This window comes from Salvelinus namaycush, chromosome 4 (assembly GCF_016432855.1).
Source record: "Salvelinus namaycush isolate Seneca chromosome 4, SaNama_1.0, whole genome shotgun sequence".
Classification (NCBI taxonomy): Eukaryota; Metazoa; Chordata; class Actinopteri; order Salmoniformes; family Salmonidae; genus Salvelinus; species Salvelinus namaycush.
The window spans coordinates 34,765,885-35,054,242 of NC_052310.1; the positions used below are offsets into that span (position 1 = coordinate 34,765,885).

Below are 288,358 nucleotides of genomic sequence, written 5' to 3' on the forward strand. Positions count from 1 at the left end.
ATGTCCATTACAATATTAGCACGTAACGTTGTTTGTGGCTGGTCAATATTGTTTAATGGCCATCTGCTTGGAGTCTGCTCCAAATTCATGCTTTGTATAGGCCTATTTGGCACTTCCAAATGTGCAAAGAAATACGTTGCATTACAGAATAGGCCTATCAAAATCACTTGTGATATATGAAGTGCAATTATGCGCTACATTTCAGGACAGATTGTGTAGTATCCTGCTTTTGATCCAAATGAAACTATTAAAATGACAGCTTAGCTTACCGTCATCACTTCTGAAACACAAAAGCAAGTGAAGCCAGAGAAAACACAAAAGGAAGATGAAACAAATAAAGACTTCCAAAACAACACTCAAACTCATCAGATATCAAATTCCCTCCACTGTATTTGTCAAAACACCTTTATGGAGGTCTTTAAAATGCAGCATTCCCATTAACAGCTCAAGCATATAATCACATCTACGTAATGAGGTATTAATTAAGCAAAGGGCATCTATTGCCCTCACTAACAGCCTCATAAACAACTGACAGGAGATGTATGATTTTTGACTCCCTGACACCATTAAACAAATCAATATTGGGTTGTGCAGCCGTGTACTTTGGCTGGCTCTTCCTAGTCTTAGCCAATCAGCCGTGCTGAATACTAATGAGGGAATTAACTGCCTCATATTCGGCATGTGTCTCATCAAACAGATCCTTATCATGGGGGAGATGAACGTCTCATTTGCATGGAAAAAGACTGCTTTTGTAGGTAAAGATTTCACAATATGTCACTCATTATGTACCCCACGCACCTCCTTTCTCTCCTTTCTCCCTTGTTTCCCCTCTCACACACGCATGCACAAACACACACACACAAACACACAGCCACCACCGCACTACAATATATAGTTGTCTGACATTCAGCATCCACTACAGTGGCTTACATGTGCAGTGGGGGGGGGGGGGGGGGGGGGGCTTGAAGATGCATCTTACAATAATGTATTACCATTCATGCCAGCACTGTGTTGAACATTTTTTCATTTATTTTTCCAGACACATTATTTTTCTAATCACGTCTATGATTTATTTGAAATATTTCTGTCTGTGTGTTGAGACAGACAACCTCACTTGGCATTCTGGTCCTTTTGATTGTTGCAGTAATCTTATTTGATAAATATTGCTCTTAGCGGACTTAATGAGGTTTGCTGTTCAAATCACAATGGTGAGCCTTCCAAGCCTGTCAGGTATAATACCATTTAAAAGAGTGTCAGATAAAATGGAGACTGCCGTGTTGTATTGGGTAACAAGCATACTATGTGTAAAATACAGGCACTAGCTTAGAGCTATACAGTAGGTGCCATTCCTTCCTATAATGCATGGTCCGTCGAGCCAGATTCGAACCGATGGCTATCAGAAACACAGGTTATACCAGCCACAGATCCAATACAAGTTTGTAGTTGCCGGTTTATTTTCATTGTTGATCAATTTATCAATGTCATAAACAGTAATATCCCAAATAAGAAATAGTAGTTTATATAATCATATATAAACATTTTCTCTCCAGATCATAAAAACATATATTTTCTCTAGGCTTAAGTTTGACGAAGAGAAGCCCAGAATGCCAGAGCATCGTTTAATTTAGTCCCCTCTCACTGATCAGCCCAGTGAAATGAATGACAGGGGGGACGGCCTGTTGTCTTTGTTCCGTGTGTGTGGCCGCGGGGCGGCGAGTTAATGCAGGAGATTGACTCTTAATTGCACTGGGGGAACGAACGCTCATCTTTTCTCATTAATGAGACGCAGCGAGAGCCCGGAGATTTTCTCATCACACAAATACGTCTCCTCCATCTGTCAGGTTAAGTGCAGTTTAGATTATTGCCTTGAACTTCCAGAACATATAATTTCTCTGTGCACTGTGTCTTCAATTGTTGAACTTTGGGAGAGAAGGCGGGGCCTAGAGAGTCAGGTCGGGGTTAAGGGGTGGACCTCTGAAGTGAGGCAGTCACATATGTGATAGGAGGCCAGAAGGGGCAGAGCTCAACCTACAGTCCATAGTGAAACCTCTTCATAGAGCCTAACGAGGCAGATGAGAAGGCCATTTATAATATCAGGTTTCAATTGCGTTTTGTCCATTCTCCAGATCAAAAGACAATCTTAATTTGAGTGCTGTTCCAAAAGAAAAGTTGTCCTATCGTAATACAGATGATGAGGGTGAAATGGATAGAGAGAGAAGGAGAGGGGATGAGAATGGAGTAATGTCGGGCTTTCTGGAGGTGTGAGTTGACCTCTGTCTGAGGAAATGACCATTGCCTCCTCATGAGAACAAAGCAGCAGACTTTTTTGGTGTAGCACTAAAATGTGCTCCTCTGGGGCTCATTGAAAAATGATAGCCGAATAAGTGTTTGAAGTCTGCCAAAGACGATTCTAGTGGGATGATGATGAAACTCTTAAGCAGGCAATTTTCCCTCTCTTTTTTCCCCACTAACTGTACCATGATGCGTGTTCTCTTGTCACGCCTGGAGTGGAGGTTGCCAAACTCATTTCACCTCTTGGACCTCAGCTTGACTCGAAGCCAGACAACCAAAAGTGATAAGGCTGAATTAAGCTGCTACTCTCCTGTGGGAATGTTATTATACCGCCAGAAAGAGGCATTGATTTCCCTATTAGAACAACAGGTAATGTTGTGTAAAATAACTCTGAGCCCTCTTAAATGGCAGGTAATACTGAGTCAATAAAGATACAATTATGTTTATGGATTATACCATACCCTCCAAGGTCCATTTAAATATGAAAAAATCACACATCACAATGTTTTGAGAACCATAATCATCATCCTGTCTACTATATTCCACTATGGAACCACTATGTAAATGCTGCTGAAATAAGTCTATTTTTGTCATTTATTTAGCTTTTTTGAATTTTTGGGGGTACTGTAAAAAAAAAAAAAAAATTGGGGGCTGGAGACTATGTGTAGACAGTGATGACAAGCCTAGCTTAGTGTTTCCATGGTTGCACTTCAATTCCCTCGAAACTGCAGCCCTCCCCGATATAAGATCGTGTTACACTCATTTGTTTTCATTATTGCATCAAAGACGAACTGGTCGTGAAGCGGCCATTTGCCTCTGCACCACAGCGCATGCAGGCCCGAAGAACAAATGTGATTCTGAAGTCACTTCGGGGTTACGTAAGCAATAAGGAATCTGTACTTTAATAAAAGGTTAGAATCACATTCTTATGTTACGACCTAAAGAGAGAAACAGCCACTGAACTTTTAGGAAATAAATCCTGTATTACCCCTTATTAAAGCTGTTTGATTTTAAAATCCTGATCTGGAGTTAAAGTTAATCCGTGCCACACTGTATAACTTTCATAAAATTAAAGACAAACCTCTTCTGTAAAAAAGTCAAATTCAACAAAAATGGAGCTTACCCACTCAAAAAATATATAATTCTCCTCAGAATGACAACAAGTGTTGGTAAACGACGTTGATATTTTGTTTAAGGAGCTCAGCAGGGTATGTTAAGTAGTCTGTGCCGTGAATCACAGAAGAGCTGGAGGGTAAGGGGTGAAGGGAAATTCTGACCCCAGTGGACAGGTGGAGGTAAACTGAGACCCGTACCACCCGAGGGGAGGATGAACTTAAGACGTGTCCCTCACCGTCTTTTCGAGGTGGAGGTCAGCATATTTCCTTCGCTAATCTTCCAAACTGCCCTAATCAGAGGCCAAGACCACCCTTTTTTCTCCAGATGAAATAGAACCAACCACGAGGGCAGGGCAGTCACAATTAGGAGTCATAAAATATAATAAAAACCTCAAAAACCGAGCTGCAGTAACTGGGGGAGTCAGAGGAAGAACAGAGAAGATCTTTGTACAGGGAAAAATATGAATCATGAATTAAACAGACACACCTTGTTCAAATGACTAAGATGTGTCTTAGTCACTCTCTCCAGCACAAGGGAACTCACCATCTTCGCCAGATGGAATAATGGATAAGATGGATAATAATAAAAAAGATCAATTTATATCATAAGTGAAAGGGACACAATGCATGCACTTTGGGACTTTGAGCCTTCAATTCTTCAAAGTTATGATTGCATGAAGCTACATTCACAAAGACGTAAGGATGTAAAGATAACTGTCTGAAATCACACAGGTTGTTTGTTTTTCCACGAGCATCTCTAAGACAGTGTTATTGTTTGTTTTTCGAAATCCTGTAATTAAGACAGCCGCAAATTTGTATTTCTGTTGTCTGAGGCCTTAGGCCAGGCTTAACAGTATTTAGCATTGTAGAGTGTACCCCCCATCCAACAGGATAGATCAAAAACAGGGTAAAAAGGAGAAAAATAGCATGTGGTCTCATAATCCACACAGTGAAATTGCAGACATTTTGTAAGCATGTATTATATACAGTAGGTCAAAAGTATTGATGTCATACAAACTTAAGGGGCACGGCAATAAACTTTTGCTCTATTAATGTGAATTCACTACTCATTTATAGAAGAAAGTCAACATTAGTATCACACTAGTCATTTGCTGGCACATTTTTACCAAGAAACCAAGGTATGGGTATAGATATTGGGCATTTCAACTGTGTAGCGTACCTAGAGTGAGTCTGCCTCTCCCTTCAACCTTTACAACAGAAATATTTACTGATTGAAGCCAAAGGGAATTACAATGTCTTATTTCATACAATCAAAGCCAACTCACAGACAACTCTAACACACAACCTTTACCCAACGTAACAATTTTCCTCTTACATCTGGTTGGGTTGTCAGCTTGACACAAAAAGTGATAGATGATGCCAAAGGGTATTTGGAAACGCCTTGAGTTTTTGACACTCATTACGTTGGGATTACAAGATGTCAAGCTTGAACATATTTCTCATTTCTAAAGTATACCTCGAACAAAGAGTTACATTACAGGCCAAGAATCCTCAGGGACCCACCAGGTTGTGTTTGCGCAGGGCACTGCTCATGGGTGATATCTCAACTCCCAACGTTACTGAACCTGGCCATCACCCGTCAGGTCCCAATCACGACAAACAAACCATTAGCTGTCAAAGTGTGACCCGCCTGCAATATCGACCGCTCATAAGCTTACACACAATACACTAACATACACTTCAGAGGAAGTTTTCTGTGTACATAGACAAATACTTTGAGTGCTGATCAAGGGTTACTTTTTCATTGAGCTGGTAATGAATTTGATTAGCTTTGTATCAGAGATATTCTTGTATATTGATTTATTTTCTACTTTCATGTAGTGGGTTCCACAAATTAAACTCCTAAGATACAGATAGCAGATATAGAGAATAGCAATGTATCCAGCTTGGTTCAGGTGGATATCAGTGCACTTTAAAAGTGCCTTGCGTCCTCTGAGTCTCAATCATCACTCAATCCACACCTAATGTTTCTTGCTTGTGCAGTCAAACATTTAACTATGTTACAGTGCATTGCTGTGACTTCATCATTTCAAAACTTCACTGCATGTCAGAACAGGGCTGCTAAGGGTCTGTCTGTGGTAGTGTTGTGAGATATCTGTGACATCGCTAAGGGAAAGGCCTGGCCACACCCCCCTGTGTTTGTGTCTTCGAGGCTGCTGCTTCCTTCCTCCTTCAGAAGGATATTGGTGAGGATTTGTTACATTCCTCCTCCACGCTGCTTGCATCCAATCAGCACATTTTATTCTCTTGTTTTTCGCAGTCCCCGCCCTTTTGAACTCAGGAAATGCCGCAAAGAGCAGGAATAGCTGCCCAGGGGTCAGTGGTTGGATGACGGGGGAGGGAGGGGGGGTCTTGCTCGGCGGGAGGTGGGGCACTCAATCCCTGATTGCCTGTAGTACTGAGATGGATGGGAGATGGAGGGATGTGGAGTGTGGGAGTTTAGCTAGAGCTAGACCTTTGGTATGCCCTGATGGTCCCGTAAAATCACAGGGGAACCATGTGTTAGCTGCAAGAAAATGTCAGATGTGACCAGGAATGAATGGGAATTAACTATCTTAAGGAACAAGGGAGAGCACTGACTGAGATCAGGTCTAACGCAGCACATACAGTGTCTTCTGAAAGTATTCAGACCTCTTTACTTTTTCCACATTTTGTTACGTTACAGCTTTCTTCTAAAATTGATTGAATTGTTTTTTCCCCTCATCAATCTACACACAATACCCCATAAAGACAAAGCAAAAACAGGTCACATTTTATTTGTTGCTAATTTATAAAAAATAAAAAACTGAAATATTACATTTACGTAAGTATTCAGACACTTTACTCAGTACTTGGTTGAAGCACCTTTGGCGGCGATTACAGTTCAAGACTTCTTGGGTATGACGCTACAAGCTTGGCACACCTGTATTTGGGGAGTTCCTCCCATTCTTCTCTGCATATCCTCTCAAGCTCTGTCAGGTTGGATGGGGAGTGTTGCTGCAAAGCTATTTGCAGGTCTCTCCAGAGATGTTCAATCGGGTTCAAGTCCGGGCTCTGGTTGTGCCACTCAAGGACATTCAGAGACTTTTCCCAAAGCCACTCCTGCGTTGTCTTGGGTGTGTGCTTAGGGTCCTTGTCCTGTTGGAAGGTGAACCTTCGCCCCAGTCTGAGGTCCTGAGTGCTCTGGAGCAGGTTTTTATCAAGAATCTCTCTGTACTTTGCTTCATTCATCTTTGCCTCGATCCTGACTTGTCTCACAGTCCCTACTGCTGAAAAACTCCCCACAACATTATGCTGCCACCACCATGCTTCACCGTAGGGGTGGTGCCAGGTTTCTTCCAGACATGACGCTTGGCATTCAGGCCAAAGAGTTCAATCTTGGGTTCATCAGACCAGAGAATCTTGTTTCTCATGGTCTTAGAGTCTTTAGGTGCCTTTTGGCAAACTCCAAGAGGGCTGTCATGTGCCTTTTACTGAGGAGTGGCTTCTGTCTAGCCACACTACCATAAAGGCATGATTGGTGGAGTGCTGCAGAGATGGAAGGCTATCCTATCTCCACAGACGAACTCCAAAGCTCTGTCAGAGTGACAATCGGGTTATTGGTCACCTCCCTGACCAAGGCCCTTCTACCTGACTGCTCAGTTTGGCCGGGCAGCCAGCTCTAGGAAGAGTCTTGGTGGTTCCAAAGTTCTTTCATTTAAGAATGATCGAGGCCACTGTGTTGTTGGGGATCTTCAATGCTGTAGACATATTTTGGTACCCTTCCCCAGATTTGTGCCTCGACACTATCCTGTCTCGGAGCTCTACGGACAATTCCTTCTACCTCATGGCTTGGTTTTTGCTCTGACATGCACTCTCAACTGTGGGACCTTATTGCTTCTTTAATCAGAAAAATAGTTTTCAGCTGTGCTAACATAATTGCAAAAGGGTTTTCTAATGATCAATTAGCCTTTAAAAATTATTAACTTGGATTAGCTAACACAACTTGCCATTGGAACACTGGAGTGATGGTTGCTGATAATGGACCTCTGTACGCCTAAGTAGATAATCCATGAAAAATCTGCCGTTTCCAGCTACAATAGTAATTTATAACATTAACAATGTCTACACTGTATTTCTGATCAATGTGATGTTATTTTAATGGCCAAAAATTGCTTTTCTTTCAAAACAAGGACATTTCTAAGTGACCCCAAACTTTTGAACAGTAATGTATGTGTGAAATAATGAAATGGAAGATTGTGCCATTTAAGTCCGCCTGATGGATTAGGCACCATGGCATTAAAAAGGGTTATACTGTGGTCTCATTGCATTTATTACCCTTCAATGTATGATACACTGTATCATCTCAGCCCATCTTTTCTGATAGTCTAGTACATTGCCTTGCAAAAGTATTCATCCCCCTTGGCGCTTTTCCTATTTTGTTGCATTACAACCTGTAATGTAAATAGATTTTTTATTTGGATTTCATGTAATGGACATACACAAAATAGCCCAAAAATAACTTGTTTAAAAAAAATAATAATAATTTAAAAACGGAAAAGTGGTTGCGTGTATACAGTTTACGTCGGAAGTTTACATACACCTTAGCCAAATACATTTAAACACAGTATTTCACAATTCCTGACTTTTAATCACAGTAAAAATTCCATGTATTAGGTCAGTTAGGATCACCACTTTATTTTAAGAATGTGAAATGTCAGAATAATAGTAGAGAGAATGATTTATTTCAGCTTTCATGTCTTTCATCACATTCCCAGTGGGTCAGAAGTTCACATACAATCAATTACTATTTGGTAGCATTGCATTAAATTGTTTCACTTGGGTCAAACGTTTCGGGTAGCCTTCCACAAGCTTCCCACAATAAGATGGGTGAATTTTGGCCCATTCTTCCTGACAGAGCTGGTGTAACTGAGTCAGGTTTGTAGGCCTCCTTGTACGCACACACTTTTTCAATTCTGCCCACACATTTTCAATAGGATTGAGGTCAGGGCTTTGTGATGGCCACTCCAATACCTGGACTTTGTTGTCTTCAAGCCATTTTGCCACAACTTTGGAAGTTTGCTTGGGGTCATTGTCCATTTGGAAGATCCATTTGCGACCAAGCTTTAACTTCCTGACTGATGTCTTGAGCTGTTGCTTCAATATATCCACATAATTTTCCATCCTCATGATGCCATCTATTTTGTGAAGTGCACCAGTCCCTCCTGCAGCAAACACCCCCACAACATGATGCTGCCACCCCCGTGCTTCACGGTTGGGATGGTGTTCTTCGGCTTGCAAGCCTCCCCCTTTTTCCTCCAAACTTAACGTTGGTCATTATGGCCAAACAGTTTTAGTTTTATTTCATCAGACCAGAGGACATTTCTCCAAAAAGTACGATCTTTGTCCCCATGTGCAGTTGCAAACCGTAGTCTGGCATTTTTATGCCGATTTTGGAGCAGTGGCTTCTTCCTTGCTGAGCGGTTATGTCGATATAGGACTCGTTTTACTGTGGATATAGATACTTTTGTGTCTGTTTTCTCCAGCATCTTCACAAGGTCCTTTGCTGTTGTTCTGGGATATATTTGCACTTTTCGCACCAAAGTACGTTCATCTCTAGGAGACAGAACGCATCTCCTTCCTGAGCGGTATGACGGCTGCGTGGTCCCATGGTGTTTATACTTGCGTACTATTGTTTGTACAGATGAACATGGTACCTTCAGGCATTTGGAAATTGCTCCCAATGATGAACCAGACTTGTGGAGGTCTACAATTTATTTTCTGAGCTCTTGGCTGATTTCTTTTGATTTTCCCATGCTGTCAAGCAAAAAGGCACTGAGTTTGAAGGTCGGCCTTGAAACTTTTAACATCCCACGGAGCAACATTAAATGCATTATTTAAAAATGGGAAGAATATGGCACCACAACAAACCTGCCAAGAGAGTACCGCCCACCAAAACTCACAGACCAGGCAAGGAGGGCATTAATCAGAGAGGCAACAAAGAGACCAAAGATAACCCTGAAGGAACTGCAAAGCTCCACAGCAGAGATTGGAGTACCTGTCCATAGGACCACTTTAAGCCGTACACTCCACAGAGCTGGGCTTCACAGAAGAGTGGCCAGAAATAAAACATTGCTTGAAGAAAAAAATAAGCAAACACGTTTGATGTGCGAGACTCCCTAAACATATGTAAAAAGGTACTCTGGTCAGATGAGACTAAAATTGAGCTTTTTGGACATCTAGGAAAACGCTATGTCTGGCGCAAACCCAACACCTCTCATCACCCTGAGAACACCATCCCCACAGTGAAATTATGGTGGTGACAGCATCATGTTGTGGGGATGTTTTTCATCGGCAGGGACTGAGAAACTGGTCAGAATTGAAGGAATGATGGATGGTGCTAAATACAGGGAAATTCTTGAGGGAGACCTGTTTCAGTCTTCCACAGATTTGAAACTTCCAGCAGGACAATGACCCTAAGCATACTGCTAAAGCAACACTCAAGTGGTTTAAGGGGAAACATTTAAATGTCTTGGAATGGCCTAGTCAAAGCCCAGACCTGAATCCAATTGAGAATCTGTGGTATGACTTAAAGATTGCTGTACACCAGCGGAACCCATCCAACTTGAAGGAGCTGGAGCAGTTTTGCCTGGAAGAATGGGCAATAATCCCAGTGGCTAGATGTGCCAACCTTATAGAGACATACCCCAAGTGACTTGCAGCTGTAATTGCTGCAAAAGGTGGCTCTACAAAGTTTTGACTTTAGGGGGGGGTGAGTTGATATGCACGCTCAAGTGTTCTGTTTTTTTGTCTTATTTCTTGTTTGTTTCACAATAAAAAATATTTAGCACCTTCAAAATGGTAGACGTGTTGTGTAAATCAAGTGATATACAAACCCCCAAAACATACATTTTAATTCCAGGTTGTAAGGCAACAAAATAGGAAAAATGCCAAGGGGGTGGATACTTTCACAAGCCACTGTAGGTGTCACTTTTTATGGGTGGATATGTTTCGTAGACAAGTTACACATTTGGATCATAACCAATGCATTGAGATTACAATTGGACTTGCATACCATACTTTCAGAAATCGGGACAATCACATTTGTTGTATTCTAAATAGTTTTACTTAGAGAAATGCATGAAACCTGGCCATATCGTGAACCTGCTAAGGTATGAGAGAAAATTAGTTTTCCCTCATATATCCCTCCACCTTAGCACTGTCATAAGCTGTTTTCTGCTCTACTGCAAATCCTAATTGATCGCTCTCAATCTTAGCTTTACATTACATGGGGAGATGACATCATTTGATACCAATATTCCGTGCCGCTCTTGCAGCCTAATGTTGTTTTGCCAGCTTTACCGCAAAGCACTGTCTAGACAAAAGCATATGTACACAGAAACACAGAGTGGATAAATGTTTACAGTCATTATTTTTATTTTTTTAAATGGACTGACTTACCTCTAGGAGAGAGTGCCAGTCATTGTTGAATTGCGGCTTGGCAAGTGTTCTGCAAAGGCCTCTTGCGCCTTGCTCTCTATCAAGCGTAATGCTCACGTGCTTCAGGGGAGTAGGTCAACTATGAAGAGACAATAGTGTAATTGATGAAAGAAGTAGAGATGAGGTCTTGCTGTCAATCCATTTCCACCCAGGACTGTAGCAGTGGATATGTATCCTACCCGTTGACTGTTGCGCTTTTGAAGCTCAATGTGCACCTTTTGCCTCAATGATGATCAATCCTGTTGGTTCATATTCACCTGTCAATCTAAAAAATATTAGCAGTCATTTGAATGAAAGGGATAGATCCTTTCAAAACGAAGAGTGTGGTGTGTTGTGAAGAAAGGAACGGTGTAATGCAGACATACACATAACAGCCAGGTAGAATTTGTATTGATTTATACTCATCATGGCAAGCACTCTTTTATCAGAACAATCACGACACCCACATTGTAAGGGTCCTGTGTGTAGCTGGTGTAGAGAGTCAGGCGCAGGACAGCAAATATGAGTAATCAACGTACTTTTACTCAAAACGACAAATGTACAAAGTGACATCACGAGCACACAAATGACGGACCGAAAATAGAATAAACAATCACTCGCAAAAAAAACATGGGCAACAGAGGATTAAATAATAAACAGGTAATTAATAATAAACAGGTAATTGAGTGAAACCAGGTGTGTAAGACTAAGACAAAACAAAGGGGAAATGAAAAGTGGATCGGCGGTGGCTAGAAGGCCGGTGACCGCCGAACGCCGCCCGAACAAGTAGAGGGACCGACTTCGGCGGAAGTCGTGACACACATACATCAGTCACGATCATGTTTAATTGCTGCTCATTTCTTCAGGGTACAACAGCAGCATCCCAGTAGGCCCAGGCCCAGGCCCCGTCCCTAACCCCTACTCCTTTCCTGCCTCCTCCTTCTCCTCTCACAGGTTGTCCTCACTCATGCGCTTACTAAAAAACAACAGATCAGCACCTGTGATGGCAGGTGATTTATTTGACACTAAACCGCCATGAAGAGAGCGCTGTAGAGAGGGAGGGACAGAGAGCCAGCAGACACACTAGCTAGCTGCAGCCCTGGAGGCCTGGAAGTCAACGCCCCCACTGTAAACCACTTACCGCTTGCTTCGTTCTGCTTCTCATGTGACTGTTTTCTTTATTTCCTCAGCTAAAAGACGGCTGAATCATTGCCATTCATCACCATGAGGTCATAAAAAGCCCGGAGGATGATATAATCATGTCTATTGAGGGGGTGTGGTTGGCTGATGTCCCCAGTGTGTGACATCACTGAACCTGGGTCCGGCCCCCAAGACCACAGGCTTTGGCCCCCTCACAGTCAGGACATATTGGGCCACCATGCCGCGGACCAATGGCTGAGGATTAAAGCATGTTTCCCCTGCGTCTGTCCATTTGATTGAGCTGATCAGACAACGCACAGTGCAGGATGTTGTCCAAGGACCTAACGAGAGTAGAATTATTGAGTAACAGGAAATGAAAAAATTCCTGCAATGCCGATCCACCACTCAAAGCAATTCTATCGCAATCTGGCCTGCCCCCTCTCTGAACTCCAGCCATGGAGGTTTCTTTCTTTCTTTCTTTTTTCATCCTTTAATACGGAGACTATTATGGGCTCAGAAACTACAGTACATGCTTGATGCTCTCTCACTGGTTTCCAGTCAACAAATAGCTTTTGATGTTAGATATGTTGTTAATAAAGCTGTATTCTTTACCTTTATAAGGATGTATGTAATACTGTGTGGCCCTGGATAAATCAAGCATCCAGGCCTCATGTTACTGTTACTCATGTTACTGAAGCCTTTGTAGTTAATAAAGCTGTATTCTTTACCTTTATAAGGATGTATGTAATACTATGTGGCCCTGGATAAATCAAACATCCAGGCCTCATGTTACTGTTACTCATGTTACTGAAGCCTTATAATCACAATACCTACAAGTTACCCTGTAACAGTCTTGAGTCGAGTAAGTTACAAAGGACACATAACCATCAGGGGGGGCCCAGTATTCAAACCCACTGTCTGTCCCAAATCAGCTTAGCATTAAATGTGTACGTGGCACTGGGTTTGGCTGTGTTAGCGGCCTAATATGTTGTAACACTTGGAACATTTGGAAATCAGCTAGTGCAATGAGAGGAACAGCTAGATGACCTAAAAGCCTGGCCTAATGGTCCTGTTTAGGTCATTGTAAGGGCCATGGCATTGTAAGTACCTTGTGTAACAGGACCTTTCCTACAGCAACATATTAATACCTGTGAAGTCAAGCAGAACTATTACCTTGGTGTTGGGATGTCAACCAACATCACAGGAACAGCCTTACCAGTCCAGAGTTCAAAACATGAATAGTAACGCATTTATACAGTTGATTACCAACCAATTTGATTTAAAAGTGAAAATAACACAACCCAAAGAGAGGAAGGCACAGTGTCTGTAAAATCTGTGGTGATTATCGTAGATAACTTACCTGAATAAGTAAGTTAAGCAAACATCGATATGTAAAAGAAAGTCTGCCTCTGTAAAACTGTAACCACGTGTAGATGAAAAGTGAAGAGAGGTATCAAACTGTGACCACACAGCCGCCAACCCACCAGAACCTTTATGACTCAGTAACACAGACTCAACACTCGTGCTAAACGAGCGTGTCAAATATTAGCGAATAGAGGAAAAATGACAGGTGCATTACTTTAATATTTCAACCGCATGTGGGAATGTTTAACATGGCACCGCTAATGTGGCCCCACATGGCTGTTCTCGTTAACAGGACGGCTGGAGCAGGAGCTAGAGGTCACTGGGAGGCTGAGAACATTTATGCCCATTAGTCAAATACCATTTTTGGGTTTGTTAAAACTTCAACACGGCTTAGAGCCATGTTTTGTGGTTTGTGAAACACTTCCTGTTCTATATGAGCTTCATTGCGTCACGGCTCTAGGGGCTGCACAGGTAATGATGCAGGACTTGACAACACATCTAGTCATGAATACTATTGCACTGTATCAGACGTACTAAATACTAACTGAACACCAGTTCTGTTACTGGGGTCCATTCACTTATACTGTACGGTTATGAATCAACCAAACATGACAATTTCTGCATACTCAAATATACCCAAATCTGTCTCTCAGACAGAGAAAATGTGACCAGGTGGTTCTTTCAATGATTCCCGACTCATTACATTCCTCAAATACTTCAATTTGATCAAAAATAACAACCATTATCCCCTGCGCTCACACATCAAACCTGGGTAGACAGAACACTTAGATAGTGTCCAAAGAAGTGATTTTTGATACCACTGATGAGCTGCCCTTCACCTGCTGTGATGGACCCGAAATATGTATCTAATCAAATCAAATCAAATGTCATTTGTCACATGCACCAAATACAACAGGTGTAGTAGACCTCACGGTGAAATGCTTACTTACAAGCCCTTAACCAGCAATGTAGTTTTAAGACAAATAAGTGTTAAGTAAAAAATTGCTAAGTAAAACATTTCAATTAAAATAACAAATAGTTGAAGAGCAGCAGTAAAAGAACGGTAGCGAGGCTATATGCAGGAGTACCGGTACAGAGTCAATGTGTGGGGGTACAGGTTAGTCGAGGTAATTAAGGTAATATGTACATGTAGGTAGAGTTCATGTGACTATGCATAGATAATAACCAGAGAGTAAAAGCAGCGTAAAAGAGGGGGACGACGATGACGACGATGCAAACAGTCTGGATAGCCATTTGATTAGCTGTTCAGGAGTATTATGGCTTGACAGGTGTTAGGGTCCAGCCACCCTAGCCACCCTGGTCTGTTCTCTCTGCTACCGCACAGCAAGCTGTTAAGAAGCCTTTTGGACATAGACTTGGCGCTCCAGTACTGCTTGCCGTGCGGTGGCAGAGAGAACAGTCTATGACTTGGGTGGCTGGAGTCTTTGACAATTTTTAGGGCCTTCCTCTGACACCGCCTGGTACAGAGGTCTTGGATGGCAGGAAGCTTGGCCCCAGTGATGTACTGGGCTGTACACACTACCCTTTGTAGTGCCTTGTGGTCGGAGGCCGAGCAGTTTCCATACCAAGCAGTGATGCAACCAGTCAGGAGGCTCTCGATGGTGCAGCTGTATAACTTTTTGAGGATCTGAGGACCCATGCCAAATCTTTTCAGTCTCCTGAGGGGGAATAGGCTTTGTTGTTCCCTCTTCACGACTGTCTTGTTGTATTTAGACCACGTTAGTTTGTTGGTGATGTGGACACCAAGGAACTTGGAGCTCTCAACCTGCTGCACTACAACCCCGTCGATGAGAATGGGGGCGTGCTCGGTCCTCCTTTTCCTGTAATCCACAATCTCCTTTGTCTTGATCACGTTGAGGGAGAGGTTGTTATCCTGGCACCACACGGCCAGGTCTCTGACCTACTCCCTATAGGCTGTCTTATTGTTGTCGGTGATCAGGCCTACCACTGTTGTGTTGTCGGCAAACTTAATGATGGTGTTGGAGTCGTAGCCTGGCCGTGCAGTCATGAGTGAACAGGGAGTATAGGAGGGGAATGAGCACGCACCCCTGAGGGACCCCCGTGTTGAGGATCAGCGTGGCGGATGTGTTGTTGCCTACCCTTACCACCTGGGGGGCGGCCCGTCAGGAAGTCTAGGATCCAGTTGTAGAGGGAGGTGTTTCGTCCCAGGGTCCTTAGCTTGGTGATGAGCTTTGAGAGCAATATGGTGTTGAACGCTGACCTGTAGTCAATGAATAGCAAAAAAGTGATCTGGTCACATCCATATGGACCATCGAAAAAAGTTATCTGCTCGTCCAAAGATGTGATATGGGACGCCCCTGTGGATTGTCCAAGAAAATTATCTGATCATCAACAACAATAAAAAGATAATGGCCAGCCCTATGAATCTTCCAAAAAATTTGGTCTGGGACACAAACCCTGATGGTCCAAAAACTTAAACAGGAAGACCAATAAAGTTATCTGGAAGAGAGTCACCTGTGGTTCAAGTAAGTTAACCTGTGGTTGGAGGAAGTGATCCGGGGTACTCCACCACTCCAACTAGTGATGCAATGCTATGCTTGAAGGGGATCATCCATGGGTTTGTAACTTTATCTAGAGCCTTGGACATTTGCTCCGGATAAATAACTACATTATCTCCCCCATTTAAAACATCCCCAAAAAATGCTAAATGCTAACCATTTTGGGGTTCTTACCGAAACTAAACCCAAAAGCTAATGTTATCATTTTGACAAGCCAAGTGAGTGAAAAAAAGTTATAATTTAATGATTCTGACAGTGTTCATATCAGTCGTCTGAGATAAGCAGAAAAGCCATCACATATTATACAGTATACTCACACAGAAAGAACTCCTGTAGTCACTTTCTTCTCAAATATAACACAGAGGTAACCAATGTACAATCATTTGTCTCTGTCACGAACGTAGGGAGCTGAGTGGAATGTGTTTTTTCTTTTGTGTGTAAACCTGCCAATTCCGAGGCTCTTTCATTCCCCCTCTTCATGCACATGAGGTACGGTTCAAAGGGTGACTCTCTGACATGATCACTCCTCCGTCCTTTATCTGCCTCCCCACATTAGCACGTAAATGAGGCTGCACTTGGAGTTTCTACGAGCTGCGGCGCGCTCAGTGTGAACAGGAGTTGCGCCGTTATCATTATTGGACAGATTTCTGACATTCTTACACTTCAGTTTCATTAACATTCAAAATGGCTGTGTATTTGACACTGTTTATGTTCAGAGGATTTTTGAATGCTTTCAGGGCTTTTCATCTACAAAACCAACCTGAGTATCCAAAGTTATGCGCCTCACTTTATAGTATTATAATGAGTTTTCATCAGTGTGCTGCTCTCTGTAAGAGTATCATCACTGCAATCATTTACCAATAATACTCAGCAAAAAAATAAGTCAGTGTTCTTTGCAGAACTCCTGAGATTCTGACATGAATTAGCATTTTAGGCTGTAATATAGCTAATGAACGGCATTGTGATATTTCTAATGGGTCTGGATATCCGTGTTGACATGTCTGCTGCAGTAGTGTGTGTACCTAGGCCTGCGGTGGGGCGACTGTGAGGTCCTGAAACGCCATTGTGATTCAAGCAGAGCTTATCACATGGGATAGAACTGGCAGCCTCTTAAAAGGTATTATATGTACTCTCCTTCCTTCTTTCTGACAGGAGTCCTTGGGATGAAAGTGGAAAGCACTGGGAAAAGAGACACTGTTTCCATGGAGAAGTCTTTGTTTCTATTCTCTCCATCCCAAGTCTCTCCAGGAATCCTCATTTCCACCATTCACCCACCCATCCTCAGATAAAAGATGGCTGAAGGCGGGTATTTTCTCAATGTGGACAGCTTGTAACCAGTCTGCAGAAGGGAAGTGGCACAAAGCTCAAGACTGAGAGGTTGGAACACAGCTTTCAGACCTCTTTGAATTCGCTCGCACTGTGTAGGGATGCTGGCTATAGAAGAATTTTCAAGGGGTCTAATCAGACAGCGAGCTGCAGACAGGTGCCTTGGCTGAGGCCTGATAAAGGCACAAAATACCATCTAAATTGTTGCATTCATATGAAAACTGATCGTGGAAGGGGATAATGATACCACAATGTTTATGAGTCCATTTCAATCCAGGACCCCCTTTTTATCCCTGCGTTGGTTTGTTCAGGGCTCTAATAATTAAGCCTGTGTTCTTTTGGGGGGTGGCGCTTGGTGATGTCCAGGTTTAGAGAATGCCAGATTTGGCAGCTGGCGTTCCTAAAGCGGGTGCTTGGCATTAAGACGAGGGAGGGGAGAGTTCATGCCAGTCCCTGGGGAGTGGGAGGTGTTAACTTCTAATGGCTTTCTCCACCACAGCCCTGACATCTGCAGGACTACCAGAAAAGAGAGCGAGACGTTTTTTGAAAAATGAATGGAGCTGAATGCATCTCACAGTGAGGAGAGGGCTGGATTAATCAGCACATTAAGGGCTAGCTCCGGATTGGAAATAATTATGGGAGCTGACAAGGTGCTGAGGTGCCAGAGCGAGCTCCTTTCAGGAATGCATTTTAAAAAGCAGTTTAAAAAGCCTTCAGATGTTGGCATTATCTTGCGTGACCAAATTAGGGGCAAATGAGAAAAGTTTATCTGGCATTTTGGAGTATTGAAAGAGCTTAGGCTTTATAAATTATACAGTGTGTGTGTGTGTGTGTGTGTGTGTGTGTGTGTGTGTGTGTGTGTGTGTGTGTGTGTGTGTGTGTGTGTGTGTGTGTGTGTGTGTGTGTGTGTGTGTGTGTGTGTGTGTGTGTGTGTGTGTGCAAAGTGGGGGAGGGGATGTCAGCAAAGAGAATTGTGGGTAAATCCTATTTTTCAGAAGAAGAAAAAACAGCTTTCGGTAGATTAAAAGTGGGTGGTTTGTTTTTCTCTGAGGGACGGAATAAAACTTAAAAGAGAATTAATTCAAACGGGTGCTTGAAACTATCATACTATTTGTGCAAATGAAAAGTGGATGTCTTAACACCCAGGAAGAGCCAGACGGTAAACTGATTATAGTTGACCACCCATGAAAAGCATGAAGAGGGGGAAAAAATAAATGATTTAATAAGCAGCATGTTTTTCTCCCTTTCAGGATTAATCTCCTATAATTTTTCCAGGGAAAGTGATTGGTCATGCGTTCTGCTTATCACTGATATTCCTTCACATTTGAAACATCATTTGTGTGATGATAGCCGTTTCCATCAGAACAGAATCAAGGTGATGTGCACCATGTCACTGATAAGACCTAGAGTTCTGTCAAACTGCGAGGTATTGGAAATATTCATATAATATTGAAACACATCGCTTAGATTCATTTCTTTGTCACGGTGGTGAGCATTAGTTGAGAAACAGAGCTGTAACAATATATCTTAGTCCTCCTGGTTCCCTCTATCATCAGAGACATGTGATACTGAGGCCCTCTATGTATTTGCAAAATAAAACAAATTGTATATCCACATTGTACTAACACTCAGTGTTTCTCAGTGTTGTGGTGTGCATTAATCAGAATATCAGTAAATTATGATATCATTTTAATTGTATGAGACCTAAACAGACATAAATGGTGCACAAACAACATAGAACAGCAGATTCTTGCTGGATTATGATATGACATGTATTGTTTGTTATAAATCAGTTTCTCTCAAACTACTATGAGACAATGTATTTCTATTACTCATAGAGAGATGTAAACACTTTTTATCAACAAAGCTATGAGCGGTCAATGATCTAACGCTCACTAAGTTTGGTCCATTTTGAATGAACTGAAGAAATACAGCATGCCCTGCATGCAATCAGAATATGCCTATATTGATTACAGGTCATAATGTTTACGTATTTATGGCAATGTGAAAACAATAGCTTCGAAGAGGTCCAGTGAAGGACATCAAAAGAGAAATGCTTGTGTGAAATGCCAAACGTTTGGCTGGACATTTGATCTTTAAAGGCCCTGATCAGATATGTAACCTTGGATAGAGATCTCCATTATGGCTATTGTTCTCTTTTAACACAACTGCTCGCCGGGTAATGTCAACATGCCCAATGACCAATTGGAGAAGTTCAAAAACAAACAGCAAACTGCTTTAGCCTACAGTCTAATCTACCCAGCAACTGTGTAATAGTACAAGAGTCATGATTCAATATTGGTAAGACAACTTTGTCATGAATAATTGCAGAAAGGGTTTGGACTATCCTCTAAAACTGCACGTTGTTGTTCAAAGTGTAATTCTTGTTTCTCTTACCATTGCCAAGGTAATAATTTACAATAGCTTGATTTACCGATCTAATCACATTTCTGAAATACCCAATCTGAGGGATACAAATTTGATTTAACTACTTCTACTGTTGTTGTATTAGAAAAGGTAATACTGAAAAGGTTCCTCAATTGAAAAAAATAAATGGGTATGAAATTAACTTAATTGCCTTGAAATGAGACTCATATTATATGGTTTGGATTCTAGAAACGGACAATAAGTTATAGGCTACTGCTCGCAAAGATGTTGAACAATTCAACATTGGAAAATATAATTGATTTAGTGACATAGATTGTAGATAAGAATGAGTTCATAGGAGTGAAATTATATTCCTCCATTCAAAATGTATAACAAGACAGAATAGAGCTGAACGAATAATAGCCTACTCTGTCGAATGGAAGTACGTTAGGCCTACTCGTGTGTGAGGGAGAGAGTGTCTGCATGTATATCTTTCCCCGCTCATAGCCTGTAGGTGTAATACTTAAGCTTTCACATTTGCAAAATCCGACAGGATATTTACCACATGTAAATGCTTACATTTACTTGGAATTCTAATTTCCCCTAATCTATGTGTGCATAATTGTATTTCTCAGACCTCACCTTAGCCACGCTGCTCGAGGGTCTTGGCTGGATCAGCGCCATTACAGACACTAAACTGGACTGATTCGGATTATTTTGTTGCAGTACAGTACTCATGATCGAGTAGCGGTTACAAATAAATCAAACAGGTAAAGTGTTGTGAAGAAAAGTGTTGCGAAACGTTGTTGACTTAAATGACGCTTAATCATTTATCCAACTTTTTCCTTCGTCAAACAACACCGTTTGTCTTGGAACCAACTTCACAAAGGGGGAGTTACAAAAGACATCCACGGCTGCTCGTTAAGGCCTGCCCTACCTACTATTTTGGACTCAGCTCTCTAGGCCTGGGGGACACTGAGTCAGGGTTTGGTGTTTGAACACACCTCTACCTCCTCTGTAAAGATGGCTGATCAGATGAGAGGAAACAAAGGTCGTTATTTATAGACCCCTTTAGATATGCTTTTACTACCAACCACCTCCACCTCCAAACACGCACATGCGTGTGTACACACACACACACAGTCAGTCACACACACGCGCACGCGCGCACACACACACACACACACACACACACACACACACACACACACACACACACACACACACACACACACACACACACACACACACACACACACACACACACACACACACACACACACACACACACACACACAGCAGTCAGTAGGTTGGTTACTATTCCTGTGTAACTAGTTTAACAAAGAAGAGAGCACGCGGAGAGCGGTTCTACTGCACCCTGGGTCATAATCATTGCGATGACAACATCCGAACAGAAGAGAACAAATGGATCCAATTTACTATACTCAACACCTGGTGTGTTAGTCGCTAGGCTTTTAATGAACTCTAAAGCTATAGCAGTCATCCCTATTATCTGGTGATTTCTCACGAGAAATTACCATTCGTCCCCTTATTACACATACTTACTCATTAGGTGATGGTAGCAAGGGGAGTATTAAGCAGGGAAGAAAGAGCAATCTCTTTCTGGATTCATTTTCTTTGCAAACCCACACAAATTATGCTTTTTAATAGAGTCGACAAGCACTGAATGAACACTCAGTATAACTGATGCTGTGCAGTAGGCTAAAGAGCAGTGATTGGTAGTATATTACAACCTCACCATCCGATGGAGTGCCATGTAACAGGTCTAACTGTTCACTCACGTAGTGAGTCTTGTAACGATGCCTTTAATTTTGTGTTTGACATGAAACAGATTGTTTCGAAAGTAGCTTGGTTCCCAAAAAGGCAACAAAAAATTGTTTCTCAGAATTGATTGGGCAATCAGTGTAGGCTACTCCAAATTATTGCAAGATAATTACTAACTAAAGGGTATTTTTAGCACTGAGGTCAGAGGCCACAGACTGGCACCTCTCTGCTGGCCTCCGTCGTGCAGCACAGTAGCTGGCATGGGCGGTTAGGGGTGTGGATGATAGGAGGGTGGTGAGGCCATTAACCAATCACAGTCTAATGAGGGGGAGCTGAGATAAAGGCCAGCTCCTGGTCTTTTTAATGAGGTAACTGAGGTAACCGGAGGCTCAGTGACACAGGCCGCGATGGCGACTCACAGCCTCTTAATGACACCCCTAATCCCTGCAGAGACGGCGCCACACACAATTGGCTTCCCCTCCATGTGGCGAAATATCCCAGCAACACCTTCTTGATCGCACCCTGTGACGCCAGTTAGCAGTCCGATGGCATTGGAAAATAGGACCTAATACACTTTTGAAAATTACATGTGTGGATCAAGTAACAACAGAGATCTCTGAAGTCTGAGGAGTGTTCTTGGGGTAGTAGTGCAGTCAGTTTAAAGAGCTGACCACAATGAGACACTTCCAGATCATTCTTGTTACCGTTATCCTTCTTCACAACGTTTAGAGCTGAGAACTGACTTGTTGTGACAGGAAGTGTAAAGACGTCTCGCCATCACCTACAGCCACCTAGTCTGGTGAAGCCCTGTGTCATTAGTGCTTCACATGATTACTGAATTTTCTGAACATAGATGATGTTACGGCAATGATCACAAAAGGAAGGACAAGCCATGGCAGTCAATATTATGTTTGAGAGTAAGGTTTCAGTGCATGTGGGTCCACAGAACTCCAGGTGATGAAGATGCTGAGCTTTCGTGGTAGTAATGCATTTATATATTCATCCAAAAGAAAGTATTTAGTCTTATTCAAAATAGAACTATCCTTTATTCATTTTAATATACAAGCTTAATTAGCTTCAACCCAATGCTAAGCTGGTCTGTATAACGAGTAGCTTGAAATAGGCTAGCTACTTGCAAACATTGTTCAATTTCACATTTTATTCAAAGCTAATGCTTTACAAAACAGATGACTGATTTTTTTTGCATATTCATGAGTGCCTTGCAAAAGTATTCATCCCCCTTGGCATTGTTCCTATTACAACCTGTAATTTAAATAGATTTTTATTTAGATTTCATGTAATGGAAATTTATGTTTTAAAGGACAAGTGGTGCGTGCATATGTATTCATCCACTTTGCCATGAAACCCCTAAATAAGATCTGGTGCAACCAATTACCTTCAGAAGTCACATAATTAGTTAAATAAAGTCTACCTGTGTGCAATCTAAATGTCACATGATCTCAGTATATAGACACCTGTTCTGAAAGGCCCCAGAGTCTGCAATACCACTAAGCAAGGGTCACCACCAAGCAAGCGGAACCATGAAGACCAAGGAGAAGTACAGATCAGGGTTGGGTTATAAAAAAGATCAGAAACTTTGAACATCCCAAGGAGCACCACTAAATCCATTATTAAAAAATGTTAAAGAATATAGCACTACAACAAACCTGCCAAGAGAGGACCGCTCACCAAAACTCACAGACCTGGCAAAGAGGGAATTAATCAGAGAAGCAACAAAGAGACCAAAGATAACCCTGAAGGAGCTGCAAAACTCCACAGTGGAGATTGAAGTATCTGTCCTTAGGACCACTTTAAGCCATACACTCCACAGAGCTGGGCTTTACGGAAGAGTGGCCAGAAAAAAGCCATTGCTTGAAGAAAAAATTAAGCAAACACATTTGGTGTTTGTGGGAGACTCCCCAAACATATGGAAGGAGGTACTCTGGTCAGATGAGACTAAAATTGAGTTTTTTGGCCATCAAGGAAAACGCTATGTCTGGTGCAAACCCAACACCTCTCATCATCCCGAGAACACCATCCCCACAGTGAAGCACGGTGGTGGCAGCATCATGCTGTGGGGGTGTTTTTCATTGGTAGGAACTCGGAAACTGGTCAGAATTGAAGGAATGATGGATGGCACTAAATAGAGGGAAATTCTTGAGGGAGACCTGTTTCAGTCTTCCAGAGATTTGAAACTGGGATGGAGGTTCACCTTCCAGCAGGACAATGACCCTAAGCATACTGCTAAAGCAACACTCGAGTGGTTTAAGGGGAAACATTTAAATGTCTTGGAATGGCCTAGTCAAAGCCCAGACCTCAATCCAATTGAGAATCTGTGGTATGACTTAAAGATTGGTGTATACCAGCAGAACCCATCCAACTTGAAGGAGCGGGAGCAGTTTGCCTTGAAGAATGGGGAAAAAATCCCAGTGGCCAGATGTGCCAAGCTTAAAGAGACATACCCCAAGAGACGTGTAGCTGTAATTGCTGCAAAAGGTGGCTGTACAAAGTTTTACTTTGTGGGGTGAATAGTCATGCACGCTCAAGTTTTATTTCTTGTTTGTTTCACAATAAAAAATATTTTGCATCTTCAAAGTGGTAGGCATGTTGTGTAAATCAAATGATACAAACCCCCAAAAAATCTATTTTAATTCCAGGTTGTAAGGCAACAAAATAGTAAAAATGCCAAGGGGGTGAATACTTTCGCAAGCCACTGTATATGACATGACAGTTTTTGCCAAGTGAATTCTGTCTTGTATTCCTTTTCACATATATCCTACAATTGCCTCAAATCCCATCTAACAATGCCAACATACATGTGTTTTAGTGCAATCATCAAAGACAATGATTCCCAAACTCCTTTTTTGTTTAAATATGGTGAATGCAATTCTCTTGTTTATATTTAAACAGTCCCTTATTAGATCGAGTGGGAGAACTTGGATGGCTTGAATTCTTGATCCTCTCCCCAGACTCAAACTCAATGGACTTGCTGTGCAGGAGAACAGCAGAACATATGGAAAAGGATTTGCAAGTATAAATTCAAAAGCATGAGACTCAAAAACCGCACTCCACAAAAACATTCCATTCTTGAGATTGGTGGTTTGAAGAAGAGAGTACTTGCCGCATCCCATTCAGCAACGACAGATTCTGAGAAGTTATTAATTTAGCAGGGAATCTCAAAACAAATACATTGCCTTATAGTGAGACACCTCAATATGCTGTGTTGAAATTAACATAGTTCAGCTGAGATCTATAGACCTACACAAGGAGGACTACAGTCAGCTTGCCTGTTGTCTGGAAAATATACATATTTTCCTTGTCTGGATAATAATGTATAGATTTATTCTCTCACAGAACATTTTCATACTTAGTTAAGTAACTACTTTAGTTTCAGCAAGACATCAGGGCTATGTTCCTGTGTAACAGTATAACTTTAAACCGTCCCCTCGCCCCGACCCGGGCGCGAACCAGGGACCCTCTGCACACATCAACAACAGTCACCCACGAAGCGTCGTTACCCATCGCTCCACAAAAGCCACGGCCCTTGCAGAGCAAGGTGCAACCCTACTTCTAGGTTTCCGAGCAAGTGACGTAACTGATTGAAATGCTACTAGCGCGTACCCGCTAACTAGCTAGCCATTTCACATTCGTTACACTCACCCCCCTTTCAACCTCCTCCTTTTCCGCAGCAACCAGTGATCCGGGTCACGGCACCAATGTAACAGTATAACTTTAAACCGTCCCCTCGCCCCGACCCGGGCGCGAACCAGGGACCCTCTGCACACATCAACAACAGTCACCCACGAAGCGTCGTTACCCATCGCTCCACAAAAGCCACGGCCCTTGCAGAGCAAGGTGCAACCCTACTTCTAGGTTTCCGAGCAAGTGACGTAACTGATTGAAATGCTACTAGCGCGTACCCGCTAACTAGCTAGCCATTTCACATCCGTTACACCTGCATATGCTCTTGTTTAGAAGTAGCTTCCTATACCTGGCTCCCGAGTGGCGCAGAGGTCTAAGGCACTGCATCTCAGTGCAAGAGGCATCACTACAGTCCCTGGTTTGAATCCAGGCTGTATCACATCCGTGATTGGGAGTCCCGTAGGGCGGCGCACAATCGGCCCTGTATCGTCCGGGTTTGACCTATGGGTAGGCCGTCATTCTAAATAAGAATTTGTTCTTAACTGACTTGCCTAGTTAAATATAAAATATTTGAGGTTCTACAGGAAGTCTGTTTTCTATTTGTGGTCAAGACTGATTCCAAAGATAGCACATGATTGAGAACAGACATACAGTATAATAATAATACAAATGTATTCAACTTTTATAGTGCTATTCATTGCATAAAGAATCTCAAAGCAATTTAAAGCAAAACAAAAAAGACAAGCAACTTAGAAAACAACAACTACATCATTCATGAGATGGAAGGTCATGTGGAAGGCTGGGAAAGTGCATGGCTTGAGAGGTCAACGGAGGGACGTGGTCAAATGGGGAGAGCAAGCAAAGATGGTCTCTGGAGCAAGTCCGGGGGCAGGCAGGCAGCAACCTCAATCTATATGCAGTAACACATGTAGTGTTACCACGTATGTCCATATTATGTGATTTCTTTTGTTTTTGTGTACTCGTACAAGTGTTATCTTCAAGGTTCCAAGACATCAACAAACTGCTTCCACACTATACAGACAAATGCCTCTTTATCTCTCCCATCTCTCCCATCTCTCTCTCACACTTTTCGCTCTCTCTCTCTCTCTCTCTCACACATACACACACATTTCTTCTTTCTCACCATCCCTCACTCCGAGCCCCTGATCCAGATGTGCTGTGCTCCCGGCGAAGTCGGAGGTGCCAGCTGAGGCGAGAGCGTTACCCTGGCGAGGAGAGACAAGGCGAGATGAAAGAGACAGAGGGAGACAGTGGACAGATCCTTTTCTCCCTAACGTCTTTATTGGGAACCCACACTAGGAGCTCATCATGACACTAGGAGCTCCAGCCCATTGAGGCAGTCGCTCCAGAAAGCTGACCCCAAAATGCCTCATTACCCTGTTAAATATCAGCGATTGCTCACTTGCAGTTTCGTTACTGACATATGCCACATGTTCGTCCCTCTATTAAAAGTTTGTGGAAACCACAGTGAAAATACCTCTAAGCTCATACAGTTTATTCATGTAAATTACTCTTTATGATATCAGTAGTAAAGTGAGATGGAGTTGTGTGTATTCATTGCAGGGAAACATGTACAGTGCATTTGGAAAGTATTCAGACCTCTTGACTTTTTCCACATTTTGTTACGCTACAGACTTACTCTAAAATTGAATACATTGTTCCCCCCCCACCCCTATCAATCTTTTCATCATAGGTACACTTCAACTATGACAGACAAAATGAGAAGAAAAAAAATCCAGAAAATCACATTGTAGGATTTTTAATGAATTTATTTGCAAATTATGGTGGAAAATAAGTATTTGGTCACCTACAAACAAGCAAGATTTCTGTCTCTCACAGACCTGTAACTTCTTCTTTAAGAGGCTCCTCTGTCCTCCACTCGTTACCTGTATTAATGGCACCTGTTTGAACTTGTTATCAGTATAAAAGACACCTGTCCACAACCTCAAACAGTCACACTCCAAACTCCACTATGGCCAAGACCAAAGAGCTGTCAAAGGACACCAGAACTTGCACAATTGGTGGCTGACTAAATACTTTTTTGCCCCACTCTAAGTATAGTGTTGAAGCACCTTTGGCGGCGATTACAGCCTCGAGTCTCCTTGGGTATGACTCTACAAGCTTGGCACACCTGTATTTGCGGAGTTTCTCTATTTCTTCCCTGCAGATCCTCTCAAGCTCTGTCAGGTTGGATGGGGAGCGTCACTGCACAGCTGTTAGCAGGTCTCTCCAGAGATGTTCGATTGGGTTCAAGTCCGGGCTCTGGCTGGGCCACTCAAGGATATTCAGAGACTTCTCCCGAAGCCACTCCTGCGTTGTCTTGGCTGTGTGCTTAGGGTCCTTGTCCCGTTGGAAGGTGAACTTTCGCCCCAGTCTGAGATCCTGAGTGCTCTGGAGCTGGATTTCATCAAGGATCTCTCTGTACTTTGCTTCATTAATCTTTCCCTTGATCCTGACTAGTCTCCCAGTCCCTGCCGCTGAAAAACATCCCTACAGCACAATGCTGCCACCACCATGCTTCACCGTATGGATGGTGCCAGGTTTCCTCCAGACGTGACGCTTGGCATTGAGGCCATTCTTGGTTTCATAGTCTGAGGCCAATCTGGTTTCATCAGACCAGACCAGAGAATCTTGTTTCTCATGGTCTGAGAGTCCTTTAGATGCCTTTTGGCAAACTACAAGCGGGCTGTCATGTGCCTTTTACTGGGTAATGGCTTCTGTCTGGCCACTCTACCATAAAGGCCTGATTGTGCTGCAGAAATGGTTGTACTTCTAGAAGGTTCTCCCATCTCCACAGAGGAACTCTGGAGCTCTGACCGATTGACCATCGGGTTCTTGGTCACCTCCCTGACCAAAGCCCTTCTCTTCCCCAAATGCTCAGTTTGGCCAGGCGGCCAGCTCTAGGAAAAGTCTTGGTGGTTCTAAACTTCTTTTTAAGAATGATGGAGGCCACTGTGTTCTTGGGGACCTTCAATGCTCAGAAATGTTTTGGTACCCTTCCTCAGATCTGTGGCTCGACACAATCCTGTCTCGGAGGTCTACGGACAATTAATTTGACCTCATGGCTTGGTTTTTGCTCTGACATGCACTTGTTTTTGCTCTGACATGCACTTTCTTATATAGACAGGTGTGTGTCTTTCCAAATCATGTCCAATCAATTTAATTTACCACACGTGGACTCCAATCAAGTTGTAAATCAATGAAAACAGGATGCACCTGAGCTCAATTTCAAGTCTTATAGCAAAGGGTCTGAATACTTATGTAAATTATTTTTTTATTTTTTTATACATTTGTAAAAATTCTAAAAACCTGTTTTTGCTTTCTCAATATGGGGGTATAGTGTGTAGATTGATGAGGGAAACATTTTAATTTAATCAATTTTAGAACAAGGCTGTAACGTAACAAAATGTGGAAAAGGGGAAGTGGTCTGAAAACTTTCGGAATGCACTGTATGTAGGAGTGTTTTGTGATTCCAGGTACAAGGGGTTTTATCATTCTTGCGTTATCAGCCCACTGTAAGCCCATGATGATGGCACGGAGGAGGTTTTAGTGCAAGGAGTGAAGAAGCAGACCAGGGAGGTTAAACCTCTAAGGGCGGTTCCTCATATGTCATCCAAGAGGATTATGGGGATTTTATGTATAGTCACCAATCCGAACCAAATAGAGGTCACAGTGAATCAAATATTAAAATATTTAGATTTATGTCAATGAGAGAGAAATATGCTTTTCATTAGTTTTTGTTTAATTTTGTATGCTTTTAAGAATGTTGTTTTATAAAATGAATACAGCTTTCAGAATTTAATTGTTTATTCAGTCTCGTTTTCAAATAGTCAACATTGAAACTTGTTTTAAATGCGTGTTACAATTTGTTAAAATAGACAACCTAAAGACTAACAAGAGCGCTAGTCCAGTGTCACTTTGATTATTCCTGCACATCGTAGTTCACGAGCAGTCCCAAACCTCTAAAGAATAAGCTATAGACTAGGGTTGAATATTTTCCTGGTATTTCACAGATGTTCGATCCCGAGAATAACCCGCTATTGTTCCAGGCAACCCGCTATTACCCGCCCAAACTGGAAAGGTCAGTCTAAAGCATATAAAGCATGTTAATATGTCTGGATTAGAGCTTTGATCGGCATGAAAAGTCAAGTCTGATGCTACCTGAGCCTGATGAGCCATACATTAAATATAATTTATTAGCCCCAACAAAGAAAAAGCCCAAATGATTGTGCAGTTATACAATAAATAGCCAATGATATACAGTATTCAGACCCCTTGACTTTTCCCACATTTTGTCACGCTTCAGCCTTATTCAAAAATTGTTTAAATTTAAAAAAGTCCTCAGCAATCAACACACAATACCCCATAATGACAAAGCGAAAACAGGTTTTTAGACATTTTAGCAAATGTATTAAAAAAAATGAAATAACTTATTTACATAAGCATTCAGACCCTTTGCTATGAAACTCAAAATTGAGCTCAGGTGCATCCTGTTTCCATTGATCATCCTTGAGATGTTTCTACAACTTGGTTGTTGTCCACCTGTGATAAATTCAATTCATTGGACATGATTTGGAAAGGCACACACCTGTCTATATAAGGTCCCACAGTTGATAGCACATGTCAGAGCAAAAAACAAGCCCTGAGGTTGAAGAAAATGTCCTTAAAGCTTCGAGACAGGATTGTGTCATGGCACAGATCTGCGGAAGGGTACCAAAAAATGTCTGAGCAAACGGGGGAGAAAGGCCTAGGTCAGGGAGGTGGCCAAGAACCTGATGGTCACTCTGACATAGCTCTAGAGTTCATCTGTGGAGATGGGAGAACCTTCCAGAAGGAAGGACAACCAACTATGCAGCACTCCACCAATCAGGCCTTTATGGTAGAGTGGCCAGACAGAAGCCACTCCTCAGTAAAAGGCACATTACAGCCCGCTTTGAGTTTGCCAAAAGGCACCTAAAGGACTCTCAGACCATGAGAAACAAGATTCTCTGGTCTGATGAAACCAAGATTGAAGTCTTTGGCCTGAATGCCAAGCGTCATGTCTGGAGGAAACCTGGCACCATCCCTACGGGGAAGCATGGTGGTGGCATCTTCATGCTGTGGGGATATTTTCAATAGCAGGGACTGGGAGACTAGTCAGGATCGAGGCAAAAATTAACAGAGCAAAGTACAGAGAGAACCAGAGATCCTGCTCCAGAGCGCTCAGGAGCTCAGACTGGGGTGAAGGTTCACCTTCCAACAGGAGAAGGACCCTAATCACACAGCCAAGTCAACGCAGGAGAGATTTCGGGACAAATGTCTGAATGTCCTTGAGTGGCCCAGCCAGAACCCGGACTTGAACCCGATCGAACATCTCTGGAAAGACCTGAAAATAGCTGTTTAGCAACGCTCCCCATCCAACCTGACAGAGCTTGAGAGGATCTGCAGAGAAGAATGGGAGAAACTCCCCAAATACAGGTGTGCCAAGCTTGTAGCCTCATACCCAAGAAGACTTGACGCTGTAATCGCCGCCAAAGGTGCTTCAACAAAGTACTGAGTAAAACGTCTGAATACTTATGTAAATGTGATATTTAAAAATATATATTTTAATAAATAAGCAAACATTTCTAAAAACCTATTTTTTCTTTGTCATTATGGGGTATTGTGTGTAGATTGGTGAGTAAAAATATAAATGTAATACATTTTAGAATAAGACTGTAACGTAACAAAATGTGGAAAAAGTCAAGGGGTTCGAATACTTTCCGAAGGCACTGTACGCTACTGCACATTACACACGACAGAAAAACCTAAAAGTCCATAGAAGGAGCTATGTTCAAAAATAAGGTGACCCCCGAAAGCAAGACGGAGATGTGTAAATTAGACGTGCATTCAGTCCTAATATTATGGTTGCATATGCTGCAGCAAATGTAGGGACCACAATGGAAATAAGTCCCCGCCTTTATTGTGCAATCCCGGTCACTTTTTTAATTATTTGTGTATGTACTGACAAATAAAATCAATCCAAACTGTGCAGAGGCAATCTGATGAATGGAAAGAGACATCTGTTCAAAAACACCAAAAAGTTAATGACGTTCAGAGATTGTCAAACCAAGCCTTCGATACTGGGTAACCCTACAAGTTTGGGAGGTAGGGATGTGTTTTCTGTTTGTCGAGATTGACATAGTCTATTTATTGTGGTGTTGAAAACGCAAACCATGTCGGTATGTTTTGTTTATTGGTTGTGTGGTGCATTGGCACAGAAACCTGTCGGTGGAAAATTAATTGCACATATTTTATATAATTATAAATATGGCATCAAAATGTTGAAAATCTGATTTCAACATTTGAAACAGGCAGGTAGAGTGAGCTCCTCTGTGGTGGTCGTCTAACTCTCAACCTTCTGGCCCGTAGCCCTGCGTGGCATCGACTGTGCCACAAAGGCAAAATAGATATCCCTGTTTATTAACACAGGGTGGCTACAGTTATTGTCATTTGTGATTGTGAATATTATTTTGAGTTCATTATATGAGGGGGGAGGGTGTTGCATTTATTTGACAGTACAAGGGGGGGGTTCGTGAGAAGAAAAAAAATACGTTGGGGAAGGGAGGGGGGGTGTATTTCGATCTGCCCCTTAGTACCCTCCCCTTTATGTACCTTCTGTTCACAGAAGGCCACCATCTCATTTGTAATGTGGAATTGTCCTTAGGTTTATTGCTTTTGGAAAAAATATCACTATATCCCTATCTAAAATACTTGGAGTTAATGTACCTTGCTCTCTTGTTGTGTTGCTGTTGAATTACAGCGTGTCAGTATCGATGTCATTAGATCACAAAATGTTGTGGCTAGCAGACCTAACCACTGCAAAAAAATTGTGCTTGCCTTAAGAAGGAAGCCCCTACACGCTGGCAAGGCTGCATTGGGTCTTCTCATTTTTATATATTGTTATTCTGGAATTGTCCACTGCTTGTTCTCATGGTGCCAATGAAAGAACCTTATTAATGTGGTCAAATGCAGCTGAAAGTGTAAGATTTCTTGAACCTTATTAATGTGGTCAAATGCAGCTGGAAGTGTTTGATCTCTTGAACCTTATTAATGTGGTCAAATGCAGCTGGAAGTGTTTGATCTCTTGAACCTTATTAATGTGGTCAAATGCAGCTGGAAGTGTTTGATCTCTTGAACCTTATTAATGTGGTCAAATGCAGCTGGAAGTGTTTGATCTCTTGAACCTTATTAATGTGGTCAAATGCAGCTGAAAGTGTAAGATCTCTTGAACCTTATTAATGTGGTCAAATGCAGCTGAAAGTGTAAGATCTCTTGAACCTTATTAATGTGGTCAAATGCAGCTGAAAGTGTAAGATCTCTTGAACCTTATTAATGTGGTCAAATGCAGCTGGAAGTATAAGATCTCTTGAACCTTATTAATGTGGTCAAATGCAGCTGAAAGTGTAAGATCTCTTGAACCTTATTAATGTGGTCAAATGCAGCTGAAAGTGTAAGATCTCTTGAACCTTATTAATGTGGTCAAATGCAGCTGAAAGTGTAAGATCTCTTGAACCTTATTAATGTGGTCAAATGCAGCTGAAAGTGTAAGATCTCTTGCAGTGAGGAGTTAAGTCAAAAGGTTCACTCGGGTGGGAAGGGTGGGTTTTATTTAGGGTTTATATAATGAATCTTGTTTTATGTTTTACTTGTAATGGTGGAATCAGTTAGCGTATTATTGCTTGGTAGGTGCATGTACTATAAATGTAGCTTATGTTATTGATAAGCATGTAATGATTATCATGTGTTATACAAGTGGTGGGTCTAATCCTGAATGCTGATTGGTTTAAACCACATTCCACAAGTTACCACCGGCTTAAGCTATGACGTTAAAATGCCTATTTACTCTGTTCCATCTGACTGCGCAATCCACTGTCTCATCAGACCAGCCAGGCAATTTATTAACTTGATCTCCATTAAATAAAGCATCTAGACATTGTCTCACATTTCTTTTAGACTACCATTTAGTTTTCAACAGGGGAGATTTGTATAAACTTTGATGTCTGTCTCTCTGACATTTGCAACATTGTTTCAATATTCAAATTCGATCTCCAGCTGTCCCATAGTAATGAACGTGTCGGGGTCGGGAATCGGGACGAGACAGACAAGCAGGCGGCGTTTCTCAACCAGTCAAAATCCTGAATCAGCTGGCATCATTTTTATGGACATATACAAAGAAATGTCAATTGAAAAAAGGTAAAGCAAAACGAAGCGCTGCTAGTTTGCAGTCTTTCCAGCTTCAGTTTGAAGTGATTGTTTTAGCTGTGTTGTTGGCTGGCGCCTCTGACGAGTGAGCACATTTTCTATGCCAGGCAAAATTGCGCCTCATGAACTCATTGTTATTGATGTATCCAAATAAATGTCAGCTTAAACAAATGCAAATGCAACTACTTTGCTGTTATTCTGGCTGCCCTTTTTGATGTGACTGTAAGTTAGCCGTAGTTGGCTAGCTAGCAAGCAAAGGATAAGAATGTTGCCAGCCAGTATGGAAATGGAACATTTAGAACAAACGACTGGGTCGTGTCCATAGATACAGAACAAAAAGACTGAACAACTGGGTCACGTCTCGCAACCAAACCGATAGAACGAGCAACCAGCCGGCTTGGGTAGCAACCCTAGATTTGTGTCGGAACTATATCTTGTGGAAGGATGAAATAGTATGAATAAATTTATCAAAATAACGTTTTTTATTAAAACATGTCAATCATTATTTGAAAATGTTGATAACCCGTTGTATAAAAGTGATAATGCCCTCGAGGCCGGTGTTTGGAGGATATGTTGCCGGCCATCAAATTCGTCTCGGGCCTAACAACACATTGCCAATATATCCTCCAAACACCGGCTTCTCGTGCATTATCACTTAAATATGGCCGTGTGCTGACAAGGTATTTGTCATTTGTCCAATGCTGTTTATTCTGCCGATTGATTGAATACAGTCCGGTGGGTGCCATTATTTTCATTTTGAGCACCTGCCCCCTGAAAGGTCTGTGCATGGCACTACATATGATGAACCACAAGTTCAAACAGAAATAGGTTGAAGCTCTTGCTCTCTATTGCACCCATCACTCTTGACAAATGGACCACTCATAGAGAGCCCTCTTTGAGTGAGTTGTAACTTTAAGCGGCCCATCGCAGGTGAAGGTGATTTTTCTCTCCCTGCTCCACCTCAGCCTCCGATCTCTGGCCTCCATCAAAGGTGAAAGCGCCGCCCCAGGTTCAGATTAACTCCACTGACAGACCAAAGGCCTCCCTTCCTGCCCCTTTCCACCTCAACTCACACATCTCCTACAACAGGGGAAATTAAGGCTAGTTTAGCAGATCTTACAGCACGACTAAACACCGCCCCAGATCGCTGACAGATTGACTGGCTGGCTCAATCCATTGTCACACTACTTGACTTATCTTTGCCTCTGGCCAAAAGCAGCTTCTCCAGGCCCACTCCAAATACTCTCTTTCTCTCTCTCGCTCTCCTTCTTTCTGTCTGTCTGTCTGTCTGTCTATCTCTCTCACTCATACCAGGGGTGAAAGTAAACCAGTAAGTTCCAGTACGGCGTCCTGGCAAAATAAACGGTAGGGGTACACCGTACCGGTAAAATGTGAGCCTATCACAATCACCCAATGTCATTACACTTTCAGTTTTTTTTTTGTAACAGATGTGTCTTTCTACCTTGAAAGTAGGATAAAACGTAAATACATTGACTTAACCTGACTAACGGGTTGTTATATCAATCTAATTCCAACCTAATCATCAGAACTATGTACATGTTGAAAATGCGTTGAAAACTCCAAGTAAAATGTTACAAATCTTTTTAATCATATATTCAATAAGGGGGTTGAAATGATGTTGAATTTCGTATTTGATTAGACATATGTTATTTGACCTTGTTTCAATATTGATATGAAAATGGTATGTTTGAATCAACGTCATTGTTTAAAAGTCATGCCATTAACCTAAATAAAGAGGTATATTGCAATAAAAAGGTGAAGCCACAGTCTAACGATTCCTGCATGAGCAGTGGCTCCTACTGGTATATGAGGGGTAATGCACTTCAGTGAGAACAAGTCTACCATCCAGAGCCTCGTTTCCCAGAGCCTTTTGTAGTCTTAAGGTCATCGTTTGAACCATCTTATGATATACACTACATGACCAAATGTATGTGGACACCTGTTCGTAAAACATCTCATTCCAAAATCCTGGGCATTAATATGGAGTTGGTCCACCGTTTGCTGCTATAACAGCCTCCACTATTCTGGAAAGGCTTTCCACTAGATGTTGGAACATTGCTGCAGGGACTTGCTTCCATTCAGCCACAAGAGCATTAGTGAGGTCGGGCGATTAGGAGTTGTAGCTATGAGACAAGATAGTAACTACTAACAAGTGGATACCATGAAATTGGGGAGAAAAATGGGGTAAAATTTAGATATAAAAAAGAGAATTGACGGTGGTAAGGGTAGGTAACAACACATCCGCTACGCTGATCCTCAACATGAGGCCCCCTCAAGGGTGCGTGCTCAGTCCCCTCCTGTACACCCTGTTCACGCATGACTGCACGGCCAGGCCACGACTCCAACACCATCATTAAGTTTGCCGATGACACAACAGTGATAGGCCTGATCACATACAACAATGAGACAGCCTATAGGGAAGAGGTCAGAGACCTGACCGTGTGGTACAAGGACAACAACCTCTCCCTCAATGTGATCAAGACAAAGAAGAAGATTGTGGACTACAGGAAAAGGAGGAGCGAGCACACCCCCATTCTCATCGATGGGGCTGTAGTGGAGCAGGTTGAGAGCTTCAACTTCCTTGGCGTCCACATCACCAACAAACTAAGGGGTCAAGGGGTCTAAATACTTTCCGAATGCACTGTAAAACTAGGCTACACTGCATTACACACTGTGATGGGTAGAATATCCCAATCATGAGCCCTGGCCAAAAAGGTCTATATCTGGGCACGCGGACTAGGCCTACTGATGTTCGGTTCAGTTTGAGAAGGAGAGCGTGAAGATGAGGAGAAGCGGTGGTAATCTTGCTACTACTATAATTGATTTGAATAAAAACAATTTGTTTTTTTGACCTCACAGTAAACCATATTCAAGTGATTTAAAGTATTTACATTACTATCAAGAGGCAGCCGCGGAGATGGACAGTGCATGAGCGCTGAAATTAGGCTAATTCGAGAAGGCCTAAAACAGTCTTCATTTAAACAGTCTTCATAGTATAGGAAAAAGTAACAAAAAGTATACACTCACTACTGTATGTCGCTCTGGATAAGAGTTTCTGCTAAATGACTAAAATGTAAAAAAATATATATTATAACAATAACTTGACTTTAGGTTACCAACAACAAAAGGGCTTTGTGTTGGAGCCTATTTCTTCCTTTTCAATAAATAAAAGGTAGGCCTAACGGTTTCACAGACAAAATTGTAGCCTACTATCTAAAGATTTTGTCAGCCAATTCCTTCAGTCACCATGCACTCCTTAAATAGCTCAGTGTCAATGAAGGGCTTGGTGTGTTAAGTTAAAACCAGGACTCAAATTAAGGAGGTAAAAGCATAGGTCTACTACCCCTTTGTTAGCTTAAGATTTAAAAAGTGATTTAACGGACCTGATTACATAAAGCGATTTATAACGACACTTTAGTCCGCGATGCTAGAAACAAGCTGTAAAATGCCGGAGAAAGACGTGACTCCGATGCGTATGGAATATACTTTGCTTGTCTCTATGACATTCAGAATGCGCTACAAACTTCTATAGCCGAGGAGACAAAAATGTGACTTTGCTTGGGAAGTAATGTGTGATTCTGTCACTATGAATTGATGTTAAACATTTCAACACGCTATTAAACAACATACAAGAGCAAGACAGGTAGCCTAAGAAGGAATGAAAATGAATTTTTTGGGCCATAATATTATTATTATTTCAAGCCTGCCATTTAAGAAATAAATTGTGAAGCATTTGTAACACGTTACAGGCTGGCAGGAGTGCTCAGCATTTCAACAACAGCACTTCAACAACATGCCTATACATTTTGCATTTAGGCTGTATTAAAATGAAATGTAAAAATCAAACATGTTTTCCATGTGGTTGATAGCATTCCATTACTCCATTCTAGCCATTATTATGAGCTGACCTCCCCTTAGCAGCCTCCTGTAGCCCATGGAGATCATACAAAATGAATAGGGATTCTATATGTAATTCTATGATTAGACCCATAAAAAAAATTAACACATAGTAAGTCCCGTACTGGTAAGAAATGTAATCTACTTTCACCCCTGACACACACACACACACACACATTTCCCATCTTTCTCCGCCCTATCTTTCCAGCTTGTCCAGAGAAAATATATAACACAGGTTATTGTTGAGTTAACAGGTTCTAAAGGGCAAATAGATAGCATCAGCTCAGAGACTTGCCATGTCACAATGTTGCTTTGTGGTTTTCAAGAGAAACACAGTGTCAGTTAATGTTTCTTTGAAATGAATAGAGACCTGTTTATGAGAAACGCTTAGCTCCTGGAACCCTCCTTCATACGCTAGGTTATTATACAGACTTACATTTTCAGCTGTAACAAATTTACCAGGGATGTTTTTTCTCTGTATCCCCAAGTAGGCCTGATGCCCCATCATTTCAATATGTCTTCATGGAGATCACTGGAAAATGTGTTACTCTCAGTTACTATAGTAAAGCTCATGAATGTTTAGTGTTGAGAGTCCCATTTTAGAATTAAAGCTAACCTCTTAAAGGTCCAATGCAGCTGTTTTTATCTCAATATCAAATCATTTCTGGGTAACAATTAAGTACCTTATTGTAATTATTTAAAATTTCAATTGTAGAAAATTAACAAAAATAGCTTATTTTGCTAGGATTGTCTGGGATTGGTCTGAGTGGGGAGGGGGAAACTGAAAACAAACTGTTATTGGCAGAGTGGTTTGGAGCTATCTTTCTATTGGTCTATTAACTAATTTACCACCTTGTTATGTCAGCAGGCAGGCCAAAACTCCATCCCACCAAAAACAGCTCTTACACTAAAAGGGCATTATCATAATTTTCACAGTATTATTGTCACGATTGTCGTCTGGAGAAGGAGAGGACCAAAACGCAGCGTGGTAAGTGTTCGTCATATTTAATAGAAACTGAACACTACACAAAACAACAATGAGGGAAAAAAACGAAACTGAAACAGTTCTGCCAGGTGAACATACACTAAACAGAAAACAATCACCCACAACACACAATGGAAAACAGGCTACCTAAATATGGCTCCCAATCAGAGACAACGATAGACAGCTGCCTCTGATTGGGAACCACACCAGGCCAAACACACAGAAAACCAACAACATAGAAAAATAATATGGACTGCCCACCCTAGTGGGCAGCCTTGTTCTAAAATTGATTCAATAGTTTTTTCAATCTACACACAATACCCCATAATGACAAAGTGAAAACAGATTTTTAGAAATGTTTGCAAATTTAGAAAAACAAAAATACCTTATTTACAAAAGTATTCAAACCCTTTGCTATGAGACTCGAAATTGAGCCTTTTCCATTGATCATCCTTGGAAAGATCTTTCTACAACTTGATTGGAATCCACATGTGGTAAATTAAATTGATTGGACATGGTTTGTAAAGGCACACACCTGTCTATATAAGGTCCCACAGTTGACAGTGCATGTCAGAGCAAAAACCAAGCCATGAGGTCAAAGGAATTGTCCGCAGAGCTCTCAAGAGAGGATTGTGTCGAGGTACAGATCTGGGGAAGGGTACCAAAAAACATCTGCAGCATTGAAGGTCCCTAAGAACACAGTGGCCTCCATCATTCTTAAATGACAAAAGTTTGGAACCACCAAGACTCTCCCTAGAGCTGGCCGCCCAGCCAAATTGAGCAATCAGGGGAGAAGGGCCTTGGTCAGGGAGGTGACCAGCATCAGGTCTGGAAGAAACCTGGCACCATCCCTTCTGTGAAGCATGGTGGTGGCAGCACCATGCTGTAGGGATGTTTTTCAGTGGCAGGTACAGAGAGATCCTTGACGAAAACCTGTTCCAGAGCGCTCAGGACCTCAGACTGGGGTGAAGCACACAGCCAAGAAAACGCAGGAGTGGCTTTGGGACAAGTCTCTGAATGTCCTTGAGTGGCCCAGCCAGAGGCCGGACTTGAACCCGATCGAACATCTCTGGAGAGACCTGAAAATAGCTGTGCACCAACCTGACAGAGCTTGAGATGATCTGCAGAGAAGAATGGGAGAAACTCCCCAAATATAGATGTGCCAAGCTTGTAGAGTCATACCCAAGAAAACTTGAGGCTGTAATCGCTGCCAACGGTGCTTCAACAAAGTACTGATTAAAGGATCTAAATACTTATGTAAATGTAATATTTCAGTTTTTTTTTTTTTTTAAACAGTTTTTGCTTTGTCATTACGGCGTATTGTGTGTATTGATGAGGTAAAAATGTATGAGGGGAAAAAACTATTTAATCAATTTTAGAATAAGGCTGTAACGTAACTAAATGTCGAAAAAGTCAAGTGGTCTGAATACTTTCCAAATGCAGTGTATAAAACACAGGAAATCACATTTTTGACTGCACTGGGCCTTTAAGACATCTATTAAATGTAACAATGTTTATAATTAGTACTCTCGGGCAATGATAGATGATAAACCTTTACCAAAAGTTTGAAACCCCTTTGCTTGGGTGAGAGCTGTCATTTGTGTCTCTTGTCAGCGTCATGTTTTCCTGAACAACTCCCCTGACCTGGCAAGCCTCCTGCCCCCAAAAGCACTATCCCTTTCCCTATTCCCCTATTCTGTGTAAGGATGGGAAGGGGGGGGGCATTGCTCCAATCAGTGAGCTGCTCACTGGGCCTATCCAAACACAGGGGTTTGTTTTGCTAAAGCTGTGGGGAGAAGAAGTACCCTCTTAATAAATCAATGCTTTATTTACTGCACTCGCACATGCAAGGTTGTTATGCGTGAAACCATGGGAGGCAGAGGCTGGCACACCCCCAGCCAACTCCTGCAAGCATACCTCTCACTATGGAGGGAAAAAGTAGGCTACAAGGGAAAAATGTATTTAGCATGGGTATATATGGTGTATTAATGTATATCAATTTCTATCCAATTGTTTTTATGTATACCTAAATATGACGTTGTTTATATGATATTATAAGTATACAACTATGTGCCTCACTACTTACAGTACATGAAAAATAATTGAATGGTACTGTACAGGTTCATTTCTGCATCTGTGCATATTTATCCAAATCCCTAACCATTTTCATAGCTATAGTGGTAGGAGATTAGGGCCTAGATTCAATCTGCAGCACTATAGCGTGATTGTGATTGAAATTTAAAGGCAATGTTCCTACGTTCACGGAGACAGCATTTACGGTAAACTACTGCATATATCGGCTCAATCGGAAATGACCTTTACATTTCAATTGCGCTATAACGCAGATCTTCCGCGCCACGCATTGAACCTAGCCCTAGGTCATCAAACTGCAATGGGTTGAGTCCATTGTTGACAGATTTTGAGTTGTTTCAGGATTGACATGGGAGAGTGTGCCTGCTGTCCAGGTGTCATTCGATCTGAAGAGGAACGTAGAAATAACACAGATGTATTGTTCCTTTTTGAGTGAGTGTTTGTAATGGCAAGAAGAGAAATGATTTCCTTACCTGGAGGAGGCATTTAAACCGTTTTGAAGTAGTCGTGAGGCTTTCAGCGCACTCCATTGCCTTGATACGTGAAGGCCACATGCATTTCAGATTGCAAAGGTGAATTGTCATTTTGATTGAATTTTTATTGCCGGCCGATGGCACTTCTCTGACATGAACAAAGTCTGGAGGTACTTTCCATCCACTAAGACAGTGTCATGTAGTGTTCTTTTATGAGACATTGGAAAGGAATTCAAAATGACTGTTTTGTCTTGTATCTCAGACACCTGTTTGGGTACTTCAGCATCCGACCTGCATAAATGACCTAGATTAAATGTTAACCTAAATAGTGATATTAAAGGAGCTACATTGTATGTTGTAATTGTAATTTCAATAAATGTCCTTAATATATCTACAGTAATAGTGGAATGCAGTGGAGTGCTGCTGAGGGGAGAACGGCTCGTACTAATGGCTGGAACGGAGCAAATGGAATGGCATCAAACACATGTATTTGATACCATTCCACTAATTCTACTCCAGCCATTAACACAAGCCCACCCTCCTCAAATAAGGTACCACGAACCTCCTGTGGTGGAATGATGTGTTTCACAATATTTTTTCACCCCAAAATGTAATGGGCCCACAATAATGGTGCAGCCTTCTTATTGGTCAACAAAAGACAGGCTGTCTCTTGTTGTCAAATCGACTGGGTTTGAGCGATATCTACATGTTTGACGCTTGTCCTTTGCTGGCCCCACTCAATTTGACAACAAGAGATCGTCTGTCTTTTGTTGACCAATAAGAAGGCTGCACCATTAGAATACAATTTTGTGCGGGCCCAATATACATTTTTTGGGAGGTAAAATATTGTGAAACACCATCATTCCACTATTACTGTGGCTACATTGAGAACATTTTCAGAAATTACAATGCAAAAATAATACATATAGCTCCTTTAAGAGTCATATGAGGCATAAACAACTGGTCACTGGTTAAAAGGCCCTTGTTGTGACTGTAAACAAAGGCTCTAACTCTAGATAATGGTTCACTCTGTCCCTTGCTCAGGGAGATGCAACGGCCAGTCTCAGTTGCTTAATTATTGTCCTAATTTGTATTAGTGCTAGCTATCCTCTCAGGGATAATTATGTATCTAGTGTGTGGGAGCGCTTAATGAGGTTCAACTTAAGTCTTTACATGGAATAAAGGTTCAGCAGCCTCACTATGGGAAACAAACAGTGCAAAGCTTCCACTGCAGTTTTTTACTTATTTTTTTGTCTTATATTGTAGATGTTTATGGTGCTCCTTAAGTGGCGCGAGGCTTCTCCACAAGTCCCTTTTGAACATGGCACACAGGAGCACTATCTATCTGAAGGCCACACGTTAAGGGCTGACGGCTACAGGGCTGTGCTGAGCCTCTTAAACATGACACTTCTCTAGCTAGTGGCATTTCAGTGCTGTCAGGGCTCGCTCTCTATTGCATCTCCACCTCTCTGGGTGCACTGACCCTATACGTGATAAAAATCAAAGAATGCTCTTATCAGATCCATGTCGTCCACCATTTTTCACTGTGTTATTGCTCCCCCTCCTCCAGTGACATTTCCAAGGAACACCGACTACTAATGTGCAACAAAATTCCAAGTGCACTGAAACTAATCCTGTTTGGTAGGTGTTGATCGCACTGTTAAGAGCTCTTCCCTGGGTCTTGATATCAACTGGATTTTCCATGCCTTATCATAAAAAAGGCAATCGCTCTCTCTCTCTCTTTCTTTCTCTATCCTCGTGTTTGTAAATGATACCAAACCTGTAACATGCTACTCATTCATTTTCCCTTGTGATTGAACATAGGAGGCTACATGGCTAACAATCGTTAATTTACAAACTAAACCCCAACCACCTGGGTGCTTGGTTTCTCGGCACCTAGGTTGTTTTTACTGAGGGTTAGGAAGGGAAACCATCTCATCTGTGACTTGGGGGATTTATTAGTGAGAAAAAGATAATTGCTACCCATAGGCCACTGAGGGCTGATTTACAACTGCTAATACTTGGGGTTCCTTGAGCCATTCTTCAGCGTACTTATCTCCAACCATGCCTGCGGCGCTGAGGAGAGAGGGGTCACGGTGAACGATGAGGGATGGGCTCGGCAAACCCTCCACTCAAAGCAATTTGGCTGAGACTAATGTGTGAGGAAGCAGCTAGCCTCCACACATCAACAGTGTAGGTCAGCTTGGAGCTGACAGGCATCTGTTGTTCTAAGCCAGCCCTGCACACAACCTGTCTAGATCTATGCCTTTCTGTTTCGGAAGGAGAAACTCCATCTTCTCCACATCAGTTTCCCTTACAGAGGAGAACTCTTCTAGAATAGGCTGAGACCAAGGTTATAATGTTCTCAACAGGATATGATTTCTTGAATAAACGTGTGGTCATATGTACAATGCAGCGGAGGCTGCTGATGGGTGGATGACTCATTATAAAGGCTGGAATGAGTCAATGGAATGGTATCAAACATGTTGTTTCCGTGTGGTTGATACCATTCCATTGACTCCATTCCAGCCATTACTAATAGCCGTCCTCCCCTCACCAGCCTCCACTGGTACAATGAACTTGGCCTGCTTCTTGACCTGCAAAACTGTCTTGAAAGTTTTCAGTGAAAACATTACATTTTCTTAGTCACAGACTAAAGCCCCGCTTATACCTGCTTCTAACATGCATCCTTTTTCATGATCTTGTCCACATTCTAATTGTGCCCACGTTTTTAAACAGGTGTAGATTACTAAAATACACATTGTGATCTGATTGTTATCAGACAGGCATTGTGTCTGAATATCTTACAAGTGTAGGTGGATTTAGACAGTGAAACCATTTAAATCCTCATAATCCCGCCCTCTAAAATCCTTGACAGGTGATGTCATCGATTTATATCATCAATATGTCTCTTACATATTATTGTTAAAGAATATCTGTCAAGTAATTTGCATACAGGTAGGGACCAGGATATCTGGTCACAATGCAGACACAGTGGATGGATAATTGACACGTTTTAATACCATGGTAGATGCAACAGCTACAATGTGGGCACAGTCAAAATGTGGGGATCAGGACAAAGAATGCATGTTAGCCCCAGGTATAAACACGGCTTAAGAGTAGATCATAAAAGTAGAGACAGCAGGTGTGAATGTGTGCAAATGTGCTTGTGAGTGCCTGTGTTTGTGTAAATGTTGGGTTTTGTCCTCATCCAGGTCAGGACCATGTTGGTAATGTTGATTATAGTACCTCCACACAGGTACGTAAAAATGTTTTAGAGGGGAGCATGGTTGGAGGCGAAACAGGAAATGAAGAGTCTTGGGCCTGTCTGTCCACGATGATCCTCTAGCTGACCGGGAGGCAGGAGGGCTTCAGTGATCGCACTCAGCTGTGAGGTCACGGGTTCAAAACCCAGGTGTTGTGCCTTGCAGCAGGCCACTTCCAGTCTAAACAGTGTAAATTATTTTGTGGAATGCGAACGCTAACCCGGGATCAAAGAGGCCTGGCCTAATAAGAGGTCGTTTCTTCTACTGTATCTGTGAGCAGGGGCGTTTTGCAAACATTATTTTAGAGGAGGCACGAAGTATGTGAGCATGGAGGGGGGAGAATTTAGCATTTTAAATTTTTCAAACACCAAAAGCAGCTTTTTCATGCAATCTAGAGCCATTATCATTATGCCTAATTTTATGTAAATATAAAGATGTATATTTTGCTGCATAGGTTATCTAAGCAAACAGATGTCGGATCTTCCTTTCTTAAATGCCTCGTGATTTAGATATACGTTCCCAAAAAAATATATATATACGTGCATATAAACATACAGTTCTATTTCTCTCCATGCGGGGGCAGTCGAGTCATTCGGACTCCTGCCAGCTATCAAAATCACCCTCCCTCTTTTGCTCGCTCAAAGTCTTAAGCCAGACAGAATATTAATACATGTCCTACTGCTACTATAGGCCTATAGGTCCTATTACTGCAACATTCAAATGAACAAAAAGTTATCTGAAATGCATCCACACACATCAACAACCGGCGTGTCATATAGCTTGATAACACAAGATAGATTTTGGTCTCTACTACGATATATAAGTGTCAAGTGTTTTCAAAATGCAGCCGTACAGTAGGCTAAAACCGTACAGCCTACTGTAGCCTATCAAAACTAGTTGCACACATAGGCCTATAATATCAGAAGTAAAGTGAAGATGAAAGTGAGAATAGTAAGGTAGAAACCCACTCAAAAACACAGCCCATGATTTTTTTGATCTACAGTATATATTATCGAAAAAGAGGACATCGGAAGGTTTCTAGCGAATCAACTGTCAAAATTGAGTTCAATTGTGTTCTAGCAGTTAGGCCCCCTGCATATAGGCCTACTCTGTTTGATTCTGGCCCATGCCCTTATGGCCAAGATAACTTGATTTAGTTACACATTTCAAATATGGACAGTCCAGGGATATTTTTACCCCCGATCTTGATAACAAATGACCATACCAGACACTTTTATTTTAAAGACAGTTGTATTTAAAGTGGAACTGACAGTGTTTGAACTACTTTGCAGATATGAAACAAACAGATCAATCATAATACGAGTGGAGAAAAAAATCCCAGTTTATGCTACAAAACCAACTCAAAATTTCATGAAGTACAGTGGCTTGCAAAGATATTCACCCTCATTGCCATTTTTCCTATTTTGTTGCTTTAAAACCTGGAAATAAAATAGATTTTGGGGGGGTTTGTATCATTTGATTTACACAACATGCCTACCACTTTGAAGATGCAAAATATTTTTTATTGTGAAACAAACAAGAAATAAGACAAAAAAACAGAAAACTTGAGAGTGCATGACTATTCACCCCCCCACACACACACTTTGTAGAGCCACCTTTGGCAGCAATTACAGCTGCAAGTCTCTTGGGGTATGTCTCTATAAGCTTGGCACATCTAGCCACTGGGATTTTTGCCCATTCTTCAAGGCAAAACTGCTTCAGCTCCTTCAAGTTGGATGGGTTCCGCTTATGTACAATTGGATTGAGGTCTGGGCTTTGACTAGGCCATTCCAAGACATTTAAATGTTTCCCCTTAAACCACTCGAGTGTTGCTTTAGCAGTATGCTCAGGGTCATTGTCCTGCTGGAAGGGGAACCTCCGTCCCAGTCTCAAATCTCTGGAAGACTGAAACAGATCTCCCTCAAGAATGTCGCTCTATTTAGCGCCATCCATCATTCCTTCAATTCTGACCAGTTTCCCAGTCCCTACCAATGAAAACATCCCCACAGCATGATGCTGCCACCACCGTGCTTCACTGTGGGGATGGTGTTCTCAGGGTGATGAGAGGTGTTGGGTTTACGCCAGACATAGCATTTTCCTTGATGGCCAAAAAGCTCAATTTTAGTCTCACCTGACCAGAGCACCTTCTTCCATATGTTTGGGGAGTCTCCCACATGCCTTTTGGCAAACACCAAACATGTTTGCTTATTTTTTTCTTTAATCAATGGCTTTTTTCTGGCCACTCTTCCTTAAATCCCAGCTCTGTGGAGAGTACGGCTTAAAGTGGCCCTATGGACAGATACTCCAATCCCCGCTGTGGAGCTTCGCAGCTCCTTCAGGGTTATCTTTGGTCTCTTTGTTGCCTCTCTGATTAATGCCCTCCTTGCCTGGTCCGTGAGTTTTGATGGGCAGCCCTCTCTTGGCAGGTTTGTTCTGGTGCCATATTCTTTCAATTTTTTAATAATGGATTTAGTGGCGCTCTGTGGGATGTTCAAAGTTTCTGATATTTTTTTGTAACCCAACCCTGATCTGTACTTCTCCACAACTTTGTCCCTGGCCTGTTTGAAGAGCTCCTTGGTCTTCATGATGCCGCTTGCTTGGTTGTGCCCCTTGCTTAGTGGTGTTACTCTGGGGCCTTTCAGAACAGGTGCATAAATACTGAGATCATGTGACAGATCATGTGACACTTAGATTGCACATAGGTGGACTTGATTTAACTAATTATGTGACTTGTGAAGGTACTTGGTTGCACCAGATCTTATTTAGTGGCTTCATAGCAAAGTGGGTAAAAACATATGCACGCACCACTTTTCCGTTAAATTATTTTTTTAAACAAGTTATTTTTTTATTTTCACTTCACCAATTTGAACAATTTTGTGTATGTCCATTACATGAAATCCAAATAAAAATATATTTTAATTACAGGTTGTAATGCAACAAAATAGGAAAAACGCCAAGGGGGATGAATACTTTTGCAAGGCACTGTAGTGGCATTGTTGACATTCTATGACCAAATCTATGTCCTCGCTTGTCAGGAAAAAGTAAAACAATAATAAAAAAATGTTTAATTAAAGGAGTCATATTCTTCATGGCGGTGTACAGTTGAAGTTGGAAGTTTACATACACTTGGAGTCATAAAAACTTGTTTTTCAATCACTCCACAAATTTCTTGTTCACAAACTATAGTTTTGGCAAGTCGTTTATGACATCTACTTTGTGCATGACACAAGTAATTTTTCCAACAATTGTTTACAGACAGATTATTTCATTTATAATTCACTGTATCACAGTTCCAGTGGGTCTGAAGTTTACATACACTTTAAACATCTTGGAAAATTCCAGAAAAGATTTTGAATTTGAAGCTTCTGAAGCTTCTGATAGTCTAATTGACATCATTTGAGTCAATTGGAGGTGTACCTCTGGATGTATTTCAAGGCCTACCTTCAAACTCAGTGCCTATTTGCTTGACATCATGGGAAAATCAAAAGAAATCAGCCAAGACCTCAGAACAAAAAATTGTAGACCTCCACAAGTCTGGTTCATCCTTGGGAGCATTTCCAAATGCCTGAAGGTACCACGTTCATCTGTACAAACAGTACAAACACCATGGGACCACGCAGCCGTCATACCGCTCAGGAAGGAGATGTGTTCTGTCTCCTAGAGATGAACGTACCATGGTGCGAAAAGTGCAAATCAATCCCAGAACAACAGCAAAGGAACTTGTGAAGCTGCTGGAGGAAACAGGTACACAAGTATTTATATCCACAGTAAAACGAGTCCTATATCGAAATAACCTGAAAGGCCGCTCAGCAAGGAAGAAGCCACTGCTCCAAAACCGCCATAAAAAAGCCAGACTATGGTTTGCAACTGCACATGGGGACAAAGATCGTACTTTTTGGAGAAATGTCCTCTGGTCTGATGAAACAAAAATAGAACTGTTTGGCCGTAATGACCATCGTTATGTTTGGAGGAAAAAGGGGGACGCTTGCAAGCCGAAGAACACCATCCCAAACATGAGGCACGAGCTTGGCAGCATCATGTTGTGGGGGTGCTTTGCTGCAGGAGGGACTGGTGCACTTCACAAAATAGATGGCATCATAAGGTAGGAAAATTATGTGGATATGTTGAAGCAACAGCTCAAGACATCAGTCAGGAAGTTAAAGCTTGGTCACAAATGGGTCTTCCAAATGGACAATGACCCAAGCATATTTCCAAAGTTGTGGCAAAATGGCTTAAGGACAACAAAGTCAAGATATTGGAGTGGCCATCACAAAGCTCAATCCCATAGAAAACTTGTGGGCAGAACTGAAAAAGTGTGTGTGAGCAAGGAGGCCTACAAACCTGACTCAGTTACACCAGCTCTGTCAGGAGGAATGGGCCAAAATTCACCCAACTTATTTTGGGAAGCTTGTGGAAGGCTACCCAAAACGTTTGACCCAAGTTAAACAATTTAAAGGCAATGCTACCAAATAATAATTGAGTGTATGTAAACTTCTGACCCACTGAGAATGTGATGAAGCTGAAATAAATCATTCTCTCTACTATTATTCACATGCTCAAAATAAAGTGGTAATCCTAACTGACCTTAAACAGGGAATTTTTACTTGGATTAAATGTCAGGAATTGTGAAATACTGAGTTCAAACGTAATTGGCTAAGGTGTATGTAAACTTCCGACTTCAACTGTATATGACCAGATTTTAATCAAATGTAATGTTGCTAAATCACTGTCAGTTCCACTTGAATGGATAACATAAATAGGAAATAAATCAAATAATAACAGTAGGCTACACCAACATTAGTTTCCATTCATACAAAGTGTCGGGTAAACTGCCACAGTAGATTTGCCTTGATAATCAAGGAAATACTTTATTTCTATTGTACAGAATTGTTGTCAAATAGATAAATGGCCCTTAGTCTGTTCAAGAAGGACTGTTCCGTGATAATAACAAGCAGAGGGTGAACATATCTTGAAAGACTTTGGTTGCAAGCAGGACTAAGGTAACACCGACATCATATTTTAGGGAGCAGTAATGAGGTGACCAATAATGATTGCAATTGAAATCAGCTGTGCAGGTGAATTTAGTACATATTGATTTTTATTTTTTATTTTTTTATTTAACCTTTATTTAACTAGGCAAGTCAGTTAAGAACAAATTCCTATTAACAATATTGATGGTTTAACAAAGACATCAGCCGGTGTCACGCCCTGACCATAGAGAGATTTTATTCTTTATGTTAGTTAGGTCGGGGTGTGATTTAAGGGTGGGTTATCTAGGTGAATTATATTTCTATGTTGGCCTTCTATGGTTCCCAATCAGAGGCAGCTGTTTATCGTTGCCTCTGATTGGGGATCATATTTAGGTAGCCATTTTCCCTTTGTGCTTTGTGGGATCTTGTCTATGTTTAGTTGCCTGTGAGCATTATTTATAGTGTTTCGTTTGTTTGTATTGTTCTTTTGTTCTTTGATGTTTTCTATTCCATAATAAAGGATGGAAACATACCACGCTGCATCTTGGTCTACTCCTTATGACGAACGTGACAGCGGTGATAATCTAGTGCCATTGATGTTTGCAATAGGCCCATTGTTATTTGATTATATTCCAATACATTCTGTAGGCTACCCATTGGCCTATCTATTGTCACATAATGAAAGGTGTGAAAACTGCTAATAGGCTACTGTTTGTGTATCCCTGGCTGAGTTGATGAGCTGATTTTAGCCATCAGTTGATTGACAGATGTAGGCCTACTGTAGAACAATAAACTCTCCTCCAGTGTGGATGCTCTTCCACCACAGGAGGTTGGTGGCACCTTAATTGGGGAGGACGGGCTCGTGGTAATGGCTGGAGCGGTATTGGTGGAATATCATTAAATACATCAAACACATGGTTTTATGCCATTCCATTTGCTCCATTCCAGCCAATAGTATGAGCCGTCCTCCACTCAGCAGTCTCCACTGTCGCCCACGTTTTATAGATAGGCTATGTATAATTTGTCAATGTAGTTAGTCTTTGGTGTGGATGGCCTTTACATTAGGTGAAATTTCCATTGCTAAGCTGTTATTCGCCGACTACAGTACCATAGGCCTACAGTACTTTCAGTTTGATCTTTGTTGTGGATTGAAAGCCTGTATTGTCTGGGTTTAATATTTTATTTAGTAAAGCTGTCAAGATGTTTATGCATAGGGCCTTCCGTGTGGTGCAGTGGTCTAAGGCACTGCATCGCAGTGCTAGAGGTGTCACTACAGATCCGGGTTCGATCCTAAACTGTGTCGCAGCCGGCCGTGACCGGGAGACCCATGAGGTGGCCCAGCATCGTCCGGGTTAGGGAAGGTTTTGGCCGGCTGGGATGTCATTGTCCATCGTGCTCTAGCGACTCCTTGTGGCGGCCGGGCGCATGCACACTGACTTCGGTTGCCAGCTGTATGGTGTTTCCTCCGACAGATTGGTGCGGCTGGCTTCCGTGTTAAATGAGCAGTGTGTCAAGAAGCAGTGCGGCTTGGCGGGGTTGTGTTTCAGAGGATGCATTGGGACAAGACTGTAACTACAAATTGGATATCATGAAAAAGGGGCAAAAAAAGTACAAAAATAATAATAAAAAAATAAGATGTTTATCAAATAAAATAAAATGTATTTATATAGCCCTTCTTACATCAGCTGATATCTCAAAGTGCTGTACAGAAACCCAGCCTAAAACCCCAAACAGCAAGCAATGCAGGTGTAGAAGCACGGTGGCTAGGAAAAACTCCCTATAAAGGCCAAAACCTAGGAAGAAACCTAGAGAGGAACCAGGCTATGAGGGGTGGCCAGTCCTCTTCTGGCTGTGCCGGGTGGAGATTATAACAGAACATGGCCAAGATGTTCAAATGTTCATAAATGACCAGCATGGTCAAATAATAACAATCACAGTAGTTGTCGAGGGTGCAGTAATTCAGCACCTCAGGAGTAAATGTCAGTTGGCTTTTCATAGCCGATCATTAAGAGTATCTCTACCGCTCCTGCGGTCTCTAGAGAGTTGAAAACAGCAGGTCTGGGACAGGTAGCACGCCCGGTGAACAGGTCAGGGTTCCATAGCCGCAGGCAGAACAGTTTAAACTGGAGCAGCAGCACAGCCAGGTGGACTGGGGACAGCAAGGAGTCATCATGCCAGGTAGTCCTGAGGCATGGTCCTAGGGCTCAGGTCCTCCGAGAGAGAGAAAGAAAGAGAGAATTAGAGAGAGCATACTTAAATTCACACAGGACACCGGATAAGACAGGAGAAGTACTCCAGATATAACAAACTGACCCTAGCCCCCCGACACATAAACTACTGCAGCATAAATACTGGAGGCTGAGACAGGAGGGGTCAGGAGACACTGTGGCCCCATCCGATGATACCCCCGGACAAGGCCAAACAGGAAGGATATAACCCCACCCACTTTGCCAAAGCACAGCCCCCACACCACTAGAGGGATATCTTCAACCACCAACTTACCATCCTGAGACAAGGCCGAGTATAGCCCACAAAGATCTCCGCCACGGCACAACCCAAGGGGGTTGTGCATTTGAACCTATCTAAAGAAGATTTTGTTGAGTTGAGACATTTTTCTTTGATGTGTAAATTATCAGATGATTCATTTTACTTCTTGAAAACATTGAAATAAATGTAATTAACAATTGGGCCTATTTAAATTAATTGAAGTAATTGTTTTGCTTTTATTGAAGACAGAACAGTGTTGGAAAGACAGGGGGAGGGTGACTCAAAGGACAGTGGGCCGTATTCAAACCCATGCCGACTCTGTTACATATATGCCGAGGTAAGCGGCTGTAACCGCTGGACCACACAGGAACTGAAGCCACCTAAGAATTCACACGAGATGTGCTGTAGCCTGTACATAGCCTACAAACACCGCCCCCTGGCAGCGATTCAAAATATTTCTTCAGATATTCAAATCCTACTGCTACAGGATTATTTTCCTCTTGCGATGAATGGGTCAAATAAATCCGACATCTGTACCTGTTTAATTGTCATTTTAATTAATGATGCACATTGATTCTTTAAGAACTTTTATCCCTTAGGAGTCTGCCACACTGGTATATAGTATCATAACCCAAGAATTAAAGCAATTTTTGTATTTTCTAAAGTCTAGCAACCTAGCCAGCAGGCATGCCAGCCAAGACAGTTAGACAAGCTACTTTAACTTAATTGATAGCCTGAAATGGCTTGGTAGCTAATATGAGGTTGGAATATTGGGAACCTATCTAGCTGGCTAGCTAAAGCTAACTTAATAAAAATTGCTAGGTGTCTAGTATTACAGAGAAACAACAAAACATTTGGGTATTATTTATCATTATTTATGCGAGTCCTGCCCATCACGGGCAGCTTAAATCAAATCACACGCTGTGTGTGTCACTCAAAACTCTCTCTTCTCCTCTACTGACAATACTCTCTGCACACGCTAGAGTATCTAGCATACTCCCTAGCATATCTTTGCTCCTTGATACACCTTAGAATGAACCATTTAATAGGGAGAATAGTGGGGGTGGGATATTCTTTGCCTGGTCTAGTCAGTGTGGCCCCTCTACAAAATACCACTGACAAATCTTTTTATAAAAAATTATGATAAAACCTCTGTCTGTGAGAGATCATGTGAGAGACCATGTGAGAGACCATGCCACCCATGTACAGTGGGGATCATAAATATTCACCCCCTTGGATTTCATCAGATTTTTTTGTGTTACAACGTGGGATTTAATTATCTTTGTTTTGTCAATGATCTACACAAAATACTATGTAATTTCAAAGTGGGAAAAAATTATAAAATTTCTTTAAAATAATGAAAAATTAAACATTTGATTAGATAACTGTTCACCCCCCTGAGTCAATACATGTTAGAAACCACTTTGGCAGCGATTTCAGCTGTGACGCTTCTTGGAACAAAAATATAAACTCAACATGTTGGTCCCATGTTTCATGAGCTGAAATTAAAGATCCCAGAAAATGTCAATACGCACAAAAAGCAGATTTCTCTCAGGTTTCGTCCCCAAATGTGTTTACATCCTTGTTAGTGAGCATTTCTCCTTTGCCAAGATAACCATCCACCTGACAGGTGTGGGATATCAAGAAGCTGATTAAACAGCATGATCATTACACAGATGCACCTTGTGCTGGGGACAACAACACAATGCCACAGATGTCTCAAGTTGAGGGAACGTGGAACTGGCATGTTGACTGCAGGAATGTCCACCAAAGCTGTTGCCAGAGAATGTAATGTTTATTTATTTACCATAAGCCGCCTCCAATGTAATTTTAGAGAATTTCGCAGTACGTCCAACTGGCCTCACAACCACAGACTATGTGTAATCACGCCAACCCAGGACCTTCACATCCGGCTTCTTCACCTGCAGGATCATCTGAGACCAGCTGTGGGTTTGCAAAACTGAACAATTTCTGCACAAACTGTCAGAAACCATCTCAGGGAAGCTCATCTACACCCTTGTCATCCCCTCCATGGTCTTGACCTGACTGAAGTTCGGGCGTCGTAACTGACTTCAGTGGGCAAGTACTCACCTTTGATGGCCATGGATGAATCCCAGTTTCAACTGTACCAGGCAGGTGGCAGATGTGTGGCGTCGTGTGGGTGAGCAGTTCGCTGATCTCAACATTGTGAACAAATCAAATCAAATCAAATGTATTTATATAGCCCTTCGTACATCAGCTGATATCTCAAAGTGCTGTACAGAAACCCAGCCTAAAACCCCAAACAGCAAGCAATGCAGGTGTAGAAGCACGGTGGCTAGGAAAAACTCCCTAGAAAGACCAAAACCTAGGAAGAAACCTAGAGAGGAACCAGGCTATGAGGGGTGGTCAGTCCTCTTCTGGCTGTGCCGGGTGGAGATTATAACAGAACATGGCCAAGATGTTCAAATGTTCATAAATGACCAGCATGGTCAAATAATAATAATCACAGTAGTTATCGAGGGTGCAGCAAGTCAGCACCTCAGGGGTAAATGTCAGTTGGCTTTTTTAGCACATCCGGTGAACAGGTCAGGGTCCCATAGCCGCAGGCAGAACAGTTGAAACTGGAGCAGCAGCAAGGCCAGGTGGACTGGGGACAGCAAGGAGTCATCATGCCAGAGTGCCCCATGATGGCGCTCGGGTTATGGTATGGGCAGTCATAAGCTATGGACAACAAACACAATTGCATTTTATCAATGGCAATTTGAATGCACAGAGATACCGTGACGAGATTCAGCATGATATTGCACTGTCCTATGTCGCAAGGATTTGTATACAATTCCTGGAAGCTGAACATTTCCCAGTTCTTCCGTGGCCTGGAAACTCACCGGACATGTCAACCATTGAGCATGTTTGGGATGCTCTGGATCGACGTGTACGACAGCGTGTTGCAGTTCCCGCCAATATCCAGCAACTTCGCACAGCCATTGAAGAGGAGTGGGACAACATTCCACAGGCCACAATCAACAGCCTGATCAACTCTATGCGTAGGAGATGTGTCTCGCTGCATGAGGCAAATGGTGGTCACACCAGATACTGACTGGTTTTCTGATCCACGCCTGTCTTTTTTTAAAAGGTATCTGTGACCAACAGATGTACTGTACAGGATATTTGTATTCCCAGTCATGTGAAATCCATAGATTAGGGCCTAATGAATTTATTTCAATTGACTGATTTCCTTATACGAACTGTAACTGAGTAAAATCTTTGAAATTGTTGCATGTTGCGTTTATATTTCTGTTCAGTGTAATTTAGGCTTGCCTAAACGAAGTGGGTGAATACTTATGCAACAACTATATTTTAGTTATTTCATTTGCATTCATTTGTAAATGTTTGTAGAATTTTAAATTTTTTCATTGACATTATTTTGTGTAGATTTGTCACACAAAAAAAATCACAATTAAACCCATTTCAATCCCACTTTGTAACACAACGAAGTGTGACCAAATCCAAGGAGGGTAAAACCCATTGTAAATAGTGGTAATCTGTCCCCATTTATCTCCTGTGTGGTCATTTAGGCTGTTGAATTGGAGTTGGATAATACAACTGGCCAGAGATTTCCTGTAGAATTGTATAGGGCAGTCAGTTGCCCCTATTACAGTTAATCCATACAAGTATTTAGTCATTTGTCCTGGTTTGAAATATACAAACAGAATCAAGGTTGACATAACATGCATAACTAGACATATAACATATTGTCACGGATTCCCCCGGTACTGCTGCTCATTCCGTTCACCAGCTTGAGTTCTATGTCACCGGCCTTCTAGGCGTCACTGAACTGAATCGTTACCACCAACCCCGGACTGTCTTGTCTCATTGCGCACACCTGGTTCCCATTCCCCCTGATTAGTATTTGTATATATGTGCCCTCTGTTCCCCATTGTCCTGGTTGATTATTGTTCCATGTCCTTTGGTCTTGTGAGTACCTGTGCTCTGTTGTTCTCGGCTTGCATGTTACTGTGTTAGTGTGCACTTGTTATTACGGGTCTCGTCCCGTGTATTGTTATTACGGGTCTCGTCGCCTGTATTAACTAGAGGTTTACACCTCACTCTTTGTTTGGGTTACAGCCCAGTGTTATATATATATATACACGTGTTTGTTTTGGGCTTCGTCCCCGTCATGTTCATCACGTACGCTATTTTGGGTAGAGAAATAAAAAATACAAAAATGTGTATTCCTGCGCCTGTCTCCTGTCATTATACAACGTGACACATATGTATAACATACAGTATAAAGTACTATAAATAAGTTGAAGATGATACTTTGAACCATGTCTGCAAATCAAATGCTGTAAAAATGTTAATAACGATCAATGTAGGTCTTATAAGAAATTTGATTTCCAAAGTGGAATAAATGTGGGAAATAAAATACTGATAGTTCAATTAATGTGTTCCCTAGAACTCACCAGCTTACTTTTTGATGACATTTCCATTTATTTCATGTATTTCTCTCTGAGATGTCACTGTCAGAAAAGGTATTCCTCCTGCATATCTCGGCTTTTAATAATAATACTCTTTTTACCTGGGCAGAAATCTTATGGAGGGAGAATTTGAGATAAATGTGGTTAATTGAGGCCAGGTGTATTTTCTTTATCAGCACCCAAGTCAACAAATCTGAAGTAAACATGATAATTAGAATAGAGCTGTCTTACATGTAAGAGCACTGAGTTGGCCTGTCTTTCTGTTCCCAGGTTTCCACTCGTAGTCTGTCTAACAATCGTATATGTATGAAACACCTTTTACACCATTCTATAGGATGAGTTTACATACAGTGGTTATCTCTGTAAACATTTTTATATTAATTCTGCACACACAGAAGGCAACATTTCGGGGGAACTCTGGATGATAAATGCAGTTGCAGATACCCAGGATTCAGTTGTTACACAATAGTGATATATGAAGATACAAATATTCCATTACTATGGAAAACTATCTGGAAAAAGTAAATCCCTCCTTTCTATCATATATATATCTGGTTTTCAAGCTACATGATATTGTACATCTGACTCAAACCAAACATACTTAATCATGAACATTTTTAAGGGGCCTTTTTGGTGACATTTACAAGTGTACATTCTACTGTACACCCTAAACAAGCAGCCTTTTCCCAGAATGAACCGCCTAGAGCTCCTGTCACTGCAGGTGAAAATGAACCCTCCTTTTCCGGGCCCCATGGAGAGGTCTGAAAGGGTCTTGGACCGCTAACACCTCCAAGGAACCATGTTCTAATTACCCAGTCAGCCTGACAGAATCTCCTTAATTACAAACTTCATTAGCTTACTGGACTTTGTTTTTCTCCACAAAAGGGGATGGGCTGAGTGGGTTGAGCTGAGGTGCAATGGAGGGGAATTAAAGGGTTGGTGTTTTAGCACCTTTTCCCCCCTCTGTGCAGTTCTTTTTTTTGAAGGAAATGTTAAGACCTCAGTCAGAGATCTAATTAGATTCATGGTGAGAATCAAACACCTTTTAACTAGCTTCTGGAGTCCCCTAAAAGGACAGCAAGAGCCAGGGTAAGAGTGCAGAAAATCAAACATAGCCACTGCCTTTCATGTGTGAAGTGGTCGGATTTGCTCTCTCCTCACCTTAAAATATAAAATAATCTCAAGCACATAGACCCTATAGCCTTTATATACCACTTCTATAAACTCATAGACCAATAGGGAGGCCTGTCAGAAACACTAAGAGCATTGCGTACTCCATAAAATCAAGTAATCTCACGTAGAAAGATATTTTCTAACCCCTGAATTCTATTTTAAAACAAATCAATCAAGTGTTCATATTGTACCTGTTTCTCGGTTAACTGTTTTTAAAAACGACCCATTTGACTAATGCATGCAGAGGTCAGATATACATTGCTGCTCGTCATTTTCAATAAGATTCCCATTCAATTATTTGAGGATATCAGCTTTTAAGGCCTATAATTTGGGATAACGATCAGATGACAGACACAGATATAACCTGTTAAAGTAGAATTACTTTCCACTTGTTGCTGTGAAAAGTACCTTTTTACAACCTTTCAAGACAACTGCAACAGCACTTTGGCCCAGATGGCAATGAAGAGAGCCTCTACACCAATGCCAGCTAAGCTTCAAAGTCATTGCTCTCAGACATTGTAAGAATAGTGCAGGCAACAGAGTAATAATTGTACCTAAACCTTCAAAATTAGTTATGTTTGTGAGTAATTAGAGGCTCCTCTCGGAAACGCCACTTGAGATCATGTACCCTCAATGGCTAAGCCACACAATGCAGAATGGTGTCATTGTAACTGTTACAGTATATTACATAATAAAAGTGGATTATGCTTCGCCAGAATAATGTCTATAATGTATTAGATTATTGGCAGATATGCGAGATATCTACGAGGCATTTTACTTTCATGTCACATAATCTGACATATTGGTCTCGAGTTACATTCACATTTGGGTTTTGCGTTATATGTCACATTAGCGGATACATAGTTACTGTATATCAAAAAGCCTAATTTTTAAACACATCAGGTCTAGGCCTATTAGCTCCTACCGTCAACTATTGCTGCATCCTCAGCTTTACCCCATATACACACAGACTAGAGGCCCCCTTCTGTATCCTTGACAAGCTACTGAGAGTCAGATATTGATCCTAGCTGTGTTAGGGGCTGTGTTCTTCTCACAGTCATCTATATTGGGAAGGGAGTGGTTTTCTGTGGCTGTATACAGTTACAAACTTAAGGTCGCGTTAAAACGTCAGGGCATGCTAAATCCTGGATTTTGGTGGAGCGATCCTTTGGATATATACTACTTCCGGGTTATATTTTATAGAACACTTGTCCCATATATTTTGGATAGTCTACATGTAATTCCTAATCACACAGGGGTTAGCTACAATCAGACAATTTTGGGGGGTTCTTGTATTGGAATTATATCGAATTCTGCTTATACTATACCACAATAAACATCAAGTTCAAATGCCGAGACTCCAAGACAGTGACAGGTTGGCACGAAATCTGTAGCCTTTCTCAGCTGCGCTGTATAAGCACAATGGACAGCGCCCTACACACACACAAAAGCAAGCATGTTTTGGTAATGAATATAGGCTACAGGATAGATTGAGTAATTCACCATTTACAAACAGCCTATGTGAATGCAGCCATACACACAGCTGTCTTACCAATATAATGCAAACTAAATGCTGAAAGTAGTAGCCTAGTTATTCATGCATGCAAACAAAAATACTGAATAGCAGTTTGGCTTAGAATACTGACACAACTGCAAATGCAAACAGAACAAAACAGCGGTACCAAGTAGGCCTAGTAAACAAAATATCAGATCGAAAAAGGCATGACACAATCAGTTACATTAACAGTAAACAAACACAGTAAAAAAAAAAAAGGCGAATGAAGATCCAAATAACCAAAACATGGCCTACAGCCTACTACAATGAGATACAAACAAATAGACCAATAGGCCCACTTCAAACATGAAAAACCATGCCCCTAATGAGTACAGCAACACGTTGTCATATGGCACAATACACTTCTGTGGATCAAATTCGACCCACGTAATCAATTAAGCAATGCCAGCCTACCATAAACACGTTTCCAATATGTACAGTTCCATTTACAACCACGAAAACCAATAGGCTGCCAAGAAAACCATAACCGAATCTATTTATATGATCAAACATACCGATATGTAACTATACCCAGGGGTGTCATTTGGATTCTTGCATTGGAATTATATTGAACTCTGCAGTAAACGAGTATTCCAGCCACTCTCTTCCTATGAACCAGTTGCTATTAAAATGAACATTTTTCGACAGAAAACCTGTGGCTAGGGTAGGATTCTAGACTAACCTGGGCCGGCTCATCTGTTCCAAGATCGTCAGGAACAGTCAGAGGTGGAAGCAGGCTGTGGAGCTATTATCCTGGCGGCGCTTGTGGAAGGGTGGTTAGGCTCTGCACGCGGAGCTAGCTGGAGATCGGCAGGATCATCGCTGCTGGCCTTGGCGGTGGCATCGGTGGTTTGATGCTGCTGCTCATCGCTCTCCTTCTCCTTTTGGCTTTGTTTGGGTACTTTGGCAAAGCCAATTTATGATAGTCAGTGTGGCAGTGGCAGACTAGCTGGTTCGAGCTAGCTAAAAAGGCTAAGGCTAATAACGCCAGTGCTTTTTACAGCTATCTAAGAAGATCACTAAACTCTGTAGTGGTGGAGCGTGAGGCAGAGTTGAGTGAAGCAGCTTCAACTGTAAACTTGACCCCGCCCTTAGAAATCAAAATCACATATTATAGGCGGAGGCATATTACATTATTCACTTAGACTACCACAGAGAAGAAGTGTTTTTTGATGCTTTTTATGGAAACACAAAGGAGTCATACTGTATCTAACCACCCCAGTGGCTTTCGATAGCCTCCCCCTACACACACCGCGTTGTGCTCTGTCCATTGTGCTGACACAGCGCAGCAGACATACAGATTCAATCATTTGAACTTTTTTGCTATTTTTATATAGGAACATAAAACTAAACCTGAGAGGGTACAAGTTTCAACTGAGAGGGCTAAACCCCCTTTTGCCACCTTGTGGACCTGGGCCCGGCTGCAGTGCAGCGATTAACTTGATGCAAATCACAGATAACATGTTACCGTAACTGTAGTAAAGATATTATCAATCATTTTGCATTCATTTGCCACAGACATGGGATCTTACATTTGCAAACAAATTCCAAATGATCTCTCAGGGTACAAATATGATTTCCATTCACTTCCAAACTGGTTTGATTGAGAAGGCCAGAGATAGTGTTGGTGCTGTTTGCTGGTGACAGAAATGATTACAGTTTCCACCAACCAATCGCTCAATAAAACCTTCCCGCCACTGGAACTACAGTACATGGAGAAATTAGAATCAGAATAATCAACAATCTTCTAGTCTTGATTTCAAGGAATATTTTCCACATGAGATGTGTTGCGTAATAGGAAGAAAACATATTGAATTTACTGTAGAGATTTAGTTTTATGAATACTCTCTAATGGATTCATAAAGCATCTCAGAGTAGGAGTCCTGATCTAGGATCCAGTCCCCCCTCTCCATGTTGTAATCTTATTCATTATAATCTAAACGGCAATCCTAGATCAGCACTTCTGCTTTGAGACACTTGGAGAATATGGGCCCTGACCTTGCGTTGACTTGCTGCACCTTGCAGGAGACACTCATCTGAAAGGATTCTGTCATTATAGCTGCTTCAATGCATCTGTCAACTGTCAAGATGTCTCGCTTATAAACACATATTAGTTTAACAGACAGATCACAGTCTGTTCTTATCAGTCACTAAACGAAACCTTCAGGAGAGTGATGACATAACATTTCCATTGGTGACAATGACTGAGTTTCAACTATAGTGATGCATAGAATCTACAACACCTTACCAATATTTGAAACTGAAGCATGCACAGTAGAGCAGTAGACTACACCTAAAATATTGTATGTATACAATCATTAACATACCTCTTAATAATGAACACTAACTTCTGAAATGACTTTCCTTGGCAGCTGAAAAGAAACAAGTGGTTTGTACTCATTGGATCATTGAATTAATCAATTATTCAACTAATAAACAAATTAACTAATTAGCATACACAAAGCTTGATTATGAAAGGAAAGTAAACAAAATATTTGCATTCAGAAAGCCAAAATATTACACAAGTGGTAAAATGTGGTAGGTTCCCATCAAATAAGTCATACTTGAAATAACAGCACATATTGAATCTTACTGAGGGGACACATCACCCTGTAACCATTGGCAACCAGCACCCCATACAGCATCCCAGGGCAGCCAAGCCATTCAGTTCAACACCAAGATTCTGCTTGTTTCCACCTCGACACTGGGACAAGTCTCTCATGCTGCAGGGAATTGTGGTGTATCCTCCAGCCAAAACCACGCACTCACTTGAATAGACCACTCTATCCAGATTTCCAACAGCCCACATCGGCAATAGTGTGATGATCCCAACCATAGCCAGCCAACACATCCAGCTTCACCAGACATTGCCAACGCCTATCCAGCCATACTTAGTTGGTGGGGGTTTCTTTCAGGAACCTAACTGCCCAACTGAAACATTTGGAGAGCAGGTGCAGGCACTTCACTGAAAAATGTAAAGATCTCAATTTAAGGTAAGGTTTGTCCCTTGTTGTCACGAACGTCGTAATCCTCCTCGTCTGAGGAGGAGTAAGGATCGGACCAAAACGCAGCGTGGTTTGAATACATACTTAATTTAATAAACGAAGAACACTAGACAAACTATACAAAAACAAACGAACGTGAAGCTATAAACAGTGCAGACATAGGCACCTGACATAGACATAGACAATAACCCACAACCCACAATACAAAACAGGCTACCTAAATATGGTTCCCAATCAGAGACAACGCAAAACACCTGTCTCTGATTGAGAACCATATCAGGCCAAACACAGAAATAGACAAACCAGACAAACAACATAGAATGCCCACACAGATCACACCCTGACCAACCAAAACATAAAACATACAAAGCAAACTATGGTCAGGGTGTGACACTTGTATGATATACATTTCTATTGTTTTATGATGACACTATCTTTTCATATTTGTGCAAATCTTTCTAAAACAGAAAATGGACACAATTCAATGGATATCAATCAACAAAGAGGTAAGAATATGTATACTTTAAGAATATGTTGAAGGATAGCTGTATTGGGTGCAGATGACTGAGCTGCTCACTTTTGTGTCCGTGTCTGCAGGTATACAGACAAGGAGGCATACAATGGTATGTCAATTGGTATTGGTATGTTATTTTGCAGATCACATTTACCATCCTCCTCCCTTACCTCTTCAATGAATATCCCATAGGACTCTTCATTATGGACAAGGTATGCGAATGAAAACCATTATAAAAACAGTTTTTTTAATTCACATTTACCACAAAACCAAGGTATGAATGCAGTTGTGTGCATGTTTTGTTAAACATCTGTATAACTACTATGTTTTGGATTCACAGACTTCACCCTCCCTACACCTCTTCAATCACCATGCACTGCACATTCATTCTGGCTATGGACACAGAGAACATCAACACATCAACATCAACAGGCCAGAGGATATACCCATTGGGCTTGGGTCTCTGCTGGGAGTTTACCTCATATTTAGATTTTCTTTATTTTACTTTGACACTAAAATCATAATAAACACTGACAACTAAAATATTGTGTTATCGTTGTTATTGTTATGCATATTATTATTAACAATTATAATAGGGGAGGGGGGGTAGTTAAAGAATGTACCCCAAAAGGTTCTTCGAGGATCCTTTTAAAGGGTTCTTCAAAGAACTTGTAGAGGTTCCCCAACAGTTTCAATTTGAAGAACCCCTAAAAGATACTTCAGGAACCTTTTCTGTTTAGAGTGTATTGTTAGAAACGCACATTCATTTGTGCAGAGGAGGTGAGCTAATATCATGGGTTTTCTTGACCACGCCCCATTGAGTCCAGGCATCTAAAAGCAATGATATAGAGCTGGAAAAATGATCATTTTTCTATTACCTGTCTGTTATTGGAGTATCCACCTGATCATGTGGTGTCTTGACCCAAAATTGACACGGTAAGTGACCAAGCCATTCAGCTTTCACAGAGGACCATTTGGTGGCTTATTGTAAACACACTGACATTATATCACTTTATAGTAGTCTTTTCTACAATGAGTACATATTATCTACTAATTTCATATTAAATGTAAAATACATTTTTAAAGCAATAAAAATGGCATTTACGCTATCAGACCTCTACCCGAATATAACAGTAAGGGAAAAAAGTATAATATTTCCAGAAGGAGGAGTGTAGGTAGCAACCTTGCTATTGGTAAGAGTAGACCTACAGCCTCTGTGAGTTAAACTTATTGCTTTAGTGGTACATGTTGATGTTACAGAGTATCTCTTCCCTCCCTCTGTCCACCCCAAAATATCGCTAGAATTGGCCTACCCTGTGGGTCCTGATTCAACAACAAGCATTTGTTCAAATTTTTTATTGCATGGCATGATGTCATAATGTGCCATGTAAAACCGACCCAAAACATCTAAAGGACAGTTCATTGTCAGCAAACAGAAACACACTGAGTCCTGACGTGGAAGGAGTAAACTCTAGGTCAAGAGACATTAAATAGTTTGGCTGCACATGTGATATATTTAGTGAAGCCATTGTTTGTTTTATTTAGGGAACGAATTGAGGATTTTCCAAACTGCAAGGCCCCTAAAGTATTTTATCAGGTGTACAGTCCAGCCATATGTTACACATTAGTGCTCTGAAGGGAATGTTGATTGCTGATATATGCAGCCTGGTCTCAGAGCAAAACTTATTATATTTTACTCAAATCTGTGCCACTCCATTTAGTATGATATGCTACTAGACGTTAGGTTACATTACATTGGCCTACGTAAATCCAGGACACTCAAATTAGTATGATATGTTACATTTGGTAAACACTACATGACCAAAAGTATGTGGACACCTGCTCGTCGAACATTTAATTCCAAAACCATGGGCATTAATATGGAATTGGTCCCCCCTTTGCTGCTATAACAGCCTCCACTCTTCTGGGAAGGCTTTCCACTAGATGTTGGAACATTGCTCCAGGGACTTGCTTCCATTCAGCCACATGAGCATTAGTGAGGTCGGGCACTGATGTTGGGCAATTAGGCCTGGCTCGCAGCCGTCGTTCCAATTCATCCCATAGATGTTTAATGGGGTTGAGGTCAGGGCTCTGTGCAGGCCGGTCAAGCTCTTCCACACCGATCTTGACAAACCATTTCCGTATGGTGCATTATCATGCTAAAACAGTTGCCACAAAGTTGGAAGCACAAAATCGTCTAGAATGTCATTGTATGCTGTAGCGTTAAGATTTCCCTTCACTGGAACTAAGGAGCCTGAACCATGAAAAACAGCCCGAGACCATTTTTCCTCCTCCACCAAACTTTAGAGTTGGCACTCTGCATTGGGGAAGGTAGCGTTCTCCTGGCATCTGCCAAACCCAGATTCATCCGTCGGACTACCTGATGGGGAAGCGTGATTCATCACTCCAATGGCGGCGAGCTTTACAACACTCCAGTCGATGCTTGGCATTGCACAAGGTGATCTTAGAATTGTGTGCGGCTGCTCTGCCATGGAAATCCATTTCATGAAGCTCCCGTCGAAACAGTTATTGTGCTGACGTTGCTTCCGGAGGCAGTTTGGAACTCGGTAGTGAGTGTTGCAACTGATGACAGACGATTTTTACACGCTTCGTACTTCAGCACTTGCTGGTCCCGTTCTGTGAGCTTGTGTTGCCTACCACTTTGTGACTGAGCCGTTGTTGCTCCTAGACTTTCCACTTCACAATAACAGCACTTACAGTTGACCGGGGCAGCTCTAGCAGGGCAGAAATTTGACTAACTGACTTGTTGGAAGTCGCTGAGCTCTTCAATAAGGCCATTCTACTGCCAATGTTTGTCTTTTGAGATTGCATGGCTGTGTGTTCGATTTTAAACACCTGTCAGTAACAGGTGTGGCTAAAATAGCAGAATCTACTAATTTGAAGGGGTGCCCACATACTTTTGGTGATCTAGTGTGTTATAGTAGGTTACTTAAGGCAGAAACAAAAGTAGTGGGGTGGGTGGGTGCATACTGTGAACATACCGCAACCTAGCAAGCCAAAGGTTGCGTGTTCGATACTCATCACAGACAACTTCAGCATTTTAGTTAATTGTCAACTTTGCAACTACTTACTACTTTTTAGGTACTTTGCAACTACTTAGACTGTTAGCTAACCCTTCCCCTAACCCTAAACGTAACCCTTTAACCTAACTTTTAACCCTAACCTTAACTCCTAACCTAATGTAGCATATCATACTAAAGCAGTCAAACATAATATATCATGCTAAACTATCAAGACGTAGGATACTATATGTCCTACAATTCATATTATATTGTACGACCACTATTACATTGGTAGGCCAATGTAATATAACTTAGCGTAAAGTAACATTTCATACTAAATGAGTGGCACGGATTGTAGTAAAATATCATACGTTTTGCTCTGAGACCAGATTGCAGTACGCTGTATAATGTTTTTGAATGCAGTACTTCAGAAGATAGGGATATTATTTGTTTTCTGACTAAAGGGTTTGTGGACATGTGAGAACATATGATTAGGCCAAGATGACATAAAAGGGGGCAAGGTAGGCTAATGGGACTCTGTTTAGTGAAACCTTACAACTTCATAAACCTCAGTAAACAAAGGTTTAGTTTTGAGGTCTCTAGGCCTAACACAGAAGTTTAAATAAGTCAAAATGGTCGTTTTATCACTAAGCCATTACAAACATGACTTGGCTATATTTATACAAACACACTCATTGCAAACGAGTTCTATATTGACCAACAAACCACATAAAATAATACATGAAAACCTACTTACCTGTAACATTGTGTGTGCGACTGGAGGTTGTGTTAAAAGCAGTGGAGGCTGCTGAGGGGAAGACGACTCGTAATAATGGCCTGGAATGGAGCGAATGGAATGGCATCAAACACATGGAAACCATGTGTTTGATGTATTTGATACCATTACACTTATTCTGCACCAGCCATTTTCCACGAGCCCGTTCTCCCCAATTAAGGTGCCACCAACCTCCTGTGGTTAAAAGCCTTTAAAACACTGTCCGCTGGAGACTAATCCTGGTCAGCAAGGTGATTGCACTCTGCTGGTCAATGTTCAAGCAGATGCTGAAATTGTCCGCACGAAGTTTGTCACCGTTCTCTAGCCAAGAAGCCCTGTAGCCTAGGAGCCTGACAGACGGCGAAAGACACGTCTACAGGTGTTTCCCAGTACCATCTTGCCCGAAACACGATATAAATGTTTAATTATGAAGCGGGCCATTTGTCACTGCTGCGCTCGAGACGTCTCTTGACCAAATTAGGAACCCGGTTTGACCTTGTGGTTGGCTAAATATTAATGACACAGCATTTGCTGTCATTATTATTTAGGCCTACGGAGAATATATAATTATACACCACTGACGTAGAGAAATGTAGTTGACGAGTTACGTGTTCCTATTGTCAAACATGGCTTATTTGCAATGTTGCATAGAATAATATTAAGATGTTTGCTAATTAGAGTTAGAGAATAGAACATTTTATGTTGAAAAAGCTCCCATCATTTCTCTCTCTCGCTCTCGCTCTCTCGCTCTCGCTCTCGCTCTCGCTCTCTCTCTCTCTCTCTCTCTCTGCTATAGATAACATCAAGGGGACAGGGGATTCCTGAATACCCGAATTTTCCATGATTTAAAGAAATAATATTCCAACAACAGTAACAGTCAGGAACCCTACATTACATCATGATGCATGTATTTGGCAACACTCGCAAACAACTAATGGTGCGAACACAAGGAGCAGAACACAAGTCTAGACCTATTCTGTAATAAAGGAATTTCTCAAAAATATGGTACTACTTAATAGCTTGCGATATATAATCTTAATAAATAGGCTACCGCATGGAGAACGTTAAAACACATTTTTGAGCACCAATAACAACATAAGGGTCAGCACTGAATATTTAATGCGATCCATAACCATATGTGCACCCATATCTTGGACCCATAGGATGTGTCTTGCCCCCAAATAAAAGTAGGCCCTATTAGAACGTTAGAGAAAAATAAGCATAATAGGCTACTTTGGATAGGATGCTAAACTACACTAAACAATATTTTCAGGTGTATGCTATCCTGAAACTAAAATAGAATTGTAGCCAATGATAGGCGTAAATTATTGGTAAAATAGGCATATCTCTCTGGGAAATAGGCACTTAAGGTTATCAGGACTACTTGTTTCTTACTTTATAATAAGGCACTTAAGGAAAGTGTTCTACATTAAAATGTGAATTATATTAGCCTAAATATAAGGCTACAGAAACAGTAACAGTAGTCTTTAATGAGCTATATAGGGCCGTCAATGCTAGGCTAATCCGTGATAATGAAAAGTGTTTACCTCTGCTGATCTCATGGCCCATAAGTCATAAGCAGCCCTATCTAACATAAAAAGTAATAAGTTCAAAATTATAGATTGCACTTGTAGAATGAATAGGAAGTATCTGTCTCCTAAATTGTATATAATCTTATTACAAATTAATCTCAATAAATGCACGTGTGTGTGTGTGTCCTCAGTTAGGCCCTATATCAACTATATAACAACATGAAACCTTTGACACTCATATTTCAGAAATATTATTTTGAAAAGGGCACGTAAAGTTGAATCAAAATCTCTGTTTTGTAGTTGTTGCGCCATGTTTCCAATAGGGGTATTTTTTTCCCCCAATATGTGTCAAAACCACCCGATCAATATCATTAGAAAGAGTCAGTGAACTATGCAGTCCGCCAATCTAAATAACAATTGGCTCTGCCTTCTGCATGTAAAAATGAAAATTGTTGTGTTTGGAAAACAATAATCTCAATAGGCCTATGCAAGCCCCTATCTCGTTAATAATAAAATGAGAAACTGTTTCCGAGACACTATCATGTTTAATTTAATTTATTACACAATTTGGAAGATGATTATATGGTGATTGCTAATTAGTCTCGGCAGCTCAAAAACATGTTATTCTCTGACATGACTTTAGCCCACTTACTATACGAGATGAGAACGTGAAAAGGCCGTAGCTGACACTGTGGACACCGCACTGTATAGGTCTACCTGGTGTCAAGCAACGTGAATGGCGGAAGTAAGAATGTAACGCTACAGCATAGGTCTACCAGTAACCTAAATGGAAAGCAAAAAAGTAAGTCTTCAAAAACTGAATCATAAACATGAACGATATAAGCCATGATTACAGTCGTCTGTGCCTAATGGTGATGCAATATATATTTTGATTAATTTGAAAGTGCGAGTTATCAATAGACTACAGGGCCTAGGCTAACGAGCGGATTAGTCTCATTGCATGTTTTAACTAGTGGGCTTCAACTAATGTGTGTTTGTTTTTGCAGATATAGCCTACTTGTTTTCAGTATTTAGGCTATAGCAGGAAAGTGGCGTTATTGGTGTGTAATGGTCACCGGTCGCCATCCAAATACCATGCACATTAGTGATTTCAGCAGACGTTGGCTAATTATAGCATACGTACTAATTGTAGATTGGGGGTTTTGGGTCACTGGGACCATTTGATATGACCGCTTTTTAAATTACGGATGATTTTTTCACATCAGGTAAGTAGACCTTTGGTTTACGTACAAGCCTTTCAGATGGTGTCAGAATCCATATTTCTCATCGAGTATTTAGCAGCCAGCAATGATCAGGGCCTCATTTACCAGAGCCTTCGTTAGAACCTTCGTTATTAATGTGGCTATTAAAAACCTTCACACATCTACGGGTGATCCTGACCGCTTTTTTTTGCCCTTCCGCGTCACTTTATTCACAGAAGATCCGCGCTAAACATAGAATCAAGATGATTAGGCTATGTGTCTGACTGTGACTGCCAACACATCAGAAGGAAGTTGACTACTAATACAACGTTTCCAAAGTAGGAAATTGTTACAATCCACAATCAAGTGAAGGATAAAATTATGCTTCAAATGAAAAACGAGATGACAGCATCAAAAGATACACAGGCTAAATAAACATATAATTCCCTAGGCTATTACAAAAATATTGAAATCACTAAGTGAACCATATACGTGCTTGTTTGGGGAACACTTAAAAAGTTGACTCGTAAATAACGATACATCTGGTACGATCATCGTAATGCTTAAGTTACATCGCAACTGGTAAACGAGGACCAGGCTAAGTAACTTAATAATAAACCGAAGCCATCGGGCTTTGATGATTGATCGTTTCCCAGTCCTTAAGCGTGGCAACAAAAAAAAACGCTTTAGCCCCCTGTACTGCCTATAGCAGCGCAAGGTTAGATAAGCGGGTCACAAGGTCCCCAGCACTCCCCATACACACAGCTTGATTGTTTGGGAAAGTAATCGATTGATATATGAGGTCTAGTACCTCATAACCTAACATTCACTGACTCGGAGCAAGTTTGAGTGGAGGAAACAGTACAATAAAAATACCAACAACGTCAGCCCACTGGGCACACACTGGTTGAATCAACGTTGTTTTCCACCGAACTTCAATGAAATGATGTTGAAACAACGCTGAATAGACGTAGAATTGACGTCTGTGCCCAGTGGGACCTGCCTTGTCCAAGACAGGTGCGCTTTTCTGCGCACATTGGTACTTTATCCCTCCGGCTTCTGCTTTACTCTGTCACCTCAGTGATCATGGTAAATTGTCAAAACAAAAGATCTTTAAATCCTTGCATTTGTAGGCCTTATAAAAATGAGAAGGTTCGTCTTTAGGTACAAACTCTTATGCAATAAATAGGCCTATCGTGGCCTTCATCACAAAAAACACAGAGCTATGTTGAATAAAATAAATTGACACCAGATAGAATGCAGTGTTAATCCAATAGGTCTATTTGACGAATATAGCCACTCTAATATATATATATACTTTTTTTTAAACCAGGCAAGTCAGTTAAGAACAAATTCTTATTTACAATGACGGCTTAGGAACAGTAGGTTAACTGCCTTATTTGGGGCAGAACGACAGATTTTTACCTTGTCAGCTAGGGGATTCGATCTAGCAACCTTTCGGTTACTGGCCCAACACTCTGGCCACTAGGCTACATACATTTCAGCATGTGCCATAAAGGCCTGCAAGTTAAATAGAAATGTCCTCCCCTAGCTCCCGAATGGCGCAGCGGTCAAAAGCACTGCATCTCAGTGCTAGAGGCGTCACTACAGACCCTGGTTCGATTCCAGGCTGTATCACAACCGGCCGTGATTAGGAGTCCCATAGGCGGCGCACAATTGGCCCAGCATCGTTAGGGTTTGGCCGAGGTAGGCCGTTATTGTTAATAAGAATTTGTTCTTAACTGACTTGCGTAGTTAAATAAAAAATAAAAAAAGCTCAAAATTTGGTCTGTGAATAATATAGGCCTAGGCTATTCATAGGGAAACCCGTACATTTTAACAGATCTGGTTCTTCGTTATAACATTTATTTAATTTCGTTGAATGCAAGGATCTGCCATTAAATTCAAAAGATTGGCTTGTTTAAATCAAAAGATTGAAAATGTAATAAAAGGAGACCAAGTCATAGCCTAATGAGGGGGCTGTCCTGCCTATTGAGGCAAGGCGGAGGGAGAAAGTGCGCCAAATTTGTTTGCAGCGGATCAAGGCTCACCGCCTTCACTGCACTTTCTTTATCTTAATTCCAACTTGAAAAGATATAATTATCTAGTTTGAACAGGACTGCTATCAAATCCTTCTTTAGGCAGGGTAGGGAAAAGCTCGAGTGGATTGCGCGCTCTGAGCCGCTCGGTGTTGCCCGAGATAGGAGTAATGAAGTTGTGGAGTCCAGAGATACAAAGGGCATTAACCTCATTAGCATGAAACCTTTTCTTCTAACTATTGTGGGACCCTTTCAGCCCTCTAATCCCCCTATTTCAAAGCTGGGTTTGTAATAAAGCTTTTAGGGTTTTTTCAAAGCTAATGGTATTCTCTGAAGATTTTTATTGCTGTTATAGTGCATGGGCCTATTTAAATTCCCCATCCATATAGTTTGTATATAGGCCTATAGCCCCCCACACCACCCCCTCCGAAAAGCTAATTTTCAAGCTGTGAAACAATTATAGAAATAAACACTACACCTCACATCATAAAATGTGCATAGTGGATTTGACACATTTCTGAGATAACTAGTGTAAATAGTTTTCCTGTGTGCCTTGTTATTTTTGAGTCATTTATAATGAACGATGTGGGTAGGCTATATAAAAGGTCTTATATAGAAGTAAAAACGATTTTTTTTTTAAATAATATGTTTTTTTTCCCTTCCCCACACAAGCATAATAGGCTACACATAAATGAGAAGAGTAGCCTAGGCATGGGTTGATGCTGTTTTGTGGGAAGAGCGTGTGTATGTGTATATCCGTGGCTGTACGAGACAAGATATTAAACAAAGATCCCATTTTGCTGCACATTGCAACCTTCTCTTATCGCTTCTTGAGGGGTAGTCAGATTGTACTAAATTATGTCCAACCAAACCCCATTGGATCCACGGATTAAGAGATTAACGTGGACCACTGGGCAATGCATCCCCTTTCCCCCTCATATTACTCCCATGATAATTGCCCAAACTGATTTGCACTTTCACAAAAGCTCGTAGGACTCTTTGTAGCCTGAGCAGACCAGACGCTGCCCCTCTCGGAAAAACAACCATGCACTTGCCACAGAAGAAAAAAAAAATCATGCGTTTTTTCGTAATAGCATGATTTATAAGTTACTTTAACAAGCCTCCACATTGTCTGGATTCCCTCTGAAATGTGTCAGAGCTACCTCAAGTGTAGGCTACTTGAGAGACTGGTATGACCAACATCAAGATATAGGCTGTGAAGCTGGTGATTGGTGACAGCGGGAATAAAATGTCAAGCTATGAAAGCTGCTCGTAAATCAAAACCATTAGGCCTACTTTTACTCTGCGCGCAACATATTGATAAAACTTTATTGACAAAATATTGACAATTACATACTTCTTGGAAGTATACTTTGTGTTAAAATTGTAGCAAACTTAACACAAACACAAAATTATGTACATTCTGGTAAAAGAGGGTTTAACAGAAACATTAACTTTTTGTTGGACTATCTCTGTACATGGAAACGCTCAGTGCTTGAAGTTCTCTCGCCTCTATGGCTGTCAATTCTTGCATTAGTCCTTCGTGGCAACTCTCACGGGAGGGTCAAGTCCTGACAATATGCTCGGGCCAGAATAACAGAGACATGATAAAGCTTGGGTTTAAGGAGTGTCTTGGATACTTTCCCTTTAAGTACTTCATATGTGGTTTGATAAACTTTTAGAAAGTTTTCGAAATTCATTTCCATTAGTGTTTTCTTTAAAAACACTATAACGCAGCACTGCTACTTCATACTGTTTTCACAATCACTTTAACACGATAATCATTAATTAAAAGACTGCACACTTTGTAAAAAGGAAGAAGCACAACATCTCTGAGATTGAGTAAAAACAAAGTTGTGTTTTGAGAAAATTATCAAATTATAACAACTACCAGAAAGTCCATGCAATTCAAGTTTTACAAAAACAGTTTTGTATTTTGGTATCTTGAGTGGAAACGTTCATATTTAGAAACTTTCAGAAGTGCAAATTTCCAATGTGAATTGGAGATTCATTTTTGGGAGGTTCGTGGGAGATTGTAGTGGTGGGTTGGTGCGTGGAAGGGGGACAGGTAAGTGGACTGCGATACTGTCGATCACTTTCGCCTGGGCAATTTGATACGTATTGACAGACCCATGGTGACAGCAGTGCCACCAATCTGAATTCTCTCACCCTCAGCTGCCGATCTCCGAAGAATCGAAATGTGACATTAGCTTAACCCTCTCCCTGTACACAGCATCCTTAGCCATGTCATACTTCACGCCACGCGGCTGTCACAGGTTCAAACAATTTAGTAGGCTATTTTAATCGTCTGAAGTGACGTCAATTTCCTCGGGACTCCCCGATCCTTGTTTTGTTGCAAGTCTCCATCGGTTTATGTGATGGGTCCCCTTCTTCTTCTGTTGCGAATCTGAACCCTCCTCCTCCAACTTTTGCCGTTTGAACTTGGTTCTTCGGTTCTGAAACCACACTTTTACCTAAGGGAAACAAATAAAGGCTAGAATAAATTCACAAATACTAAACAAAAACCATTCATGTGCGCAAAGTGTGAATTCAAATAGCAGAACAGCAAAAGATAAACATAGGCTCTCAGATTGCCGTGTGAAAATTTGCCCAATGCTATGGCACTAAAGGCTTTACATTATAGGCTAGAAGTAAGGTTATTTTCAAGAGAAAAAATGTATTTCATGAATAAATGTAGAGGTAGTCCATTGATACCTTTATGGGATAAAGGTAAAAAACGGCATGCATGCTCTAGGTCTATGTTGGTTATAGCCTAGTATAAACATAAGCCAATATATCAGAAATTGACTGTCCCTAAGCCTATTGGTCTAAAAAAAAACATGACGCAAACAGGGCCATGGATATGCAATTGCATAAATATGTTTAATTTAATTTATACATTTTATAATTTATAACAATTGTCAAAATCCAGATTTCTTATACATAAACCTGTTAATTTTAAGCCTTTTGTAAATGCATATCAATAGGCTACAGTGGGCTACATTCATATCTACAAGCCATTCGTCCGACAGCTTGGCAAGTGAGGTGCATTTAATGTGCTTTCAGTCAGCTAATTGAAGTGGGCGATGGTTCATTTCTTCCTCATTCCCCTCTAATAGCCTCCGTTTAGAGAAGAGCCGGTGGTGACACTGGGACAAAAGACACCGACCGTTCCGCAAGCTGATAGGCACAAATACGATCTTAAATATGTCCAGGAAAATTCATTGAGTCCGGCTCATTCTTTTTAGCGTGCCATAGATCCTATAAAATGGTTAACTGGTTAATTGCCCTCCATTTTGAATGGGAACCTTTTTTCTCTCTCAACCCCGCCTAAAACGAGGTTATAGCCTATGATCATGGATTTGCTCCAACTAAAGCTTCAATGCCAATGGTGTAGCCTATACATTTATTGGTTTGTCTCTCTAAAACTGCGGGTTACACGTTAATCCAAAAAGTGATTTTGAAAAATGAATAAACTTGTGTTTTCATTTCTATCGTTTTTCCCCTTCATTTAAATTCTTAAATTCGGCCTAGTCTCTAGGACATCTTGCTAGATGGATTGGGTCTAGGCCTATATTTAACCATACACTCTTAGAATTGTTTATATTTTGGGGTTCTAGAACCATTTGGTTCAGTGAAAAATTACCACACAAAAGGGTCCTAAAGAAGTTTTAGGGCTTCCATATATAAAGCAAGCGTTATAACCATTTTTCGTTCTAGGCTATTTGGAACCTTTCTTCTAAGCGTGGCATTTGTGCAGTTTCCCCCAATAGACAACATATTATCGTGTTTTCAATATATATTTTTATAATTCCCCTAATGTCACTTATAGCTTATGCAATGAGAACTTTGAATTCCCAATAAGTAGCCTAATTATTCAGAGAAAATTTAGCATATTCCAGATTCCGTAGCCTACACAAAAACAGTTATAGTTGTAACCTGTGGGTCATGTCCGGTTTGATGCAACTTGACATGATAGTATTTTAAATCCATTCCCTATTCAAAGTAGGCCTGATGCGGATTTAACGATAAACCTGTGAATATTAAATTCAGGGAAAATGTTCTTACCTGAGTTTCTGTGAGGCTAAGGGTGTGCGCAAGCTGTTTTCGTTCGGCACCTACGACGTAATGGTTTTTTTCAAATGCGTGCTCAAGCCGCAGAAGTTGCGAAGGTGAAAAAGCTGTCCGAATTCTTTTGGGCTTTCTGGCCAGTGCATTGTGCAAAAGGAAGCTCTCCGGACTTGTTTCGTTACCTGAAAACGACAATGGGAGGGATATTCATTATGAACAATCTTGCAAACTGAGGCTAAAGAGACGATGATGCTATGATCATATTTTGGTTATACGGTAGACTTGGGCCTTGTAACTTTTAACTAAAGTCTACGGCACCACTCAATTGATAATCGAGACCAATTTAGACACAGCAACACCGTGATTTTTTTTCGACAGCAAGAACTCAAACAATAGCAAATTGATACAGTTTATAGTCTTCAAAATGGCAACGATAGGATTATGCAGTAGCTATTTAAGCGGCGATTCTATCCGGTCTTTGGTTATCTTAAAAACACCACACATTGAAAATATAATAGTCTACAATAACAAAGAGTTCTGGGAGCCTATAGGCTACCCCTTTTCAAACTTTTATTTTCTACATTACTGGTAGGCTATAATGTAAGTATATGGTGGAGAATAAACACAGGATACATTAACCCTACATTTGTCTTAATTATTAACAAGACACTCGTAACCATTATTCGTTCCAAATGAAAATATATCGTTCAGTTAGGCCTACTATACAATTTGCACGTCTCAGATACATATAATGTGCATGCACCCGCATAAAACAATGTTTTCAAATGACAGTCCAATTTGGGGGCCTATAAATTAAGTGTGATTTTAGAAGTGCATTGTGTACAATTTCTTAAACAGCAGTTTCGGCCATAAAAACATAGCCCACAAATATTACCCATAGCATATTCCATGGCACAGAAGATTGCAATAAATGACACAGGCTTCTATCAATGTTGTTCAGTTGATTTGCACTCAGTTTAAACACACACATTTTTAAACGAGAAAAGGAAGTAATAACTGATTTTTAAAAAGTCAACAATTTTGTTAAAAAAAATAACAATCCAATTAATTATATAGATCTACAATTTAGATTTGTAAGGTGTTATGATTATTTGTGTTTCAATAAAATGCTTTAGATGCTAAAGGACTTTAAAAGTCCACACTCTGCAATTTCTTCAACAAAATGTAAATTATAGGCTACAGGCAAAATAAATGTGAACCCGTGTAGCCACCTTAAGAAATACTATGCCCTACATTACTGAAAGTAGCCTACTCCAGTTTAACAGTTCTAATTAGCCCATAACAGACAAAAACGGTTTAAACAATTGTTCAAGACACCACAAATATATATTTCGATAGCTCACTGATATTTAAACCACTATAGCATTCGTGTCTTCATCCTCATAAATAAATGTTATATAAACTACAGTTACCGAGAACCGCTATGGAAAAGACAAACAGTACAAATCCGTAATAAATACGTCAAAGAGACAAATGCGATCTCAACCTACCTTGGAATCTGTGACCCAAGTACCTATATCTATGTATTAGCCATGGGTAAAAAGTAGAGGGGTCCCTTTGCTGGTTGGCAAAAAGAGGGTGCGGACTATGCGAGGATGAAAGTGGGTGAGCCAAAGCGTGTGGAGGGGGCACCGAATGAACTGGGACACCGGAGTTGTTATGATGTGAGACCGCCTCAGCAAACACCAAATCCGGATTAGAGTAGACGCCCCTGCCGCTGGAATGAAACCCGTTCAGAAATGGATTCATCTGGCTGGAGTTTGCATAGCTCAGAGCCGCTGGTCGTATGGGTTCCTCAGACCTCGACACTGGTAGAGGATTATCCTTCGCTACCAACGATTCTATAGTAAAACACCTCTTCGGTGTAGGTTGAAACATGGTTTGATAGTCAAGATTCTCCAGCTTAGAATTTAAGAGGTGCAGGCGTTCTTCGTAAAAATAGGCTACTACTCCACACCGAGAAAGTTTGTCAGCATAAATAACTTTGGAGCAAAGAGTGCAGCAAGAATAGAAGCCAAAGTAACAATAAATCAATTAATAGCCATAAAGGTGGTCGACTGCGCCAGACAATCCATGGATGTGATCGGTTCCTCACAGTTGTGCAAGCGATTTGTTAGTTCATGAGCCTAATTAGCGCTGGAGTCACATAAACAGCTTCCTCTGAAGCCTGTAATGGCATGGTGATTGGTCGCTGCTACTCGCCTTAAGGTTGAGGGAAGAGTCTTTAAGTGCGTCAATAGGAACAGGCACAGAGAGGCGGACTCGAGCAAAACGGAACGGATTCGTTCAGAACCAGATCTTCAGAACATTTTACATACTCGTCTGAACCAGTAGAAAAGCTCAAGGTACTTACGTTTGCATTTATGTCTACCGATAAGGCCTGAGGACAGTTGGTCTTAAAGGGGCCTTCATGTTTATCATTGTTGATTTTTATGTTGAAGTATAGTGCTAAAAGTCGGTTTAACATTTATTGACATGTGTGATACATTCTTAGTGTAAAATGTAGCCTACAAACCATTGAACTGGGTGTGTTTACCCATAGCCACCACATAGTTTTGTTTAAATAAGGGTCTACCATTTTACATGTAGGCCTACCTTTTAAATTCCATTTTTATTTTCCATTATTATGGTAATTCCAGCATACCCCACCACATACCCTGGCATCGTCTTTCCGTGTTTTCATTTTCTCCAATCCGTTTGTGATTAGTCAGGGATTGAGGTCTCCCCAATTTCTATTGGCCAGAATATTGGAGTAATGGATATTGGATCCACACGACGTTCAGTGCAGTTCGTTTTTCGTATTGACATACCAACTAACGATCCATTCATTCAGGACTACGTAGGCCTACATTAGTTTACACGCAACCTTTTAATAGGCCTACCTTATCCGGTGCAAGTCCAACATTCACTGATGAAAACTTTATCATTGGTAATTTGAGGTTTACAAAGCCTGTACCATAACAATAAAGCCAATCGTAATGGATAACCTAGTATGCACCGCAATAGACTTACAGGTTTTAGTGATATTTTCATTATTTTGCTATTGCTGAATTCCAATGAAAATACGCATGATGTTTTCTTAATCCATTAAACTCGCACTGTTGGAATAAGATAACTGTAGGTTTTTAGTCATTATCATTATTATAAAGCCCATCTTTGGTGACCCACAAGTGTAAGAAAATGCTATGGAGTGCGTGTGAGTCCAAAACATTGACATGATTATTATGCTTATGTATATGATTATTCATTGTTATTTATATTATGCCGAGGTTACACTCTGTAAATTAAATCTAAGATTGACTTTGTATTTTGTATTTTTATTTATTATGGATCCCCATTAGCGGCAGCTACTCTTCCTAGGATCCGGCGAAATTAAGGCAGTTATACAATTTTTAAAACATTACAATATATTCATAACAGATTTCACAACACACTAAGTGTGTGCCCTCAGGCCCCTACTCCACTACCACATATCTACAACACAAACCCCATGTGTACGTGTGTATAGTGCTTATGTTATCATGTGTGTGTATGCATGTGTCTGTGTCTATGTTTGTGTTGCTTCGCAGATGCATTTTTATCTGTTTTTTAAAATCTAATTTTACTGCTTGCATCAGTTACCTGGTGTGGAATAGAGTACCATGTAGTCATGGCTCTATGTAGCACTGTGCGCCTCCCATAGTCTATTCTGGACTTGGGGACTGCGAAGAGACCTGAGTGGATGCATGGGGTGTCTGAGCTGTGTGCTAGTCGTTTAAACAGACAGCTCGGTGCTTTCAACATGTCAATATCTCTCTCAAATACAAGTAGTGATGAAGTCAATCTCTCCTCCACTTTGAGCCAGGCGAGATTGACATGCATATGATTAATGTTTTATCTCTGTGTACATCCAAGGGCCAGCTGTGCTGCCCTGTTCTGAGCCCATTGTAATTTTCCTTTATAATATATCTGAAAGATTTCGAAGGCTGACTTCAGTTGAACTAATTTTACGTCGGGACACCTCATGATAGTAGGCAACAGGGCCAAGTCTGTGGCATTTCAATTGACTAATAGCAGAATGGTAGCCATGTCTTCTACGTGAAAACTGGGACGGTGGAAACTTTACTCAAGTCAGCAAGCATTTTGTTTATTTGAATCAATTACAACCCCAATAAGCATTTGTGATCATACAACATCGCACCATTTATGGAAGGCCATTGTCTCCTTGCGTAGTAATATTCACTGTTTCCCTCCGTGGACAGTGTCTGTTAAAACGTCCTGTGTATACAGTATAGGCCTATGATTTACATTTTATCTGCTGTAGGCCTGTGTATCATATTGGCCTATATTACTCAATGAGGAAACTGACGTTTTGAAGTTACAGACTGATAAACAGTAGGCTAATGCATTTACTACAGCACTAAAACAGAATATGAGTAATAATAAACAAATATTATTATTATTATTATTATTATTATTATCAGTTCATCCGTATTATTGTTACACAAATTATAATATTAATAGCCGTATAACAATACATTCCCTTATTTATTTCGTAGACCTAACGAATAACTGTGGGTCTACTCAGTTAGACCTACTTTAGTGAAATGATGCAAGATACATACTTTTTGTCTACAACATAGCAAGATCCACCTTATATTACACTGGTCTCATTCTTTGACTGGTTTCTTATTTTAATCCATCCAATGAACCAGTGATGAAGGAGAGTTGCTCAAAGGCTGTTCAAAAGTGCGTCACCTATTGGTAGAGTTGTCAATGCAAAATATTTAGGCCTACATATGCGGACAATCGTTTGTTTATCGGTGATTAAGAAAAATCTGTCTTTTCAGTTGCAGTCTTTTCAGTTGCATATCTGTTTGTAAAGATTATTATGAAAAACGTACAGGTTCTTCTTTACAGCATCCGTCACGAATTGTGCGGACTTCCTCTCGGTTTTGACAGTCATGGTGCGCTGCCGTCCTCAAGTGGACGTCTTGTGAAAGTGCGCTTGAATTAGGCTATTGTAGGCTTTTACACAATTTTTAAAATGTGTAGACTAAATATTTTTGCAAACACTTTAAATGTGTTAATTTCAGTTACAGGAAACAACAAGAAAGTGAGAAAAATAGTTTAACTATGTATTCGAAGTTGTCCTCATCGAGAAACGTATGGTGTCATTGCTTTGTATAGACATTTCTGATATAAGCCTATTTAATTCCCATGAATATGTGTAAATATGAAATATTTCACATAGTAGGCTTAGGCTACACCTCAAACTATTTTTCAAAAATAATAAAGTAATTGTTGAGTCAACTTTTTAACATAGGCTATGTTGCATTGACAACATAGCTAAACTGTAGGGTCACTATAATTTCATATCTTTCCATGTTCATTAGATTTAAACGGATGAAAATAGCTGTTGAGTAATAATTACAAGCCAAACTTTTTGGAGATAGCCAACAATTTCGGCATAATGCATAATGACTATGGCTATTGAAAAATTACCATGCGTAAACTATTGTTGAATGATAAGGTGCGTGGGTAAAGTCGGACCAGTAGAGCTAAACCTGCATAGCCTATGAATTATCCGATTTTCAATAGGCTAAATGTTAACAGCGTGTCATTTGCACGCTGTTACATTTTTGAAAACTAATTCTTGTGATGAAAACAAAATAAGATAACACATTTGCTAATAACTTTGCCTATCTTCATAGCCCTGATATTGTAGATTTTGATCGGCCGTGACTTACGAAAATTAAGAAAGTGTGTGGGAGTGTGTTGAAATATCTATACACATTTGACAGCATGGCATAGGCCTTTCTCAAGCCATCTTGAAATCTACCTTAGGCCAGTGTAAACCCGTCATCTTTTTGGGGGGGGCTTGCCTGTTTTGCATGTTATTTTGGCATTAATAAGTCTCACATATCAGTTTGCAAACAATGTAAAAAATAATATATATCATTGAGTTAATTAAGCCGCATACAAACATGGTCTCTTTGCTTTCTTGCGTAAGGCAGCTCCAAAATGCAGGTGTTTCAGCCTAGCTCGGTGCTTTCTATGGTGGTGGGGCAAGCCAGCAGAAAATACGTAGCGTTGCGCCGTGCCGTGATTGGCTCAGTGTTCTGTCACTCATAGAGACACTACGTCACCCCTAAATCTAAAGGGAGACCTCGAAAATTATAGCCCTTTAGATGCTGCCATAGAGTTACATTAGAAGTGCCCATCCAAGAAGGCTCAAGGTCATTGGCCACAGATAAAATGACGTCAAATCATGTTATATGTACAGTAGCTTTGATTGGACTGATCATGTCAACATCATACTTTCAAAATCTTAGCTGGCAGTCATCATCATGAATAAAGTCGACAATCTATTGGCAAATCCTTTTTAATCCTTGTCATATGAAGAGGAATAATGAAGAGAAATTATAGATAAAACGTATCGGAGCTCATCGGCCATAAACATTACACAACAAATTGGAAATCGCAAATTCAACAAGGAGTTTGAGTTTATTTTTACAGGGACAGGAACACTTACAGAACACTGTAAGAACGGCCCATGTTCTGAATTCTGTCACTGTACATTTCAAAGGTGCTAAACAAATAGTTATATTTACTCATGTTACGTCCGTCCTAGCTGGCTCATTAATGTCTTAATCAAAATTACGGATTGCCTCTCATTCGCTTGTCGTCCCCTTATGCCATAGTTTCTACATCTCAATTGTCATTAAAAAACACTTTTTTTTTAAAGCAAGTCAGCTATATCAGCTATGTTTTTTTTAAGGCAGTAAATGAGGATGAATGAACTGTTTCGCTGCCAGACAAGGCTCCGCTGATAGCCAGGTGTAGCATTGGTAAGATGTTGGGACAGCTTTATGTGGGCTGTTTGTGGCCACTGTTTGTCACCGTTATAGTGCAATTAATGTGTTGTGTTGTGTAGTGGCTTTGCTGGCATGCATCCCACTTGCTTGTTTTTTTGCCCCACCAAGATTTACATGCTAAAATCGCCACTACGTTAGGCCTGTATTTTACACATTTTCTTATTAGCTCTTTTCGAATTTGGCAAAAGTTTTCAGATCCCTTGGATATCTTCACATTTTATTGTGTTACAAAGTGTTATTAAAATGGATTTTTTTTTTTGTCAATAATATACACAAAATACTAATGTCAAAGAGGATGAAATATTTAAACATGTTTTAAAGATGAATAAAAAATGAGAAAGTAACATTTCCTGAAGAAAATGTAGTGTGCTTGCTAGCTTGTATTTATGGTTCTGAAATACGTTACAGTAGTGGTAGTGACTGCAGTAGTAATGGTAGTGATTGGTTATAGTTGAAAAAGTAAGTAGATGTAAAAAAATTATTGATTGGATAGGATAGCCTGAACATGATGAAGTTGTTTTTGTGCCTCTAGCTTAAACGGTTCAAGAGTTACTTTTGGTGAGTTATTTTATGCTAAGTCTGCACATTTATATAGTTATAATTGATAAAAGTTTTAAGAATTGAAAGTTACGATAGCCTGAACATGAGACAGTTGGTGTGATGTCTCTAGCTTGAATGGTTAAAAAGCTGATGTTGGTGGGTTGTATGATGCAAATGTATATAGTTATTAGTTAATCAAATATTTTAAGAATTTGTGTAACGGTTTTCTTCGGTGGAAGAAGGAGAGGACCAAAGCGCAGCGTAGTTAGTGTTCATCTTATTTTAATAAATCCAAAACTTAACACTACAAATACAAAAACAACAACCGTGAAAACCGAAACAGTTCTATCTGGTGCAGACACACAAAGACTGAAGACAACCACCCACAAAACACAATAGAACACAGGCTACCTAAATATGGTTCCCAATCAGAGACAATGACTAACACCTGCCTCTGATTGAGAACCATATCAGGCCAAACAAGAAACCCCACATAGAAACAGAAAACATAGATCATACCCACCCAACTCACGCCCTGACCACACTAAAACTAAGAAAATACAAAAAGAACTATGGTCAGAACGTGACAATTTGAAGATAGGATAACATGAGAAAGTTGGTTTGGTGTCTCTAGCTTGAATGGTTAAGGAGTTACTGTTGGTGAGTTATTTTATGCAAATTGTTCAAATGTTTTTAATAATACATTTGATTTATACAGCACATTTCTACCAACTGAGGTACTCAAAGCTGCATTGCTTGCTGTTTGGGTTTCTGTATAACACTTTGTGACACCCGCAGATGTAAAAAGGGCTTTATAAATAAATGAGGGGTAAACTCATCTCATACACCACCAATGTGTAGCACCCACTTGGGTGATGCACGACAACCATTTTTGTGCCAGAACACTCACCACACATCAGCTATCAAGGTGGGGAGTGATACATGCCAATTAGGAATGAGGGGAGTGAATAGGTGGCCATGATGGAATGGGGCCAGGTTTGGAATTTAGCTATGACACCATGTTTAACACTCTTACAATGAGTGCCATATCATTTTTAATGACCACCGGAAGTCTGGACACCTGTTTAACATCCCATCTGAAAGACAGCACCCTACACAGGGCAATTTCCCCTTCACTGCCCTGGTGCATTGGGATCACCTTAGACCAGAAGGGAAGAGTGCCCCCTGTTGGCCCTCCAACACCAATTCCAGCAGCAGCTGGTCTCCCATTCAGGGACCGACCCTGCTTAGCTTCAGAGGAAAGCCAGCAGTGGGATGGAGGGGCATCTTACTATATACAGTATATAAAACAAATGAGGGACCTGTTGCCATTGTTTTTGTTGTCATAGATTTTGTAAACAAACGAAGCAATGTTTCAAATCATGTAGAACGCTCTCATGGAATGTCACTCCTTGATGTCAAATCAAATTGACCCACTCTTTGATGATGTGCGCAGAACATTGTGTGGCTTTAACCCATAAGCTACTAAATGGGGTCAAAATTCTTCAAACGTTTCATGACTATGTCAATCGACTTGTTCTTAACAAATCTAAATCATCGTTTAATGTTTCTGTATCAACATGGACTTGTAAAAAATGTACCCCAGCCAAAAACACGTACGTCCACCTATAGAAATGCGATAAATAGGACCTTTATTTAAGTCTAAGTTTCTCTGGAGACATAATTACAAGTTATCCATACCACCAAAGGGTGGAGGGGGACCTGTATCAGTGATTTTGACCAGATAGACAGATCATCCGCAAAGATATACAGGTAAACACCAAAATAAAGGAAACACTTATGAGGGATACAAAGTATATTGAAAGCAGGTGCTTCCACACAGTGCTGGACTAGTGCATACCTCTACGGGGCACCAGGGCATGTGCCATGCGTGCCCGTTCGGTAAGACAGCCCTGCTTCCACTGCAATTAACATTCCATCATGCTTAGACTCATGTATAAAATAGCCCAGTTTCTCATTATTTTGGCTACCATGGGTAGAAGATGAGATCTCAGTGACTATGAACGAGGGGTCTCAAAGGAGCATAGGGGGGTTAAAGGGTGTGTGTGTGTGTGTGTGTGTGTGTGTGTGTGTGTGTGTGTGTGTGTGTGTGTGTGTGTGTGTGTGTGTGTGTGTGTGTGTGTGTGTGTGTGTGTCTGTCTGTCTGTCACCAGATCTCAACCCAAATGAACACTTAAGGGAGATTCTGGAGCAGCACCTGAGACAGTGTTTTCCACCACCATCAACAAAAGAAATTAGGGAATTTCTCATGGAAGAATGGTGCCACATCCCTCCAATAGAATTCCAGACACTTGTAGAATCTATGCCATGGTGCATTGAAGCTGTTCTAGTGGATCAATTCCCTATTAAGACACTTTATGTTAGTGTTTCCTTTAGCTCCCCGTGTACTTGCCTAAAATTGCCTTATTTTTGTGCATATAAAAAATCTGCCAATGGTATAAATATTTGATAGAACTGAAAAACAGAACTCAGATACACTCTGTATTGATTAGTATTCCCCCGAAAAGTAGTTATTCTAGGGCAAATCTAAAAAAAAATCGAGGTTTCTCTGGAGACATAATTACAAATGACATATCACCTGTATCAGTGATTTTGACCAGATAGACAGATCACCTGAAAGATGGAGCACCTTATGTGGTTATAACAAAATCAACATTACCTTAGATATATGCTTAGTCACAATCAAAACAGCTGAAGAAAGTGTCAGTGGTATGAATACTTGGTAGAACTGTAAATACAGAAACCAGCTACCCTCTGAATGTACTCATAGTGCTGTATTGGTGTGTATTCTCCCCAAAAAGTAATTTTACTGAAAATTTTATATAAATACCACAATTCCAATCAAAATAAAAAATATAATGTAACCTTTATTTCGACAGGAATTCCACATTTTGTTGTGTCACAGCCTGAATTCAAAATGGATCAAATTTATATTTTTTCTCACCCATCTACACAAAATACCCCATAATGACAAAGTTATAACATGTTTTTAGACATTTTTGCACATTTATTGAACATTAAATTTAGAAGTAGAGTGCATTCAGAAAGTATTCAGACCACTTGACTTATTCCACATTTTCTTACATTACAGCCTTATTCTAAAATTGATTAAATATTTTTTTCTCATCAATCTACACACAATACCCCATAATAACAAAGCAAAAACAGGTTTTTAGAAACTTCTGCAAATGTATTAAAAAAACAGAAATAACTTATTTACATAAGTATTCCTTGGTGTCCACATCACCAACAAACTAACATGGTCCAAGCACACCAAGACAGTCGTGAAGAGGGCATGACAAAACCTATTCCCCCTCAGGAGACTGAAAAGATTTGGCATGAGTCCTCAGATCCTCAAAAGGTTCCACAGCTGCAACATCGAGAGCATCCTGACTGGTTGCATCACTGCCTGGTATGGCAACTGTTCGGCCTCCGACCGCAAGGCACTACAGAGGGTAGTGCGTACGGCCCAGTAAATCACTGGGGCCAAGCTTCCTGACATCCAGGACCTCTATACCAGGCGGTGTCAGAGGAAGGCCCTAAAATTGTCAAAGACTCCAGCCACCCTAGTCATAGACTGTTCTCTCTGCTACGGCGCAGCAAGCGGTACCGGAGCGCCAAGTCTAGGTCCAAGAGGCTTCTTAACAGCTTCTACCCCCAAGCCATAAGACTCCTGAACATCTAATCAAATGCCAACCCAGACTATTTGCATTGCCCCCCCCCCCCCATCTTTTACACAGCTGCTACTCTCTGTTATCATCTCATCTATGCATAGTCACTTTAATAACTCTACCTACATGTACATATTACCTCAATTACCTTGACTAACCGGTGCCTCTGCACATTGACTCTGTACCGGTACCCCCATGTATATAGTCTCGCTATTGTTATTTTACTGCTGCTCTTTAATTACTTGTTACTCTTATTTCATATTTTACTTTTTTTTTTTTTAATAACTGCATTGTCGGTTCGGGGCTCGTAAGTAAGCATGTCACTGTAAGGTCTACTACACCTGTTGTCGTATTCAGCGCATGTGACTAATACAATTTTATTTGATTTATTCAGCCCCTTTGCTATGAGACTCGAAATTGAGCTCAGGTGCATCATGTTTCCATTGATCATCCTTGAGATGTTTCTACAACTTGATTGGAGTCCACCTGTGGAAAATTCAATTCATTGGACATGATTTGGAAAGGCACACACCTGTCTATATAAGGTCCCAGAGTTGACAGTGCATGTCAGAGAAAAAACCAAGCCATGAGGTCGAAGAAATGGTCTGCAGAGCTCTGAGGCAGGATTGTGTCGAGGCACAGGTCTGGGGAAGAGTACCAAAAAATGTCTGCAGCATTGAAGGTCCCCAGGAACACAATGGCCTCCATCATTCTTAAATGGAATAAGGTTGGAACCACCAAAACTCTTCCTAGAGCTGGCCGCCCGGCCAAACTGAGCAATCGGGGGAGAAGGGCCTTGGTCAGGGATGTGACAAAGAACCCGATGGCCCCTCTGATAGAGTTCCAGAGTTCTTCTGTGGAGATGGGAGAACCTTCCAGAAGGACAACAATGTCTGCAGCACTCCACCAATCAGGCCTTTATGTTAGAGTGGTCAGACGGAAGCTACTCCTCAGTAAAAGGCACATGACAGCTCGCTTGCAGTTTGCCAAAAGGCACCTACAGGACTCAGACCATGAGAAACAAGATTCTCTGGTCTGATGAAACCAAGATTGAACTCTTTGGCCTGAATGCCCAGCGTCACGTCTGGAGGAAATCTGGCACCATCTCTACTGTGAAGCATGCTGGTGGCAGCATTATGCTGTGGGGATGTTTTTCAGCGGCAGGGAGTGGGAGACTAGTCAGGATCGAGGAAAAGATTAACGGAACAAAGTACAGAGAGATCAATGAGGAAAACCTGCTCCAGAGCACTCAGGACCTCAGACTGGGGTGAAGGTTCACCTTCCAACAGGACCCTAAGCACATAGGCAAGACAACGCAGAAATGGCTTCGGGACTAGTCTCTGAATGTTCTTGAGTGGCCCAGCCAGGTGTCAAGCTTGACATGTCATACCCAAGAAGACTCAAGGCTGTAATCACTGCCAAAGGTGCTTCAACAAAGTACTGAGGTTAAAGGGTCTAAATACTTATTTAACTGTGATATTTCAGTTTATTTTTAATACATTTGCCAAAAAAAAATGTTTTTACTTCGTCATTATTGGGTATTGTGTGTAGATTGATTGTTTAAAAAAAATCTCTTTTAGAATAAGGCTGTGACATAACAAAATAATATATGTCAATACATGCTAGGATCACCTTTGGCAGTGATTACAGCTCTTTCTGGGTAAGTCTTTAAGAGATTTGCATATCTGATATTGTACAATATTTTTATTCAATATTTGTACAAAGCCAACACCTACTTTGGCCGCCTTTCCTTCCAGTTCTCTGCTGCCAATGACTGGAACTAATTGCAAAAAAAACTAAACGCTGGAGACTTAGATTTCCCTCTAACTTTAAACATCAGCTATCTGAGCAGCTAACCGATCGCTGCAGCTGTACATAGCCCATCCAATCTACCTACCTCATCCCATATTGTTTTTATTTACTTTTCTGCTCTTTTGCACACCAGTACTTCTACTTGCACATCATCATCTGCACATCTATCACTCCAGTGTTAATTTGCGAAATTGTAATTACTTCGCTACTATGGCCTATTTATTGCCTTACCTCATTCCATTTGCACACACTGTATATAGACTTTCTTTTTTTCTATTGTGTTATTGACTGTACACTTGTTTATTCCATGTGTAACTCTGTGTTTGTGTCACACTGCTTTGCTTTATCTTGGCCAGTGTCACGCCCTGACCATAGTTTGCGGTGTATGTTTCTATGTTTTGTTTGGTCATGGTGTGATATGAGTGGGCATTCTATGTTGTATGTCTAGGTTGTCTGTTTCTATGTGTTTGGCCTGATATGGTTCTCAATCAGAGGCAGGTGTTAGTCGTTGTCTCTGATTAGGAGCCATATTTAGGTAGCCTGTTTTGTCTTTGTGGGTTGTGGGTGATTGTTCCTGTTCACCTTACGGGACTGTTACGTTTTCGTTCGTCGGTTTATTGTTTTTGTTCGTTGTTTAAGTATTCTCATTAAAATGAATACTCACCACGCTGCATCTTGGTCCTCCTCTCTTTCGCCCGACGAAGAACGTTACAGCCAGGTCGCAGTTGTAAATGAGAACTTGTTCTCAACTAGCCTACCTGGTAAAATAAAGGTGAAATAAAATAAATTCTTCTTTAAAAAAAAATAAAAAATCAAGCTCTGTCAAGTTGCTTGTTGATCATTGCTAGACAGTCATTTTCAAGTCTTGCCATAGATTTTCAAGCCGATTTAAGTCAAAACTGTAACTAGGTCAATCAGGAACATTCAATGTTGTCTTGGTAAGCAACTCCAGTGTATATTTGTCATTGTGTTTTCGGGTATTGTCCTGCTGAAAGGTGAATTTGTCTCCCAGGACATTAACCGTTGTCACTGGTGTAGAGAGGAGTAGGCAGGAGGCAGTTGCAGGTTTAGAACTACTGAATTTATTTAAGCACCATAGATCAAAGCGGGATGAAACCCAAACGCTGTTGTGCTCAAACTATATCTTCATAAACAAAAAGGCACAACGCGAACCCAAAGTGCAGAATATAAAGTACTCAGGAAAAAGTAGGAGAGATTCCTCTCAGGAAAACAAGTAACATTTACAATGACAAATGGCAGAGGGAGTATATATAGAGTGGGGATTGGAACCAGGTGTGTGTAATGATGATGATGATAAGTCCGGGGTTGATGTGTGAAGGGCATTTGCCAGCAGTAGGTTCAGCAGCAGCTAGAAGGCCGGCGACGCCGAACGCCTGAGCTGGACAGGACAGGGAGTCATAGCGAAGGCTGGTGTGACAGTTCCTACCCCTGCGGGGCACCGCTGACTTTGGGGATGACCCCGGAGACACAGTGCAGATAGGTCGGGACGACACCTGTGGAAGTCCCGAAGGAGAGAACGATCCAGGACGTCCTGTGCCGGAACCCATCACCGCTCTTCGGACCGTAGCCCTCCCAGCCGACTAGGTACTGGAGAAGCCCCCACGACGCAGGCTGCGGACGGAGTATGCCAGGGCCCCCTCGAAGTCCAAGAGAGGGGGAGGTGAGTTGTGGGGTCCAACACTAGCCAAGGGACCAGCTGCCACCGGCCTGTGGAGAGATACATGAAATGAGGCTGAGATACGATAATTGTAATCTGTAATCTGTACGTCACCTCATTGACTCTCCTCAGGACTTTGAACGGCCCCATAAATCACAGGCTCAGCTTCTGGCAGGACAGGCGGAGGGGCAGGTCCTTCGTAGAAAGCCAGAGCTTGTCATCGGGGTGAAAGCCAGCAGCAGCAGCATACCACCCTGCATACCACTACTTGCTTGCTTCTGAAGCTAAGCAGGGTTGGTCCTGGTCAGTCCCTGGATGGGAGACCAGATGCTGCTGGAAGTGGTGTTGGAGGGCCAGTAGGAGGCACTCTTTCCTCTGGTCTAAAAAATATCCCAATGCCCCAGGGCAGTGATTGGGGACACTGCCCTGTGTAGGGTGCCGTCTTTCGGATGGGACGTTAAACGGGTGTCCTGACTCTCTGAGGTCATTAAAGATCCCATGGCACTTATCGTAAGAGTAGGGGTGTTAAACCCGGTGTCCTGGCTAAATTCCCAATCTGGCCCTCAAACCATCATGGTCACCTAATAATCCCCAGTTTACAATTGGCTCATTCATCCCCCTCCTCTCCCCTGTAACTATTCCCCAGGTCGTTGCTGCAAATGAGAACGTGTTCTCAGTCAACTTACCTGGTAAAATAACGGTAAATAATAATAATAATAATAAATAAAGACCGGGGCCAGACTGCGGTGACGATCGGCCTGCGTCTTCTGCCGGAACCAATCATCCACTGCAGGAGCCTCGATCTGACTCCGGTGTCAGGGCCGGCTGATAGCCTAGAACACACTGAAAGGGTGTGAGGTTAGTGGAGGAGTGACGGGGGGAGTTTTCTGCGTATTCTGCCCAATGCAGAAATGCAGCCCACTCACCACGGCCGGTCCTGACAGTAACTACGAAGGTACATACCCAGTTCCTGATTTACCCTTTCCACCTGCCCATTAGATTGGGGACGGTACCCAGAGGTGAGGCTGACCATGACCCGCAGTCGTTCCATGAAGGCCTTCCAGATACGGGAGGTGAACTGAGGACCACGGTCAGACACAATGTCCTCCGGGATACCGTAGTGCCGAAAGTCGTGAGAGAAGAGAGCCTCCGCGGTCTTCAGGGCCGTAAAGAGACCAGGCAGCAGCTGTCGAGGACCTCCCTTCAAGAGGGAGGTGAGTGGCCACCACTGCGCTGAAACCCCTAATGAAGCGCCTGAAATAATTGGCAAAACCAAGGAAGTGCTGCACCGCCTTGATGTTGGATGGAACAGGCCACAAGCATCCTGCACTGACCCTCTGCTCTTCCATCTCTAGCCCCGCGGTGCATATTCAATAGCCCAGGAAGGAGACCGCCTGCTGAGAGAAAAGGAACTTCTCCGCCTTGGCGTACAGGTGATGCCCTATCAGCCGCTCCAAAACGGACCTGGCACGAGAGACATGTTGCTCGCATGTAGTGGAGTACACTAAGATGTTGTCTATGTACACCCCTGCACAGCGACCTAACATGTATCTAAACACCTCATTAGTGAATGATTGAAACACAGAGGGTGCATTTGTCAGGCTGTAGGGCATTACCCTGTATTCATAGTGCCCGGTGCTGGTGCTGAAGGTGGTCTTCCATTCATCCCCCTCTCTAATGCTCACCAGATTGTAGGCACTGCGTAAATCCAATTGAATAAATTTAGTACTAACCTAATTTAGGTTAGTATTGTGGAGTAACTACAATGTTGTTGATCCATCCTCAGCTTTCTCCTATCACAGCCATTAAACTCTGTAACTGTTTTAAAGTCACCATTGACCTCATGGTGAAATCCCTGAACGGTTTCCTTCCTCTCCGGCAACTGAGTTAGGAAGGACACACATTTTTACTCCTGAATTCTTTTAGGCTTGCCGTAACAAAGGGGTTGAATACTTATCGACTCAAGACATTTAATCTTTTCATTATTTATTAATTTGTAAACATTTCTAATAACAATTTCACTTTGACATCATGAGGTATTGTGTGTAGGCCAGTGAGACAACATCTAAATTGAATACATTTTAAATTCAGTCTAACACAACAAAATGTGGAAAAAGTTAAGGGGTGTGAATACTTTTTGAAAGCACTGCATAGGCTATGCATTAATCAGATACATTTTTACGTGATTTGGAGAACAACATATACTTGGTTTTACCTGAATTAAGTACCAATTTCAGTTCAACAAAGACTTTCTGCAACACAATGACAGCTGATTGAAGCCACGAAAGAGGCTGGCATGGTCAATCGTAGGGGAGATGCACACAAAAAGTAATTTTTAGCATAAGTTTTCATGTACTGAATAAAAATCTAAAATTCTGTTTTTCCATCAACTCTGTCACGCCCTGACCTTAGAGAGCCTTTTTTATGTCTCTTTTTGCTTTGGTCAGGGTGTGATTTGGGTGGGCATTCTAGGTCCTTTACTTCTATGCTTTTGTGTTTCTATGTTTTGGCCGGGTATGGTTCTCAATCAGGGACAGCTGTCTATCGTTGTCTCTGATTGGGAACCATACTTAGGTATCCCTTTTTCCCTCCTTTCAGTGTGGGTAGTTATCTTTGTTAGTGGCACTTTGCCCTGTAAGCTTCACGGTTGTTTTTCATTTGTTGTTTTGTTGGCGACATTTTAAATAAAGAGAGAAATGTATGCTCACCACGCTGCACCTTGGTCCACTTCTTTCAACGGCCGTGACACTCTACAGATAGTTTTGTCACATTAAATAGCAAATGTGTCTACTCTGGTGTTGACACATGCACTCTAGCCAACAACAGCTCGCAGATAAACTGCAGGTAGGCTGTGTGGGTAAACTAATCTACATGAGATTATTATAGATAAGAGCAAGAATATTTTTATTTGTATCTATTGGAAAGGAGCATCAAGCTCATCACCGACAACATGCATTTTCACCCCCCTGTGAAGTTTATCACAATTTATTTCATCTGTAGCCTATTAAACTTCTTGGTTTCCCGAGTCGTAGTGGGAGGACGACACACCACGTCATCGGGGGACTCCAAATTACCTTCGATATGATTATTATATTTTCACCGCCATTACTCGCATAATACATTTTACAGACACAAAAAGATCCCACCATGTCAAACAAACAAATTATCTGTAGGCATTTGTAAAATTGTAACGAAACTTCCACAGCTATCATGATAAAAAAAACATGTGGTTAGTGACTCAGAGGAGCAGAAAGATGAAGCAAGGATGAAGCAAATTAGCCCCGGTGGATTTTTTTTACATCAATCTTAAGCAAGGCATCTAGGACATCACAAGTAGCAAAGTTTATTAAATTGAAATAAAGAACATAAAACTGATCTTCCATCGAGTCAACTGGAGGCTGGGAGGGGGAAGAGCAGTCGACTGACTGACCAGGATCAATTAAACCACCATTTCTTTCAAATAAAAAGCCTGCTGAGGTAAAATGCTGATTTAAAAGCGTCACTTATCAAAAACATTTCAGTGATAATGCCAGAGTCTGACACAACTTGATTATGCAGGGAAGGAGATACATTTGCACCCCAGTATCTCTACTTGAACATCATCATCTGCACATCTAGCAATCCACTGTTAATGCTAAATTGTAATTATTTCGCCTCATTGGCCTATTTATTGCCTTACCTCCCTAATCTTCTACATTTGCACACACTGTCATAGATTTTTTTCTATTGTGTTATTGACTGTACGTTTGTTTATGTGTAACTCTGTAACTGTGTTGTTGTTTTTGTCGCATTGCTTTGCTTTATCTTGGCCAGGTCGCAGTTGTAAATGAGAACTTGTTCTCAACTGGCCTACCTGGTTAAATAAAGTTGAAAAAATAAAAAATAAAATTCCACACTTCAGTGGATTAACTGTTTTCCAAAATGTTGACTGTTCACCAGCAGATGTGAAAGAACTTAGAAAGTAGCTTGATTTAGCTACTTAATTCAGGAAGTACATTTATTACTCATTAGCCTGAAATGCTGCCAATCAGCTACAGAGTCAGTTGTTCTAGCCTTGGCCCAGGCCTGATTTCTCATCATAATGAGATCTGAAAGTTTTATAGAGAACAAAGGATTTGTTCTATTTTTAACTCTAAGGCATTTAAAGGGGCATGTTAGTCTGCCAGAGACATAAAAATAGATGAGCAATGTTCTAGAGCCAATTCAGGGTCTGGCATGCAGCTGATTGAGTTTTCCTCTAAGCAATTCATATTATGAAGAATCGCCTGGGGAGAATAAACAAAATAATGTATCTTCATAATTATATGAGGATCAATGTTTTTCTGTTTTGTATCTCTAATACATGCAGCAGGACAGTGATTACTGATGTCATTAACAAAAACACACTAAGTAATTTGTCCAAATTTGGTCAATCAGCGAGGAGTTTCCTGGGTTTCTTACATTAATCTGTGTAGGTTCAGAGATTAGTTGAGTCAGGTTAAAATCAAGACAAATATTATTCAATGATCAGAGGCCAGGATAAACCAATCCAGGTTAAAATCTCTTTAAAATAACAAATTCAGATGACAGACAAGGTTTTAAATATTCAGAAATGGTATCAACAGAATCCATCAGCGCAACAGGGGAAGGTAAATCTCTGCTACAAACAAATGCATATCTTGGTATAAGGCCAAATCTACAACCAAACACTCAAAAACGTTTTGATTTTGGGAGTAGCAGCTAGGTTCCCATCCAATTGGTGACAGATTTTCATACAAATATTCTAAAATCCGCATAAAGAAAATGTGCAAATTTTCCCACCAGTGATGTTTACACCAAACAGACTTTATGCTGACAAATAACATAGTGCACACAAAATGTACTTTTTCACTTACATTTTCATGTAGCAAAGAATAATCTCAGGTTCAATGTGTTTCCATCGCATTTTCAAATCTGCCCCTACCGATAGTTTTGTCACAAACTGTTGCATTAAATAGCAAATGTTCCAACTCTGGTTTTGGCACATGCACTCTAGCCAACAGCTCACAGATACAGTGCTGGTAGGCTGGTTTACGTGATGATTACATAAGAGCGAGAATAATTTGTTTGTCAAGTATATATCATTATGTCGCAAGAATAAGACGCTCAATATTTATTTGAAAGTAGCATCAAGCTCATCATCGTACACTTTCACCATCCTATGAAGTTCGTCATCATTTATTTAATCTGTGGTTTAATAAACTGCATCGTTTCCCGAGTCCTATTCTGGTCGTAGTGGGAGGACCACACACCATATTGCGTGACTCCAAATTTACTTCGATATGATGGTTATTATATCAATATTTCCGCATACAGGCGTTTCCACTGCCATTTCTCAAAACAATTATTTTAGCTAAAATTACGTGTTAGCATTTATAAGATTGTACCAAAACTTCTTGTTTCAACATAGGCGTCGTGATTTCATTTTATATGGTATGACTTTACGGCCATAACAACTGTGGATGGTAAAAAAAAACTCTTAGAGAACATGATGCCACAAGAGCCGATTTCACATAGCCGCCCCCCTTCTCTGATTCAGAGGGGTTAAATGCCGAATACACATTTCAGTTGAATGCATTCAGTTGAACAACTGACTAGGTATCCCCAGTGTTCCCAACTAACTTTCAGGGGAAGTTGCTAGAGGCAGGTCGATTTGTTGCTAAAAGTTGCAAAATGACGTTGTAATGACGTCATTGCGTAATAACGTAAAACTGCATCGTTACGTAGAATACACAATAACGTTACTCAAATTGACTGGCCATCTCGGCGAAAATTATGATTTGACATTTGTTAGTTTAGATTTGTTTGTTTATTATCATATATTTGTATTTGTAAAAGTAATATAAACCCAACACATTTTGTATCATCAGATATTTTTTATTTTATACACATTGAATTATTAAACAATTACATTTGATTTATTTTCTTTTTAACTAGTAAACCTACACATTCTGAATAATTATAGTTTTAAGCAGTGTATTGGTAGTTAACATGCTACCTAACTGATCAACAATTATAGGTACAAGCTAATAACAAGGTATATATGCTATCTCATTGAACAAGCAACTTAACTCAAATAATGATGTGTGCGCTAGGCATCTCTCTCCAGCTCTTTCCAGGTTGTTGTGCTGCTTGGCTGGCTAGCTGCTCAATGGTTTCCTCCAGATATTGGCACTGTTCTCGCACACACTGCAGTACACACTGCCACCATCAGCTATGTGTCTCCGCCAGTTCCAGAAAGTCCACTCCTTGCATACGTACTGTAAATATGATGAATCATAGATTGGCAAGGAAATCCTCTTCATCGTCACTGTCCAACTGCATTGTCACGGAGCTGGAACCAGCAGTAGAGGATGGAGTGGCCTTAATGCTGTATGCTGCTGTGGTGCCAAACTACTGCAGAACTTCACTTGGTAGTTTATGCTGGTAACAGGCATCACCAGCCAGCTTCAGTCCATACCGCACCAGGAGTATGGAGTTGAGAGTGTGCAGTGACATTCTATTTCTTAACTTTGACTTAACCACACTCATTTGGCTGAACAGCCGTTCAACCTCCGCATTTGAGTGTACAAGGAGAGTGCAGCTTTGCACAGTTCATCAAATGGATTTGACCCGGAAGAGTCCGTGTAGTTATTGACTTCACTCCAAAACTCAACTGTATTTTCAGTTGAGTCCCACCTAAACAGATGGATGTTTCTCCATTGGGAAACAATTTAATCAATTGTTTGGGGCTGGTTTCCCAGTAGCTTAGCTACTTTAATAATTTCACTGGTGCCTTTATTGTGCTTTTGCGTTTCATTAACACTGAACAAGGCCATGTTTCGCAAGGCTTCAAGGTTGTCTGGGAGCCTTGCTTGCAGCTCCTTGCTTAAAGCAACAATGTAGTTGATGCACAGTCTCCGAATGACCTTTTTGTCCTCTGGCGCAAGACTGAGTTGGTACACCGTGCTCTCGAAAAGGTACCCAAGGTATGGTGATGGACTGAGATGTCCATCAATGGCATCCTTCAGGACATACATTTTTGCCATAGGGTTGACTACTCTGCTGCAAATTGATGTTAAGAGGTGTACCAGATTGTCCAAAAGCTTGACAGGATCTGTTTGCTCTCCCTCAAATGACTTCACTGCAACTTGTACGTCGGACAGGATTGATTTCAAGAATGTCAGGTAGACATAGTTGGTCTTGTCCATGTACATGGCGTGGAGCACATCCGCCATGTAGCAATGCTCACTGGCCTTGGTCACCTCAAAGTGGAGTTTCAGTTCTTCCCACTGGCTCAATATACTAGTTACCGCAGGCTCAATCGATAGCCAACGTGTGGCACACACTTTGGTGATCTGCAGGGGTTTCTGGCCACAATTAATGGTGGCATACACTGCTTTGTACGCCTCGCGCCGTTTTGGGGAAATCGAAAACCAGTTGTAGGTTTCCCTGATTAAGTTCTCAACACTCCTAGGAATGGTTTCTTTGGATGCTGCACTGTCAGCCAATTGTAAAGAATGGCAGACACAGCGGATGAGTACCAAATTGGGCAATGCACATTCTTTCTTTAAAATCTTGTGCACTCCGTTTTGCACCCCAGTCCTCACATTATCAGTGCCAATACCCTGAAAATTCTCTTTTTTAAGGTTACATTTCTCAAGAAACTCAACTACCGCCTTTGCTATTGATCTGGCATCGCCTCCTTCCAATTCAACCAGCCCGAGAAATGTGGACACAACAGTTATTTTTTTAGCACTGAAATACCGAATCACCACACCCAGGTATTTTGAGCCACTGACATCAGTGGACTCATCCAAAAGGAGACTGAACTTCTCTTCCCCCACATCTGATGTTACCCTTTTGAGAAAATAAGGAGCCAGTACTCCCCTAATCATTTCTGTGCACTTAGTGTGGTGCATTTGGAAGTTTGTTGCTGCCACAGAATCTGAAAAGGCAGCTTTGCAAGCCATACCTAAATGGTCACATGATAGCAGCGGACAATGCTCCGCAATGGCCATTGACATAGTAGCTTCTGCGCTTTTGCAGTTATCCACTTTCTTAACCAACTGTGGTAATGTAGACTGCGTTATGGGGTTGTACGGTTTTGATTTATTTATATGCTTTGCTGTAGCACAATGTTTTTTGATGTCATACATTTTTGCAAGCATATCTGATTTGCATTATGCACAGTATGCCCGACAATCATCCCCAATTACTGGCTTCAGCCACCCTTTAAATTCAGGTACAGACTCCTACTCTTTTCTGTACTTCTGGCTATACAATTTTGATTGCGACATGTTGATCGATGTTGTAAGTTCTGTTCAAGATCAAACATTTGTGACCAACTATATTCATTGGGTTTGTCTCGTCGAACACATACTACTGCTGCTGCAGTCAGCCAACAATGACTTGCAATTTGCTGAAATTGCTGCTGGCCTGCTGCTGCCTGTGCACGAGCTGAGCGCCTGCTGCTGACTTCACTCACAATGCACTTTTGCAACCAGGCACGTTTGTTGTTTTTTAATTTTTTAATTTTTATTTTACCTTTATTTAACCAGGTAGGCAAGTTGAGAACAAGTTCTCATTTACAACTGCGACCTGGCCAAGATAAAGGAAAGCAGTTCGACACATATAACAACACAGAGTTACACATGGAGTAAAACAAACATACAGTCAATAATACAGTAGAAAAATAAGTCTATATACAATGTCAGCAAATGAGGTGAGATAAGGGAGGTAAAGGCAATAAATAGGCCATGGTGGCGAAGTAAATACAACATAGCAAATAAAACACTGGAATGGTAGATTTGACAGTAGATGAGTGTGCAAAGTAGAAATACTGGGGTTCAAAGGAGCAAAATAAATACATATATACAGTAGGGGAAGGGGTAGTTGTTTGGGCTATTTATAGATGGGCTATGTACAGGTGCAGTGATCTGTGAGCTGCTCTGACAGCTGGTGCTTAAAGCTAGTGAGGGAGATAAGTGTTTCCAGTTTCAGAGATTTTTGTAGTTCGTTCCAGTCATTGGCAGCAGAGAACTGGAAGGAGAGGCGGCCAAAGGAGGAATTGGCTTTGGGGGTGACAAGTGAGATATACCTGCTGGAACGCGTGCTACGGGTGGGTGCAGCTATGGTGACCAGCGAGCAGAGATAAGGCGGGACTTTACCTAGCAGGGTCTTGTAGATGACCTGGAGCCAGTGGGTTTGGCGACGAGTATGAAGCGAGGGCCAGCCAACGAGAGCGTACAGGTCACAGTGGTGGGTAGTATATGGGGCTTTGGTGACAAAACGGATGGCACTGTGATCGACTGCATCCAATTTGTTGAGTAGGGTATTGGAGGCTATTTTGTAAATGACATCGCCAAAGTCGAGGATCGGTAAGACGGTCAGTTTTACAAGGGTATGTTTGGCAGCATGAGTGAAGGATGCTTTGTTGCGAAATAGGAAGCCAATTCTAGATTTAACTTTGGATTGGAGATGTTTGATGTGAGTCTGGAAGGAGAGTTTACAGTCTAAGAAGACACCTAGGTATTTGTAGTTGTCCACATATTCTAAGTCAGAACCATCCAGAGTAGTAATGCTGGACGGGCGGGCAGGTGTAGGCAGCGATCGGTTGAAGAGCATGCATTTAGTTTTACTTGCATTTAAGAGCAGTTGGAGGCCACGGAAGGAGAGTTGTATGGCATTGAAGCTCGTCTGGAGGGTTGTTAACACAGTGTCCAAAGAAGGGCCAGAAGTTTACAGAATGGTGTCGTCTGCGTAGAGGTGGATCAGAGACTCACCAGCAGCAAGAGCGACATCATTGATATATACAGAGAAGAGAGACGTCCCAAGAATTGAACCCTGTGGCACCCCCATAGAGACTGCCAGAGGCCCGGACAACAGGCCCTCAGATTTGACACACTGAACTCTGTCGGAGAAGTAGTTGGTGAACCAGGCGAGGCAATCATTTGAGAAACCAAGGCTGTTGAGTCTGCCGATGAGGATGTAGTGATTGACAGAGTCGAAAGCCTTGGCCAGGTCAATGAATATGGCTGCACAGTATTGTTTCTTATCGATGGCGGTTAAGATATCGTTTAGAACCTTGAGCGTGGCTGAGGTGCACCCATGACCAGCTCTGAAACCAGATTACATAGCGGAGAAGGTAGGGTGGGATTCGAAATGGTCTGTGATCTGTTTGTTAACTTGGCTTTCCAAGACCTTAGAAAGGCAGGGTAGGATAGATATAGGTCTGTAGCAGTTTGGGTCAAGAGTGTGTCCCCCCTTTGAAGAGGGGGATGACCGCAGCTGCTTTCCAATCTTTGGGAATCGTAGACGACACGAAAGAGAGGTTGAACAGGCTAGTAATAGGGGTTGCAACAATTTCGGCAGATCATTTTAGAAAGAAAGGGTCCAGATTGTCTAGCCCGGGCTGATTTGTGGGGGTCCAGATTTTGCAGCTCTTTCAGAACATCAGCTGACTGGATTTAGGAGAAGGAGAAATGGGGAAGGCTTGGGCGAGTTGCTGTGAGGGGGGCAGTGCTGTTGACCGGGGTAGGGGTGGCCAGGTGGAGAGCATGGTCAGCCGTAGAAAACTGCTTATTGAAATTCTCAATTATAGTGGATTTATCGGTGGTGACAGAGTTTCCTATCCTCAGTGCAGTGGGCAGCTGGGAAGAGGTGCTCTTATTCTCCATGGACATTACAATGTCCCAGAACTTTTTTGAGTTTGTGTTGCAGGAAGCAAATTTCTGCTTGAAAAAGCTAGCCTTGGCTTTTCTAACTGCCTGTGTATATTGGTTTCTAACTTCCCTAAAAAGTTGCATTTCACGGGGGCTGTTCGATGCTAATGCAGAACGTTGTGACTGAGTGTGTGACAGAGAAAATCGGTTTTGTGTCATTTAGAGGGAAAATACATTTTAGCGTTTGAGTCACTTTTCAAAAGTTGCTAAAAGTTCTAAATACATTTTTAAAAGTAGCTAAATTTGTTGCTAGTGTAACAGTTTAACTTTAGTCCGTCCCCTCGCGAACCAGGGACCTTCTGCACACAGACACAACAGTCACCCACGAAGCATCGTTACCCATCGCTCCACAAAAGCCGCAGCCCTTGCAGAGCAAGGGGAACCAATACTTCAAGGTCTCAGAGCAAGTGACGTCACCGATTGAAAGGCTATTAGCGCGCACCACCGCTAACTAGCTAGCCATTTCACATCCGTTACACTAGGTGCTGTTTGAAAAGAAAGTTGCCAGGGTACTCTGAAAAGTTGCTAAATCTAGCAACAAAATTGCTAAATTGGCATCACTGGGTATCCCCCTTTCCTTTTCCTCTTTTTCAGTCTACAGATGTAATCAGCAATTCCAATGTCCTCAGCAATGATCGAACCCTTGACCCAGGTCTCCGTGAGAACCAGATTATCAGTGCTCATATCATGCACCCAGACATCAAGAAGGTCCATCTTTGACATCAAACTTTGCACGTTTACTTTCATCAACACATAATATCCTCTAATATTTTAGATGTGCAGTTTATATTTTGGGTGCTATACCATTTAGTTTTATGTTACTTAGAGGATTTGGGCATGCTTTTTGAAGCATGCTGCAATTATTAGATTTTTGTACTAATGTGTTCTTTGGAAAAAGGCTGCACATTACATTTTCGTTTGACAGAATATGCAAATTAACTAACTTTGCTTAAGTGTTTTGGTGAGAAAGAAATTATAAATCGGATAACAATTACATATGTAATAATAATAGTAAACTGTTAAAATATTTTGCTATGATTGTTGCTTTTTCCAATAGTTTCTTCTTGGTAATCCATGCACACTATAAGCTCGTTGAACATCTCATTCCAAAATCATGGGCATTAATATGGAGTTGGTCCCCCCTTTGCTGCTATAACAGCCTCCATTCTTCTGGAACATTGCTGCAGGAAATTGCTTCTGTAACCGATGTGAAATGGCTAGCTAGTTAGCGGTGGTGCGCGCTAATAGCCTTTCAAACAGTGACGTCACTCGCTTTGAGACCTTGAAGTAGTGGTTCCCCTTGCTCTGCAAGGGCCGTGGCTTTTGTGTTGCGATGGGTAACGACGCTTCGTGGGTGACTGTTGTTGTGTGCAGAGGGTCCCTGGTTCGCGCGAGGGGACGGACGTAAAGTTATACTGTTACACTTCCATTCAGCCACAAGAGTATTGGTGAGGTTGGGCACTTACGTTGGGCAATTAGGTCTGGCTCGCAGTCGGCGTTCCAATTAATCCCAAAGGTGTTCAATGGGGTTTAGGTCAGGGATGTGTGCAGTCAAGTCCTTCCACACCGATCTTGACAAACAATTTCTGTACAGACTTCACTTTGTGCACAAAGTTGGAAGCACAGAATCATATGCTGTAGCATTAAGATTTCCCTTCACTGGAACTAAGTGGCCTAGCTCAAACCATGAAAAATAGCCCCAGACCACTATTCCTCCACCAAACTTTACAATTGGCACTATGCATTCGGGGCAGGTAGCGTTCTCCTGGCATTCGCCAAACCCAGATTCGTCCACCACTGCCAGATGGTGAAGCGTGATTATTTACTCCAGAGAACACGTTTCCACTGCTCTAGAGTCCAATGGCGGCGAGCTTTACACCACAGCGCATGGCGATCTTAGGCTTGTGTGCGGCTGCTCGGCGATGGAAACCCATTTCATGAAGCTCCTGACAAAGTTCTTGCGCTGACATTGTTTCCAGAGGCAGTTTTGAATTTAGTAGTGAGTGTTGCAATTGACAGATTATTTTTGAGCTTGAGCGGTCCCGTTCAGTGATACCACTTTGCGGCTGAGCCGTTGTTGCCCCTAGACGTTTCCACTTCACAATAACAGCACTTACAGTTGAGTCCGGGGCAGCACTAGCAGGGCAGAAATTTTACATACTGACTTGAAAGGTGGCCATTCAGTAAGGCTATTCTACTGCCAATGTTGGTCTATGGAGATTGCATGGCTGTGTGCTCAATTTTATACACCTGTATGCATACGGGTGTGGCTGAAATAGTCCAATCCGCTAATTTGAAGGGGTATCCACATACTTTGGTATTTATAGTGCATGTAAAATGTTAGGTTGAGGGTTAATGCCACATTTGATGCAGCCCAGTAAAGACAAAAAAGTTACTAAAACTTGTGTCTTACCAGGAAAATAACAAATCCTGCTCATCCTTCAAAAAGGACCAAGTGTAAGACACGTTCTACAAAGTAGCTACTAGCTATGCTACCACAATCAGTCAGACCTTGAGCATTAACAGAGAAATTGAGTGAGCAAAGAAAGAAAATCAACTGTTGAGCAAAGTACTTTATTAATAAAGGCCGTATTTATCTATAAACATGCAACTCATTGTGTCATATGGTTGAATGCTTTAAGATAACCACACACTAGATATTAAGTGAGACTAATTGTATACTCTAAGCATGCACATCAAAATGGGAATTAACTAGTTTTTAGGTTAAGAAGCAACCTTAATTTTAGCAAAATACATATTCAATGGCAATAGAGATAGTTGATGAGATGACACAAGCTTATGCCAAGGTTAAATTACTAGGAGGCTGGCAGCAATAGAGGTGTACAACAGTCATTGTGGGGCCAATTGGAAGCAGATGCTCAGAGAGAGGGTGGACTCAGCGGCGGGCCACAGTGGTCCAGCCGTCATCGTCGGTCTCTTCGTTGGTCTTCTTGGCGCGACCAGCGTTCTCTTTGTCTTTCTCCGAGCGCCAGGAGCTCTTCTCTCCGTCCACTTCACGCTCAACCTCTCTGGGTCTGGGGGGAGCCGGACGTTCCTCTTTACGCACATCACGCTTCTCGTCGCCGGCACGGCGCCAAGAGCCTCCTCCTGTGTGCAGAGAATCTGTCTCGTTAGGGGATGACATCGTAACTAAGTACTGTGTATAAAAATACATCCTCCAGATTGGAAACACTGCCAGAGAACAGGGGTTACAGTAGTCTCATTTTTCAGGATATAGGCATGTATGAGTATTGCTGCATTAATAGGTTGATGCTTGATATCGGTTGACGCTTGCAATGAATACAGAGCTGGCTAAATGGTTTAAAACCAAACTTTATACCGAAATGTAAAAACATGTGGCTAGTAAGGTAGGTTGCAGAGGTCTCATCTTACCTTCTTCAGGCTCTCTGCTGGGTGGGGGACGGTCACGGTCATCCTTGCGCTCAGGTCGCTCTCGACGGATAGGAGGGCGATCCTCACGGTCAGGCTCTTCCTGACGAGCAGAGTCTCTCCAGCTTTTCTTGGGCACCTCATCATCAGCACCCGGCCTTCTCCAAGCACCACCACCACCTCCCTCCTCCCTGAAAACAGAGGTCCCGATTATGGCATAAAAAAATTAAAACACCTGTAAGACTAGTCAGCTTTCACTATATGAGTAAAACCATCCACCAATTTAGGGGAACTCCTGATCATATAGTATACGAGGCTTCACATCACAGTAGTGCTGTTTGTAGTCCACATACTGTGCGTCTGACCTGGGTGGGCGGCGCTCAGGGAAGCGTTCGCTCTCCTGCTTTTCCTCTCCCTCGCCCTCTTCGCCATCCTTGCTGCCGCCACCTTCGCGGGGTGGACCCCAGCTCTCCTCGCGGGCCTTCTCCCTCTCACGCCAGCCACCACCTGAAGCAGACACCAGAGCAACTGCCCATGATCCAGCACAACATGTAAGAAGAACTGGCAAAAATTGCCGCTACACAAACATTTACTATTAGAAGTTTATTAAATATGAATTCACATAATTACATGAGAACAAGTACAAGGAAGCGGGCTTTCGACAACAACACACCATACTACACAAGACAAACATGCAACCACATTTCAATTATCCATATTTGGGACAGATTAAACGGGAAACATCTATACCGGGCCGGCCAGCTGGCTTCCATGGCTTGTCGTCACGGGGTCCGCCCCTTTCGTCATCTCCTCCTCTCCTGGGGCCCCAGGTGTCATCATCAGCCCCACGTCTGGGGGCCCTGGACTCGTCCGTGCCTCTACGGGGGCCGTCATCAAAGCCACGGCGGGGACCTCGGTCTTCGTCAAAGCCACGCCTGGGGCCATCATCGAAGCCTCTGCGGGGAGCGCGGTCCTCGTCCCCCCCCCTTCTAAGACCCCGGTCATCATCCCCAAAGGTTCTCCTTGGTGGACGGTCCTCGTCTATGCCTCTGCGCAGGGGGCGGTCGTCGTCCCCAAAGCCCCTGCGTGGGGGTCCACGGTCGTCGGCTCCACCACGGCGAGGGCCGTCTACTTCTCTCCTGGAGGGTGGCTCTCGGTCTTTGTCCTCGCCGCCATCGGCTCTCCAGTCCCTAGCGAGAAAGGACAGCATCATTATAGGACAGGTCACTTTGACCAGTGAACACAAAGTATTTTAAACCAGGTAAAATGCTTCAAATATGCAATCTGAATGAAATTCCACTCACTTATCTGGTACGGCGTCACTATAGAGAGTAACAAAAGATTTTTTTGACCAATGAACAAAATTTATTTTTAACCAGATGAAATGCTTCAAAAGTACAGTCTGAATTAAGTCCCACTCACTTATCAGGCACTGGGCGACGCTTCTCTGATTCAACCTCAGTACGCCGCCTCCATCCTCCTCCTCCCTCCTCCTTCTCAGCACCCCAGTCCTAGAGAGGAAAAGAGTGTACAACACTGAGTGACAACTTTCATTACCATATATATATATATATATATATATATATACACTCAGCAAAAAAAGAAAACGTTCCTTTTTCAGGACCCAGTCTTTCAAAGATAATGTGTAAAAATCCAAATAACTTCACAGATCTTCATTGTGAAGGGTTTAAACACTGTTTCCCATGCGTGTTCAATGACCCATAAACAATTAATGAACATGCACCTGTGGAATGGTCGTTAAGACACTAACAGCTTACTGACGGTAGGCAATTAAGGTCAAAGTTATGAAAACTTAGGACACTAAAGAGGCCTTTCTACTGACTCAAAAACACCAAAAGAAAGATGCCCAGGGTCTCTGCTCATCTGCGTGAACGTGCCTTAGGCATGCTGCAAGGAGGCATGAGGACTGCAGATGTGACCAGGGCAACAAAATTGCAATGTCTGTACTGTGAGACGCCTAAGACAGAACTACAGGGAGGCAGGACGGACAGCTGATCGTCCTCGCAGTGGCAGTCCACGTGTAACATCTGCAGGATCGGTACATCCGAACATCACACCTGCGGGACAGGTACAGGATGGCAACAACAACTGCCCAAGTTACAGGCTGAGAGAGGCTGGACTGAGGGCTTGTAGGCCTGTTGTAAGGCAGGTCCTCACCAGACATCACCAGCAACAACTTCGCCTATGGGCACAAACCCACCGTCGCTCATCCTGACATGACCCTCCAGCATGACAATGCCACCAGCCATACTGCTCGTTCTGTGCGCGATTTCCTGCAAGACAGGAATGCCAGTGTTCTGCCATGGCCAGCGAAGAGCCCGGACCTCAATACCATTGAGCACTTCTGGGACCTGTTGGATTGGAGGGTGAGGGCTAGGGCCATTCCCTCCAAAAATGTCCGGGAACTTGCAGGTGCCTTGGTGGAAGAGTGTGGTAATATCTCACAGCAAGAACTGGCAAATCTGGTGAAGTCCATGAGGAGGAGATGCACTGCAGTACTTAATGCAGCTGGTGGCCACACCAGATACTGACTGTTACTTTTGATTTTGACTCCCTCTTTGTTCAGGGACACATTTTTCCATTTCTGTTAGTCACAAGTCTGTGGAACTTGTTCAGTTTATGTCTCAGTTGTTGAATCTTGTTGTGTTCATATAAATATTTACACATGTTAAGTTTGCTGAAAATAAACGCAGTTAACAGTGAAAAGACGTTTCTTTTTTTTATATATATATATATTTTTTTTTTTAAAGAACACCATATTTGCAACATTATGATCATTTCATTTCATCTCATACCTTTACCTGATATTTTTGGGACTTCATAACTAAGTAAACAGGGAAATGGGAGGACATGAATGTACCACTTTCCACCGAAAATGTCAAGAAACTTCACTTTTTACTTTAAGATGGCTGCCTGTGCTTCTCGCTCTCAGTTCGCCGGTGAAATACAAGTGCATTTAATTTCATGTCGCTCTTTTGAGCGATCAATGAAGGAGAACAAAACTTAAGCGCTATATAAACCCATTTATAAATATTATCATTATTTTAACATCCCTCTAAAGTGAGCCACCTTTGACTCAACAGAAAGTGAGCTGTGAGAAAGTGCTCTGGAGGAGATGTTGGCAAGAATGTGTCGTAGGCTACCTTAGCTTCTCCTCTGGGTTTCTCCTCAGACCTAGCAGGGGCCCTCATCTCTTCCTCTCTGCGGCGCTCACGCTCCTCGATCTCCTGCTGCCGGGCTCGCTGCTTCCTCTCCTGCTCCTCTAGTTTGCGCAGGCGCTCCTGGTACTCCGCCTCCTCTGCCTCGCGTGCTTCCTGCTCGATGCGCTCACGCTCCTCGCGCTCTGCAACACCACATGGATAACATGTCGATTCAGACAACAGGACACTGAAGACTATGGGGCAACCGTCACATGGGACACCCAGATGAACAAACACCAACCAACACACTTCGACCCGAAATCTGTGTTCATAACTTACGTTTTTGCAGATGTCTTCCATTGACATCAATTAAGTTACTATTACCTTTCAGAGAAACTAAGAGTTGATAAGATCTAAAATAACTTGACATCCATACTATATACACTAAGTATTGTCTGGGCCTGAGGTGTAACTCTGAGGTACCTTTCTTGAGCTGCTCCTCGTGGATGCGCTGGGCCTCCTCCTCCTTCTGGCGGTAGAAGGTGTTGCGGCGGTCCTCCTTGCGCTGAATCTTCCTCTCCTCTTGACGCTTCTTCCTCTCCTCCACCAGGCGCTCCTGGAACTGTTTCAGTTTTTCCTTGGATGGTAACAAGACAACAAAAATATTGAGGTGTATTCTTAATAAAACAAAAAGAGCTTACTGAAGTGTATTCTTAATAAAAGGGGAAAAAAATTAAAATAACTCAGGCAAAATAACTCATGGTAGAACTCCATTGGCAATTAACACTTTTTTGGGGGTTGTTCCTGCTTTCTTTGTAGCAACTGATAAGCTCTTTAAAGTAAATATTCACCCATGTTGAATGTTATATTGTTTTTGTGCATCGCTGAGTGATGTTCTATCGATTCCCTGGGCCAATTCATGTTAATCTGAGATATTGCCGTTCAAGCAGGCAGAAATTCTGCCGGTTATGATGTAGTATTGAGATAAAGCTGCTCTCACTACACTGGAAGTTAATAGGACTTTTAGATTGCCAAAACATCCATCATACATGTCGGATTTCAATACTGGCAGATGTCATAATGTGGTAGGTTGTCTTCTCTCGAATGAGCCATTGACCATATATTCCTACCTCAAGAAATGTGTAATTTAACATGGGGTCTAACGGTGTTCACACCTTTCAGACAATTTTTGTGAACTCAGTGCGGTTTGCTTAATTTTTGTGCAGTGTGAACACTTCAAAAGGAACTCAGACCCCTCAAAAGAGCCCCCAACAGAAACCATCTCAAGAGGTGGTCTGTGTTAACTCGAAATGACACAACGACAAGTTTCCAGTTTAACAAAGTTTACTATACCGTATGAACCCACTCAAAGGTAGCCATTACACTCAAGGCTAGGTCCATCAACGACTAGACTTCCTGCGCATGCACACTCTTGACTGAGTGATAGCCCCGTAATAACAGAAATATAGGGATACTTAAAACATGAACTTAACAGTCTGAGCTTGGTTCGCTTGAATTCTGCGGTCCGGTTCCCTTTTTTAGGGCAATGTGAACACTAAGCTCCCCCGGTTTGCTTGTTATTAATCCCGCGCCACACACTAGACTATTGCAACACCGTTTCCCCTGCCATAGGCCCTCACATTGGTGCCACAAAAGAGAGAAAATGTTGTGCAGGTTCATGGGAAAAAATGTGTGCTGTTTTTGGATATTGATTAGCGATTATCAAGGATGCACAGAAATTCCAAAATACTCTGTGTGGACTTTAGTTCAGATTATTTGTTTGCGATGTGATCTACAGGCTTCATAAGTTGTTTATTCAATAGTGGGGTTTAAATAGCGTGAGATGACAACATATTTGGTAAGAAAACATAAGAGTACAAAATATATTCTAGCTCTTAAAGGGGCAGTAGCCTACATTGGGTGTACAATTTTCAATTACAGCATTATTTAATCTGCAGTTATTCTTCTGCTATTTATTCTGTTACCAATATGTACATGTTAATAGTATCTTCTGATTGCATTTAGTTAAAAGGTGAGCCATAATTGTAATCTATTAGCTTCCAAAATGTAAGTAGGTATATCTAGCTGTCCGTTAACACATTCGGATGGAATGGCTTGTCCTGCACTTTGTAAAAACCCACAGTGCATTGAATGAATGTTGGAAAAAGATCTTGGTTCCTTTCTAAACATAGCAATGTGAATGCAAAGAGGATTCACACCACAAAATAGGTGAAGTGAAATGGCAAACGTACTCAAAGGCAGCGTGAATACAAAGAGAACAGATCTTTTGCTTTTAATTTTTACCACAGAGTTCACTTTAAAAGAGGACTGAGATTGGTTCTTTTAAAGAGGACTATATGTGAAAACACCTTAACACATTTCTCCTATTTGTCACTCGTCATGCAATGGACTGATAAGTAACAAATAGGAGAAATATGTTAGGGTGTTTCCACATAGAGTCTATTGTGATTGTCAGACTCCACTCTTGAGGCATGGTGAGATTGTAGACTCTTAAATTGATAGTGCAGTTTGTTTTGGCGATATTACAGCCAACTAGCTACTTCACATGCTAATATTGACTTTAGTATTATTGTGTAGCTATGTTAGCTAGCCCGCCCATATATAGAGCACTGCATTGTGGGTTTTGTAGTCGACTTGAGCTGCATCAGATTTCCACATGCTGCTACCAACCTTATTATAACGACTCAATGAAAAGAAAATTCACAAGAAATATTGTTCAGTGTTATGGAACACTTGAAATTATAGAAATTAGTGGTTTGGGGTGGATTTTCCCTTTAATGCCATTGCCAATGGGCTTCAAGAATTGGTGGTTTCATGCAAATTTTAATTAAGCAATAAGGCACGAGGGGGTGTGGTATATGGCCAATATACCACAGCTAAGAGCTGTTATTATGCGCAATGCCTGGATACAGCTCTTAGCCGTGGTATATTGGCCATATACCACAAACCCCGAGGTGCCTTACTGCTGTTATAAACTGGTTCCCAATGTAATTAGAACAGTAAACAGTTATTTGTCATAACCCTGGTATAACACAGCTTTCAGTCAATCAGCATCCAGGGGCCAAACTACCCGGTTTTAAAAATGGCATTTACCTCGTAGATGAAGCTTCGAGCGTCTGTTATTTTGCCCACAAAGTTCTCCTTGTCCTCCATCATTCTGGACATCCTTTGCTTGTGCTCCAAGGCCCTCTCACGCTCCACCTTCATGTTGCTGATCTACAACACAAAAACAGATGGACCATAATCATTGACCATTGTGTAACCACAATTAAAATGTTTTTTTTTTTCATCACTAAAAACATGGACCAGTCAGCCTGACAGTTTGCCATCGCTAGAGCGTTCAGTTCGTGCTTGCCATCTACAATGGCTTTGTGTTTAACATTCACAAAAGGCATAGACACCGAATAAATATATTGTCTTACCCTCTCCTCCTCTTGGAGCTCCCATAACTCCATGTCCTTGACACGCTGCTCCTCATAGGCCTTCTTGATCAAGGGGATCTCCTCCAGACGTTTGGCCCTCTCAAAGTAGTCAATCTGCAAGGACAAGTCCACACATGAAACATTGAGTGAGTCATTTCCCCCCTAGTGGAGGTCTTTATGCATCACCTGTTTAACAGGCAAGACCAAAAACAAAGGAATTTACATTTGTTGAAATGTAAATGTCTTCACCTTTTTCTCCTGGTTCTTCAGGCGGTCCTGAAGCTCTCTCTTCTCCTTCTCAAGCTGCTCCACCTGTTTGGACATGATGAAGTCAGGGTCCAGATCCTCAAGGTCCTGTGCAAAGGGAGGTAAACAGTTAGTTCATTTCACCATTGTAGATCCACACTTCATTCCCAAAACTCATTCTAGATATAGATTTATATTCCGGACTCCGACATTGCTTGTTCTAACATGTCTTAAATTTCTTGTTCTTTTTACTTTTGGATATTGTTGCAATTTGAGCTAGAAATATAAGCATTTCGCTGACCTGCAATATTGTATACGTGATCAATAAACTTTGATTTCAGATGTTATCTATACTGACCAAAAATAAATGCAAATATTTCAAAGATTTTCCTGAGTTACAGTTCATAACGAAATCAGTCAATTGTAATCAATTCATTAAGTCCTTATCTATGGATTTCACATGACTGGGAATACAGCTATGCATCTGTTGGTCACATATACCTTTTATTACAAAGGTAGGGGCGTGGCTCAGAAAACCAGTCAGTATTTGGTGTGACCACCATTTGCCTCACGCAGCGCGACAGAGTTGATCAAGCTGTTGACTGTGGCCTGTGGAATGACGTCCCACTCCTCTTTAATGGCTGTGAAAAGTTGCTGGATATTGCGAGAACTGGAACACACTGTCGTACACGTCGATCCAGAGCATCCGAAACATGCTCAATGGGTAACATGGCTGGTGAGTATGCAGGTCATGGAAGAACTGGGACATTTTCTGCTTCCAGGAATTGTGTACAGATCCTTGCGACATGGGGCCGTGCATTATCATGCTGAAACATGAGGTGATTGCGGCGAATGAATGGCACAACAATGGGCCTCAGGATCTCATCACGGTATCTCTGTGCATTCAAATTGCCATTGATAAAATGTAATTGTGTTCATTGTCCGTAGCTTGTGCCTGTCCATACCATAACCCCACCACCACTATGGGGCACTCTGTTCACAATGTTGACATCAGCAAACCGCTCAAATAAGCTTTGTGTGTCTATGGAACATTTCTGTGATCTTTGATTTCAGCACATGAAAATGGGACCAACAATTTACATGTTGAGTTTATATAATTTTTGTTCAGTGTACATTCCAGGCAAACACTTATGGTACTGATAAGGGTTTGACCCATTGGGGGAAAAAACTTGTCTTAAAGTCGATCTCAACGTGATCTTTTCATGTCTAACAAAGCAATATGTTGGACGGGTGTCAGAGTGTACAGCTTAGTTGAGCTTGTGTGTAGTTTACCTCTATATCGATGTCTTTGAAGGCCTTGGCTCCCAGTTCGGTCTTCTTTATCTGCTCCAGCCGCTCACGCACAGTCTTTTTCTTGATCTGCTCGTGCTCCTGCATGATGCGCTCCTTCTCGCGCTCCTTGGCCTCCTGGCGCAGGCGCTCCTCCTCTGCCTTGCGCACCTTCTGCAGCTCTGCCTCGCGCTGCTCCAGCTCCTCTTTCTCCCGCTGGATGTTGAGGTTCTCCAGACGCTCCTTGCGCTCCTCGATGGTCTGCCGGCGGGCCAGGATGCGCTGGTGCTCCTTGCGGCCGTTCTTCAGGTAGGCGGTGATGGCTAGCTGGCTCTGCTCCTCGCGCACTTTCTGGAAATGGTGGACAAGAGGGTATAAGAGTGAGAGATGGGGATAGGTTTGTTAGAGCGAGAATGAAGAGGAACAATAAAGATTGATACTGCGTGAAACCCTTATTCATGCACAATGTGAATTGGTGGTGTGTGTGTGTATGTACGGAACAATACATATAGTATTGGGCCAAAATGTTACATTTTCATAATGCCTTAAATACCGTATAATAATTTATGGAATGCACAATGGGATGATGGAATAGAAAGCACGTTTTGATATTTTATCAGGGAGGACAGCGACGTTGTCTACTTTTTGAGGGCTAGCAGTGCATGTACAAATGCTATCTCGGCGGGAGGCTGTGCTCACCAGCATGGATGCAGGCTTGATGACCTGGATTGCCTTGGCCAAGGAAGACGACATGGCTGTCAGCTGGTTCCTGATCTGGGCAGAGGGCATGTTCTGCAAGAACGGCCCCACGGGAGAGTCCTCTTTGGTCGAGTAATTCAGGTCCGAACCAAAGCTCAGGTTCCGAGTGGTATGGTCAATTCGAACCTAGAAAAAAACATTTCAAAAACATTTCAAGTGTGCCATTCTGTGTAACGAACAGAAGTGTGTTAATATTTTAGTTGTGGAAATACTGACTGAATTCAAAGTGTATAGGTATGAAAAAAACGATGTATTTAGGTGAAAAATCTACTTGGTTGTTTGTACAGAGAATATTATTGACATGTCCAGTTCTCTACCTGCAGATCGCAGTGTCGGGCAGCATCCACAATGGAGCGCTCCAATTGGAAGGGATCCACAAATGGAACCAGGGAGGCCAGACGGTTGAACTCAATGCTTTGATAGATCTGAGCCACCTAATATCCCATTAAAATAAAACAGTGTGCAGTGATTAGTTAATAGGACCACAATTTACATAAAATACATGACATGTTACACAGCATATTGTTACAATCAATGAAAACATGCATTCCACATTATAGCAGGGATGGGCAACATCCTGAGGCTTGAGGGCCACGTCGGGATATTTTTTTTGAACGTTTGTTAGTAAAAAAAAACACAAAATCTATGCACGCCGTAAAAAGGGCAGTTATTTTAAAATACACTAGGTAGATAACATTTACATACTTTCTATCAGGTTTTAGATGTTTAAATGTAGTTTAATCCACTTTTTTTTTTATTTTTTTTATACTAAATCCACCATGGGTATTTAAATCGGGTTGCGGGCCTCCTAGTGCCCATCCCTGCACTATAGAGTTACAAGGACAACAGACACGGTTAATAATAAAGATATATTGTATGGCATTGTATTGAATCAGTTATTGTTTGGCACATATTCGTGCCATTTAATTACGAGTGAGATTAACAGACCATTAAAGTATAAGTGAGCAATCCAAAATGAGCAACAAGTCACCTGCTGCAGCAGCCTGAGGATGGTGTTACTCTGCAGGTGGGGAACATATTGCTGGAGGTCCGCCTCCTTCTCAGACTGGTCTCTCACCCAGTTCAACACCTAAGAGGAAGGTCAATACCACAGATGAAGAAAAAGAAATGGTAAATGAATCAGCCATGACACAAATAGTTGTAATTTCAGAGGAATTATATGTGTATGTATTTTATTTTGTTTTTCGGACAGTTGCAAGACAAATTGCCCAATGTTGCGTCATTGTAACTTTTCTGAATTCAAATGTTACCTTTGTTACTCTTCCGCTCAGCTTCAGTGGGTGGAAGTCCATCTCCAGCCAATTGTACAGCTCCTTCACTTCAGGTACAATGTACTGCAGCAAGTTGAACCGAACCTAAAGGGGAAACATAACATGCACATAGCACTGTGAACAACCCGTGACAAAAGGACAACTAAAAAAGAAACAGCAGTTGGTTAAACTTTCTCTGACTTCTCTAGGGGTAAAAACCAAGTCAGCCTATTTTTGGACCCGGGTCACAAGCTAACGTCATGCAAGTAAATCTCAGCAATGGAAAAACGAGTGTTTATTTGAATTGTTCCTTATGTAGTAAACAAATGTATCTGTATGGGTAGTTCACAGGACTAAAACAAGTTTACCACTAGAATACACACTCCTAACACTGACATATGGGACATACTGTTACCGGCCTGCTCACAAACAGAAATCTATGGTTATTTCTATAGTCTGTTCCATGCATGTAGGGTATATACCATGTCATTGATGAGGCTCTGGCGGGTTGGTGGGGACTGCAGGCCCAGTAGTGTGGCCAGCCTACGGTGTTTCTCCACAATTATGCCGTCCATGTCCAACAGGCGGGCGATGTCTGTGCGTTCCGGGGTGATGGGAATGGACAGGGTGGCCAGGAGGACCCTTGTGGACATCCTGAGGGAGAGAGAGGAGAGCCGTGAGCAACTGCCTGACCTGCAACCTTGGATCTACCCATCACCAAACATTGATGACAAAAAGCACACTAACATGAAGAGGAAGGGGGCAGTGTCCTGTAGTGTAACAAAAGGCTCTGATTAGTTGCAAATGGGGCAGAGATGTGAGGGTGACTGATCGAAAGGTGATTAAGGTGAGAGAGAAACCATAAGTCCGGTTGATGAAAGGTCTGACAATTTTTGTTGTTGTTGTTAAGGGAATGTGCCACACATTCCAACAGACTGGTCAGGACGGGGCTTGCATACCTCTGCATCTCTTCCTGGGTGAGGTTCTTGCGCATCTCCCTGGAAAGGTGGTAGAGGCGATGGAGGGTGCAGGCGTGGAACAGGGCATTCCCAGACTTCCAAAACACAGTGGACACCTTGTTATAGTAGTTGGCCATAAGTTGAGGCTTGGGGGGCTTCTTGGAAAGGGCAAAGAGACCATGGATGTCTTCCACAGCCTTGAAAGCTTCCTGTAAAAATCAAAAATCTAATTTCACCCTTCATAACACATAAAATCAATGTTCATAAAATGTAGATAAAATTGCCTGTTGAAAAAAGAAAATGGCCAATAAAAGTATTCGAGATGCAACATCGTTACAACTAAACATCGCAAGCTAATCATATTTGACATACCTGCCAGAGCTCCATGGCGATGGCACTGTCCAGTTGCACCAGGCGTGTCTCCAGGTGCATAGACTGGCTCTCAGGGTTGTTCAGGTTGATGGCTGTGCTCTGGTTGTGGTGGCGCTGGATCTGACCCAGATGCATGCGCAGATTGTCACAAAGCTTCCGGAACTCTGCCTTACGGGTGTACTGAAGGCAGAACTTGAAAGCTGTGGAGTACATTAGGATAAGATTGGGATCAATAAGGAGCAATAAATTGATTATGGTGCCAGAAAATATGAGTAAACCTAACACTACAGTCACAGCATATTACACTTATGCATCTCAGACTAATATATATTTCTAATAACAAGATTGTTAGATATTATCAAACCTACACTCGAACCGGGCACTGAAAATGTACATCAGGGGGCAGCAAAAGGCAGCACGCAAGTGATTTTTTGGGCCCCCCTAAAGTTCAGTAAAAATTATTTTAGTTTTTGGTTAAAAAAAATACTAATCACCAAGAATTCAGCTAAAAAATAATAATTTCAGGAATCTGTTTCTAAGTATTTCCACAAAAAAATAGAATGTTTCAATGTAATCAGGTAGGAAATGCTATTTTCCAAAACAATCTTTTTGGGCTTACTTGTGGTCAATTTGCCGTGTACAAATTGTTATAATTATTTTTGCTCCCTGACCATCCACTGACAAATTGGGTGAATGTAGTTGCCTACCCGGATGTACAGCTTACAAGTTCAGATTGTGCTCACCTTGTTGGGCAATGTCATGGTAGAGGCGCTCCACCTTGGAGTTGTTACGCAGCAAGTCCAGGCATTGGCGGTAGGATTCCCACAGAAATTTCACCCAGGGAGTGAGCAGCAGACGGTCTGTACGATCCTGGGTGTCTTCACCACTCACAGCGCTCAGAAGTACACTAGGATCACACAAGGTAGTGAAGTCATATTTGAGCTCACAGAACTACACCGTCAACATTGCATCACTGTGCACACATCACCACCATGCTAATGGTTTACAGCAGAGGCGAAGCACAATAGTTATCATGTTTACAGCTATTAAAAGGTGGGAACAATCAATAAGTTTGCAGATAGTCCAATTTATCTGAAATATAGCATCAGCCCATCACATTGGAATAAGGTTTCAATGGACCCATATCTCAAAGTTAAATAAAAGGTTCCTAGTTAAATAAAAGGTTAAATACCTCTCAGGAGTCTGGATGTTGTCAAGATCCTCAATGTCCAGGACCATCTGCTGCGACTCCCCCTTGGCTGTCTCCGTCTTCTCCTCGGCCAACTTCAGGTAGGCTCGAACCACATCCTCAAGGGATTTGATGTTCACCTACAAAACAAAATAGAGGGTCATACTTAACTCCGGCAGGTGAGTGACTTTGTAGGATCAATAGTATCCCACATTTACGCTTGTCCAAGAGAGGGGTTGGTGTGCTGACCTGCTGGCAGATGTTCTTGTACTGGTATAGGCCCTCCTTGGCCAGGTGGCTCTTGCGCAGGTCCACGCAGAGCTCCAGGTACTTGAGCATGATGGGCTCGTGGATCTTCTGCCATGTTCGATGCTTTTTGCTCTTAATGACATCGTACAAAACATCCAAAGCTGGCTGCTTTTTGCCCACCTCCAAAAACTCTGTAAAAACATAGCACATTACATGAAAAAGGATGGAAAAAGTTCTGAAGGTGAATCAGTTGCTGCAATATAACTTTCATGCACAAGGGACACCTAATAGATTACAAATATCTGAGTCCGGTTTCCCTGACGCCGCTGGAATTTAGGCTTACGAGTGTTTTAACAATGCATCTTTCCTACAACAGCCAAAGATGCAACGAGAGAACATTGCTAAGAGCATCATTGAGGCATGTGTCGATACTGATAAGATCGAAAGAAAGGCAGTCCGTCTCTCAGATCAGCTTTCTCCATTCAAATCCTACCTTGATATTATAATTATTCCACAATAATGACAGATCAGCTCCTAGAAAGATATCACTTATGGCCGCAAATATTGAGACGGCTTATTCTAACGCTTATCCTATAATAACGTACTTAATCATGATTTGGCACATCATTGCACACATTAGGCTACACATCATTAAATATATTGAGGCAGAAATTACAGACAGTAGCCAAATAAAACAACATTGAATTAACATGAAATTGATTTCAATATCATTGAAATAACAGTATATGGGCCTATGTATCCTGTACTTTAGTTAGGCTGTTTATATTTGAATGCAGTCATCTCGGCTCTCATTTGAAGCATATTTTTATCCGTTGCTTGTTTATAACAACTGCAGACATTGGCAACTTTGGATTTGTAGTCAACTTCGTGATGTTATCGACGGTCACAGAGACAGATAAACATCTTGATTCTGTTTATCTTTTTGCTGTTCTTCAAGTGGTCTGAGGCAGGCTTTAGATTATGAGCTTTTTCACGTGCAACTTTAGTAATGATGTCGAATGAGATTTAACGATGCTTCTACGAAGGTTCGTTCTAATGATGGACATAGCCTTAAGATACTTTTGGGAAACGAGGCCCTGATAGCTGACTGTATTTATCTTATTTTTTATTATCACATACACCGGACAGGTCCAGTGAAATGTGTTGTTTTACAGGGTTACTGTCCCAACCGCTAGGCTACCAGCTGCACTTTAGCTACTATAGTAGCTATTTAGCTACACCCCAAACCAGCCATATGTTATGACTAACAAGTGACAATATAACTGCAAGATTAATTAGTACAGAGAATGTTAGCTATGACAACATCATTTGACAACCGACTTTCAAGGGGGGGGGGGGTCATGTGCCCGGGGAACAGGGCGATACAAAACGAACTCGCCCATAGATAGCCAATCTTAGCTGGGCCTTCTGTTTTGGTGATCCAATCTAGCTAGTTACCTAGTTAGTTATCCAAGACAAGGCTAAAAACATTAACCAGCAGCAGCTCTTACCTTTCAGTTGATGTGGCGAAACCGAATATTACTGACTTCCGAGTGAGTTGAACAAGTTGATCCCCGTGTCAATAGTTAGCAGCTTAGCTAGGGGATATGCTAATACGTTAGCTAACCCTTCAAGGCTAGGACGTGCTGACGTTAATGTTAGCTAGTCAGTGTGAACAAGATGGCAGGTACTTTTCGATGCACCCGGCCTAACATCAGTGACAAACATAAATCTGATCGGTGTGACTTTAGATTTCAAGTACTCTTGCTGAATTGGCCGGGCTATGAGACCTTTTAACGTAATTATGGGTGGTGTTATTCAAAGGCCTAGTGATATGGGTGGCTTGAATGAGTGTACCTATACTTACAACATGTCTTCCCCGCCATGCGTAGCTAGCGAACCACGGCAAGCCAATGTGAATACATAACTGGGACGCAAGCGCGGACATCTAAGAAATGATCATATATGACTCACCATTTGCTCGTTTGAGAGCATTCTCCGGTCGTTGGAAATATGCCGGCATTTTTCTGACTTTCTCGCGGAATGAAGAGAAGGTTGGTTTGGGTGAATTTGACTAATTTCACCGGTCCATCCGCGCCAGGCATTCACCCGTTTCGACAAGCTCCTAGGAAAGGATTGAACCACGTGAACGGCCCACATCAGTGACGACAAAGGTTCCCGTATGTAACAGAAGAGACGTACATCAGATAGAAAGGCTGTAATGTAAGTAAATTATTAAACGTATGTATATTGATTGAGAGGAAAATGTATTACAATTTCATGTGATCATGACGTTGCCGTAAAGAATTAAACAAATAAATATAAATTCAATATTTAATAAACATTAATTTGGTTTGCAGGCATTTGAGATGAAAACATGACCTGACATTTAATGTGACATTTAAATATGAGCACAACATAAACAAAAAAAGGAAATTTGTGATACATTGATTGGTGGTAAATTACATATTTTTTCTATGAGAGGATAAGAGGAATTAACTGTTCTAATATAGTATTTCTATAGTGACGATACAGTAATACCGCCAACACAGCAGGTGGCGGTATTTGTGCTTGTGTTTCTTTCTTTATACTCAAAAAAAAAGTCAGTGTAAAAAAATACAGACTTTTTCAGGCTTTTCTTCAAAGGTAATTTTACCATCTCCACTTCTATTCGTAAAGCAACCGAAGAAGAAGAACCAATATCAGGAAGTAGGAATATAATTTGATAGACTTTGCTTTTTGAAAGCGTCAATGTTAGCTAATTATTTATAAATGTTCTAGATTTGCTCACTCTGCACGATCATAATTGCAGATCTGGACCATACACACGGTAATTTTACTTTCATTAACTTTGTTTCCTAGTACTGTAGCTATAGTTACGCGCATAATTCTGTGTATTCTGCAAACTGTAGCTACATAACTTCTCCTCATTTCAAATGTTATGGCAGTCGAAGTTATTGTAGCTAATCATTCATTGTGGCTGGTTAATGTAGGTATAACCTTAGCTGGGTTTGTCGACTCCACATATTGGTGGAGTGAGTGTTAGGTTGCCACGACAATCAGTTGGTACGAGGGAAAAGACCAGTGTGTTGTGAACAACATTAGCGTGAGCGACAAGAGTGGAATAGGTTGTTCGCCTTCAAAATAAAGGTTCCGCATTGAAGCTGATGCAAAAGGTTGCAAATCGTGAAAACATGACACAATTGGACTAGATAAGGCTAAACAACGTTGGAATGTTATATACATTCAACAAAAGACAATTAGCTAGTTCATTTGACAAAGTAAAGTAAAAAATCAGTTAATCTGTGGATGTATTTGAATTCAGAATTGCATTGGGGGCATACTTACAGTACCAGTCAAAACTTTGGGCACCTACTCATTCAAGGATTATTCTTTATTTATACTGTTTAGAATAATAGTGAAGACATCAAAACTATGAAATAACACATATGGAATCATGTAGTAACCAAAAAAGTGTTTAAACAAAAATATATTTTAGATTCGATAAAGTATTCCTGGCATTCTCACAACCAGCTTCACCTGCAATGCTTTTCCAACAGTCTTGAAGGAGTTTTCACATATGCTCAGCACTTATTGGCTGCTTTTCTTTCACTCTGCAGTCCAACTAATCCCAAACCATCTCAATTGGTTTGAGGTCGGGTGATTGTGGAGGCCAGGTCATCTGATGCAGCGCTCCATCACTCCCCGACTTGGTCAAATAGCCATTACACAGCCTGGAGGTGTGTTGGGTCATTGTCCTGTTGAAAAACAAATGATAGTCCCACTAAGTGAAAACCAGATAAGATTGCGTATCGCTGCAGAATGCTGTGGTAGCCATGCTGGTTGGCACGATGGCACCGAAAAATAGGGCAGCTCTGCTTTTAGCTCCTAAGCAACTTTGCAGTATTTTGCTTTTTGTGTGTTATTTCTTACATTATTAGTTCATACGTTTTTTTGTGTTATTACATACGGAGATAACTTTCAGGTATCAGAGCGGCGGTAGCTCACCTGCATTACGACTTTCCCGAATTGGATGCTTTGTTCGTACCCCCAGGGCAATTTAACTGATTCCAGAGGCTGATCCAAAACACCGCCGGCGGAGAAGAGGTATTGGGAGTGGACTTCTAGTCCGACTCAGGAGGCGCGCACACCATCCACCGCTTCCGAGTATATTACTAGCTAATGTTCAGTTTCCGGATAATAAAGTAGACAAGCTTAGGGTGAGAATCTCCTTCCAGAGAGACATCAGGGATTGTAACATACTCTGTTTCACGGAAACATGGCTCTCTCGGGATATACTGTCTTCGTCCATACAGCCAGCTGGGTTCTCAGTATATCGCGCAGACAGGAATTAAAGAACTCTCTGGGAAGAAGAAAGGCATATGTATCATGATTAACCACTCATGGTGTGATTTTGATAACATACAGAAACTCTTGTCCTTTTGTTCACCCGACCTAGAATACCTCACAATCAAATGCCGACCGTATTACCTCCCAAGAGAATTCTCTTCGGTTATAGTCACAGCCGTGCATATTCCCCCTCAAGCCGATACACCGATGGCCCTCAAAGAACTTCACTGAACTTTATCCAAACTGGAAACCAAATACAGTTGAAGTCGGAAGTTTACATACACCTTAGCCAAATACATTTAAATTCAGTTTTTCACAATTCCTGACATTTAATCCTAGTAGAAATTCCCTGTCTTAGGTCAGTTAGGATCACCACTTTATTTTAAGAATGTGAAATGTCAGAATAATAGTAGAGAGAATGATTTATTTCAGCTTTTATTTCTTTCATCACATACCCAGTGGGTCAGAAGATTACATGCACTCAATTCAGTTGTTTAACTTGGGTCAAACGTTTCGGGTAGCCTTCCACAAGCTTCCCACAATAAGTTGGGTGAATTTTGGCCCATTCCTCCTGACAGAGCTAGTGTAACTGAGTCAGGTTTGTAGGCCTCCTTGCTCGCATACGCTTTTTCAGTTCTGCCCACAAATTTTCTATGGGATTGAGGTCAGAGCTTTGTGATGACCACTCCAATACCTTGACTTCGTCCTTAAGCCATTTTGCCACAACTTTGGAAGTATGCTTGGTTATTGTCCATTTGGAAGACCAATTTGCGACCAAGCTTTAACTTCCTGACTGATGTCTAGAGCTGTTGCTTCAATATATGCACATACATTTCCCTTCCTCATGATGCCATCTATTTTGTGAAGTGCACCAGTCCCTCCTGCAGCAAAACACCCCCACAACATGATGCTGCCACCCCCGTGCTTCACGGTTGGGATGGTGTTCTTCGGCTTGCAAGCCTCCCCCTTTTTCCTACAAACATAACAATGGTCATTATGGCCAAACAGTTCTATTTTTGTTTCATCAGACCAGAGGACATTTCTCCAAAAAGTACATTCTTTGTCCCCATGTGCAGTTGCAAACTGTAGTCTGGCTTTTTTTATGGCGGTTTTGGAGCAGTGGCTTCTTCCTTGCTGAGTGCCCTTTCAGGTAATGTTGATATAGGACTCGTTTTACTATGGATATAGATACTTTTGTTCCTGTTTCCGACAGCATCTTCAAAAGGTCCTTTGCTGTTGTTCTGAGATTGATTTGCACTTTTCGCACCAAAGTACGTTCATTTCTAGGAGACAGAATGCGTCTCCTTCCTGAGCGGTATGACGGCTGCGTGTTCCCATGGTGTTTATACTTGCGTACTATCGTTTGTACAGATGAACGTCGTACCTTCAGGCGTTTGGAAATTGCTCCCAAGGATGAACCAGACTTGTGGAGGTCTACAATTTTTGTTCTGAGGTCTTGGCTGATTTCTTTTGATTTTCCCATGATGTCAAGCAGAGGCACTGAGTTTGAAGGTAGGCCTTGAAATACATCCACAGGTACACCTCCAATTGACTCAAATGATGTCACTTAGCCTATCAGAATCTTCTAAAGCCATGACATTTTCAGGAATGTTCCAAGCTGTTTAAAGGCACAGTCAACTTATTGTATGTAAACTTCTGACCCACTGGAATTGTGATACAGTGAAATAATCTGTCTAAACAATTGTTGGAAAAATTTCTTGTGTCATGCACAAAGTAGATGTCCTAACCGACTTGCCAAAACTATAGTTTGTTAACAAGAAATTTGTGGAGTGGTTGAAAAACGGGTTTTAATGATTCCATGTAAGTGTATGTAAACTTCCGACTTCAACTGTATCTCTATGGTAGGCAAAAGTACTCTGGTGAGCCAGACCGGGAAACTTCTTAATCCTAATAACCGTACTCCCTCCTTTGTTATACTGCTGTGGGGACACCAGTCTAAATCTCTTCGGGGACTCTGGGGCAGATAAGAGGTTTATGGATGCTACTCTAATTTCTGAATTAGGTATTCCCACTCAACTTCTCTCTGTTTCCATGGACGCTAGAACACTGGACTGACGCTCCATTGGTAGAGTTACCCACAGCACTGTTCCTGTTAATCTACGGGTTTCAGGAAATCACAGTGAGGCAATACAGCTGCCCCTCATTGAGTCTCCCCATGTTCCAGTTGTTTTGGGATTTTCTTGGTTTAAGAAACACAACCCCATTATTGACTAGACCACAAGTTCAATCCTGGGTTGTAGTCTGTTTTGCCATTCCCATTGCCTCGAAGCAGCGCAACCTTCCCCGAGACAGCCTCCTCAGGGCTCGAGTCAAGTCTCAGATTTCTCTACCGTCCCCACAGAGTACCACGACCTCCTGGAGGTTTTCAGCAAGGCACGGGCTACTTCTCTTCCCCGGCTCTAACGTAAGTGTATGTAAACTTCCGACTTCAACTGTATCCTGAGGCCGTATTTATTGTAGCTGGGGATTTTAACAAAGCAAATTTGAGGAAAACGCTAGCGAAGTTTTACCAACACATTGACTGCAGCACTTGCTACTCAGCTTTTCAAAATGCCTACAAGGCCATCCCCCGCCCTCCCTTCGGCAAATCTGATCATGACTCCATTTAGCTCCTCCCTTCCTATAGGCATTAACTCAAACAGGAAGTACCTGTGCTAATGACTATTCAATACTGGTCTGACCAATCGGAATCCACGCTTTAAGATTGTTTTGACCACGCGGACTGGGATATGTTTTCCGGGTAGCTCTGAGAATAACATCGACAAATACACGGATACGGTGACTGAGTTTATCAGAAAGTGTATAGGAGATGTTGTACCCACTGTGACTTTTTAAAACCTACCCTAACCAGAAACCGTGGATAGATGGCAGCATTCGTGCAAAATTGAAAGTGCAAACCACCGCATTTAACTATGGCAAGGTGACTAGGAATTTGGCCAAAAACAAACAGTGTAGTTATTCCATCCGTAAGGCAATCAAACCTGCAAAACGTCAGTACAGAGACAAAGTGGAGTCACAATTCAACGGCTCAGATACGAGACGTATGTGGCAGGCTCTACAGACAATCACTGACTACAAAGGGAAAACCAGCCACGTCGCGGACACCGACGTCTTGCTTCCGGACAAGCCAAACACCTTCGCCCGCTTTGAAGATAACACAGTGCAACCGTCGCGACTCGCTACCAAGGACTGTGGGCTCTCCTTCTCCATGGTCGACGTGAGTAAGACATTTAAGCATGTTAACACTTGCGAGGCTGCCATCCCAGACGGCATCCTTAGCCGCGTCCTCAGAGCATGAGCAGATCAGCTGGCTGGAGTGTTTACAGACATATTCAATCTCTCCCTATCCCAGTCTACTGTCCCCACTTGGTTCAAGATGTCCACCATTGTTCCTGTACCCAAGAAAGCAAAGGTAACTGAACTAAATGACTATCGCCCCGTAGCACTCACTTCTGTCATCATGAAGGGCTTTGAGAAGCTAGTTAAGGATCATATCACATCTACCTTACCTGACACCCTAGACCCACTTCAATTTGCTTACCGCCCCAGTAGATCCACAGACGATGCAGTCGCCATCGCACTGCACACTACCCTATCCCATCTGGACAAGAGGAATACTTACGTAAGAATGCTGTTCATTGACTATAGCTCAGCATTCAACCCCATAGTACCCTCCAAGCTCATCATTAAGCTCGGGGCCCTGGGCCTGAACCCCGCCGTGTGCAACTGGGTCCTGGACTTCCTGACGTGCCGCCCCCAGGTGGTGAAGGTAGGAAACAAGACCTCCACTTCGCTGATCCTTAACATAGGGGCCCCACAAGGGTGTGTGCTCCCTCCTGTACTCCCTGTGCACCCATGACTGCGTGGCCACGCACTCCTTCAAGTCAATCATCAAGTTTGCAGACAACACAACAATAGTAAGCCTGATTACCAACAATGACAAGACAGCCTACAGAGAGGAGGTGAAGGCTCTGGGAGTGTGGTGCCAAGAAAATAACCTCACTCAATGTCGACAAAACAAAGTAGCTGATCGTGGACATCAGGAAACAGTAGAGGGAGCACGCCCCTATCCACATTGACTGGACCCAGTGAAGCAGGTGGAAAGCTTCCAAGTTCCTTGGTGTACACATCACTGACCAACAGCGCCTCTTCAACCTCAGGAGGCTGAAGAAATTTGGCTTGGCACCTAAAACCCTCACAAACTTTTACAGATGCACAATCTAGAGCATCCCGTCGGGCTGTATCACCTCCTGGTACAGCAAATGCACCGCCCGCAACCGCAGGGCTCTGCAGAGGGTGGTACGGTCTGTCCAATGTATCACTGGGGGCAAACTACCTGCCCTCCAGGACACCTATAGCACCCTAGGTCACATGAAGGCCAAAAAGATCATCATCAAGGAAAACAACCACCCGAGCCACTGCCTGTTCATCCAGTATCATCCAGAAGGTGAGGTCAGTACAGGTGCATCAAAGCTGGGACCAAGAGACTAAAATACAGCTTATATCTCAAGGCCATCTGACTGTTAAATAGCCATCACTAGGCGGCTTCCGCCCGGTGACATAACCCTGCACCTTTGAGGCTGCTGCCCCATATACATACGGGGCGGCAGGGTAGCCTAGTGGTTAGAGTGTTGGGCTAGTAACCGAAAGGGTGCAAGTTCAAATCCCCGAGCTGACAAGGTACAAATCTGTCGTTCTGCCCCCTCACCCTCTGTTCCTAGGCCGTCATTGAAAATAAGAATTTGTTCTTAACTGACTTGCCTAGTTAAATAAAGGTAAAATAAAAAAAATAGACTTGAAATCACTGGCCACTTTAATGTTTTACATATTTTTTGCTTTACTCATATCATATGTACATACTGTATTCTATTCTACTGTATTTAGTCTATGCCACTCCGACATATTTATATATTCCTTAATTCTGTTATTTTAATTTTAGGTTTTGTGTATTGTTGTAAATTGTTAGATATTACTGTGACACTGTTGGAGCTAGAAACACAAGCATTTCACTACACCCGCAATAACATCTGTTAAACAAGTGTATTTGACAAAACATTTGATGTGTGCCTTTAATTCTAAATAAATCAGTGTCACCAGCAAAGCACCCCCACACCATCACACCTCCTCCATGCTTCAAGGTGGAAACCACACATGCGGAGATTATCCGTTCCCCTATTCTGCGTCTCACAAAGACACGGCAGTTGGAACCAAAAATCTCAAATTTGGACCCATCAGACCAAAGGACAGATTTCCACCGGTCTAATGTCCATTGCTCGTGTTTCTTGGCCCAAGCAAGTCCCTTCTTTCCTATTGGTGCCCTTTAGTAGTGGTTTCTTTGCAGAAATTCGACCACGAAGGCCTGATTCACACAGTCTCCTCTGAACAGTTGATGTTGATGTGTCTGTTACTTGAACTCTTTGAAGCATTTATTTTTGCTGCAATTTCTGAGGCTGGTAACTCTACTGAACTTATCCTCTGTAGCAGAGGTAACTCTGGGTCTTCCTCTCCTGTGGCGGTCCACATGAGAGCCAGTTTCATCATAGCGCTTGATGGTTTTTGCGACTGCACTTGAAGAAACTTTCAAAGTTCTTGAGATTTTCCAGATTGACAGACCTTCATGTGTTAAAGTAATGATGGATTGTTGTTTCTCTTTGTTTATTTGAGCTGTTCTTGCCATATTTGACCAAATAGGGCTATCTTCTGTATACCACCCCTACCATGTCACAACACAACTGATTGGCTCAAACTCATTAAGAAGGAAATAAATTCCACAAATTAACTTTTAAGAAGGCACACCTGTTAATTGAAATGCATTCTAGGTGAGTACCTCATGAAGCCGGTTGAGAGAATGCAGAACGACTGATTTTTTTTCCTTCGTCTGCTTGGGAATTCGATCCAGCAAACTTTTGGTTACTGCTCAACGCTCCTAACCACCAGACTACCTGCCTCTCCATATAAGTATGCTCCCAATGCATGTCTGAATTCAAATACATCCACTGTGTGATTGACTGATTTGTACTTTTTGGGGTAAAATTAACAAATTATTGTCCTTTGCTTAATTTACATAACATCATTGCAATCTTAGCATTATCTGGTCCAACTGTGGCATGATGCCACTATTTTTATCCGTTTCAACAGGGAATTTTTATTATAGTCAAACTGCTGATTCCACTGTTGCACATGCTAATGTTGAGGAGTGGAGGAAAAACTTGGATAGTATAATCTCTTAATTTGATATAGTTAGTGAAAATGTTTCAGAGATTTTGCTCTCTTTCTTGTTCATCGGATGTAAAAAATCTCTCAATCTGCCATTGGCGCCCATACATAACCCCCAAGGTTGCTGTTAGATCTTGTTCATTCTCATATTAAATCACATACCATGAATGGTTTCTCATTAGCTGGGAATGTTCCTGAAATGTCCGATACAACATACTTTGGTGATCTTGTTATCAATAGTACCCGCAAAACACCAGTCTCAACGTCAACAGTGGAGAGGTGACTCCAGGATGCTGGCCTTCTAGGCAGAGTTGCAAAGAAAAAGCCATATCTCAGACTGGCCAATAAAAATATTAAGATGGGCAAAAGATCACAGACACTGGACAAAGGAACTCTGCCTAGAAGGCCAGCATCTCGGAGTCGCTTCTTCACTGTTGACGTTGAGGCTGGTGTTTTGCGGGTACTATTTAATGAAGCTGCCAGTTGAGGACTTGTGAGGCGTCGGTTTCTCAAACTAGACACTCTAATGTACTTGTCCTCTTGTGCCCCGGGGCCTCCCACTCCACTTTCTATTCTGGTTAGAGACAGTTTGCGCTGTTCTATGAAGGGAGTAGTACACAGGGTTGTACCAGATCTTCAGTTTCTTGGCAATTCCTCGCATGCAATAGCCTTCATTTCTCAGAACAAGAATAGACTGATCGAGTTTCAGAAGAAAGTTCTTTGTTTCTGGCCATTTTGAGCCTGTAATCGAACTCACAAATGCTGACGCTCCAGATACTCAACTTGTCTAAAGAAAGACAGTTTTATTTCTTCTTTAATCAGCATAACAGTTTTCAGCTGTGCTAACATAATTGCAAAAGGGTTTTCTAATGATCAATTAGCCTTTTAAAATGATACACTTGGAATAGCTAACACAATGTGCCATTGGAACACAGGAGTGATGGTTGCTGATAATGGGCCTCTGTACGCCTATATAGATATTCCATTAGAAAATAGTCGTTTCCAGCTACAATAGTCATTTACAACATTAACAATGTCTACACTGTATTTCTGATCAATTTTATGGACTGATCAAAAAATGAGTTTTTCTTTCAAAAACAAGGACATTTCTGTGATCGCAAACTTTTGAACGGTAGTGTATATAAACAAATCTTCAAACATTTTGCAACGAAAATGAGAGTTTCTATTGGACGAATTCAGGAAGTTCTCTCACCGTTTTGCTTTGTTTGGTTCTTAAACCTCTTGCTGTGTTCCGGTCGAATTGGACCGATTTACAAGTTTTCTCTCTGAAAAATGTAGTTAATTTAATCTGATTGTCATAAGGTTCCATGACTTTGTCCACACAGGGCATCTGAACACACAATACATTTTGATGATTTTCATACAATTTTGCGTGTTTTATTTAACTTTTGTACACCTGTGGTGTTCCCGGTTAAAACTGACCATTCATTAGAAATGAATGGGTGAGACTACAAGTAGTGTATAAAATTGAGTTCAGGCACATACCCATTCATCAGATGGACACACTTCCTCTCCCAGACCACACACACACACACACACACACACACACACACACACACACACACACACCTCACTCCCCTTCTTGGCTTCAAATGCAACCCCCACGGGAACCTTTCCCCAATAGAATCTTTCCCCCAAGGGAACCACACCTGTTGGCATTCTCACAATCGCAACATTGTTTCAATAATATATATAACTTTTCTCACAATTCATTTTGTGGCAGCACAATGAACAAACGATATACTGTATGTGAGGCTCTTGATTATATCTTTGATCATGATACTTGTGAGGAGGAGAGAGGCCAGGAAACTAACAGTGAAGATGCATTAGAGGAGAAATTAGTCTGTGATAAATAGCACAATATGTTTCATCTGAGTATTTGTTTTAGTCAAAATAGTCCATACATTATGCTTTTGTCATTTTGGACTGCGAACACATAATTAATTAACATGAAACGAACACAACAGGAGGGTTAAACAGTTTTCGTTGCAATACATAATGAATACACCCCTGCTCCTTATCGAGGTAAATTGTTTTATATGGGATATTCAATGGAGATTCGGTTTTCTCTCATCAATATCTATTGAACCAAGCATGTCATGATTATAGAAATAGTAATGGTGTCTTTTTGTATGCACTAACTCCTCCATGGTTCGTTGGACAAGGCCTATGAGGAAAATTAATGGAGTTTTTGTGTTTTTTTTGGATAAATGACGAAAATAAGGTCTGTGGTAAACACAGGCTTAGGAGATCTTATACGTTTTGTTCTGTGAGATAATCTTCATCAGCTAACATCACTTTTTGTGAATCTTTAAGAATGTAGGTGATAATACTAATAATAAAAATAAAACAATCACAAAGGCTTCATAATTCATAAAGGTCATGTTAACTGACTGCTATTATCTCATAGAACAAAACCTAGAAGATCTCCTAAAGGCGTTCGCATGCATCCCAGCCAAAACAGTTTGGAAGAGTACGTGCGTATATTATGACAACATTTTGTGACGTTTTGGACTTTGTTGAGTTTTTTTTTGGGCTATTCGGGCACACATATTTTTTCTGGAGGCAAGCAGAAGTTCAGAGCCAATGTCTACGCCCCTTCGTCAGTGATTGGTCAACACCAGGGATTCTTCAATAAAATATATGTTGTCATTCAACGAGAGACGACTCATTTTCATGCACGTTTTTAAAAGTGCGTATATATATATATAATTTTTTTGTTTGTTGTATTTTTCCCTCTTTTTCTCCCCAATTTCGATCTTGTCTCATCGCTACAACTCCCCAACGGGCTCGGGAGGCGAAGGTGGAGTCATGCGTCCTCTGAAAATTGACCCACCAAACTGCACTTCTTAACACCCGCCTGCTTAACCCAGAAGCCAGCCGCACTAATGTGTCGGAGGAAACACTGTTCAACTGACAACCGAGGTCAGTCTGCAGGCGCCCAGCCTGCCAAAAGGAGTCACTAGAGCGCGATGAGCCAAGTAAAGTCCCCCCCCAGCCAAACCCTCCTCTAACCCGGACGACGCTGGGCCAATTGTGTGCCGCCCTATGGGACTCCCAATCACGGCCGGTTGTGATACAGCCCGGGATCGAACCTCGGTCTGTAGTGACGCCTCTACTGCAATGCAGTGCCTTAGAACGGTGCGCCACTTGGGAGGCCATGCACATTTTTTAATTGAAAAATACTTCACCAAGCATCTAGTTAGATGTAAAATTGCACGACTAAGATCTCTTTGGCAAAAACTTCAACATTTGACAAATTTCTTGAGTTATCTTAGATTAATTAGGACTATTTTGAGGCTACAGCGTCTCAAAATGGACAAAGAGTACTATTGCCGCTTCTTTCTTGTTTTTCAAGCAAAGGTCTTTTTAAGGGAGTATGCGAACACATTCGTTCGGTTTCGCTTAGCAGACTTCAGCTAGCCGCCAGCCGAACTGAAGCATTCTGACGCCTTAAGCCTGTATAACCGCAGACCTTATTTTCGGCTTTTATTCCAAAACCCATTTCTTTCCCCATACATTTTTCCCATAGGGATGGCTGAACGAACCAGAGGTAACTTATTTCTGGATTTTATGACTACAAGCTTGCAAGCTCTATGAAGATGGTATATTCTGAATCAGGTGGATGGAGAAAATCCGAAATGTCTATAAAAAAAAAAGATGTGGGGTCCTCCCCCGATTCATAATATATCGTTTTCATAGTCATGGCACACTTTGTCTAAGAGCTATTGAAGATTTTAATAATAAGGTTTCAAACAAAAGAAAGAAAGGTGTGGATTTTTCTCCATCTTCATAGTCATTCGCATGCTTGGTTCAATAGCTATTGACTAGAGAAAGCCGAATATCCAATATAAAACCAATATTACTTCGGCCTGCTTGTTTGGTGAAAGTGTTGCTTCCTTGTCCTAAGAAGCTATCATGAGTCCCTAATTGTCAACTCCCACAGTTTACGACTGAATTGTAATGGGAGATGGCGTCACCAGAAACTCAGCTCATGCTAAGCATTGGATTAATTGGTAAGGCAAGACACCGAACATCATTCCCTTGTAATTATGTTATCCTGCTGGTTGATGCATGCCAAGTGTTCTCCTGTTTGACTTTGACTGTCACCACATGATATCAATGTGATCAAGTATTTGACTTCCTGTAAATCTTGAGAACAGTTCCAATTTAATTTAAATATATACTGGTAATATTTGTAATAATGAGTTGTGAAAGTAATATGACATAGTATACTCCCATTCTTCCCCAACACAGAGAAAGATGTGAATGCAGACACCTTGTGGGTGTGGTGCTATCCCTCAGTCAGTGCTGAGCTCCGGGAGGTCCTGCTCAGTAAGTGCTGTCTCACACAGGACAGCCAGGTCCTGAACACCTTTGTGTTCGGCCAGTTCTGCCGTACCTGGTACTACATATCCACTGTAGAGGTACAGGAACCCACCGCCCTAAAGAAGGTACCGTTAGTTTAGAAATTCTCCATTCATTGAAAAAACTGTAACAAAGGTGTTGAAGGCCTAATGATTATAAGTTCTATTATATTGCTCATATTTCTCTCTCTTTAGGTCACACATTTTTCATTAGTTGTCACAGCAAAGGACTTCAACCCTGAGAAGTATGCAGCATTCAGTCGAGTACTATGCAGGTACAACATACTGCACTAATGCATCCCCATGGCTAAGTGTCTGCTAATTTAATACTTCCCCAAAACTGTATTTCTTCATGTGTATTTTATCATTCAGGATGTACATCAAACATGGGAGCCCAGTGAAAATGATGGAGGGTTACATTGCAGTCCTCACCAAAGGCATCTGCCAGAGTGATGAGAATGGCTCCTTTCTCATCAAGGACTACGATGTTAGGAAGGCGTACTTAGCAGGCTCAGTGAAAGGTAAAATGTGTACTTAAAACAGTTATTACAGTATAAGGAAATGATTGTTGATACAAGGTGTTTGACACTGTCAAGACTTCTTAATGGCATGCAAAGAAGCTGATACCATTTGATTGCCAGGATTAGGTAGACTATCTTGTGATTACTGTTTCAGATGTGGTGTCCCAGTTTGGGATGGAGACCATCATCCTATACACAGCACTTATGCTAAAGAAGAGGATTGTGGTCCATCACCCTCGGATTGAAGCACTGTTGGAGTTCACAAGGTGACTAAGGCAAATGAGAAAATGCAGTTATGGTTTGAGCTTTGACAATCATAATTGTTACATTACGGTGGGCCAAAAACGATGGAAATTTAGAATATTCAATATACTTCATTGTAGAAGTGGATAACAATAACATTTTCTGAAAGAACATTAAATGTATGATTTAATTGTATTCCCCTCCCCCAGAGCTCTTCCAGCTCTGACATGGCACAGGAAAGACTGGTCCATTCTGCACCCTTATGTCCATCTGACTGACAGTGAGCTGGAGAATCTCAGGAAATGCACTGGTGAGGATGTCTGGATCATTAGATCCACATTACAACAAACTGATTCAGACTTGGGTGTGTACATTAAACACCAAAGAGAAGAAAATGGACTAAGGGAGGGACTTCCTGTACCTGTCCAATAGTATGTTAATTTTCTGTTGCAAAACATTTTTAAATGTTTTTCTTTGCATGTCCTAATGAACACAACCTAAATATTGGACAGATACCCCCTGTGTCCCAACAGTCAGTTCTTCACTGACATACACAGGAAGACTCATGCAATAATTGACTTGCATTGAATTAATTTACATGCATGTTGTTCATAAAGAAATATGTTCCTCGGAGATTTTCAACCTAGTGTTCAGTTTGAGTACCCACCATCTGCATTCACCCATATGCTCACTGTCTCTGCAGGATATGTCGCAGGATTTGTTGACCCACAAGTGAGCAACAGATCTGACTTGTTTGATGTGTATGTAAACCTACCAGATACTGAGATTACCGTATCCCAGAGTGCCAAAGGTGGGTGTCACAATTAGTATATTCTTCCTATGAGTGTAGAAGACAAAGTGAAGAATGTAAAAAAAAAAAAATTCAACTGAAGATAAACTTTGCTACCAAGTCTTACCTCATTATTCCAATGCAAGCATCCACCATTTCTTAAACACTATGACGTCTCTACCACACTACCAGAGGCCATGGCTATGGGGAAGTTGCACAAAGACATTGGCCTCGTCATTGTCCAGTTTGCAGAGGATGCTGATAGAACAGATGGGCAGGTTATCAAGGTGAGTTGAAAGCATTACATATCCTTTCCATTTGTCCATCTGTGCTCAGAGATAATGTTTGGGATGTCTATTCAAAGACTTAGTATTTTATACAATTTGAGATTATACATGTAATGAAGTGTTATAGAAATGTAATACATAAGTATTCAGGTATTTAGCACAATCTAAAAATTAATAAAAAGCTGTCTGTTTGCTATGATGACTGAAATTCAACCTGTTTCCAGGACATTTCCATAAAGACGAGGGAGATCCTTGCTAACCTGGCGTCCTTAGCTGAGGACTGTGAGAACTCTAAAATCACCCTGGAGACCATAAAGCAGCGTCACTTCCCGCCTGCTACCGAGAACTTCTTGTTCCACTTGGCAGCTGCAGAGCAGCTCCTCAAGATATGACCCTTGACCTCCTACATCATCTGGTGTGAGGTCACTCTGAATATTAGCATGGGCATTCATCTATGTAATTATACATACAGTGCATTCGGAAAGTATTCAGACTTCTTGACTTTTTCCACATTTTGTTGCGTTACAGCCTTATTCAAAAATTGATTATATAGTTTATGTATTAAAAATAAAAAACTGATATCACATTTACATAAGTATTCAGACCCTTTACTCAGTACTTTAGCAGCGATTACAGCCTCGCGTCTTCTTGGGTATGACGCTACAAGCTTGGCACCTGTATTTGGGGAGTTTCTCCCATTCTTCTCTGCAGATCCTCTCAAGCTCTGTCAGGTTGGATGGGGAGTGTCACTACACAGCTATTTTCAGGTCTCTCCAGAGATGTTCAATCGGGTTTAAGACCGGGCTCTGACTGGGCCACTCCAGGACATTTAGAGACTTGTCCCGAAGTCACTTCTGCATTAGCTTGGCTGTGTGCTTAGGGTCATTGTCCTGTTGAAAGGTGAACATTCACCCCAGTCTGAGGTCCTGCACGCTCTGGATCAGGTTTTCATCAAGGATCTCTCTGTACTTTGCTCCGTTCATCTTTCCCTTGATCCTGACTTGTCTCACAGTCCCTCCTCAGAAAAACATCGCCACAGCATGATGCTGCCACCACCATGCTTCACCGTAGGGATGGTACCAGGTTTCCTCCAGACGTGACGCTTTGCATTCAGGCCAAAGAGTTCTTGGTTTCATCAGACCAGAGAATCTTGTTTTTCATGGCCTGAGAGACTGTAGGTGCCTTTAGGGGAAACTCCAAGTTGGCTGTCATGTGCCTTTTACTTAGGAGTGGCTTCCGTCTGGCCACTCTACCATAAAGGCCTGATTGGTGGAGTGCTGAAGAGCTGGTGGTCCTTCTGGAAGGTTCTTCCATCTCCAGAGAGGAACTCTGGAGCTCTCTGAGTGACCATCGGGTTCTTGGTCATCTCCCTGACCAATGCCCTTCTCCCGATTGCTCAGTTTGGCCGGGCGGACAGCTCTAGGAAGAGCTGGTGGTTCCAAACGTCTTCCCTTTAAGAATGATTGAGGCCACTGTGTTCTTGGGGACCTTCAATGCTGCAGACATTTTTTGGTACCCTTCCCCAGATCTGTGCCTCAACAAAATTTTGTCTCGGAGCTCTATGGACAATTCTTTCGACCTCGTGGCTTAGTTTATCCTCTGACAATGCACTGTCAAATGTGGGACCTTATCATGTCCAATCAATTGAATTTACCACAGATGGACTCCAATCAATTTTTAGAAACATCTCAAGGATGATCAATGGAAACAACAGGATGCACTTGAGCTCAATTCTGAGTCTCATAGCAAAGGGTCTGAATACTTATTTATATAAGGTATTTCTGCTTTTTATTTGAAATAAAATTTGCAAAATATTTTAAAAACCTGTTTTGGCTTTGTCTTTATGGGGTATTGTGTGTAGACTGAGGAACATTTATTTAACAATTTTAGAGTAAGGCTAACATAAAACGTGGAAAAAGTCAAGGGGTCTGAATACTTTCCAAATGCACTGTTGCAGTAAGAAAGAACCGTGCACTTGCATTCAACAAGGTTTTGATTTGGTTTGTGGGGACAACAGTAGCAAAAATGTACTTTTATACTACACAACTAGTATAATGTGCTGTAGCTACCTGCTATAGCTGTTTGATGTCAATTTCATCAAATTCAGTTGTTGTATTGCAGCTTAGTTTGAGTGGCCAAATTTCATAATTTTTTTTCCCATATTGATGCATATTGTGGAAGTTGAAACCACAAATATGCCACAGTGACATTTTAATGGTTAAGGTGAATGGGAAGCACTCAGGTGTTATGTATCACACACTATTGCATTCCTGACTCTTAATACTTAAAGCCTACTTGTCATTTGCTGTGACAGAAAAAAATTCTTGATATACATTTTCTTTATTGTAAAGTATTGTCTTGACAACAATACAATAACAGCAGATACATAAAATAATGGTGCTATGGGCAATATGTGAAATAGGGCTAATCCATTGAACACTGACGAGGTAAGTATTTGGTTGTAGTTACTTTGTCTTACTGTTATATGAACAAGTGAGAACATGGTTGTCTTGTTCCCCAGGTGCAGAATATATTGGCTGGGAATATAAACACTGCAGTGTCTTAAACTGTCTAATAAATCACGTAGCCCTAACATTACAGAGTTCAGCAATCCAATAGTTTATTTTAAGACTTAACAGAATAATTTGAGGTCTCAAGAACCATGATTTATCCTCTTAGATTTCAGAATTAAAGATGCATGGAAAATATGAGAAATATGTAGTTTTATTTTAAATAATTTTTATCAGTCATCTTAATGTGTTGGCGATTCTTATTCATTAATAAAGTGCCAAAATTGAACTAATATCTTTGGATAATGCAATATAAGGAATTTCTCATATGTTTGGGTGTTGGTCAGATGAGAGGGAGAACAGATAACATTTTTCTAACCTTGTATCCTCAGTTTGATAAGCAGTAGAGCGATTGCCAAGGGTGGAGGCATAACGGATATCTGTCCTGCCTGGAAAGCTGTCAGCTATTGTTCGTTACTGGAGCAATTTTTTTTGTTTTATATATGACCATGTCAAATGATATTGCATACCTGTTTGTTACTGCAATATGACATTTTTATTGATATTTTGAAAACAATGTAATTTATTGTTTTACTTAGGCAATTGTACCCTTGTTCTCAAAGGCTTGTCTTTGTGCCTGAATAGATTAAATGAGACACTAACGTTGTGTGCACTATGTCCTCATCTAGTTTTAGGAGATTCAACTAATCTATTTTACATTTCTGTAATATCCTATTTGTTCTAAAAATACATGTAAGTATCTGTGCCATCAAGATTTTTTTTATATCAATTTAACAAAAATAATGGAGAGTAATATGATTTGCTTTTGTAAGATCAAGCTGACAAACCAAATCACTAAACTTGAAAACGTGAATAGCTGTACGAGGAAGGGCATTGTTTGCTATACAAACTCATGGTTACAATTCATTTGCAGTGCATTGTTAATTTTTAATAAAAGTTGCAGCTATTAAATTCAACTGAATCAAAACATGGACTCTGTCCTTTATCAATTTGTAATTAATTATGACTGAATTCGTCATCCTAGTGTATGAAGCAACACTGAATATTCCATAAACTGCATCCAGCGGCCGTAAAGGTTACTTCTCGTGCTGCCCAGTCAATGAAGTCACACGGATTTGGTGCTCCTGCTTCCACATTGCAGTCTGCAGAACTTGTTTGCTGGTGCCTCAGAGCCCCCTGTGGTAGAATAGTTCACCACTTACTGCTGCAGTCTCTAATTCTTTTTCCAGCTTTTCCTTTTTGATCTGTAAAGCAGAGAGAATAAAATGTTGAGTTGCAGTATGATTGGGTTTTGAGAAGCGCACAGCAAATACAGTATTAATGTAACGTATCTTAAGTCCTACCGTTCCAAGCTGTGGATAGAGACTGAAGGACACTGGGATCATCAGGCCCAGGACGATCGCAGTGCTGATGTGACGTATAGGAGCCACCAGCAGGGGGCTCCTTTGCAGAAACCTTGCCCTGAAATGACAGAAAAAAAGATTGGTTCATTGGTTCATTTGTTCATAGCTTTCGGTAAAGAATGTTTCTGAATTCAAGCTAAATGTTTGCTGGATTAAAGCACATTGTATTAGTCATATCATAGGCAATATTAGCAAAGCTGTGTCACCACTATTTATAAAACAGATTAGCTAACCTTATATACTCAAAGACTTGAATAGATCATAGTGGGAAATACAGCCCCAGCACAAGACGAGTGACTTACTTTTGCAAGAGGAAAATAAGAAGATTAGGAACAGCAGCCGTAGTGCCTAACAGAGCAGCTCTGGAGAGAGCAGTCTCCCTCACAGCCTAACCAGGAAACATGTCAGCGATCATTAGCAAAGGTATATTAAAAAGAGCCTGCTGATGCCATTTCATTTTACATCGGCAACTTTTTCCCTCTCACCTTTGCTCCAGCTGCCTGAGAGATTCCAACAGAATTCCCATTGGAATCAAACACCTGGATTCCATTCTCGGACTCCTCACTTCTGACAATGATCACATTGAAATAGGCCAGGGAGGCTATGGGATAAAGTACAGATCTGAGAAAAGGAACACCACCCTATCCATAAATGTGGATAAGGGCGTCAGTAACAAACAACCTTTGATCAATAAACCTATCAACAAGTACTTTGTTCATAAGACACAATCAGAGTCACAGTGGGGCACTGATTCCGGATAGAAATGGTAACAACGTTCATCTAAAATTGGTATTGTGATCATTCTTTGTAACGGTACCCTGATGTCCCAGATTTGATTTATTTCACCAGGTAGGCCAGTTGAGAACAAGTTCTCATTTACAACCCGTGACCTGGCCAAGATAAAGCCAAGCAGTGCGACACAAACAACACAGTGTTACACATGAAATAAACAAACATACAGTCAATAACACAATAGAAAAGTCTATATACAGTGTGTGCAAATGAAGATAGATAAAGGGAGGTAAGGCAATAAATAGGCCATAGTGGCGAAATAATTACAATTTAGCAATTAAACACTGGAGTGATAGATGTGCAGAAGATGAATGTGCAAGTAGAGATACTGGGGTGCAAAGGAGCAAAATAAATAACAGTATGGGGATGCGGTAGTTGGATGGGCTATTTACAGATGGGCTGTGTACAGGTGCAGTGATTGGTAAGCTGCTCTGACAGCTGGTGCTTAAAGTTAGTGAGGGAGATATAAGTCTCCAGCTTCAGTGATTTTTGCAATTTGTTCCAGTCATTAGCAGCAGAGAACTGGAAGGAAAGGCAGCCAAATGAGGAATAGGCTTTGGGGGTGACCAGTGAAATATACCTGCTGGAGCGCATGCTACGGGTGGGTGCTGCTATGGTGACCAGTGAGCTGAGATAAGGCGGGGCTTTACCTAGCAAAGACTAATAGATGACCTGGAGCCAGTGGGTTTGGCAACGAATACGAAGCGAGGGCCAGCCAACGAGCGCATACAGGTTGCAGTGGTGGGTAGTATATGGGGCTTTGGTGATAAAACGGATGGCACTGTGATAGACTGCATCCAATTTGCTTAGTAGAGTGTTGGAGGCTATTTTGTAAATGACATCGCCGAAGTCAAGGATCGGTAGGGTAGTCAGTTTTACGAGGGTATGTTTGGCAGCATGAGTGAGGGATGCTTTGTTGCGAAATAGGAAGCCGATTCTAGATTCAATTTTGGATTGGAGATTCTTAATGTGAGTCTGGAATGAGAGTTTACAATCTAACCAGACACCTAGGTATTTGTAGTTGTCCACATATTCTAAGTCAGAACCGTCCAGAGTAGTGATGCTAGACGGGCAGGCAGGTACGGGCAGCGATCGGTTGAAGAGCATGCATTTAGTTTTACTTGCACTTTAAGAGCAGTTGGAGGCCACGGAAGGAGAGTTGTATGACATTGAAGCTCGTATGGAGGTTAGTTAACACAGTGTCCAAAGAAGGGCCAGAGGTATACAGAATGGTGTCGTCTGCGTAGAGGTGGATCAGAGAATCACCAGCAGCAAGAGCGACATCATTGATGTCTACAGAGAAAAGAGTAGGCCCGAAAATTGAACCCTGTGGCACCCCCATAGAGACTGCCAGAGGTCCGGACAACAGGCCCTCCAATTTGACACACTGAACTCTGTCTGAGAAGTAGTTGGTGAACCAGGCGAGGCAGTCATTTGAGAAACCAAGGCTGTTGAGTCTGCCGATAAGAATGTGGTGATTGACAGAGTCGAAAGCCTTGGCCAGGTCGATGAATACGGCTGCACAGTATTGTCTCTTATCGATGGCGGTTATGATATCGTTTAGGACCTCAGCGTGGCTGAGGTGCACCCAGATCACTTACTTTCAGTGCACTTTTCAAGTGAGAAATAGGTTTTTCAAATTCTTTGCACTTACCTGAGAGGGGAATTGGTAATACGGACCTAAAAAACATCTGGACAGCTGGGCTGCTCATGCTAAGTCGCTGTATGACTATTTGAGGAATTGCCTGAAACACAGGTAAAGTCAAACCTGGTGTCATCTTAATGATCAAACAGCCTCTGACAGCCATCATTTTTTTATTATTTAACTTGGAAAGTCAGTTAAGAACAAATTCTTATTTACAATGACGGCCTAGGAACAGGCGGGTTAACTGTCTTGCTCGGGGGCAAAACAACATTTTTACCTTGTCAGCTCAGGGATTCGATCTAGCAACCTTTCGGTTACTGGCCCAACGCTCTAGCCACTAGGCTACCTGCCGCCCCAATCTACTCTTCTACAAGTAATTCATTAACCAAATACATAAAAAAATTCCCCAGTAGTGATACTCACCCCTGCACATGTTGCATATGCAACTGATCCGACAATCAACAGACCCTGCTTCAAAGAGGTCTTAATCCCCTGATGGAGAAAATACATGATACGCATATGAAACACAAGTAGAAAACAGAGCAGTGTGGGATGACATAATTGGGCAAAAATAAGGTCATTTCTTTACTATTTACCTTGTCAGAAGATGCGTTTCTGTTTGCATGATTGAATCCAGCGCTGTAACTCTGAAGCAAAAACTACAGAAATATTTATCTCATTAGTGAACAATATTGAGTACCAGGCAGTGGCGGTCGGTGACGTTTAAGATGAGGGAGGACCAATTTTTTTTTTTTAATGAGCATGGCCTTTTTCTATTACAGCATATTGGATGACTGTCAATCATATTCCATTTACCCAGTTTAATGTAACGTCAATAGGTTTAGGCTACTATAGGATACTAACATTTTCCCCTATACGTATCATGAGCTTGCAACAACCTAGCCATTGAATGAAAGTTTACAACGTAGGTGCACAGGTTGAGAAACATTTGAATAATCAAGGTGACAGACAGTGACACATTCAAAACCGCCTTGCACAATCTTGCCTGCATCTAGCTGATCTAGGGTGTAATCATTAGTCCAACAGTTGCAAACGAGTTTCTATTGGACAAATTCAGATATGTTTATCCCCGTATGCTTCCATTTAAGAAACGTTTTTCAAAAGAATCAGCGGTCATCTAACAGACTCTCATCCAGAGCGACCCACAGAAGCAACCATGGTCAACATCCTGCTCAAGGGCACATCTCCCACAAGGTCAAAAAACGGGGACCCGAACCAGCAACCCATCAGCCACCGCCCCAAGTTTCCAACCACCAGGCGACCAGCCCTCTAAGCCCCCCCCCCCCCCCCCACAGTTCCCCAAGAGCTGCCCCTCAACCATCCGAGAATGAGAGTGTGTGTATATGTGTATAAATACTTTTACTAAGAGTATTAGTAATTGACTGACCTGGTCTCTCCAAATTTCCCAACAGTACTATTTCTAGGGTCAATTTTAGATCAATCTTATGCATTTTCAACCATTCCTGAACCTGAAACCAGAAACAGGCTACTTGAGGGCAATACCAAAACAAATGGTCTATTGATTCTGTATCCTCACAACAAAATCTGCAGAGCTGCAATGATTGTACAGCCCAAATATTCAAAATTTTGTTGGTGGCAAGAATTCTGTACAATAATTTTAGATGCCAAGCATGAAGTCTTAAATTTAGCAGCGTTTTATATATCAACTCATACACCCTGTACTATGGAATCGGTACATCAAAAACCTCTTCCCAACTATTTTGCAATCTGTATGGCACAGTTGTCAACATCCTGGTCAAATGAAACTGGTATGCTTTCCTATTTATGCCATTTCTTCCTCCGCCGGTTTATTTCAAAATGTTTAAAGAAATGAATTTGTTCAAAACTGTTCAACTATTGTCTTTCTTTGAGTCAACTACTCACCACATTTTATGCACTACAGTGCTAGCTAGCTGTAGCTTATGCTTTCAGTACTACATTCATTCTCTGTTCCTTTGATTGTGGACAAAATGTCAGTTCATGCTGCAAGAGCACTGATAGGTTGGAGGACGTCCTCCGGAACTTGTCATAATTACCGTGTAAGTCTATGAAGGGGGTAAGAACCATAAGCCTCCTAGGTTTTGTATTGAAGTCAATATACCCAGAGTGCTGTTAAGTCAACTTTAGACCTTCATTGCAAAACAGTGTTTTAATAAATTATTTCAGTGAAGAGGATGGTCCTCCCCTTCCTCCTCTGAGGAGCCTCCACTGGTACTTGGTTATAATTATATTAGTTAATGTGATCATCTGCAAGTCCCTTACCTGCCAGAATAGAGCCGGTTTGACTCCACTGTGTGGCAAAAAGCTGGCAACAACCTGAAGGAAAATGAAAAGTGTGTTAATCAACCACTAAATTGTGGTGAATACAAGATTATATCAATTAATTTGAAATAACCATGAAATTGAAATACACCAGCTGCAATTGCTATGGGAGTTTGAGTGATTATTAACATTTTTGTACTAACAATTTAGAGTAAAAAGTGATACACCATGAAATAAAATGTAAAACACTTACCAAAGGGCCTGATATTGGTAAAAATGCTAAAAATAAATTAAATGAAAGATGCCGTTAAAAGATATCATGATTTTGTTGCCCTTGTTATTTTCTGTCAAAAGCTAGTCTCTCTCGACCAGGGCTCTCCAACCCTGTTCCTGGAGAAGTACCATCCTGTAGGTTCACTCCAACCCTAATCTAGCACAGCTGATTCTAATAATTAGCTGGTTGATAAGATGAACCAGGTTAGTTACAACTGGGGTTGGAGCAAAAACCTACAAGAGGGTAACCCTCCAGGAACCGGACTGGAGACCCTGCTCTAGACAGACGGGCTGCCTCCCACAATGTTACCCATGTTTGTTGCCCTAGGTCTGGGATTTCTAAGACTGGCTTTTGACTAATGTAACAAAGCACAGAAAAAAGAACTAGGCTACGATCAGACATTTCACTTGATTAATGAGACAGTACCTTGAGGACGGAAAACAGCTGGAAGTATAGCACCAGTACCAGCATGAACAGAAGACTGCAGAAACAATCAGTTATATCAAAACTTTGGAAGATATCAAAATAAATGCCATAATCAAGCCATAATGTACACTACCGTTCAAAAGTTTGGGGTCACTTAGAAATGTCCTTGTTTGAAAGAAAAGCACATTTTTTCCCCATTAAAATAACATAAAATTGATCAGAAATACAGTGTAGACATTGTTAATGTTGTGAATGACTATTGTAGCTGGAAACGGCTGTTTTTTAAATGGAATATCTACATAGGCGTACAGAGGCCCATTATCAGCAACCATCACTCCTGTGTTCCAATGGTATGTTGTGTTAGCTAATCCAAGTTTATCATTTTAAAAGGCTAATTGATCATTAGAAAACCCTTTTGCAATTATGTTAGCACAGCTGAAATCTGTTGTTCTGATTAAAGAAGCAATAAAACTGGCCTTCTTTAGACTAGTTGAGTATCTGGAGCATCAGCATTTGTGGGTTTGATTACAGGCTCAAAAAGGCCAGAAACAGAGTGTTTTTTCTGAAACGCTTTAGTCTATACTTGTTCTGAGAAATGAAGGCTATTCCATGCGAGAAATTGCCAAGAAACTGAAGATCTTGTACAACGCTGTGTACTACTCCCTTCACAGAACAGCGCAAACTGTCTCTAACCAGAATAGAAAGAGGAGTGGGAGGCCCCGGTGCACAACTGAGCAAGAGGACAAGTACATTAGAGTGTCTAGTTGACGAAACAGATGCCTCAAGTCCTCAACTGGCAGCTTCATTAAATAGTTTCCGCAAAACACCAGTCTCAACGTCAACAGTGAAGAGGCGACTCTGGGATGCTGGCCTTCTAGGCAGAGTTGCAAAGAAAAAGCATTATCTCAGACTGGCCAATGAAAATAAAAGATTAAGATGGGCAAAAGAACACAGACACTGGACAGAGGAACTCTGCCTAGAAGGCCAGCATCCCGGAATCGGGATCTTCACTGTGGACGTTGAGACTGGTGTTTTGCGGATAATATTTAATGAAGTTGCCAGTTGAGGACTTGTGAGGCGTCTGGTTGTCAAACTAGACACTAATGTACTTGTCCTCTTGCTCAGTTGTGCACCGGGGCCTCCCATGCTTTCTATTCTGGTTAGAGACAGTTTGCGCTGTTCCGTGAGTAGTACACAGGGTTGTACGATATCTTCAGTTTCTTGGCGATTTCACACATGGAATAGCCTTCATTTCTCAGAACAATAATAGACTGATGAGTTTCATAAGAAAATTATTTGTTTCTGGCCTTTTTGAGCCTGTAATCGAACACACAAATGCTGATGCTCCAGATACTCAACTTGTCTAAAGAAGGCTAGTTTTATTGCTTCTTTAAAAACAGTTTTCAGCTGTGCTAACATAATTGCAAAAAGGGTTTTCTAATGATCAATTAGCCTTTTAAAATGATCAACTTGGATTAGATAACACAACATGCCATTGGAACACAGGAGTGATGGTTGCCGATAATGGGCCTTTGTACGCCTCTGTAAATATTCCATTATTTAATTTTTTTAATCAGCCGTTTCCAGCTACAATAGTCATTTACAACAATGTCTACACTGTATGTCTGATCCATTTGATGTTATTTTAATGGACAGAAAAAATGCTTTTCTTTCAAAAACAAGGACATTTCTAAGTGACCCCAAACGTTTGAACGGTAGTGTATAATGTTATCATTTTTCAATTCACTGACTGAATATCAGACAGTTTGTTTCTGTACAAGCCAGATTTAGTACAGGTTGTAGACTTAGCTGGTTGTAGTATCTCACTTACAAGAGAAAGTATCCATGCTGCATCTCCAGCCTAGAGGAAACAGAACTTGATTTAAAATGTGTCAAATGAAAACATTTGCCATGATGACAGAAAAACTTACCTTGTGAGCAATGTTAGCCTACCTTTTCATCATGCACCATTCTCTCCACACTTCCAATGAGTGAGTGGGCATTTTGTATTTCAGCCTGAGAAAAATAAATACACCTAATTTTAATATACATTTTTCACCTTTGTGAGCTACAATTCATGGTGCTTGAAATTCTGTGTACAGCAAGAACACATAGCCAAAGAGATCTGTGACAAAGCCCCAAATGTGACTCAAACAGTGGGGCCTCCTGTGTGAGTGAACCGTTTACAGTCTACTCTAGTGGTTTTCAACCTTTTTTTAAAACTGTGCACAACTTGATGTGATAAAAACTATTCTGATCCATACATCTTCGGTGACAAACATTTTTCATAGATTAAATAGAGTTTATTTAAACTATTTTCATAGTTCCTTACTCATGATGGTTAATTTGTGTGTACCCCTTCAAACGTTGGTAAAATAGGTCTTACTTTTGAATGGAAAGGTCTAGCGACGAGCGGTTTTCTGCATTGTAAAGGTGCAACCACAGACAAAGCCATGCTCTGTTTGTTTGTAAGACACTGTGGTACAGCAACCTAGTCTCAAAGCATTTTGTGTAAATCTGAGACACTCCATTTATGTTATGTTCCGTGTGGTATGTATTAATTGTTACAAATGATAATTAATTTATACACTGCTCAAAAAAATAAAAGGGAACACTTAAACAACACAATGTAACTCCAAGTCAATCACACTTCTGTGAAATCAAACTGTTCACTTAGGAAGCAACACTGATTGACAATACATTTCACATGCTGTTGTGCAAATGGAATAGACAACAGGTGGAAATTATAGGCAATTAGCAAGACACCCCCAATAAAGGAGTAGTTCTGCAGGTGGTGACCACAGACCACTTCTCAGTTCCTATGCTTCCTGGCTGACGTTTTGGTCACTTTTGAATGCTGGCGGTGCTTTCACTCTAGTGCAGGGGTGTCAAACTCATTCCACGGAGGGCCTAGTGTCTGCAGGTTTTTGGTTTTTCCTTTCAATAAAGCCCTAGACAACCAGGTGTGGGGAGTTCCTAACTAATTAGTGATGTTAATTCATCAATCAAGTACAAGGGAGGAGCGAAAACCCGCAGACACTTGGCCCCCCGTGGAATGAGTTTGACACCTGTGCTCTAGTGGTAGCATGAGACGGAGTCTACAACCCACACAAGTGGCTCAGGTAGTGCAGCTCATCCAGGATGGCACATCAATGCGAGCTGTGGCAAGAAGGTTTGCTGTGTCTGTCAGCGTAGTGTCCAGAGCATGGAGGCGCTACCAGGAGACAGGCCAGTACATCAGGAGACGTGGAGGAGGCCGTAGGAGGGCAACAACCCAGCAGCAGGACCGCTACCTCCGCCTTTGTGCAAGGAGGAGCACTGCCAGAGCCCTGCAAAATGACCTCCAGCAGGCCACAAATGTGCATGTGTCTGCTCAAACGGTCAGAAACAGACTCCATGAGGGTGGTATGAGGGCCCGACGTCCACAGGTGGGGGTTGTGCTTACAGCCCAACACCGTGCAGGACGTTTGGCATTTGCCAGAGAACACCAAGAGTGGCAAATTCGCCACTGGCGCCCTGTGCTCTTCACAGATGAAAGCAGGTTCACACTGAGCACGTGACAGACGTGACAGAGTCTGGAGACGCCGTGGAGAACGTTCTGCTGCCTGCAACATCCTCCAGCATGACCGGTTTGGCGGTGGGTCAGTCATGGTGTGGGGTGGCATTTCTTTGGAGGGCCGCACAGCCCTCCATGTGCTCGCCAGAGGTAGCCTGACTGCCATTAGGTACCGAGATGAGATCCTCAGACCCCTTGTGAGACCATATGCTGGTGCGGTTGGCCCTGGGTTCCTCCTAATGCAAGACAATGATAGACCTCATGTGGCTGGAGTGTGTCAGCAGTTCCTGCAAGAGGAAGGCATTGATGCTATGGACTGGCCCACCCGTTCCCCAGACCTGAATCCAATTAAGCACATCTGGGACATCATGTCTCGCTCCATCCACCAACGCCACGTTGCACCACAGACTGTCCAGGAGTTGGCGGATGCTTTAGTCCAGGTCTGGGAGGAGATCCCTCAGGAGACCATCCGCCACCTCATCAGGAGCATGCCCAGGCGTTGTAGGGAGGTCATACAGGCACGTGGAGGCCACACACACTACTGAGCCTCATTTTGACTTGTTTTAAGGACATTACATCAAAGTTGAATCAGCCTGTAGTGTGGTTTTCCACTTTAATTTTGAGTGTGACTCCAAATCCAGACCTCCATGGGTTGATAAATTTGATTTCCATTGATCATTTTTGTGTGATTTTGTTGTCAGCACATTCAACTATGTAAAGAAAAAAGTATTTAATAACAATATTTCATTCATTCAGATCTAGGATGTGTTATTTTAGTGTTCCCTTTATTTTTTTGAGCAGTGTATGTAATGAATTTGCAAAAAGTATGATATGTTACGAATTCTAGATAGGTTGCCAAAGTTAGCTAAGCTAGGTGTTAGGGTTAAGTTTAAGAGTTAGGTTAAAGGGTTGATTAGGGGAACGGATAGCTAAAAGGATTAAGGTTAAGGTTAGGGTTAGCTAAAAGGGTTAAGGTTAGGGTTAGATAACATGCTAAGTAGTTGAAAAGTTAGTAATTAGCTAAAATGCAAACGTTTTCTGTGATGAGATTCGAACTTGCAACCTTTGAGTTGCTAGACGTTCGCATTATACCCCTTTCATTTTTGCCTTTAGTAACCATCCGTCTTATGTAACCATACCAAATGTAACACACCATACTAAATAGAATGTCCCGGATTTATATACATAATAATACGAAATGCTTTGAGACCAGGTTCGTTACTGCTAAGCCGCAGACCTTCGCTAATGGTTCTCACAGGCGAAGTAAAATTATACAAATCATTTTGCTTGTGATGTGCGCCCCTCAAATGATACAACTGTAACAGCTCCTGCGCACTGAAACAAAGATGCAGATGGAACCATGTGTGCCGCAGCACACCAGTTGAAAACCACTGGTCTACTCTACAGCCTTAAATACAATTTATGCTTGCTCTGGCAATGCAATCCGGAGGCTCCGTACAGAGGGTTGATACAATTGCGGAGCCTCCGGAGGCCAAATCAAACTCTGTACCGCATCGCTGTGTGCCTCCCAAATTTTGTAACAATGTGGAGGTCTCCGTATACCTCCGCATTGACATGGTTGGTTGACGGTAGGTGGGGGCGGGAGGTCCTGTATAAACACAAACTCACTTCATTTACAACAGCTCTGCTCTGCAAAGCGCAAGAAGCAGGCATGCTCTGACTTCTACGGAGGCCGCAAGGCAAAAAATGCTGTACAGCAAAGATTGCGATGAGGCCACCGCAGAAGTCAGATCAATTCATACTTCTTGCGCTTCCTGGAGCAGAGCTGTTGCCAAGGAAGTGAGTTTGTGTTTATACAGGACCTCCCGCCCCCACCTACCATCAACCAGTCATGAAAATGCAGAGCTATACCGAACCCTCTGCGTTGTTACAAAATTTGGGAGGTGTGCGTCTATGTAGTTCGGAGCTCGATTTGGCCTCCCAAAGCCTCCGGAGGCTACGCAATTGTATCTCAACCCTCCGTACGAAGCCACGGGATCGCATGGCCAGAGCAAGGTTAAGTTGACTTTTTGCAAAGTGGACCTTTGCGGGACAGTTGATGTTTGAACGCCTGCAAGTTCAAGTTTAGCCAAATAATGCACTAAAGGAGCCTAGCGTTACTCCTTATAGTCCAAGGACCTTACATGTTCTGTTTAAAACTTCTCAGGGATAGCCCCCTTTTTTCAATTTTCACCTAAAATGACATACCCAAATCTAATTGCCTGTAGCTCAGGACCTGAAGGATATGTATATTCTTGGTACCATTTGAAAGGAAACACTTTGAAGTTTGTGGAAATATGAATTGAATGTAGGAGAATATAACAATAGATCTGGTAGAAGAAAATACAAAGAAAAAAAACAGTTTTTTTTTTCTACCACCATCTTTGAAATGCAACAGAAAGGTCCCAAATCTAGCCATCACTCTGGTTATAATTCCGATGGTGTCCACAAGAGGGCAGCAGTGTATGTTTCAGACTGATATGGCAATGATGGCAATTAATTGAAGTAAGAGCAAGCTACATGACATTTAGTATGAAGTCACCCAGGTACATTTGGGCAAATCGTGAAGGACACATTTACATAAAATTTTTCTGCAAGAATATCGTAAAATCTGTATACTTGGACTTTGATTTAGCTTTTCCCATATTAGTAGCCATATTGTAAGTTCAACATTTGCAAAACACCCAGTTTTCATAACTCTCCATATTCTTGCCATTTTTGTACAAAAGGAGAAAAGGCTTGCTGTCGCACAAGGTTAGCAGCCACATTTTGTGACAGATACGGGGTTTCCCAGCTCATTGGCCATCTAGCTAGCTTTGTTTGACCCCGATTTGTGCTTATTTGACAAAGTTAGTCAATCAAGTGAAGACCGCCCGTGTCATCGGCGCGCCATGAAGGCATTGCTCTCTGACCAAATATGGTGTCCTAAAGGATATACTACCCCCTAATGATATAGTGAAGTCTGGTTACGTTCTAGCATCTGAGGAATAAATACAAATGTGATTTGACTGGTTTAAACAACGTTTAGGGTTAGATTCACAGATTCCTTTCTTTGCAAATTGAACAAGTGGAAATACAAAATTGATCGTGCATGCTATATGGACCTTTTTAGGATATGAAAAAGGATTTTATCTAACAAAACGACACTTCATGTTATCTCTGGGACCCTTTGGATGATACATTCTGAAATCTTGCTCTGATTTAAGTACACATTTCACCTTCAGAGGGGAATTTATCAAACCTATCGCGGTGAAAAAAATGTGTTTTGTTGTTAGCTCTCAGACAATAGCATGCCATTTCTTCACAGTAATAGTTACTGTAAATTGGACAGTGCAGTTATATTAACATTATATTAACAAGAATTTAAGCTTTCAGCCGATATAAGACACTTATATGTACCGACATCTGTTGTTTCTCTAAAATCTGCGATCGTGACACATGGCGCTGCATTATTTACAACTGCCCCGTTGACGGGACGCCTAGCCCTAATTAAATTTGAATTGGCTCTGGAAGCCAAAACAGCCAAATACTACATCTCAAATCAAATCTTATTGGTCACATACACATTTAGCAGATGTTATTGCAGGTGTAGCAAAATGCTTGTGTTTCTAGCTCCAACAGTGCAGTAATATCTAACAAGTAATATCTAACAATACACACAAATCTAAAGTAAAGGAATATATAAATACTTGGACGAGCAATGTCGGAGCGGCATAGACTAAAATACAGTATATACACACATATGAGATGAGTAATGCAAAATATGTAAACATTATTAAAGTGACTAGTGTTCCACTATTAAAGTGGGCAGTGATTTCAAGTCTATGTATATATGGCTATTTAACAGTCTGATGGCTTTGAGATAGAGACTGAAAAACAGCTTCTCGGTCCCAGCTTTGATGCACCTGTACTGACCTCACCTTCTGGATGATAGCAGGGTGAACAGGCTGTGGCTCGGGTGGTTGTTGCCCTTGATGATCTTTTTGGCCTTCCTGTGACATAGGGTGCTGTAGGTGTCCTGGAGAGCAGGTAGTGTGCCCCCAGTGATGCATTGGGCAGACCACACCCTCTGGAGAGCCTTGCGGTTGCGGGCGGTGCAGTTGCCGTACCAGGCGGTGATACAGCCTGACAGGATGCTCTCAATTGTGCATCTGTAAAAGTTTGAGGGTTTTAGGTGCCAAGGCACATTTCTTCAGCCTCCTGAGGTTAATCATTTCAGTTTGTCAGTGATGTGTACGCCGAGGAACTTGAAGCTTCCCACCTTCTCCACTGCGGTCCCGTCGATATGGATAGGGGGGTGCTCGCTCTGCTGTTTCCTGAAGTCCACGATCATCTCCTTTGTTTTGTTGACATTGAGTTAGAGGTTATATTCCTGGCACCACTCTCCCAGGGCCCTCACCTCCTCCCTGTAGGCTGTCTCGTCATTGTTGGTAATCAGGCCTACTACTGTTGCGTCGTCTGCAAACTTGATTGACTTGGAGGCGTGCGTGGCCACGCAGTCATGGGTGAAGAGGGAGTACAGGAGGGGGCTGAGCACGCACCCTTGTGGGGCCCCCGTGTTGAGGATCAGCGAAGTGGAGGTGTTGTTTCCTACCTTCACCACCTGGGGGCAGCACGTCAGAAAGTCCAGGACCCAGTTGCACAGGGCGGGGTTCAGACCCAGGGCCCCGAGCTTAATGATGAGCTTGGAGGGTACTATGGGGTTGAATGCTGAGCTATAGTCAATGAACAGCATTCTTAAATAAGTATTCCTCTTGTCCAGATGGGATAAGGCAGTGTGCAGTACAATGGCGATTGCATCGTCTGTGGATCTATTGGGCGGTAAGCAAATTAAAGTGGGTCTCGGGTGTCAGGTAAGGTAGATGTGATATGTTCCTTGACTAGTCTCTCAAAGCCCTTCATGATGACAGAAGTGAGTGCTACGGGGCGATAGCCATTTAGTTCAGTTACCTTTGCTTTCTTGGGTACAGGAACAATGGTGGACATCTTTAAGCATGTGGGGACAGCAGACTAGGATAGGGATTGATTGAATATGTCCGTAAACACTCCAGCCAGCTGGTCTGCGCATGCTCTGAGGACGCGGCTAGGGATGCCATCTGGGCCGGCAGCCTTGCGAGGGTTAACACGCTTAAATGTCTTACTCACGTTGGCCACGGAGGAGAGCCCACAGGCCTTGATAGCTGGCTGTGTTGGTGGCACGGTTATCCTCAAAGCTAGCGAAAAATGTGTTTAGCTTATCCGGAAGCAAGACATCGGAGTCCGCGAAATGGCTGGTTTTCCATTTATAGTCTGTGATTGTCTGTAGACCCTGCCACATACGTCTCGTGTCTGAGCCGTTGAATTGCGACTCCACTTTGTCTCTGTACTGACGTTTTGCAGGTTTGATTGCCTTACGGAGGGAATAACTACACTGTTTGTATTCGGCCATATTCCCAGCCACCTTGCCATGTTTAAAATACGGTGGTTCGTGCTTTCAGTTGTGTGTGAATGATTCCATCTTTCCATGGTTTCTGGTAGATGTCGATCGATTATGATTTTTCAACGGCGATATCGATTATTGGAGGACCAAAAAAAGACAATACCAATTAAATCGGACAATTTTTTATTTATATATGACATTTACAAAATTACTGAATGACCACTGATTTTAACTTAATAGAACACATAAATAAAATCAATTTAGTCTCAAATAAATAATGAAACATGTTCAATTTGGTTTAAATAATGCAAAAACAGTGTTGGAGAAGTAAAAGTGCAATATGTGCCATGTAAAAAAGCTAACGTTTAAGTTCCTTGCTCAGAACATATGAAAGCTGGTGGTTCCTTTTAACATGAGTCTTCAATATTCCCAGTTAAGAAGTTTTAGGTTGTAGTTATTATATGACTATTTCTCTCTATACCATTTGTATTTCGTATACCTTTGACTACTGGATGTTCTTATAGGCACTATAGTATTACCAGCCTAGTCTCGGGAGTTGACAGGCTTGAAGTCATAAACAACGCTGTGTTTCAAGCATTGCGAAGAGCTGCTGGCAAGGAGGAAAGTGCGGTTTGAATGAATGCTTACGAGCCTGCTGCTGCCTACCACTACTCAGACTGCTCTATCAAATCATAGACTTAATTATAATATAATAAACACACAGAAATAGGAGCCTTAGGTCATTAATATGGTCAACTCCGGAAACTATCATTTAGAAAAAACGTTTATTCTTTCAGTGAAATACAGAACCGTTCCGTATTTTATCGAACGGGTGTCATCCAAAAGTCTAAATATTGTTGTTACATTGCACAACCTTCAATGTTATGTCATAATTATGTCAAATTAATTACAGTCTTTGTTAGGAAGAAATGGTCTTCACAGCCCAAACTGCTGCATATACCCTGACTCTGCTTGCACAGAACGCAAGAGAAGTGACAATTTCCCTAGTTAATATTGCCTCCTAACATGAACTTATTTTGACTACATATGCAGGTTTAAAAAGATATACTTGTGTATTGATTTTAAGAAAGGCATTGATGTTTATGGTTAGGTACACTGGTGCAACGACAGTGCTTCTTTCGTGAATGCGCTTGTTAAATGATCACCTGTTTGGCAGTATGCTGTGATTCAATGATAAATTAACAGGCACCGCATTATTTGCAATGCAGGACAAGCTAGATAACCCATTAATATCAACCATGTGTAGTTAACATGATCACTAGTTAAGAGTGATTGTTTTTTATAAGATAAGTTTAATGCTAGCTAGCAACTTACCGTGGCTCCTTGCTGCACTCGCGTAACAGGTTGTCAGCCTGCCACGCAGTCTCCTCGTGGAGTGCAATGTAATCGGCCAAAATGCAGATTACCGATTTTTATGAAAACCTGAAATCGGCCCTAATTAAAATCGGCCATTCTGATTAATCGGTCGACCTCGATTTTCTGGTTTGAGTAGGTATTAATAGTCATAATGGGTACAACATCTCCTATACAGTTTCCAGGGTTAGAGTAGTGCAGAAGTTGTCATATGCTGAGGCAGTGAAGAAAGTAGAGGAAGATATGTCAATGGGGAGGGATCCTGAGAGGAGTGGTGTGAGTAGTACATCTGTACCAGTACAGAGGGATAGGCCAAAAAGTGATATATTTTTCAGTAAGATTGGATTTTTATCATTTATAGCAATGGTTATCAACTGTACTGCAAGGATGGAATGCAAGTAGCAGAAAATTGAGGTTATGGTGGCAGCTGCAGAGAGGTATTTGGGTGTGTGAGACTTGACATCAGAGGAGTTACAGGGTGTGTTAAGTGGTGATGTCCCATCCTTTCAGGTTGTTGGCATGAGGTAGGAATAAATTGATTTAAATAGTGGAGTAGTGTGGTGGTGTTTTTATTTTTTTTGTGAGTGTGTGTTAGATGGTAGGGTATTTGTTTGTTTATTTTTTCAAGCAAAGTATAAGGGAGTTGTACTCTAGTCTAGTTGGTGGCGGTAATGCAACATATTGGATGTCAACCGCTGTTAAACCTCATCAAAGAAGAAAAAGACAGCTTGGCTGTCGAAACATTGGTTATAAAAAATATTGCATCAGAGCTCTCCTTTTCTTTTTGTGTTTCTTTTTACGCCTGCTACTGAAGAGAGAAGAATGAAATGGAAGAATGCCTGATCGTGACGTGACACAGATACCTCGCAAAGCAACGGCTGCTATCTGAAAAGACATGATCTAAGTGATTGATAGTTGGTATTCAGCTGTCATAAAAGTATGCCTTATTTACTTTGAATAATCAAACTAAATGTAAAATACACAACTAAAATATTGTATTCAAGTAAAGTAAGGTGAATAAATGATGGTTAAGTGATAAGCAGTAATGGACAGTCACTACCATCATGGGTCTTTTATTAATTGTTGTATTCTGTGTTGTTATAGCATTCAACCTACATAATGCACTTAATGTAAAAAAAAAAAATCTAAACCGAAAACCATTATTTTTTTATAATCGAAACGACCTCAAAGCACTAATTGCTCAGCAATACAGATAGCTAATTAGCACAGGTCTTCCCTGTATTCTGTAAACATATAGCAAGTGCGTGGGCGATGTCGTACAACTATTAAAACATTCTTAAACCAGAAACTGGATTGATGGCAGCATTCGCGCGAAACTGAAAGCACGAACCACTGCTTTTAACCAGGGCAAGGTGACCGGAAACATGACCGAATACAAACAGTGTAGCTATTCCCTCCGCAAGGCAATCAAACAAGCTAAACGTCAGTATAGAGACAAAGTAGAGTCGCAATTCAACAGCTCAGACACAAGAGGTATGTGGCAGGGTCTACAGTCAATCACGGATTACAAAAAGAAAACCAGCCCCGTCGCGGACCAGGATGTCTTGCTCCCAGACAGACTAAATAACTTTTTTGCTCGCTTTGAGGACAATACAGTGCCACTGACACGGCCCGCTACCAAAACCTGCGGGCTCTCCTTCACTGCAGCCGAGGTGAGTAAAACATTTAAACGTGTTAACCCTCGCAAGGCTGCAGGCCCAGATGGCATTCCCAGCAGCGTCCTCAGAGCATGCGCAGACCAGCTGGCTGGTGTGTTTACGGACATATTCAATCAATCCTTATCCCAGTCTGCTGTTCCTACATGCTTCAAGAGGGCCACCATTGTTCCTGTTCCCAAGAAGGTTAAGGTAACTGAGCTAAACGACTACCGCTAAACGACTACCGCCCCGTAGCACTCACTTCCGTCATCATGAAGTGCTTTGAGAGACTAGTCAAGGACCATATCACCTCCACCCTACCTGACACTCTAGACCAGGGGTGTCAAACTCATTTTCACCGAGGGCCACATCAGCATAATGGCTGTCCTCAAAGGGCCAGATGTAACTTATAAATGTAATCGAATGTAATGTAAAATAAATGTAACTCCTCCTTAATGTTAAATAACTCATTATTTATTATAACTTATTCAAGTGACAATTACAGTTGCATAGAAAATATATGTTTGCTTGTAGCTCTAACATAAATCCTTTTAAATTTTGTCAGCTTATGAAAACCCACATAACTCCATTAATGAAGGATCAAACTGTCCAAGTGAATAAAGAAAAATAACATAAAACTGAGCTGCAAAGAACATGTATGACACATGTAGCATTTTACAAAAAAAGGCTGCACACAGCCGTGCACCCAACTGATGGTTTGATGACAACAATTTGTCTGCATACACACATAAACCTGCAAACATTAAATCATTACTACAGCAGCTACACATAAATAATATGTAATCAACTAAAAATACCAAAATAAAGGTTGACTCAGTTCACAACTATATTGGTCAAGTTTTTCGGTTAGTCTTTGATGAGTAGATGCTGCCTGTCCTTGAACACACCAAGTGGATTCTCTCTCTACTATCGATTGATCATGTTCTGAAAATGATAAACACAAAACAAAATGCAAGCACAATCATTAAATTGCACACAGTTTAACTGTTCTTCTTCTTGGTTGAATTACATTTTATTATATTTTAATTAAGTTTAAAAAAAAATGCTTGCCTGTGTGTTTTCTGACCAGATGTCTGACACCGTTTTCCCGTTACCAGTGTGTCAATGTCTGGTTTTAGGTCCTGTGCTGAGGCAATGCGTAGAACAGCATGGAGGTTGTCATCCGTGAGGCGTGATCTGTGCTTGTTTTTGTTCAGATTCATTATGGAAAAAAACTGTTCGCACAGATTGGTGCTCCCAAACATGGACAGAACACGGGCAGCATGAAGTCGAAGCTGTGGCATCAAACCAGGAGGCAGCAGACGGTAAAAGTCCTGGATTGTAGCATCCTGAAACTTTGCTCTCAGGCCACTGTCGCTTTGAAGCTCAATTAGCTCCATCTGAAGGTGTTGGGGTGCAGTGCAGACATCGGTGGTGAAAGGATTGGCAAAGATGTCAAAGCCATACTGTTGTGCTCTGAAGTCAGAGAAGCGCCGATCAAACTCAGTCTTTAACCAGCTCAGTTTGGTAGCCAACTGAGCACATGAAAAAGTCTCGGGAAATGAGGCTGACATGCTCTGACAAACAGGAAAGTGAACAAGATTGTCCTGTTTCACTTGCCACATCCATAAGTCCAATTTACGCTGGAAAGCCGTGATCGTGTCGGACATCTGCGTGATGACTTGTTTGCGTCCCTGCAGCTTCTGATTCAGCTGGGCGAGATGGTCGGTTATGTCACACAACACAGCAAAGTCACACATCCACTTTGGATCTGATAGTTCAGACATGAGTTTTCCTTTACTCTGCATAAAAAGAGCAATGTCTTTCCTGAGCTCGAAAAATCGCTTGAGGACTTTGCTCCTACTCAGCCACCGCACTTCTGTATGGTACAGCACATCCCCGTGTTCCGAGCCCATCTCCAGCAAAAACTGCTGGAACTGACGGTGATTCAGGCCACGCGCCCGAATGAAGTTCACTGTTTTCATGACTGTGGTCACAATGTCCTCCATCCCCAGCACCTTCCCACACAAAGCTTCTTGATGGATAATGCAATGATACGTTATCAAAGGCGTGTGACAGTTCATTTTTTGCATTTTCCCCTTCATTAGTCCAACCAAGCCCACTTTTCCTCCACACATTGCCGGTGCACCGTCTGTAGTTAATCCTACCAAGTTTTCCCACTGCAATGCATTTTTACTTACGGACTTCTCTACCGCATCAAAAATGTTCTGTCCCGTCGTGGTCCCATGCATTGCAGCCACATCCAACAGCTCCTCAGTGATAGAGAGGTCCGACTTTACGGCTCTAATAAAAATTGATAACTGCGCTGTGTCCGTGTTATCTGTGCTTTCATCAACAGCTAATGAAAAAGCTGTGTAGCTGCGTGTCTCCTCGGACAGCTGTGTTGTAAGATTTTCTGCTAGTTCCTTCACTCGGTCGGCGATGGTGTTTCTTGATAAACTGACATTTTTAAAAGTCTGTAACTGGTCGGGACACACCTGCTCACAGACCTTCAGCATGCACTGCTTCAAAAACGCTCCCTCTGAAAAAGACTTGGAAGCGTGGGCGATTTCTTCAGCCACAATGAAGCTAGCTTTCACCGCGGCCTCGTTTTTGGCTGTGGATTTCATGAACAAACTCTGCTGCGACCGCAGTTTGCCTTTTAATTCTTGGGCAATTTGTTGCTTTTCTTGAAGGCTAGCTTTAGCGTACTTAGCTCCGTGTTTGGTGTCAAAATGTCGACGCAGATTGTACTCTTTGACAACCGACACCGCCTCGTAACACAAAAGACATACCGGTCTTTCTCCTTGAAGCACAAACAAGTATTCGCCTTCCCATCTTTCTTGAAACAGTCTTCCGTCTGCATCAACTTTTCTCTTTCTGGACATTTTGGGATCATTATTTATATCTCAATTCCACTCGTTGGCATGGACACTGCCGTGGCTAGCGTAGTCGAAAGGCATTGTGGGAATGTAGTTTTTGGTCAAAGCACGCTCTTAATTTATTTTTTGGTATTTATTTTTAGACACTCAAAACTTTTAAGCTCTCGCGGGCCACATAAAATGACCTGGCGGGCCACATCTGGCCCGCGGGCCTTGAGTTTGACACATGTGCTCTAGACCCACTCCAATTTGCTTACCGCCCCAATAGGTCCACAGACGACGCAATCGCAACCACACTGCACACTGCCCTAATCAATCTGGACAAGAGGAATACCCATGTGAGAATGCTGTTCATCGATTACAGCTCAGCATTTAACACCATAGTACCCTCCAAACGTGTCATCAAGCTCGAGACCCTGGGTCTCGACCCCGCCCTGTGCAACTGGGTACTGGACTTCCTGACGGGCCGCACCCAGGTGGTGAGGGTAGGTAACAACATCTCCACCCCGCTGATCCTCAACACTGGGGCCCCACAAGGGTGCGTTCTGAGCCCTCTCCTGTACTCCCTGTTCACCCACAACTGCGTGGCCATGCACGCCTCCAACTCAATCATCAAGTTTGCAGACGACACTACAGTGGTAGGCCTGATTACCAACAACGACGAGACGGCCTACAGGGAGGAAGTGAGGGCCCTCGGAGTGTGGTGTCAGGAAAATAACCTCACACTCAACGTCAACAAAACAAAGGAGATGATCGTGGACTTCAGGAAACAGTAGAGGGAGCAGTCCCTTATCCACATCGACGGGACAGTAGTGGAGAGGGTAGTAAGTTTTAAGTTCCTCGGCGTACACATCACGGACAAACTGAATTGGTCCACCCACACAGACAGCGTGGTGAAGGCGCAGCAGCGCCTTTTCAACCTCAGGAGGCTGAAGAAATTTGGCTTGTCACCAAAAGCACTCAAACTTTTACAGATGCACAATCGAGAGCATCCTGTCGGGCTGTATCACCGCCTGGTACGGCAACTGCTCCGCCCACAACCGTAAGGCTCTCCAGAGGGTAGTGAGGTCTGCACAACGCATCACCGGGGGCAAACTACCTGCCCTCCAGGACACCTACACCACCCGATGTCACAGGAAGGCCATAAAGATCATCAAGGACAACAACCACCTGAACAACTGCCTGTTCACCCCGCTATCATACAGAAGGCGAGGTCAGTACAGGTGCATCAAAGCAGGGACCAAGAGACAGAAAAACAGCTCCCATTTCAAGGCCATCAGACTGTTAAACAGCCACCACTAACATTGAGTGGCTGCTGCCAACAAACATACTGACTCAACTCCAGCCACTTTAATAATGGAAAAATGTATGTAAAAAAATGTATCACTAGCCACTTTAAACAATGCCACTTCATATAATGGTTACATACCCTACATTACTCATATGTATATACTGTACTCTATACCATCTACTGCATCTTGCCTATGCCGTTCGGTACCATCACTCATTCATATATTTTTATGTACATATTCTTCATCCCTTTACACTTGTGTGTATAAGGTAGTTGTTGTGAAATTGTTAGGTTAGATTACTCGTTGGTTATTACTGCATTGTCTGGAACTAGAAGCACAAGCATTTCGCTACACTCGCATTAACATCTGCTAACCATGTGTATGTGACAAATAAAATTTGATTTGAACAAGCCCTGTAACATTGAAATATGGCCATGTGTGAACCCCAACCCTATAAAAAGTGTGTATCAATTTAACCTTTTGTTTAAAAAATATGACTTATCGCTAATATGAAATTTAAGGTCTTTATGCATCCAAATCTGTACAGCAAGAGAAAGTAGGTGTTAATGTTGAGACCAAAGCGTCCAGGCTGTTAAAAAAACGCCTTCGTCCAATGACGCTTATGTGTAATGGAACGGAGAGTAGTTCAAATCCAACTTTGCTAACGGTTCTCTCCACAATCGAGTCACATGTGGAGTTTACAAAAAATGTAATCATTCATAAGTCACATTTCCTGGATACTCACATCAGAGCAGAGCAAGGAACTTGGGTCAAGAATATTAAACCAGAGGCGTAGTCGACTGAGGAATGTCTGAAAAATAATTTCCATGCATTGAAACACTTCAGATCAACAATCATTCCAAATATGCATTCTGTGGCTTACTAACGTTACATACAGTATGTTATTCATTGCTCATCTAATACGTTGATGGATGGGATATTCACCTTGCCCTCGTTTTTCCAATAAAGCAAGTTAATATCCATTTGAAAAAGCAACAACTACCCACAGAAAGTCACACTGAATTATTGGTGTATAGGTTACATATTTTGTTGCATTATGTAAAGAAATATAGAAATAACTCCGTTTGAATTGTACGTGTCTAGGTCAAGTTCTATGTACAATTTACTTCCTGAGTTGATCACATGGCAGGGAGCGTTTGCCATGTTCACAAGAGTCAGCTTGAGTGCGCAGATGGCAAGTCAGTGCGCAGATGGCAAGCACAATGACCAAAATTTAAAAATCTGCAGATAGCGAACCAGTTTATATTACGCCTGTTATGTTACTGGCGAACAAACTTTCTCTGCCAGATGTATTCCATATATATATATATATATATATATATATATATATTTTTTTTTTTAAGTTTTCCAAGGCATTCCAAAGGTATTTTACCTAGCTAGATAAGTTATTATTAGGCAGCCTACCTGCGCAAACCATTTGTATGACGCCCTAAAACATCGCACTGCTGTAGACACTTCTTCTTTTAATTGTGTTGGCGGATCGCATCCAACCAAGAGGTGCATACACTGCCACCTACTGTACAAGAGTGTCAGGTCGGTCACGTCCTCCCTAGTCTCCCGTTGCCATACCTCCAAAATCACTTCGTTGTCAAAGGTAATTTTGAGGTCTGAAGAAATTTTAGAAGCGAGTAACTGCGCCCCATTATATGGAGACCAGAGTATGGGAGTGTGCAAAGGAGTGGGCGTTTCTAAAGCGAGCAGGTAATTGGTCGGATATTACTCTGCTATGCCTAACCCTCTCTGCAAGGTCAAACATTGTCCAAGGTAAAACAACTCGAGAGAAAGTATAATATGTCCACATAACTAAACCAAGATCAAATCAAATCAAATTGTATTTGTCACATGTGTCCCGAATACAACAGGTGTTTTTTTTTTACTTTTTATTTTACCTTTATTTAACCAGGTAGGCCAGTTGAGAACAAGTTCTCATTTACAACTGCGACCTGGCCAAGATAAAGCACAGCAGTTCGACACATACAACAACACAGAGTTACACATGGAATAAACAAACATACAGTCAATAATACAGTAGAAAAAATAAAAATCTATTTACAGTGAGTGCAAATGAGGTAAGTTAAGGGAGGTAAGACAATAAACAGGCCATGGTGGCGAAGTAATTACAATTTAGCAAATAGACACTGGAATGGTAGATGTGCAGAAGATTAATGTGCAAGTAGAGATACTGAGGTGCAAAGGAGCAAGATAAATACATAAATACAGTATGGGGATGAGGTAGTTGGATGGGCTGTTCACAGATGGGCTATGTACAGGTGCAGTGATCTGTGAGCTGCTCTGACAGTTGGTGCTTAAAGCCAGTGAGGGAGATATGGGTCTCCAGCTTAATTGATTTTTGCAGTTTGTTCCAGTCATGGGCAGCAGAGAACTGGAAGGAAAGGCAGCCAAAGGAGCAATTGGCTTTTGGGGTAACAAGTGAGATATACCTGCTGGAGCGTGTGCTATGGGTGGGTGCTGCTATGGTGACCAGTGAGCTGAGATAAGGCGGGGCTTTACCTAGCAGAGACTTGTAGATGACCTGGAGCTAGTGGGTTTGGCGACGAGTATAAAGCGATGGCCAGCCAACGAGAGCGTACAGGTCGCAGTGGTGGGTAATATATGGGGCTTTGGTGACAAAACGGATGGCATTTTGATAAACTGCATCCAATTTGTTGAGTAGAGTGTTGGAGGCTATATTATAGATGACATCGCCGAAGTCGAGGATCGGTAGGATGGTCAGCTTTACGAGGGTATGTTCACAGCATGAGTGAAGGATGCTTTGTTGCGAAATAGGAAGCCGATTCTAGATTTCATTTTGGATTGGAGATGCTTAATGTGAGTCTGGAAGGAGAGTTTACAGTCTAGCTAGACACCTAGGTATTTGTAGTTGTCCACATATTCTAAGTCAGAAACGTCCAGAGTAGTGATGCTGGACGGGCGGGCAGGTGCGGGCAGTGATCGGTTGAAGAGCATGCACTTAGTTTTACTTGCATTTTAAGAGCAGTTGGAGGCCACGGAAGGAGAGTTGTATGGCATTGAAGCTCGTCTGGAGGTTAGTTAACACAGTGTCCAAAGAAGGGCCAAAAATATACAGAATGGTGTCGTCTGCGTAGAGGTGGATCAGAGAATCACCAGCAGCAAGAGCGACATCATTGATGTATACAGTAGACCTTACTGTAGTAGACCTTACTATGAAATGCTTACTTACGAGCCCTTAACCAACAATGCAGTTCAAGAAATAGAGTTTAAAAAATATTTACTAAATATACTAAAGTAAAAAATAAATAAAAAAATAACAGCCCTCCTTTCCCTGTAGTTCACGATCAGCTCCTTTATCTTGCTCACGTTGAGGGAGAGGTTGTCCGGGCACCACACAGCCAGGTCTCTGACCTCGTCCATATAGGCTGTCTCACGTTGTCAGTGATCAGGCCTACCACTGTTGTGTCGTCAGCAATCTTAATGATGGTGTTGGAGTCATTCTTGGCCACGCAATCGTGGGTGAACAGGGAGTACAGGAGGTAACTAAGCATGCACCCCTGAGGGGCCCCGTGTTGAGGATCAGTGTGGCAGATGTGTTGTTGCCTACCCTTACCACCTGGGGGCGGCCTGTCAGGAAGTCCAGGATCCAGTTGCAGATGGAGGTATTTAGTTCCAGGGTCCTTAGCTTAATGTTAAGCTTTGTGGGCACTATGGTGTTGAACGCTGATCTGTAGTCAATGAACAGCATTCTCACGTAGGTGTTCCTTTTGTCCAAGTGGGAAAGGGTAGTGTGGAGTGCGATTGAGATTGTGTCGTCTGTGGATCTGTTGGGGCGGTATGCGAATTGGAGTGGGTTTAGGCTTTCCGGGATGATGGTGTGGATGTGAGCCATGCCCAGCCTTTCAAAGCACTTCATGGCTACCGACGTGAGTGCTACGGGGCGGTAGTCATTCAGCCAGGTTACCTTCACTTTCTTGGGCACACAGACTATGGTGGTCTGCTTGAAACACGTAGGTATTACAGACTCGGTCAGGGAGAGGTTGAAAATGTCAGTTGGTCTGCACATGCTCTGAGTACACATCCTGGTAAGACTACAGCCTGTCGTTTCCAAAGGGAACAAATTAGTCATAGTGGGCAGAACAAGCAAGGAGGTGGGCAGAGCCAAGCACGAGCTAGCGAGATCCTATTTGCATGTTCTAGCATCATCTGCATATTTCCGTTAGAGAACACCGACTCTGTGAAGTGCGCGTGCGCAATAACTAAAATCGCCTTTGCGCACCTTCTAAACAACACGATTTTGAAATAATTTGGCTAAGGGCAAAGTCGACAAAACTTGTCCACTCTGTTCATAACAGATTTCTAGTTTTGTGAACAAAAACTTGATTGAGATCAAATGTTTCATCAATAAGAAAATGTGCAGAATGTCAATCTTGTTCCATCTTCTCCTACTTCCCGCCAGTGGGTTTACTCTCACTATGTGTTTTTTAAATTGTTTTATTTTGGATGGATTAAATTAGTTTTCCCTGTCGCATATGGGTTGTATTTTTACCTTGTTTTTTTCCAACTCGTCCAGTTGGCGGCGGTAATATATATTTTGGGGTTGTAGTCTGCCATAAAACCCACAGAAGAAGAATAAGTCGTGCATCTTATCTTTTTTCACCTGTTGTCATTCCCAAATCCCTTTGCTGTACCTTAGATAAGCTATTGTACAACTTGATATCGAAAAACAAACCATATAAGAAGAGGACGCAAGTCCACAGAGTTTCTATACCCAGAGGCGCAACATCGCGAGACTTCCAGGAACGCCTGCGAAACAGACCAGGTCGGGGTTTGAGAAGTTAATGAGAGAAGTTAAAAAATCTTACTTAGTTGGTAAATCTAAAGGCACAACCTAGATCCAAGCCAATGTCTTAAGTAATTAAGCATGTTGTTTTCATCCAAAACAACTTTATATCGAAGGCGTGCCTTTAAATTTACGACAAGCACATGCGCAGTTCGCTTGAGACTACCGTTCTCTTTGTCAAGGCCATGTGATTTGCTGCAGTGAGTGTCCTCTCTCCTCATTCTCAAAACACATTGGAGGAGAAGGTCAGAGGGGAGGGACCTCTGGATTTCTCATCCAATGGGTTTTGAGAAGGAGAGGCGTGCGGACGCTAGAAGTATTCAAATTGAGGCCTTGGTATCCAGTAATGCGATTCGGCCTCTGCTCTTGTCAATATACAAAATGGCAGCCACCATTGGGAGACTATTAAAGACCTCTGTAAGTTCATTCAGAAATATTTTTATGTTACAACGTTACCAGTAGTAGTGGGCTGCATTGAAATACAAACGGTATAATAGCAATTTAAAATTTCGTTGTAGCTATATAAATGGCAATGCGAATTGGACAAAGAGTTGCAAAAAGTGTCAACTGAGCTTGACGGGAACGTCACTAATTTTATTCAGGACAAATCCCTCTGCCCAAATAAAAACTTACCGCTAATGCCAAGTTTTAGTAAAAACTCTAAATATACTATCACTGATTATACTAACTGTCTAATGATCATCAGCGCCAGTAATAACGGTTCTCTATCTCCCTTTCTAACGTTACCCCCTCCCCATCTAGGCAAAGGTTGCAACTGGAGGACTGAAAGTATCAGCCTCGCCACATGGAAATTCAGTGAGCAAGGCCTCAAGAATTTTGATCTGTCCTGTACTGCAGAAAACCTGTTTCTCCACCAGTATGTATAGACCATGGACAGGGAATGTGATATGAAGTTGATCAAAGTGAGGGGGGATGCAAGAATTATGCCTATTAAATTGCATTCTCAAAACACATTCATTAACTGCTCAACAATTTTATACAATTATATTAGTCATGCAATAAAGTAGATGTTATAACATTTTTGTAATTCCCCTAAATATAGAATTCACTTTATTCATTTAATATCTTTCTCCCAATAGGTACAGCTGGATGGGCTCCAGTTGTCACTCAGCACGCACCACATTTTAAAGCTACAGCTGTCCACAATGGCGAGTTCAAGGAGATGAGCCTAGATGACTTTAAGGGCAAATACCTGGTCCTTTTCTTCTACCCTCTCGATTTGTGAGTAGCACTATTCCCTTGGAAAGACGAGAATGGATTGCTGTGTTTAGCTGCATGTCGTGTACGGTACACCATCCTTGACTTTATTAGTCTTTAGAATTATTTAACGGCCTATGCTCTTTGCACTACAGATACTTAAGCAGGAGATTGTGGATGTGCCATTTTATTCAGAAGCATTTTTTTCTTTCTCCAGCACGTTTGTTTGTCCGACAGAGATCATCTCATTCAGTGACAAGGCCAGCGAGTTCCATGACATCAACTGTGAAGTAGTGGGCGTGTCGGTGGATTCGCACTTCACCCACCTGGCATGGATAAACACCCCTCGCAAGGTACAGTGGGTAGGGTAGTATTCCATAGACATACAGAAATCATTCCATATACAGTACCAGTCTAAAGTTTGGACACACCTACTCATTCCAGGTTTTTTCTTTATTTTGACTATTTACTACATTGTGGAATAATAGTGAAGACATCAAAACTATGAAATAACACATATGGAATCATGTAGTAACCAAGTGTTAAATTTTAGATTCTTCAAAGTAGCCACCCTTTGCCTTGAAGACAGCTTTGCACAGTCTGACATTCTCTCAACCACCTTCATGAGGTAGTCACCTGGAATGCTTTTCCAACAGTCTTGAAGGAGTTCCCACATACCGAGCACTTGTTGGCTGGTTTTCCTTCACTCTGCAGTCCAATTCATCCCAAACCATCTCAAATGGTTTGAGGTCGGATGATTGTGGAGGCCAGGTCATCTGATGCAGCACTCCATCACATTCCATTTTGGTGAAATAGCCCTTACACAGCCTGGAGGTGTGTTGGGTCATTGTACTGTTGAAAAACAAATGATTGTCCCACTAAGCGTAAAACAGATGGGATGGCGTATCGCTGCAGAATGCTGTATTAGCCATGCTGGTTAAGTGTGCCTTAAATTCTAAATAAGTCAGTGTCACCAGCAAAGCACTCCCACATCATCACACTTCCTCCTCTATGCTTCACGGTTGGAACCAAAAATCTTAAATTTGGACTCATGAGACCAAAGGATAGATTTCCACCAGTCTAATGTCAATTGCTCGTGTTTCTTGGCCCAAGCAAATCTCTTATTATTATTGGTATCCTTTCGTAGTGGTTTCTTTGCTGCAATTCAAACACATTTTTTAAAACCTTTTTATTTAACTAGGCAAGTCAGTTAAGAACAAATTATTTTAAAATGGCGGCCTACCCTGGCCAAACCCTCCCCTAACCCTTTCTTGAAATGTTCTGTATTGACCTTCATGGCTTAAAATAATTATGGACTGTCGTTTCTCTTTGCTTATTTGAGCTGTTCTTGCCATAATATGGACTTGGTCTTTTACCAAATAGGGCTGTCTTCTGTATACCACCCCTACCTTGTCACAACACAACTGATTGGCTCAAACGCATTAAGAAGGAAAGAAATTCCACAAATTAACTTTTAACAAGGCACACCTGTTAATTGAAATGCATTCCAGGTGACTACCTCATGAATCTGGTTGAGAGAATGCCAAGACTGTTTAAAGCTGTCATGTGTCTTGTTCTCAGGCTGGAGGTTTGGGTGACATCCACATCCCCCTGCTGGCAGACCTCAACAAACAGGTGTCCAGAGACTATGGCATACTTCTGGAGGGTCCTGGCATTGCACTGAGGTACTGTGCATTCTAAATGGAAACCTATTCCCAATAGTGTATTTAACACTGCATTGTATGTATTTCTACCATGATATTGAGTAGTTATCCATTGTCTGTCTGTCCATTAGGGGACTGTTTATCATTGATCCAAATGGTGTGGTGAAGCACATGAGCGTCAACGACCTGCCAGTGGGCCGCTGTGTGGATGAGACCCTGCGTCTGGTGAGGGCCTTCCAGTTTGTGGAGACTCACGGTGAAGTGTGCCCTGCTAGCTGGACCCCCGACTCTCCTACGGTGAGGCCACTCTCCTTCACTACCCTGCCAGGGCCTCAGACAACTAAAATGAATACAAGCACCAACATATGAGTAGCAAGGACTTTGTCTTGGTCTCCCATCAGTACAATGTTTTTGGATGATCAGTTTGCTTACTATGCAAGTTTTTGTTTTTCAGATCAAGCCAACTCCAGAAGGTTCAAAGGAGTACTTTGAGAAAGTCAACAACTAGATGACACACTTCACAGCTTTAATAAATCAATTAACTTATCCAGAATTGAAAAACTATAGATATACCAAATACTTTCCATTAGTTTAGTTTTAAAGTAGATGGAAATAAAGATTTGAAGTGGTCAGTTGTCTGAGTTGAAACATTCCATCCTGTTCACTAGCTTCTATTTCTTACAAGCAATTCACTGTGATCACATTGCAAGTATTGAGAGCCTACACGTTTGTTTTAAAATAATGAAATGGTCCTAACATTGCAAAGAGCATGTAAATATTGTCAAGAGTTTCAGGGGTCTGTTTGACAGTATCAAAATAAGGGGAGGGGGGGGAGGGAAACACCCATCACACACTTTTCAATCAATAAAATTAAACTGATCATACATAGATTGTATTTTCCCCAAACAGTGTTAACAGAGACCGTTGCTACCGTGTCTTGATAGTTGAAAAAAAAAGCAGTTACCAGATTTAAAAGCCAGACAACTTGACCTTCATTTACAAACCATGCCTATATAAGCTCTGTACATTTTTTTTTTTTACAGCAAGTTAATATGCAGGTTTAAAATGTCTTGACATATGGTACACATCAGGTGCCAGAAATCAACTTCAGTGGATGTAAAATTTGAAAAATGCATTGCAACTTCTCATACACATACTGTATTTACAAATGGGGGGAGCATTAAATACTCCGCAGCACGTAGCTAAGTGTATTTCACTTTGTACAGTACGTTTGCGGCAACTTGGCACAATCGCCTCATTTCATCTGACATTCAATGTTATGAAAACCAAAGATAGCGTGAGGGACATGTCTGAACAGAGCCCTTTAAAGCTTTAAATAACCCACAAAACCAAATAAAGTGTCAGTTTGTCAATGTCATCCCTTTCTGCAAGCAGCCAGCACAAAGTCAACAACCAACTTTTTTTTATTTATTATTGCTACAACCAGGGAAAGTGAGAAACTGCCAAAAAAAGCTGAATTTGATGAGCATATGGTTTGATGGAAACGTCATGCAATTTCAGGCAAGATGTAACAGCGCCACCCCAAGCACCAAACGAAATATATTTTTGCTTATAACTGAATCATTTGTAAAAAAAAAAAAAAAAAAAAAAAAAAAAAAAAAACTGTAGTAAATCTGTACAACCAAAATACATTTGGGATCTACATCTAAAGTTACATTAAGGTTATATACACTTTTCCCCCTATCCATATTATCTTTCACAAGAAGTCTTCATTCAAACCCTACCATTAAGAAAACAAAGCCTAAACAGGAAATTGGATCACATCAAACATCCATTTAAAACAATATGTCATTTATAATGTAACTCAAAACAAACTGTTGATCACACCTTCCTTGAATGTTTTTTTTCCATATGTACAGCAAACAAATTTCTTGGGTGGCTGGTTGTAAACTACTGCATTTGGAAATTGGAGAATTGTCCAAATATGGGAATGGCTCCAACTCAGATAAGTTAGAATAACATCCAGCTATTGAATGTAGAAGCCAGAATAAAATATTTCATCCAGAATACAAAATAGAATCAGGTCAGAGCATGAACAAACCCAACTCTTCAATATTCTAATACAATAGAACAAAGGCTTTCAATAATGGCCTCTTCACTGAAGAGAGCTAGACTATTCCATCAATAAAGATCTTTATGTTCTCTGGTGGCGGGTGGGACTGGATTGGAAAGGGGAAGCCATGTTACGTTTTGAAGAACATCTGCTTCAGAACATTGATTGAAAGCAATTGATAAAAACAGAACCGATGTTAATGTTTTCTTTTTCCTGCAGCTTTTTGCTCTAGTACACTCTTTTGCAACATTGAAATTAATTCAGAAAAGGGAAAAAAACTACATTTGCACAAATTGAGATGCCACAATCTCTTTTTGCAAAAGAAACGACTTGTGCCCGCTTCTGTTGGGGAGAGCTTCAGTTGATCCTTGGATCCCTTGTTGCTTGCGACTGTCCTAGTCAATTTTCACATTTGTATAGATCTTCCTCACGAAGGCACTTGTTCCCACATACCCAACGGCTCCTACAAAAGAAAGATATTACAAGATTGTCATTGCATCAATAACCACGCATGCTTTGCACTCGTTTGAGAATTTAAAAAAGACTTATTCCGTAAACACGTCACAATACTTTGATCAAAACAGATGCTGTGAATAGAGAAGTTGAACCTACCACACATGATTCCGAGAGACGTACTGAATACTGCCATGTAGCCAAAGTAAAAGGACGTCTGGAACAGACCATACATCCTGAAACAGAGTGGGAAAAAACTGTCAGCAGGCAGTGGTTGAAAAAGTACTCAATTGTCATACTTGAGTAAAAGTAAAGATACCTTAATAGAAAATCACTCAAGTAAAAGTCACTGAGTATTATACTACTCAAGTCTAAAAGTATTTGGTTTTAAATATACGTAAGTATCAAAAGTAAAAGTTCAAACCATTTCAAAATGGCTTTTTTTTATTTTTTATTGACAGATAGCCAGGGGCACACTCCAACACTCAGACAATTTACAAATGAAGCATGTGTGTTTAGTGAGTCTGCCAGATCAGAGGCAGTAGGGATGACCAGGAATGTTCTCTTGATAAGTGTGTGAATGACAATTTTCCTGTCAAAATGTAACAAGTACTTTTGGGTGTCAGTGACAACGGAGTAAAAAGTACATTATTTTCTTTAGGAATGTAGTGAAGTAAAAGTACGCAAAAATATAGAAATAGTACAGATACCCCAAAACACAACTTTAGTACTTTACACCACTGGTCAGCGGAAGTAATACACAGGAAGACACTAGTGTCACGGTACCAGAATTTTGACTTCGATACCAGGTTTAGTATCACAATCACGACACTCAATACCACAAAAAAAAGATGTATTGGTCAAAGTCACAGAATGGCACATGTTCCAGACAAACTTAGCTACTGCACTGTTCAATCATTGGGCATCTGAGAAAAATATAATCCCATCTGAAAAATGTTGTCCATTAATGACAACCACGTATTCACCAATTATACAATCAATTTTACTTTGGTAAATACAATCAAACTACAAAACGGTAATAATTTGAATGGGAAATCTCTTAATAAACTGGGTAAACCAAGATTTAGCCTTGGTCTATTCACAATATAGACGAATGCATATTATTCAATAGCAGTATGTGCATGCATTGAATTTTTAAGCTTGTTTTAGCTGCTTTCATGGGGCTATAGATGAGAGAACCTTCCATTTAGGACTAATTTTTATTGGCAACTGCTAGAACATATCATTTTATTGTACTGAACAACAACATTTGCATATCTCTTTTCAAAATGTGTGTGCTGTCTAAGAAATTAATGATGTTATTCGTGAGGCAGAATGTGGATGTAGAATCTGACTTTGTGGCTATGGAATCTAGACGGGAAGCAAAGGAAGACGAACAAGTTAATTTGTTTTTGGTGGCAAGGGAGATGAAGTGAATTAATAGTATGATTAGTCAGCTTTGAAATCAGCATTTTTGCGTTATGGTTTGCATATCACAAACAAAGTACTAGGGTAGTGAATTCAGCTGAAAGTTAGCCTACAATTGAAAGCTGGACAACATCAGTTTTCTCTTGCATTGTAAAAGTGTTCTAGCCTGTATAGACATTGTTTTGCGAACAGTAACGAACAGTTTCAACATTTCTAGATGCCGTGTTGCATTATTCAATTGTGTAAACTTCTGCGCAGCATGAGTGAGGACTGGGGAGCTAATTAAGCCCAGACAGCTCTAACAATGAGTGAGTAGGTGGAGCAAGCACTATGCTCTTCACGCTATAAAGGGGCTGCGGTGATAGATTTGATCCTGTCAATCACGTGTGGACCAATTGAAGAAGTACTGAACCGTTTTTTTTTGTATCGGAAAAGTACCGAATTTTCAGTATACCGTGGAGAGAAATGTTTGCAAATTTTAATGATACGAGTGAAACTGACAACAAAATGGGGGTCCCCCCTATTCGATGCAAACTGGTGAGGGCCCCAAAAGGTAAAACAATTAAATTGCATTTGTACATTTTTTAATACTTGTATTCATTTTTAGTAAACGAATAACAACCTTCCCTTATCTATGACAGAATGCACTGGGGCTAGTCTTTACGGTCAACAGATTATTTACTTCAGTTGTGTACAATGTGTTTTAAATAAGAAAATGGATTTTGGAACTCACTTTGTTTTGAAGAAATAGTAGTAAAAGGAGTACATGTAAACATAAACTGCAGTGGATGCAGCAGAGAGAAAGCTTGTCCATTGCCTGAGTGGAGAAAAAAAAGAATTTAATTGAAAAGCACAGATGCAACGTACTCAGGCTGGCTATTACTGTGTTACAGCAACTCTGGTAAGTTTTTTTCCCTGAATTTAGCTGTGTTATAGTCCTAAAGCTAGCCATGTTTAATATCCATTAAATTGTTGGAAACATTTAGTATGTGACTTTCTTTTTATAAAGTTTACCATCCCGTTAGTCAGCACCTAAAATTTCAGCTCATGCTTTTTAATAGTTTTAAAATAAAGCTAGCCATGTAATTATATACTTACTTAGGCCTAATCACACAGTGGTGTATAAGGCCTCCGCAAGGTCCCTCATTTAATTAATTTAATGTCTCTACGATTACATGATTCAAGTAAATACATTGCTGGTTATCTTTTACTCACCATCTGTAGTCCTCAGCATTGAGGAGGAAGTAAGTACAGACAATGGTGACACACACAGTGACAATGCAGAGGATAACCAGGACCAGCATCATGAACCCGTACACGTAGTAGATCTTGTAGGCCCAAAATGAAGTGAAAATGAAGTACCTGTAAAATAAGCAAACAATGGTCTTACGCACAGGTCTTATTTGGTGAATTATCGACCTGCTAAATGCTGATATGCAGTGCATTCGGAAAATAATCAGATCCCTAGACTTTCCACTTTGTTACGTTAGCCTTATTTTAAAATGTAAATTGTTCTTTCCCCCCCCCTCATCAAATCGACAATACCCCATAATGACAAAGCAAAAACATGTTTAGAAATGTATACAAAATAAAAAACTGAAATCTTGCATTTACATAAGTATTCAGACCGTTTACTCAGCACTTTGAAGCACCATTGGCAGCGATTACAGCCTCAAGTCGTCTTAGGTATGACACTACAAGCTTGGAACACCTGTACTTGGGGACTTTCTCCCATTCTTCTCAGCAGAACCTCTCAAGCTCAGTCAGGTTGGCTGCACAGCTATTTTCAGTTCTCTTCAGAGATGTTCGATCGGGTTCAAGTCCGGGCTCTGGCTGGGCCACTCGAGGACATTCAGAGACTTGTCCCGAAGCCACTCCTGTGTTGTGCTGTTGTAAGGTAAACCATCGACCCAGTCTGAGGTCCTGAGCGCTTTGGGGCAGGTTTTCATCAAGGAACTCTACTTTGCTCCATCTTTCCCTTGATCTTGACTAATGGTGCCAGGTTCCTCCAGACCTGACGTTTGGCATTCAGACCCAAGTTCAATCTTGGTTTCATCAGACCAGAGAATCTTGTTTCTCATCGTCAGAGTCCTTTAGGTGCATTTTAGCAACCTCCAAGCAGGCTGTCACGTGCATTTTACTGAGGAGTGGCTTCCGTCTGGCCATTACCATAAAGGCCTGATTGGTGGAGTGCTGCAGAGATGGGAGAACGTTCCAGGACAATGAGCGCCGTCAGAGTGACCATTGGGTTCTTGGTCACCTCCCTGTCCAAGGCCCTTCTCCCCGATTGTTCAGTTTGGCCAGGCAGCCAGCTCTCGGAAGAGTCTCAGTGGGTCCAAAATTCTTCCATTTATGAATGGAGGCCACTGTGTTCTTGGGGATCTTCAATGCTGCAGAAATGTTTTGGTACCCTTCCATAGATCTGTGCCTCGGCACAATCCTGTCTCAGAGCTCTACGGACAATTCCTTCAACCTCATGGCTTGATTTTTGCTCTGACATGCACTGTCAACTGTGGGACCTTACATAGACGGGTGTGTGCGCGCCTTTCCAAATCATATCGAATTTAGCACAAGTGGACTACATACGTAACCTGGATCACTCCAATATATTGGTATACCCGTACCAGATTAGTCGGTGCTAGAGGGACCTGGCCATTCAGCGGCGAAGTCCCAGCGCGGGACCGCGACGCAGGGGCCGTCAATGTGGAAGGATGGTCCCGGCACAGTCCCCGGAAGGTGCCACATTCACCCGATAGTACCTAGCAAAGGTGCAAGAGGAAGCCCAGCTGGCCGCAGCATAGATATCAGCGAGGGGCACTCCTCTCTCTCCCTCAGTAGAGCCCAGGACGCAGCCACACCTCGTGTTGAATGTGCCACCACAGATCCCAGCACTGGCCTGCCAGCCAGGCGGTATGCTGTCGTTATCGTTTCCACAATCCAGTGAGAGAGCCTCTGCTTTGATAGTCCTGGGGGCTGGGCTCTCACCATAGCAGACAAAGAGCTGGTCTGTTGTTCTCACTGACCGTGTCCGCTCCACATAGGCAGCCAGTGCCCTCACAGGGCACAGTATGCCACAGGGTGGTAAGCAGACAGGATAAAAGGGATGTTCACATGCCTGTCTGACAGAACCTTCGGGAGGAATGAAGGGTTTGGGCAGAGAGATATAGTCCTCCCCCGGGGTCCATCCGGTAGCACTCAGAACTTACCGAAAGAGCATGGAGGTCACCCACCCTCTTCATGGAAGTAAAAGCTACCAAGAAAGCAACCTTCATAGAGAGGTGTTTGAGAGGCAGACTCCAACAGTTCGAAAGGCTGCTTTGCCAAAGCTGCCAAGACTACATCCAGATCCCAGCTCGCCATTGAGCAGGTCCTAGCTGGACGCAGGCGACGAACCCCCTTCATAAACCTGGAGACCAAGAGATGGCGCCCCACTGGCCTGTCCATCCACCCCACATGGCAGGCAGATATAGCAGCCAAATACCCTCTTGATGTAGAGGCTGTCAAGCCCTCATCCAAGCGAGACTGCAGGTATTGGAGGACATACTGCACCCCGCATGACTCGGGAACAACCTCAATACCAGTGCACCAAGAGCAGAATAACCGCCAGCGCAACTGGTATGCCGCGGTTGTAGCCGGCGCCCTTGCATTCTGCATGGTGTTCATTACACTCTCCTGTGGTCCTAACATGGACCATTGGTGCCGTTCAGTAGCCAAGCCCACAGACTGAGGCGGTGCGGCCTCGGATGCCAGAGTTCCCCCGGCCTGAGACAGCAGGTCCAGTCTCAGGGGAAGTTGCCAAGGTGTCCCAGACAACAGAAGGCTGAACCAGGGTCGCCTGGGCCAGTATGGGGCCACCAGAAGCAGACAATACTCTGCCAACCTGGTCCTGTCCAGCACAGCCTGGATCAGGGGGGGAATGTGTAAAGCTCTAGCCAATTGTGAGCCAGAGCATCCAAGCCCAGAGGCCCTGGTGTCGCTGACATGGAGCACCACAGGGGGCAGTGTGCATTGTCTAGGAAGGCAAAACAGGTCCACCTGCGCCCTCCCAAACTTGTCCTACAGGTGCTGCACCACCTGGGGATATAGGCTCCAGTCTCAAGGTGGCGGGCCCTCCCTTGAGAGCATATCCACTGCCACATTCAGGATGCCAGGTAAGTGTGCTGTGCGTAGAGACCCTGAGCCCAGAGAAGGAGCTCCCGTGCCATAAGATGGAGGCGGTGCGACCTCAGTCCACCCTGATGGTTGATGTAAGCTGTGGTGTTTTCCGTTCTCACCACACATCCTTCAGATGTGGAAGGAAAGACTTTTGGGCCAGAAGTACAGCTCGGGGCTCTAGTGTATTGATGTGCCTGCCGCTCCAAGGGGGTAGCCAACAGCCGCTGGCCGACCTGCCCTTGGTCACACCCCCCAGCAAAACTGGGAGGCATCTGTGCTGACTAGCTCCCGGCGGCACATCCTCAGCATCTCCACCCCACCTGAGAGAAAGGAGTGACAGCACCACCTCAACAATGCCCTGAGCGGTCACCTGCAGCTGGCGGTGGCGCTTCGGGTGCAGCCGGTGGGAGTTGAACAACCGTTGAAGAGGCCGGAGATGGAGCAGGCCCAGGGGAATCAACAAGGAGGCCGCTGTCAGAAAGCCCAACAGGCGTTGGCAGGTTAGGACGGATACCATCCGCCCCAGCCGAAAGTGGTCGAGGCAAGATAAGATCACCTGAACCCTTCTGGTGGGCAAGCATGCTCTCATGAGGACTGAGTTCAGTTCCATGCCAATGAAGGCCACCCTCTGGGTTGGCGTCAGACGACTCTTCTCATCATTTATAGTAATGCCCAGCCCGCCGATGTGGGTCAGGAGCATGTCTCTGTCTGACAGGACCTGGGTCCTGGTTGGGGCTCAAATCAGCCAATCATCCAGGTAATTGAGGATCAACAACCCTCGGGACGTGAGTGGTGTCGGGACAGCGTCCATGCTCTTTGTGAAAGTGCGGGGTGCCAAGGAGAGGCCAAAAGGGAAGAAACATGAATTCGTAAGCCCTCCCTTCGAAAGCGAATCGGAGGTACCGCCAATGAGCTGGGTGAACAGGAACATGGAATACACATCCCTCAGGTCCAGCGTCACAAACCACTGGTCCCTGGACACGGCCTGCAACACACAGGCTGGGGACAGCATTTGGAACCTCTGTACCTTTAAGTACCCATCGAGGTTGCGGAGGACCCTCTGTCTCTTTTTGGAACCACAAAATAAGTGGAGTAGAACCCACCTAGACGTTCTAAACTCTCGATCCTGCGGATGGCACCCTTGTCCAGGAGTGAGATCTCCAGACGCAGGGTTTTCTTCGGGGGGGGGGGGGGGGGGGGGGGGGGGAATCAGGGGTGCTGCCGAGGCACGCCTTTCCTCTGGAGCCCCAGGCACGTTCCCACGAGGCGATGGGGCAGGAGAGGGACACCACCGTTGTTCAGGTGCAGGTGGGTGGTGACGGTCCGTCTGCCTTGGACCCGGGCGGTGGCATGAACAGTCTCAGGGTCTCACAGTCCCTACAAACCTTATCGGTCTGCTCCAGAATGTCATTAACCCCTGTGCCAAATATGTCAGCCCTGGGGTGATGGGGAGAGTGGCAAATGTGCTCTGGAGAGCAGCTAGCAGACGGGAGGTAACCACCTGCGCCATGGCCCGTCCGTTGGAGCGGGCCACATCCCTCTGGAGCAGGGAAAGCAGGCGAGACACCTCCATCGCTTCCCGGAGGAGCTCCTCTGTGCCCCCCTGCAGCTGGGGAAACAAAGTCTGCAGAAAGGCCTGGTAAGGCGGCCAAGAGAGCAGAGGGACCCATATGTGGTTTTCAAGTCCACATAAAATACTCTGGGGGGTCCGCCCTATAATCTCCCGGTCCGGGAGGACCATGGCAGCTATCATGGTGTCCATGGTCGGGTACTCCGAGGCCGAGTGACTCCGCGCCTGCCACATAAAGCAGAGACTGGACCATGCTTCTACACCTGCATTGCTTGCTGTTTGGGGTTTTAGGCTGGGTTTCTGTACAGCACTTCGAGATATTAGCTGATGTACGAAGGGCTATATAAAATAAACTTGATTTGATGGAGTTGAGTCAGAAGCGCCCCCTGGCAGAGTCCCAGCTCTTCTGCAAGGCCTCGCGGAACTCAACAGAGATGGGGACAGATGGAGTCATCACTGTCCACCAGTTTGATGCCCAGTGCAGTGGCTACCCGAGTGAGTAGGCCTCTCGAGCCGCTGGGGGCGATGATGCCCCACCGTCGGCTTTGGATGGCCTGTCAGCCTGGTAGCCCCGCTCACGGTGGTGAACAGTGCCAGCATCGTCCCCCAGGAACAGCCCATTACTGGCCAACAGGGAACCGCTATCGTCGCCATCGAAGCTATCAACCTCCTGAACGGCATGCACCCGCCGTTCAAGGTGGTCCCAGCGGTCCGACTCCTGCCCCCGTCCAGGACTGGTAGCAGATGGGCTCCGGCCACGCTTCCGGGGAGGGATACTGGGCCCAGTAGAGGGACTAACAGCTTGCTGGCGCACCACTCCTGAGGGAGGGAGCTCATCCCCAGCCTGAGGCCGGCCGGCCCACTCGCGCATGGCCTCCAATCACGTCAGGCGCAGGCGTTCTGAGAACACCACACAAACAGGCATCCAGTAGGGCACTCCACCGCCCTCCCCGCGTTGCTCAAACCCAGGTAGTGCATAGAAGAGATATGCCACCATCACACCTGTCACAAAGGGAAGCCATAAGCTCAGCCAGGCCAGCAGGGGTCGGGCGGCCTGGGAGAGCAGGGGTCGGGCGGCCTGGGAGAGCAGGGGTCGTGACCCGCTTGGAGGAATAGGAACCCGGTGAGGGATAAATTACCCAGTACCGCTGCAAAACCAAGTTTTTTTAAGTTTTTTTTTTTTTAAACACACCAACTGCAATATTACCTAGCTGGTTTAATATCCAAGCAGTAAAAACTGCACCATATGGATTAACTCCGTTAAGGAACTCCAAAGTTAATGTCTCAACGTGGTGGAAGCCCACCACGATACTTTTACACTCTGCAGGGGAAAGAACAAGAAAAAAAACCTTGTAGAGTAATTAGCAGAGAACCCGCGCCGTAGCATGTTAAGCAATTCACACACACAGAACAAGCCAGTCATTGTGTAAGGTAAATTACAGTTTATGGCAGCAAGAGCCACCAATATATAAAAGATGCATAGAGTCGTAGTGTAACGCTAACGAAACACAAGCACGACAAACCACGAACTGAAGATACAGATCAACCACGTGCAGCGAGTGGAGCACTCAAGAGGGGCTGGCCATGTGGCCAGCTGCTCCAGGCTGCAAACAGCCAGTGAGTATACTTCCACGCAAGATATTACACTTACCAAGCGAACTTCAAAGTTTGTACCTCAAACAATATGGACGTCCGCAGAGAAAATGAAAGAACGTGCCATGGGGTCCATATATACGGGCAGACCCCAGCCGTGACACAGGTGTACACGGGAGAAAATCTATAAATCCTCACCTCGGATGTATCCCTCCGCCGCGGAGTGATACCAATATATTGGAGTGATCCAATATAGTGAGACATAACTGTGCAGACACAGTGATCTGAGGTATCTGATTGACCAGCGTTAGGCCTGTAAGTGCACTTGATTTGCGCTCTGGGCCTGCCGGGTAGGCGGAGTTCCACCTAGGGCTGTGGCGGTCAGGAAATTCCGTCAGCCGTGATTGGCAGTTATTTGCATGACAGTCTCACGGTAATTGACCATTAATTAACAAACACATTTAGCGTCTCCTGGCTTCCACACATAGCCTACAAGCAACTGATGCAGACCTTTGGAACATCTACATTCAGGTCCCGTGTGGCTCAGTTGGTAGAGCATGGCGCTTGCAACGCCAGGGTTGTGGGTTCGATTCCCACGGGGGACCAGTACAAAAAAAAAAGTATGAATGTATGTACTTGTAAGTCGCTCTGGATAAGAGCGTCTGCTAAAATGACTTAAATGTAAAAATGTAAATGTACATTTTAAAAAGTCTAATAAATCCATGTAATATAGCCTACACCAGGCCTGGGCAATTATTAATATATTTTTGCCATTAAGAGCCAGAATCATACATCATGTGTATGACTGTTGACAGATACATCTACTGTAAATCACATCCAGATATGCTACTTACTTTACTTTAACATGCACAGAAATAAACCACATCCATGTTCTCCTTTTGGTAGGTATTTTCAGTATTAAACATGCAATGAACTACACGGAGGGAAAAGCACACTGTGCATTCAGCACCACGGACAAAACTCTTGTTAACGGGTATGCACAAAAACACAAGAAACAGAGCTCAACATGAAATTAAATCAGTTTGAGGAGTGAAGTCCCTGATGAGCAGTGAAGTCAGGTATAGTTTCTGGTACATCTTCTGAGCATGACTCCTAATCTTTGGAAAGTTTTGTTCATCGAGAGATGCATAGAATCTCGTCAGTGACATTGGAGAACTATTCAAAACAATCACTGCATCAGACTGAAGATCGATAAGCTCAAGTTGCAGGTCAGTGGGAGCGTTATCCACATTGAAGGTGAAAGGAGAGGAAACCAAACAGCATGTCATTTTCCTACACTTTGAAATCCTCAAAACGGTACTCACACCGTTCAAAGCACACAGCACTTCTCCCACTGGTCATCTGATAGGGAATAGACTAGTAGTGTCGGAAGGTGGGTGAGATTGTTGGCTTCTACATGGCTGGTCAGGAGTCATTTTTTCTTGAAAGCTTTGACAAGGCTGTGCATCTGATGTGCAAAAAGGCCCTTCCCTTGTAGTTTGGAATTCAGTTCATTCATGAGGGCCATGATGTCCACGGTGAAGGCAAGATCAGCCAATCATTCTTCATCTTGCAGTTGAGGGAAATCCACATATTTTCCTTTCATCTGCAAAAACTCAGCAATCTCCGACTTCAGGTCCCACACCCTTTTAAGCACCTTCCCCAAACTCAGCCATCTCACGTTTGTGTGGTGGGTGGGATCTGCATGATCCGACTCAGTCTCTTCCAACAGTGAGACAAACGGCCTGTGGTTGAAAGAGTTTGCTCTTATGAAGTTTACCACGTTAGTGACTGTATCCACAACATGGCTCATTTTCAGAACACCTCCTGATGAATAATGCAATACAGGAAAATTATTTTCGGGTTCTGGGTTCAGCTCAGCTACTTGATCTTGTGTCCTTTTCAAAAGGCCAACGTTTTTTTCCTGTCAAGTTTGGGAACCCATCAGTGGTCACACTGGATAACTTTTCAAAACTCAGTCCCAGCTTTGCCACACACTTATTAACCTCCTCCAATAAGTATTTCCCTGTGGTTGTGCTCTTCCTTGACTGCACTGAAGCAAGCTCCTCTAATGTCAAAGTCTGGGGTTATGCCTTGTAAGAATATCAACAACTGCGCAATGTCACGTGCATCACTGCTCTCATCCAGGGCCAAGGAGAAATAGGTGAAATCCTTTACCTGGTCTTTCAACTGTTGTTCCATATTCTCTGCGATGTCCTCAACATGCCGTGTCACTGTTTGTCTTGACAAGGGAAATATTTTCAAACAGCTCTTTCTTGTCGGGGCAAAGTATTGCTGCAGAGTCAATTAAACATTCTTTAATGAATTCGCCCTCAGCGACTGGCTTGCTATGTTTAGCAATTCTGTGGGACAGTACATAGCTAGCTCTCGCAATTCCGTAATTTGCTGAATGCAGTTTTGTTAAAAGTCCTTGCTGCTTTTGCAACTGAGAAAAACTATTTTGATGCACTTGCCCTCTGCTCAGAAGACATATTCCTATATTTCTCTGCATGCTTCGTCTGAAAGCGTTTTGAACAAGTTGTAGTCTTTCAAGACAGCAATGCTCTCTACACACAGCTTTCCCTGATACCTCAAATAAATATTTTGATGTCCACTCATGCTGGAGCGCCGTACATTCATCGAAAAACAAATAATAAAAAAAATAGTAACTCAAGGCTTTATCGTTGGGGTTTTCATAGAAATGTTTGGTGATAGACAAGGATTGCCTTGGAGATCAACCGGTTGGTGACAACTGATCTAGATTATAGTGTAGTGAGGTTAATGTGAGGTAGGACTTACATTTCAATGAAAATGGAACCGAATGGAAGGATGCCTCCCAGACAGACAATGACAGCTGGCTCCATGAACCTGGGAAATGTTATAAATTTACAATCAACTCACAATACAGACAGTGTCACCAATAGTTTACCAATCAATCAGAGCTATGCAACTCCAGGCCTCCTGTTTCTCAGCACTGATTTTATTCCTCTGTTAATCCAGGACTGGTTTCAACCTGGTAAAGTAGGTATAGACTCTTTGGCCAATCAGACCTTTATTGAACTATCAACGAGAAAATAAACTTAACAGTACGGTGGCTCTCAAGTAGCAAACATATCAGCACTGGGATCTTAATAAACAAACATCAATGAATGTAAAATACAAAATGGCACACATACAGTGCTTTTAGTGAGTCGTGCTGTACAAATAAGATCATAGTCATAGATACCATTTCTTCTCAGGGATTGGCCGCGGCACTGCATTGACTCGACACGGAAAGTTGGGCTGGCCAGAGAGGTTTCTTCCCAGAATGGTCCCCACAAGGTTGAGTGGCAGGATAACAAACAAACAAATGCTGCAAACAGCCACCTGAAAACAACATGGAATGGTAGAATCCATGAGATGATTAATGAGAGAGCAGACTATATTTAAGCAATAAGGCCTGGGGGGGTGGCATATTGGCCATTATAATATGGGTGGTTCGAGCCCTGAATGCCGATTGGCTGACAGATGTGGTATATCAGACCGTATACCACAGGTATGACAAAACTTTTTTCCCCGTTGGTAACCAGTTTGTAATAGCAATAAGGCACCTCGGGGTTTGGTATATATGGCCAATATACCACAGCTAAGGGGTGTGTCCAGGCACTCCGCGTTGCAATGTGCATAAGAACAGCTCTTAGCCATGGTGTATTGGCCATATACCACAAATCCTAGAGGTGCCTTATTGCTATAATAAATTGGTTACCAATTAACAGAATTTCTGGGGACCCCATTTTTTTTGCTAGAATTTCTGCCAACCCCACATCTAATGATATAACCTTTAAAAAACGATTTTTATATCAACAAATTACCAATTCAGTACATGTTCATCTCTCGTTTCAAAATGTAAATGAACCAATAAATACATTTACTCAATAAAATTGCAATTTTCTAATTACATTTCTCAATAACATTTGGATGTTGTCCCATACAATACAATGATCTGTTCTCTTTAATATTTTGAATGCCATTGCTCTAAACTCACCATTGTGCCAAAAGGGATGGCTCGGGAGGCATGGTAGTACATGGCGATGAAGTTGATGAAGAAGGCTGTCCCACACACCATGCCAGGGATCAGGAAGGCCCCGATAAACATCTGTTTAATCCATCGTCTGCCTAAAGGATCAAATTTAAAATTGGTTACCATAAGGGTGCACATCATGAGTGAATGACAATCTACCATACCATGTGAAAGAGAGCGACACGGCTCTATGTAATTTACTGGTCTGTGACTCACTGACACCGCCCCCGATTAGAGGGGAATAATGCAGCCCAAGAGTTAACACACAGATGAACTTTAAAATCACACTCAAGAGAATATGAACATGGATATGGTTTCTGTGTTCACACATCCCATGCACATGAGTCCACCCACACTCACAGACTGGAATAACACCATTCAGGTACTGGCAATATTTACTCCCTTGGAAAGCATGGGTCAGGCTGGCTAGCCAATCAGGACCTGGAAAGACTGCATGGCTAGAGCATGCACAGTGGTGAGACACATGGCTATTGTCCGATTGGCTAAAGCCATGAACTGGAGGAGATATTGATCTCTCATGTGAGGGGGAGAAAGGGTGAGGATGGGTGAATCAGCCCAAACAGCTCCAGAAAGAAAATGCTCACGCTAGAAATTAGTCCCACAGCGCCCTCAGGTGGGGGATTCTGTAACACCATGTGCTATTTACACATAATGACACTAACAATGTAGCCACATTTTTGTCAATAGGCATCAACCGCAGCATTCTACACCAAGTACCAGAAACAGTGTTTTGATAACCCAGGCTCCATGTTCAGAAAATGTCATGGTGACAATATTGTGTGTGCAAAACTTCCCTTGCAAAGTGCAGTAATAATTGAGGTGTGATATGTAGGAATGGAGTTTCTATTTTTAAGACAAACCCTTACATACCTCCTTGTTTTGCATACAAACTTCCACCAAAATAGCCATTGACAGGGGAGGTGGCAGCATACACAAAGATGGCTGTGCTCAGCATGGATCCTCTCCTGCAGAGACAAATGGGAAGCCGCAGTGTGCGTGAACACACCCACGTTACACAGCAACGGGAAAAAACACTCCATTGGGTTATCTGCGGGGAGGTGCTCATCACTCACTCGGTGTACAGATCCTCAATCATGGCCACGACGATGACGATGAACGAGACCGAGAAGATCTGGCATCCAGAGCCAATAAGAGAGGAGAAGATCATTGGGTGGCTGGATGGCCGGAACACGTCTCCATGGACCTGCTTCCACCCATACTCATCCCCCAGGTCCCTGTCCTGCAGCAGGGAGAGGCGTCAAAGGTCCAGGGGTACATTAAGACAAAGGACATACAGCTAGCCAAAATCATACGAAGCCCTGGGCCTAAACTAATAAAGCAAAATCTTTAGTGTATGATGTCCAATGTGATTATCTATCACTAATGCTACCAAGGCTATGAAACGTTACCATGTCATCCATTTCCTCCTCTTTGCTGTATCTAGCATAGTCCTTCCTTAGCGTTCTCATCAGGATCATGGACACCAGGCCAACCAAGAAGATAACCATCATGAAGGAATTGAAGATGGAAAACCAGTGAATCTAGAGAAAACACACTTTTTTTATTACCACAGGGAATATCGCACATCCCTAGATTCCAGAACATGACATCCTTGAATCCCAGAATTGTTAAAGCTGCAATATGTAACTTTCTGGGTGACCCGATAAAATTCACATAGAAATATTAGAGCTGTCACTCATTGAAAGCAAGTCTAAGAAGCAGTAGATATGTTCTGTGCGTGCCATTTCCATGCTTCCCGTTTGTTTAGATGGTACAATGATTCTCTACACTATACTTGCTTGTTTGGGTCACAAACTGAAATTAAGCACACTATTAGAATTTTAGCAGCCAGGAAATGGCGGAGCGATTTCTGCATACTGCATCTTTAAAAACAGGTTGATCACCGAGTACTGTACAGTTCAGTGCAAAATTACATTTCTTATCTTAAAAGATTGAACTTACTCTGTGTTGGAAAAAAGATGGATCGAGATACTTGTCAAATCGGTCTTCAAACTTCACATCGGACTTCTTCCACTTTACCTGTGGTAAAAGACAATTCACATCATTCCTTTGGCAAATGAGCCACGTTTGGATGCTGACGTAGAGGACTTTACTTTATATAAAACAATATAAAGCTCTGTGTAGTAAATTTAAACATCACACCTCCAAAACACATATTCAACCCTATATTAGAAAAATCCAGTCCCATTTCCCATCTCTGAAAAGCAATTGCAAATACTTACCGAGTACGACATTGCAATTCGTGTGTTGGGCACAAGCTTGACTTTGCCTTCACTCGTCAGGTTGACATCAACAATTCGGTTGCCATTGAAGCCAATCTCCAATTTCTTGTAAGTCCACAGATAATGATCCTCTCCGTTTTCATCTGCCTCGCCAACAATTCCTAGAATATAGAGAGATTAGTGCGATGAGTGCACTGCCACCAGAAATGTACTGGCAACTTGGCAAGTTTGGTGTGGAATGCAGTAACCAGATCCAGGGCCAAAGTCTATATTTATTCATACTCAGAATATGGAACTATTCCGTGGTTAGAAAGACTTGGGCAATGCCATCTGCCCCACCTCCTGTGCATACATATACACCAAGTACACCAAACATTAGGACCCCCCTCCCAGCCTCAATTCATCAGGGGTTGGACTGTACAAAGTACAAAGTGTCAAAAGCATTCCACACTCCAATGCTTCCCACAGTTGTGTCAAGTTGGCTGGATATCCTTTGGGTGGTGGACCATGCTTCATACACATGGGAAACTGTTGAACGTGAAAAACGTACAAACCGATATGCCTTAAATATTTTGTCTTGCCCATTCACCCTCTGAATAGCACACATACACAATCCATGTCTCAATTGTCTCAAGGCCTGAAAATCCTTCTTTAACCAGGCTCCTCCCCTTTCTCTACACTGATCGTGTAGATTTAACAAGTGATATCAATAAGGGATGATAGTTTTCACCTGGTCACCTGATTCACCATAGTCTTAATGTTTTGTATACTCCGTGTTTAAGTGTGGCCGTTTAGCCAATGAGAGGAATCTTGACAAAATATATTTTGAGACAAATCTTTATTGGAGAGGAATAGGCTAATCTGTGTACTCGACCAATACACTTTGATTTGGAGCGGTGGCACGAAAGAGGTGTGCGTCTGTACAAGCGGCAGTCAAGGAGAATCGCTGGCAGTGCGTCGTGTGACGGGTTATAAATCACCAAGGGCCTGGCTGTAAAGCACGCAACGCTGCTGTCCCCAGAACTGGAGAACTATTCAATGATTGACATTTTTGCCTAATCTTCCGCTCTTATCAGGTCTAGGCTTCTGTTTTAAACGATGTAGGTAGGTTGTAGCCTACACTGCGAATAATAGGCTATGGAAATAGGCCTACTCTATCATAAGCTTTGCTCAGCTGTAAGTTCTTTTGACTTCCAAATTGGACTTTTCCATCTTGATATTGTTTGCTCGATTTCACTCGTTGTCTAATAATTGTCATTCAAAATAAAGCAAAAATAAAACGAAAATGGGCTATAGACCGACTTTCCCATTTGAAAGCTGCAACTTTAGGACATTAAACACTAGCCTATTTGGGAAATACTCTTCATAACTAACTTGTATTAATGCTTTGATAGGCTATTTTAATTAGTAGGATTTGCCTTTTGGTCGTTTGATTTGCAACAGCAAGGAAGAGGGATGCATGCATCATTTCCTTTATAGCTAATAGACTGATATTTACTGAAATGTATGGTTTTTTCAAATTACTCGCTCTGTTTTTTGTCTTGCTATGGTTTGTTCTACCCCTCTCATTATTACCTTAGGCCTTTGATGGGTTCTGACTCCTAAACTTGAAATATGTTACTGAGGGGAAGAGAGAGGAATGCCGAGTTCACATTGTCAGAACATGTTAATGTTTTTAGGTTATTCAAAAACAACATAAAACTTTGATATAGCCTAGAACTCCATTAGATAAATGAATTGTATGATCATGAAGTAGCACGACGGGAGAAAGCCAGCACGCATAAAAACTGAAGTCATATCAAATGAAAAAAATAAAATAATTAAGACGCCGGAGTGTCCGGTAAAAATATTCAGAGAGAAAAAAAAAAACATTTTCCGACTGGACATTTTGCGCTGCTTTGGTGAAAAGCTTAGCTCTGTACATTATTCTCTTGCATTCTGTGAATTGTTTAAAACATATTTATTGAAATAGCTTATGCAGGCTATAGCAAAAGCCACCTGGCATGGCCCGGCTGTGGGCTGCCCGGTCAGCTCCACTGCGGTGCCAGTCAAGTTGAAAAACTATACATCGGCACGTCGCCCAACCCTAGTAGGCACCATTCCATGTGAAATAACTCCATGTTAAAGACATTCCTCATTCCAGAACTGGGCCCCTTTCAATAATAATGAACTAGGCTTTTCCATAGATAACCTTTGTCATAGTCAAACAACTTCCCATACCAACCAGTGAGGCAACAGATAAGCCCAGAAAAGTATGAATGAACATTTAGATGCAATCTTTTCAACTGCCTCAGGGGCATAACTGATTCTCCATAACTAAATTACTGGACAAGTTGCAACAGGCAGTGCAGCAATATGACTCACCCCAGATAGGTAGGTCATCAATGTACATTTGGTACCAATAGTGGTTCTTAATGGCATATACAAAGGCATCCCGTTTGGCTTTGTCCAGCTCGATTTCACAGTATGTTGTTTGCATGACTTCATCTGTGAGAACAAAATGACAAAAAAAAAAGTGTTTAGTGTGACATAACACTACAAGACATAATGCAAGTGTAGGCTGCTTTTGGATCTAACTTCATGCTAGGAAAGAATATAATTGACTACTCAAAATCAAACAATGCTGATAAAATAGTGACTTTGTCACTCCAGAGTCCAAGTAAACCAAGTAGTACAGTTGCCTGTGGGTGTAGATGTTTTGTATACCTTTGAACTTAATGTCTAGGCCGCTGAACTCCAGCTCGACTCCTTGCAGAGCCTCTCCTAATGTCTCATGGTAGTGGCTAATGGTCTTTTTGGTGCCCACGCAGAAGGGCAGGGAGAAGTACTTGTACGTTTCTTGTCTGTTGTGGTAAGGCCCCACTGTATTCATCCATAAAACCACCTCCTCTTTATCTGTGTACTGAAAAAGGGAAGACACACATTAAACATGCTATAACTTACTTGTTTTGCTAGTTCTCAGATGGCAGCATTTGGTATTCCATTTAAGGATATAAATTGTGCATTCAGGCAAATAATAACAACAGCCAACATGTTAGTCTATTCCAAGCAGCCTCCATCTATAAAGCTTTTGGATAGCAGCTGTCGGCGGCAAAAATACATTGACAATGAGTCATAAAGTTACTGTTTTAATGACGCCATGTCAAAACCAATCCACACGACATACAGGCATGAGTCATCGACAACGAAATGTATATTGAACTGAATACAGGTCTTTTCAACCGGAGTGAAAGCTCAGGCATGAGCAAGCACCCTTGTTAGTTGTCAGCTTGACAATCACGGGCAGAAAACAATGTAGCGACAAGGGGCTTTATCCATGTAAAAACTCACCTGATCACATTCACACTGACAACACAGCATTGGTAAGGATGTCTGCTTGCTCTGGTTGTGTAGCCAGCTATTCATTCTGCACTTCATTCTGAGTGCAGATGCAAAGCTTACTAGCCAGTGCTAACTGGCTATGGTACCAGTGAGGACCAAGTTGAAGCTTGCTCTTGAGAACCCAAGACACTATGCCTTATGCAAAGGGTTCTCAACTATAAACAAGGCTTAAATCCAATTTATACTTGATCCGAATATGTGGTCGGAGGCTCCATATGTAGGGATGCAATTGCGGAGCTTCTGGAGACATGCAGAGGCCAAATTGAGCGCCGTACTGGATCGCCATGCACCTCCCAAATTTTGTAACAATGCCGATGGCTCTGTACAGCTCTGCATTGACATGATTAGTTGATGGTAGGTGGGGGTGGGAGGTCCTGTATAAACACACTCACTTCCTTGACAACAACAAAGCGCAAGAAGTATGAATGCCCTGACTTCTGCAGAGGCCATATCACCGTAAATGCTGTACGGCCACTGCAGACGTCAAATTGACCATGCAGAGCCTTTTACCGGTAAGACCATGTGAACTACAATCCCAGCGCTCTATTTTAATGTTTAGAAACGTCAATAAATCGCTTGCAATAGGCCTACGGTATTATTATTATTTTTACATACACTACATGGCCAAAAGTATGTGGACACCTGCTCGTCAAACGTCTCATTCCAAAATCATGGGCATTAATATGGAGTTGGTTCCCCCCTTTGCTGCTATAACAGCCTCCACTCTTTTGGGAAGGCTTTCCACTAGATGTTGGAACATTCCATTCAGCAACAAGAACATTAGTGAGGTATGGACCTCAGTGCACGGGGCATTGTCAGGCTGAAACAGGAAAGAGCCTTCCCCAAACTGTTGCCACAAAGTTCGAAGCACAAAATCATCTAGAATGTCATTGTATGCTGTAGCATTAGGATTTCCCTTCACTGGAACTAAGGGGAATAGACCGAACTATGAAAACAGCCCCAGACCATTATTCCTCCTCCAAACTTTACAGTTGGCACTACGCAGTTGGGCAGGTAGCGTTCTCCTGGCATCCCCCAAATCCAGATTCATCTGTCGGACTGCCAGATGGGGAAGCGTGATCCATCACTCCAGAGCATGCATTTCCAGAGTCCAATGGCGGCAAACTTCACACTACTCTAGCAGACGCTTGGCATTGTGCATGGTGATATTAGGCTTGTGTGCAGCTGCTCAGCCATGAAAACCCATTTCATTAAGCTCCTGGCGAACAGTTATTGTGCTGACGTTGCTTCCAGAGGCAGTTTGGAACTCAGTCGTGAGTGTTGCAACCGAGGATAGACCATTTTTACAGGCTACACGCTTCTGCACTCGGCGGTCCCGTTCTGTGAGCTTGTGTGGCCTACCACTTTACGGCTAAGCTGTTGTCACTCCTTGACATTTCCACTTCACAATAACAGCACTTACAGTTGGCCGGGGCAGCACTAGCAAGGAATACATTTTACAAACTGACTTGTTGGAAAGGTGGCATCCTAGAACAGTGCCACATTGAAAGTCACTGAGCTCTTCAGTAAGGCCATTCTACTGCTAATGTTTGTCCATGTTGATGGCATGGCTGTGTGCTCGATTTTATACACCTGTCAGCAACAGGTGTGACTGAAACAGCCGAATGGACTAATTTGAATGGTTGTCCACATACTTTTGGCCATGTAGTGTATAGCAGGTTTGCACAGATCCATACTGCTGTGTGTGCCTCCAACCAACAAACTACACTTCCCCATTACACACAAGTTTTCGGAGCAAGCTAGATAGTTGACCACCTGTATTAATTAGCTATCTTCTGTCTGTCTTCAGTAAACAAGCGCTAACATGGAGATATAGCCGTGTGAGATCACAAACCCTATAAAAAAGGTGTGTAGTAACTTAACCTTTTGTTTTTATGAAAATTATTTGTCACCGATATGAAATACACGTCTCCAAACCAGTACCGCAAGCGATGCGTGTTAACGTTCAGACCGAGCGTCGGGGCTATTACAACACTCCCTCGGCCAGAAGATACGTTCATGAATAGGCTAGGTTGAACTTGCAAAGTTGAGAATTCTTGGCTAGGTTGAAGCATGATCAAACCACCATATAGGTTACAGGTCAGAAATCAAGAACAAAAGTATTTACTTCCAATTGTACCGTAAACCGCGGAAAGCGATTTGCTTTTGTCTTGACCATTTGATATCCTAGTACCTAGACAGGCCTACCGCCTGAATAACCGGATATGCAGTCTTCGCAATGACAACGTTAGTAAACTACCAAAAATAGTTAACTAGCTAGGCATATTCCTAGAAGAGACATTTTTCTATATGTAGTTGGCAAGCTAGCTAGATAAGTAGCTAAATAACCAAATTATATGGATGACTGGTTATGCAAAATATTTCTACCATATGTATGCAATGAGATGTCACTGGCTAACATTAGCTAGCTAACTTTGGTCCCCTACGTTAACTTGTTAGTTATTGTATTTATTATTTATCAACATTGAACGTTAACCTCATAACAATGAACTAGCTAGTTACATGCAACGATATTATTCCTCTTATCTCGCTGAGTTAAAAAAAAAATAGGCTAATCGGTTGTATCATGTAGCTACTACAGCTAGCTAACAAGCCAGAACGTCCATTATTTTCACACTACACACAAGGCTACCCATTTTTATTCGGCCTCAAATGATCTTACCGTGTGTTCGTGTTCATCTGCCTCGATCGGCATTAATATCTCGGCAACCGAGAGAAAGACCACCACTGCAATCTTCCACCTGGAAGACCCCATCATTTTCTGGGAAAGTTTGCAGATTTGGGATGTTAGCTTTGTTAATGCTATCCCACCTTCTTCCTGGTTGTACGACAGTGGCAGTTTTTCAGGATGCTCTCATACGCATATGGCGTAAATTGCCTCACTCGCATCGCATTCGCTTGTGATTGATGCAGACATGTCACATGGCTTGTAATCTCAAATCAAATCGAAGACGGTGAACAAACAGTTGAATAATGGAACTCCGGTTTCTAAGCTGTCCGCAACTTTCAGCCACGTCATCCGACTGTAAGTATTAGAACTGCCTCACCTTTGGGGGCATGAAGCCTGACCCACTTCTCATGTATGACTAAATTGTTGATATCTCATTTTACAGAGACAACTCATTGAACAGATCATCATTATACACTACAATTCAACAGTTTGAGGTCACTTAGAGAAGTCATTATTTTTGAAAGAAAAGCTAATTTGTTGTCCATTAAAATAACATACATTTATCAGAAATACAGTGTAGACATTGTTAATGTTGTAAATGACTATTGTAGCTGATCACGGCAGAGTTTTTACGGAATATCTACATAGGCCCATTAGCAGCAACCATCACTCCTGTGTTCCAATGGCATGTTGTGTTAGCTAATCCAAGTTGATCATTTTAAAAGGCTAATTGATCATTAGAAAACCCGTTTGCAATTATGTTAGCACAGCTGAAAACTGTTGTTCTGATTAAAGAAGCAATAAAACTGGCCTTCTTTAGACAAGTTGAGTATCTGGAGCATCAGCATTTGTGGGTTTGATTACTGCCTCAAAGTGGCCAGAAACAAAGGCCTTTCTTCTGAAACTCGTCAGTCTATACTTGCTCTGAGAAATGAAGGCTATTCCATGCGAGAAATTGCCAAGAAACTGAAGATCTTGTACAACGCTGTGTACTACTCCCTTCACAGAACAGCGCAAACTTGCTCTAACCAGAATAGAAAGAGGAGTGTGAGGCCCCGGTGCACAACTGAGCAAGAGGACAAGTACATTTGAATGTCTAGTTTGAGAAACAGACACCTCACAAGTCCTTAACTGGCAGCTACATTAAATAGTACCCGCAAAACACCAGTCTCAACGTCAACAGTTAAGAGGCGACTCTGGGATGCTTTCAAAAAGAAGGACATTTCTAAAATGACCCCAAACTTTTGAACGGTAGTGTATCTACTAGGATTTCTAGGTACATCTCATTACATCATCATAAAATACAGTATGTAACACTTCCACTGTAGTGATTTGTCTCTTTTAGTCTTTATCTCAGACGTACTAGTAACCAGCAATGTAAACATCCAACAAGAACATGTACGATTCATGAACGTTGATCAGGTTTTATTTGTAATGTAATACTTGCCAAAAAGAAAAGCATTTACAACAGTAACTTTTCTGTAATCCCTACTAAGAATTCACCTAATCTTGAACACTTTAAACATTGATTAATCATAATTTTTCACGTTTATAATTCATAGAAAGGAAACCAATTCATTGCCTCCATCTCAAAAGTTCTGTAATTTGCACATAGACTAAGACTATAGCTAGATAATAATGCATTGGACATCTCAGTAAGTGCTAAACCCAGAGTTGAACCTCATAGATTCTCTTTTTTTCTCAGTCCTTTCAGCTAAGTAAGTGCTTTACATTACTAGCAATGTTACTAGCAATTACTAGCAATGTAGTAAGTCCAATGCATTACTATCTGATATTAGATCAATGATTGGACCATGTGATTGAAGTCCACCCTACTGATTTGCCATAAGGTAAAGAGACACGTGCAAACTGTGCATCTAGGTTTTGCAGTTCTCTAGATATGTTGAAACAATTGATGTCCAAAGGTTCTTCTGCATAGGTCACTGGATTAGGGGGGCAATGAATGTACAAATTCCCTGTAACGATATGGATGAAAAAAGGTGTACATTTTTATAGTTAGAATAAACATTGATATAGAACCAGAATTGCCTTTTTTCAAATTGAAATTGAACAGTTGACAGGATTTCCTCACCCAATAATGTTGGGCAGGTGAGGGTCTTTGTACAATCCATTGTGAAGGTACCCAAGGGATCTGGCGAACGGTACCATCTTAACTCGATTCTCTGAGTTTTGGGCGCTCTGTGCAATTTCATAGAGCTTTGATAGGAACACAACAAAGGACGAGAGGTGGAAACTTCCTTAACTGTATATCATGTTTCCAGGAACCCTTCTTGCTATTGTCATTCAAACCATACAGATAATATCACAAATGTTGCCTGTGATAAAATAGACAGATGACAATAGAGAAATTATTGTGAGTTACAGTAAATGTATAAGCCACACCTGCTGAGCTATGTGGATAGGCACTAAGTGGTCATCCTCTGCATGAAGTATCAGAAGAGGACTCCTCATCCTCTTCAAGCTGTAGAGACATGGTGAAACATCACTTTCATGAACAGTCAACCTCAAACTCTCAGAACAATTCTGAAACACATTTGGTTGCAGTGGGTGTATCTGTTATTTTGATTCGATTTGTTACTGCATATTGCAAACCTGTATTATGATATCAAAATAAAGGATGACAAGTACGGTGAAAAGTTGCATGAACCAAAACAAATTTACAAAAAAATGTTTTGGTTTCATTTGAACCTAAGTCTAAATCAAAAATACTTACTTTTCATCATTACGGAAGATTATATTGTTTTCTGCCATTGTGTCCAGGAAAAAGTACTCAAAACCTGGGAACTTCCAATAAAACTGAAGACAAAATGCAGTTTAGTACATTAATGAATACAAAATCATGGCGTTTTAAAGATGTACTGTATCACTATGGAAAGGTGGGTATGTGAATCTTACCCAGCCAAACGGATCATGAGCAACCTTCTGTCGAATGTTGGTGTATGCTCCCTCAATGATCACACCATCAACAACAATCCCTGATAAAAGCAAAAATATTCTAACCGTGTAAATATATCAAGTCAGCTTCCATAATGAGTCACACAAGAAACTTTCATGAAATGAATGTCATTATGCCGATCATGTGTATTGTACTTTAACCAGAGGGTATAAAACACGAAAGTTGAATGGATTCAGGCCTACCATGTTCCATTAGTTTGACTGCAGTATTAGTGGCCACTCTGTACAAAGATGAGGGGGAAAATGGAATTTACTGCTCATGTCTTATACTCTATCAGAGTAACTGTCAAAATGTTCTGTCATATTTGTAATCATTGATTTGAGTATTTCAATCATCACCATTAGTGGGGGTAGATTAAGTAGTAGTAGTAGTGACAGATCCTCTAACTTAAACTCACAACATAAATATCACAAATACCTGTATTGTGTATGAGGGGAACAAGCAACAAATGAAACAAGTAAGTGTTGAATCAAACTTTAAACACAGTCCAGTCTCTTGAATGAACAATGCTTACTTTAAAACATAATCATAATTTAAATAATGAGATACCTACCAGTGGAATGACATACACATCTCTCTGGAATGTAAGACAAAGGCATTACAGGGAAAGTTTAAGTTAATCAAGGTAAATTTAATAAAGGTAATATTGTGTCTGCTTATGCAGACGCAATATTACTTTTGATTACCTTTGCTTTTATGAAATTTGCCTTACACTTCAATTACATTACATCTGAGATGTGCATTTTATTTGACTGTTAGGCTCTTCATGATTTTAATCGTGGTCATATGATTTAACTGTTATTTGTTTTGAAATGAAATCTGAGCATTGTTCATTTAAGAGACCGCTGTGTATAGTTTGAGTAAAAGCAGAATTGTGTGCAACTATGCATTGACATAAGTTATCATTTCCACTCGCTTTTCTCTACAGACTGAACCATCCACCTGATCACTCACCCAGTGCCAAGGGAGTGTCCCCATAATACCACCAGACTGCTCCCACAGCGGGCTTTTACCCACTGGTGCAAGTAGAGGGTGTCAGTGGTTATACCAACTTCAGTGGGCTCTCCGGTGGAGTCCCCAAAACCTGTCAGAGTTTCTTATATCAATGGCTGTACAGTATGCAAACATACTAGACTACGTATAGTCCTTATCATGTCATGTCTGTCTGCCTGAGGTAAACTTGATGCAGTTGTATACTGATTTGTAAATTACCACAAGGGGGCAGTCAGAAGCAAAACAACCCCAGAGGGTAAGGTGAACTTTACTACAGTATTTGGAATTGGGAGGTGGTTATCAGTCTCTTTACAGCAAGGTGAAATAACACACCACAAAATGAGGCTAATGTCAGGTTGTCAAGGATATGTGTAATGACCTGTTTCAACCGTCTAGTAGAATAATTAAATTTTAACCAACCTCTGTAGTCCAAAGCCAAAACATGGTAATCCATTGCACTCAGCAGCTGTAGACAAAGGCCAACCACCAGTTTATCATTCACACCATGATGAAGTAACTTTTGTTGTAGTTGTCAGTCACTTACATTTATTACTCCCACGCGGTGACTTGCTGCCCTGTTTGAAATAATGTGGACTTTTAGATTGAAAGTGAGAACATTTTAAATATTATTGTGTAGCAATCCATTGTTCTTGCTACCTTGTGCCTCCATTGCCATGGAGATAAATGATGATCGGATTTCCAGCTCTCAAAGAATCTTGGTACCATTCCAAGTCCTTTCCCTGTGCCTCTTTCCACTGACTTTCAGGGACTGTGTGCCTTGAAGATATTGTACAGTGACAACACTTTTTTATACTGACTTTGATGTATAAAGTTCAATGCAGTCTTTATAAATCTACACTGTCCAGTGGCAGTGAATGTACTTCAGATGTAAGGTAGGTAGGCTACATTAAACGTAACTCACAATGTAACCTGGAGAAAGGGTTTACGTTAGCCTACTCACCATACGCCCAATGAGATCCCTTGTTCGGATGTAAGGTACATGTTCATTGTGTGGTTAAGAGACAGGTCGGCTGGCTGGCTATGGTCGACGAAGAATGGGACCCTGACTAAAAACAAGGTGAGAATATATACTAATTACTCTGAGTTATTATTCCTAATTTGTCCAGTATTTTGGATAATGCTCATGATTACACTCACCTCTGTGAGAATAAACCAGGTGCTTTATGATGTCAGGAAACAGTGGCATCATGAAAGTCACAGAAACATAAATGACACATACAGCCAGGAGACCTCTTTTGAACCACCACAACAAATGTGGGCTAGGTCTGAGACAGAAAGAAAGCGAGAGAGAAAGACAGAGGGAGAGAGATCTACTTCACTTGCTTTGTCAATGTTAACATATGATTATCAATGCCAATAAAGCCCTTAAATATTTTTTTTTAAATTGAATTGAGAGAGAAATTGGATCATTACTTCACCAAACTCAAGAAAAAAAGCATAAACATTACAATGACAACTGGTCCATGCTGTGTCAGCTGACCTTACTGGATATTACCATTGAAGTGCATGTTATGCCAATAATACAGTTGAAGTCGGAAGTTTACATACACCTTAGCCAAATACATTTAAACTCAGTTTTTCACAATTCCTGACATTTAATCCTAGTAAGAGTTCCCTGTCTTAGGTCAGTTAGGATCACCACTTTATTTTAAGAATGTGAAATGTCAGAATAATAGTAGAGAGAATGATTTATTTCAGCTTTTATTTCTTTCATCACATTCCCAGAGGGTCAGAAGTTTACATACACTCAAATAGTATTTGGTAGCATAGCCTTTAAATTGTTTAACTTTGGTCAAATGTTTTGGGTAGTCTTTCACAAGCTTCCCACAATAAGTTGGGTGAATTTTGACCAATTCTTCCCGACAGAGCTGGTGTAACTGAGTCAGGTTTGTAGGCCTCCTTGCTCGCACATGCTTTTTCAGTTCTGCCCACAAATTTTCTATAGGATTGAAGTCAGGGCTTTGTGATGGTCACTCCAATACCTTGACTTTCTTGTCCCACAACTTTGGAAGTATGCTTGGGGTCATTGTCCATTTGGAAGACCCATTTGCGACCAAGCTTTAACTTCCTGACTGATGTCTTGAGATGTTGCTTCAATATATCCACATCATTTTCAATCCTCATGATGCCATCTATTTTGTGAAGTGCACCAGTCCCTCCGGCAGCAAACCACCCCCACAACATGATTCTGCCACCCCCGTGCTTCACGGTTGGGATGGTGTTCTCCGGCTTACAAGCCTCCTCCTTTTCCTCCAAACATAATGATGGTCATTATGGCCAAACAGTTCTATTTTTGTTTCATCAGACCAGAGGACATTTCTCCACAAAGTATGATCTTTGACCCCATGTGCAGTTGCAAACCGTAGTCTGGCTTTTTTAATGGCGGTTTTGGAGCAGTGGCTTCTTCCTTGCTGAGCGGCCTTTCAGGTTATGTCGATATTGGACTTGGTTTTACTGTGGATATAGATACTTTTGTACCTGTTTCCTCCAGCATCTTCACAGGGTCCTTTGCTGTTGTTCTGGGATTGATTTGCACTTTTCGCACCAAAGTACGTTCATCTCTTGGAGACAGAACACGTCTCCTTCCTGAGCGGTGTGATGGCTGTGTGGTCCCATGGTGTTTATACTTGCATACTATTGTTTGTACAGATGAACGTGGTAACTTCAGGCGTTTGGAAATTGCTCTAAAGGATGAACCAGACTTGTGGAGGTCTACAATTATTTTGCTGAGGTCTTTTCCCATGATGTCAAGCAAAGAGGCACAGAGTTTTTTTTAAGGTAGGCCTTGAAATACATCCACAGGTACGCCTCCAATTGACTCAAATGATGTCAAATAGCCTATCAGAAGCTTCTAAAGCTATGACATAATTTTCTGGAATTTTCCAAGCTGTTTAAAAGCACAGTCAACTTAGTGTATGTAAACTTCTGACCCACAGGAATTGTGATACAGTGAAATAATCTGTCTGTAAACAATTGTTGGAAAAATGACCTGTGTCATGCACAAAGTAGATGTCCTAACCGATTTGCCAAAACTATAGTTTGTTAACAAGAAATTTGGGGACTGGTTGAAAAACGAGTTTTAATGACTCCAACCTAAGTGTATGTAAACTTCCGACTTCAACTGTAGGCCTATTTACTAGTCTAGACTCTAGACTCTAGCCTCGACTAGACTAGACGGGAGGATCATTTTAAGCAGTGCTAGTGCGATGCGCAGCCTACCAACTCACCTCGGCTGCGCACTCGATGACACCCTAGTTTTATTTCTGTCAGTCTTCTGCTCCTTGGAATCATGGTCACCGGTCCTCTTCCTCATCCTGAGACGTTTACTAACCGAGCCACCAGTCCTCTGCATCTGTAATACAGCCGTTATGTTCTGATCTAGATTGACATCCAGGCTATGTGACTAACTACTTTATGGCCAACCCTACGTACTTTTTTTGGTCTACCGCCGAGGTTCTATGGGTGAAAGTCCAGTACTCCCACACTGTTGATAAGGAAATGAGGGAGGAGTTAAGCGGGTTTAAGGCACCCTAGAGTAATCTGTGTATGTACAGTCGTGGCCAAAAGTTTTGAGAATGACACATATTATTTTTCACAAAGTCTGCTGCCTCAGTTTGTATAATGGCAATTTGCATATACTCCAGAATGTTATGAAGAGTGATCAGATGAATTGCAATTAATTGCAAAGTCCCTCTTTGCCATGCAAATGAACTGAATCCCCAGAAAACATTTCACACTGCATTTCAGCCCTGCCACAAAAGGACCAGCTGACATCATGTCAGTGATTCTCTCGTTAACACAGGTATGAGTGTTGACGAAGTCAAGGCTGGAGATCACTCTGTCATGCTGATTGAGTTTGAATAACAGACTGGAAGCTTCAAAAGGAGGGTGGTGCTTGGAATCATTGTTCTTCCTCTGTCAACCATGGTTACCTAAAAGGAAACACGTGCCGCCATCATTGTTTGCACAAAAAGGGCTTCACAAGCAAGGATATTGCTGCCAGTAAGATTGCACCTAAATCAACCATTTATCGGATCATTAAGAACTTCAAGGAGAGCCATTCAATTGTTGTGAAGAAGGCTTCAGGGTGCCTAAGAATGTCCAGCAAGCGCCAGGACTGTCTCCTAAAGTTGATTCAGCTGCGGGATCGGGGCACCACCAGTACAGAGCTTGCTCAGGAATGGCAGCAGGCAGGTGTGAGTGCATCTGCAAGCAAATTCTGACAAACTCCAAGCATTGATTATGCAAGAATGGGCTGCCATCAGTCAGGATGTGGCCCAGAAGTTAATTGACAGCATGCCAGGGCGGATTGCAGAGGTCTTGAAAAAGAAGAGTCAACACTGCAAATATTGACTCTTTGCATCAACTTCATGTAATTGTCAATAAAAGCCTTTGACACTTATGAAATGCTTGTAATTATACTTCAGTATTCCATAGTAACATCTGACAAAAAATATCTAAAGACACTGAAGCAGCAAACTTTGAAAAATGAATATTTGTGTCATTCTCAAAACTTTTGGCCACGACTGTACAAGCCATGAAATAATGCTTCCTGGTGTACCTTATGAATTTACAAATTAGAAATATGTTTGGCAATCATAAGGATCACAGTCTTTCATAGAACCCAATCCCAACGCACAAAGGCATACTTCAGTTTATACAATGGGGACATATAATACTTGTAAGAGGGATCTTTTCACATGGAACATATACAATTCAGTAGGATACCTACAGTGTAGGCCTTTATGAATAAGGAATTTGATTTGGTATGTGTTTACAGCTTTGAGATCCACTGTGCTTCAAAGAAGGATTTTTAAGCCTTGAGACAATTGAGACATGGATTGTGTATGTACCATTCAGGGGGTGATTTAAGTGCATTTGAACGTGATATGGTAGTAGGTGCCAGGCGCACCGGTTTGTGTCAAGAACTGCAACACTGCTGGGTTTTTCACACAACAGTTTCCCCGAGTGCATCAAAAATGGTCCACCACCCAAAGGACATCCAGCCAACTTGACACAACTGTGGGAAGCATTGGTATAAACATGGGCCAGCAGCCCTGTGAAACACATTCGACACCTTGTAGAGTCCATGCCCCGACGAATGGAGGCTGTTCTGAGGGCAAAAGGGGAGTGCAACTCAATATTAGGAAGGTGTGCTTATTGTTTTGTACAGTCAGTGTTAGTTTAGTATTGCCTTTCAACCAATCCAGTGCATTTTTGTTGAAAAATATATTTTTTAAATCAACAATACGTCAAAGGATTTAACTACTCAACACTGAAACAAATGGATCAAACAAAGACCAACAGATCAATCCCACTTTTCAAGCCTGCTGAAGGCGTGGTGGTGTGGTAAACACAGTGGTGGAAACAGTACCCAATTGTCATACTTGAGTAAAAGTAAAGATGCCTAAATAGAAAATGACTCAAAGTGAAAGTCATCCAGTAAAATACTACTTGATTAAAAGTCAAAGTATTTGGTTTTTAATATACTTAATTTACTTACGGATAGCCAGGTGCACACTCAGACATCATTTACAAATTGAGCATTTGTGTTTAGTGAGTCCATCAGATCAGAGGCAGTAGAGATGTCCAGGGATGTTCTATTGATAAGTGCCTGAATGGGACCATTTTCCTGTCCTGAGCATTCAAAATGTAACATACTTCTGGGTGTCAGGGAAAATGTATGTAGTAAAAATCACATAATTTTGTTTAGGAATATTGGTGAAGTAAAAGTAGTCAAAAATATAAATAGTAAAGTACAGATACTGCAAAAAATTGCTTAAGTAGTACTTTAAGGTAAAAATATTTAAGTACTTTACAACACTGTGTAAACACCACCCCCGGCTCTACTAGGGGCATGCTTGAGGTGGTCTGCGTATGTGATATTCTGTGGCCTTGCCATTCCATTTCTTGACTGTATTATACTGAACCATTTTTAAAATGTATTGAACTAGGCAAGTCAGTTAAGAACAAATTCTTATTTACAATGACGGCCTACCTCGGCCAAACCCAACATAAACGCAACGTGAAACAATTTCAAAGATTTTACTGAGTTACAGTTCACATAAGGAAATCAGTCAATGTCAAGGCCCTATTCTATGGATTTTACATGACTGGGAATACAGATATGCATCTGTTGGTCCTAAATACCTTTTTTAAAAAGGTAGGGTCGTGGATCAGAAAACCAGTCAGTAGCTGTCGTACACGTTGATTCAGAGCATCCCTAACATGCTCAATGGGTGACATGTCTGGTGAGTATGCAGGTCATGGAAGAACTGGGAGATATTAAGCTTCCGGGAATTGTAAACATGTGATGGCGGTGGATGAATGGTACGACAATGGACCTCTGGATCTCGTCACAGTATCTCTGTGCATTCAAATTGGCATTGATAAAATGTAATTGTGTTCATTGTCCGTAGCATATACCTGCCCATACCATAACCCCACCACCACTATGGGGCACTCTGTTCACAACGCTGACATCAGTAAACCGCTGGGGCACACAATGCCATACAGATGGTATGCGGTTGTAAGGCTGGTTAGACGCACTGCCAAATTCTCTAAAACAACGTTGGTAGAGAAATTAACATTCAATTCTCTGGCAACAGCTCTGGTGGACATTCCTGCAGTCAGTATGCCAACAGCACGCTCCCTCAACTTGAGACATCTGTGGCATTGTGTTGTGTGACAAAACTGCACATTTTTGAGTGCCCTTTTATTGTCCCCAGAACAAGGTGCACCTGTGTAATGATCATGCTGTTTAATCAGCTTTTTGATGCCACACCTGTCAGGGGGATGGATCATCTTGGCAAAGGAGAAATGCTCACTAACATGAATGTAAACAAATTTGGGCAAAACATTTTAGAGAAACATGATTTTTTTGTATATGGAACATTTCTGGGATCTTTTATTTCAGCTCATAAAACATGGGACCAACACATTACATGTTACGTTTATATTTTTGTTCAGTGTATATAAAACATTCAAAGTATTGTGTTCACAATAGGTTCAGATCTGACAGGCTTGTGTTTGGAAATTGATATACACTACGCCATCCCGTCTGGTTTGGGCTTAGTGGGACTATCATTTGTTTTTCAACAGGACAATGACCCAACACACCTCCAGGCTGTGTAAGGGCTATTTGACCAAGAAGGAGAGTGATGGAGTGCTGCATCAGATGACCTGGCCTCCACAATCACCTGACCTCAACCCAATTGAGATGGTTAGGGATGAGTCGCAGAGTGAAGGAAAAGCGGGAACTCCTTCAAGACTGTTGAAAAAGCATTCCAGGTGAAGCTGGTTGAGAGAATTCCAGGAGTGCGCAAAGCTGTCATCAAGGCCAAGGGTGGCTATTTGAAGAATCTCAAATATAAAATAAACACTTTTTTGGTTACTACATGATTCCATATGTGTTATTTCATAGTTTTGATGTCTTCACTATTATTCTACAATGTAGAAAAGAAAAACCTTGAGTAGGTGTTCTAAAACTTTTGACCGGTAGTGTAGTCTGGATGCAATCAGGCATCCGAATATGCATAAGCAATGTAAAGAGATGTGGTGAATGAGTGGGGAAATGTACATTCTACACAAATTACTTTGATAAAAACAAAGAAAAATGTGTGTGCCTGGAGGGAAATACACTTTCATACAGCCAGAGATGAACCACTATGGTGACAAATATTTATCATCTAAACCATGTGACCTCTAACCTCACTGTCTGTAGAAGTGTTCTTCCTAACCAGTCCCTCAACAGCTCTCTGATTGAGCTCCAGCCTCACTGGGTCCTCAGAGGAGATGAAGGCTGGGAAGAGATAGAGGGATGGAAGAATCAATCATTCAACAAGTCAGTTAAATAAACCTCTCTGGGATAGGTGGGACGCTTGCGTCCCAACAGCCATGTTAAAATGTAGAGCGCCAGATTCAAAAAAATTATATAAAATTAAACTTGATTAAATCACACATATAAGATACCAAATTAAAGCTACACTCGTTGTGAATCCAGCCAACATGTCAGATTTCAAAAAGGCTTTTCGGCGAAAGCATAAGATGCTATTATCTGATGATAGCCCAATGTAAACAAGAGAGTGTAGCCTATTTCAACCATGCTGGCGCTACTCAAAACGCAGATATAAAATATAAAACATGCATTACCTTTGACGAGATTCTTTTGTTGGCACTCCAATATGTCCCATAAACATCACAAATGGTCCTTTTGTTCGATTAATTCCGTCCATATATATCCAAATTGTCCATTTATTTGGCGCCGTTGTACCAGAAAAAGCATCGTCCAATTTGCACAAAGTCACGACAAAATATCTAAAAAAATTACCTCTAAACTTTGCCAAAACATTTCAAAGTACTTTTGTAATACAACTGTAGGTATTTGTAAACGTTAATAATCGATAAAATTGAAGACGGGTCAATCTGTTTTCAATAAAGGAGATCAACAAACGAACGCTACTTTTCTAGTATTGCGCAACTCTCAAACAGTACATAGACGTTAGTCTTACTTCCTGGTGTCCTTCTTCTTCATTTCACAAATGAATAACGTCAACATATTTCCCAAAACTAGTGACATCCAGAGGAAGCAGTAGGAACTGCAAGTAAACTGATCAGAATTCTGATCTGTCCATAATAACTATTTGAACACACAGTGACTTAAAAAAAAAAAGTTGGTCCTCAGGGTTTTGACTGCTATATAAGTTCTGTTATACTTACAGATATGATTCCAACAGTTTTAGAAACTTCAGAGTGTTTTCTATCCAAATCTAATAATATGCATATCTTATATTCTGGGGATGAGTAGAACGAAGTTGAAATTGTGCACGCTATTTTTCCATATGTGAAAACTCTGCACCCTATCCCCAAGAAGTTTTAAGAGAGCATTGATAAGCTAAAATGTCCATCTCCCATCCATGGAGTGACCTACTATATATACTGTATCTTACCATCAAGAGGTCTCGGAGGTAGCGAGGTGGGGTGGCTTGGCTCATCTCCTGGTCAGTAGGGGTTGAGCGAATCATCACTGGTTCATACACACACAGGACAGGGACATAGAGCCTAGTTAATACAACACTACTATAGAGAGAATCTTTTGTAGGCACTAACGCTGAGAATAAAGTCTATGGTAAACAAAGATTTGGGAGATTATGTATGTTTTGTTCTATGAGATAATATTCATCAGTGATTATGTAATCATAAAATGCACATAAAGGCGTCATAATTCATAAAGGTCATGTTAACTGACTGACATTATCTCGTGTAACAAAACACATAAGATCCCCTAAACCTGTGTTAACCTCAGACCTCATTTTCAGCATTTATCCCAAAATCCTTTTCTTTCCCAATCGAAATGGCTGAACAAACCGTTTTTTAAGACTACAAACAGGCGAGCTCTATACCATGTCTTCTTAAATGCCCATGGGAAGATTAAAAAAATTGTAGTGATTTGAATGGGAATCTAAAGCTTCAGTCTCATAGAAAACATCATGTTAATAAATGTGGTGCGTAACAAGAGGTATTACAGAGTGTTACGGGTTTGATTATGATAATGCTATCTCTTACCTATCCAGCTCTGAATCAGGGTCAGCTCCTGATTTTTGGGCCAGTGAAGCAGCCTAGGATGGTACAACCTGAGCGGCTACAGTCTGCCCAATCTGTCATCAAGCGGCTCCGTTTCTTCATCAGCCAGTGATCATCATTGAGAGCAGCTCCTTTGGTCTCCTCATCCCGAGGGAAAGAAACACTGAACACACACCCTTCCCTGTGTCCTACACAGGACTCCTAATAAGGCAGCCATAGCCTACTGTAGGGGTGCACCTCAATAGTCTACAGTGGCTTCCTCTATCTCTGATCTGAACAGCAGACAGATGAAAGCATTAGGGTATTTGCTTTCACCCGTCCAGTTCATTTAGATGAGTATGAGCAGAGAACAGAATATAATGACTGTGAGCCACTTCAGACTATTGGGATGCACCGAAAACCTTGGGTAAGGTGCCATACTGTACCTCGAATTTCAACTTGGCTCCATTGAGGTCCATGCAGGAGTGGAGACACTCGCCCACCACCATGCCCCTAACACGCACTACGCTGCTATCCAGGTGGCTCTGCATCTCTCCCAGCATGAACTGTAGCAGTTCTGACAGAGGAAAGGATAGAAGGGTCGTGATCATGACGCACCAAACAGGAGAAAATAGACTTGAACAAGACGGGACTACACGGACACTTCCCATAACAAAATTTGACGATTTTAGTTGTTGTTCATTTCTCAAATTAACACAACCCGGAGGTGGACAGGTCAGAAAGTAATGTGAACGGCTCTGATCGTGTGACACAATGCTGTGCCGTGGTGTATCCGAGCGTAGCTCCTGTAGCCCTGTATCACTCAGTCGTCCCACACACAGCAGCAGAGCCCGGCTCACATACAGCTGCTAATCCAGAGGGGGTTGGGTGATGACAAACCGGGCCTTTTTGTCCATCAACACCAGGTTCCCCATGATCCTGGACCTCTGTCAGGCCTAGAGGAAAAATAACACTTACATTATGAGAGAAAGAGATTGGACAAAGACACAGACAGTTTGACACCTTTTTATAACCTCTACCCATCCCCTTCCCTTACCTGTTGACAGCCTGCACCTGCCCAGTGATCCCACTCTCCAGCCAGCACTCCAGCACCTTCTCTAGAAGCTTCCAGCACACAATCTGCCACACCATGTCTGAGCGAGTGCAGGAGGAGAAGCGAGGTGCCAGCACCTCAAACACTAACCCTGCAGAATGAGACACAAAATTATGTGACTCTTCTGATGAATGGACAAGTGAGGCAGTTGACAATCATCAATGCAGGAGAAACACATATTGAATGCAGTCTTGCTTACCACTGTGTCCCTGCACACAAGCCTTCCCCAGTGCATGGGTCACAAATGTCAGGGAGCAGTCTTTTCCATCAGGTAACAACACAGTGTATTGACAGTGAGTGATGCACAATAACATACATGTTCGATGTAGACAGTTAAAGTTAAAGCAACCATAAGTAGGCCCTTAATCAGAATGTACTATACTGCAATAAATAATTACTATCTTCTGCATACATACAAACCTCTGAGCTTGACTGACAGTTTCTCTCCAGCGCAGTCTAACGATGTTAATAAAAGCCCATTAAACTGCCAATAATCAAACAAGTATAATGTCAAAGTTTAGAGCTTGTCAGTGAAGTATAACCAATATTTTCCCCCCCCATATAAACATGTATCGTTCTTGTATCGTACCTACATACGTATCGGGTCGTCCTGAAACGGAAAGATAACTCCCCAGTGGATATTTTGTGTTTTGGAATGCAAATTATTCAAATGTATTTTATGTTTTAACATCAGTTGTGCAAAAAAACAACTGTTACATGACATACCTTGTGTACCAGCCCACCAACACCATGCTAATCTGTGAAAAAAACTACAAGCAAAAATGAGCCTTGCATGGCAACATGTTGTAAAAACTGTTCTGTTGATATTATCCTACCATGACGGTTAACAGTTATGCCACTGATATGACAATAATATCACTAGCTAGCTATTACTGTTGTCAAGTGGCGATTTGAGCATGTACATCTTGGTTGGGCAAACTAAACAACAAAAAAATGGAGAAGCATGCCAGCAAAGCCACTACACAACACAACACTAAACAATAATTGCACTTAATTGCACTGTAACGGTGCCAAAAGGTGCCTACAAACTGTTAGGGCCTACATAAAGCTGTCCCAACAGCAGAGCTTTCTCTTCAGCACCATGGAGTGAATCCTTACCACCGCTACACCTGGCTATCAGCGGAGCCTTGTTTTGCAGCGAAACAGTTCATTCAGCCTCCTTTACTGCTTAAAAAAAAAACATAGCTGATATGGCTGACTTGCTTAAACAAATGTGGTTTCTAATGACAATTGAGATGTACAAACTATGGCATAAGGGAACGATGAGCGCATCAGAGGCAATCCACAACGTTGATTAAGACATTAATGAGCGAGCTAGGACGGACGTAGTCAATATAACAATTTGTTCAGAACTTTTGAAATGTACAGTGACAGAATTCAGAACATGGGCCATTCTTATAGTATTCTCCCTGTACACCAAGTCAGAACCGTAGGATAAAAAAAGGGGGCATATAAGCAGACGAGGAAAGCACTTACATTCAATGATTCCATTTTTCTAAAACAACCTATAGGCTACATGTGCACCACTAAGTCAGAACAGTAGGCTAAGTTATGAGGGGGAAAGGGACAAAATTGTTATGGTGAGAGGAACACTAACAGCTTACTACACAACATACACTTGGTATTACTTTCTTAGCTACAGTATACATATCTCCCTGGCATATTACATAATTTATGCAGCAGCATACAATACAATTTTGTACTCAGTTTGTTGTGCTATGCTCATTTGAATAGGAAGGTGGCGCGGCGGTCATCCAAGTCTGGAATTCTCTGGATTTATGGTGTTCTCAAGACAACTGGGAACTCGGAAAAAACAAGTTTTAATCATGAGGTCAGGGATCTTCAGGTCAGAGCTCTAGAAAGAGGCCCGTAATTCCCGACTTGAAATTCCGAGTTGGATGACCGTTCAAAACTTTCAACGTTCAACCTTATCTGGCCCATTGTGTGTTGCGAGTGAATGTTTATCCTTTTAAGCTTGGAAAAGAGACCCTTAAACCCAGACTTGGACCACACACCCTCTCCACTGAATAGCAGGCTAGTGATTGCTTTGCAAAGTTTGCAGTTAGCCACTGATTCCTTCCAAATCACTCATTGTTGAATTTGCGATTTCCAACTTGTTGTGTAATGTTTATGTCCAATGGCCAATGAGCACTGATACGTTTTATCTATAATTTCTCTTCATATGACAAGGATTGAAAAGGATTTGCCAGTAGATTGTCGACTTGATTCATGATGATTTTGAAAGTATGATGTTGACATGATCAGTCCAATCAAAGCTACTGTAGATATGGGGCCTCCCGAGTGGCGCAGCACTGCATCGCTAATTTGAGGCGTCACTACAGCCTGGGGTTCGATCCCAGGCTGTGTCACAACCGGCCGTGACAGGGAGTCCCATAGGACGGCGCACAATTGGCCCAGCATCGTCCGGGTTGGGGAGGGTTTGGCCGGAGGGGCTTTACTTGGCTCATCGTTCTCTAGCAACTCCTTGTGGTGGGCGGGGTGCATGCAGGGAAGGTGTTGCTAATGTTTTGTACACTCAGTGTATAATGTTGGGTTTAGGCCTATGTCTATGATTTACTACTACAGTAACCCGGTTTCCATCCAACCTTTTTATGTTAGTAAAGTACATGTAGGATTAAAAATATCATGACACTTTCCAAATGTCCACAAAACAAAATATGCTAGACAAGGTACTGTAGGAGGTTTTTGTGTGGGTGGTAACGCTTTTATCCACAAATATTGATATAATAACATAATATCTAAGTAAACGTGATGACATGTTGTCTGGTCCTACCACTATGACTCATCGGCAACCATGCTGTTTATTAGGCTACAGATGAAATAAGTTAGGAACTTCACAGGATGGTGAAAGTGCAAGGTGATGCTCCTTTCCAACAAATATTGAAGGTCTAATGCTGTATTCAAAACAACTGGGAACTCTGGAAAAAAACAAGGTCAAATCATGACATCAGTAATCTTCAGGTCGGAAAGTCAGAGCTCTAGAAAGATGCCAGAGTTTCCGACTTGGAAGTCCGAGTTGGGTGAACTTTCAAAAAGATTTTTCCCAGTCGGAACTAGTTTTTTTGCAAGTTCCCAGTTGTCTTGCACGCACTGAAGTTGGAAGTCGGAGATTTCCCAGTTTTTCTTAAAACAACATTTTTCTGGTGACATGATCATCCCTGCTTGGCTGCTAATTGAAGAATTAAAAGTAATCTCACTCTTTAGTCCATAATAATATCATTTTGTATGCTGTACATGCACTCTATCCAACAGTGCGCAGATGTAGCCTATATGCGCTCTGTTGGCTAGAGTTTAAAATGCGATGGAAACTAATTTAAGTTGTGTTGTCTATTCAGGTACATGGCAACTTAACCTCAAAATGTATTGTATGTGCACTACGTCATCACGCCCTTACAAAAATGTACCACATACTACTATGGTATTTTCATTCATACAATGCTACTTATATGGTACTTCACTTACAGTGCATTCGGAAAGTATTCAGACCACTTCACTTTTTCCACATTTTGTTATGTTACAGCCTTACTCTAAAATTGATTAAATAAATGTTTTCCCAATCTACACACAATACCCCATAATGACAAAGTGAAAATAGGTTTTTAGAAATGTTTGAAAATGTATTAAAAATAAAGAACATAAATACCTTATTATCCATTTTAGAATAAGGCTGTAACGTAACAAAATATGGAAAAAGTGAAGAGGTCTGAATACTTTCCAAATGCACTGTACTTCCTGAATGATCATGGTATAGATAGATGTGGATCATGGAAATACCATGGTTTTTAACCTGCATTATACATTCTACCATAGTAACGCAGAATTATGATAAATGTTGCAAAAAGTTATCATATAGTACCATCTTTATTAATTGTGCGTTTCCATAGCACAATTGCAGTATCATGTATTCAATAAATTAACCCCACAAGGTCAAAAGAGGTTGGTTGGTTTTATATTGATGAATTTATATACCAGTATGTGTCACGTTCTGACCTTTATTGAATGTCTTTATTTTATATCCTTTTTTATGTCTATATTTTAGTTTGGTCAGGGCGTGAGTTGGGGTGGGCATTCTATGTTGTTTTTCTATGTTTTGTTCTGTGTGTTATATTTCTGTGTTTGGCCTAGTATGGTTCTCAATCAGAGGCAGGTGTTGATCGTTGTCTCTGATTGAGAATCATACTTAGGTAGCCTGTTTTCCCACTAGGGGTTGTGGGTAGTTGTTTTCCGTTTCAGTGTTTGCACCATTCGGGACTGTGTCGGTTTTCTTTTGATTATCTTGTTCTTTTTGTATTTTGTATTCATTCTCATTAAACGATATTATGGATACGTACCACACTGCATATTGGTCCGATATTTCCTACTCCTCCTCAGACGAAGAGGACGAAAGCCGTTACAGTGTGGGCAAATTTCTGATAAAGTCAGGCTACTATTGTTGGTCCTAGTTTGTCTGTAAAATCAAAGAAAAAGGGAAATAGTTGATGGGAAAAAGGGGTAATACTTTCTGTATTAATTGTACCATTTTTTGCTCATGTTTGGGTTCCCGGTCTTGCCATCCTAAAATGTGGGAGATTGTAAAATTCACTAATTCACCAAAAGTAGGTGGACACCCCTTCAAATTAGTGGATTCGGCTATTTCAGCCACACCCGTTGCTGACAGGTGTATAAAATCGAGCACACAGCCATGCAATCTCCACAGAAAACATTGGCAGTAGAATGGTCTTACTGAAGAGTTCAGTGACCTTCAACGTGGCACCGTCATAGGATGCCACCTTTCCAACAAGTCAGTTCGTCAAATTTCTTCCCTGCTAGGGCTGCCCCGTTCAACTGTAACTGCTGTTATTGTGAAGTGGAAACGTCTATGAGTAACAACGGCTCAGCCCTGAAGTGGTAAGCCACACAAGCTCACAGAACGGGACCGCCGAGTGCTGAAGCGTGTAAAAATGGTCTGTCCTCGGTTGCAACACTCACTGCAGAGTTCCAAACTGCCTCTGGAAGCAAAGTCAGCACAAGATTTGGGTTTCCATGGCCGAGCAGCTGCACACTAGTCTGAGATCACCATGCGCAATGCCAAGCTTCGGCTGGAGTGGTGTGAAGCTTGCCGCCATTGGACTCCGGAGCAGTGGAAACGTGTTCTCTGGAGTGATATATCACGCTTCACCATCTAGCAGTAAGACGGATGCACAAAGCGAGGTCCATATAGAAATGGTTTGTCGAGATCGGTGTGGAAGAACTTGACTGGCCTGCACACAGCCCTGACCTCAACCCCATCTAACAACTTTGGAATGGATTGAAACGCAGACTGCGAACTAGGCCTAATCGCCCAACATCAGCGCCCGACCTCACTAATGTTCTTGAGGCTGAATGGAAGCAAGTCCCCTTCAGCAATGTTCCACCATCTAGCGGGAAGCCTTCCCAGAAGAGTGAAGGCTGTTATAGAAGAAAAAGGGGGACCAACTCCACATTAATGCCCATGATTTTGGAATGACATGTTCGACGACCAGGTGTCCGTCCACATACTTTTGGTCATGTAGTGTATATGGTAGTCAAATGTTTGGCATTGTGTAATCATTTACAGTATTTAAAGTCAAGGGTGTTGCCCTTGATTCAGGCCTGCAGAGGGAGCCGCTCGCTCTAGTGGTTGCTTCAAGCACTCTCACTCTTGAGCTAACCTGCCTAGTAAGGGTGCGTTCGTAAATTCCCTCAGGATAACTGATTAATTTACCAACACTCAACACCCCTTGAATATGGCCAGTGTCAGTAAACGTCAGCAAAAAATGTAGGAACGGACAATCTGATAACTCTCTGAATTTACTAACGCACAGAGCGCACTCTTGCTCTACAGATTGAATTTAGGAACACACCCAAAGAGAAACATTGTAACTTGTTGTTTTTAGGGATATGTTGAGAATTACATGATGGAAATGTATCTATGAGATAAAATGACAATTTATACCTTTTTAGAATTGTATAAGAGTAGCCAAGTCATGGTACTGTTGCAATACCATAGTATTTTCCTACCATGGTAGTGTCCAGAAAAACATGATAGTACCATGGTATTTCTTTCATTGTACTGCCATGGTACATTTTTGTAAGGGTGCACAGCATTTTATCAGCAACAAGCCATTGTTTGATAGATTTTAGAATATTCGCATGAAAATCTGTCGCCAATTGGATGGAAACCTAGCTAATGTGTTGTTTTGTATGTGTTTATATAGAATATAATAGAATCCACTAAGATATAAATACTTTCCTCTTCTCTATTTTATTCTTTGGCCAAAAACCTGATCCATCAGGTTTTGACCTTAAAGTCAAAGGAAATTGACTCGTTGAACTTGATAGAAAAATAGTCAGCTGATTGAAAAGAGGAACAGAAAGTCAGAAAAATACCACCATACAATTGCAGATACATTAGAATGCTGTGTTGACACTTTCACAACCCCTACTGTCGCATGACTAATGGTCAGAAAACAATATATTGACCATGATTTTTACTCAAATCACCCTTTTTTTGTGTGAAAGTGCATAACTTGCAAAATGTAATTCCTGGCAGCGAGGGGCCTTTTACATTATAGGTGACTCGCTTGCATAACTACCCTATTTCACAAAGACTGAAGATGAGTATTTAAACAACAGGAGAACGAATCCCCTAAGATAAATCAGTTTTTTTACAAAACCGGCAAGGTAGGCAACATTATCATAACATTAAGATGATAACATTATTATAACATTAACATATTATTATTCTAACCACTAAAATGTGTAATGTGTAGTACCAGTCAAAAGTTTGGACACACCTACTCACTACAGGGTTTTAATTGGTTTAAACATTTTTTGGTTACTACATGATTCCATATGTTATTTCATAGTGTTGATGTCTTCACTGTTATTCTACAATATAGAAAATACTACAAATAAAGAAACTCTTGAATGAATAGGTCTGTCCTAACTTTTGACTGGTAATGTATATGTGTGCATACACTGAGTATACAAAACATTAAGAACACCTGCTCTCTCCATGACAAAGACTGACCAGGTGAATCCAGGTGAAAGCTTTGATCCCTTATTGATGTCACTTGTTAAATCCATTTCAATCAGTGTAGATGAAGGGGGGGGGGGGGGGGGGGGGCAGACAGGTTAAAGAAGGATTTTTCAGCTTTGAGACAATTGAGACATGGATTGTGCTTGTGTACCATTCAGAGGGTGAATGAGCAAGACAAAATATTTAAGTGCCTTTGAACAGGGTATGGAAGTAGGTGTCGGAAACCGGTTTGTGTCAAGAACTGCTCAACAGTTTTCCCGTGTATCAAGAATGGTCCACCACACAAAAGACATCCAACCAACTTGACACAACTGTGGGAAGCATTGGAGTCAACATGGGCCAGCAACTCAATATTCAAAAGGTGTTCCTAATGTTTGGTGTACTCAGTGTATTTGTGTAAATGTAATGCAATTTTCTATAAAAAAAAAAAATGATGTGTTTCGATTGGATTACATTTTCTTTCTATAGATGGAGAGACTCTTTCTTGTGCATGCTCTGTTTACAATGTGCTGGGCTGTGCCTCAAGGTGAGAAATCTGACCGTTTATTCCTAAATCCAGAGCCTAAAGTTTGTCACGCTACAATTAATATATTGTCTCTGTATTTTATTTCTCATGTATCGTTTTTCCAAGACAGAGAGTACCAAGGTAGCCTAAAGATCTTGACAAAACAGCAATCAGTCTATTTTTTAGGTTAGAACAGAATAAACAGTCATTCATGCAATTATTAATGATTAAATTTACTCTCTCAAAAAGTCTTGGTGCCTGACTATACTGTCTCCACATGTCGAATATGATAATTATTCAGATCTAAATGGCCTACAAGAGAAATTTACATCAGAGCATGTGGGCTCCCGAGTGGCGCAGCGGTCTAAGGCACCGCATCTCAGTGCAAGAGGTGTCACTACAGTCCCTGGTTTGAATCCAGGCTGTATCACATCCGGCTGTGATTGGGAGTCCCATAGGGTGGCGCACAATTGGCCCAGCATCGTCCGGGTTTGGCCGGGGTAGGCCGTCATTGTAAATAAGAATTAGTTCTTAACTGACTTGCCTAGTTAAATAAAGATTCAATAAAAAAAGATATATAATTTGTTCATCATACAGAGGCTACCAGTATTTACAATGTCCTCTCTCTGTCTCATCAGACCTCTCAGGTAAAATGTTCACATTTCCAAAGGAGTCCGACTCTGATCATGTGGGGCTAATGCCAACGGGAGAAAACTATACTTCTGTGACAGTATGTCTCAGGTAATCAATGTAGTATTCAATACTTCAATATGTGTCTGTATCTAGCATTAGAAAGCTGTGCAATGCATATGGGCAACAATACTATGGTGTGAGCAGCAGTCAAACACCTGTGATATATTTATTTTTCAGTGGTTATTCTTAGTAAATAAGTGGGTAATATTTTTTATTTTTTGCATTTAGTTCATTTCAGCCACAAAATGTATTTCCAAGGCTTAGCTAATGTGTGTATTATGAATTTATTAAAGGTATTTCACAGATGTCAAGAGGGCGTTTTCCATCTTTTCCATGGCAACTCCAACAAGCACCAATGACTTTCTGTTGTTCAAAGAGTCCAATGGTGACATGGAGCTACATGTTAGATATGAGGGAAGTGCATTCACAGGGCTACCAGATGAGCAGAACATGTGGATGTCTCTGTGTGGCAGCTGGGACTCAGTCACCGGACTCAGTCAGGTTTGGATCAATGGGAAGCCAAGTGCAAGGAAGATGGGATACACTGCTGGGAGTGTGCTGGATGGAAAACCCATCATAATCCTAGGTCAGGAGCAGGATTCTTATGGTGGAAATTTTGATAAAGGACAAGCGTTTATTGGTCAACTCACTGATGTGCACATGTGGAATTATGTTCTGTCACCTTGTGAGATCCAGCGCTTCACAAGCGACTTAAATTTCACCCCTGGGAATGTCCTTAACTGGAGGTCCCTTGAGTACACGATTGATGGGCATGTGGTTCTAGAAAACAAGCAAACACCTTGCCAAGAATGAGCAGTGTCAACCAATCATTCAGCGCCGTTGAGAAATGTTGACTATAATCAAACATCTGAATATGCATGTGTGTCTATTCACAACTATTCTGCAAATCATCATAAAAAGTGTTTTTCTAATCAAATCAAGAAACACATTATATTCTTTCCTAAAATAATATCCTCCAATGAATCTAATAAAATGACACTTTTTTATAGTAAATTGTATTTCAGTGCAGGCTCATTGCAAGCCCAGTCTGGGGACAGAGGGGATGGCAACATGGTTGGGAACGGTATGATACATTTTTTAAGTTGGCACCCGGGTTAAAGGTCGAATTCAGACGTTTTTAAAGGGCAATTTCTCACAGCAAGAATTTTGCTAGGACTGTCTGGGTGTGGTCTGAGGGGGGGGGGGGGGGGGGGGGGGGGGGGGGGGGGAACTGAAAATGAGCTTTTATTGGCAGAGAGGTTTAGAACTTTATTATTGGTCTATTAACTAATTTACTGCATGGTGATGTCACCATGGAAGGCCAAAACTCCATCCCACCAAAATAGCCTGAAACTTCAGGCAGTCGGTTCAAACAGCTCTTACACTAAAAGGGCATTATCATCATTCTCACTGTTCCACAGTATTATTCCAACTTCATAGTGTGGAAATATACACTGCTCAAAAAAATAAAGGGAACACTTAAACAACACAATGTAACTCCAAGTCAATCACACTTCTATGAAATCCAACTGTCCACTTAGGAAGCAACACTGATTGACAATAAATTTCACATGCTGTTGTGCAAATGGAATAGACAAAAGGTGGAAATGATAGGCAATTAGCAAGACACCCCCAAAAAAGGAGTGATTCTGCAGGTGGTGACCACAGACCACTTCTCAGTTCCTATGCTTCCTGGCTGATGTTTTGGTCACTTTTGAATGCTGGCGGTGCTCTCACTCTAGTGGTAGCATGAGACGGAGTCTACAACCCACACAAGTGGCTCAGGTAGTGCAGTTCATCCAGGATGGCACATCAATGCGAGCTGTGGCAAAAAGGTTTGCTGTGTCTGTCAGCGTAGTGTCCAGAGCATGGAGGCGCTACCAGGAGACAGGCCAGTACATCAGGAGACGTGGAGGAGGCCGTAGGAGGGCAACAACCCAGCAGCAGCACCGCTACCTCCGCCTTTGTGCAAGGAGGTGCACTGCCAGAGCCCTGCAAAATGACCTCCAGCAGGCCACAAATGTGCATGTGTCAGCATATGGTCTCACAAGGGGTCTGAGGATCTCATCTCGGTACCTAATGGCAGTCAGGCTACCTCTGGCGAGCACATGGAGGGCTGTGCGGCCCCACAAAGAAATGCCACCCCACACCATGACTGACCCACCGCCAAACCGGTCATGCTGGAGGATGTTGCAGGCAGCAGAACGTTCTCCACGGCGTCTCCAGACTCTGTCACGTCTGTCACGTGCTCATGTGCTCAGTGTGAACCTGCTTTCATCTGTGAAGAGCACAGGGCGCCAGTGGCGAATTTGCCAATCTTGGTGTTTTCTGGCAAATGCCAAACGTCCTGCACGGTGCTGGGCTGTAAGCACAACCCCCACCTGTGGACGTCGGGCCCTCATACCACCCTCATGGAGTCTGTTTCTGACCGTTTGAGCAGACACATGCACATTTGTGGCCTGCTGGAGGTCATTTTGCAGTGCACCTCCTTGCACAAAGGCGGAGGTAGCGGTCCTGCTGCTGGGTTGTTGCCCTCCTACGGCCTCCTCCACGTCTCCTGATGTACTGGCCTGTCTCCTGGTAGCGCCTCCATGCTCTGGACACTACGCTGACAGACACAGCAAACCTTTTTGCCACAGCTCGCATTGATGTGCCATCCTGGATGAACTGCACTACCTGAGCCACTTGTGTGGGTTGTAGACTCCGTCTCATGCTACCACTAGAGTGAGAGCACCGCCAGCATTCAAAAGTGACCAAAACATCAGCCAGGAAGCATAGGAACTGAGAAGTTGTCTGTGGTCACCACCTGCAGAATCACTCCTTTTTTGGGGGTGCCTTGCTAATTGCCTATAATTTCCACCTTTTGTCTATTCCATTTGCACAACAGCATGTGAAATTTATTGTCAATCAGTGTTGCTTCCTAAGTGGACAGTTTGATTTCACAGAAGTGTGATTGACTTGGAGTTACATTGTGTTGTTTAAGTGTTCCCTTTATTTTTTTGAGCAGTGTATATAAAACACAGACAAATCCGGTTTTTATTTGGGTAAGCAAACATACTTAATCCATATGTTTAAGGACGAAGTTAACCAAATCAGTTATTCAAAGATAAACACCCAAAATACAGTTTTGTTTATTTACAAAACATTAAAATCATGTAAACTAAAAAAAGGTACAGTAATTGATTTACACTTCAGTCTGTATGAGCTCTGTTATTACCTGGGTTGTCTAGCAATATGCAAACACTTATGCAAACACTTCAAATATATTGAAATTGTATCCATGCAAAGTTTGCTTAAACTTTTTCGCAGTCCAGACAAACGAAAACACATCTGGAATTGGTAACCTTATCATGACATTTCAGACTTTACAGAAGAGCCAACAGATAGGGTAGAATTAGAGTCTTCCGGTGATTGGTGGACCAGGTACACACCAAATGTGACCTAAAAAACAATCAGAACACATTTACAGCATACTTACTGAATGGGCAAAATGGCCATTGTATCCAAAAGGGGTAATTTGGGGATAAAGGACACTGTGTACTTTGCTGTTTGCTTTCTTTGTTATTTTTCTTCTTTTCTATGTACTCTGGCTACCTCTGATCTAAGGTCAATAACACAGACCGTTGCAAATAGAGTCCACCCAGTAGTAAGTCAGATGGTGTGTCATGGGATAGGGACTTTCTGAAAAAAAACGCTACACACCCTGGAACATATTGTCACACACTGAAATTAAAGACAAACTTCCCCGCTCTCTCTCTCAATCTCTCTCTCTGTCACACACACATACACACGAGCACACTGCAGCAGTTGTTTTACACTGACCTTCCCCTTGCGATAGGCAGAGAGAGACAGAAGAGGCTCCTTGGTCTTGGCTCCTGTGCTCTGATCAACCCCGATCATCTGGCATCTGCCACACCGACCTGCCACCTTCACGTCACATCACAAAGAGATGATGCAGTTATAGATTTTCATTACCATTTCAGAAATAAGTGTCACCGTTTATGATCTGCATCCTCACCTGGAAATGGGTATTTCCAATAATCAAGTGTGACCAATCATCTTCCTCAAATGGCTCCTTTCCAGAGATGACTAAATTGGCCCGAAATCGACTAATAAGCTTCTGGGTGTCAAGAGGCTGATGGTCATCAGAGGATTCCTGTCTGTCCCACAGTGGTTAGATGAACCACAAGGAACAAGAAAAAAGGATGGCTCACATTAATAAAAAATGTATTGATCATTCAAATGTAACTGTTAACAGACATTACCTGGGGATTGTTGTGAAAAACTTCCTGCTATCAACCAATCAGCATCCAGGATTCAAACAACCCATTTTATAATTCAGAATTTAGTATGTCACAAATTTCAGATGTCCTCCACCAAGAATGAGTGAGGCCCTCAGGCAATAATAACATGTTATACTATACCTGCTTGTGATATGTCTCTGAAGCAAATCGACACTGGCACGGTTGACTACTAGGTACTGGGCTTCATTCACCAATGAGAGGGCAGTGGATGAGACCTCTGGGGCAAGTCATTATGAGGGCAAAGAAAATTCCAACATTCATGGATACAAAATATACTGAACAAAAATATAGACGCAACAGTGTTGGTCCTATGTTTCATGAGCAGAAGGAAAAAAATCCCAGAAAAGTTCAATACTCACAAAAAGTGTATTTCTCTCATTCTGTGCACAAATTTGTTTGCATCCCTGTTAGTGAGCATTTTCCAAGATAATCCATCCACCTGACAGGTGTAGCATATCAATAAACGTATTAAACAGCATGATCATTACACAGGTGCACCTTGTGCTGGGGACAATAAAAGGCCACTCTAAAATGTGCAGTTTTGTCACATAACACAATGCCACAGATGTCTCAAGTTGAGGGAGCATGCAATTGGCATGCTGACAGGACAGCAGGAATTTCCACCAGAGCTGTTGCCAGAGAATTGAATGTTCATTTCTCTACCATAAGCCGCCTCCAACTTCGTTTTAGAGAATTTGGCAGGACTCCCAACCAGCCTCACAACCACAGACCAAGTGTAATGCCAGCCTGGACCTCCACATCTGGTTTCTTCAGCTGTGGGATCGTCTGGGGGGGGGGGGGGGGTATTTCTGTATGTAATAAAGCCCTTTTGTGGGTAAAAAACTCATTCTGATTGGCTGGGCCTGGGTCCCCAGTAGGTGGGCCTGGCTCCCAAGTGCGTGGCCCTACCCAGATGGTCATACGCCATCACAATCGTCAGTATCTCTCCCACTACTCTCTCCTCTATTATCCTATCATCTCTCCATTCTGCTAAATCCTTCTCCCTCTCTCAACATCGACAAGACGAAGCTGCTCTTCCTCCCGGGGAAGGCCTGCCTTCTCAAAGACCTCTCCGTCACGTTTGAGAACTCCACAGTGTTGCCCTTCCAGAGTGCAAATAACCTTGGCGTGACCCTGGTCAACACCCTGTCGTTCTCTGCAAACATCAAAGCAGTGACTCGCTCTTGCAGGTTCATCCTCTACAACATCCGTAGAGTACAACCATACCTCACACAGGAAGCGGCGCAGGTCCTAATCCAGGCACTTGTCATCTGCCGTCTGGACTACTGGAACTCGCTGTTGGCTGGGCTCCATGCTTGTGCCATCAAACCTCTGCAACTTATCCAGAACACTGCAGCCTGCCTGGTTATCAACCTTCAAGTTCTCCCAAGTCACCCCGCTGCTGCGCACACTCCACTGGCTTCCAGTTGAAGCTTGCATACACAACAAGACCATGGTGCTTGCCTACAGAGCATCAAGAGGAACTGCCCCTCCCTACCTTCAGGCTATGCTCAAATCCTACACCCCAACCCAAGCACTCCGTTCTGCCACCTCTGGTCTCTTGGCCCTCCCACCCCTACGGGAGGGCAGCTCCCACTCAGCCCAGTCCAAGCTCTTCTCTGTCCTGGCACTCCAATGGTGGAACCAGCTTCCCCCTGAAGCTAGGACAGCAGAGTCCCTGCCCATCTTCCGAAAGCACCTGAAACCCTACCTCTTCAAAGAGTATCTTAAATAATCCCCTCCTCACCTCGAACTGACTTTGCTGATAGCTAGATGGGACAACCACATGTCACAGTAGTTATCTTAAGATGAATGCACTAACTAACTCGCTTTGGATAAGAGCGTCTGCTAAATGACTAAAATGTAAAATGATACTCTAGTATTGCATCTGAAATTAAGTTTACCAAGGACATTTCCCTTTCACCTTTTTCATGGCCCTTTTTCATGTCGCGACTGAAATCAGGACTTTGCCTTATCAAACGACAAGGCTGTCCAAGGAACTCTGAGAGCCATGATGCAGCTTCATCGCCACAGTCCACTGTCTCCACCCTTGGGATGGAGAGAATACAATAACAACCATTACAACATTTCTGAATCAAGGGGATGGTCAAATATCCTTATTTTAAATGATCTGTTATAACATCTGAAGGTGACTAAAAGGTATTGAAAAAGTACTCAGTGGCAGACCAATGATTGTGGGAAAATGCGTCAAAATTAAACATGTCATTCTGATGATACATGTCTTTCAAGCCTACTCTACAAAGATATAGCTAGTAGTTTAATAAAAAAGCCAACTCACCTGTCACCACACACCATGTTTTGACACACCCTATGACTCTGGTGTGGCTCATTGTGGTTTTCCAAAGGGACACAAATAGTGTTCATTCCTGAGAGAGAAGAGGAACTCTTTTAGAACAGTTCTGAAAATGTGTTACTGAAATGTATTTGCGGGGTGCTGCTGAATAAAAATTCCTGACGTGTCACAATAAAACATTTTATAAATGTATGTATATATATATATATATATATATATATATATATATATATATATATATATATATATATGTGAAAATGGTTCGCTCCTAGAGACAGTGAGTCACGTGGCCTGCTATATAAAGCAGGCAGACAGGCATAGAGGCATTCAGTTACTGTTCGCTTGAACATTAGAATAGGCTAAACGAATGACCTAAGTGACATTGAGCATGGTATGATTGTCGGTCCAGGTGTGCCGGTTCCAGTATTTCAGAAATGGCCGGCATCCTCTACTTCTCATGCACGACAGTGTCTATCTAGGGTTTACCGAGAATGGTGCGACAAACAAAAAACTTCCAGTCAGCTGCGGTCTTGTGGGCGAAAACAGCTCGTTGATCGAAGGAGAATGGCAAGAATTGTGCAAGCTAAGAGGTAGGCCACAAACAGGCAAATAATGGCGCAGTACAAATGTGCTGTAATGGTGTGGGGAATGTTTTTCTGGCACACGTTAGGTGCCTCAATATCAATTGAACAACGTTTCCATGCCATGAAACATTCAGGCTGTTCTGGAGGCAAAGGGAGATCTTTGATGTTATGGTGCTATTTTGCTTCCACCGGGTCCAGGGGCCATTGTTAAGGTCAACGGCATCATGAACTTTATCCAGTACCAGGACAGTTTAGCCAAAAATCTGCTTGCCCTTGCCAGGAGGTTGAAACTTGGTCACCAGTGGATCTTTCAGCAAGACAATAACCCCAAGCACACATCAAAACAAAATAATAAATGGTTAATTGAACACAAAATCAACATTTTGCAATGGCCATCTCAGTCTACGGACTTCAGACCCATTGAAAACCTGTGGTTTGAATTGGAGAAGGCAGTCCATAAGCGCAGACGAAGGATACCAAGGATCTGGAAAGATTCTGTATGGACAAATGGTCTAAGATCCCTCCCAATGTGTTCTCCAATCACATTTTTAAAAAAAGGCTCAGTGCAAAAAAAGGCTCAGCGCAAGGTGAGGTATGGGAAGGTATTGAAAACAGGGGTGCCTAAAACATTATTACTTGTTAAACAAAATGTCTTTCTCTGGGCAATTGTATTAGTATAAAATAATGATAAAAAAACATTTGCATACATTTACATTTTAGCAAACACTCTTACCCAGAGCGGCTTAAAGTAGTGAGTGCATACATTATTGATATAATATAGCTCAGATTTTAAGAATTTATTTTATAGTCTTTTTGCACATCTTTATCTAGGGTGCCACAACCTTTGGAACTGACTATATAGATGTCTGACCTGAGGCCTGCAGGAGCAGTGTGTTTGTGGGCAGGTAGATCTGTGGATGAATGAGGCATAAGCGTGGTTCTCTCTTTTGGTTCAGACACACTCTATTACCATTCACCACCATCCAGCCCCGGTCATGGAGCAGACCCAGAGCACCCACTGGCCAGTCAGTCACCTGCATAAACCCATATCACAATCAAAACACAGAAGAAGTGAGAAATCCATTGATAGTACTGCCAGGCAAACACACATATTGTAATTGTGTTCAGTTGACTAAATAGTACTTCTTACAACTAATATCCAACAATAGGCTTTTGATACCCATATTATGATTTGATAAAAGTATTTGGTGAACTATAATCATTTGCATTGTAGATTTAATGACAGCCAAACAATATTAAAAGTGAAATGTGCTCAAACCTCAAACGCTGCACAGGATTTGATGGGATATATGTAAATGTTAGTCAGAGTCTGGGCCTTCTCATGGCTCTTTGCATCTTTGGTGATGGCCTTCCCTCCACGTTGGTTCACAACTGGATCTGTAGAGGCCTGCACTCTCTCATCTATGTGGTCAGGTTTACCATTGGTAAGCATGGTGAGCAGACATTGACCGGAACCTTTAGAAGAGGTGTTCGACTTCAGTCTGTCTAGTTTATCTTGGTCCACTTTTACTGGTTTCTCCACAAAGCAGTCCGCAACGAAGTTCAGGAAGTTTTGGCAGTCCTGGAAGGTTGACATGTAGCCGAAAGATACACGCACAGATCCCGTTGGACGGCCGTCTACCAGGTCTATGTTGTCTCCACAGACATGACCCGCCTCGAAGAACACAGAAGAGGACATGGCAACAGTATGTTAAGATGAAGAATAATCTTTATCGTCTTTTGCACAAACACATGTGCAATGACACTTACAATTCATTACTCACCTGGAGGTTGCTCTTCGCCACTTGATTGGTGATGCCAAGGAAGAGCTGACAGGCACCTGTGTTGCAGAAGCAACCTGTCCGCACATGGATATTAAAAAGGCTAGCAAGCTTGTCCACCTAAGGAGACGAGAAAATGGAAAATGGCTAGACATTTAAATCAATCAGCAGAAATGTAAGACAAAAAAAATTATGGCATTCATAACACACTTAGGCGTTGTTAATTCTGAATTGACTTCTGTGTGGATGTGTGAAATCAATAAATGCAAAAAACTCTAGGGTGCAGTAAATAAAATAAGCTAATTGGAGTGGACCTGAGAGTATCCAATCATTTGTCCATGACAGTCCATCAAGTTGAAGTTGAGGATGGCTCCCTGTGTGCTCGGGTTCTCAAACTCACTGTGGGAGTATATCTGAGCAACTGGTTGTCCGTTGCCATGGCAAAGACTAGACAGCAACATGTAGGTATAGCGTGTTAAACCAAATGTATGCAGCTGGATCTTGTCCATGCCTCCTGAAGGAGAAAAAAATTATACTGAGCTGCAATACAATAGTAGAAGGGTTTCACTGACTCATTTCAATCTCTGTAGAATATTGCTCCCCTCCTTACTGGTGTTAAAGATTTCTGTCAAATTGATGCAATGAACAACCACTCAACCATTTGAAAATGATTTAAAATTCAGAGTTCTTACTTTGATACTTATTGTAATGACAGATGATATTGATGCATTATATTGATGCATCACTTTTTGTTTCATCCATGTCTTTTACATTATTCACATGTACATACCTGTGAGCGTGTGGAGAGAATCAAAACTATGATTTAGAGCAATGATGTCTAGGAAAGAGATGGTGCCATCTTCAAACCTTAAATCGAGAACAAAACCACAAGATGCATCACAAAAAAAGAATCACAAAATATTTTCTCTCTACGCCTTGCTCACTCAACTACATAAATAACTTCAAAAATCATATTTGTTCATTTACACGTGTAGAATTACATTTCAAAGCTCATGCAATAGTTTACCGGCTAGCCATATTTGGCGCTGGCACATAATAGTTATCCCCTGTTAGGTAGGCCGCTGCTGTCCCCCCACCAAAATACGTCTTTCTTAGGAGGGCGGCTGTATCATTCCGGACCAGAAGAGCCCCTAAACCTGTGGGGAAGCCAAACATCTTATAGAAGGAGAAGGGAACAAAGTCAGCTGGGTGCTCCTGTAGATCCAATGGAGAGCAGCTGGCAAAAGAGGCAGCATCCAGCAGGACGAACCACCGGCCCTCGCTATCACACGCTGGGTACAGTTGCCGCGCCTGGATGCCCCTCACGTACCCCAGAGGGTATTTTCTGCCAGAGAAATTGCTCTGTGCTGGGTAACAGAAGAGGTGTGGTGTCTGGCAACTGCTGCCTTCACTCTGGGCCACATCTTTGGCTCTGGCCTCTATCTCCTCGGGGGAGACAGGTAGAGAAACTACTCCCAGTGCTGAAGTAACTCCTCTGATACCAACCACCGAGGTATGGTTATCAGTCAGATAGCAGAACTGACTGGCTGGCTCCGCAGCAGTGGGAGGCCTCCAGGGAAAGCTCTCAGCGACTAATTTGAGAGCTGCCGTACTGCCAGAGGTGAAAATCACTGAGTATTCGTCAGGAGTGGTGTTAAAATGCTGCAATATCCTGCAAGAAAATACATTTCTGTTCAGTACATGTCCTCAATAGAAGGGCATAAATTAGTGGTCACAGTCACATTCATTAGGATGGTATAATGGTGATTAATTATTTCTGTGAAAGGAGAGGCTTACCTGTATCTGACATGCTCCACTGTGTCATGTGTCAGTCTGCTGCTGGGGTTATGGCTGTGAGGGTTGCCTAAAAACAAAAATATTAGAAGAAAATATTGAAACTATTTCTCAAGCAAGAATTTTGCTAGGACTGTCGGAGTGGTATGAGTGAGGGGAAAACTTAAAACTAGCTGTTATTGGCAAAGAGGTTTGGAACTCTCTGTTATTGGTCTATTAACCAATTTAAAGCCTGGTGATGTCACCCGGCAAACCAAACACCCACCCATGCACATAGTCTGATTTAAAGGTCCTGTGTAAATTGCATTTTCAACCAGCAACTATCAGGAGATAACATTGATGAAATGTTTTCACACTTTTACAGTGTTAGTTTCATCAGCTGTTGTACAATATGATACAAAACACAGGAAAACTTAATTTGAACTAAACTGGGCCTTGAAGATAGAGGACCCAGCAGCCTATTTAGTTGGTGTGGAGCAGCAACAGTCTCTGAGTCGGAAGTTCAGGTGCAAATCAAATCAGTCAAATGTAATTATAAAGACATCGGCAGATGTCACAAAGTGCTATACAGAAACCCAGCCTAAAACCCCAAACAGCAAGCAATGCAGATGTAGAAGCATGGTGGCTAGGAACCTAGGAAGAAACCTAGAGAGGAACCAGGCTCTGAGGGAGGTCCAAAAATAGGAGGTATTTATTTACAGTGCAGGGCAGGCAGTGATGAAGAAGACTGGATACAAAAGGGGCAGGCAGTGATGAAGACTGGATACAGTCAAGTCAAGTGAACAGTTTGTATTAGGAAAAACAGTTGACAAAAATACTTGTACTTTGCAATTGGCTACTTTGCTACTTATAGGCAAAACGCCTATAAACAAATCTGAGTTTGGCAGAGCTATAGCCTAGTAACAGGGAACAAAACCGGAAAAGGAAATTATTTGAGGAACAGAACCCGAACCGGAAACATAAGTGATCTATACTGTTCTGTTCCAGAACAGTTCTTTTAAAAGAATGGGAACCAGTTAATAACATTATTTTTACATTCCAAGCATATTTTTTCCAGTCCCCTTACTCTGTCACTCACAAACGTATTCCAGTGCCTATCTGCCAACTGGAAATCTTTGCCAGAGGGTGTGCATGTGTGTGTGTAGGGTACCTGCCCCTCCCCTCTGAAGCAAGGTTACAAGCATTATTCAGAAATTAGGGAGAGATGTTTAAAAGAATGGATTAAGGAAGTTAAGGAACCTATAGTTATCACGTTTCACATTGTATTTATTAACTACAAAAAGCTAAGACGTGTTTTTAATTATAGTTCTGCTCTGCACACACAACAAGCTTGTTAGTTAGTTAGCTAGTTAATGTTTGCTCTGGTCCAACGTTAAACCAACTCGGAAGTTCAAAAACATTCAAAGTTCTCCATAGAGGTGGCCCCTCTGTAGGCATAATTCTGTGGGCCTTATTCAGATAATGTATGTCATAACAAGATGCCCAGCACTTCAAGGCAAGCTTCCTCCATCCTCTCTTTATGTTGCATCTCACACCCTACACTGTGTCTGGCATCATAGTGTGTGTGTTTGTATTTCATTATGATTAAACCATGCTGTTAAGACAAAATAAAATTAGCTGTTAACGACTTCCTGTACAGATTAAATCACTTACCTGCTCCATGGAAAGCTGCTCTATCAACACTGATAGGTGAAGTAATTTAATGTAGAGCTATATGTAAAAAATATATAGTTTTCAGAGGTTTAAAAAGGAAGGCAGATGACCTAGGTGTGACATTATGGCCCAATCCAGCCTTTTTGCCTAAGGTTTTATCACCCGTTCACATCAATCAAGCCCTCGAGCTGGCGGCCTACTGCCCCCCTCCTTTCCAGAATGTGGAGGAGGAGTGAGCAAATCTCCTGTGTCCAGTCCGTTCCCTCAAATGCAATATGCAAGCCATGGCGCACTACAGGAAGTCAGACCAGCTGTTTCTGTGCTTTGGTGGGAAGTAAGTCCGGTGCTGCTGGGTAAATTGGACAACGGCCGACCCCCGCCATTCAGTTTATGCCCCTACACCTGTTTGGGGGGGGGGGGGGCTAACCACGGCAACGGCCTCCTGGGGGCTGGGGGGGGGGGTTGGCTGCATCGCCATCTTGGGCTGGCGAGCACCTGTTTTAGGCTAGTGGTAGGGCCAAGGGCATGTGTAGGACTGGGCCGAGTTAGAGCGGCAAGGTTGACGTGCGTCAGGCCTCCCTCTGCCCCGACTCTGTGATGCCTGGTTTCTGGGCTGTGCGTTCCACAGCGGTGTAGCCTGACTCAGCTGTTTTGTACATTTGATGGCACGCTCAGCCATGGGGCTGAAAAGCAGTACGGGGACCACTGGGAGCTATCTCAGCATCCTCCTGGAGTCATCGGACATTGGGGCTTGGGCGAACCAGACCTAGCGACGAGTCACAACCACGGTGGACATCAGTCTGCCTAGCTCTCTAGTCATGATTACAAATGCTTGAAGAGATACATCATTCAGGCTGCAGAGATCCAGGTCTGCTATGAATTCATCCACCTTAGGCATATTGTCCAGCCCATATTGTTTTGTGTCGCCCATGGCAGGTAGCATCCTACTATCCTTGCCGTGGTGGGCGAGAGCCCGCGGGTTGGCCCAGCATCTCTGAAGCTCCGTAAGAAAAGCGGGTGAAGGTGGCCCCCCGAACAGTGTAGCTGCCGGGGCCTTCTTAAAGAATGGGTTAGCTGCAGGGGCTGTGGCTTGAAGGTCATCAAGCTCTAGCCTAGCTAAGGCCGCACGCAGGACATCGCATAGTGAGGCAAAGCTTTCTTTTGACTCAGTTTGATCAGAGCCTTGGAATGACTCCTCTAACCCATCTTTAGCATTGAGACTGAATGCATCTACAACACTGGTTGGCCCCTTTCCTTCACAATGTTGGGCATGTCATCATCCTGGACACTAAAGTGCCGGTTGGATGCCTGAGTGGAGAGCAGGTCATCATCACGGCTAGCTGAGTCCTCTGTTGCGTCCCCCATGCTGGAGTGAGTGCTAGAGGGCCCGACTCAGGGTGCTTGAAGGAATGCAAAATCGTTTTTTTCTGCTCTATCTCAGAGGATAAGGAATCAACCTTCCAAGTGAGGCTTTTATTTTTTCACCTTTTATTTTTTCACCTTTTATATTACTTAAATCATTAACTAATATAAGAGTAACCGGGGACTGTATTACAACAGCTACCACAATATACAGTAAAAGGTAGAGCTACAATAATCTGGCGGGAGTTGTACAGCCCCCGCAAAATAATTTTAGGTGAGCCTAGCTATGACCACAGGGCTGGAGCAGGAGAGATATGTTTAAAAGTAAGCTTATTTATGTGAAACACGTCGTTTGGTAAGCCAAGCTGACAACACACAGTGGAGTTGGTAGACTAGCATGTCAGTAATACTTGGGGAGAGGGATGCCTAGGGAAGGCAATGCGAATCTCACGTCTTATAGCTGGCTAGGCTAACAACCTTCCTAGACGCGGTTATCTAGGGAATCATAGCAATGGAGGATATCTTAACAAGGTTAGCACCGGAGTACGGTGGACAACACACACATACAAACTAGCTGGTGGGCTAAGTCAGCACAACACAAGAAAGCCCGATATCCTCTGATAAAAGGGATAGGTAGGGGAGAGCTGTCACACAGCATCGGAGGGCGAATTTCGCGCTCTGACACACAGGTCACAGGCCGTTGGTGACAGACTGACAATACACACAACTCACACAGAGTTTACTTACCGGGACCTGGGAAGATGCAATCTGAGCAGCGGAGCAGTCAACTTGTGCAGTCAACTACAGCTCCGCTGACTTTGCGAGAATAAATAAGAGACAGTGCATGGTAGCGCATGGTCTGCCGTTTTATATGAACACTGGGGCATGTCCTCCCATGCTGTCAGGTCACTGGTGTGACTTTGTTGTTATAACTCGACCTGCGTGGAACGTGAGGGATATAACCCATACTGTCAACCATACTGACGGTCTGAAAGGTATGTAGTAGAACTGGTCGGAGCAGTGGAATGGAATGAAAAATAATTATGGTTCTGTTCGGAACTAAACTAGTGGAATATAATTTGTTACCCCAACAAGTAGCTCTCCATGAATAAGGAGAATGGGGATCCTAAAAGGACTTGCCCTGACCTGGCATACACCTTGACATGCAATGGCCAATACATTACTTGTTAATAAAAACAAGAGCATAATTTACATAAATAGTCCAAAAATGTATTTAGCAATCCCAGATTTCCCCTTTAATCAAATGACTTATCACACGTAACAATTCAGCACATTATATCAGTTGTAGCTAATTATATTTGGTATGTGAGGAAATACTCACCATATACATTCGTGCAGATATCCTGATAGAATTCTCTCACCAATGACTCAGGATATAGTGTTGTTCCAGCATGATCCAGGTATGTAATGCCTGTCAAAAAGTTGGTTTTGAAATTAGAGACTCTCGGCAAAGAGTTTTTATCTGGATATACCCTGCTGAAAAAAACTGTTCTAAAAAACAAGCTGGTCAGTGCTGGTATGATGCTGGTCAAGCTGGTCTGAACAGCATGGTCTAGCTCGTTTAGCTGGTGACCAGCCTTTGCTGTGTTTTGGACACTGGTGACCAGCCTTCACTGTGTTTTGGACACATACCAGTTTATGCTGGTGATGCTGGTATACCAACATGGTCTTGCTGGTTTTGCTGGTGACCAGCCTTTGCTGTATTTTGGACACATACCAGCTTATGCTGGTGATGCTGGTAAACAAGCTGGTCTATGATGGTCTAGCTGGTCAATCTGGTCTGACCACACCCATCATTATCATATTCCTCAGCATTCTCTATTGCGGTTTCATTTTTAGAATTGTTTGTTTCAATATCTTTTTTGTTTGTTGTGTTTGTGCATGTACATTGAGTGATTCATTAATATTATGCTACATCACAGAACTGTGGGAAAGCAGTGTTTGGCAGGTGAGGGTGAAGGACACTGTCTACAGGTGTCCTAGCTAGCTAATTACCGGTGGGTGTCGACCCCGCCTCCCGCCTGTGTACTGGGGTCCTAGCTAGCTAGTACACAGTGTCTTTCGACCCCAGCCTTTCCGAGAACCTGCCCTCGGTGTAACGTTAACAGAACTCCGGGAAAGCAGTGCTCGGCAGGTGGGGGCAAAGAACACTTTCTCCCGGTGTCCTGGATAGATAACTACCGGTGTCGCCCCCGCCTCCGGCCTGTGTATCGGAGTCGTAGCTTAAACATTGACCAAAAGAACACCCACATGCAGGAACACCCTGAATTGCAGGCCCCAAGCACACCCTTCTCGTTTTTTCAGCAGGGTAATCACTTATGTGCATCTAATAACAACACTTGCACTACTAGTGGTAAGCACAGGTATTGTCATAAGAACACAACAACATATTATGGAGGACCAAACCTACTGTAATTATAATTAAATTAATTAATAAATACATGCACACATAACTAGATAAATTAATTAATAAATCCACACATAATTTAAAAAATGAGCAAGGAAATACAAAAACACTGACTAAAATTAATATTCTCTACATATCTGTACGTATTCAATTATTTATCTAATTGTTCAAACTTTAATAAATTGTATTAATTTATATATTTTTTGTATTTCTTCCTCCAATACCATAATGAGGAGGTTTCAATCAAACTTCTGTGGGTGGTATCTAACACACCATTGGTTGATCAATGTCACAGCACGTGGGTGGGTATAATTTGTGGAACATTCCAACAGGAATCTGTTCCAAAAACTTTGTAAAGTACAAGGTTGCCAACAAATAAGGCATACAAAGTAGCATGATCAATTCGCCTAGATAACTAGCTGCCGAATAGGCATCAATTCACCACATAGCTTATTCTTAATATTTGTCCATAGGCTACCAGAGACATTTTTCTGAATAAACGTGGTGAGTGATAACTTAAGGAAATAGCCCACTCCCTACCCGGTATCTTATTCGGCCGCTATACAACTTTGTATGCATTGTTTGTTGGCAACCTTGTTATTTACGAAGTTTTTGGACTAGATTCCTGTTGGTACGTTCCACAAATTATACCCATCCACAGCACGTTGCTAGACTGCTTTTGCACCACCTATGTGAAGCTAGCCACAATAATGATTAGCCACGAAAGTAGAATTGGAGGATTGCCTTCAAAATGGAAACTGACCCAAACAGATACAAATAGTGGGATCATGCCACATTTGAAATGGATAATAATTAAACGTTTGGAATGTTGTTATATATCTTATTCGGTATCTTATTCGGCCGCTATACAACTTTGTATGCATTGTTTGTTGGCAACCTTGTTATTTACGAAGTTTTTGGACTAGATTCCTGTTGGTACGTTCCACAAATTATACCCATCCACAGCACGTTGCTAGACTGCTTTTGCACCACCTATGTGAAGCTAGCCACAATAATGATTAGCCACGAAAGTAGAATTGGAGGATTGCCTTCAAAATTAAAACTGACCCAAACAGATACAAATAGTGGGATCATGCCACATTTGAAATGGATAATAATTAAACGTTTGGAATGTTGTTATATAAGTTCAACAAAATATAATAATTTGTTAATTTGAAATTGCACTGTGGATGTATTAGACTTTAGAATTGTATTGGGGGCATACTGTATGCATTGTACAGCCTTGTCTATGGATCTTGGGTCCATGAAATGTTCACAACTGTGAAGAGTTAACACACATATCAGTGTCGTAGCTCTTATGGCAGGACTTTGACACCACTGTGAAATGAGCCACATTAGCTCACAGTCAACCTACTGTGTATTGAACGTTCATATTGCAATGTACAGCTTTACCTATGGATCTTGGCTCCATGAAATGAGGTATCAGCCTACTCGGTGACACCCACAGAATACAGCTGTTTAGAGCTTACACAGCAGCATATAATAGACTTCATCTCCAATGTCCCCCCAAAAAAGTGACATATCATATTGACACATAGCTATATGAGCTACACATAATTTTTTGGGGGATGCTAATGTGAAACAAAACTTTGAATACGTTCTGTCATACTTAAACGCAGCCCAGGCAAATGTAATCGCTTAACACACCGTGGCGTTGATCAACCAATGGTGTGTTATATACCACCCACAAATATGTTTGCTTGACACCCACGCATTATCATATTGGAGGAAGAAATACATAAATAAATAAATAATATAAATGAATAAAATGAAAGAAAGTGGGATTAATTATTTAAATCGTGAATATATTTTGTTTCTTCTTTTCGTGTGCATTTATTTATGTATTAATATATGCATTTATCTATGGCAGATTTGGTCCTGCATAACATATACAGTAGGCAGACCTATGTTACAATGTTACATCACCGGTTTGCATTGAACCAGCTTAAGTTAACATAAACCCCACGCAAAAAGTAGCCCACTGTACCTTTAATCCTTGAGAACTCCCGTTCTATCACGTCTTGGAATACATTCTTATAGCCGTAATGATTCCACACTTCCTCGAAGCTCTCAAACGTGCACAGTTGATTAAAATTCAACGATTCCTTCTCCATGGCCTCATGCAGTGGCATTTTCGCGTCTTGCACATGTCGAATGGCAGAGTTGACAAAGTTCTAAATCCACACTGCATCTCTGACAGACAGTGACAGTCTGTTTTAGTAGTAGTCATTTGTATCGAAACGATTTACCTCGCATTCCCATGACAAGACGACTGAGATAATTATAGATCTGTTACTGAGAATGCAGGAAATGGAGCACAACATCATTTACATTTGAAAGTGGACCGAGTCTGTCAATCGGGACAATAAGTGAGGAAAACATAATACTGGCTAATGAAAATGAAATACTGTTGCTATTAAGGATTTATTTTGTGATAACCATAACAATTCAAATTCCTATTCAGTCAATTCAAGGAGTGAATTGAAATGTAATTCAAGAATGTGCATGAACACACACACATTAATGTGGTAATGTACACACACATTGCAGAAATGCAATAATAATCATTTTTGATATATGGAGGCCAAAGTGGTCTGGAAGCAAGTGACATGAGGAATTTGCAGAGGCCATTATTGTCTCCTTTCCATGCAGTGAGCAGTAATTAAATATGCCACGTGTGCTTCGCTGATTCCTTTCCCTTCACAATTTGAATGCAGCTCTATGGGCAGAAGGGCTGTATTGTATCCGCTATGGCGTCATTATGGGTTGTAAGGGCTTGATGTGGGGGAGGGGCAGAATAAGGGTAAAGCATCCCATTGAAGACATTATGGATGTCTCTCTAAACATAACCCATGCAGACACTATAACCATAGATCTCTCTGGACAGTGTCCTGCAGAGGAGCCACTTTGCCCTGCCCTCAGGCCTCAGCAGCTAGTGGTTCTCTCCACAGAGCAACACCTCTCATGTGCCACTGAAATAGAGAGATGCAGGTTATTTTGCCCTCTGTAGGGGCTTATCTAGGGCTAAGCTAGGGGACGGACAAATAGCAAAGCCAACCTCACTCCAGCCAGTCTAGGGGCACAGATAGCCATCTGTCGATTCTCTGTGCAATAACTGACAACAAAGGGGGTCAAACATTTAACGACGACTGTAAAACTAGAGGACTACTCATTCTGGAGAGACGAGGAAGAGGAACTAATATTTATACTAAAACAGCAGGTTAGTGTTTAATACTAATAGTTCTTGTCACATTACAGGCCCCTCAACCAATGGGGCTAACAGAGGATTTAGGCTTTCAGATGCGTTATGTTTCCCTTGGTAATAATATTGCAAAGAAGAAAACTACAGTAGTCTTATTCAACCGTAGACTTTAATCCCCTGTTCTTTTAACGATTTACAAATAAATTGCCCTCTTATCTTGAGTTCTGTGAAGTAGACTTACAATATCCGGCTTCCCTGAGTTGACACATACTTAGCTACCCGTGTCATTGAGTTTCTATACCCTTATTGTTAAATTCAAATCAAATCAAAATCAAACTTTATTTGCCACATGCGCCGAATACAACAAGTGTAGACTTTACCGTGAAATGCTTACTTACAAGCCTTTAAACCAACAGTGCAGATCAAGAAGAAGAAAATATTTACCAAGTAGGCTACAATAAAAAAGTAATAATACAAAGTAACACAATAAGAATAACAATAACGAGGCTATATACAGGTGGCACCGGTACCGAGTCAGTGTGCAGGGGTACAGGCTAGTTGAGATAATCTGTACATGTAGGTGAGGGTGAAGTGACTATGCATAGGTAACAAACAAACAGTGAGTAGCAGCAGTGTACAAGAGGGGGCAATTTTTATGAATTGTTCAGCAGTCTATTTGCTTGGGGGTAGAAGCTGTTGAGGAGCCTTTTTGTCCTGGACTTGGCGCTCCGGTACCATTTGCCGTGCAGTAGCAGAGAAAACAGTCTATAACTTGGGTGACTGGAGTCTCTGACAATTTTATGGGCTTTCCTCTGACACCGCCTATTATATAGGTCCTGGATGGCAGGAAGCTTGGCCCCAGTGATGAGGTAGTATGTACATGTAGATATGGTTAAAATGACTATGCATATATGATGAACAGAGAGTAGCAGTAGCGTAAAAGAGGGGTTGGCGGGTGGTGGGTGGGACACAATGCAGATAGCCCGGTTAGCCAATGTGCGGGAGCACTGGTTGGTCAGCCCAGTTGAGGTAGTATGTACATGAATGTATAGTTAAAGCTGACTATGCATATATGATAAACAGAGAGTAGCAGCAGCGTAAAAGATGGGATGGGGGCACACAATGAAAATAGTCCGGGTAGCCATTTGATTACCTGTTCAGGAGTCTTATGGCTTTGGGCTAAAAACTGTTGAGAAGCCTTTTTGTCCTAGACTTGGCACTCCGGTACCGCTTGCCATGCGGTAGTAGAGAGAACATTCTATGACTGGGGTGGCTGGGGTCTTTGACAATTTTTAGGGCCTTCCTCTGACACCGCCTGGTGTAGAGGTCCTGGGTGGCAGGCAGCTTAGCCCCAGTGATGTACTGGGCCGTATGCACTACCCTCTGTAGTGCCTTGCAGTCAGAGGCCGAGCAATTGCCACACCAGGCAGTGATGCAACCAGTCAGGATGCTCTCGATGTTGCAGCTGTAGATCCTTTTGAGGATCTCAGGACACATGCCGAATCTTTTTAGTTTCCTGAGGGGGAATAGGCTTCGTCATGCCCTCTTCACGACTGTCTTGGTGTGTTTGGACCATTCTAGTTTGTTGTTGATGTGGACACCAAGGAACTTGAAGCTCTCAACCTGCTCCACTACAGCCCCGTCAATGAGAATTGGGGCGTGCTCGGTCCTCCTTTTCCTGTAGTCCACAATCATCTCCTTTATCTTGGTAACGTTGAGGGATAGAATGTTATTCTGGCACCACCCATCCAGGTCTCTGACTTCCTCCCTATAGGCTGTCTCGTCGTTGTTGGTGATCAGGCCTACCACTGTTGTGTCGTCTGAAAACTTAATGATGGTGTTGGAGTCGTGCCTGGCCATACAGTCGTGGGTGAACAGGGAGTACAGGAGGGGACTGAGCACGCACCCCTGGGGAGCTCCAGTGTTGAGGATAAGCGTGGCAGATGTGTTGCTACCTACCCTCACCACTTGGGGGCGGCCCGTCAGGAAATCCAGGATCCAGTTACAGAGGGAGGTGTTTAGTCCCAGGATCCTTAGCTTAGTGATAAGCTTTGAGGGTACTATGGTGTTGAACGCTATGAATAGCATTCTTACATAAGTGTTCCTTTTGTCCAGGTGGACAAGGGCAGTGTGGAGTGCAATAGAGATTGTGTCATCTGTGGATCTGTTTGGGCGATATGCAAATTGGAATGGGTCTAGGGTTTCTGGGATAATGGTGTTGATGTGAGCCATTACCAACCTTTCAAAGCACTCCATGGCTACGGACGCGAGTGCTACGGGTCTGTGGTCATTTAGGCAGGTTGCTTTTGTGTTCTTGGGCACATGGACTATGGTGGTCTGCTTGAAACATGTTGGTATTACAGACTCGGTCAGGGAGAGGTTGAAAATGTCAGTGAAGACACTTGACAGTTGGTCCACGCATGCTTTGAGTACACGTCCTGGTAATCCGTCTGGCCCAGTGGCTTTGTGAATGTTGACCTGTTTAAAGGTTTTGTTCAGGGGGCCTCCCGAGTGGCGCAGTGGTCTAAGGCACTGCATCACAGTGCTAGCTGTGCTGCTAGAGATTCTGGGTTCGAGTCCAGTCTCTGTCGCAGCCAGCCGCGACCGGGAGATCCATGGGGCGGCGCACACTTGGCCCAGCATCGTCCGGGTTAGGTGAGGGTTTGGCCGGCAGGGATATCCTTGTCCTAGCGACTCCTGTGGTGGGCCGGGCGCAGTGCAAGCTGACATGGTCGCCAGGTGTACGGTGTTTCCTCTGACACATTGGTGCGGCTGGCTTCCGAGTTAGGTGGGCATTGTGTCAAGAAGCAGTGCGGTTTGGTTGGGTTGTGTTTCGGAGGACGCACGGCTCTCGACCTTCGCCTCTCCCGAATCCGTACGGGAGTTGCAGCGATGAGACAAGACTGTAACTACTAATTGGATACCACAAAAAATACACACAAAAAAATAAGGTTTTGTTCACATCGGCTACCGAGAGCATTATCACACAGTCATCCAGAACGCCTGTGCTCTCGTGAATGCTTCAGTGTTGCTTGCCTCGAAGCGAGCATAAAAGGCATTTAGCTCATCTGCTAGGCTTGCGTTACTGGGCAGCTTGTGTCTAGGTTTCCCTTTGTAGTCCGTAATAGTTTTCAAGCCCTGCCACGTCCGACGAGCGTCTGAGCCGGTTTTGTTCCATTTTATTCCATGCAGTATTCCATTTTATGTACAGAACTGCCTTTTATTGACGAAACTAATATAAAAGTGAGGCTTTAGGTCAAAAATTGTGGTTTTGAGTATAAATATGTATGCCAATGTTCTATGCCCTTGTATACCAGGAAAACATTTATTTTATCCCCAAGCTTAGATTGGCCTAATCTCGTTGCATGATGTGAGAGGAAGGTTTTAAAATACTCCGATGTTACAGAACAGTATTTAGGCCCTATAACGCACAATTAGGGTGCGGGCCACAACACAGTCTCTGAACAAAGTCATTTTTCTTATGATAAATATCTTCCAGAAATGACTTTCATGAGTATCAAAGATCAAATTCAATATCGATTTTGTTCTCAAGATAAGAGTTAGCAAGAGTACATGTGAACACTGAAGTGTAATTGAATTTTGCTCACAAAGATTAAATTGTTATTAAAACCCTGTCACGAATCCCGCCGAAGATGGTGCCTCTTCCTGTTCGGGCGGCGCTCGGCGGTCGTCGTCACCGGCCTGCTAGCTGCCATCGATTCTCTTCTTTTTGTTTCTGTTAGTTTGGGCTGATTGGGTGCACTTGTTTTGTTTTGTTGGTAGGCTATTTAAGGGCAGTAGGCCCGCTGGTTTTTGTGCGGGCTTGTTATTCTGTTTGTGGTGTTTGTATTCGTGTGGATTTTGTCCTTGTTTATTGTGGACTGGATGTTGACGCGCCCTTTTGTTGTGTGGCGTAGCCGTCTCGTTTATATTCTATTTTGGAATATTAAAGTATATCCACTTGCTCGAAACTACCCTGCTCTCTGCGCCTGACTCCTTCATTCACCATTGGAATCGTAACAAACCCGTTGTCACTGCACATGTTTGTTTGTTGTTGTTTGGGAAAAGCATGAATGATTGAAATATGAGATCATCTGTAAATCATGTTTATGGCTGCTGCTTTGTGTCAGTGTTTTGTTCTGAAGTATTGAGTGGGTGCTGACATGCTAGAGGTGAAAGAAATGGGTCAGAAGGGTCTTAAGCATTAACCAAACAAATCCTGGCCTATAGGATTAGGCTGGGATGTTGCTGTTTGTTGGATGCATTTACAGTACCTTAAAATGACACAGAGAAGGGAATCACTCTTGTTAGGCCATATACACAGTGCATTCGGAAAGTATTCAGACCCCTTGACTTTTTCCACATTTGATACGTTACAGCCTTATTCTAAAGGGATTAAATAAAACAATTTCCTCAGCAATCTACACACAATACCGCATAATGACAAAGCAAAAACAGGTTTTTAGACATTTTTGCAAATTTATAAAAAATAAAAAACAGAAATACCTTATTTACATAAGTATTCAGACCCTTTGCTATGAGACTCGAAATTGAACTCAGGTGCATCCTGTTTCCATTGATCATACTTGAGATGCTTCTACATCTTGATTGGAGTCCACCTGTGGTAAATTGAATTGATTGGACATGATTTGGAAAGGCACACACCTGTCTATACAAGGTCCCACAGTTGACAGCGCATGTCAGAGCAAAACCCAAGCCATGAGGTCGAAGGAATTGTCTGTAGAGCTCCGAGACAGGATTGTGTCGAGGCACAGATCTGGGGAAGGGTACCAAAATATTTCTGCAGCATTGAAGGTCCCCAAGAACACAGTGGCCTCCATCATTCTACAGTGGCCTCCATCATTCTTAAATGGAAGAAGTTTGGAACCACCAAGACTCTTCCTGGAGCTGGCTGCCCGGCCAAACTAAGCAATCGGGGGAGAAGGGCCTTGGTCAGGGAGGTGATCAAGAACCCGATGGTCACTCTGACAGAGCTCTAGAGTTCCTCTGTGGAGATGGGAGAACCTTCCAGAAGGACAACGATCTCTGCAGCACTCCACCACCAATTAGGCCTTTATGGTAGAGTGGCCAGACGGAAGCCACTCTTCAGTAAAAAGCACATGACCGCCCGCTTGGAGTTTGCCAAAAGGCAACTAAACACTCTCAGATCATGAGAAACAAGATTCTCTGATCTGATGAAACCAAGAATGACCTATTTGGCGGAAACCTGGCACCCTCCCTACGGTGAAGGATGATGGTGGCAGCATCATGCTGTGGGGATGTTTTTCGTTTTTCAGTGGGAGGGACTGGGAGACTAGTCAGGATCGAGGCAAAGATGAACGGAGCAAAGTACAGGAAGATCCTTGATGAAAACCTGCTCCAGAGTGCTCAGGACCTCAGACTGGGGCGAAGGTTCACCTTCCAATAGGACAACGACCCTAAGCACACAGTCAAGACAACGCAGGAGTGGCTTCGGGACAAGTCTCTGAATGTCCTTGAGTGGCCCAGCCAGAGCCCGGACTTGAACCCGATCAAACATCTCTGGAGAGACCCAAAAATAGCTGTGCAGCAACATTCCCCATCCAACCTGACAGAGCTTGAGAGGATCACAAGAGAAGAATGGGAGAAACACCCAAATACAGGTGTGCCAAGCTTGTAGCGTCATACCCAAGAAGACTCAAGGCTTTAATCGCTGCCATAGGTGCTTCAACAAAGTACTGAGTAAAGGGTCTGAATACATATGTAAATGTGATATTTCATTTTTTCATTTTTAATAAATTAGCAAACATTTCTATAAACCAGTTTTTGCTTAATTATTATTGGGTATTATGTGTAGATTGATGAGGGAAAAGTACAAGTGAATAGAATAAGGCTGTAACCTAACAAAATGTGGAAGTCAAGGAGTCTGAATACTTTCCGAAGGCACTGTACCCTGCTGGCTGCTCAACATCTCTTTGGATTCCTAATATTGTTATTTGCAACGATAGTATATTATTTTTGATATGGCCCTTGTCTGGTATTTGCAACAAGGGAATGTGTGTCGATTTTTGCATTGCTTGCTGGGAATTGACCCAGGCTTGACCTAGCTCTCCAATTTTCCTTGTTCACAAGCAGGAAGTTGAGGACCCTTAAGAAAACCCACATTTTATTGGATAATTATTATGAATATTGAAGCAATTATAATGAAACAAATATATGCTGTGGGAATGTGAGGATATTCCACTGGGCAAAAATGGGTTGAATCAACGTGGTTTCCACGTAATTTCAACTCCAAAAATGAATGTGATGTCGTTAAATCAATGTGGAAAACTGATTGATTTGCAAAAAGTCATCAACGTAAGGGAATTTCATAATTTTCCACCCAACTTTTAACCTAATTCCAATGACAATTAAATTTTTTGGTTGATTTCACGTTGTATTCACATTAGTTGACAACTCAACCAAATGTAAATCCAAACTAGATGTTAAACTGACCTCTGTGCCCGGTGGGATGTTATTGTCAAACTCAAACATTATTTTACTCATGATCATCCTTGTGTGTAATCCTTGTTGCTTCCATGCCTTTTTTAGGTTTGGCATGGCGGCAAAGCGTTGTCTTCATCCATTGGTGTATGCATAGAGATCCTATTAAACTATGTAAGTATCTGAGTGGGGTCAAAGGTCATGCATGAGTCATGCCACACTTTGTAAGATACATAAGTGACAAATGCAGTTATGTTTAGAGCTTTGTTGTAGCCTTGGGAAATATTTGATGTCATTTTGGTTTGTGGAAAAAATGATTCTGTTCAGTTAAGAACAAATTCTTATTTACATTGACTGCCTACACCGGCTAAACCAGGACGATGCTGGGTCAATTGTGCGCCGCCCTATGGGAATCCCAATCACGGCCCGTTGTAATACAGCCTGGATTCGAACCAGGGTGTCTGTCGTGACGCCTCTAGTACTGAGATGCAGCGCCTTAGACCGCTGCATTCACCCTCACCAAGTAGCATGTATGTCCATGTTGAGTGTCCTACTTCTGTCTGTGTTATATTCAGAGACATTCCTCTGTGGTTTTGGGTATAGGATGAATGTTACATGCGAACAGTGGGACATTGTTCTCCCACAGTGTGATATTGGCAGGGTCATATTAGAGACGGTCACACAGACATCACTTGATCTCCTGCCCTGTAGGACTCAAGCAGTTCCTTTTTGTACAATCAAAGAAGAGTCACACATGTTCTGTGTAGCTGGAACTAATGAGGGAGTCCCATGTGAGCATCACACCAGGGGCAAAGCTAATTTTACTCAGTAGCAACTATCAACTGCTAAAACAGGATAATGATCAGCCTTGCATCATCGGGCTAATGATAAAGAAATATGTTACCATGCGTGCTTACCGGTATGTGGGCACATTTCACTCTGGAGGCTTGGATTTCACTTTTGAGTTGATATGTGGTGAAAAACTTGACGTGAAAATCAAAGAAACGGCATTATAGGGAAAACTCTTTCATTGTAAAATGACAAATTAATTGTCTGATTAATTCTGGGAAAGCCTTCCAGTAGAGTTTTATTGACTGCCTGTTATATTGGATACATTTCAAGGGATACATTGCAGGGCTTTTGTATTCTTATCTCATGTTATGACCGACTGAACAAAATCTATTGACTATGCCAGTTTCATGTGAATTGGGTCCCTGTTTGTGTCTACAGAGTGTTGCAGGAGTGTCTAGACCGTTGATACGTGTGAATATGTCTGACAAGGAAGACGGGGCCTCAGGGGGGGGGCTGAATGTTACCCTCACGTTTCGGCTTCTCATGCACGGGAAGGTAAACGCACGTCTCATCATCACAACATATCCCTCTTCTTTTACATGATTCTGATTGTCAGATCACATTCTTTTTATGATTGTTATTGATTTAATTAAGGCTTAGAAAAGTGTATGCTACGTTTTTGGGTGTCTCATTAACAGGAAGTGGGCAGCATAATTGGAAAGAAAGGGGAAACCGTCAAAAAGATGAGAGAGGAGGTAAGTCTTATCCTTACAACTGTTATAAAAAAAAAACATGCTTTTTTTTTTCAATAGAAAGGAAATAAAATGGCAATAGAATTGGAATAAAGTGTATTTTTACATGACTCACCTAAAACTCTATGAGTGTTTCCAGAGTGGCGCTCGCATCAACATTTCAGAGGGATCTTCTCCAGAGAGGATCGTTACCATCACAGGACCAACAGAGGGCATCTTCAGAGCTTTCTCTATGATCGCTGAGAAGTTTGAGGAGGTAACAAAATACTCTGGTACCATGTACTCTGGTGTGTTAACATCTTGTAAGTACTAAAGTAACTCATTTCCTCACCTTGGGCAACATTTTACTCAAAACCTCCATTGACTTCAATGAATGATACAGCACAAAAGCTCCTGATATAATGTCTGAGATTAGACCCCTATTCTTTGATAACCTTCAAACTGTTGTCTAAACCTCTATTTCAGGACATTACAGCTGCAATGACAAACAGCACTGTAACAAGCCATCCTCCAGTGACACTCCGCCTTGTGTTCCCAGGCAGTCAATGTGGCTCCTTGATAGGCAAAGGAGGCTCCAAGATCAAGGAGATCCGAGAGGTAAAAGAAGCCAGGCCTCAAGCATCTCTCGTTTGCATTTGTCCAGCGGGAGCTCATTTGATTTAGACTGCTCCCAGATCTGTTTGAGCTGTATAGCCAACTCATGACTTTAGGAGTTGTTTATACAGCACATATCTGGGGATCCCATCCTAACCTTTCAATCACCCAATGAAACAGCCTCAGGTAAATGAATTACAATGACGCAACAGCACCACACAACACTATTCAGGGAGACTGATAAGTGTGGAGTACCAAACAATGTCTATTCATCAAAGGAACGGGGTGCTGAATCTTCATTGTCAACACAGTCAATGAACAATGAGAAGGAATGCACTCTCCGAATAATTGGATGTCAAATATTTATGTTGACATAATCTCGGAACACAGAACCAAATCTTGTGTGCGCTGTACAGCGGTCTGTCTAATTTGTACGACAGGTGTGTGCGTGTCAAATATAAATATCAGACACTGTACAATTATACAATATATTTGTAATATATTAATAATATATGATCTAATGGCCTATGGAATCTTTTGACAAGTAACTCCCTATCTCTGTAATTGACTCCTATTGAATGTTATGTTCAGACCACAGGTGCTCAGGTACAGGTGGCAGGGGACATGCTGCCGGAATCCACTGAGAGAGCTGTCACTATCTCAGGCACCCCTCAGGCCATCACGCAGTGTGTCAGACACATCTGCTCTGTCATGCTGGAGGTAATCATGCCAATACAATTAACATACAGTATTATTATAGCATCCAATTAGCTGTTTGGTCAGACCTGAAATGGCTATAGGCTCCATAATTATGGTATTTAACTCAGGTTCACACCATAATAATGGAGGCTACAGACATATCAGACCAATTGATATCAAAAGTAATCTAAGAAACAATGCAATCTCACTACTTGCCCCATAGGGTGGCGCACAGTTGGCTCAGCGTCGTCCGGGTTAGGGGAGGGTTTGGCCCGGGTAGGCCGTCATTGTAAATAAGAATTTGTTCTTAACTAACTAGTTAAATAAAGGTTAAATAAAAAAATCAAACGTGTTGTTGATAGTGATGTGTTTGTCCAATCAGCCATTGCTGTTTGTTGTTTGTTTGTGTCTTCAGTCACCGCCCAAAGGAGCAACAATCCCATATCGCCCCAAGACCATGCCTGGAGCCGGCCATCCAGTATTTCAACAACAACAACAACATGCCTCACAAGTGAGTACCATTTTTGCATATACAAAAGTGACACTTTAATACAATTACAGTAAGGTATAAAAAAAAATCACACACACACATCAGCCCTTTGGCATTGATGATTGGTGAGTGATGGCAAGTGTCCTTCTCTGTCCTTGCACCCCAATGGTGGAACCAGCTTCCCCCTAAAGCTAGGACCTGCCCATCTTCCAAAAACATCTGAAACCCTACCTCTTCAAAGAGTATCTTAAATAATCCCACAGCACCCCCCATCGCACCCCTCCTCACCACCTCCCCCCAAATAACTAAATACAGAATAAAATAAAAATAATTTTGCCTTTCGTGAACTAACACTCGCACTTTACTTTGCTGATAGCTACTTTGTTGAGGAAAAATGTACTTACTATGACTGATATATGTGGTTGTCCCACCTAGCTATCTTAAAGATGATTGCACTAACTTGTAAGTTGCTCTGACTAAGAGGGTCTGCTAATTGACGAAAATGTAAAATGTAAATGTATGTGATCAAATATCTTTCTAAGGGTGATGACGTTATTTTCAGGACATTGTCGATCACCTTGCTAAAAAATCCACCTCTCTTCAAAGCATTCTGCATAGTTTTGAGGATAGGTCATTAGAAATGTTAATGTATGTGTCCATGAATTCCTTGAAAATGAACCTGTTATATGACGATAAATGAATTCACATTTGGTCATCTAACTCTGTGGAAGGCTGGATGTTGTTATTGTACATTCATTATTGTACATTCATTAACATACCTGCTTGTAATTAAATATGTTAATAAATAAAATATGTTGGTAAAAATGCAAACTTGGCAACAATCATTCCACTCATTCTAGGAAATACAATTTTTTTAGCATTTTTTTTTTACCCCCTTTTTCATGGTATCCAATTGGTAGTTACAGTCTTGTCTCATCACTGCAACTCCCGTACAGACGAAGGCCGAGAGCCGTGCATCCTCCGAAACACAACCCAAGCACTGCTTCTTGGCACAATGCCCAATTAACCCGGAAGCCAGCCACACCAATGTGTCAGAGGAAACACCGTACACCTGGCGACCATGTCAGCATGCACTGCGCCAGGCCCCCCACAGGAGTCGCTAGTGCTCAATGGGACAAGGACATCCCAGTCGGCCAAACCCTCCCCTAACGACGCTGGGCCAATTGTGCGCCGCCCCCTGGGTCTCAAGGTCGCGGCCGGCTGCGACAGAGCCTGGACTCGAACCCAGAACCTCTAGTGGAACAGCTAGCACTGCGACGCAGTGCCTTAGACCACTGCGCCACTTGGGAGGCCCTCATTCTTGGAATTTCATGGAAATTCATTGCATTTCCTGTTTTTCCAATTAAAATGCAGATTATGCATTTTCCTGACCTTTTTCAATTCAGAGTAATCAAGTTATGAAATGTAATTCTGAAGTGAAACACAATGCACAAGCCAAACATTAACCAGAGCATCTTTCACCACTAGAGGGAAGAATCTGCATATAAAGACATCTCACCACTATTTGTAGATTGTGAGTGGCCAGATGAGGAGAAATTGCTGCTACAGCCAGTTGACTGAAACATCTATTGCCTCTGGTCAGATCTGTCATAGAAGTAAACAGCTGTTATAACGGCAACGTACTGATGTGCATCAATGCCAGACAAATATGACGCTTAAACCTCTAACTTTGTCATGTAACATTGTGCATTATGTGCTCCCATCTTACATGTAGCAAAATCCATTGTGACTTTTCACAGTTGAAAAAAAACGAATGAATTACCTTTAGATTAAATTACGTGGATCGAACCATGGCGGTAGTAGATAAAAGCATGGGACATTTTTTAAAGGTTTTACAGATTTTGGGGATGTGAATAAAGCAGCATAGAAGCTACATTCAATTCTCACGTGTTGCAACTATTTTGAAAATAATCAAAAAAGGACAAGAGTAAACATTTTCAAACAGTTATAGTAACCCAATCAATATTGTATCCCATTTTTTTCAGGCCTTCACAATTCAAGGACAGTATGCTTTCCCACATCAAGATGTAAGTGTATTTGTCTGATCCAGTAACACCCACCACAATGACCCACTCTTGCCCACCACCACCACCACCACCACCACCGCCGCCACCACCACCGCCGCCTTCCAAGCCAACACTATGTCCTCAGTGCACCCACTAGCAAGGATGAAACACTTTCCTGTACTGTAGTCTTTACTAACACTAACATAGCAGCGTGCTTTGTTTCAAAAGAGTGTCAGCAAAGACGGGGACCACAAAGCAAAACTAATGATGACTTAGCCCTTCTTGCTCATAGAAATACCACATGTAATAATGACAAATCAAATCACTTCCATGACAAGCCAGCATGATTCTGATGACAAACGTCAAATTCTTCACCAAATGAACACACACTTTTGAACTCTGTGTTTGAACTTCAGATTGGTTCTGTATTGTAGCTATAGCTGTCATCTCCTCTGAAATAATCCAGTTTGATTGGTTAGTTCTAACTTCCTTCCTACCCTGCAGTTGACCAAGCTTCACCAGTTGGCTATGCAGCATATCCCCCTCCCTTCCCTTGGGCAGAGCAACCCTACCTTCCCTGGTACGTACCCAAGGCTCCCTGGGGAAGTCCATCTTATCCCTCTCTCTTTGTCCTCTTTCTTCCATTTTCTGTCCTCCTGTGCTCATCACACCAATCAAAAACCCTCTTCTGCTTCTGGAAGGAGCACATCTTCTTTCCATTATTTCACACGGTTATGTTCTACTGTACGTCTGAAAAGATAGAGCCATTTCTATATGAAGTGGTAGTCTACATCTTACAGACCCCTCTCCTTGACCTTGGCAATGATTCTCCTCTATTTCTTACATCCTCCATACCAATCCTGACCTATACCACCCCATGTATTCTACCCCACAACAAACAAGCAGCAAATTGAAATAACACAACATTCAAACAGGGAGAATTATTGAATTATCACAATTGCCTGACAGGGTATTGCAACAGAAAAAGTATGCATTTCAAATGAAAAATTCCCAGATTGTAACGCTAAGGTCTATTAATAATGTATTAAGGAACTTTGCTCTTTTGTGGTATCGTGTTATAGTTTCATGTTAGATGTGCATGCAATGTGACCTGAATTGTTTACAGTTGCCAAATAGTTAATGAATGTGATGTCTCAGACATCATACATAGCATACAATGCCATTATATTCAGTGCATATGGAAAAGATGTAGCACTGTCGTTACCATGCTATGTCCTACTCTGCAGGAATGGATGCCTCTGTCCCCAAAAGTTCTCAGGAGCTGGCAATACCCAATGAAGTAAGTTTTGCTCAGTCTCATCAGCATCATACAATGTACATCATATAGATCACATTCTTTTAGGCACCAGTTTCGCTGCTCTAAAATCAGAATGACAGCTGAAATGGTTGTTTCCCCGAAATGTAAGCCAACTGAAAGCTATCTCTCTACATTATGTTCTATTCTTATCTTTAGGTAGACATGTTTCCAAACTGAGAGAAATAAAATTGTCAGATGTCCAAATTGGCAAGGAAAATGTCAGATGTTCCAATTGGGGAGATAACATTATGGAGGATGCAGATGTTTTAATTGGACTGATAATGCATGAGCAACATGCATGACACATCTTTTCATTTTCACTTCCCAATCTTTCCCTCAGCTTATTGGCTCCATAATTGGCAGACACGGCAGCAAGGTCAATGAGATTCGCCAGGTGTCAGGAGCTCACATTAAGATAGCCAGTGCCACGGACGGATCGCCCATGCGCCAAGTCACGATCATAGGCTCTCCGACCAGCATCAATGTGGCACACTACCTCATCAATGCCAGGTAAAACTGCTTCACTACCTCTAACAGGTCAGTTGGGAGTTGTGACCAATAACGCACTACATGACAGACAACTGACAAGATACAGGTGACAATGGAGGAGAAAAACAGACAAGATAGTCAAACAACAGACAAGATAGTCAAACAACAGACAAGATAGTCAAACAACAGACAAGATAGTCAAACAACAGACAAGATAGTCTAACAGACACGATAATCAAACAACAGACAATATAGTCTAACAACTGACGAGATAGTCAAACAACAGATAAGATTGTCTAACAGACAAGATAATAAAATAACAGACAAGATAGTCTAACATCAGACAAGATAGTCAAACAAACAATGTTGACATGATGGAAGGATGACATTGTTTTGTTTTATGGAAAAGCATTACATCTAATCTTAGTGCCTTGGGGTCTACATACAATCAACTCATCCATACTCACAAAAGCATGAAAACCCTTTTGTCTTATTAATTCTGATTTTATCACGTAACATTCTTCATTTACTTATTTTTTCCCTATTTCTCACTCTCCTCTAATGCTTTGCCCATTCTCTTTCCTCTTTTCTTTGGATATGCCTCTCTTTAACACCTTTGCTGAATCCTACCATTTTCTCCCCACCCGATCCTCTCCAAAAAATGACTACCTTCCCTGTATCTGTTTACAGCTTAGAGATGGCTAAATACACCATGCATGCTGCTTCCTCTGCATCACCTGTTGACCTCAACAATATGAGCTTCTCTCAGTCTGTTCCCACTGTCTCCACACCAACCTCTATGGCTGTCATGGCTGCCACTACCCAAGTCCCTGGCACCATTAACATGCACTCCCCCTCCACCTTACAGTCTATCCCCACCCAGCACTATGCTGTCCCCGTTTCCAGTCTATTTGGCATGAAAACGCTCCCTATGCTGGCTATGCACCCAGCAGCTGCCTCGGGCCTTCCACAAGGTCTATCCCCTTACAGCACTAAAGTCCCTACTGCTGGCATGAAAAAATCTGACCGCCAGAAATTTGCCCCATATTGACATAATAGGATAAGAATTGATTCCCCCATCCAAAAATGCGTTTGGGGTCAGTACTGCATCACACTTGTTCCCTGTTGCAAAGCTTGATTAAGTTATATTGACTGTATGGTTAAGGATATCTCTACTGATAATGAAACCTGACATTCAGCTACTTCGGTGTATCAGTATAATTGTTTGCAATTTGTAAGTGAAGCTAAATACCTCCTAGTGTATCTGAACACACATAAGAATACACAGCCATTTATCAGGCTTACAGTATGTGATGCGCAGAAACAGCTGATACTTCCAATATAACACTTTTCTCAGATAGAATGTACTGTACTTTGTTTGGTATCAATGTAAGTAGTTGACCAGTGATGTTCTTAGGAAAAGTCCAGTTTCAAACAGGAATTGACGCTGTAGCAGCTGTTTACCATTGGTAGGGTTACTTGTTTTATAAAGTAGTTATTACTGTGATGTTTACTGTAACAAGGGTTGTTCCACTCTATTCTGCTGTCATATTTCCTCATCTCCTCCAATAGGCTCTCGTCAGTGGTAACAGGCTTGGGTGTTCTGTAAGTGTTGTTGTTGCACACGCAGTGCTGAAAGGATTACCATGCAGCCATATTGGATTCTTGTGGCTTTGACAATACACAATAATCCTGTAGAGTGGGACTGTCCTAACTAACTCCTGTAGTGCTGTTTTTGCGACTTGGTTTTCTCAGAACTGAAGTCCAAAGGAACAGAACTCTACAGTCCAATTGATATTCTACTCTGCTCTCAGTATCTGTGATTGTCGCAGCACAATATTGTAACAACGTTATGTCTATGCTTGTGTTTTTAATTAGGGTCTACCCTTAGGTTTGTTGATGAGCTCTTCCAATTTGTTATATTTATCACAACGTACATCATGTATTTTAAATAAATTGAGCCTTTTGTGAATACAAATGGGTATTTTTAAAATTTTTATTGTGCAGCAAAATTTAACAATTCACACACTTGAGGCTAGGTTACCCTCAATTTGAATAATTCTTGTTTTGATACAGTGGGTATCATAAGTATTCACCCCCTTTGGATTTTTTTCACATTTTGTTGTGTTACAAAGTGGGATTGAAATGGATTTTATTGTGACTTTTTTGTAATTGATCTAAACAACAAAATACTCCATAATGTCAAGGTGAAAAGACAATTATACAAATGTTTACAAGTTAATAAAAATGTAATAACTAAAATGTATTAGTTGCACAAGTATTCACCCTTTTGTTTAGGCAAGCCTAAATTAGTTTAGTAGTGAAAATGTGGCTTAACAAATCACATAGTAAGTTACATATGGACTCACTCTGTGTGAAATAATAGCGGTTGACTTGAATGACTAACCCTTCCTCTGTCCCCGATACATACAACATCTGCAAGGTCCCTCAGTCAAGTATTGAATTTCAAGCACAGATTCAACTACAAAGACCAGAGAGCTTTTCGAAAGCCTCTTAAAGAAGGGAAGTGATTGGTAGATGGGCAACAATAACAAATCAGACATTGAATATCTCTTTAAGAAAGGTCAAATTAATAATTATGCTGTGGATGATGTATTAAACCACCCAGACACAACAAAGATACAGTTGTCCTTCTGAACTGAGATGCAGGACAGGAAGGAAACTGCTGAGGGATGTCACAATGAGGCCAATGGTGATTTTAAAACAGCTACAGAGTACCAATGGCTGTGATGGGAGAAAACTGAGGATGGATCAACAACATTGTAGTTATGCTATGATAATGACCTGAATGAGTGAAAAGAAGAATAGAAATATTCAGAATAAAATATATTCCAAAACATGCATCATGTACGCAACAAGGCACTAAAGTTATACTGCAAGGAAACACAGCAAAGCAATACACTTTTTGGCCTAAATGCAAAGCCTTATGCTTGGGGCAAATCCAACACAACACATCACTGAGTAACTGCCTCCTTATTTTCAAGCATGGTGGTGGCTGCATCATGTTATGGGCCTTAATGGCCATGTACTCTTACAATCTCCACCCGGCACATCCAGAAGAGGACTGGCAACCCCTCATAGCCTGGTTCCTCTTTTCTTTCTAGGTTCCTGCCTTTCTAGGGAGTTTTTCCTAGCCACCATGCTTCTACATCTGCATTGCTTGCTGTTTGGGGTTTTAGGCTGGATTTTCCCCCCCACTTTGATATTACAGAGATCATTGACAAAAAAAGTATAATTAAACGTATTTTAATCTCACTTTGTAACACAATAAAATGTGAAGAAATCCAAGGGAGGGGAATACCTATAATACCCTCTGTACAGTATATCTTTCTCATTCACATGAAGAGTGAGCCAGAATTCAGATATGGTATGGTAATTGAGTCCACAAATACCTTTCCATTTTGCTAGATTCTTTTTCAATAATTTATTGTATACTAAAGTCTATGTTATTTTTGTCAAAATAACCTTTTTCTTGGAACTAACCCTATTTATACCTAGTATTCCTATGTGGGAAATTGTACAGAGTTGCATGACAGTATTCAGGATATGGAGTTACAACACTGTGTTATACCTTGGCTAGAGGTTGTCATAATAGTTATCCTGATCATACCATACAAAGTCTAATGCAGTTATAGTTAAGTTTGGAGCATGTTTAAATATGCAAACCTTGATAGAGTACTCTGTAGTCTCGCTGGTGAAATCTATGTTGATCGATACGTTTGTATGACTGTTGTGTGCTATTTATTGCATCAGTTGTTCAATCTTGTTTTTGTGGTTGGTCACAAATCACAAATCACATCACAAATCTTCTGTCTGTCAATACCCTAGTATAAAACCCTAGTTTCCTATGAAATAATATTGCTTTCTGTCAAATGATACACTGTACCTTTAAGCTACAAACAGTGGGCAAACTGTTTTAAATAATAAAACATTTAGATGAACTTGGCTTAACCCAAAACATCAACTCAATATTCAACACTGTTTCTCATGTCCAAATAGTGTATTATTTCCATTCAGGTCTAAAATGCTGTTGGTGATAATCAATAGTTAATAGGGGATGGAAATGTAATGACAGCGAGTGAAGCCATTTCAACCTTAGGGTGAAGTGTAAATGCAGCAGCCAACTGCCAACAGTGTGCTGTGCTGTGTGCCCTGGGCAGTTAGGAGTTCACAGATTCTTGCTTAATGCTATATTAATGATTTCCCCTATCACCCTGTCACAGGGAAAAGGGAAGGGACACTGAATTACTCTAAATAATCAATTATATTAATGCAGTACACACAGTATCGAGAATGAAAAGCATTTTAAGGGCAAAATCACTCTGCAGTGCTGCATATTGCCATACTCACTCAGTTAGTTGCCTAGATTTTCAGACAATGACCATGGAGTAAGACATAGACCAAAGGGCTTAATTATGGTACTGGAAAGCTTTATAAATTATATTATTTTCTCGTGGTAAAGGGTAAGGAGTCCTGAAGCTTGTGAGGGATGTTTGTGTGTGTATGTGTATGTAAACTCAAAAAAAGGAAACGTCCTCTCACTGTCAACTGCGTTTATTTTCAGCAAACTTAACATGTGTAAATATTTGTATGAACATAACAAGATTCAACAACTGAGACATAAACTGAACAAGTTCCACAGACATGTGACTAACAGAAATGGGATAATGTGTCCCTGAACAAAGGGGGGGTCAAAATCAAAAGTAACAGTCAGTATCTGGTGTGGCCACCAGCTGCATTAAGTACTGCAGTGCATCTCCTCCTCATGGACTTCACCAGATTTGCCAGTTCTTGCTGTGAGATATTACCACACTCTTCCACCAAGGCACCTGCAAGTTCCCGGACATTTCTGGGGGGAATGGCCCTAGCCCTCACCCTCCAATCTAACAGGTCCCAGACGTGCTCAATGGGATTGAGATCCGGGCTCTTCGCTGGCCATGGCAGAAGACTGTCATTCCTGTCTTGCAGGAAATCACGCACAGAAGGAGCAGTATGGCTGGTGGCATTGTCATGCTGGAGGGTCATGTCAGGATGAGCCTGCAGGAGGGAGGAGGATGTCTTCCCTGTAACGCACAGCATTGAGATTGCCTGCAATGACAACAAGCTCAGTCCGATGATGCTGTGACACACCGCTGCAGACCATGACGAACCCTCCACCTCCAAATCGATCCCGCTCCAGAGTACAGGCCTCGGTGTAACGCTCATTCCTTCGACGATAAGCGCGAATCCGACCATCACCCCTGGTGAGACAAAATTGCGATTCGTTAGTGAAGAGCACTTTTTGCCAGCCCTGTCTGGTCCAGCGACGGTGGGTTTGTGCCCATAGGCGACGTTGTTGCCAGTGATGTCTGGTGAGGACCTGCCTTACAACAGGACTACAAGCCCTCAGTCCAGCCTCTCTCAGCCTATTGTGGACAGTCTGAGCACTGATGGAGGGATTGTGCGTTCCTGGTGTAACTCGGGCAGTTGTTGTTGCCATCCTGTACCTGTCCCGCAGGTGTGATGTTCGGATGTACCGATCCTGTGCAGGTGTTGTTACACGTGGTGTTCCACTGTGAGGACGATCAGCTGTCCGTCCTGTCTCCCGGTAGAGCTGTCTTAGGCGTCTTACAGTACGGACATTGCAATTTATTGCCCTGGCCGCATCTACAGTCCTCATGCCTCCTTGCAGCATGCCTAAGGCACGTTCACGCAGATGAGCAGGGACCCTGGGCATCTTTCTTTTGGTGTTTTTCAGAGTCAGTAGAAAGGCCTCTTTATTGTCCTAAGTTTTCATAACTGTGACCTTAATTGCCTATTGTCTGTAAACTGTTAGTGTCTTAGACCATTCCACAGGTGCATGATCATTAATTGTTTATGGTTCATTGAACAAGCATGGGAAACAGTGTTTAAACCCTTTACAATGAAGATCTGTGAAGTTATTTGGATTTTTACGAATTATCTTTGAATGACTGGGTCCTGAAAAAGGGACGTTTCTTTTTTTGCTGAGTTTATGTGCGTGTCTGTGTATGTGTGTGCGTGCGTGCTATTAGACTATAGGATTGATCCATCTGGTCACACTCTCAGTTCACCATGTATTTCTCATATCAGCTCAATTAAATTACAGTCGTAAAACATTACACAGAGACCATGAAAGATTAAACAGGAGACTAAGATTGGTTAATCTGAGCGTCTTCACAGAGTTCACTCATTGATTCTCTACAGAGAAGCTATACCCCTCCTAGTGGTCAAGTCGACGCTCCCATTTCGCTGAACCATGAATATGTGACGTAAGGACCCTAATATATTTTTTTGTCACTCATACCAAAAAAAGTGCCAACGTAGACGAGGAAGAAAGCATTGGCGCCACTCGCCTTGCAGTGTTTCGAACGAACGACTGAGGAAGGAAGACCTCCCTATATGAAGGAGGACGGCAAGTTGCGCAAGACGCATCTACGGACAATCAAGCATCCTTATTGGGAACTACTAGATCCGTGTTTGCAATAGTGTTTGTAGTTTTGTTTTGTTGTAGGCTATATGCGACAGTTGTCTCTATAGTGATATGTTGTTACCGTGAGCAGCTTATAGCCTGCAATAAAAAAGCTTCGACTTCTACCTCAACCCAACGGTCACCCAACGGATAAGGACACATGCAGAAGCTTACAGGTATGCATCTATATTATCTGCCACTCTTTCAATTGTTTCGCAACTTAACAGGTGAACACACAACCAATTCATCCAATATGAAATAATGTACATTCATACCAACTTACTTTGTTGCAATAGGAGATAGTGTCTATATATAGATTCATAACGTTACGCCCCTGACGTCCATAGTAGCCCATCTGCAAAGGATTTAAAGGTAGTAAATGCACATGCAATTGTTATGCATCTGAAAAGCATGGAATCCAGTGAGGTAGTAATAAGAGCACCATTCGAAGACAGTCTACCTGCTAAGACTGTGGTGCTCGATTGTGCCAACCAAATGAATGAACTCAAAATGTGTATGCCGCTATATTCAGAGTAATGAAAGGTTTTATTGTCATTTTGAGGTGGACTACAGTACAATGTGGATTGGCTGCCCAATTTTATTTATTTATTGTTTGATCGTGTCTCCTGTTTTGCGACGTTCAGCAATGTCTGAAGTGCGTGCAGTAGACTAGGCTAGGGCTGTAACAGGTGGGGATGTCAAGACTAAGCATCATCTATTTTTATCATACAATGCATTATACAGCAAATGCACGCCTTGGAATGAGCAATTGCAATATGGAACATTGCATTCTCCTATCACATGCATCATTTGTCATCAAGTTAAATCCTATTGAAAGGTATGTAATGCATACATTGTGTTGAATGACCAGCAAACCCCATTTTTCATGGGGACCCATACATTATCCATCTGCATGATTCCAGACATGCATTGACTTCAGGGGCCAATTTTTTATAATATTAATCAATATCAAAATGATCATGCTTTGTCTAAGATTCTGTTCACCCATAGGAGTGGCAATATTTCAACCAAAGGCAATATTTGGTTGAAATGCAATATTTAAATTACATAGCATGGCATTAATAAAACAGGATCTTTGCTGTTGCACAATATGCAGTATCATCAGATATCTGGTTCAAATTTGATTTTAAGTTCCACCCAAAAGCAAAGAAATACCAGGGTGGTGGTGGTGAGGGGATACATTTGATCTGGATTACTGGATCAAAGATTTTGCCACCTCACACAATTTCTGAATAATCCCACACATCTCAGATAGCCCACATGGTTAACACATTAACCCCAGCAGACATGAACCTGGGACCTTTTGCATATCAGCCTTATTAACTGGCCATTAAGCTTGAGGATCAATATTGTTATTTCCAGTTACAACCTTCAACAGGCTTAATGTATTTGGGCATACACAATTATATTCATAACTTACATTTTGGGGTAATTTAATTATTTTTGATTAAGGATTGTTATTGCATGTTTATTAGGCTTGTTTTTTTGGGACTTGGGATTTGGGTCAGTAATAAATATCACAGACAATGCCTGCAATTCAATGAAACACTGGCAGGCAGCATTAGCCAAGTATTGGATTCTGTCTCAGCCACTCTCATTGCTTTAATTCTATTTTTATAATTTCACACCATTTATTCACATAAACATATGGAAGCTTTTCAAGTTAAGGGAAATATATTCAATGCCGTCCCAACACTGTCAACTCTCAGCTCACTTGCCACCACTGTTGGAAGACTTTCCATTTCATCTCACTTGATCTACATTGTCACAAAACTAAACCGATCTCAAAGGAAACGCTTGAGCTGCATATGTCTTCTTTGCAGAACATGCTATGTCATCTATGCATACAGTGCCTTCAGGAAATATTCACACCCTTTGAAGTTTTCCACATGTTGTTGTGTTACAGCCGGAATTTAAAATGGATTAAATAGAGTTTTTTTTTCATCTGGCCTACACACAATAACCATTGGCCAGATACATTTGAATTGTGTTTTTAGAAATTTTACAAATTAATTAATTGAAAATGAAAAGCTGAAGTGTCTTGTTATGGCAAGCATAAAGTTCAGGAGAAAAAATGTGCTTAACAAGTCACATAATAAGTTTCGTGGACTCACTCTGTGTGCAATAATAGTGTTTAAATTTCTTTTGAATGACTGCTTAATCTCTGTACTCTACACATACAATAATCTGTAAATTCCCTATATTCGAGCAGTTCATTTCAAACACAGATTCAACCACAAAGACAAATGCCTCGCTTAGAAGGGCACCTATTTGTAGATGGGTAAAAAAAAAAAAAAAAAGCAGACATTGTGATTTCAACATCAGGCCAATGGTGACTTAAAAACAGTTACAGAGTTTAATGGCTGTGATAGGGGAAAACTGAGAATGGATCAACAACATTGTAGTTACTCCACAATACTAAACTAAATGACGGAGTGGAAAGAAGGAAGCCTGTACAGACTAAAACTATTCCAAAACATGCATCCTGTTTGCAATAAGGCACTAAAGTAAAACTGAACTTTGAACTTTACAGTGCATTCGGAAAGTATCCAGACCCCTTGACTTTTTTCACATTTTGTTACGTTACAGCCATATTTTAAAATGGCTGTAAAAAATAGATGAGAACTCTATTGGTAGATAGTGTGGTCTACAGCTTATCATAAGGTACTCTACCTCAGGCGAGTAATACCTTGAGACTTCTTTAATATTAGACATTGCACCACAGCTGTTATTGACAAAAAGACACACACACCCACCCCTCGTCTTACCAGACGTAGCTTCTTTGTTCTGCCGGTGCATTGAAAATCTCTCCAGCTCTATATTATCTGTGTTGTCGTTCAGCCACTATTCGGTGAAACATAAGAAATTACAGTTCTTAATGTCCCGTTGATCATAGGTCATCAATTTAATTGTCCAATGATTGTATGTTAGCTAGTAGGATTGATGGCAAGGGAAGTTTACTCACTCGCCTACGGATTCTCAAAAGGCAGCCCGATCTGCGTCCTCTTTTCCTCCGTCTTTTCTTCACGCAAATGACGGGGATCTGGGCCTGTTCACGGGAGAGCAGTATATCTTTCTCATCGGACTCGTTAAAGGAAAAAGCTTCTTCCAGTTCGTGGTGAGTAATCCCCGTTCTGATGTCCAGAAGTTATTTTCGGTCATAAGAGACGGTAGCAGCAACATGATGTACAAAATAAGTAAATAAATAAGTGACAAACAATGCAAAAAAATGAACAAAATAGCACAATTGGTTATGGGCATGTAAAATGTCAGCCATCCTCTTCGATGCCATCTTAACATGATTGGAGTTCCTCTGTGGAGATGGGTGAACCTTCCAGAAAGATAACCATCTCTGTAGCACTCCACCAATTAGGCCTTTATGGTAGAGTGGCCAGAATGAAGCCACTTCTCAGTAAAAGGCAGTGGTGGAAAAAGTACTACATTTTCAAACTAAAAGTAAAGATACCTTAATAGAAAATGACTCAAGTCAAAGTGAAAGTCACCCAGTAAAATACTACTTGAGTAAAAGTCTAAAAGTATTTGGTTTTAAATATACTTAAGTATCAAAAGTAAATGTAGTTGCTGAAATGTACTTAAGTATCAAAAGTAAAAGTAAAAGTATGAATCATTTAAAATTCCTTAAATTACCCAAACCAGAAGGCACAATTGTTTTGTTTTTTTAATTTATGGATCGCCAGGGTCACAATCCAACACTCAGACATCATTTACAAACAAAGCATTTATGTTTAGTGAGTCCCCCAGATAAGAGGATTGGACCATTTTCTGTCCTGCTAAGCATTCAAAATGTACTTTTGGGTGTCAGAGAAAATGTATGTAGTAAAAAGTACATAATATTCTTTAGGAATGTAGTGAAGGAAAAGTAAAAGTTGTCAAAAATGTTAATAGTAAAGTAAAGGACAGATACCAACAAAAAAAAAACTTAAGTAGTACTTTAAAGTATTTTTTACTTAAGTACTTTACACCAATGGGAAAAGGCACATGACAGCCCGCTTGGTGTTTGACAAAAGGCACCTAAAGGATTCTCAGACCATGGAAACAAGATTCTCTGGTCTGATGAAACCAATATTGAATTCTTTGGCCTGAATGCCATGCACTGGAGGAAACATGGCACCATCCCTACGGTGAAGTATGGTGGTGGTAGCATAATGCAGTGGGGATGTTTTTCAGCAGCATGGACTGGGAGACTAGTCCGGATCGAGGGAATGATGAACGGAGCAAAGTACAGAGAGATCCTTGATGAAAACCTGCTCCAGAGCGCTCAGGACCTCAGACTGGGGTGGTTCACCTAAAGTTCACCTTCCAACAGGAACATTAGCACACAGCCAAGACAATGCAGGAGTGGCTTCGGGACAAGTCTGAATGTCCTTGAGTGGCTCCGCCAGAGCCTGGACTTGAACCCCATCGAACATCTCTGGAGAGACCTGAAAATAGCTGTGCAGCGACGCTCCCCTTCCAACCTGACAGATTTTCAGAGGCTCTGCAAAGAAGAATGGGAGAAACTCCCCAAATACAGGTGTGCCAAGCTTGTAGTGTCATCATACCCAAGAAGATTTGAGGCTATAATTGCTGCCAAAGGTGCTTCAACAAAGTACTGAGTAAAGGGTCAATACTTACAGTACCAGTCAAAAGTTTGGACACCTACTCATTCAATGGGTTTTCTTTATTTGTACTATTTTTTACATTGTAGAATAATAGTGAAGACATAAAAACTACGAGTTAACACATTTGGAATCATGTTGTAACCAAAAAAGTGTTCAACAAATCAAAATATATTTTATATTTGACATTCTTCAAAGTTGCATTTGCACACTGTTGGAATTATCTCAACCAGCTTCATGAGGTAATCACCTGGAATGCATTCCAATTAACAGGTGTGCCTTGTTAAAAGTTAATTTGGGGAATTTATTTTCTTAATGCATTTGAGCCAATCAGTTGTGTTGTGACAAGGTAGGGGTGGTATACAGAAGATTGCCCTATTTGCTCAAATACAAAATCTATACTTTGGGAAGAACAGCTCAAATAAGCAAAGAGATATGACAGTCCATCATTACTTTAGGACATGATGGTCAATCAATCTGGAAAAGTGCAGTCGCAAAAATCATCAAGTGCTATGATGAAACTGGCTCTCATGAGGCCCGCCACAGGAAAGGAAGACCCAGAGTTACCTCTGCTGCGGAGGATAAGTTCATTAAAGTTACCAGCCTCAGAAATTGCAGCCCAAATAAATGCTTCACGGAGTTCAGGTAACAGACACATCTGAACATCAACAGTTCAGAGGAGACTGTGTGAATCATACCAAATTTCAAATCAAATGTTATTTGTCACATGCGCCGAATACAACAGGTGTAGACCTTACAGTGAAATTCTTACTTACAAGCCCTTAACCAACAATTCAGTTTTAAGAAAAATGCCCAAAAAACTAAGAAATAAAATTAACAAATAATTAAAGAGCAGCAGTAAAATATCAATAGCGACGCTATATACAGGAGGTCAATGTGCGGGTGCACCAGTTTGTCGAGGTAATTGATGTAATATGTGGGTAGAGTTATTAAAGTGACTTGTGCAATGCAAGTAGTTTGGGGAGCCATTTGATTAGATGTTCAGTAAGCTAAGGATCCTGGGACTAAACACCTCCCTTTGCAACTGGATTCTGGACTTCCTGACGGGCCGCCCCAGGTGGTAAGGGTAGGTAGCAACACATCTGCCACGCTGATCCTCAACACTGGAGCCCCTCAGGGGTGCGTGCTCAGTCCCCTCCTGTACTCCCTGTTCACCCACGACTGCATGGCCAGGCACGACTCCAACACCATCATTAAGTTTGCAGACGACACAGCAGTGGTAGGCCTGATCACCGACAACAACGAGACAGCCTATAGGGAGGAGGTCAGAGACCTGGCCGGGTGGTGCCAGAATAACAACCTATCCCTCAACGTAACCAAGACTAAGGAGATGATTGTGGACTACAGGAAAAGGAGGACAGAGCACGCCCCCATTCTCATTGACGGGGCTGTAGTGGAGCAGGTTGAGTTCCTTGGTGTACACATTACCAACAAACTAGAATGGTCCAAATACACCAAAACAGTCGTAATGAGGGCATGACAAAGCCTATTCCCCCTCAGGAAACTAAAAAGATTTGGCATGGGTCCTCAGACCCTCAAACGGTTCTACAGCTGCAACATCGAGAGCATCCTGACTGGTTGCATCACTGCCTGGTACGGCAAGTGCTCTGCCTCTGACCGCAAGGCACTACAGAGGGTAGTGCGAACAGCCCAGTACATCACTGGGGCTAAGCTGCCTGCCATCCAGGACCTCTATACCAGGCGGTGTCAGAGGAAAGCCCTAAAAATTGATTTGACTTATGACTTGGGGATAGAAACTGTTTAGAAGCCTCTTGGACCTAGACTTGGCGCTCCGGTACCACTTGCCGTGCGTTAGCAGAGAGAACAGTCAATGACTAGGTTGGCTGGAGTTTATTTTTATTTTTTAGGGCCTTCCTCTGACACCGGCTTTCATGGTCGAATTGCTGCAAAGAAACCACTACTAAAGGACACCAATACTAATAAGAGACTTGCTTGGGCCAAGAAACACGAGCAATGGACATTAGACTGGTGGAAATCTGTCCTTTGGTCTGATGAGTCCAAATTTGAGATTTTTGGTTCTAGCCGCCGTGTCTTTGTGAGACGTAGAGTAGGTGAACGGATGATCTCTGCATGTGTGGTTCCCACCATGAAGCACGGAGGAGGAAGTGTGATGGTGTGGAGGTGCTTTGCTTGTGACACTGTCGGTAATTCATTTAGAATTCAAGGCACACTTAACCAGCATGGCTACCACAGCATTCTGCAGCAATACGGCATCCCATCTGCTTTGCACTTAATGGGATTATCACTTGTTTTTCAACAGGAAAATGACCTAACACACCTCCGAGCTGTGTAAGGGCTATTTGACCAAGATGGAAAGTGATGGTGTGCTGCATCAGATGACCTGGAATCTACAATCACCTCAACCCAATTGAGATGGTTTGGGATGAGTTGGACCGCAGAGTGAAGGAAAAGCAGCCAACAAGTGCTCAGCATATGTGGGAACTGCTTCTAGACTGTTGGAAAATAATTATAGGTGAAGCTGGTTGAGAGAATGCCAAGAGTGTGCAAAGCTGTCATTAAGGCAAAGGGTGGCTACTTTGAAAAATCTGAAATATAAAATACTTTTTGAGTTGTTTAAAAGAAAAATGATTACCACATGATTCCGTATGTGTTATTTCATAGTGTTGATGTCTTCACTATTATTCTAAAATGTAGAAAGTAGTCCAAATAAAATAAATTACCTTGAATGAGTAGGTGTGTCCAAACTTTTGACTGGTACTGTATGTAAATGTGATACATTCAAAACATTTTCTTTGTCATTTTGGAGTATTGTTGTCACGTTCCTGACCTGTTTTCCCTTGTTTTGTATTTGTTTAGTATGGTCAGGGCGCGAGTTGGGGTGTGCATTCTATGTTATGTGTTTCTATGTTGGGTGCAATGTATTAGCCTGATATGGTTCTCAATTAGGGGCAGGTGTTTTACGTTTCCTCTGATTGAGAACCATATTAAGGTAGGCTGTTCTCACTGTTTGTTTGTGGGTGATTGTTCCTGTGTCAGTGTTTGTACCACACGGGACTGTTTCGTTTTGTTCGTTTCGTTCGTTCCGTCCAGTTCGTGCGTTCATGTGTTTTGTTCTCAAGTTCAGGTCTGTTCACGTCGTTTGTTATTTTGTAGTTTGTTCAAGTGTTTTTCGTCTTCGTTTAAATAAACGTGATTATGTCTTTAAACTACGCTGCATATTGGTCCGATCCTTGCTCCTCTTCAGATGAGGAGAAAGACGAGCGTTACAATTGTGTGTATATTGATGAGAGGAAAAAACTATTTAATCCATATTAAAATAAGGCTGTAATGTAACAAAATGTGGAAAAAGTCAAGCGGTCTGAATACTTTCTGAATGCACTGTATGTCCTGAATAGAAAGCCTTGTTTGGAGCAAATCCAACACAACACATTACTGAGTACCACTCTTCATATTTTCAAGCATGGTGGTGGCTGTATCATGTCATGAATATGCTTGTCATTGGCAAGAACTAGGGAGTTTTTTGGGGGGTAAAAAACCCAGAATAGGGCTAATCACAGGAACAATCCTAGATGAAAGCCTGTTTCAGTCTGCTTTCCAACAGACACTGGGAGTTTAAATTCACCTTTCAGCAGGGCAATAGCCTAAAGCACAAGTCCAAATATACACTGGAGTTGCTTACCAAGATGACATTGAATGTTCCTGAGTGGCCGAGTTACAGTTTTGACTTAAATCTGTTTGAAAATCTATGGGAAGACTTGAAAATGGTTGTTTAGCAATGATCAACAACCAACTTGACAGAGCTTGACATTTTTTTTAAAGTATGATGTGCAAATATTGTACAATCCAGGTGTGCAAAGCTCTTACCGAGACTTACCCAGAAACACCCACAGCTGTAATCGCTGCCAAAGGTGATTCTAATATCTATTGACTCAGTAATTCATTTTCAATACATTTGCCAAAAAGTCTAAAAACATGTTTTCACTTTGTCATTGTGGGGTATTGTGTGTAGATGGGTGAGAGAAAAAATCGATCTAATCCATTTTGAATTCAGGCAGTAACACAACAACATGTGGAATAAGTCAAGGGGAATACTTTCTGAAGGCAGAACAGAAATATGAGCCCTCAGTGTGCTTAGTAAGCATCTCTCACACAATCCGTTTAGAAAATTGTGTGTCTATGTTATAGTTGTAATAGTGCTTCGTATAAGCCTAAGGAGAACACTGCCTTTCCCTTTAAATGCAGCTTCGCTTTAATTGGGGAATTTTGGTTGTAGACTCCATTTATTTATGCATTTTTTAAATATTTTATTTAACTAGGCAAGTCAGTTAAGAACACATTTCTGTTTACAATGACGGCCTACCCCGGCCAAACCCTAACCCGGCCAATTGTGCTCCGCCCTATGGGACCTCAACATGATGGAGTTGAACTACTCTGGAGATTTGTGGTGTGAATGGGGCTTCATTGCCGATGTGATAGGTGTCTGTACACACTCAAGTTGTACAACTGATACAAATGGTAGTGATACAACAGAGAGTTTTTCTGCACAAAAGAAATACACAAGCATTTTGGAGTCACCCCACAGTCGTTGTGTAAACATTATTTGTGCAGTCAAGCTCTCTGTTGACTCACAAAAATATCAGCTGTATCACAACCATTCTGAAAAATTATTTGTACATCAGTTGTACAACATGAGTGTGTACAATGCCACAAAAGAGGAAATGCCAGTTATCCTCTTCCCAGCCGTAGTCTGTTATTATACACTGCTGATAATATCCTACCTCGGAGGTAAGAGCACACTCCACCTCATTCCTATTTGCATAAGACTACATTTTTTAGGTAGACACTCCCTGACACAGGAGGCTGAACAACATAGTGTAGAGATGATAATCATGAATAAACCATTGTGGTAATTATTTGCTAATTGCCCCCAGAAGATTTTGGCCTGAAGTGAGAACTCCACTCAAGAATAAGAGTTTGCCCCTTCATAGATGTGTGTTGGACCAACAAGAGCATTCGAACAATCAGCCATGGAACAACCATAGGCTCACAACAAAGAAGGAACCCACCGGGCAGAGACGTCATTTCAACATCTAGTTTTGATTTACATTTGTTTGAGATGTCAACTAACATGAATTCAACGTGAAACTAACAAAAAAGGTCACAGTGTCATTGGATTTAGGTTAAAAGTTTGGTGGGAAAAAAGACGAAATTCCATTACGTTGATGACTTTTTGCAAATTCCAATCCGTTGATTCAACATCATCAGATTGCGTTTTTTGTTGTTGAAATGACGTGGAAACAACATTGATGCAACCAGTTTTTGACCGGTGGGAAGGAAGGAGGAGGAAGATCAGGTCCCCTAAAGTGCTAATTTGCTGTGTGTGCCTCCAGTTGACAAACTACACTGCCTCCCCAGTTACGCTTGCACACAGGTGTTCCTAGCACGCTAGATAGCTAATTAGCACAGTTGGCCGCCTATGTCTTCCGTCTGTCTTCTGTAAACAAGCAATATAACATGGCGATATGGCCGTGTGGGAACACTAACCCTATCAAGGTGTGTAGTATTTTAACCATTTTGATTTTGGAAAATTATTTCTCGCTAATATGAAAGATAAGTTCCGTATGTTTCCAAAACCATACAGCAAACTATACGTTTTAACGTTCAGAACGAGTGTCGGGGATCTTAACAAAACTCCTGACCAGAAGATGCTGTCGTCCATAGGCGCGAAAGCAGTTTGCGTCTATGAATGGGTTAATACAGGACAGAGAGAATTACCCAATGAAATTACGGTAAGCAGCCAGTTACATTATATCAAAGTACTGATGTAAAAAAAATAAATAAACAGATAAGCCCTTGTAGAATAGATCATTGTGTAATATGATGAGAAGTAGGGAGAGAGATCGATCTTCAGTCAGTCTTCAATCAGGTTAGATCTTGACCACTTAGCCGGGCCACACAGGGACTGGCTCTCTTCCCATCTATCGATGTGGAGCTCCTCTTGATGAGCAGCTTGCCATAAGTCCCTCCCACCTGGCCCATGGTCAGGCGTCCAGGATTGACACACACACACAGCCAATCACATCCTTGATGAAGTAGCGTAGCTTGGAGGGGACGATGAGCACATCAGGACTGAGGGGCATCTCGCCGTAGCTCTGGAATTTCTCATTTCCCCAGCAGGTAGAGGGGGTAGCTTCTCTGGGTCAGCATGTGTTTCAAGATGCGTGAGAATCTTTCCGAACCGGAAGCACAGCTGATCTCCTCTGCTCCCATGTCGAACACGATGTTCGTAGAGGTCAGGCCAAAGGTCACCACCTCGATGAGCAGGGTGCAGGGGTCAGGCACCAGGGTCACGCGCTGAGGTCCGGCAGGGTGAAAGGGGGTTGTGGATAAATTAAGCGATGGAGGACATATCTCTGGGAGGGAACAAATACCAACCGACATCCAACTCCTTGTGTGCCCTCTACAATGCTTCCCACACATCTGGAGAAGATTGCATCAAACGTCTCAGTCACCTGAGATTTCTTTATCTGCTCATGCAAAGTCGCCAAGCAGTATGCAGACGTCGGGGCGGTCCCTGACGATGACGTTAATGAAGTCCACCAGGGGGTGAAAGGTTAGGCTGTCAGAGGGGTTTAGGGACCACAGGCCATCAGCTGCTCTGGTACATCAGGAATGTCCATTTCCTGTTTGATGGGATTTGAGTAGAACAGAGAGTAGAGTTTAGATGCCACCAACTTCCTACTACAGTCTTACAGAATAAGACTATAATATAACGTATGTCACAATTTCAATGTCTCGATGAGTGTTATTGAACCTGGCAGTCTCACACTCTTCAATATCTTAGCTCATTTCAATGTGGCTGAAATATTGCTCTGTTCAGTCAGATACGCACTGTATAATTATTTGGAATCCTTTGCACTCCAGTATCTCTACTTGCACATTCATCTTCTGCACATCTATCACTCCAGTGTTTAATTGCTAAATTGTAATTATTTCGCCACTATGGCCTATTTATTGCCTTGCCTCCCTTACCTCATTTGCACACACTGTATATATACTTTTTTCCTATTGTGTTATTGACTGCATGTCTGTTTATTCCATGTGTAACTCTGTGTTGTTTGTGTCGCACTGCTTTGCTTTATCTTGGCCAGGTCGCAGTTGTAAATGAGAACTTGTTCCCATCTAGCCTACCTGGTTAAATAAAGGTGAAAAAAAATAAAATAAAAATAATCATTTGAGATGTAAAGACAGCCTTGACCTTAAACAGAATGAATTAAAACTATGTCAACAGTAATGACCTAACCTTCTCTCTTTAACAATTAAGACAAAACACGTTTATTCATTCTGACGCAGTAGAACAGTAATGCTACACACCTTAAATGTCACCGGAAACATTGATAGTCTTCTGTCCGCCAGAGAGGAACCATTCATTCTGTGCTGATAAAACCACTATGCGTGTTCTGTGCTATACAGAAATAGCTAATAACCACTGTTTGATAACCATTGGGATTTTTTTTCCACATACGCAATTTCCTTTCACATGCACTAACAGATAAAAGGCAATAAGAAAAAATAATATGAGCAAAACAAAGATGAACATGCAACTGACTAGGGCCACTAGGAACCAAGGAGATGATGGTTAGCCTGAGGGCCATCCAGAGGTAAGTAGGAGTGGAAGAGGACAGCTAGCAGCAGTAGCAGTGGTACTGTGACAGCCAGGCACTAGCAGCTGTTAAAGGTAGTGAGGTTATGGAGAACGGAGCCAAGTTAAGTACTTTTACTAATTAACTATTGGCTCTGTCTGATGCGGCCCTATCTGTACGGCACTATCACTACCTCGTTCTGCTACCTCGTTTGGCCCAGTCATAGCCTTGCTCCTTGGATTTTGCCTCTTGGCTCATACACAACAATATAACAGAACAGAATCACCTCACAAATACCAAACACCACTGGCGTAACAGCTGGGTAGAGTTTATTCATTTTCAAGTCAAGTCTGTTCTGTTCTGTGAATAGATTGGACTGATTTTCGGGCATTGCAAAATGGTCATTATTTTAAATGCTTACCGTGCATTCAGAAAGTATTCAGACACCTTGACTTTTTCTTCATTTTGTTACATTACAGCCTTATTCTAAAATGGATGAAATACAAAAATGTCTACACAGAATACCCCATAATGACAAAGCGAAAACAGGTTTTTAGAAATGTATGCACATTTATTACAAATAAAAAACAGAAATACCTCATTTATATAAATATTCAGCCCCTTTGCTATGAGATGCGAAATTGAGCTCGGGTGCATTCTGTTTCCATTGATCATCCTTGAGATGTTTCTACAACTTGATTGGAGTCCACCTGTGGTAAATTCAATTGATTGGACTTGATTTGGAAAGTCACACACCTGTCTATATAAGGTCCCACAGTTGACAGCGCATGTCAGAGCAAAAACCAAGCCATGAGGACGAAGGAATTGTCTGTAGAGCTTCGAGACAGGATTATGTCACGGCACAGAACTGGGGAAGGGTACCAAAACATTTCTGCAAACCTGGCACCATCCCTACGGTGAAGCATGGTGGTGGCAGCAACATGCTGCGGGGATGTTTTTCAGTGGCAGGGACTGGGAGACTAGTGAGGATCGAGGCAAAGATGAATGGAGCAAAGTACAGAGATCCTTGATGAAAACCTCAGACTGGGGCGAAGGTTCACATTCCAACAGGACGACGACCCTAAGCACACAGCAAAGACAATGCAGGAGTGACTTCGGGACAAGTCTCTGAATGTCCTTGAGTGGCCCAGCTAGAGCCCGGACTTGAACAAGATCGAACATCTCTGGAGAGACCTGAAAATAGCTTGAGAGGTTCTGCAGAGAACAATGGGACAAACTCCCCAAATACAATGAAGAATAGATGCTGTAATCGATGCCAAAGGTGTTTCAACAAAGTACTGCGTAAAGGGTCTGAATACTTATGTAAATGTGATATTTCAGTTTTTTTATATATGGGGTATTGGTATAGATTGAGAAAAAAACTATTTTATCAATTTCAGAATAAGGCTCTAACGTAACAAAATGTGGAAAAAGTCAAGGGGTCTGAATACTTGCTGAAGGAACTGCATTGTGAAGTAACTGCATCCCCAGGCTGGAAGTCTGGGCCTGTGGTGTTCGAGACTACACATGAAGTGACTTTCAACTTATATTTAGAGTTGTCTAGAATTGAGATTCACCACAGCCCTTATCTCTGTATCTCTATCTCTTATCTCCTGCTGTTTTCAACTCTCTAGAGACAGCAGGAGCGGTAGAGATCCTCTGAATTATCGGCTATGAAAAGCCAAACGACATTTACTGCTGAGGTGCTGACCTGTTGCACCCTCTACAACCACTGTGATTATTATTATTTGACCCTGCTGATCATCTATGAACATTTAAACATCTTGGCCATGTTCTGTTATAATCTCCACCCGGCACAGCCAGAAGAGGACTGGTTCCTCTCTAGGTTTCTTCCTCAGTTTTGGCCTTTCTAGGGAGTTTTTCCTAGCCACTGTGCTTCTACACCTGCATTGCTTGCTGTTTGGGGTTTTAGGCTGGGTTTCTGTACAGCACTTTGTGACATCAGCTGATGTAAGAAGGGCTTTATAAATACATTTGATTGATTGATCTCAATATACACTTCCCTGAGGTGCCAGGACATGATTTTACGCGTCAGGCGCATCCATTTATTAAAATGTAGTATTCCCTAAGAAATACAATGTTTTTATTCTTACTGATAACATACGTTTTTCATTCCCTTTATATTAACCTACTGCATTTTTAACAAGCCTGACTTGCTCAGGGAAAGCTTAAAGTATTTATATACCTTCTGTTCTTTCTTGAGAATCCTAATTCGGAAAGAGCAGTTGCACTCTACTCTATTGAAAACAAATTCATTGCCAGCGGAGTTGACATATTAATAAATACTGAATGGTTTATTCTTAAATGAGTCCAGACACTCATCTACAGCTAATTGTCAGGACAAAGTCAATACAGCGGAATCTCACCTTTTTACACAAAGATACAAATATTAATCCCACTGCAAGTGTTTTAATAGAGAAAAAAAAACATGTACACAACATACTACTCTTAAGAACATGGTTGAAAGTCGAAACAAAACACAGTAAGGCATTCAAACTCAAATCATTGACATGTCAAGTTAGTTGGGTAATCAAATCATTTGATTAGTAATGTAACAAAAAAAGAAACTCATCCACTTAATTCAGTCATTGTCGTATGTCCTGCTTACCTAAGACCAACTTAGTGGCATTGCGGTTCGTGTCCACCCTGAGATTGGAAGGTTGGGAGTTCGATCCACGGCCGAGTCACGCTATAAGAGAGAAACTCTCTGCTTTTGCTGGTCTGTGACTCCGCCCCCGGTCAGAGGGGAATAAGGCAGGCTCACAAAAGTTACACACACAGGGAAACTTTAATTACACACACACACACACAAACATAGACACAGAGATTCATTCTCTATACATACCAAAGACTGTAAAAATGGGACCAGATGTGGACCCATAGGGGTAAACCCTGTCTCACGCTACAGAAACTGTAGATAGGCTCCTGCTCCTACAGCATGAGTCGTTCTGGCTCACAGAAGCCAAGCCTCGTTCAAGGCTACTACTTAACTAGGATGTTGGTGCCATGATAATATCATAGCCAATGTCATAAATAGTCATGACAGTTTCTGTCTGTTCATGACAGCATGTTTATGTCATAAAACAACCATTGTTTGATTACTGAATTCAATAGATTTCATTGTAAAAAAGAAAAGAAAAAGGGGGGGGGAGCCATTGTTTGACCAATATAAATAGTGAAAGAAATATTGATTCCCTTTACATTAGTGGTCTTAAACTCCTGGCCTGCGTGCCACATCAGATCCGCAAGCTGCAGTTTGGTGGACCCAGGCCTGGTGTGTGAGCCCACTGCACATGTACAAAACCAGAGCCATAGATCTACAACATATAATGGAGCACTTAATTTTATTGTTATTTTTTTCAAATCCATTTTTTGCGGTCGCATACACATATTTAGCAGATGTTATCGCAGGTGCAGCGAAATGCTTATGTTACTAGCTCCAAAAATGCATTAATGCCTAACAAACACCAAACAATGCACACAAGTCCCCCAAAAATGTAAAGAAATAAATGAAGAAATATACACTTTTTATGCTGTTCAGTGATCTAAGTTGGTCTAGAAATTTCCTCTAGCTACAGTAAATTCATTCTTCCTGAAGAGAATCATGATCGCTTTTCGAATCAATTTCTCCCTGTATAGTTGTCTGATTTTATTTGAACCGGAATCCATTGATTATATTTCCTTTGTTCCGGGTGGGGAGTGAGATTCAGGTTCTTTTTTTGGGCAATTTTCTCCACAGTCTATCCCTGCTGGGAGCATTTGATGCGAGGAAGTGTTAGTGTAAGAAAGCCTATTGATTTCCTGACACCGGCAATATGAATACACTCCGTTCTGACAGCCCAAGTCGCTGAGGTTTTCTTTAGGTCATGTGAGGTGTTTCTTTGATAGGATCCGGCATTGCAATGAAAAAACAGAGTCCTTATTGGGGCTAACATGAAGACAATTAGTCAGATATGTTTATGCTGTATAGCCAACTCCTATGGTCATTGTCTTGGTCATTGTTTGGCCATGATAACGACAAGAGGAGTTTGCTATAAAGCACAGAATTTGGACCAGGCTAAGAGACAATATCAATGTCTAGACTACATACTGTCAAATACTTTATTCCAGTTTCATTCTCTTTTTCCAGATGGCCTGGCTCACACCTGAGATATGAAGTGTGTTATATGAAGCCAAGGTGTCATCCCACCTTCCAGGTGGTGGGGAGAGATGGTGCACTCTGTTGCCATGACAGTGGAAGTCCTCTTTGTTATGTTGTTTCTGACCAGTACTCAGTGTAATCCCGTGGCAGACTTGTCAGTGAGCCGGGAACGCTTGGAGCATGTCCTGACCCAGGCCAGAGAGGACAAGCAAGACAAGCAGCAGGCCTCAGTGGGTGCGCTCAGCTACAGCACCCAGCAGCAGCTGGAGGAGATCAGCTTCATGGGCCTGGAGACCCACAGAGGGGCCAGCAACAGAACCTCTGTCAACAGATCCAGGCCAAACTCCAGCTCCCAGAAACTTGCTGGATCCAAGGCCGGGAAGGCATCACAGGAGTTGTGGGAAGAGCAAGAGGGGGGCCTGAGCCGAGTAGACGAGGGTCCCACGAGTGAAACAAATCTCTCTCTTGACGCTATCGACGAGTACGCATATCCAGATTACAGGGGGAAGGGCTGCATGGACGAAAGTGGCTTTGTGTTTGCCATTGGGGAGAAGTTTACCCCGGGGCCCTCCACATGCCCTTGCCTCTGCACGGACGAGGGACCCCTGTGTGCCAAACCTGAATGTCCCAAAGTTCACCCTCGCTGTATCCGGGTGGACACCAGCCAGTGCTGTCCAGAGTGCAAGGAGAAGAAGAACTACTGTGAGTTCAGGGGAAAGGTCTACACAACGCTACAAGAGTTTAAGGTGAGTCTGGAAATGATATCTTTAAAGGTTTACAGGGTGTTATTCTCTAGGAACCAAACATAAGCAAACAAGCCAAAACGGGAATGGATTACCTGAACGTGTACAACAAGAAACGCTAGTGTTTGTTTTCCGTTTCAAAACGTTTTTCGACATGAATACACCCCAGGTGATGATGACATCCTTAGGCAGCCTCATTCATAGTGCTATTTAATTTAAATGTATTCTTGTGACAGTTTTCTTGTGACAGTCTGTGCTTCAAGAGATCAACCTCTGAAATGAAAAGAAACTCCAGCACACTAGTGACCTAGTAGCTGATTAAACGCAACTCCACGATTTACGATGGAGTTGAGCGGCGACTTGTGTGGGAAGACTGGAGCTCTGACGTCACATAAAATGAATTACACACTACCAGTGGTTGAAAAAGTACCCAAATATCATACTTGAGTAAAAGTAAAGATACTTCAATGGAAAATGACTCAAGTAAAAGTGAAAGTCATCCAGTAAAATACTACTTTAGTAAAAGTCTTAACAGTATTTGGTTTTAAATATACTTAAGTATCAAAAGTAAATGCAATTGCTCAAATATACTTAAGTGTCAAAAGTTAAAGTATAAATCATTTAAAATTCCTTATATTAAGCAAAGCAGACGGCACTATTTTCTTGTTATTTTTTTATTTACGGATAGCCAGGGGGGGCACACTCCAACGCTCAGACATCATTTACAAATGAAGCACGTGTGTTCAGTGAGTCCGCCAGATCAGAGGCATGTTCCCTTGACGAGGGATGTTCCCTTGCTTAGTGTATGAATTGGACCATATTTCTTTCCTGCTAACCATTCAAAATGTAATAATTAATTTTGGGTGTCAGGGAAAATGCATGAAGTAAAAAGTACATTATTTTATTCAGGAATGTTGTGAAGTAAAAGTTAAACCTGTCAAAAATATAAATAGGAAAGTAGAGTTCAGATAACCCAAAAAACTACTATAAAGTATTTTTACTTAACTTCGTACTTTACACCTCTGTACACGACATTGTTCTGGGTAGTTGCGAGCTATTCTTTGGATGCTAAAATGACGTCGGAGCTCCAGTCCCCACTAGTCGCCGCTCAACTCCATTGTAAATCATGGAGTTGAATTTAGTCGGCTGGTAATCTAGATGTTCCACAGTTTTAGTTGATCTCGTTACCAACGTTTCGGTCTCCGTAGACATTCCATGTGGGAAACTGTTGATAGATTGCCAGTGTATCGTGAATACTATACCAAAATACTTTTCAGTGTAGCAAGCAAACAAGCAGCGAAGCACATTTATGATGGCAAAAGTCAGCATTTATTTTTATTCACACAAAGTTTGAACATTACTTGGGGCTGCTAAATTGAATAGTATGTTTAAGCTTAAGAGTAATTGTGTTAATATTCTTATCTTGATATATTCTAGTCTTGGTGGAGTTATCTATTTTAAGCCAAGCCCAGGAGACCTCAAAAGGGCTTATTCCTTTATTTATTTTAGAAGCTCCATCCACAACTATTCCATTAGCCTTCTATTCTATCTTTGATTAAAGAAAGGTATTATATGTGACTGTTTCAGGCATCTCTTTGTGCTAGCACTGGAGGGTCACACCAGGAGGTTAGGTCTAATATGGGACTTATTTCCGTTAATGCAGAGTGATACAAGCAGCTCGCTTGTAGCTCTCCTGGGAGAAGTCTGTGGAGAGAGAGAGAGAGAGAGATCAGAAAGAGAGAAAGGAAAAAGAGAGAGAGAGAGAGACCCACTTCCACTAAAGTAAATGTCTCCTATCCTCTGTGGATGCTTGCCTAGAGGATTAGAAACAAAGCAACAGGCGAGCCTTGTGGTTGATTGCTGTGTTCTGCGGCGGTACTGTAAGTGGGGTCTTCCTCTTGCCGTTTTTCACATTGGCGTGCTGGTCAGAAGCTCGAGCCGCTCTGCAATCGACTTGATCCATGCTGTTAGGATTAACCTATGTTCTCTGATTTAAAAGGAAATGCTCACATGGCTACGAGTGGCTTCTGACTAAAGCCTACGGTGGTAGCATCTCCAGTCAAGGGAGGTGACTTGGTTGAAGGCATATTGTCGACACAAGTTGCATCATAAGGTCTTGGGCCCTGTTTTTCTCCAATACTTTCGGGACTTGGAAAGCTCCATTAATCAAACTGTTCTCTCTAGTTCACAAAGCAAGACATTTGAAGCGTATAGCTTCTGTTTCCAACTGAGCACACAATCAGCACATTGATTTCCCTATTTTCGGTTGATTGTGCACTGAAGTTCATTTCTCGACGCATGTCTCCTTCAAATGAAGTATGTATTTCCAATAAAGTGCCGTAAGATGGGACCTCCCTGTGTTCTAAGCTCTGTGGCTGAATGTTTGATGTTCAATGTCCTTATATTGGCTAGTGGACCAGACAGGTGAGTGAGTGAGTGAGTGAGTGAGTGAGTGAGTGAGTGAGTGAGTGAGTGAGTGAGTGAGTGAGTGAGTGAGTGAGTGAGTGAGTGAGTGATTGAGTGAGTGAGTGAGTGAGTGAGTGAGTGAGTGAGTGAGTGAGTGAGTGAGTGAGTGAGTGAGTGAGTGAGTGAGTGAGTGAGTGAGTGAGTGAGTGAGTGAGTGAGTGAGTGAGTGAGTGAGTACTTGCATGAGAGAGAGAGAGAGAGATTTTTAAACACACAGTCTTTTTCCCTCTGCCCCCAGGTGTCTCCGTGTGAGAAGTGTCGCTGTGAGGGGAGTGGAGAGGTGTTGTGCTCTGTGTCAGCTTGTCCCCAGACAGAGTGTGTGGACCCAGTGTATGAGCCTGAACGGTGCTGCCCCATCTGTAAGACCGGTGAGAGATCCTGCTTGTCTCAACATTTTTGGTACCTTAAAACAGAACACACAGCATTTCATTTACCATTGTCATTTGACTGTATGTCTTTGAGAAATCATACATGATTGGCCTGACAAATGATTGACAATAGTTGGTTGCAGTGCTAGATTTATTCGTATGATTGTGTGTATGTGATAATGCATGACTCTCTATTAGCCAGCCCTGTTTGTTTCCAACGTGAACAGATATTCCTGTTTCGGTGCCACAATATGCTGGCGTGAATAAAAGGCGAATCAGGGTTTGAGCATCCTGGGTTAGTGTGTGAGAGCTCTCTGATTTGAAAGAATTACACTGTCTTATAAGAGCGCTTCTCTGGCTCACTGTGGATTATCTGAAGTTGTTTCAGATGGTTTTAGACAGCATGTCCTAGATTGTGTCCCCCTTATTTTTCTTGGCGCGACTCTAATGCAACATGGCAATGTCAGCAACGTTGCTTCCTTCAGCAAAAAGAATGATGACTGGCGATACGCATCTCAGACATGGCCTCTTAAAGCGATGCTGTTTATCACAAACAAGGGAAATGCTATCAACATTAAATTAAATACAGTGCATTTGGAAAGTATTACATTTACATTTTACATTTAAGTCATTTAGCAGACGCTCTTATCCAGAGCGACTTACAAATTTATTATTTTCATTGACAGCCTAGGAACAGTGGGTTAACTGCCTTGTTCAAGGGCAGAATGACAGATTGTATCTTGTCAGCTCGGGGATTCGAACTTGCAACCTTTCGGTTACTAGTCCAACGCTCTAACCACCCGCTACCCTGCCGTATTCTGACCCCTAGACTTTTTCCCTGTATTGTTACGTTACAGCCATATTCTAAAATGTATTAAATCATTTTTTCCCCTCATCAGTCTACACACAATACCCCATAATGACAAAGAGAACTGGTTTTCAGACATTTTTGCAAATGTATGGAATAATTCAGTACCATGGCTATGAGACTTGAAATTGAGCTCAAGTACATCCTGTTTCCATTGATCATCCTTGAGATGTTTCTACAACTTGATTGGACTCCACCTTTGGTCAATTCAATTGATTGGACATGATTTGGAGCGGATTGGACATGATTGGACAATGCATGTCAGAGCAAATACCAAGCATGAGGTTGAAGGAATTGTCCGTAGAGCTCCAAGACAGCATTGTGTCGAGGCACAGATCTGGGGAAGGGTACCAAAAAATGTCTGCAGCATTGAAGGTCCCCAAGAACACAGTGGCCTCCATCATTCTTAAATGGAAGAAGTTTGGATCCACCAAGATTCTTCCTAGAGCTGGCCGCCCAGCCAGACTGATCAATTGGGGGAGAAGGGCCTTGGTCAGGGAGGTGGCCAAGAACCTGATGGTCACTCTGACAGAGCTCCAGAGTTCCTCTGTGGAGATGGGAGAACCTTCCAGAAGGACAACCATCTCTGCAGCACTCCACCAATCAGGCCTTTATGGTAGAGTGGCCAGGCAGAAGCCACTCCTCAGTAAAAAGCACATGACAGCTGGCTTGGAGTTTGCCAAAAGGCACCTAAAGCACTCTCAGACCATGAAAAACAAGATTCTCTGGTCTGATGAAACCAAGATTAGACTCTTTGGTCTGAATGCCAAGTGTCACATCTGGAGGATGTCTGACATCATCCCTACGGTGAAGCATGGTGGTGGCAGCATCATGCTGTGGGGATGTTTTTCAGCGGCAGGGACTGGGAGACTAGTCAGGATCGAGGCAAAGATGAATGGAGCAAAATACAGAGATCCTTGATGAAAACCTGCTCCAGAGCGGTCAGGACCTCAGACTGGGGTGAAGGTTCACCTTCCAACAGGACAATGACCTTAAGCACACAGCCAAGCCACAGAAAAGTCGCAAGGAAAGTCTCTGAATGTCCTTGAGTGGCCCAGCCAGAGCCTGGACTTGAACCCAATCGAACATCTCTGGAGAGATTTGAAAATAGCTGTGCAGCAACGCTCCACATCCAACCTGATAGAGCTTGAGAGGATCTGCTTGAGAGGATCAGCAGAGAAGAATGGGAGAAACTCCCCAAATACAGGTGTGCCAAGCTTGTAGCATCATACCCAAGAAGAATCGAGGCTGTAATCGCTGCCAAAGGTGCTTCAACAAAGTACTGAGTAAAGGGTCTGACTACTTATGTAAATATGATATTTCCATCTATTTTATATGATACATTTGGAATAAAATAAAATGCTTTTGCATTGTTATTATAGAGTTTTGTTTGTAGAATTTCAGAATAAGGCTGCAATGTAACAATGTGGGAAAAGTCAAGGGGTCTGAATACTTTCCGAATGCGCTGTATCGCATTCGCGCGAAACTGAAAGCGCGAACCACTGCTTTTAATCAGGGCAAGGTGACCGGAAACATGACCGAATACAAACAGTGTAGCTATTCCCTCCGCAAGGCAATCAAACAAGCTAAGCGTCAGTATAGAGACAATGTAGAGTCGCAATTCAACGGCTCAGACACGAGAGGTATGTGGCAGGGTCTACAGTCAATCACGGATTACAAAAAGAAAACCAGCCCCATCGTGGACCAGGATGTCTTGCTCCCAGACAGACTAAACAACTTCTTTGCTCGCTTTGAGGACAATACAGTGCCACTGACACGGCCCGCTACCAAAACCTGCGGACTCTCCTTCACTGCAGCCGACGTGAGTAAAGCATTTAAACGTGTTAACCCTCGTAAGGCTGCAGGCCCAGACGGCATCCCCAGCCGCGTCCTCAGAGCATGCGCAGACCAGCTGGCTGGTGTGTTTACAGACATATTCAATCAATCCTTATCCCAGTCTGCTGTTCCCACATGCTTCAAGAGGGCCACCATTGTTCCTGTTCCCAAGAAAGCTAAGGTAACTGAGCTAAACGACTACCGCCTCGTAGCACTCACTTCCGTCATCATGAAGTGCTTTGAGAGACTAGTCAAGGACCATATCACCTCCACCCTACCTGACACCCTAGACCCACTCCAATTTGCTTACCGCCCCAATAGGTCCACAGACGACACAATTGCAACCACACTGCCCTATCCCATCTGGACAAGAGGAATACCTATGTGAGAATGCTGTTCATCGACTACAGCTCAGCATTTAACACCATAGTACCCTCCAAACTTGTCATCAAGCTCGAGACCCTGTGTCTCGACCCCGCCCTGTGCAACTGGGTACTGGACTTCCTGACGGGCCGCCCCCAGGTGGTGAGGGAAGGTAACAACATCTCCATCCCGCTGATCCTCAACACTGGGGCCCCACAAGGGTGCGTTCTGAGCCCTCTCCTGTACTCCCTGTTCACCCACAACTGCGTGGCCATGCACGCCTCCAACTCAATCATCACGTTTGCAGACGACACTACAGTGGTAGGCTTGATTACCAACAACGACGAGACGGCCTACAGGGAGGAGGTGAGGGCCCTCGGAGTGTGGTGTCAGGAAAATAACCTCACACTCAACGTCAACAAAACAAAGGAGATGATCGTGGACTTCAGGAAACAGCAGAGGGAGCACCCCCCTATCCACAACGACGGGACAGTAGTGGAGAGGGTAGTAAGTTTTAAGTTCCTCGGCGTACACATCACGGACAAACTGAATTGGTCCACCTACACAGACAGCGTGGTGAAGAAGACGCAGCAGCGCCTCTTCAACCTCAGGAGGCTGAAGAAATTCGGCTTGTCACCAAAAGCACTCACAAACTTTTACAGATGCACAATCGAGAGCATCCTGTCGGGCTGTATCACCACCTGCTACGGCAACTGCTCCGCCCACAACCGTAAGGCTCTCCAGAGGGTAGTGAGGTCTGCACAATGCATCACCGGGGGCAAACTACCTGCCCTCCAGGACACCTACACCACCCGATGTCACAGGAAGGCCATACAGATCATCAAGGACAACAACCACCCAAGCCACTGCCTATTCACCCCGCTATCATCCAGAAGGCGAAGTCAGTACAGGTGCATCAAAGCAGGGACCGAGAGACTGAAAAACAGCTTCTATCTCAAGGCCATCAGACTGTTAAACAGCCACCACTAACATTGAGTGGCTGCTGCCAACAAACATACTGACTCAACTCCAGCCACTTTAATAATGTAAAAATGTATGTAAAAAATGTATCACTAGCCACTTTAAACAATGCCACTTCATATAATGTTTACATATCCTATATTACTCATCTCATATGTATATACTGTACTCTATACCATCTGCTGCATCTTGCCATCTTGATGTAATACATGTATCACTAGCCACTTTAAACAATGCCACTTTTATATGTTTACATACCCTACATTACTCATCTCATATGTATATACTGTACTTGATACCATCTACTGCATCTTGCCTATGCCGTTCTGTACCATCACTCGTTCATATATTTTTATGTACATATTCTTCATTCCTTTACACTTGTGTGTATAAGGTAGTTGTTGTGGAATTGTTAGGTTAGATTACTCGTTGGTTATTACTGCATTGTCGGAACTAGAAGCACAAGCATTTTGCTACACTCGCATTAACATCTGCTAACCATGTGTACGTGACAAATACATTTGATTTGATTTGATATCATTTACCCTATTGCAGCAAACATTCAATGAAAAGTGGTACCAACAAATATTTTTGGGGGGTGTATTTATTGATACACATCAAATAACCAGTGTTGGTGTGGCATTTCAAGTGAAGTTAAAAGGTCACTATGAACCTTTGTCAACTACATTTGAGAAATACAATATTTTAATATTTTTTTATATATTTTTAAGTAACGTATTGTTTTAAATTGCAATTTTTGCAATAGATATTTTTGCATACATGTGCATTTGTTCTCTTTAGCAGTAGTACTGTCTCTCTATGGATGTTCTGGGGATACTATAGTTACTACAATTTCCCTGGTGCAGAGATTTAGACGGTAATCAATGTTTGCCCCAAAGTCAGGATTTTCAAAGTTAAGAGGCACAAGGACTAGCAGAAATATGACATACTGAACGTAGTGTCCATGTATATTCAAAGATCGTAACAAATTCATGTGCTCATTCAGGCAATACGAGCTTTGTGGTTTCTTGCTTTTAAGACGAATCAAGGCCCGTGTCAGGCCCTCTATTACCATAAGATTACTACATTACCATTTTCCCCGTTTCAGAGTGGCACTGTAAAATTGTCAAGTGGTACTTGACTCTACATTTAACGCAAATGTTGTCATGGCTTCATTGGGAAGTACTGCCTTGTAACAATTAAACCGTAAGAGGACGACTGTCACCTATAGTAAAGGCCACTTGTATCTGAGTCAAGCTGAGAAGTTAACCTTTTTCTCATTTGTCTCTGTTAATGTCACACCTCCAGCTGCTTTAAAGGACTATGCATGAACATTTTTGGCGACCCCAGTCACACCCATTCACTACGTTACACAAATCTAAAATAATTAAAATCAGTGAGGCTAAGTGAACAAGTGCACACTTTGCTAAGAAGCAAAGATAACTGTGACGTAGCCAGTGTTGATGCAGGAAGTTGTGTTACTGGGCCAGTAGGCTAGAATCTTCATTCTGATCTCAATGTCCCAGTGTATCATTGAGCTGTTTAGGTTCTCATGTTTTTGATCCCCCCCCCATCAAAGAGATTGAAATACATGAACACATGTTTGGTTGAGCTCATTTGCTTCCCTTGGTGGTCCCTTGCCACCTCATTCACATTTCTTCCATTAGGTTTCCTTGTATGTGAACGTGTAGGTAGACAACACAACTTTTCATATTTTCCTACAGTAGGCTACTTTGTTACTTACAGTATGGGCTCTATTTTAACAAACCTAACACAAGGGAACATCTTAGCGCTGGCAGTAGTTGTTAAACATAGCACCCACACTGATATAGGGGCTAGGCCCTACCGTAAATGCATTATGGCTGAGCTATGGACATGCAAAAATGTTGTCAATAAGCAAGATGAAATGCATTGTTTATAAGGCCTAAATAGAGAGTGAATAACTCTACTGAAATTCTAATCAAAACAGCTTGTTTTAAATAGGCTATGTCTAAATACAGTTGTGGGGGTGGGGGGCGGGGAGGACTGCTAGTGTGTGTAGACAACACTACAAGAAACATGCAAGGTCCAATTCCTCATTAAGCCCTTGTGGGTGTAGAGTTTTTAAGGAGAAGATCCATAGGGCTTCGCACTGGAGAAGGCGCTCATCCGTATTGCGCCATCTGCAGCTTGAGAATGCGGTCAATGGCACAGAATTTAAGATCAATCGCAACATGATTCGCCTCGTGAAAACGTCTGGCCACTGGTAACTATGGATCTTCTCCTTAAAAACTCTTAATGACCTTTTATGTTTCTTCTAGTGTCGTCTACACACACTAGTAGTCAGTCCATATCTATTGCTTCTGGTATTGCTATGTAGCCCAGACTGTTGTCTCTTCCCAATTATATGTGACATATGAATTGTCTATTTTTTGAAATTCCTTTTTATATATTATTTTATATATTAATATGCATTGACTCCCTATTCGCCCGTCTCTAATTAACTATCTGCTTGCACCTGTTGCACTTGTTACGCACAGCAGGTGATTTAAGTACGTGTCTTCTTAATTTGTTTGTACAGCACTGATGAAGGCATATGGTCGAAACGTATGCTCTGTTTATTTAAAATAAATATTATTATTTTTTAAAGCACCACGGCACTTTCACTTTTTGTATTCTTTTGAGCATGGGATAAATTAATTGGGATCAGGAGCATGATATCATAAAATTGCCAGGATAAAAAAGACATGACACATTGCTTTTGAACCAGCCTTCATTATAGTAGCCTAGGCCAAGGGTAAATGTAGCCTACGGAGGGCTTGGTTTTTAATCATATGAAACGGAAAACAAGCAATTGTTACAGAAAAATAACTTCTAAATACGAGGGTCACCAGCATCATCTCTTCTCTCGTTTCATGGTCATATGGACACATACAGGACATTTTCCACATTTTGTTACACTACAGCCTTATTCTAAAATTGATTAAATACATTTTTTCCCTCATCAATCTACACACAATACCCCATTGTGTCGAGGCACAGATCTAGAGAAGAGTACCAAAACATGTTTTCAGCATTGAAGATCCCCAAGAACACAGTGGCCATCATTATTATTATTATTTTTTTTTCTTTTTTTATTATTATTATTTTATTTTTATTTTTTTATTTCATCATTCTTAAATGGTCCACCAAGACTCTTCCTACAGCTGGCCGCCTGGCCAAACAGCAATCGGGAGAGAAGGGAGGTCAGGGAGGTGACCAACAACCCAATGGTCACTCTGACAGAGCTCCAGAGTTCCTCTGTAGAGATGGGAGAACCTTCCAGAAGGACAACCATCTCTGCAGCACTCCACCAATCAGGCCTTTATGGTAGAGTGGCCAGAAGTAAGCCACTCCTCAGTAAAGGGCATGACAGCCCACTTGGAGTTTGCCAAAAGGCACCTAAAGCACTCTCAGACCATGAGAAAAAAAGATGATCTGGTCTGATGAAACCAAGATTGAACACTTTAACCTGAATGCTAAGCGTCAAGTCTGGAACAAACCTGGCGCCATCCCTACGGTGAAGCATGGTGGTGGCAGCATCATGTTTTGGGGATGTTTTTCAGCTGCAGGGACTAGGAGACTAGTCAGGATTGAGGAAAAGATGAACGGAGTAAAGTACAGAGATCCTTGATAAAAACCTGCTTCAGAGCGCTCAGGACCTCAGACTTGGGCGAATGTTTACTTTCCAACAGGACAATGACCCGAAGCACACAGCCAAGACAACGCAGGAGTGGCTTCGTGACAAGTCTCAATGTCCTTGAGTGGTCCAGCCAGAGCCCGGTCTTGAACCCGATCGAACATCTCTGGGAGACCTGAAAATAGCTGTGCAGCGATGCTCCCCATCCAACCTGACAGAGCTTGAGAGGATCTGCAGAGAAGAATGGGAGAAACTCCTCAAATACACATGTGCCAAGCTTGTATCATCTTACAAAAGAAGACTCAAGGCTGTAATCGCTACCAAAGGTGCGACAACAATGTACTGATTAATGGGTCTGAATACCTACAGTACCAGTCAAAAGTTTGGACACATCTACTCATTCCAGGGTCTTTCTTTATTTTTACAATTTTCTACATTGTAGAGTAATAGTGAAGACATCAAAACTATGAAATAACACAAATGGAATCATGTAGTAACCAAAAAAGTGTTTAACAAATCAAAATATATTTTAGATTCTTCAAAGTAGCCACACCTTGCCTTGATAACAGCTTTGCACATTCTTGGCATTCTCTCAACCAGCTTCATGAGCAACGCTTTTCCATCAGTCTTGAAGGAGTTCCCACATATGCTGAGCACTTGTTGGCTGCTTTTCCTTCACTCTGCGGTCCAACTCATCCCAAACCAACTCAATTGGGTTGAGGTCAGGTGATTGTGGAGGCCAGGTCATCTGATGCAGCACTCCATCACTCTCCTTCTTGGTCAAATAGCCTTTACAAAGTCTGGAGGTGTGTTTTGGGTCAGTGTCCTGTTGAAAAACCAATGATAGTCCCACTAAGCGCAAACCAAATGCGATTGTGTATCGCTGCAGAATGCTGTAGTAGCCATGCTGGTTAAGTGTGCCTTGAATTCTAAATGAATCACTGACCGTGTCACCAGCAAAGCAGCCCCGCACCCTTATCGCTTTGTTATTATGGGGGGTATTGTGTTTAGATTGATGAGGGGAAAAAAACTAATGTATCCATAATATATATTTTCTTACCTAACTAGGCAAGTCAGTGAAGAACAAGTTCTTATTTTCAATGACAGCCTAGTAACAGTGGGTTAACTGCTTTGTTCAGGGGCAGAACGACAGATTTTTACCTTGTCAGCTCGGGGATTCGATCTTGCAACCTTTCGGTTACTAGTCCAACACTCTAACCACTAGGCTACCTGCCACCCCATAAGGTTGTAATGAGGCTGTATAAGGCTGTATAAGGCTGTAATGTAATAAGATGTGGAAAAAGTCAAGGGGTCTGAATACTTTTCGAATGCACTGTATAGCTTATATGAAGGGGGTTTTACGCATGTCCAAAATGGGAGCTGGCTAAAATGTCAGCCTCTAATACATAGATGAAAAGGGGATGTCCACTCACTGTTATGCTGCTCTCAAACTTTATATTTTAATAACGTTTTGGTTGTTACGATTGATTTCAAACTAGTCACACGAGCCAAACCCTTTATTGATAGGCTTGCCTAATTGGCGAACGCATTACGGCAGAACAAAAAAAACGTGGCTTCATTGAAGGGAGGTTATGCTTGTTTTAAATCAAATGAAACTATATGGAGAAAAACATTTGTTTTTTATGTTTATTAATGCAAGGGTTACTGGCACAAAAACAGATCTCCTCTCTTGTTCCAAGAGCATAAATCAAATCAAATCAAATTTTATTTGTCACATACACATGGTTAGCAGATGTTTATGCGAGTGTAGCGAAATGCTTGTGCTTCTAGTTCCGACAATGCACTAATAACCAACAAGTAATCTAACCTAACAATTCCAGAGCACTGTGCACTGTGCATCGCGGCCGGATAGGTTGCGCTTAAGCTCACAAAATCCATGGCATTACCAACTGCCTTTCCGCTATGACCTGCTTTTCGTTGGTCTTTAAAATCCCAATATGCACTTAATTTTAAACACACACCTCAAATATTGCCACCTCTGCCACCCGAGCTGTTATTAGACAAGTAAATTGCTGAACCTGGCGCAAGGGGTGGAAAAATGCCAGAATGCCAGTTTTTACATGCTGAAATTGCCAACTAATGTGCGTATGGCACTTGCACCGCCTTAATAGAGCCCTATGTGATCTTTATGTCCTTATCCACTTCAATGTTGATTATACATCTACCAATATTCAACAACTCCATTCTCCAATAAGTTTGACTCGGGTAGTCTCAAGTTTTGACTGTACTGTAGGTGTCAGGCTCACACTCCAGATGTTGTTTAAGGCGGAAACAGCTGTTGCAACCCCCCGAGAGCGCCGTGCATCTGAAGTATGACATCAAAGCATCTCTCATTGCTAATGGCTATCATGCTGCAGACAGGGTGGGAGCCTCACAAAAAAAGATTGTGCAGTCGTGGAAATACCTGTTTATTACCCTTTCCTTACTGACATGTACAATTAGGAATTGTTTTTAGAAGAAAGTCTGAGAAATAGAAGTTGGTCATAGAATACTTGTCATCGTTCATGCTGTCATTCTTTTATCTAATTTTCACACACATTACATGACTATAATTAATTTGATAGTATGCATTGTATTACCATTGTAAAAAACCAAAGGGTTGGGAAGATTGACACAGTCATTTGGGTCATTTTCAGGCATGCAAAATCAGTTATGATCAGCAGCTAGAGCACCATGTCTCAGATGTGTTGTTCACACTGTATGCAAAGAGACACTTGAGGAAGAGCCAGGGAGAGAGATGAAAGTGAGTGGTATTGCTAACATCCACCCCAGGCAGTTGTTCATGAATATCAAAGAACATCTGTGGCATGGCACCTTTGTGAAATTAAAACAGGTTCCACCAGGTTTTTACCTGATCATTTAACCAGGGTAATCTGTCGTGAAGATACAATCATCATGTTATATTTTCTTTCATATTACAGCTAAAATACAATTAGTCGATTGTTTGGTCGTTGGGCTGTTGGTCGACCGAGACTGTTTTAGTCGAGCAGTAACAAATATATATATTTGCACCCATCTCCGTGAACTAATCCATTGCGGAGGCCTAGACTTAAAGTCAATTTATGCTTGATTCGAAAATGTGGTCAGAGGATCATGTGGAGGGTGTTACGCAATTGCGGAGCCTTGAGGCATGCAGAGGCCAAATCGAGCTCTGTACCACATTGCCAGTTCTGTCAATTTAGTCATTGTCTTTTGTTTGGAGCACTCCTGTCAATGTTGAGTAAGGACACACATGCATACAAATAGGCCTATGGGCTACCTGGCCTGCGCGCAAATGTAGGCATATAAATGTGCCCATTTGGAGATCTGATAGTATTTCTGATTGGCTTAACGCACCACCACTAATGACCTGTGGAGCTTCTCAAAGTAATGTTTTCTTCACATCAAACAGCAAACAACGAAGTCTGTTTTTACATCCATTGAGATTTACAATAGTTCCTCAATGTATTTGAAAAATCTTTCCAGCTCTCTCCCTTTCGATATCCACTCAGCGTGAAAGGAAAAAAATGTCATGTTCTGAGCTAGTGGAAACGTCATAAAATAGGCTTATTATCAGTGCATGACTTGGACTGAAATAGGTTCCGGTACTCATTTTGGGTGCTGGTACTGTTTTATATTTAGGTGGAGGAGCTCCATAATACTTTTGAACAAATATTCTATAAGAGGAACAGGGGCTCAAGCAGTAGAACATTTGAGGTACCGCTACTCAGCTCCGGTGAGCTCCTGCCCAAGTCAAGCACTGCTTCTTATCCCTTGCGCAAATAGCCTAAAGCTGTGTCTGTCCCGAGCTCACTGGCGCGGGCAACTGCGGGCCCAGAATATTTTATACAATGTTGTAAGTTCGCTAGTGCAAGCTTTGGACCAGACCCAAGTTAATAGTTGATACAATGTTTCAAGTTTGTTGCAGACAGGCCATGTCTAGCCAATGTGATTTATAGGATTTTTTTTTTTTATCAGGTTATTTTCTACCTGCAGGTTGCAATGTTTTTACTTGTTGGCTTTATGTAGGCTATTTTTACATAGTTGGCAATGGCAGTAGATGTAACATCTCTCGTCGGAAGGCATGGACCAAAACGCAGCGTGGTAAGTGTTCATGATTCTTTATCACTAAAAAACACTCGAACAAAATAACAAAGTGAAAAAACGGAACAGTTCTGTTAGGTGCAGACACTAAACAGAAAATAACTACCCACAAAACTCAACGGAAAAGGACAACTTATATATGATCCCCAATCAGAGACAACAATAGACAGCTGCCTCTGATTGGGAACCACACAAACATAGAAATAAATAAACTAGAATGACCACCCAAGTCACACCCTGGCCTAACCAAAATAGAGAATTAAAGCCTCTCTATGGCTAGGGCGTGACAGTACCCACCCCAAAGGTGCGGACTCCAGCCGCAAAACCTGACTCTAAAGGGGAGAGTCCGGGTGGGCATCCCTTCACGGCGGCGGCTCCAGTGCGGGACGTAGACCCCCCTCCGCCCACAGATCCCTCCGCTTTGGTGACGGCCCTGGTGCATGGACCTTCACTGGAGGAACCGGGCCGCAGATCATCGCCGGAGGAACCAGACCACCGATCATCGCCGGAGGCTCCGGACTGGGAACCGTCGCTGGAGGCACCGGACTAGGGACGGTCGCTGCAGGCTGCGGACTGGGGACCGTCGTGGCAGGCTCCGGACTGGGGACCGTCGCTGCAGGCTCCGGACTGGGGACCGTCGCTCCAGGCTCCGGACTGGGGACCGTCGCTGGAGGCTCCGGACTGGGGATTTCTGTTGTTTTGAATTTGGCGCCCTGCAATTTCACTGGCTGTTGTTGAGGTGGGACGCTAGCGTCCCGAATATCCCAGAGAGGTTACTTGACTACAGCTCAGTATTCAACACCATAGTGCCCTCAAAGCTCATCACAAAGCTAAGGACTCTGGGACTAAACACCTCCCTCTGCAACTGGATCCTGGACCTCCTGACGGGCCGCCCCCAGGTGGTAAGGGTAGGAAACAACACATCCGCCACGCTGATCCTCAACACAAGGGCCCCTCAGGGGTGCATGCTCAGTCCCCTCCTGTTCTCCCTGTTCACTCATGACTGCATGACCAGGCACGACTCCAACACCATCATTAAGTTTGCCGTTGACACAACAGTGGTAGGCCTGATCACAGACAACGACAAGACAGCCTATAGGGAGGAGGTCAGAGACCTGGCCTTGTGGTGCCAGGACAACAACCTCATCCTCAATGTGATCAAGACAAAGGAGCTGATTGTGGACTACAGGAAAAGGAGGACCAAGCATGCCCCCATTCGGCAGGTAGCCTAGTGGTTAGAGCGTTGGACTAGTAACCGAAAGGTTGCAAGATTGAATCCCAGAGCTGACAAGGTAAAAATCTGTCGTTCTGCCCCTGAACAAGGCAGCTAACCCACTGTTCCTAGGCTGTCATTGAAAATAAGATTTTTTTCTTAACTGACTTGCCTAGTTAAGTAAAGGTAAAATAAATAACAATTAAAAACGGGGTTGAGAGCAGTTTGAGAGCTTCAAGTTCCTTGGTGTCCACATCACCAACAAATTAACATGGTCCAAGCACACCAAGACATGTCGTGAAGAGGGCACGACAAAACCTATTCCCCCTCAGGAGACTGAAAAGACTTGGCATGGGTCCTCAGATCCTCAAAAAGTTCTACAGCTGCACCATCGATAACATCCTGACTGGTTGCATCACTGCTTGGTATGGCAACTGCTCAGCCTCCAAGGCACTACAGAGGGAAGTACGTACGGCCCAGTACACCACTGGGGCCAAGCTTCCTGCCATCCAGGACCTCTGTACCAGAGGAATGTCAGTGGAAGGCCCTAAAAATTGTCAAAGACTCCAGCCACCCTAGTCATAGACTGTTCTCTCTGCTCCCGCACGGCAAACGGTACCGGAGCGCCAAGTCTAGGTCCAAGAGGCTTCTGAACAGTTTCTACCCACCAAGCCATAAGACTCCTGACCATTAATCAAATGGCTACCCAGACTTTCTTTTACGCTGCTGCTACTCTCTGTTATTGTCTATGCATAGTCACTTTAATAACTCTACCTACATGTACATATTACCTCAATTTCCTCGACTAACCTGTGCCCCCGCACATTGACTCTATACCTGTACCCCCTCTATATAGCCTCGCTATTGTTACTTTACTTCTGCTCTATTATTATTTGTTACTGTTAATGCTTTTTTTTAGGTATTTTTCTTAACTGCATTGTTGGTTAAGGGCTTGTAAGTAAGCATTTTGCTGTAATACCTGTTGTATTCGGCGCATGTGACAAATACAATCTTATTTTATTTGTATATGTTAGGAGCCCGTAAAACGGCAGCCATCCCCTCCCGCGCCTTCTCTCTCAGCACTAAATAAATAAAATGTTGAAACAAAATGGCATTGCACATCTCACTATTAGGGCCCCGTGTGGCTCAGTTGGTAGAGCATGGCGCTTGCAACGCCAGGGTTGTGGGTTCGTTTCCCACGGGGGGCCAGTACAAAAAAAAAAAAAAAAAAAAAAAAGTATGAATGTATGTACTTGTAAGTCGCTCTGGATAAGAGCGTCTGCTAAATGACTTAAATGTAAATGTATTAATATTCTCACTATGATGAGGTTTTAATATAAGGTCCTTCTTTTTTAATTTTGTCCAAATATATCTAAAAAAATGACTTTTTATCTGTGTAAACAGACTTTATTAGGGCAAGTCTACAGTGTTCACAAATCAGTTCACTTGCAAGACCTATTACGCTGGAAATATTTTAATGTTCATTTCAAGCACTTTTGATTTAGCTAGAGTACACTTGCCAAGACCAGAATGAGCACAATCGCTTTATAATGCAACATTTTTACAGACAAAACCATCAGTAGAGTCATTTTTATTTCCACAGCCTTTTATCCCCAACAAGTCAGTTTGATGGAAACACCCCTCTGGTGAGAAAATGTGCATAGTGTTTTTATGCAGATTTTTTAATATTCGCATGTAAATCTGTCGCCACATGGATGGCAACCTAGCTAGTAACCAGATTTCCATCCAACCTTTTTATGTGAGTAAAGTACATGTACATAATCATTCCGTGCCTACTTGTTTGGTCTGTGTTGTTTATTCTATGCCTGCTGGTTAGTCGGGCAGACACAGAGAGAAGTGACAGAGGAATGCACTATCAAGAAGGATAGAGAACAGTTGCTTCACGAGGTATCTCTACCTGAAAATGCATGACCTAAGTGATTGATAGTTGGTATTCAGCATTCGTAAAGGTATGCCTTATTTAATTTGAAGAACTACTAAAATAGTGATTTTTGTCAGACAGCATATGCAACATTTGAAATATTTTATTAAAGAAAAGTAATGTGAACAAATGATGGTTAAGTGAAAAGCAGTAATGGGCAGTCTCTACCATCATGAGACTTTTATGAATTGCTTTATTCTGTCTGGTTACAACATTCAACCCACAAAATACAGTGCATTTCATTTAAAAACTGAAAACCGTGATATTTTTTAAAATAATAGATCAGAAACCAAAACGACACTAATCGCTTAGCACTAGTAATCGCTCAGCATTGATGGTTTTGTGTTTCATGACAAAACCACTAGTAAAGTTCAAAACCCATTTAACTTCTTTTTTTTTGGTACATAGGAATTTAATAAATTCTTTTTTTGGTATGTGCACTCTTTCATTACACACAGTTAATTTGATGGAAACACATCTCGGGTGGGGAAATAGGCATATTGTTTTTATGCACTGGTGTAAAGTACCTCAGTAAAAATACTTTAAAGTACTACTTAAATGTTTTTTTTGGGCATCTACTTTACTTTACTATTTATGTTTTTGACTAATTTTACTTTCACTTCACTACATTCCTTAAGAAAATATTGTACATTTTACTCCATAC

The 288,358-nt window shown here is 42.0% G+C and overlaps 12 protein-coding genes and 1 long non-coding RNA gene across 20 annotated transcripts in view; 5 read left to right on the top strand and 8 right to left on the bottom strand.

The window, feature by feature from the left end:
- Nucleotides 1-72,038: 72,038 nt before the first annotated feature.
- Nucleotides 72,039-76,992, bottom strand: LOC120045584 (homeobox protein EMX2). The gene is made up of 3 exons (XM_038990485.1): nucleotides 76,325-76,992; nucleotides 74,811-74,995; nucleotides 72,039-73,216 (listed from the first exon to the last, which is right to left on the bottom strand). Exons 1-3 carry the CDS (start codon nucleotides 76,710-76,712, stop codon nucleotides 73,043-73,045), a joined length of 747 nt encoding a protein of 248 aa, XP_038846413.1. The 5' UTR covers nucleotides 76,713-76,992; the 3' UTR covers nucleotides 72,039-73,042.
- Nucleotides 76,993-102,908: 25,916 nt separating this feature from the next.
- Nucleotides 102,909-118,609, bottom strand: LOC120046467 (eukaryotic translation initiation factor 3 subunit A-like). Of its 5 annotated transcripts, none has more exons than XM_038991731.1 (23): nucleotides 118,438-118,609; nucleotides 116,464-116,654; nucleotides 116,218-116,354; nucleotides 115,769-115,932; nucleotides 115,026-115,225; nucleotides 114,654-114,862; nucleotides 114,177-114,348; nucleotides 113,695-113,799; nucleotides 113,415-113,513; nucleotides 112,741-112,857; nucleotides 112,364-112,549; nucleotides 111,668-112,015; nucleotides 110,378-110,482; nucleotides 110,129-110,242; nucleotides 109,800-109,922; nucleotides 107,169-107,322; nucleotides 106,689-106,888; nucleotides 104,947-105,035; nucleotides 104,829-104,846; nucleotides 104,275-104,714; nucleotides 103,878-104,052; nucleotides 103,528-103,715; nucleotides 102,909-103,242 (listed from the first exon to the last, which is right to left on the bottom strand). In XM_038991731.1, the coding sequence occupies exons 1-23, from the start codon at nucleotides 118,484-118,486 to the stop codon at nucleotides 103,031-103,033; spliced, it is 3,795 nt and encodes a 1,264-aa protein (XP_038847659.1). In that variant the 5' UTR covers nucleotides 118,487-118,609; the 3' UTR covers nucleotides 102,909-103,030. The 5 variants fall into 5 exon arrangements, with proteins under 5 accessions (XP_038847659.1, XP_038847662.1, XP_038847660.1 ...); XM_038991734.1 differs by having other exon boundaries at nucleotides 103,878-104,031; nucleotides 118,438-118,486; XM_038991732.1 differs by having other exon boundaries at nucleotides 103,890-104,052; nucleotides 118,438-118,486.
- A 427-nt stretch (nucleotides 118,610-119,036) lies between these two features.
- LOC120046469 (DENN domain-containing protein 10) lies at nucleotides 119,037-133,809 on the top strand. 2 transcript variants are annotated; one of them, XM_038991737.1, is made up of 11 exons: nucleotides 119,060-119,109; nucleotides 119,245-119,293; nucleotides 131,018-131,087; nucleotides 131,329-131,525; nucleotides 131,634-131,713; nucleotides 131,811-131,959; nucleotides 132,114-132,225; nucleotides 132,412-132,512; nucleotides 132,906-133,013; nucleotides 133,185-133,279; nucleotides 133,504-133,809. In XM_038991737.1, the coding sequence occupies exons 3-11, from the start codon at nucleotides 131,042-131,044 to the stop codon at nucleotides 133,669-133,671; spliced, it is 1,056 nt and encodes a 351-aa protein (XP_038847665.1). In that variant the 5' UTR covers nucleotides 119,060-119,109; nucleotides 119,245-119,293; nucleotides 131,018-131,041; the 3' UTR covers nucleotides 133,672-133,809. The 2 variants fall into 2 exon arrangements, with proteins under 2 accessions (XP_038847664.1, XP_038847665.1); XM_038991736.1 differs by having other exon boundaries at nucleotides 119,037-119,293.
- Nucleotides 133,810-135,880: 2,071 nt separating this feature from the next.
- sfxn4 (sideroflexin 4) lies at nucleotides 135,881-159,954 on the bottom strand. Its single transcript, XM_038991740.1, has 14 exons — nucleotides 159,760-159,954; nucleotides 159,560-159,625; nucleotides 144,587-144,649; nucleotides 144,465-144,494; nucleotides 142,634-142,688; nucleotides 142,187-142,212; nucleotides 141,934-141,987; nucleotides 140,247-140,309; nucleotides 140,074-140,142; nucleotides 139,660-139,750; nucleotides 137,699-137,814; nucleotides 137,516-137,601; nucleotides 137,154-137,271; nucleotides 135,881-137,054 (listed from the first exon to the last, which is right to left on the bottom strand). The coding sequence occupies exons 1-14, from the start codon at nucleotides 159,796-159,798 to the stop codon at nucleotides 136,977-136,979; spliced, it is 954 nt and encodes a 317-aa protein (XP_038847668.1). The 5' UTR covers nucleotides 159,799-159,954; the 3' UTR covers nucleotides 135,881-136,976.
- Nucleotides 154,998-157,750, bottom strand: LOC120046470 (general transcription factor II-I repeat domain-containing protein 2B-like). Its single transcript, XM_038991738.1, has 2 exons — nucleotides 155,712-157,750; nucleotides 154,998-155,585 (listed from the first exon to the last, which is right to left on the bottom strand). The coding sequence occupies exons 1-2, from the start codon at nucleotides 157,526-157,528 to the stop codon at nucleotides 155,579-155,581; spliced, it is 1,824 nt and encodes a 607-aa protein (XP_038847666.1). The 5' UTR covers nucleotides 157,529-157,750; the 3' UTR covers nucleotides 154,998-155,578.
- A 3,987-nt stretch (nucleotides 159,955-163,941) lies between the features above and the next one.
- On the top strand, nucleotides 163,942-167,163 carry LOC120046473 (thioredoxin-dependent peroxide reductase, mitochondrial-like). Its single transcript, XM_038991742.1, has 7 exons — nucleotides 163,942-164,068; nucleotides 164,414-164,528; nucleotides 164,752-164,893; nucleotides 165,087-165,222; nucleotides 166,451-166,554; nucleotides 166,665-166,830; nucleotides 166,988-167,163. Exons 1-7 carry the CDS (start codon nucleotides 164,033-164,035, stop codon nucleotides 167,039-167,041), a joined length of 753 nt encoding a protein of 250 aa, XP_038847670.1. The 5' UTR covers nucleotides 163,942-164,032; the 3' UTR covers nucleotides 167,042-167,163.
- Nucleotides 167,164-167,403: 240 nt separating this feature from the next.
- Nucleotides 167,404-190,394, bottom strand: LOC120046472 (transmembrane 9 superfamily member 3-like). The gene is made up of 15 exons (XM_038991741.1): nucleotides 190,195-190,394; nucleotides 186,837-187,032; nucleotides 186,495-186,617; nucleotides 184,131-184,291; nucleotides 183,850-183,927; nucleotides 183,297-183,428; nucleotides 182,961-183,127; nucleotides 182,758-182,852; nucleotides 181,831-181,961; nucleotides 181,033-181,172; nucleotides 180,606-180,674; nucleotides 171,704-171,850; nucleotides 171,222-171,305; nucleotides 169,220-169,296; nucleotides 167,404-169,070 (listed from the first exon to the last, which is right to left on the bottom strand). The coding sequence occupies exons 1-15, from the start codon at nucleotides 190,288-190,290 to the stop codon at nucleotides 169,003-169,005; spliced, it is 1,764 nt and encodes a 587-aa protein (XP_038847669.1). The 5' UTR covers nucleotides 190,291-190,394; the 3' UTR covers nucleotides 167,404-169,002.
- Nucleotides 190,395-191,611: 1,217 nt separating this feature from the next.
- LOC120046474 (lysophosphatidylserine lipase ABHD12-like) lies at nucleotides 191,612-202,665 on the bottom strand. Of its 2 annotated transcripts, XM_038991744.1 has the most exons (16): nucleotides 202,346-202,665; nucleotides 201,904-201,995; nucleotides 197,627-197,678; nucleotides 197,422-197,546; nucleotides 195,332-195,459; nucleotides 195,135-195,240; nucleotides 194,831-194,950; nucleotides 194,718-194,748; nucleotides 194,594-194,639; nucleotides 194,135-194,264; nucleotides 193,363-193,400; nucleotides 193,120-193,199; nucleotides 192,938-193,020; nucleotides 192,607-192,685; nucleotides 192,296-192,420; nucleotides 191,612-192,179 (listed from the first exon to the last, which is right to left on the bottom strand). In XM_038991744.1, the coding sequence occupies exons 4-16, from the start codon at nucleotides 197,544-197,546 to the stop codon at nucleotides 192,152-192,154; spliced, it is 1,119 nt and encodes a 372-aa protein (XP_038847672.1). In that variant the 5' UTR covers nucleotides 197,627-197,678; nucleotides 201,904-201,995; nucleotides 202,346-202,665; the 3' UTR covers nucleotides 191,612-192,151. The 2 variants fall into 2 exon arrangements, with proteins under 2 accessions (XP_038847672.1, XP_038847671.1); XM_038991743.1 differs by lacking the exons at nucleotides 197,627-197,678; nucleotides 201,904-201,995; nucleotides 202,346-202,665 and having other exon boundaries at nucleotides 197,422-197,620.
- A 477-nt stretch (nucleotides 202,666-203,142) lies between these two features.
- LOC120045585 lies at nucleotides 203,143-204,953 on the bottom strand. 2 transcript variants are annotated; one of them, XR_005476733.1, is made up of 4 exons: nucleotides 204,813-204,953; nucleotides 204,202-204,711; nucleotides 203,759-203,914; nucleotides 203,143-203,219 (listed from the first exon to the last, which is right to left on the bottom strand). It is a non-coding gene; the product is annotated as an uncharacterized LOC120045585 (long non-coding RNA). The 2 variants fall into 2 exon arrangements; XR_005476732.1 differs by having other exon boundaries at nucleotides 203,759-204,048.
- Nucleotides 204,954-211,436: 6,483 nt separating this feature from the next.
- LOC120045586 (serum amyloid P-component-like) lies at nucleotides 211,437-214,167 on the top strand. The gene is made up of 4 exons (XM_038990487.1): nucleotides 211,437-211,592; nucleotides 212,419-212,476; nucleotides 213,094-213,196; nucleotides 213,442-214,167. Exons 2-4 carry the CDS (start codon nucleotides 212,419-212,421, stop codon nucleotides 213,959-213,961), a joined length of 681 nt encoding a protein of 226 aa, XP_038846415.1. The 5' UTR covers nucleotides 211,437-211,592; the 3' UTR covers nucleotides 213,962-214,167.
- A 2,094-nt stretch (nucleotides 214,168-216,261) lies between these two features.
- LOC120046475 (molybdenum cofactor sulfurase-like) lies at nucleotides 216,262-231,682 on the bottom strand. The gene is made up of 15 exons (XM_038991745.1): nucleotides 231,377-231,682; nucleotides 228,283-228,372; nucleotides 223,929-223,995; nucleotides 223,159-223,803; nucleotides 222,922-222,998; nucleotides 222,446-222,645; nucleotides 222,135-222,251; nucleotides 221,630-222,025; nucleotides 221,222-221,384; nucleotides 219,752-219,839; nucleotides 219,377-219,501; nucleotides 217,573-217,669; nucleotides 217,167-217,308; nucleotides 216,971-217,075; nucleotides 216,262-216,589 (listed from the first exon to the last, which is right to left on the bottom strand). The coding sequence occupies exons 1-15, from the start codon at nucleotides 231,519-231,521 to the stop codon at nucleotides 216,497-216,499; spliced, it is 2,550 nt and encodes an 849-aa protein (XP_038847673.1). The 5' UTR covers nucleotides 231,522-231,682; the 3' UTR covers nucleotides 216,262-216,496.
- Nucleotides 231,683-239,164: 7,482 nt separating this feature from the next.
- LOC120045587 (poly(rC)-binding protein 3-like) lies at nucleotides 239,165-248,169 on the top strand. The gene is made up of 12 exons (XM_038990488.1): nucleotides 239,165-239,227; nucleotides 240,284-240,400; nucleotides 240,544-240,600; nucleotides 240,737-240,853; nucleotides 241,063-241,194; nucleotides 241,783-241,911; nucleotides 242,306-242,401; nucleotides 244,387-244,428; nucleotides 244,912-244,987; nucleotides 245,655-245,707; nucleotides 246,066-246,235; nucleotides 247,787-248,169. Exons 2-12 carry the CDS (start codon nucleotides 240,323-240,325, stop codon nucleotides 247,821-247,823), a joined length of 987 nt encoding a protein of 328 aa, XP_038846416.1. The 5' UTR covers nucleotides 239,165-239,227; nucleotides 240,284-240,322; the 3' UTR covers nucleotides 247,824-248,169.
- Nucleotides 248,170-269,220: 21,051 nt separating this feature from the next.
- Nucleotides 269,221-288,358, top strand: part of LOC120045588 (brorin-like) — a 25,061-nt gene continuing 5,923 nt past the window's right edge. The window contains exons 1-2 of the mRNA XM_038990489.1: nucleotides 269,221-269,898; nucleotides 272,600-272,729. Coding sequence (XP_038846417.1) covers nucleotides 269,221-269,898; nucleotides 272,600-272,729 — 808 coding nt within the window. The remainder of the gene's footprint in view (nucleotides 269,899-272,599; nucleotides 272,730-288,358) is intronic.

Bases quoted from the DNA above. Each gene is read 5' to 3' on its own strand.
- LOC120045584 (XM_038990485.1), bottom strand. From the start codon at position 76,712: ATGTTTCAACCTACACCGAAGAGGTGTTTTACTATAGAATCGTTGGTA. The intron at 74,996-76,324 runs GTAGGTTGAGAT...TGTCGTTTTCAG, and splicing joins CTTGGGTCACAGATTCCAAG to GTAACGAAACAAGTCCGGAG. The intron at 73,217-74,810 runs GTAAGAACATTT...TGTTTCCCTTAG, and splicing joins TTAGCCTCACAGAAACTCAG to GTAAAAGTGTGGTTTCAGAA.
- LOC120046467 (XM_038991731.1), bottom strand. From the start codon at position 118,486: ATGCCGGCATATTTCCAACGACCGGAGAATGCTCTCAAACGAGCAAAT. The intron at 115,226-115,768 runs GTGAGCACAATC...TGTACTCCACAG, and splicing joins CCATGACATTGCCCAACAAG to CTTTCAAGTTCTGCCTTCAG. The intron at 113,514-113,694 runs GTAACATTTGAA...CCTTCCTCTTAG, and splicing joins TGAGCGGAAGAGTAACAAAG to GTGTTGAACTGGGTGAGAGA.
- LOC120046469 (XM_038991736.1), top strand. From the start codon at position 131,042: ATGGCGTCACCAGAAACTCAGCTCATGCTAAGCATTGGATTAATTG. The intron at 131,526-131,633 runs GTACCGTTAGTT...CTCTCTCTTTAG, and splicing joins AACCCACCGCCCTAAAGAAG to GTCACACATTTTTCATTAGT. The intron at 133,280-133,503 runs GTGAGTTGAAAG...ACCTGTTTCCAG, and splicing joins CAGATGGGCAGGTTATCAAG to GACATTTCCATAAAGACGAG.
- LOC120046470 (XM_038991738.1), bottom strand. From the start codon at position 157,528: ATGTCCAGAAAGAGAAAAGTTGATGCAGACGGAAGACTGTTTCAAGAA.
- sfxn4 (XM_038991740.1), bottom strand. From the start codon at position 159,798: ATGGATATTAACTTGCTTTATTGGAAAAACGAGGGCAAG. The intron at 159,626-159,759 runs GTGAATATCCCA...ATTATTTTTCAG, and splicing joins ATTGGAAAAACGAGGGCAAG to ACATTCCTCAGTCGACTACG. The intron at 140,143-140,246 runs GTAAATAGTAAA...TTTCTCCATCAG, and splicing joins GAAACGCATCTTCTGACAAG to GGGATTAAGACCTCTTTGAA.
- LOC120046473 (XM_038991742.1), top strand. From the start codon at position 164,033: ATGGCAGCCACCATTGGGAGACTATTAAAGACCTCT. The intron at 166,555-166,664 runs GTACTGTGCATT...TCTGTCCATTAG, and splicing joins GGTCCTGGCATTGCACTGAG to GGGACTGTTTATCATTGATC. The intron at 166,831-166,987 runs GTGAGGCCACTC...TTTGTTTTTCAG, and splicing joins GGACCCCCGACTCTCCTACG to ATCAAGCCAACTCCAGAAGG.
- LOC120046472 (XM_038991741.1), bottom strand. From the start codon at position 190,290: ATGATGGGGTCTTCCAGGTGGAAGATTGCAGTGGTGGTCTTTCTCTCG. The intron at 184,292-186,494 runs GTGAGTCATATT...TCTATATTCTAG, and splicing joins TGATGACCTACCTATCTGGG to GAATTGTTGGCGAGGCAGAT. The intron at 171,306-171,703 runs GTGAGTAAAAGA...TTCTCCACTCAG, and splicing joins AATGCTGAGGACTACAGATG to GCAATGGACAAGCTTTCTCT.
- LOC120046474 (XM_038991744.1), bottom strand. From the start codon at position 197,546: ATGCAGAGGACTGGTGGCTCGGTTAGTAAACGTCTCAGGATGAGGAAG. The intron at 195,241-195,331 runs GTGAGTGTAATC...CCTTGTTTTTAG, and splicing joins CCTGGTTTATTCTCACAGAG to TCAGGGTCCCATTCTTCGTC. The intron at 193,401-194,134 runs GTGAGTGATCAG...ATCTTTGTACAG, and splicing joins GGACACTCCCTTGGCACTGG to AGTGGCCACTAATACTGCAG.
- LOC120045586 (XM_038990487.1), top strand. From the start codon at position 212,419: ATGGAGAGACTCTTTCTTGTGCATGCTCTGTTTACAATGTGCTGGGCT. The intron at 212,477-213,093 runs GTGAGAAATCTG...CTGTCTCATCAG, and splicing joins GTGCTGGGCTGTGCCTCAAG to ACCTCTCAGGTAAAATGTTC. The intron at 213,197-213,441 runs GTAATCAATGTA...AATTTATTAAAG, and splicing joins TCTGTGACAGTATGTCTCAG to GTATTTCACAGATGTCAAGA.
- LOC120046475 (XM_038991745.1), bottom strand. From the start codon at position 231,521: ATGCCACTGCATGAGGCCATGGAGAAGGAATCGTTGAATTTTAATCAA. The intron at 222,026-222,134 runs GTGAGTAATGAA...GTGTTCTTCGAG, and splicing joins TGGCGAAGAGCAACCTCCAG to GCGGGTCATGTCTGTGGAGA. The intron at 219,840-221,221 runs GTCAGACATCTA...CTTCTCTCTCAG, and splicing joins ACTGCTCCTGCAGGCCTCAG to GAATGAACACTATTTGTGTC.
- LOC120045587 (XM_038990488.1), top strand. From the start codon at position 240,323: ATGTCTGACAAGGAAGACGGGGCCTCAGGGGGGGGGCTGAATGTTACC. The intron at 241,195-241,782 runs GTAAAAGAAGCC...TGTTATGTTCAG, and splicing joins AGATCAAGGAGATCCGAGAG to ACCACAGGTGCTCAGGTACA. The intron at 245,708-246,065 runs GTAAGTTTTGCT...TCTTTCCCTCAG, and splicing joins AGCTGGCAATACCCAATGAA to CTTATTGGCTCCATAATTGG.